Source organism: Chlorocebus sabaeus, chromosome 14 (assembly GCF_047675955.1).
Source record: "Chlorocebus sabaeus isolate Y175 chromosome 14, mChlSab1.0.hap1, whole genome shotgun sequence".
Taxonomy (NCBI): Eukaryota; Metazoa; Chordata; class Mammalia; order Primates; family Cercopithecidae; genus Chlorocebus; species Chlorocebus sabaeus.
In genome coordinates, this window is record NC_132917.1 from 64,356,446 (window position 1) to 64,644,803 (window position 288,358).

A 288,358-nucleotide genomic window follows, 5' to 3' on the forward strand; every position below is an offset into this window, starting at 1 on the left:
CCCCATCCTCCAGGAGCTTGCAGCCTAATATCAGGTAAGTTTTGCATGTGCTTTATGCACTTTTCTATTCAGTTACAGACATCATGACATTTTGGCCATCTGCAAAAAGTAAAGACATTCTCTTATATCTCTGTAATTTCATTATTCTATCTTTAAAAAATTGACAATAATTCCCTGAATATTTAATGCCAGGCCATATTCAGACTTCCTCAGCTATCTCCAAAATGTCTTTTAGAAATGGTTTATTCAAATAAGAATTCAATTAAGAACCATGCATTTCACTTGGTCATTAATCCTCTAAAGTCTCTTTTAATCTAAACTATTACTTTTGAAGAGACCAAGTTATCTGTTTGTAAAATAATCCGTATACTAGATGTGCATGCTTGTTTCCTTATAGAGTCATTTAGCTGGTTTCTCCATTATTTCCTGTAAACTGGAAGCTGAATTTAAAGGCTTATTTAGATTCCAGGATAAATATGTTTGGCAAGAATACTGTGTAGCTCTGTATCTGTGTACTTTACATTGCATCACATCAGGAGGCCACTGTGTTCGATTTTCTTTGTCTTTTGGTGGGGGTGGGGGAGGGAGGCAGGAAGCAAAAATAATACCTACCAGGCTGGATGAGGCAAAATAGTCTAAGACAGGGTCACAGTGGAACCAAAGGTGTAGTAGAGAGATGTGTTAACCAGCCCCCTAGGATGTTGTCTTTCTCTGAGCCCTTGGCCTTGGGCTGAATCCCTCACCTGAGAGGACAGATGCTCCTCTTGATGGCATTAATGAAGGGAAGCAAAGGGCCCACCCACAAGACGCTCCTCTACCCCAGGGCAAGCTCCCAGCACAGCCTTTGCACAGGTCTCTCCTGCCCAGCTCTGGGTGAGGACTGCTCTGATTTCCTAATAAGAAAAACAATACAATACAGCAACACTTATTTCATGGGCCCTACAGAGCTATAAGAACTTAGAGTCTGGTGCACTCAATACGGGCACAGACTAGAGCACCAGAATTATCATCTTTGTCAGCTCTAGCACACCAGAGGTCCAAAATGTCATCAGGGAGTTCTGCATTGACAATCTCTGGAAAGCCATTGTGGCAGTGTGTTCAGGGGAGCAGCGGCAGACACTTGAGGAACTCAGAATTAGCAGCCCCTGTAGACAGAATTCTCTGAGGCAGTATCAGTGGCAACTGGCAGCTTTAGGGTGTTCTGAAACAAGTTTGTTCTCAAACTTGGCACAACTGATATTTTGGGCTGGATAATTCTGCATTTTGGGGGATTTTCCTCTGTATTGTAGGATGTTTAGAGGTATTTCTAGCCTCTACCTAGTAGATACCAGTTGTAGTCCCACCCCAATTGTGACAACTAATGGTGCCTCCAGACATAGGTAAATGTCACCAGGTTGGTGGGGAGGGGCTTGTGTCAGCATTGTCCCATTTGAGAATCTTTGGTCTGGGGGAAAGGTCAATTTGGTGACAGTATCGTTTTCCATTAAGAGACTAATACTGGGGTCAATATAGGAATCTTTTACATACATTAGTTCATTTCAGGTGGATAGCAACTCTGTGGGGCGGGAACATTTTCTTGATTTTTGCAGCTGAGGAAAGTTCTCTGCAAGGTTCCATGATGTTGCTAACATTCATACCTGGGCCGATACCACTTTGAAGCTGATCCTGTTCATATACCAAGCTGCCTCTTTCTGACAGCACAATGTCAGCATCCCAGGCCTGGCTGCAACAGAGAAGTGTAGGGGACAGTCTTTTTTTGAGACAGGGTCTCACTGTGTCCCGCAGGCTAGAGTGAAGTGGCTCAGTCACTTCTCACTGCAGCCTCAACCTCCCAGGCTCAAGTGATCCTCCTACTTCAGCCTCCCAAGTAGCTGGGACCACAGGTGTGTGCCAACACACCTCGCTAATTTTAAAAATTATTTGTAGAGATGGGGTCTCCCTACGTTGCCCAGGCTTGGGACAGTCTTGAAGGAGCATCATCTCAGGGCCAGGAGCAGCTTCTGGGTTCACAGCATTGATCTGGTTAGAGTTCCCAAGGGGCAATGGGAAGTTCCACTGGCGCTCTTCATGGGGCCACCTGAATGAAGACTCGAAGAGGAGACAGCCAGGAGAGTAGCTTTGGAGCTAGGGGGACACGGAACATGTTAAAGACTTTGAAGTGAAAGTCGTGGGCTCCTGAGAAATAACAATGAGGGGATTATCCCTAAATTCTTTATATACAAGATCCTAGGCTCCAAAGGCATCTGAGATCATTCAAGACTTGCAACATGAGAACAGTGCCTGGACAAACCATACTTCACTGGAACAGCATAGAGCTGAGAGAAGCTCCCTCTGGGACCCCCGCAAAGAGGAAGGGCTTGTTCTTGGGAAGGGGAGGGCCTAATGCATGGGGCCTCAAGGAGCCTGGAGAAGTACACCTCAGCAGAACCAATTGTATACACTGGGGCAAACACATATCTGAAAGGAAGCATTTCTCAAACTATTCCAGCAGATCTTCCTTTTCTTTGAACTTGTTACTTTTATTGTCAATCCTACGCAGCTTCAGCACTTAATTATTCTCCATTTGATAGAATCAGAAGTTTCAAGGTGACAATTGTTTCAGGTATATTGGTCTTGTCTCCCCAACTAGACTGTTAACTCCTATTTCTGGGCAGGAACCAAGGCCTGTTTCTTTACAGTCCCTCAGCACAGAAATAGAGGAAGCTGAGTGCATAAAGGTGTTCAGTAAGTTGTAAGTTTTCTTTAAAAAGAAAAATTACAAAAACAAAAATCAAGAATAGGATCATAAATTGATATTACACCTCTATAATTATAAAACCATTGAAAGACATGATAAATAGCAAAGCCTCAAGAAAGCTATTAAAAATACATTAAATTTTTCAGCTGTGAGTGGCGGCTCATGCCTGTAATCCCAGCACTTTGAGAGGCCGAGGCAAGCAGATCACCTGAGGTCCGGAGTTCAAGACCAGACTGGCCAACATGGTGAAACCTCATCTGTACTAAAAATACAAAAATTAGCTGGCCGTGGTGGTACACACCCGTAATTCCAGCTACTAGGGACATTGAGGCAGAAGAATAGCTTGAACCCAGGAATTGGAGGGTGCGGTGAGCCAAGATTGCACCACTGCACTCCAGCCTGGGCAACAAGAGCAAGACTCCATCTAAAAAAAAAAAAATTATTTTTTTTCTAGTACTACCCATGCCACTCCTTCAAGGGAATGTCATTTATTGAATAAATATGTATTCCCATCAACCATGTACCTGGCCATGTTCTTGAAGTTGGGAATATAGAAATGAATAAAGCAGACAGAAATCTCTGCTTTCATGCAACTGTTAAAATTGCATGAAAACTACCTCTATTGTATTTCCCTGGATCCTATGACTACACATTTACACTACAAATTTAAAGACAGATGTAGGTTTTAAACAAAGGTTCAGCATTGTAAAATAGAAATATAATGTGAGCCACATTGCGATTTAAAATTTTCTAGTAGCTACAGTTTTAAAAAGTAAAAAGAAACAGGTGAAATTAATTTTAATGTTTTAATTTTTATATATTTTTGTCATGACTCACAGCAAAGTTTCCACTTCTCTTCACCTTGAAATAAGGGACAGAAGTAGAAACAGAGTTATCACTTGACTGTTCCACAGTGCCCTGAGGCCAATCTCCTTCAAAATAAAGGAGACTTTTCTCCAGAGAGACAACTTGCTCAGAAAGGTCATGTTTTCTCCAGGTGATCAGGCTGAATTTCACAACATAGCAGGTTGATAGTGGAACCATTTCTGCAATCAGTATAGCACATAATGAACCCTTCAAAGCTTTGCTCAGAGCCAAGAGAGAGGCTTGAAGACTAGAATAAAGAAGAAGGTTGGGCTGCAGCTCCCTTCAGGAGAACACTCCATCTATATTGCTCCATATGTGGTAAGCCCATGAGTGGGTACAGGTTCAGTTCTGGGGGCTGTGAAGTGCAAGATCAAAGTGCCAAGAGATTTGGTTGTTTGGTGTGTGCTGTTCTCTGCTTCCAAGATGGCACCTTGTTGCCGAATCCTCCAAAAGGGGTGGAACACTGTGTCCTCATGTGGCAGAAGAATATGTCTAAATAAATCTAGGAAATGACTTTGGGGTCTTTGATTTAAATGTTATGTATTAATGTCAATTACCACTACCAGAAGCCCATCCTTCACAATTTTTTCCTTGGAAAGTTCTATAAAATTTGATAGAACTTTATATACAGAATTTGAGCCTTTAAAAATTTTGCTGAAAAAGTTTCAGCACCTTTAGAAATAATGTAGTCAAATAGCAGTTTCTTCCCTACCTCTACAATTTTACAGATAAAATTAATACTGTCTTAATAGGTTAAGACATATTAAATATTAAAATATTCAATATTTTCCCTGATATATTGAATATGTCCAGAAAGTTCTAGATATCCAGTATTCCAGAAAGTACTATAACACCAAATTGTAATTTTTATTATTTATGCAATAAATTTGATAAGCAAAACCAAGAAAGATCAGTGGGAATGATTAAGAAGCAAAATCTCTATTGCTCATCACACTTTGGGAAAGTTGCTCATTATAATCATTATTATTATTGAGAAAGGGTCTTGCTCTGTCAGCCAGGCTGGAGTGCAGTGGTGCAATCACAACTCCTTGACCTCATGGGCTCAGGTGATACTCCCATCTCAGCCTCCCAAGTAGCTGGGACTACAGGAGCATGCCACCTCACCTGGCTAATTTTTTGTAAATATGGAGTTTCACCATGTTGCCCAGGCTGGTCCTGAACTCCTGGGCTCAAGTGATCTGCCCATCTCGACCTCCCAAAGTGCTGGGATTACAGGCATCACCCACCATGCCCAGCCTAATACTCTATTTTTATAAAACTGTATGAAGGACATATTTCAAGAGGTAGTGGTGAGATAATACCTGTAATCCCAGCGTTTTGGGAAGCCAGGGTGGGTGAATTACTTGAGCCCAAGAGTTTGAGACCAACCTGGGCAACATAGTGAGACCCCATCTCTACAAAAAATAAAAAACTTAGCTGAGCATGATGACATGCACCTGTAGGCCCAGCTACTGGGGAAGCTGAGGTAGGAGGATCCCTTGAGCCCAGGAGGTTGAGTCTTCAGTGAGCTGTGATGGCACCACTGCACTCCAGCCTGCGCAATGGAAGGAGAACCTGTCTCAAAAAAATAAAAATATAAATAAATAAATAAATAAATAAATAAAATCTTAGATAAATGTTTAGATACAGAAAGGACCTTGGGGATTATCTGGTGCATATTTCTTAAGCTATGGTTCAAAGACCCTTTTCCGTGTATGAGCTTTAGGATGAGAAATTTGAGTGTCCATGGATATAAGCGTTTTTCTACAGAAAGAGCCAAAGATTTTACCATATTCTTAAAGAGATACATGTGCCAAAACATTATTTGTCCTAAAAGGGTTGAGAACCTGTGATCTGACTGTATTCTCTCATTTGTTATATAAGGAGACTGAGCTCAAGAGAGGTTAAATAACTTATACAAAATCATAGTGACAACAGAACCTGGTCATAGACCCAGGTTCTACACATATTGCCTTTCCAGAACACCACCACATTGCTGAGGTTTTGTTCTTGTCTGTTAATTTCTTATACAACATAAAATGAATTAAATTGTTTTCACTTTTTAGTCTAGTCAATCTTTTTTCCCCTCTTAATTATTATTCACTGCTGGTTGGTAAGGAGGTGGTAAAATTAGTACACTCCTATATTACTGGTGGCATTCTAAATTAGCAGTCTCTTGGAAAATAATATGAGATGATAAATTAACAACAAAACATTCATAGCCTTTTGGCTTATTAACTTTTATACTGAGAAAAAAAAAATCCTAAAATTGAACAAAGCCACACACACAAAATGTTCATCTAAGTATTATTTTATAATAGTAAAAAATATCCATATAGTGGCCATTCCATTGACTACTAAGCAGCCAATTAAAATTAAAGTTTTATATTAAACGATGGGAGGAAATGCTACAACACAACATTAGGTGAAAAAAGGGACACAAAATCTACTTAAATTATGATTACAAGTTTGTAAAAAGTACGCACAGGAAAAAAACTAGAAGTAAATACAACAAATGTTAACTGGCAATTTTTTCTTCTTCTCCTTTTCTTGATGCCAAATCTTAGGTAATGCAGTTATGGCCATAATTTTTAAAAGGTAAGTAAAAACAATACTATCATTGACTCCAAATGAAATGGACTTTATATTCCCCAGATTTATCATCTTAAAAATACTCAAATACTTTCCTTTTGTAATAAAATTTCATAAGTATTACAGCACTGTCTTCAGAACTGCATGTAAGATTACCAATTACAAGTTAGTTGGCCAAATAGGTACTCAGTTTCCCTATTACAAAATTGTAAGCTGATGGGGGGTGTGCATTTAATTATTTTTTGAGACAGGGTTTCACTCTGTCGCCCAGGCTGGAGTGCAGTTTAAATTCACTTAAACATGTTCTTAGTGTAGGGTCTGCTTTAAGGTCTAGTCATATGTTCTTATTTTGATATTTCTGTTTAGTAGAGCTATAAAATGAAAAGCATGTGTTCGTTTAAAATCAATTTCTAGTTTCTACACACAAATTCAAGCTTGCACACGAGCTAAACCAGCAGGGGGCGAAATACAATAGGCATAAATTTGACAAGCCATATAGATTTTTCTTACTTTAGTGACTGAGCAATAACACAAAATCCAGCATCACCACAAAGCAATTGATACTCCCATTTAAAGGGATGCAGTCTCCGTACATCTTACAGCGATTGAGTAGTAAAGAGACAAATGCGGGTCTATTGGAGCGCTCCGAGTTAATTTGTCTAGAAGGTTGCAGAGGCGGGATAAATCGTGATGAACTGCTATTGTCCTTATCTTTCTCCTGATTTGTATAATTCCTCCACCCAAAGGGGTGGACACTTCTCTGTGCCTGAGGGGGTGTTTTCCATTCTTGTTTCTTTGCGTAACTGCTGAGCTTTGATGTTTCGGAACTATTTTAAATTATTCAAATTACGATGCAGACGTTTGGCAAACATGGGCAGAATGAGGAGCCGGCGGGGCTCATGATTTGTAGGACCCCGGGCTCATCATCCGAGACAGTAATAATAATCCTGTAGCCTGTAGTCTGATGGTTACACTGGCCGGTGTTCTAACAGATATTCATGGTAAAGGAGGAAAGGTAATAAAAACGCAAATAATCAACTGCTCAGGACTGATGATGGAAACAAAATCTGTTACGACCTCTGTTCCAGAAATGCGTTTGAATGCAGAAGTTTATGGTGATCTCTTTAGCTTCACTGGATATTCTCCGGAAGGATCTATGAAAAACGACCACCTTCTCCATCCGTTAGCCAAATTCCGGACTACTATTTTTTTCTTGGTCTCGAAGACGATTTGTCAGTTTGGCGGCTGCGTTCCCACCTTAAATTCTATTTATCGCAATCTCTTATTTGTTAAATACCCAGCTTCTTCCTCTGTGGGCATAAATTTAAAAAGAGGAAGAGACAGGCTGTGAGTGAAAAAGTCGTTTTTCGGGGCGAAAAGGGCAAGCTGACGAATGCTCTCTAGCAGGTTTTTCGTAAAACGGGTTCTATATTTCCAAACCTTTACAATTTTATTTGGAGAGCAAGAGACTTAACCCGGTCCTGAGATGAACGTTAACCAGCTGAGAGGAGCACCTGTCCCTCGCCAGGAGTGCAGCCTCAGCGGGCGCCTGAGTGCGGGAAGACGTCTATCCCCTACAGCTCTAAGACTCGCAAAGAAGTAAAAGGAAAGGGCAGCTTGCCCGCACCCAAAATGGCGGCCGGCGTTCTGTACGACAGCGCCTGCGCAGGGGTAAGCGTTCTGTGACACCAATTCCCCTGGAGTGTCCTCCCCCACCCCACAGCACCCACCAGCGCCCGGTCCCGACCTAGCCACCTGCGCCCGGAAGTGACGTGTCGGCGGCAGCGGTTCCCCCGCTGCATGATGGGAGAGTGTGTGGAGTGGGCGGGGGGTCTCCGCGGAGGAGGTGGAGGCGGCGGCGGCGGAAGAGGGCGGAGGGTAGTGGGATGGGGGTCCCGCGGCAGCGGTGAAACTCCGGGTGGGCGTCCATGGGGCTGCTGCGCTGACAGGGCTGTGAGCAGCCGGCCTTCCGCTTTCACCAGTTCCGCGTCGGAATAGACGGTCCTTCCCCGGGGAGCCAGTTCCTCCCCGGGCCCCTGAGCCATGCCCATCGCGGCCGCCCCGAAGGAGCCAGGTAAGCGCCGCTGCTCCGCTCCCCTAGCTGCGCCGGGGAAAGAGGGTGTGGGGACCGGGCCCGGCCCAGCAGCCGGACCCTCACCTGGGCCGGGAGCATCTGCCCGCCGCGGAACCGGGGGCTGCGAGGACGGAGCCGGCTCTGCGGGCCTGCGGGCTCCCGGCTTGGGCTCTGCTCTCTTCTGCGGCGAGTGCGGGAACGCCGCTGGTGGCGCCCGAAGCGCACGGCCCCCTCCTCGCCAGCCCGAGCACCGGCCGGGGAAGTGGGAGTCCTTCCCTCCCCGGCCACCGCCGGCTCTCCCTGCCCCTTTGCTTCCACCTGCCCAAAGCTCCGTTCTGGCTGCGTTCTCCCGGGAGCTGTTCAGAAGTTTGGGGCTTTGCTCGGGCTTCCTTGCTCTCCCTCCCCCTCCCTCGTGACAGGTGTAAACACTGCCTCCTTCACCGAGGCCCGAGGCTGGCCGCGACCTGAGTGCTGCTTCCAAGGGTCTCTGAAGCAAGCGAATTTGGAATCCTCCAACAGGCAGAGGGAACAGCCCCAAAGCTCACTCATCCCTTCCTGAGAGTACCTTTTCTGCTGTCTTCTTGCACTCTTCAAGAAATTATCTGCGTCTCCTCCCCAGATTGCGTTTGAAAAGTTGAGCCATTATTCTTTAAGCGCCTGGTTTGGCAGGTGCTGCGTCTTGCTTGGGGCAGAGGCAGAGTATGGGGTGAGCCGTGGTAGGGTCCTTGCTCTATTAAGAAAGTAGTGGGGATAGCAAGGTTTTTTTTCCTTGTTGCTTTGTGCAAGTTATAGCTTGGTTATACCGAGTCTTTTCTGTTGGGGCCGAGGGAAGAACTGACTCATACATGTAAATTTTTTATTGGGCGGGGGGATGAAACAGAAGTAATGGTTCCGTTTCAAAGTTCTCACTTTAGGAGAAGTAAAGTAGAACTTTGGTTTTCAACTTTTCCTACGGTGTAAGTCTTCCTTCCACCTCGTATTCCGAGGATTTTCTTTGGTGGAGGGGAGACACAGAGTTTATCTTTGATGTTACACTTAATTGTGCTTTCAGTTAACCTCTTAGACATTAAAATGTATGCTAAACTCTAGGGACAACAAATGTTTCAACATTATTATGTTAATATAATTAGCACAGTCACGTACATTTTATATGCTTTGCCAGTTTAAATGTTGGCTTTTTTAGTAGTCATTTTTAACACTTTGCAGAGGTGTATTTGTTTAAACAAAGTATCTGTAGTAGTCTCCTAAATTTTGTTCATAAAGATATTTCAGATGGATTAAAAGACAGATCTTGTGTAAAATATGTAGCCCAGCAAATGGCACCTAGCAGATATTCATTATATCTAGTTGTTCCTCCGTATATCAAATTAGATATATCAGTTGATCTTCAAAGTACATACATATTTCTAAATCTTCAAAAACTTCTGGAAAAAAACCACTACATTTCACATAATATGTAGGGCACTTAAGTTTTAATGTTTGCTGATCTTTTGACCTAGAGACTAAATAAATAATCCTATATCACAACGAGGATAATAGCATTGATACGTCTTGCAGAATCCAGTTTTCTTTATGAAAATTGTATAATCTGGGTGAATCCCATTATAAAACATCATTTTACATTTTCATTTGTTCTGCTTACAGTTTTTGAAAAACTAATTCAGAAATGTAATGAAATTTGAGTACCAAATAATGTTTTATTTTGTGTGAAATCTAAAGTGCTTTCCTTAGCAGGCAAAGTCTTTGAATAGCATCTCATTAAGGGATTGCCCCTTCTCTCCCAACCCTTCCCCCAAATCTCATAAAAGGAGGCCGCTAAGTATTTAAGTATTTTTAAATCATCATAAATTATTTAAATAAAATGTTTATATTCTAATTTAATGTTACCTACACTTTGTAGGTTAAAAAATAAAGGTTTTTCCCTTATTCTTAGCACTTTCAATTCCTCTTTAAGTAGAATAGTGAACCTTTCTAGCCGGAACTTTGTAAGTATTTTTAGTTTTCACACTATTTTGAAAATCTGGCTTTATATGGATTTTACGTATCTCATTTTGGTAATCATTTTCTCTATCAGTTTGTGTATATATCAGATATAGTCAAGTCCTTTCGCAGCTTTATATGATAATTGCTAACATATATGAGCAATATATATGTTGCTCATACATATTGCTTCCTGTGAGCAAGATACTTTTCTAAATGCTTTATATACAGTGTACTAACTCACTTAATCCACACAACCTGTAAGGTAGTAAGTAGTATTATCCCTCATTTTTCAGAGAGGAAACTGAGGCACAGAGCTGTTAAGTAACTTGCCTTAGGTCAAACAGCTGGTAAGTAACACAGCCATTTGATAGACCATTTATATAGTCTCATGGAAAACTATATTGTCTGTGATTTGTGCAGTGTGTAGCAAAAGTATAACAACGTGCATGGGAATGATAAACACCAAGCAGAATAAAGGTGACCTCTGGAGAACTTGAGAGGCATGAAGGATCTAGGAGGGGCCCATGGGTTTACAAAGATATCTTTACATCCTTAAAAAAATCTGAAGTTGGCTTCGTAAGAGATTAAGATTTAACACACCTGGGTGATGGTTACTTGATCATTCCTTACGGCCTTTTTGCCCCTAAGGTTTGTATATGCATGAAATTCTTCACAATGAAATTAAAAGTTTAAAGACCGGGCGCGGTGGCTCACACCTGTAATCCCAGCACTTTGGGAGGCTGAGGTGGGCAGATCACCTGAGGTTGGGAGTTCAAGACCAGCCTGACCAGCATGGAGAAACCCCTTCTCTACTAAAAATGCAAAATTAGCTGGGTGTGGTGGCACATGCCTGTAATCCCAACTATTCGGGAGACCGAGGCAGAAGAAACGCTTGAAGCCGGGAGGCAGAGGTTGCGGTGAGCTGAGATCACGCCAGTGCACTCCAGCCTGGGCAACAAGACCAAAACACCATCTCAAAAAAAAAAGACATTAAAAGTTTAGGTATTTAACTTTAAAACACGTATCAAGTCTCACTCTTCTTTCTGCATTGTATATGCTGAAAGAGGACCCGGAAGGAGTTAGTATTATTTTTTGTTGACTTTCTTTTAAAATACAAGGAGCTTCTAAGTTTAAAAAAAAAAAAAATTTTTTTTTAAATTAAGGATTGTTGGCCTCTCCAGATTCCTCTGCGTTAACTTACCTTGCCTGGGCTCTTCTCTATTGCTGGCAACCATTTAACAGTCCTTTATCACACTCCTAGTTTCTATTTCTGGCCTTACCCTCCTAGCATAGGGGCTCATAGGTCTGTGGATTAGAACTATTCCCAAGAAAAAGAAAAAGGTCAGAACTAAGTGAGGAGGGAGAAAGAAGGTGGGGAAATCACTGCTTATTGATTTGGGAGAATTGAAAAGAGGAGGAAAATAATGATTTAAGACTCCATCCTGTGGTTGTCAGTCACTGTCACCCTTGTTCCAAATAGCTAACTTCAAGATAAGCCTTGCAAAGATAGATTGCTAATTAATTAAAGGTTAATTTACAGGCACTGTATTAGTGAATAATTCCTATAGGAAAATTACACAGTAAATGGTAATTTACTGTAGGTTCTATTTATGTAAATATTTACAGTATGCCATAAACCATTTCGATTAAATATCTGCTGACACCATGCATGTTATCTTCTTCCTTTCATTCATAAAACAAGTATCTATTGAGCACCTGCTATTTGTCAGGCCCTGTTGTAGCTGCTGGGGATACTGAAATCAACAAACAAGAAAAAAAATCTGCCTGCCTACAGCTTCAGTTTCTTTGTGTATATATGTATGTACTCACACGTTTGTGTACGTGTTTGGGACAAATAAGCAAATAGCAATAAAATGTCAGATGATGTTAAGTATCATCAGAAAAATGGAATCAGTTTTGGGGGATAGGGAGTAGTGAGTTTTTTGCTTTGAGCCAGTAGTAAGGGAGGTTGGTGGGGCTTGCTGTTTTATATAGGGTGGAGTCAGAGAAGGCTTAAACCCGAAGAAGGGGAAGCAAATAAGAAGAGTGGTAGACGGAAGTATGCCTGGAATAGTCAAGGAATTGTGGCAGAGAAGTCCAGGGTGAATAGAATAGGGTGAACAAGTAGAAGAGTAGTACGAATTATGATCAGAGTTAGAGGGTAAGAGGGGCAGTGTTTTAGGGTCCTTACAGAAATTCTAATGACTTAGGCTTTTTACTATGGGGGATAGTCGTTGCAGGATTTTTGAGTAAAGGTGTAAGATAATTTATGTTGTAAAAGGATCTGTCTAGCTGCTATATAGAAAATAGACTATAGGAGTGGAATGTAAGAATAGAAGCAGAGTCAGGAGATAATTATGTTGATATAGTTAAGAAGAGATGGTAGTGGCATGAACCAAGATGGTAGCAGTAGAGATGGGAAGTGGTAGGACAGTTTCTTGAATTGGAACCTGCAATAATTCCCTCATTTTTAAACTCAGCTTACAGAGGCACTCCCTTCTGAAAATTCAAGGCCCTCGCCACCTGTGTTTCTAGCTTACTCCTTGTGCCCTTCATAGATCCTGTGTTCTAAGCATATTTTATTATGTGTCTTACTGTTCCTTGACGGGGGCCCCATGCTTTATCTTTAGTGACTACCATTTCCTCTGTCAATTAAATCCTTCCCATTTCAAATTTTCTCCTTATGAAGTTTGTTTTTTGTTTTGTTTTTTGTTTTTTGTTTTTTTTACCCTTCCTTTTCTTCCCAATCAAGTGTGATATTTTTCTTAGAATCTTGGTAGCCACATTTTACTGCAGTGATGTTTATATTCTGCAAAAAACATATGCATTATTTTTGCTGTTCTCTTGTGTTATTCTCCTTAATTAGTTGTAAGTTTCTTTAAGGTTGAGACTCCTTTTACTCAGTTCTACCACTGTTTTGTATGTAATAGATGCTCAGTAAATAGTGGGCATATACGTATTTAAATTTTTTTAAGTAGTCTTATTGCAGAAGCATACAGGAGCATCATAGAAAATAGACAAGCAAAAAAACAAATCACTTTTTTTTTTTTTTTTTGAGACAGAGTCTCATTGTGTCACTTAGGCTGAAGTACAGTGAAGTGATCATGGCTCACTGCAGACCAGACTTCCTGGGCTCAGGCAGTCCTCCTGCCTCAGCCTCTTAAGTAGCTGGGACCATGGGCACACACCACCATGCCTGGCTAATCGTTTTCATTATTTGTAGAGACAGGGCCTTGCTATATTGCCCAGGCTGGAAAAAGATACTTTTAAAAAAATCCCTCAAGCACGTCCGGTGGCTCATGCCTGTAATCCCAGCACGTTGGGAGGCCAAGGTGGGCATATCACTTGAGGTTTGGAGTTGGAGACCATCCTGCCCAACATGGTGAAACCCGGTCTCTACTAAAAATAGAGAAAAATTAGCCGGGCATGGTGGCGGGCACCTGTAATCCCAGCTACTCAGGAGGCTGAGACAGGAGAATCACTTGAACCTGAGAGGTGGAGGTTGCAGTGAGCCAAGATCATGCCATTGGACCCCAGCCTGGGCAACAGAGTGAGACTCCGTCTCAAAACAAACAAAAACAAAAAACAAAAAATCCCTCACTGTTGCAGTGTATATAATAATGCATAGTTTCCTACACATTTTAACATATTTATGTATGTGTACTTTTTACCAAAATGAAGACTTGTTGTACATAGTGTTTTGTAGACCTTTTTGTTTTAAGTCAGTTGGTTTAGTCATCTAAACTAATAGTCAAGGCCATATTCAGATTATTCCCCAGTTCACCCAAAAAAGTCCCCTTGCAACTGATTTACCCAGATCTTTATCTACTTGATACTATGTTTTTCCAGTTATTAAAATTATGAAAAAAAAATGTGCTTATTATAGAAAATTTGGGAAAATGTGGAAAAAAAAGTAGAAAGAAAATGGGTGCGTCCATGATGGCAGGAACCCATCTGTTTTAATGCCTGGCACAAAGTAACACTCAATAAATACATGTTAAGAGGGATAATAGAAAAATATCACTGGTCATCATGCTACAAAAAGAAAACTGTTAATATTTTGGTTTTCTTCCTGTTTTATTTTTACTGTGGATATGTGAGTGTGTCATACACATGCATATGAATCATATTACATTGATTTTTTACTTATTAAATTGTGAGCATTTCTCCTTGTTACTAAATTTTCCTTAAAACATGCTTTTTGGCCGGGCACGGTGGCTCATGCCTGTAATCCCAGCACTTTGGGAGGCCGAAGTGGGAGGATTACCTGAGGTCAGGAGTTTGAGACCAGCCTGGCCAACATGGTGAAACCCTGTCTCTACTAAAAATACAAAAATTAGCCAGGCATGGTGGCAGACACCTGTCTTCTCAGCTACTCGGGAGGCTGAGGCAGGAGAATTGCTTGAACCCGGGAGGTAAAGATTGCGGTAAGCCTAGATCATACCACTGCACTCCAGTCTGGGTGACAGAGCGAGACTTTGTCTCAAAACAAAACAAAACAAAAACACAAAAAATGAGAAGACTGTGCTTTTTAGTGACTGTGTAGAATGCCATTTTCAAGTTATCTCTGCTGTTTCCCACTAATGTGGCTTTTCCAGATTTTACCGTCATAGAAGAGCATCTTGGTGAAAAGGTTTATACATAAATCTTTGACCTTATTGTTGATTATTTCCATAGGATCAAGTCTTAAAAGTAGAGTTATTAAGTCAGAGGGAGAGCCTGTTGCTTTTTAAGAGGTTATAATAAAATCACTCCTACCAGCAGTGGTTGAGTCCCCATCTCCCTCTCATTTCCTCAGATGATCAGTAATATGCAGTTTTTAAATTACAGGAATTTTTATTTTGAATTTAAACTTTTCAGCAGTGTGGAATGTTTGCATAATTTAAATTTTTTGAATGATTTAAGCCTGAGATATGCCTTTATTTAATATAAGGTTAATCTTGCTTAATGCTGTGCTCTTTTTAAGGTAACCTGTTAGCAAGTGATTTCAGTATAAAAAAATACAGTACTGTCTTCTAGAACTGTCTTGTCTAACACAGTAGCCACGAGCCAAATGTGTCACTTGAAGTGAAACTAGTCCAAATTAAGATGTGATTTCAGTGTAAAATAGCAGATTTTAAAAACTAATGTGAAATATATCAGTACTCTTTTACATTGCTCACGTTAAAATAATAATATTGTAGATACTTTGGGTTAAATAAAATTTCATCTGTTTCTTTTTAAATGTGGCTACTAGAAGATTTTTAATTGCATATATGGCTTTATTGTCAGTTGGCCACGCTGCTCTAGAAATGACACTTTTTATTTAGATAAAAAATATAAGATTAATTCACTCTTATAGAAAGGAATACATAGATTTTTTTAAATTACATAATTACATTTAAACCTCTCAATATATTTTCCGTAGTATACATGGGTTGCACAGTAATTTTTCAAGTTACAAGTGTTTGATCACAAACTGTAACTTACTATGGTTCTTATGCTCTGAAAGAAATATGTGTAGGAGGACTTGAGGAAGGGTGTTAGGAAACTTACCTGAGGAATTGATCTCTCACCTAAAAATTGAAGGATGTGTGGGAATGTCTTAGGCACTGGGACTGTAAGTGCAAAGACTCTGTGGCACAAGAGAATGTTAATTATCTACCTTTCAAAAACTGAAAGAAGGCCTAGCCTAGAGCATTGAAAATGGGGGAAAGGAGGAGTAAGGCTGGAGAGATAGGAATGGTTTAAAGTCTTTGTTAACTTTTTTTTTTTTAGTCTTTATCACAAGAAGAGGATTGGCATGATCAGATTTGACTTTCAAAAAGATTACTTGGGTTGGGCGTGATCGAATACTACTTAGGGAGATTAGTTTAGATGATAATGGCATTTTAGACCAGAGTGGAGTCAGAGGTGAAAAGAGGTAGATATTCCAGAATTGAGGGATTTGTGAGGTGAAATCATTTGTTACAGATATTAAAGGATAAGGAGCTTTGTCAAAGGGGATCTGAAGTTTCTGGTATGGTAACTGGGTTAGAGAGCCCTGGAACATAACCAGCTTTAAGGAAAAAGCTTGAGCTCTGTTCTTGTTAAGCTCAGTTTGAGATCTTTGTGGAATCAAGTGGAGAGGTCTAAGCAGAGAGCTGGCTTGGCTAGGCTGTAAAGATGAATCTGAGAGTCCAAGAATATGGTAATTATTAATAAAAGCCTTAGGTAGATGAAATTGTTTTGGGAAAATTGAGTAAGGATGAAACCTAGATAAACTTATATTACTAATTTGAGTGTGTTTAATACCTATGGGAAAATTGGTTTATTTTGCAGCCTATTTTGTGTAAAAATGAAAGCAAGGAGTAAGATCAAATAAGTTTAAATACATACTGTTTGACATATGTGTAATTAAGTAGATAATCTTACATAATGCTTATTTGATTCTTTGGAAACATTTACCTTTTTCCTGCAGCAGAAAATAAACTGGGCTTCCTAACTATCAAACAAGCTGAAGACAATTATTAATAGGTATTGCTGTTTTGCTGTATTAATAGATCTAGGCCAGGTGTGGTGGCTCATGCCTGTAATCCCAGCACTTTGAGAGGCCAAAGTGGGTGGATTCCTTGAGCTCTGGAGTTTGAGACCAGCCTGGGCAACATGACAAAACCCCATCTCTACAAAAAATATAAAAAATTAGCCGGATATGTTGGCATGCACCTGTAGTCCCAGCTACTGGGGAATCTGAAACGAAAGAATCACTTGAGCTCAGGAGGTCGAGGTTGCATTGAGCTGAGATCACACCACTATACTCCAGCCTGGGCAACAGAGTGAGTGAGATCCTGTTTCAAAAAAAAAAAAAAAAAAAAAAAAATCTAAGGAAAACTTATATAATTATCTTCAAAAATATTGAAAAGGCATTTAAAAACCCATTTGTGATTTTTTAACAAAGCAACTTAAAATAAGAATTACTGAATAATTCTACAATACAATAAAAACATACACCTCAACTCAGAAATCAGTATCTTAATTAAGGGTGAATATTAGATTCCTACCTATCACCATTGTTATGAGACTTGGAAAGGAAAAGTCAGTCTACCCCAGTTTGCTAGTGATGTGATAGGATACTATGTAAACACCAAGAACTTTTGTTTATGTAAATAATGCTTGCCAGTTAGGGTGGAAGTGAAGACTACCGTTTACATGAACAGAAAAAGGTAAAATACCTAACAATAAACTTAATAAATGTAAAAATTCTGTATTGCTAACAGATTCAATTTTTATGTTATATAAAATGAACAATTCTATATTTAGGTAGTAAAAGTGATCCTTCCTGATGAATGAATTGCCACTTGTTATTCTTTAAATCATTTTAAGTGACATGTGATACTTTTCAAAGCAAAACTCCTAGGAGTAGGATTTTTAATATTTGCATACATTTTAGTGAGGCCACAGTTTTTTAAACGGTCGAAATAAATAGTGTTTCTGCCTTAGCCACCCTCCCAAGTGAGTTTTTTTGGTGTTTTCTTCTTGGTGATTGCTTAAGGTTTGTAGTATTTTCAGTTTCGCTGTGGTTTTTCATCTCTCATCTTGTTTATTGTGTGGATGCAAAAATGTTGACCTGGAGTATTTGCAGCTAAAATACTTCTGCTACAATGACACTCAAAATCTGAAGCATTGATTTATTTTCTTAAGGCTTTTGTTTTTAGTGGCTATTTATAAAAAACAATGAACTTGTTAAGAGATAATTTAACTATTTTTATACTGAATGCTTTTTATACTTTTTACTATTTTTGATAATATCTTCATTCCTAAAAAAAATTACTAAGAGATTCAGGTATCAAAAATTTGTATTTTCTCTCACCTAAAGCCCAAACAGAATATTTGAGTATTCATCACTTCATCACTTCTTACTTTTCCATATTTCAGATTCTGGGCCAGCAGATGGTAGTTTTCTGTCTCATTAGGTTTCATAAGTTTACACAAAGCACAGGGCAAGTGTTACATGTAAATAAAAAGTTCAGATTTTAATCAGATTAGCAGTGACCCTGGTTTCTGGAAGTAGGGAAGTTTTTGGTTGGTGCTGCTGTTCACATAAGCATTTCTTTGTGTTCATCTGCAAGTGAAACTTAATTCTTTAAGCTTGTTTTTTTTTTCTGAGAATTCCTTAACATTTAAATTGTATACTAATTATAAGTGAAGCTTCAAAAAGGAATAAACAAATGATTTCATAAGCTTTCTAGCTAAGTAGAAAGTAGTAATATTTCCAAAGTGGAATTTCCTGTATCTAGAGCTGTATCAAATACTTATGTATTGTTTCAAAAATTGTCACAGTGCTTAAACTTTGATCCTTTTAAGTAAAGTTTTCAAGTTTCATTTTTAAGAAGAGTATTGAAGATTTAATATTGTGAACTCGTTTTTGAAATCTTAAAGATGTTAAGTTTCTTAGTGCTAGTCTCAGATAAATGTGTACAACACAACTTTAAAATATTTACACAACCAAATCATAAGAGAAAACATTTTTGTAGGAAAAAGTACTGTTGCAGTGATTTACCTATATCAATGAGTTTAGCAGTTCAGTTTAGAAACATTTAGGTCATCCCTGGAGGTATAAAGTCCAATGGCATTCCTATACTCTGGGAACTTAACACAAAGGTTCTCAACCTTAGCTACCCCATTTAGTATCATCTTCAAAACTTTGAAAAATATATAGATGTTTGGGTCTACCCATTCTATTAGAGAAAAAAGTTAATACAAAGCTAAGGTTGAAAACCTATTAGGGGAAAAAACCATGGAAACAAATGTGATTTGCTTTGTTAAATGTAATAGGAAATAGATATAAAGGAGGATTAATTCAGACAGGAAACTTGATACAATGAAAAGAACACTGGTTTTGATGTTAGAGTCCCACTTTCCCTACTTATTCTTTGTGGGACCGTGAACAGATTATGTGACTTGTTTCTTCCTCTGTAAAATGGGTTTTTGTGATTAAACTGAATGTATGAATAAACTGGTGCACAAATAAGTACCTTGCACAATACCTATCACATAGTAACTTAGTAAGTATAGGTGATCTTGCTTCTCCAGACTTCATAGAAAACTTCATGCTTGAATAGAATTTTGAAGGCTTAGTCAGTGGGTTCTCTGGACATATAAGAACAATACATTAGAAGAAATGACATGTGTGACAACTTAGAGGTAACAGTGCCAGTGGAGGATCCAGAGGTAATTTTGTCTGGCTGGAACAAAGAGGGAGTCTCTTAGCCACGTTGGCTAAGATACAGAGTTTTAAGCAGACTGCAGTAATCCTGGCCAAAAATAATGAGGCCCTGACAAGGTGTAGGTTGTGGGATGTTAAAACAAATACAGTAAGAGATGTTAAGGAGGTAGAAACTTGATTGATTTAATTTGTGGTAGAGGGGGAGCAGTCAGGGGTAACACTCAGATTTCTAGACTTAGAATTCAGAATATAGTGTAGGAACAAGTGGTTTCTGTTTACCTTTTGAGTAGAGGTTGAATTCAGTCTTGGAACTGGGGAATATGGGATGTCTCTGAGACATCCAGGTAGAGAGATTTTTAAAAAGGCATTTGGGTAGGTACATCAGGAGGTCAGACATGTAGATAAGGTTTGAGCATTATGAACAGATAAAAACAAAAGGGGGATGAGATTTCTCAGTGATAAGGTATGGGGAAGTGGCTGGGCATGGTGGCTTATGCCTGTAATTCCAGCACTTATGGAGGCCAAAGTGGGCAAATCACCTGAGGTCAAGGAGTTTGAGACCAGCCTGGCCAACATGGTGAATACAAAAAATACAAAAATTAGATGGGAGTGGTAGCACACGCCTGTAATCCCAGCTACTGCTTGGGAGGTTGAGGTGGGAGAATCGCCTGAACCCAGGAGGCGGAGGTTGCAGTGATCGTGCCACTGTACTCCAGCCTGGGCGATAGAGCAGAGCAAGACTCCAGCTTTAAAAAAAAAAAAAAAATAGAAGCCAGGGCAATCAGAATTCATTGACGGAGAAAGGATAGGATAAAAGGAGAATCAAAAGAGAATTGCCAGCAGGGTGTGGTGGCTCAAACCTGTAATCCCAGCACTTTGGGAGTCCAAGGTAAGTGAATTGCTTGAGCTCAGGAGGTTGAGACCAGCCTGGGCAACATGGCAAAACACTGTCTTTACAAAAAATTTTAAAATTAGCTGGGCGTGGTGGTGTACACCTATAGTCCCAGTTATTTGGGTGGCTGAAGTGGGAGGATTGCTTTAGCCCAGGAGGCAGAGGCTGCAGTGAGCCATGATTGCACCACTGCACTGCAGCCAGGGCAAAAGAAGGAGACTCTGTCTCAAAAAAAAAAAGAATGCTTTTCAGAAATGCTTTTTCACTTAAAAATGTATTTAAGACACTTTCGCCTATTAGTAATATAGCTTTCTCTTTTTTAATGGCTGCACTTTTTATTTACCCACTTCTTTATTAATAGATTAAGTTTCAGAGCTGCTTTAAAAAAAAAATTGAACAAACAATACTGGAATTAATACTTTGTGGAAATATCTTTGTATATTTGCATGAATGCATCTGTAGAATACATCTTTGCAGATGAAATTGCTTAGTCAAAAGAATGGAAACAACAGACACCCAGAGCCTACTTGAAGGTGGAAGGAGGGAAGAGGGTGAGGATGGAAAAACTACCTGTCAGGTACTATACTTATTACTTAGGTGATGAAATAATTTATACACCAAACCCCCATGACACACAATTTACCTGTGTAACAAACCTGCACGTGTACCCCTGAACGTAAAATAAAAGTTTAAAAAATTAAAAATTTAAAGAAGAACTCCTTAAAATGTTTGATATGCTACTAAACTGCAATAGGGTACGTGAGCCAATATATACTCCTACCAATAGTATCTTTTAGAGAACTTTTACATTGTAGATGCTGCCCCAGAAAAGTTAATGTTTGCAAACTTGAACAATTGCTAAATGCTTTCTGAAAGTGAAAATCGTTAAAATTTGCCAAAGTGTTCAAGTTTTATGTTATGTTTGTATTTTTTTTAAATATTATCCTTAAAGTAGCATGCTTCCTAGATTGAAGGTAGTATGAATTTGAAAAATAGTAATTTTCATTTATTACTTTTATGTAAAATTCTGTAAAGAGAAAATGAACACTTTCATTTTATCAAATACTTGGTTCGTTGAAATAATGTAATTTAAGGATGTATTTTGTTTTTGTAAGCACCAGAATCAGGGAGGAATTCTTTGTTTTAAAAGAAGCCCTGTTCCCTCCTCTCATATGCTGGAAGTAATAATTAGATTTAGAGGAATTGGATCAAAGGGAAAGAATACTTTTTTATACTTTGTATTAAAACCTATTTCTGGTTTGTAAAATCAGTTTAGAGGGTCATGACCAGCTTTTAAGAAAAAATGAAATAGAACTAAAAATCAGAGTACATACAGAGTAAGGTTAAATGCTGGTTGGCGAAATTTTTTTTTTTTTTTTTTTAATGTATGTTGGGTCATCACGTAAAATGTATTTCTTCTGTGAGTCACGGGAAAAATGTGTGAAAAATTCTGCTTTATATGACAGGCCAATTCTCAAGTTGTTTCTAACCAGATGTATTTGGTACATTGCAAATAATAAATGTTATATATTTTTTTCTTTTATCCTTTAGCCTTTCTACCTCTCAGGAAAAAGTAAAACTTTAAACCGAGTAAAAACACCATTTAAAAAGGTCAACCAGCTAGGAATTTGTTCACCATGGAATTCCTTCCATAGTTTTTGTGGGGTTACTAGTATCGGCAGACCCATTTGTGGCATTACCTGTATACACTCCACACGCATACACTCTTGAGCACTATTTTGGAATGTGTTTATATTTGATTTTTCAGGTATACAAAGTTTGTTTTATAATAATTCCCTGAAGAATATCATGTGTGCTATTATCTGTGGATCATTTATGACTGTCTTTAAGTTTGGTTAATTGTTTTGTTTCCTTCTGTCACTTCATTGCCTCCAGGTCATCTTTTTCTCTTAATTGATGGGTGGTAAGAAAACAAATTAAAGTAAAATTAATAGCACCTGGCAGAGACTTAATTTGTGCGGTAAATCTGCTGTTACGTAGATCATATTTTAAGGCCAAATTTGTGAGTTGTAGGTTATGTTGGACATTGTTGCTTACTTTCTTATTGGCTCAGATAATTGAATTCTAACTGCATTTGGTTGAAGTTTTATAACCTTTAGTAGATGCTTCTTTCTCTAAGAGGTGAGTTGCTCTCATGGTGGGTGTTTGTGATGTAGAAAGCAGCACTGTTGGCCGGGCGCAGTGGCTCATGCCTGTAATCCCAGCACTTTGGGAGGCCGAGGCAGGCAGATCATGAGGTCAGGAGATTGAGACCATCCTGGCTAACACGGTGAAACCCCGTCTCTACTAAAAATAGAAAAAATTAGCCAGGCATGGTGATGGGCGCCTGTAGTCCCAGCTACTCAGGAGGCTGAGGCAGAAGAATGACATGAACCTGGGAGGTGGAGCTTGCAGTGAGCCGAGATCTTGCCACTGCACTCCAGCCTGGGTGACAGAGGGAGACTCTGTCTCAAAAAAAAAAAAAAAAGAAAGAAAGCAGCACTGTCAGAGGAATGGCAGCTGCCACAGCGTACGTTTTTAGGTTACAGACTAAAGTATTTTTTTCATTTTGAAAGTCCACACAGTAGTTGGTTATTTTGTTTTTCTGGGAATTTTTTTCTCAGAATACACTAGTCACTTGAGATTTAACTTAGTCTTGACCAGAATGCTAATTTAAAACTTTACAGCAAGAAACTTATTTTGAAGCATGTCAGCTGTTCATGTCAGCTGATTGCAAAATCTTCTGTGGGAAATTTTTCATGTACTGTTAAAGCAAGTCCTGGGGAGCAGAGAACAAGAAAAATTAGTTGGACCATCCAGAGTGTAGCATTATGCTCTGGCGACACTCGCTGACACCTCTGCTTATGCTGAGGAATTGTCTCAATCAAAGCACATATTCGTGATAGCAGGTCTGTTAAAAACTCACTACAAATTTTTGTCATTTAGCTAGGGTTTTTTGCAGCTTGCATATAATGTACTGCCCCTCTTAACATACTTTCTCTTTAGGCATGTTGCAGCACAAATGACGGGTTGTTTTTCCCACATTCATCACATTTCAGGCCAGCCTCCCTCAAATCCCACTTATTTACCTTGATTAAATTTGGATATTTCATAACTTATTTGGTAAAGCACTAAGAGACCAGAGGTGTGGTTATATAAATCTAATTGGAGTGTGGGTGAGTTGGAGCACAATTCAAGGGTGGTTAGGAGAATAAATGCCCCAGCAAGAATGGTGGTAATATATTTAGTTCCTGCTGTGAGCCAGGCTCTGAGGATGCAGTGGTAAACAACAGAGGTCTATGCCTACACAACATTTACAGTCGTTTGAGCTCAAATAAAGTAACTCTTGAAAGAGCAGTTTCAGTAGAGTGGTAGCATGGAAGCCAGATTGTGTTGAGTTGAGAAGTGAGTGGGAAGTTAGGAAGTCGAGAGAGTGAATAGGCACGTCTCTTTCAAGAAGCTTGGTGGTGAGAAGGAGAAGAGCTGGGCTGCACAGAAGAGAGGAGGATTTTGTTGTGTTTTGTTTTGTTCTGATTTGTTTTGAATTTGGAAGAGGCTGAACGTTTATAGGAAAGGATCAATAGTGATGGAAAAAATTTTAAAGCCCCCGAGCAAGCAATTGAGAATAAAAACAGAAGGTCCAGGGATTATCTGTACGCAAGATTATGGATGTAAGCAAGATTTTAGTGAAGGGACGTGAAATCAAGCAGTTTCTGCCTTTCAGATTCTATTTTCATTGCAGAGTTTAAGGGATATGAGAGTAGAGAATTAGAGTGACTAATTTATTCTGCATCTGTATGATAGGAGCTGAGAGTCCTAGGGCAAAAAAATGTTTTCCAAGGGCTAATCCATCTATCCTCATGGCTGCTTCTATTTTGTTGCCCTTGTTATCAATAGTTATCCAATGTTATGTGTTCAATTTTATGTTGAAGTACCTTTTGGGAAAAATAGCTAGTAAACTCTCAAATATGGTCAGCTGATATGACGAGTTAAAGGTACAACAATCTCTAATATTTTTATCTTGTTTAATTTTTACATGAAACTATCCAAATGCAAATAAAATGTGTTATTATGAATTTGTGTAGAAGGTTAAAATGTTCAGCAGAAGAAAAACTTTTTCATGGAAATTTTTGAAAACTGACTTCTCTCAAATAACTCATTACTGTTTAACAAGGTGATTATCACTTGAAAAGTGAAAGTGTGTTGCTGCTCATGTAACTGACTTATATTTTTACTTTTATGGGTCAATTGTATTGACATCAAAACTAGAAAGACAAAATATTTTGTTATCACTATTGACAGCGTGGCTTTTTTAGGGTGATCAACTTTAGTATAAAGATATTTTGCTGCTCATTTTCATTGTTTGCTCATGTTTGGTACTATGTACACTAATACTGAAACAAGATATTTGCTGCTTGGCATTTTTGTTGGTTATACTGTACTTTCTTGTCTTGTAAAAATCTTTCTCCTTCCAAATTACTCAGCGGTTTCAGAAACCTTTTTCTGAACCACTCAGAAACCTTTTTGTGAGAATTTTTATAATTGTAATATTTGCTGTCAATCATGTCCAGTGTTTTAAGACATGTATAAAATATTTGATTAACTTGTGATTAATTCATCACTTACTAGTTATGCTACCTTGCAGGATTACTTAACCTCTTTGAGCTTTTATTTCTTCTTCTTTAAAATGAAGCGTTTCTACCTCATATGATAGTATGAGGAGATAATTGAGATAATTCACGAGTTCTCTTCATATAATATTGGCCCATAGTAAGCACTCAATAAGTATTAATAATGACATTGGTGTAAACACGGAGTGAAAACACATGGAAGATACTATTTATTTAACAATGTCATCTTAAATAATGTACATTATGCACTTGGTGACTTAGTGACATACAGTTGGTGTCTGATATCTTGGGTTTTTGTTTTTAGGTTGGCAAGTTAATTAGAGGTTCTCCCTGTATTTGTTAGTTTCTGTTGCGCTAATATGCTAAGAACAAAAGAAAAAACACCCAAAAAGTAAAAACAATTATTTCTCTAGATTTTAAAATTTAGAGCCATGAAAACAACTGTGATATCGTAGCATTCTAAATATATTGAAAACCAAAAAGTTAACTAAAACCCAAATCTTCATGTGGTTCAGAAGAAGGGCTCTTTTCTACTTCCTTATGACTCTCAAGCAGAAATGTAGGCTGGGCAAATTCATTGACAGTACATTTTGATATTACCTTAAAATTTGCATAAGGATATTATAATAAAGATTTTTAATAATTTGAACTACTCTACACCAGACAACACTTGTAATGTAAATTAATGTTGTTAATGCTTATATAATATTTTCATTCATTTTTCTAAAGAAAACACAGGTTTTCTTTTTTGTTTTTTCCTTTACTCACCCAAATGACTCATTATAAACCTTGGACATACTGTGGTAAAAAGCTGGTGATTATTTTTTGCCATCCATTAAATATACTTTGCTAATGTCGTTGATACTGTTGAAGTCATTAGCATATTTCAGATACAGTTGTTTTTCTTCTCCCTTTTCTTATCATCATCCTTCTTTCTACAATATCTTCTCCTTCACCCTCCATCCTAGTCCCTATAAAAATAAGTTTAGAGTGAAGGGCCCTGGGTGAAGCTGGATTGTATAATCCAGGTCAGTTTATCTGCGCTTGAAAGATGATGTGCACATTGATACAGCTGAGCTGATACCCTGTAAAGGATGGGAGTTTCTCCCAGTTGAGCAGTGTGTGTGCTGTACGTTTTTAGCTTGTCTGGAAGGAACTCTCGATGTTTGATTCTGGAAAGATTGCTAGAGGACCTCTTACTTAGAGACACACTGCCCGCCTCTAATGTGAGCCCATGGACCTTTAGGGTGCATGATACTGTGTGTGGATGATAGGGGGTAGGAGGGTACCAGGGATTAACTACACCTTAGAGGAATATTTAGGGAATACCCTATGTATTTCCCACATATGATGAATCCTTTCCATCCCAACCAAGCACCTTCTAAATTCTTGTGGTTGTTCATCTAACCAAATCGGAGCTACAGGCAGTTTACTTCAAGATACCAGTGAGACCTTCTGAGTTACATTTTTCTATTTCACTTCAAAACTTCCATCTTTTAACAGACTAGTAACTGGACCCTCGAGTTTGTTTAGAGGTTATGATCTCAGTCCTTCAACCTTGGGCTTCAGATTTAGTTTGTTATCAGCACCCCCCACCCCCCATGCCCCCAAGCCTATGAAATTATGTAGTTATATAAGTCAAGTTTTATATTTTCTAGGGATTAGTTATAAAAATTGGCAATAAAGTTAACTTCAATAAAGTCAATGTATCTTTAGTGTGGTTATGAATATTTTTCTTAAGTGACTTATTCTTTGAGTGACCTTTTAAAATATAGAGTCATATGAATGTTTGTGCCAATTAAGCAAACATTGACTTAGATTTTGTTACAGATAGATTATTATTTTAGCCACAGAGTTGGTCAAAGTTAAAATATAATGGTAGTTGATCATTTACTTAGTGCACAGAATGTGCCAGGTACTGAAGGTCTGGTATAGTTTTAGTACGTATTATCAAACAGTTTTCTAAGTATCTGTACCAGTTTATACTTCCACCAGTAAAGTGTGGCAATCACAGTTTCTCCATGTCCTTACCAAAAGTGGCTATGGAGAGAACAATTTTATTTTAATTTTAGTCATTCTGGTAGATGTATAGTGGTATCTTATTGTTGTTTTAATGTGCATTTTTCCCTGATGATTTTTTATATGCTGTTGGCTATTTGGATATCCTCTCTTGTGAAATACCTGTTCAGATATTTTGGCCATTTTTCTGTTGGATTGTTTCACATGGATTTGTAGGAATTCTTTACATATTCTGGATATGAGTTCTTTGACAGTTACATGTGTTGCACATATCTTCTCCCAGGCAATGGCTTTCTTGGTTTTTCACTCTATGGTATTCTTTTGATGAACGGAAGTTTTAAATTTTAATGCAGTCCAATATATCAATCTTTTCTATAGTCAGTGTTTCTGTTTCTTGTTTAAAACATTTATACCTTTCCTAAGGTCATACAAATAATCTCTTCTGTTATCTTCTAGAAGGCTGATTGCTTTACCTTTCACATTTAGGCCCATGATCTGTCTATCTGGACCTTATTTCTGTGTAAGACGTTAGAATCAAAGATTTTTTTCCTGCCTGTGTAAATATCCAGTTAATCTAGCATCGTTTGTTGAAAAGTCTATCCTTTCCCCTCCACACTGTAGTGGCATCTGTATCACAAGACCATGGGACTTTAAACCAAGTCTTGATATCAGGTACTTTAAGTCTTCCAACTTTGTTTTTCTTGAGAAACTATTTTTAAATGGCCAAATAGTCTCAGACAGTTGTTGGCCCCATTCCTTCCTTCCTTCTGCCTTCTCAAGCCCATTTGCCTTTTGACCCCAGAGCTTACAACTTACAGACTCATCATCTCTTCTCTTCCATGACCATTTCAGACTAGAGGCTAGAATTCCATAAGCAAGTGCAGCTTCTCTTTTGGTAGAAGATTAATACAGAATCACCTTCACCTGTTGTATGCCCCGCCATCCTGGCTACTAATTTGACTCGGGGCTTAGGTTCCACTGCTGATTGCTATTGGGCTTCTGGACTGTTTCCCTGACCCCTTTATATTGGACCTTCTATGCCAGAATTCCCAAACCCAAAACCCTCTGATTTTCCTGGTTTGTAGCCCTGAAAGTCGGCTTCAGTTTGCACTTTTATTAATATTTTTATTTACCTATATTGTCCCCTAATCTCCTTATAAGGATGTGATTTCTCATAGACAAATCTCCAAAGTACAGGAAGCCCACCCCAAATTCTCTATGCTCTAACTACTAGGATATCTTGTTTGCTACCCAATTATGAGACCCTCCTGTCAACTGTTTTTGTATACGGTGGCTTGCAAGACAATAGCTGCATTATTTATTTGCTCCCCTCTAACAGGTCTTAGAATAAGTAGACATAAAAATGGCAAGTTACACACAAGCATGCATGCTTGTTTGTACAGGTTATAAAGAAATTAGATGACTAATTGGGACTCCTTGTGGTGTGGATGGAGAAAGTAGTCCATTAAGAAGGATGAAGAAACATTTATTCAGTTTGTTGTGTGCCAGACACAGTACTAAAGTAGCTCATCTATCCTTTTTTTCTCCTATTAAGTAGGAACAGCTATTTAAAGCCCATATTTTATGTGTTAAAGTGGATTATATAAATGAAACTTTATTTGTAAATTCATTATACAAGTAATACTTCAATTAACATGAAGCTTCTTTTAAGTAGCATTGGCCTAGACACAGAGGAATTTTCTGGAAAGTTTTGAGCCTCCCCTACACTGACTGGTTTGAGGACACTTAGAAGCAATGGCACTCTCTTAGGTTCCTAAAGGGTAAGTTGAGTCAGAGCCAAGACCTGCTACAGGGGAACATGGAGCAGCCCAAGTTCTCACCATCAATAGGTGACCCCCCTTTTGAGAAATATGAAAATGTTTTTACTCTAGAAGGCCAATAAAGCCTGTCTCACCTATAATGGAAAATAGAGTACCTTGCAAAGGTATGACAGGAAGAAAAACTTTCAGAGTTGTTGCTTTGGTTACAAAGTTTCTGATTCATATCTTTGTATTTGCATTAAGGTCTGAGTTTGGAATAGGTTGTGAACCAATACATTATTTCATTTTTAAACAGTAAAAGTTTTGGAAAAAAGCAATAGGTTAATCACAGATTAGGCTAGAAAAAAAAGCCATCACACATAGTTCTTTGAAAGTAAGGTATTATGGGCATGTAAAATGGTACAGCCACTCTGGAAAAGAGTTTGGCAGTTTTTTATATAACTAGACATATACTTACCATGATACCCAGCAGTCACACTCTTGAGCATTTATCCCAGAGAAATGAAAACTTATGTGTCCAGAAAAACCTGTACATAGATGTTCCTAGCATCCTTATTATACATACTATTTATATATACTATTTATACTATTAGTGTATATGTATGTACACACACACTATACATATGCAATTTATAATAGTAAAATACTGGAAACAACCAAAATGTCCTTCAGCGGGTGAACAGTTGAACAAACTGGTATATCTGTACAATGGAATGCCACCAGCAATAAAAAAAAAACCTAGACGGGTGGATCACGAGGTCAGGAGATCGAGACCATCCTGGCTAACAGGGTGAAACCCCGTCTCTACTAAAAAATACAAAAAAAAAAAATTAGCTGGGCATGGTGGCGGGCGCCTGTAGTCCCAGGTATTCAGGAGGCTGAGGCAGGAGAATGGCGCGAACCCGGGAGGCGGAGCTTGCAGTGAGCTGAGATCCGGTCACTGCACTCCAGTCTGGGTGACAGAGCAAGACTCCATCTCAAAAAAAAAAAAAAAAAAAAGACTAACCTATTGTTACATGCAGCAACCAGAATGGACCTCAAGGGCATTACACTGAGTGAAAAAAATTCAACCTCAAAGGGTTGCATACCTTATTACTCTATTTACATAATACTCTTGAAATGACAAAACTGTGGCCATGGAGAAGATTAGTGGTTGCAAGGAACAGGAATGGAGGTGGAGGGGGGGCAGTTCTGTGTCTTGATAGTGGTGGTAGTTACACAAATCTGAATAGAGGATAAAATTGAACAGAACTATACACAAACACAAATGCAAGCTCCTTTTTTTTTTTTTTTTCTTTTTTTTTGAGACGGAGTCTTGCTCTGTTGCCCAGGCTGGAGTGCAGTAGCACGATTTTGGCTCACTGCAACCTCTGCCTCCCGGGTTCAAGCAATTCTCCTGCCTCAGCCTCCCAAGTAGCTGGGATTACAGGCACCCGCCACCACGCCCGGCTAATTTTTGTATTTTTAGTAGAGATGGGTTTCACCATGTTGGCCAGGCTGGTCTCAAACTCCTGACCTCAAGTGATCCTCCTACCTCGGCCTCCCAAAGTGCTGGGATTACAGGCATGTGTCACCACACCCAGCCTTTTTTTTTTTTTAATGGTAAAAATTGAACAAAGTCTGTGAACAATAATGTTAACAGTAATGTACCAACATTGTCATGGTAAATTTTATATTATGTATATTTTACCACAGTTTTTTAGAAGGTGTTATTGTATAAGTAACACATTTATTCTAAAATACACATATTTAAATGCAGGCATATAAATCTCTTTGATTGCTTTCTTTTTTTCCATTTTGAAACAATCACAAACATAAAAAGTTGCAACGTGAATACAAATAACTTTTTTTTCTGGAACAATTTAAGACTGCCAGCCTGATGTCCCATCACTACCAAATAGTTTAGTGTGTATCTCCTACAACCAAGAACATTCTCATGCATGACTACAATACTAGCATCACAAGGCTGGGCGAGGTGGCTCACGCCTGTAATCCCAGCACTTTGGGAGGCGGAGGCAGGCAGATCACAAGGTCAGGAGATCGAGACCATCCTGGCTAACACAGTGAAACCCCGTCTCTACTAAAAAAAAAATCAAAAAAAAAAAAAAAGTTAGCCGGGTGTGGTGGCAGGTGCCTGTAGTCCCCGCTACTTGGGAGGCTGAGGCAGGAGAATGGCGTGAACCCAGGAGGCGGAGCTTGCAGTGAGCCAAGATTACGCTACTGCACTCCAGCCTGGGTGACAGAGCTAGACTCTGTCTCAAATAAATAAATACATACATACATACATACATACTACCATCACAATCAAGAAATTAACATTGATACATTGCTGCTATAGTGAATCTTTTGGACCCTGTTAAAGTAGATGATTCACAATCATCCCAGTAACAACCTTTTTAGAAAGGAGATCAAGTGCTGCATTTACTTCTCATGTCTCTTTATTCTTCTTCAATCTGAAACAAGTTTTCAGTCTTTCCTTGACTTTCATGAGCTTAATACTTTTGAAGATTACAGGCCAGTAATTTTGTAGGCTGTCTCTCAGTTTGAATTTCCCTGAAATTTCCTCCTGAAGTCAGTTGTTGTATTTTTGACAGGATATCCTAGAAGTGACCGTGTATTCTCATTGCATCTCATCAGATGGTGCATGATTTCAATGTTCCCATTACGGATAATGTTCATGTTGATCACCTGATTAAGGTAGTGTCAGGCTTCACACTGTAAGCTTATACTTTTTCCCTTTGTAATTAAGTATATTGTGGGGAAGTACTTTGAAACTATGGAAATACCCAGTTCCTCGTCTAACTTTCAGTTTATTTACTTACATGTTTATATCTGTGAGGACTCAGTTTATTATTGTATTGATTGGGTTATAATCCATTATCATCTTTATTCCAGTGCTCAAATTGTTCCTGATTTAGTTAGTAACAGCCCCTTCAAGCTAGCTTTTGTATCGTATCCTTTTGACATGTCACTATCTTTACTAATGCTTTTAAATTTTATTTTTACTTACTTTTTTTTGAGATAGGGTCTCACTCTGTCACCCAGGCTGGAGCAGTACAGTGGTGTGATCAGAGCTCACTGCAGTCTTGACTTCCTGGACCCAAGCAATCCTCCCACCTTAGCCTCCCAAGTAGCTGGACTACAGGTGCATGCCACCATGCCTGGCTAATATTTTGTACTTTTTGTAGAGACATGGTTACATCATGTTGCCTAAGGCTGGTCTTGATCGAACTCCTGGGCTCAAGTAATTCACCCGCCTCAGCCTCCCAAAATGCTGGGATTACAGGTGTGAGCCACTGCACCCAGCTGCTTTTAAACTTTAGAAAAAGGAATCCTGTAGTTAATGGCTGTATAATATGCTGTTGTAGGGATATAGCATAACTTGCTTAAATAATCTCTTTGCAGCATTTTGTTTTAGATTTCTTTAAAAAGAGTTTGCATAGTACAACCATATTGCCTTCTGAAAGGCTTGTAACAGTTTACACACTCACAAGCGATGTGCATGTGTGCAAGGGTTGCTATCCCCACATTCTCATTAACAATCGCAAAGTGATTTTAAATAATAGGAATTTCATAATTAGAGGGACATAGTTAGAGGTCACTAAGCATTAGAAGGGGTTATCAGGACACTAGGCAAGGGAAGAAAATAGGATTTATGTGTATCTTGTACTTTTTTTTTCTATTTAAATCAGCAGCAGGAAAGAAGAGTATGGCAGAGCAAAGCAGTTATTTTCTTCTTTATGGTGCTAATTTCATAAGAAAAATAATTTGAAGTAGATGTATTACAATGGAGCCTTTTCCTTTTCTTGTGACTTGCTCATTTCTTCCTGGTAACTCTCAGTGACTGACCAATCATTAACCTCAAAGATCCTTTTCAAAATTCTGAAGCCATTCTCCACTAAGCAGCTGTCTGAATGAACTTTGGGAAAGTTGCTCACTAGTTGGCTTCATTTTCCTTACCTCTAAATTAAACTGTGTGGTTCCTACAGTACCTTCACTCTAAAACTGGAAGATCTTAGGAAATTTTATTCTGAGAGAAGGCTAGCTTGCAAAACTGGTTGAATTTTCTAGTAAACATTTTCCTCATGTATCTAACTGGGCAACTGTGAGTTGTAAGAAGTATCTTTATTATTTATGGACTGGTTTTATTCTAGGACTTTGGCTGTTAGTTCTCCGTTTGCTTTCTGTTTTTTTTTTTTTTTTGAAACCGAGTCTCACTCTGTCACTCAGGCTGGAGTGCTGTGGCATGATCTCGCCTCATTGCAACCTCCACCTCCCACCTCCCGGGTTCAAGTGATTCTCCTGCCTCAGCCTCCTGAGTAGCTGGTATTACAGATGTGCACCACCACGCCCAGCTAATTTTTTGTTATTTTTAGTGGAGATGGGGTTTCACCATGTTGGCCAGACTGGTCTGGAACTCCTGACCTCAAGTGATCCACCCACCTCAGCCTCCCAAAGTGCTGGGATTATAGGTAGTCCCTTTACATCTAATGTTAAATCTGACTTGTGGAACTTTTGACTCCTTAGCACAGAGGAATAGAATAACTCAGGTTTCATTTAAGAATTAAATACATTAGGCTGGGCATGGTGGCTCACGCCTGTAATCCCAGCACTTTGGGAGGTCGAGGCGGGCAGATCATGAGGTCAGAAGATCAAGACCATCCTGGCTAACACAGTGAAACCCCATTTCTACTAAAAATACAGGAAAAAAAAATTAGGCAGGTGCGGTGGCGGGTGCCTGTAGTCCCAGCTACCTGGGAGACTGAGGCAGGAGAACGGCATGAACCTGGGAGAGCTTGCAGTGAGCCGAGATCATGCCACTGCACTCCAGCCTGGGCAACAGAGTGAGACTCCGTCTCAAAAAAAAAAAAAAAAAAAAAAAGTAAATATATTAAAAAGAAGCTATTATAAATTAATTAGTATGGGAAGTATTATTCAACAAAAGGGATTAAGACCATTGCTTGGCTGTTTAGAAAAAAAAAATTCACCTTACATTTTTGCTTTACATCATACACCGAAATAAGTTCTAAATGTGTTAAATGTTTTTTTAAACCCTAAAAGTAGAAGAAAACAAAAGTGAATATTTATTAAATTTTATATGATAGTGAAATAATGAAGAAAGTTGCATAAAACTTTCTTCGTCTTCCTGAAAAGATCAATTGATTTGACTTCCTAAAATTAACTTGGGAAAACAGCTTGGCAGTTTCTTATAAAGTTGAGTGTGCTACATGACCCAGTATTCACACTCCTGGGTTTATATATTTTAGAGAAATGAAAACTTGGGTTCACATAGTAATCTGTACATGAATGTTCATAGCAGTTTTATTTGTAATAGAAAAATACTAGAAACAACCCACATAACCTATATGGAGTGAATGGGTAGACAACCTGTGGTACATCTGTACAATAGAACACTAGTTAGCAATGAAAAGGAGTCAGACCCAGGAGTGGTGGTGTGCACCTGTAGTCTCAGCTACCCAGGATGCTGAGACAGGAGGATTGCTCAGCCCAGGAAACCAGCCTGGGCAACATAGTGAAACCCTGTCTCTGAAATAAAGAAAAAGAAAAGAAATGAACTGTTGACACATGCAGCAACATGGATAGCTCTCAAGGGCATTAGGCTGAGGGAAAAAGCCAGCTTCAAAGGGTTATGTATTTTGTGATTCTATTCATATAATATTCTTGATGTAACAAATTATAATGATGTAGAATAGATCAAGGATTAGGGTTTAGGGAAGAGTGTGACTATTAAGGGGTAACATGAGGGAGTTTTTTGTGTTGATAGAATAGTTCTTATCCTGATTGTAGTGATGGTCACTCTAATGTAATCCACACACATAAAATTTTTCGAACTGTATACACACACACACACAACTGGTGAAATCCAAACAAGGTCTGTAGCTGAGTTAATAGTTGTACTGATGTCAGTTTCCTGGTTTGACCACGTGTTATGCTTATTACTATATTACCACTGGGAGAAGCTGAGTGGAATATACACAAAAATGCTTTTATTTCCAACTTGTTTTGAGTCTTAAACTATTTCAAATTTTTTAATTATTTAAAAATTAACTTGGGTCAGAAATAAACATTGAAAAGCCAAATGAAGAAAATATTTGTAACAATTATTAGAGAGAAAATTTTTATGCCTTTTATTTATTAATATGAAGAACTCATACAAATCCATAAGGCAAGCACTGAATCCTTAATGAATTGAAGGAGAACTTAACAGAATAAGCATGTACCCAGGAGAAAATTTTGTAGGTGTACTTTTGTAAGTGTATATTCAGAATTATCTGGAATCCCCACAATCAGTCAGTGTGCCACCAGTGCTCTTGGTAACATGTTGTCTAAGAGAACTTTTTTTTTTTCCAGTATATTATAGCTGTGTAAAGTAATTTCACCTAAGAGAAAAATAGATTAAAAGATACAAAACATTATGCAGGAAATGGTCAAGGAAAAAAGACAAAAGAGAGCACTGTAAATTTGCATTGTTTTAAAGTAGCTTTGAGAGAATTTTGAAAGTTCTTGTTCTATGTAATCTGTCCCCTCCAAAAAAAATTTTTTTTTTTTTTACAGGTGTAAATTAATTATTTGAAAGCAACTGAACAATGGAGCCAGACATCATTCGAATGTACTCTTCATCCCCCCCACCACTAGACAATGGAGCAGAGGATGACGACGATGATGAATTTGGGGAATTTGGAGGGTTTTCAGAAGTTAGCCCTTCTGGTGTAGGGTTTGTTGATTTCGATACAGCAGATTATACTCGTCCCAAGGAAGAGTTTGTACCTTCAAACCATTTTATGCCAATTCATGAATTCTCAGAAAATGCAGATAGCCTTACAAGCTTTAAGTCCATTAAAAATGGTAATGATAAGGACATCACTGCTGAACTTTCTGCTCCTGTGAAAGGACAGTCTGATGTTTTACTTTCTACCACCAGCAGAGAAATAATTTCATCTAAAACATTAGATACTTCCATTGATGGCATGGAAAGTCCAGGAAATTTAAATAAAGTAGTGGAGCAGAGACAGAATGTTGGAACACTTGAAAGTTTCTCTCCAGGAGATTTTAGAACTAATATGAATGTTGTTCATCAAAACAAGCAGTTAGAGAGCTGCAATGGTGAAAAGCCTCCTTGTCTGGAGATTCTAACAAATGGGTTTGCAGTGTTAGAAACTGTAAATCCTCAGGGAACAGATGATCTGGACAATGTAGCTGATTCAAAGGGATGGAAGCCTCTTAGCACTCATAGCACTGAGTATAATTTAGACTCTGTACCTAGTCCTGCTGAGGAATTTGCAGATTTTGCCACATTTTCCAAAAAGGAAAGGATACAACTAGAAGAAATAGAATGTGCAATTTTAAATAATAGAGAAGCACTAACCATTCGGGAAAACAATAAAATTAATAGAGTCAATGAACTGAATTCTGTAAAAGAAGTGTCTTTGGGTAGAAGCTTGGATAACAAAGGAGACACTGATGGAGAGGATCAGGTTTGTGTTTCAGAAATAAGCATAGTGACTAACAGAGGTTTCAGTGTTGAAAAACAAGGCCCTCCAACACTGCAACAGGATGAATTTTTACAGTCAAGTGTTCAGTCAAAGGCTTGGAGTTTGGTAGACTCAGCTGATAATTCAGAAGCCATTAAGAGAGAACAACGTAAAACTGAAGAAGAACTTGACTTACTTACTTCTAAATGTGCTCACCTATGCATGGATTCTGTTAAAACTTCGGATGATGAAGTCAGTTCTTCCAAAGAAGAAAGTAGTAAGTTTACTAATTTCCAAAGCCCAAACATTGACCCCACAGAAGAAAATGATTTGGATGATTCTATAAGTGTAAAAAATGGTGATAGTAGTAATGACTTTGTGACTTGCAATGATACCAATGAAGATGATTTTGGTGATTTTGGTGACTTTGGCACTGCCAGTGGCTCAACTCCACCTTTTGTTACTGGTACTCAAGATTCAATGAGTGATGCCACTTTTGAAGAGTCTTCAGAGCACTTTCCACATTTTAGTGAACCAGGTGATGACTTTGGAGAATTTGGGGATATAAATGCTGTTTCTTGCCAAGAGGAGACAATATTAACAAAGTCAGACCTAAAACAGACTTCTGATAATTTATCAGAAGAATGTCAATTGGCAAGAAAATCTAGTGGAACAGGCACTGAACCTGTTTCAAAACTTAAAAATGGGCAAGAAGGTGAGTTTGGACATTTTGATTCTGTGCCAAATATTCAGGATGACTGCAATGGTTTTCAAGACTCTGATGATTTTGCAGACTTCAGTTCAGCTGGTCCTAGCCAAGTTGTAGATTGGAATGCTTTTGAGGATGAACAAAAAGATAGTTGTTCTTGGGCTGCTTTTGGAGACCAGCAGGCTACTGAATCTCATCATCGAAAGGAAGCCTGGCAGTCACATAGGACAGATGAAAATATTGATACTCCAGAAACCCCCAAAATGCACAGTGTACCTTCAGCAACTTCCAAAGGAACAGTTGCTAGTAGTGGCCATTTACAGGAATCAGCCACTTCAGTTCAGGTATTTACTAATTTTCTCTAGTTTGTATGACGTAATAATTGTTGTGGAGGCTTCTAATTTCAGCTTTTCAAAAAATGTTTTTTCAACTGAGTACCTGTTGAAGAAGTCTTGTTATGTTGTATAATGCCTGTCTGATTTGTGGGTTGGTTACATTTTTCACAACCCTTTGGGAAACTAATAATAGTCCTATAGTAAAGCACAATAAGATTTTTCTTTATCTCAATGAGTTTCATTAATATTTACAGATATTCATCAACTTGGATTTTTTAGTGACTATAAATACCATTTATGTTAAAAAAAAAAAAAAAGCCCACACTTATTAGCTAATTAATGGTTCCAGTAAATCCTTCAGTATTGCCCTTTACAGTGATTTTAAAAGAAGGTTAAACTGAGATTTAGATTTTTTTTTAAGCTTAAGAAAAAAATGTTAATTTTGTCCATCAAAGACCTAGGAAATTCAAGTACGGTTTTGATTCCAGGAGAGAACAAGCAGAATTTGAAACCTCATTCTGTGCCAAAGGCTATAGTGAATTGAAGAATAGAAAAACAACTAGAAAAAAGCAAATTTTTCTTTTTCCTCATAATTTAGCAGCTACTAAAAGACTTGGGGTGAGGGTATGAGATTAATTAAGGTCTAGTCCTAAAATAAGAAACAACTATAGGTTCACTTATTGTAGTTGTATTTATTTGCCTATACTTTCTTACAAATGTACCTGTTAGCTCTTCCTAGAGAGTAGGTGTGTCAGGGAGAATATTTTTACCCCTTAGCTCCTATACATTATCCTTTTTTGATTCAGACTCTTTCATTAAGATTCACTTTGACCTAAAGTAGCCCCTAGAGGTGTAGCTTGATATCTTGGTTGTTCCCCAGTCCAGAGTTGTACCCTGTGCTAAATTTTACCTTTTTTCAACTCCAGGGGTGTGGAAGAGGGCACTCCCTTGAATGTCACTGCCTTATACTGACAATTGATATATGTATCTAACACCTGATCCACAAGCTTATTTTAAATATGCCATTAATAAACTCAGAATCTACAAACTTTATTTATCCAGTTATCTTTTGCTAAGAAAACCATTTTCAATTGGAAATCTTTCCAAAGTCTTTGTAATTGAAATAGTTATACTTCATTGCCTTGATAACTTTGACACAGTAAGATATTAGAGAAACTATGGTATTACCAGTTGGTGTGCATAGCTAATCGCTTTTTAGTTGGCTTTTGTGTCTGGGTAGTTTAATTTGCTAATTCAATTACTACATGGTTTGACTAATGTGTATTATTCCTATTGAGTAATTCATTATTTAGGCAGAACCTTGCCATTTTAAACAAGAAATGAACTAATTAGTTCTAATTATGATGCTAAATGAGAACTGTTGCTTTTGACCTAACCCTTTCCCTATTTAGTTTCATCTCACTAGAGGATAGGGTGACACTGGTATTGGATAATCTTTAATTTGTAGCCTTAGAACTTTTAACATCATCAGATAATGCATTTTTAAAAGTGTGACCACTTCAAGTAGGAATTTCTTGCATCATACAAGTTGATTGAAGTTATTTATGTATAATTTGATAACTGGATGTAGGAGATAATAAAGCATGTGGGCTTCATGAAATCTGACAGATCTGAGTTTGAATCTTGACCCAGCCTCTTAAAAAGCCTTATGATTTTGGATAGGTTACTTCTGAACTCAGCTGTATATACAAAGAAGATAATATCTACTTCAGAGAACTTTTGTGAAGATAAAAGGAAATTTTTAAATGAGTGAAGAAATCAATCTGCTAGAAAAATAAGAATTTTATAGTATGATTCCATTTTTTTATAAAAAAAATAAAACAAACTGTATAGATGTGGCAAGATACATTAAGAGTTTCTGAGGCCAGGCACAGTGGCTCATGCCTATAATCATAGCACTTTAGGAGGCCGAAGTGGGTGGATCACTTGAGGTCAGGAGTTCTAGCCCTGCCTGGCCAACATGGTGAGACCCTGTCTCTACTAAAAATTGGAAAATTAGCTGGGCGTGGTGGCATGCATCTGTAATCCCAGCTACTCAGGAGGCTGAGACAGGAGAATAACTTGAACCCAGCAGGTGGAGGCTGCAGTGAGCCGAGATCATGCCACTGCATTTCAGCCTGGGCTACAAGAGAGAGACTCTGACACACACACACACACACACACACACACACACACACACGACTTTCTTAGATTTGTTTGGCTCAGGCCTCATGCTTTTATTTTTGCTAATGGGTTATGGAAAATGAACAGAATTTGGATGTCGGGAAAGAGAAACTGCTGGAGGAGGCCAGAAGAACTTTGGGAAGAAAGTTGAAGTAGTGAAATGGGTAACCCCTGCTGAGTAAGTGACTGAGTCAGAAGTGGAGAAAGATTGAACCAAGACTTTCATTCTTACCCTGCTGTTGTGAAGGAGAGTTGCAGCCGGCACTTTCTTTCTTGGGCTTCAGATTCTGCTGGAAGAGTATATTAATTTAGCCCTTTTGGAGAGGATTAGATTTATTAGTATTTTTCTTAAAATGTTTTCCCTAGTTGCTCCGGACAGTGTTCCAAACAAGCACAGAATTCCTTTTGTTTTTGAGACAGAATCTTGCTGTGTCACCCAGGCTGGAGTGCAGTGGCACAATCTCAGCTCACTGCAGCCTCCGCCTCCTGGGTTCAAGCAGTTCTGCTGCCTCAGCCTCCCAAGTAGCTGGGACTACAGGCCCACACCATTACACCCAGCTAATTTTTGTACTTTTACTGGAGATGGGGTGTCACCATATTGGCCAGGCTGGTCTCAAACTCAGACCTCAGGTGATCCACCCAGTTCGGCCTCCTAGAGTGCTGGGATTATAGGCGTGAGCCACTGTGCCCGGCCTCCTCACATATTAATAACAGTAACCATTATAAGTTTTTTAGTGGTAAAAGTTGAAATGATTTATTCCTGTTCAATCTTACCTGGATGCCACAAGTGTCCCAAACAAAATGTCATCAAGTGGTTTTGTCCGAATTTTGCTTTGACAGAATGTGAGTGTTTCAGAATTCAGAGCTTAATTAAATTAAACAAACATGGCAATTTGATTTAATTTGTTTAATTAAGCAAGCATGGAAAACAAATCTTTCTTTTGTGAAGTCAGACAAATGGTATAGTTGGTCATTTCAGATTTCTTCCACTTTTCACTATTTGGTATGTGACATTGTCCAGGTCCCCATTTCTTAGCACTTTCCTATTTTTAGCCCACCAAAAAGATATCTTAAAATGTTAATAAATATGTCTTCCTTGGGGTTAGTGCAATAATTTGTTACTTAGGTAGGGGAAAGTCAAGCAAGAATTCTTTCGAAATTAAAAAAATGTTCTTAGTCTAATTCTCAGCTGTGGGTCCAGCGAGTCTCAGTGGGTTCAAGCTTTGATGTAAAAGCCATACATGAACATTATTAAGAAATGGGTATCTTCTCCCTTCAGTGAATAATTTTTTCTGAGAACCTAAAGTTTAATATATTTCATTCTTTTTTTTTTTTTTTTTTTTTTTTGAGACGGAGTCTCACTCTGTCACCCAGGCTGGAGTGCAGTGGCGCGATCTCCGCTCACTGCAAGCTCCACATCCCGGGTTCACACCATTCTCCTGCCTCAGCCTCCCGGGTAGCTGGGACTACAGGCGCCCGCCACCATGCCCGGCTAATTTTTTGTATTTTTAGTAGAGACAAGGTTTCACCATGTTAGCCAGGATGGTCTCGATCTCCTGACCTCGTGATCTGCCCACCTCGGCCTCCCAAAGTGCTGGGATTACAGGCATGAGCCACAACGCCCAGCCTGTTTCATTCTTTTGTTAACATTCGTATAAATTGTGGAGAAGGTAAGTACTGGTATCTCCATTATACAAATGAGAACGAAGTCTTCACTTTTTGGCTAAAGATTTAAAACAACAAAATGCCAACAACAACAACAAAACCTTCCTTACATTTCAAAGCAGTCCTTTTTTATGAATGTTATTTTAACCTTTTTTTTTTTTTTTCTATCCTAGGAAGCCAGGAAATTTTCTGTATTTTTAGTAAAGACAGGGTTTCACTGTGTTAGCCAGGATGGTCTTGATCTCCTGACCTTGTGATCCACCTGCCTCGGCCTCTCAAAGTGCTGGGATTACAGGCATGAGCCACTGTGCCCGATGGAAATTTTCTTTTAAAAAAAAAAACAAAAAAACTTTTTTGTTTCAGAAAGAAATATTGATTGAAATAACCAAGATGCTTGTTTCACAGATATATGGTAAAAGAGATAATAAATGTCATAAGCACTGCATTTAACCCTGAGCTTTTGTAAAATGTTAAAATATTGTTCTGGATATCATTTAGAAATTTAGGTAACAGGGAAGTAATCTGTTTATATTAATTGGCTATAGAAAAGGAGGCTATGAGTTATTTTTTATTAGACATCCAATTGATAATGCTACAGGGAAAATGCTATTAGCTGAAGATTTGTTTTGAGAGCTTTGAAAGTCGAGTGCCACCAAAAAGAAGAGAATTACTAATACCTTGGCTTGTGTTCGTTCAGGATTAAGTTACTGGTTTGTTTTGTTTTGTTTTTGAGACGGAATCTTGCTCTGTCGCCCAGGCTGGAGTGCAGCGATGCAATCTCGGCTCACTGCAACCTCTGCCTCCTGAGTTCAAGCGAGTCTCATGCCTCAGCCTCCCAAGTAGCTATGATTACAGGCACAGAAACTCAGCGTTCTTAAACTGAATATAACCAATCCTACCTTTTCATCTTCACTTATTTAATCATCTAGCTAATATTTATGCAGGTTTTCCCTCCTGTGAACATTGGAACATACAACTGAAAACAGAAGTAAGCAACAAAATAAGAGAATTAAGATTTAAGACTTTAGCCTTCCTTATAGATCTTTGCTTACTTATTTGGATAGAATTTCCTTTTGCTATTTTTTCCTCAGAAAATTTGACTATCTGGTGTTTAATTTCAAAATAGAAATGCTTTATTAGGTTTATTCAGAAACTGTACAGAAGGGAAAAATCATGTTTAGATCATGGGGAATATTACAGCTGCTCACTCTTCATAGAGCTTGAAATTGGGGATTGGTAAGTATACAGTTGTAGATTGTACTTGATAGCTTACTTAATATTTAATGGTGATGCAGCATAAGATATCCTCTTAAATGGAAGATTAAATTACCCAGTGGATTTTAATGTTTCTTCTAAACTTCTACCTGAGTGTGAAATCTAATGCTATCAATATTAAAACTATTGATATTAATCAACTTCTGTCCCTAAGCAAAAAAGGAAAACTAACTGGAAATAAGTTGAAGGAATATCAAGAGTTACCTTAAATATAAAATACTTAAGTCATTACTTAATATCCTTGATAGGGTCTTGGAAACTGCAACTTTAAGGGAAAGGACATATAACAAAACCAATTTTACTGTAGGCTAACTGATATAAACAAGAGTTAAGTTTCTATGGCATCTTTCTGGTCACAGAAACATCACTGAACTTCTAAATAAAGACACAAAGCACTTCTAATATTAAACGTTTAAATAAATGTGAGCTATACTTACATTTTAAAAAGATTACTAAAAACAAACATAATTACGTACCCAGTTTTTGGTGAATCAGTGAGTGACACCACTTGTAGTGGTGCTGGGTAAAATCAAGGGATAAATGTTTGCGAAGCAAAAATGATCTAAGGAGCATCTCCTACCACCATACAATTCAAAAACAATCACAAATCTGGCAGACTCACTGGGCACTTTCATACTGCATCATTTATTGCTGTGCATTTGTATGATTAGTGTAGACTTCATGAATGTTTATTTTATAATTTATTCTTTTTGCAATCTACTTATTCCAGCTCAGGGTCACCAGTGACCAAAGCCAGCTCAGGGTACAAGGCTGAAACTATTCCTGGCCTGGATGTCATTCCATTGCAGGGCACACTCACACACATACACCAGCACTCACTCAAACTGGAACAATTTAGACAATCTGATGTGCACATCTTTAGGATCTATGAGGAACCTGGAATACCCAGAAAAAAACCCATGTGGACATGGGGAAAATGTGCAAACTCCACACAGATAGTGGCTGCAGCCAGGAATCAGTTGTTTTTCTCATCAACATTACAACAAAATGACATTATTCAAGGACCTGCTGTCCTTTAAAGGAGATAGGCATTTGAGTGGCATAAGAACCAGAGTCTGGGCTCCTATGTACACCTCTCTGGAAAGCTGAATGAGACTTGCAATACACTTAATCTCTTTACGCTCAGGTGTAGTCTTTTATAAAATAGAGGTATATTAGTTACAGTTCCAGATAAACAGAACCAATAGGGTATGTGTGGAGGTTAGGGAGGGAAGGATGGAAGGGAGGTAGGAGTGGAGGTAGTAGAGAGAGAGAGAGATTGATCATTGGAAATTGAGAAGTTCCAAAAGCCACAGTGTGTAAGCTGGAGACCCAAGAGCTGATCGTGTAGTTCCAGTCTTGAGTCCAAAGGCCTAAGAACCAGGAGAGCAGTGGTGTAAGTTCCAGCCCAGAAGCCAGCAAGCTTAAGATCCAAAAAGAGCTGATTTTTTAGTTCAAGTCCAACTGAAGTACCAACTCAAAATCAAGCAGAAGTTCCTTAGCCTTTTTGTTCTTTTCAGATCGTCAGCTGATTGGATGAGGCCCACCCACATTAGGGAGGGCAGTCTGCGTTAGTGAGATTACCAATTCAAAGGTACTGCCAGAATAACGTGTTTTGGCATTTTTTGGTTTGTTTGTTTTGAGACAGGGTCCCATTCTGTTGCCCAGGCTGGAGTGTACTGGCATGATCTCTGCTTACTGCAGCCTCCACACCTCAGCCTCTCTAGCTGATACTACAGGCGTGTGCTACCACACCTGGCTAATTTTTGTATTTTTTTTATAGAAATGGGATTTTGCCAGGTTGCCCAGATGGTCTTCAACTCCTGGGCTCAAGCAATCTGCCTGCCGCAGCCTCCTAGAGTACTGGGATTATAGGCATGAGCCACCGTGCTCTGCCCCAGAATAATGTTTGACCAAATGTCTGGGCACCCATGGCCAGTCAAGTTGACACATAAATGTAACCATCACAAGAGGGAACACTTTACATCCACATATAACTTTCAGGATTTTTGGAAGACTAACCTGTTTGTGACTAAAACATGCCAGTTGAGAAAGTGTGCATTAGATAAAATGGCTTACTTGCACCAATGGATAAAGTGAAATGGCTGCTTATGTACCCTGGGACTTTCTTCCTCTACGCCCAGACATAAAGACATGACAGAACTGGGAATGAGCAAAAGTTGTCCATTCATACTTGAAGCTTTGCCCCATTGATGAATTAAACCATTGGGTAATCATTTTTTGCTTTCCCAGAAACCAAATCTGGTTTAAAAAAATAAAAATAATTATAAAGACATTCAAGGTAATAAAGGACCCTGATAGGAAAATGAATATATAAGAAATGAGAAAATTGGGAAAGAGGAAAAAGCTATAAAAGCAAGTGTACCTTTGAAGATGTGGTATAGCCAAGGATGCATTATGACTTTCGTGAGCCCTTTCTCCATAAAATATGGTTTTTGATTAACAGTAGAAAGTAATATGGAAGGGCCGGGCATAGTGACTCATGCCTGTAATCCCAGCACTTTGGGAAGCCAAGGCGGATGGATCACTTGAGGTCAGGAGTTCAAGACCAGCCTGGCCAACATGGTGAAACCCCATCTCTACTAAAGCCACAAAAGTTAGCCAGGCAGGCATGGTGGTATGTGGCTGTAATTCGAGCTATTCAGGAGGCTGAGGCAGGAGATCACTTGAACCCGGGAGGCGGAGGTTGCAGTGACCCGAGATCGTGCCACTGCACTCCATCCTGTGCAACAGAGCAAGACTCCATCTTGATGGGGGCGAGGGGAAAGAAAGTAGTAGGGAGGCAAATTTGTGTGAGAGTGCCCCCTAGTTCTGGCTCTTGTCAGTATACTCAACTATCAAGCTATTTTGAGAGCAAAAGCTCCTGCTTTGGGCTAGTTTCCATTCAGAATGATTTTTGATAGGTACGAACTCGTCTAAGCGTAAGTATACTTCTGTGTAAGTAGCATAGCTCCGCTACTTGGCTTCATAGCATTGGACATTAATAGAGAAAATGAAAAAGGAGAGTGTGGTACCTGCCTTGAATAGCATTTGATTTTTAATCCTACATTTATCAGAGCCCCAGTTTTTGAAATGTTTAATAGCCAGATGTGCTACTGTTTGCCAGGCTTAGAAGCTGGTACTTATATGAATGAAAAGGCATGACTGAGTCACATAAACTGGCATTCAGCTAGCCAGTCACCAGTTTATTCCGTATTCAAAGGAAAACTGAGGACTATTTTTCCTCTTTATACTTTGAAGATGATGGCATTTAAAATTAAAGTAATCAGGGCTGGGTGTGGTGGCCCACATGTGAAATCCTAGTGCTTTGGAAGGCCAAGGTGGGAGGATTGCTTGGAAGTAGAAGTTCAAGACCAGCCTTGGCAACATAGTGCGACCCCATCTCTACAAAAAATAAAAATTAGCCATGCATGGTGGTGTTCACCTGTGGTCCTAGCTACTTAAGAGGTTGTGGTGACAGAATCGCTTGAGCCCAGAAGTTCAAAGCTGCAGTGAGCTGTGATGGCACCGCTGCGCTGAAGCCTGAATGAGCCAGTGAGACTGTCTCTTAAAAAAGAAAAAAAAAAAATCGAGTAATTGGTGTAAAGACTATTTTAATTTGACGTTTAGTTAGTATTGTAACATCAGCTAAATGTTTAGTATGCTAAGTATGTGTGCATTTATTTGTTACCCTCATTTTCAGAATGCAGCCCTGACTCTTTAGTAAGAATTAACAACTAACTTTGTTGAAAATGATGAATTTTAGTGTTTGATGAAGTCATTTGCTTTAAGCATAGTTATCACTGCACATTTAACAGGTAAATCCTTTATCTAATAATGTCTGGAAATGTTTTGAAAGACCACAAAAAGTGGGGGAAACATGGTTTAGTGAAAAGAATGTAGGCTTTGCAGTCAGACTTTGGATCAAATCTCGCTGTGTACTATACCACCAGTAAGGCTATGGTTAATTATCTGAATCTTCCTGAACTATAGTTTCTTCATCTATAATATGAAAACAATAATACCTCTGGAGTTTCTCTTAGAAGATTCATGGAGTAAATACATGTAGAGCGTCAAGCATAGTATGGTATATAGAAGACAAAATTTGGCTATTATATGTCTTATAATTATTTAAATATGCCCAACCTGTGTATAAAAATGATTTAGATGGCTTACAATAAGATATACTTTTATAAGTAGAACAATTATGCCCCCTGCAGTCCTAAATGAAGACAAAGTGGTTTTTTTTTTTGTTTTTTGTTTTTTGTTTTAAACTAGTGCACATTAATACCAAGTATGTGCCGGAACCTAGGTACTAGAAATTCAAGAAAAAGACATAGTCCCTGCCCTCAAAGCTCTTGTAATTTTTAGAAATTGGACTTAGAACCCCTTTGATGACAACATAATATAGTGGTTAGGAGCACCTACTCTGAAGCTATACTTCCTGGGTAGGAACTCAGCCTAATATTCCACTTAATATTCGTGTGACCACAGGAAAGTTAACCTTTTTCTGCTCTGCTTTTCTCATCCAGGAAATGGAGATAATATTATTACCTCCCTCACATGGTTCTTTTGAAACTTAAATGAGCTAAAATTTATAAAGCATTTAGAATAATGTCTGCCACGTGGTAGGCACTATGTGAACATTGAATGAAAATTATGATGCACCATAGCAAGCTTTTGCAGTTTCTGAGTAGGTTTCAGAGTACATCTTTTGATCTTTTGCTGAATTTAGGCTCCCACTTTCCTGATCTGGGTTAAAATAATATTGTTTGCTTTACCTATACTGCCTTATGTGCCTAAGGAAACTAGAGCTCAGCCAGTCTCACTTCACCAATTCTAAATAATGAAGTATCTATTTTTTGGGATTTTACATCTAATTCAAGTCCACATGTACTGTAATATGTTAATAAATGTCACTGTTTGATGCAACCTTTTTCTGCATTAATCTGCTACAAGGAGTTTGAAGATTTGTGTTGTGCCCCCACCTAATCAAAACCAGTAGATTTCCCATTATGGCTACATGTACTCTGTATTGAAATAGGAGTTCACACAAGCAGGGTAATATAAGCAAAGTACCTTTTTACTCATAAGAAGAAATCCAAGTTTAATATTTTACTATAACTTGAGTTTTGATGTGATACTGAATTTTACCACTAATTTATATGCATATGTTAAACTATCCTTGGCTGATATTGAGAGGATGATTGTAATTTAAAACAGATTAAAATACTTAATATATGTACCCCCAAAAAAAATTTTTGAAAAACAAACTTGAAACCTTTGCCACTCTCACAGTTTTGATACACTTTTTATCCCAAGTGCTCAAATTTTATGTTCAAAATAACAATGATTTCTTCAAAAAAAAGTAGTGTCTGATTAACAATCTGTTTGGGAAAATCTGTTTCCTGAAAAAAACCTGTCTGGTCATAAGAGAAACTGTTCTTGTGGTAGGTTATTTTAACTTCTCTTCTTCTGAGTATTATATTAGTTATATTCTTGTAACTGTTCTACTTACCAAGTTATTTGGACTGTGTTACATCACATTTTTGCATGTTTAACTATTTTGCTTCTTAGGAAGCAAAGTACTCTTCTTGAGATGGAGTCTTGCGCTTCTGCCTCCCAGGTTCAAGCGATTCTCCTTGCCTCGGCCTCCCACATAGCTGGAATTATAGGCACCCACCACCACACCCAGCTATTTTTTTTGTATTTTTAGTAAAGACAGGGTTTCACAATGTTGGTCAGGCTGGTCTTGAACTCCTGACCTCGTGATCCGCCCGCCTCGGCCTCCCAAAGTGCTGGGATTACAAGCGTGAGCCACCGTGCCTGGCTGAGAAGCAAAGTATTCTTAATGCCTAATGTGTGGTTTACACATTTTGTGTTTCATAATGCAATCAAGATTTAAGTCATAATACCAATAAGCCAACCACCAATATCCAAAATGTAAACTCTACAAGGAGTAACCATAGCAGGTTTCATTTATATGAGACTCTTAAAAATAGATACTTAAAACTAGGTACTTTTTTTTTCCTCCCAACTCAACAGGGATGACCTTGGGAAGGATGCACAATACTTGGATTAATTTCTTGTTATAATGTGGTAGAAATTGATAAATTGAGATAAGTATTTTCATAGTGATTTAGAATGCTAAATCATGGTAGAGAAATATTCTTAGTGAGCTTTGATTCTATTTTGAGACTCATTTATTTCATTCCCTGGCAAGCCACCTGTGTCTATATGTATCATCTGTATAATAACAGTAGTAATGATAAAAACTGCCACCTCTGACACCCTGGGTGCCAAGTATTTAATCCTCTAAATTATCGTCCACCGCATGAGGTAAATAGACCCTGATATCTCCGGATTATAAATGCAGAAACTGGGCAGAAACAGTGGCGGGCGCCTGTAATCCCAGTTACTTGGGAGACTAAGGCAGCAGAGTCGCTTGAACCTGGGAGGCCAAGGTTGCAGTGAGCTGAGATCACACCACTACACTCCAGCCTCGGTGACAGAGTAAGACTCTGTCTCAAAAAAAATAAAAATAAAAATAAATGCAGAAACTGGAGTCTTAGCCCCTGGATCTATAGCCCTCTATTGAAGTGTTATACCAGTCATTTACTTACTGGAATTAACTAATAGTAAGTTAAATTTGGCCTTATTTATTACCAAGAACAAGATAGTGGTGAGAAACTCGTTACAGGATGCCCTTACCACCAAACTGGTCTTATGGAAATTGATATACTTTTTTTGGAGACCAAGTCTTGCTCTATCACCCAGGCTGGACTACAATGGCACGATCTCAGCTCACAGCCCACCTCCACCTGCCTGGTTCAAGCGATTCTCATGCCTCAACCTCCTGAGTAGCTGGGACTACAGGTGTGTACCACCATGCCCTGCTAATTTTTGTATTTTTAGTAGAGATGGGGTTTCACCACGTTGGCCAGGCTGGTTTCAAACTCCTGACCTCAAGCAATCCACCCGCCTCGGCTTCCCAAAGTGCTGGGATTACAGGCGTGAGACACTGCACCTGGCCGGAAATTGATACACGTTTAAAAGTAAAATGTCAGAGCAAATTTAATTTTAATAAAAATCTTTGGGCTGGGCGCGGTGGCTCACGCCTGTAATCCCAGCACTTTGAGAGGCCGAGGCGGGCAGATCACCAGGTCAAGAGATTGAGACCATCCTGGCTAACACAGTGAAACCCCGTCTACTAAAAATAAAAAATTAGCCGGGCGTGGTGGTGGGCACCTGTAGTCCCAGCTACTTGGGAGGCTGAGGCAGGAGAATGGTGTGAACCCGGGAGGCGGAGCTTGCAGTGAGCCGAGATTGCGCCACTGCACTCCAGCCTGGGTGACAGAGTGAGACCATCTCAAAAAAAAAAAAAAAAAAAAATGTTGGGCAATGCTGTTAATGGATGCTGGTTATTTATTATTTACAGCTCTATCTCAAGGGTCAAACCATGACCCACAGAATGAATATGTCCTGCCGCCTGTTTTTGTAAATAAGTTTCACTGGAACATACCCCTGCTTATTCCTTTACGAATGGCCTACAAGGCCCAATGTATTTACTATCTGGCTCTCTAAAGAAAAGATTGCTAATCTCCTGCTTTATCTTATTCAACATAAGATTTGAAGCAATCTAATGTAATATCTGATCCTAAACATATATGAAACTTTCTTTAGAAATTTCCATTCAACTTATATCCTTTATGGGAAAAGGCTGAAGAAGAAGTAAAAATTGAGGCAATTAGGTAATGTTTCTTTGCCTCAGCTTCATTCCACTCATTTGAGAATTTTGCTGGTGTCTTGACACCTGGCAGTTATGTGTAACATTGCCCAAGTGGTTGGATATGTTTTAGGGTCATTTCTTTTCTTCCTGTGGTAAACATTTTTTTCCTATCCCATTAAAAAGATTACAAAGAGGATACAAGAAAGATTTAATTTACAGAGAAATAAAATTTGGTCATATGTGAATTTTTTGTTTATCTTCCCTGCCCAGGAGGAGCCAATCATGTATCCAATTAGGTGGTTATCTGATCTCTTTGAAAATAATGTCTGTCCGTTCCCTCTGTTGAGGCAAGTGAGAGCAAGGGCCCCTTGACGCACTCAAGTTTCACAAGCCTTGGGATCTTGAGGCTACCCTTTACTTAGGGTTCATAATTGATAGTGAGAACCTTTTCCAATATCACACACATGAATATAATTATGATGTAACTTTTGTAGAATTACAAAAGAGTACCCTGAGACTAATTATGCAGTGTTAAATTTTTGCTCTGATACAGCTTCCAAAAGAGATTTGGATTCAGAAAAGGTGAAATTTTTTCCTTTTCTTTTTTTTTTTTTTTTTTTTAATTTTCTTGGGTGCTCACTACACTACAAAACAGAAATCAAGTATCAGCTTGTTTTTGTTACTTGGCAGGAAGTACCACCATGATGTGGCATTTTGCTCATACAGTCTGTGTCAATTCAATAGTAAACTTAATCTTACAGCAGGCTTTAACTTACTAACAATTTGTATTCGTAGTTGATGTTTACGTGGTAAACTGGGCTAAGTTGGAAAATATATTACATGTATCTGAAATAGGAAAATAGGAATAAATGTTATTGTAGGTTACACAGGTATAGTAAACCTAGTGGTACCAAAACTAAGTTGATCTAAATCCAACAAGTTTTAGTTAATAAAAATACGTAAAAAAAAAAAATGCCAAGAGATTTATCTGTTTGTTCTTGGTGAAACTGCTCTGGGGAATATGAAAGCTTTACTTAGGAGAAAGGTAGTATTCTATTCAAAAATACACATGCAACAAAGACGAGTAGAAATGGAATATCTAAAAGATAATACATATCACCAAAATGATGAATGAGCTTTTTGAATTTTTTATCAGTAAAAATTGAGACATTCTTTCCTACTTTGGTTTGTACTATTAGCAGCAAAAGTATTTCCAAAAGGCTATCAAAATTCGTGTTTATGTCCAAAAAAAAGGATTGTTTAGCTATAATAGCATAATACTTCTCACAAGCATCCGATCTTTTTGTTCCTAAATCTAGAGTAGATGAGTGGTGGTAAGAGACATTCCAGTGTGGTGGAAAGAATATAAATGCTCTCTGGGTTTTTTTGGGTTTTGCTTTGGGCAGATTATTCACACATTGAGATTGCTTTCTCACTGTAGAATTGGGTAATTTATTTTTTGTAGAATTTTGTAATAGATTAAGATACTGCATGTAAAGTAGCAGGTATATTGCTTGGCACGTTGCTTTTACTTGCCAGCTACGTAGCTCATCATCATTATTTAAATTAATCATTTAGAGTGATTGTTTCGTGAGTAGTTGTGTTCTTTTCACTTAGTGTTTTCTGTATCTGAGTGATGGTTCTTACAGTAGTGGACAGGGTGTGCATGTGTTTGCATTTTAATGCTATTACTATGATATCAAAATTAAATGAAAATAAACTTTTGGGGGGTGTTTTGATGCAGACAGCTTTATTAAACCGCCTGGAGCGAATTTTCGAAGCATGTTTTCCTTCCATACTTGTCCCTGATGCTGAAGAGGAAGTTACTTCCCTGAAGCACTTGCTGGAAACAAGCACTTTGCCAATAAAAACAAGAGAGGCCTTACCTGAAAGTGGGTAAGTAGAAGAGAGTTTTTAGATAGCATGTGTTTTTGTTACTTTCAGCAGTTCTAATTTATAAGTTTATCTTAAAACATTAAGGTTCAGGCCGGGCGCAGTGGATCACCTGAGGTCAGGAGTTTGAGACCAGCCTAACCAACATGGTGAAACCCTGTCTCTACTAAAAAATACAAAAAATTAGTAGGGTGTGGTGGCGCATGCCTGTAATCCCAGCTATTTGGGATTGAGGCTGAAGCACAAGAATCGCTTGAACCCAGAAGATGGAGGTTGCAGTGAGCCAAGATCATTGCACTCCAGCCTGAGTGACAGAGCAAGACTCTATCTCCAAAAAATTTAAAAAAAAAAAAAAAATTAAGGCTCAAAAACATTGTGTCAAAACCTAAACTCCCTGCCTCTTTCCTTTTGAGCTGTTTGTTTTTATATTTCTAAATCAGTATTCTAATCAACTGATGTTATATATTATTTTTTGACTTCTTAGAATGGTAACTGAAAATTTAGATCTTACCTCTGCTATTCTCCTCCCCTCATCTTCCTCATATATCAGTTTTTGGTTAATTTCTTATTTGGCATTTTCATTATTATAATCATGTATATATTGTTTACTCTTAAGCCACTGTTTTCTTTATAGTAAAACTTCTTCCTGGGCTTCTCTTTTTCATTAGTGTTTCCCTACCCTTTGAGAGCTTGTTCATACACTTGTGATCCAACCCCTTATTCTGCTCCCATCTAGAATGGTTTCAGTCTGGGCTTATACATATGTTGTCTTGGGACTTCCCTTCACTTAGATCCCATTTTGGTGGAGCACATCCTCCAACAGCCTTCTGAGAAAAAAGATAGATAGGAGGTAAAATTTTATTCTACTCTCACATTAAATTTATAGTTTAAGATCTCTTTGTTGCTGATGTTCCGAAATTTCACAATGAAATACCTTTTTTTCTTTGAGACAGAGTCTCACTCTGTTGCCCAGGCTGGAGTGATCTTGGCTCACTGCAACCTCTTCCTCCTGGGTCAAGCGATTCTCCTGCCTTGGCCTCCTGAGTAGCTGGGATTGCAGGCGCCCACCACCATGTCTGGCTAATTTTTTGTATTTTTTAGTAGAGATGGGGTTTCACCATGTTGGCCAGGCTGGTCTAGAACTCCTGACCTCAGGTGATCCGCCCGCCTCGGCCTCCCAAAGTGCTGGAATTACAGGCATGAGCCACCATGCCCGGCCTCACTTAGTTATTTTTCTAGTGACTGTAAGTGTTGGCTCTTGATTTCATTCAAATAGTTATATACTTATGTTGGACCCAAGAGTAATTGGAATGTGTAACATGTCACAGCCATATTATAAGTAGAACTCATGGTGAAAGTTACTGAGTAACCTATTGTTTATGGCTTCATCATGGCCTTTGCAGGGAATTGCTAGATGTGTGGACTGAGCTACAGGATATCCATGATGCACATGGCTTGAGATACCAGTGGGGCGGCTCCCATAGCAACAAGAAGCTTTTGTGCTCCTTGGGAATAGACACCCGAAACATTGTGAGTTTGTTGGTACCTTGAAAAATCTTTTAATCAACCTGTGGGTGTTTTAAAATTGTTATACTTCTGTTTAAGCTGTGGTAAGCTAGTTCCTCAGAAAATAAATATTTGGTTTAAATGTTCCTTTATATTGAACGTGCTGACTTTTAAACATCAATCTACCTAAATTTTTCTTCAATACTTATTTTTAGAAAAAATTGTTTTAGTAGTTTTTCTTAAATATAAAATGAAGGAATTGGACTGGGAGATAAAATAACCCCATATGGGCAATTTTTAAGTTTCATCAATTTATTATTCCCAATATATGTAATAAAACATCACAAGCATATTTGGAAACTTTCATTGTATGATAGATTATTCTCTAAATATATGTTCTTTCTGTCTGTCTAACACGTGTGTGTAGCTCTTCACGGGCAATAAGAAGCAGCCTGTTATAGTACCCATGTATGCAGCAGGATTGGTAAGTACAAAAATCTCTCTGCATGTATTTATCATTACTGCATTTATTCTGTAAAATTATCTTAAAATATATTTCTGTGTCATGCTATTTAAGAGATGTTTAGTGTTGGAATCTGAAGGGTATAAATAGATCTTTTTTGAACTCAAATCCCATCAAATACTGATCGCAGGACTTTTAAAATATTTCATTAATTACAGATACTGTTTTGTTTTAGATTGAAAATTTTTATCTTACTAATATTAGCATATATAACTGTTTGTAAAATGCACCTTTGGAGGATTCTTTTTCTTTTCTAAACTTGCTTTAAAGAAAAAGCAGCTGGGGCCGGGCGCAGTGGCTCAAGCCTGTAATCCCAGCACTTTGGGAGGCCGAGACGGGTGGATCACGAGGTCAGGAGATCGAGACCATCCTGGCTAACACGGTGAAACCCCGTCTCTACTAAAAAATACAAAAAACTAGCCGGGCGAGGTGGCGGGCGCCCGTAGTCCCAGCTACTCGGGAGGCTGAGGCAGGAGAATGGCATAAACCCGGGAGGCGGAGCTTGCAGTGAGCTGAGATCCGGCCACTGCACTCCAGCCTGGGAGACAGAGCGAGACTCCGTCTCAAAAAAAAAAAGAAAAAAGAAAAAGCAGCTGAAGTATCTGAAGGCCTAGAGATGTAATTTGTTTTAATTCAGTTATTAATTTTAAATAATGCAATATTGAGGCTATAGATGTATATAAAAGCTTAGAAACACCAAATTATAGTGAAATTAAAATGAGCCAGGACTTATAATGGGTTCTTAGTTTTTCCATTAATGTTTTAAATGTGTTGAATTTTGTTTTTTCAGATATGCCAGGTAGTACCGGAAAACAGACATTTTCATTCTGTTCCTTCTCAAGACTCAGTCACATTTTAAAGTTTGATGTTTGTGTTTTTTGGTGTGTCTTTTTTATTGATGAAAAAAATATATTTTTATTGATGAATAAAAATGTCCCATCAAACTGAAAACATTAACCGTTAAATTGGAAATAAGGGAAAAATAATGAAGGAATCTTTGGTATAGAATTTATACAATCCATTATGTGCATGTGACAATTTGCTGTGGAACTTGACCTTTAAATCTATAAACTTTCTCCATGAATAAGCACTAATTATTGATTTTGAATTGGAACATTTTGATTTTTGTGGAATTTTCTAGAGTTTTGTTTTTTTTAAATCAGTGTTTACTCCTTCGTAAATGGTTTTTATCATGTACTTTAAAAACACTTTGATGATCCCCATTGTTTTCTGTGGTAGGTAAATATAATGCTGAACATTTCTTTAACTTTTTGGTTATTTGGATTTCTTTTTTTCTCAAGGAGTAGCACTCCAGAGGTTGTTGATGTTATGGAACTAGGAATTTAATTTGTAGGCACTTTCATTCAGCATATTAAGGGCAGTGACCTACTTAATGCTAATGTGTAGCCTCACCCCATTAACCAGTTCTGTGAGGTTTGTGAGGAGTTAGAAGCTAAAGCTTATGCTTTATTTTTCAACCTTTATTAGAAATATTTTTACTATTTCTATGGACTTTTTTTTCCACTTCTTTCCTTCCTGCCACCTTTTTTCCAGTTTATTTTCACATCTATCAGCTCATACCTATAGCTACTATTTCTATATAAGCTTTAATACCAAAGTTTAATGAATATAAATGTATCTCCCCTCCTCCATCTTTGTGATATCTTTCATTTAGAAACCTTTCTTTTAATATCAAGTTTTAATTATAGCTAACTTTACCCATGGTGCCTTACATGTATGAGATGTTCAATAATCTTTTGATCTCACCTGGAGAAATAGTACCTGAAATGATCATTTAAGCCACTGGTTCTCAAACTTTCATGTGTATCAGAATCACTTGGAAGACTTGTTAAAACACAAATTGCTGAGCACCCCCCCCCCCCCCCCGCCACCCCCGTTTCTTGTTCAGTATTTCTGAGGTAGGCTCGAGAATTTGTACATCTGACAAGTTCCAAGGTGACACAGAAGCTGCTGATCGGGGATCACAATTTTAGAACCACTGCTTAAAGTGATCATTCAAATTACAAGCCTAGGCTGAGACTAGTAATTGTTTACCAAATGTATCGACTCTGCATACAGGCACACTGGAGAGCCTGTATAATACTTATGGTATTGAGTCAGACCATGAACTTCTTTCATTTTTCTAGCTGCTGGGTTAAAGCCTTTCAGATGTGCTACTGTTAGGAATTGATTCTGCAAACTGTTTTAGTTTACGCCTATTTTATTGGGGAAGGGAGGAGGCAGGGATTCTCCTGAAATTTTTAGAAATTTACAGATTCTAACATTAATGACTTAGCAGCTTTGAGTTTTGTTTTGTTTGTTTCTTTTTGGTCCAGTTAAGTGTGATTTTGTCTAGGATATAACCTTTGATTGAAAAATATTCAAAAGCTTATCAGATATTATTTTAAAACATGTAACAGTTTGACTTTTTTCAGACCTAGATTATGGCCCATTTTGAGTTTGGTAGAGTGTTGATGAGAAATACTGATTTTTTTTCCTGTTTCTGTAGCCATACTGAACATCTATCTTTCTTACTCAAAAAGCATATTAGGCCGGGTGCGGTGGCTCACGCCTGTAATCCTAGCACTTTGGGAGGCCGAGACAGGTGGATCACCTGAGGTCAGGAGTTCAAGACCAGCCTGGCCAACGTCCCATCTCTACTAAAAAAATACAAAAAATGAGCCACACATGGTGGTGGACACCTGTTTCTTAGCTACCCAGGAGGCTAAGGCAGGAGAATCGCTTGAACCCAGGAGGTAGAGGTTGCAGTGAGCCAAGATCACGCCACTGCACTCCATCCTGGGCAGCAAGAGCGAAACTCCATCTCAATTTAAAAAAAAAAAAGTATATTAGATTTGTAACAAACCCTGTGGAACCTGTAAGATGTTTTCCTCTCTAAAAAGGCTGTATATCTGCTTTGCCTGTCCAAGGAACTAAGTACTAAGTTTCCAGTGCCGTCATAGGGATCAGGATCAAACATTACATTTACACTGAAGAATATAGATGTCATATTATATGGCGTGTTTTAGAATCAGCTCTCACTTCTCACACCACCATGGGGTAATGTGTACAAAGGGTGCCCTTTCCATTTTAGTGTCATTAAAGTGTTGGATTTTTAGAGGTTAGATGTGACATATTGTTGTCTCCCCCAACCCATCCCGAGTTGGTGCTTATGCTTTCATGTGACAGTAATAACCCTGTACTTTAAAACATCTGATTTACAATACAAAGTCTTGCTTTAAAAACTTTTGATTCTAAAGGTATTGTGAATGGTTCTCATTATAGTGCTATAGGATTTTCAGTAAATAAAATTTAAGAATAGCCAGGTGTGGTGACATGAGCTTGAGGCAAGAGGATCCCTTGAGCCAAGGAGTTTGAGTCCAGCCTGGGCAACATAGTGAGACCTTGTCTCTTAAAAATGTCTCTTAGAAAAAAAAACAAAAAGACTACTTCCTTTTTGTCTTCAGTACTTTCCAAGTGACCTGTTTTTTAGTTTCTCCTTTCTGATAGATTAACTTAAGCTTGTGGGCTGTGCCCCCTACCACCATTAAAGGCTAATATTCCTTTTTCAGGGTATGTTAGAGCCCACCAAGGAACCATTGAAACCACTTTCTGCTGCAGAAAAAATAGCTTCCATCGGTCAGACAGCCACCATGTCACCAGATATGAACACATGTACATCTGATCAGTTCCAGGTAAAAATATCTGTATGTGTATAAATATGTTTATGCATGTATATCCACACATACTGCCTTTTTCCTTCATTTATGACTGTTTTAAAAATATTTTTAAAGCTTGATTTAATGATGGATATGATTTTGATTAACATCCCTTGGAATACAATGAACAAATCATCTTTAATTTTTGAAAACAAAAGCTCAATTTGAGAAATGGGTGATTATGGGTAAGTTCTTAAACCTTTCCAGGCCTTAGTCTCTTTATCTATAAATTGAAGGGTTTAAAATGAATATCTCTAAAGTCCCTTACACTTTGAATATTGTGTAATCATAATTACTGACACAAATCTGGTAAGTGCTGGATTTTCAAAAAGAAAAAAGGAAACACTGTATTTATACCAACTCTATAAGTCTGCTAGTGTACAGGGGAGTAGTAACACCTGCAGAACTAGTATTTTTCCTGGAATCCTGTGAAATTTTATAAAGCAGTAGTAAAGGTTAGGTATGTCCATTGCCTTAAACTTGTTTTTAGAGTTTAAGCAAAATGGTTATTTAACTCGAAAATGACGTGACCTTTAACTGAACAATCTATGGATTAGGAAAATAGAAAACTGTCTTACTTTTTTTTTTTTTTTGAGATGGAGTCTTGCTCTGTCTCCCAGGCTGGAGTGCAGTAGTGCGATCTTGGCTTACTATAACCTCTGCCTCCCGGGTTCAAGCAATTCTCCTGCCTCAGCCTCCCAAGTAGCTGGGACTACAGGCATGTGCCAACATGCCCAGCTAATTTTTGTGTTTTTAGTAGAGATAGGGTTTCACCATGTTGGCCAAGCTGGTATCGAACTTGTGACCTCAGGTGATCCACCCACCTCAGCTTCCCAAAGTGCTGGGATTATGGTGTGAGCCACCACACCCAGCCAGAAAACTGTCTTGCCTTTCTTATTCTTGACCTCCTTGGCACACTTAAGCACAAATTTTTTTTCAGACTAATATGTTAATATAAAGTCTTCTCTCACTTTTTGTCTAGGTAAAATGGGCCATTTGGGCTTGCTTACTCTTTCCATATCAAGTTAGAAACTGACTCAGTGCTGGTTAAATATTGTATTTTTAGAAGCTTAGTATTTTTAAGTGAACATTACCATTTCTAAAACATATTCTTGCCATGTTTTGTAATTTCTTAACCTTAGATGTCATCTTTAGTTGTATCTAACACAAAAAGTGTATGCTTGGACAGCCTTTCCCAAAATGTGTTCTCATTGAATATTAAATCCCCATTAAAACCATTTAGAGATGGTTCGGTTCCAGGGTAAAGTAAGTTTGGGAAGTACTTCATATCATACCCCCATAACTACCCTTAGAGATCACAACACACATTAAGGACACTGAAGGGTCCTGCAATGAATGGCCTTAATTTTAATTCATTTCTCAGATTTACTTGGCCACAGGACCTTTTTTTGCAGAGACCAGAGGAGAGGGGAGTGGTAACACCTGCAGAACTAGTGTTTTGAAGAACATACTTTAGAAAATATGTAAAGCATAGGTCCTACCATTTTAGGTGTGTTTCAAGAAACATCTAATATTACTGCTGTGTACCACTATGTTTTATACTTGGACATAGCTTAAATGTTACTTTGAAGCCAGCTTATTACTAGCACTGAATTAGTGGGCCATGTTTATAATACCTGGCCTTGATGGTTGGGCAGCAGACAAGGTGGCTTGGGCAGAATGTCTCCATAGGTAGACTCTGTTCTTAGTTACCTCAATTTTGTTGCCCCAATGTGCCCTCTGGCTATAAACTGCTCTCCCAGGTCTGCCCTGTCTATGCATATTTCAGAATTACCTTTCCCATGGCACATTTTTATTTCTGCCTCCATCTGCATTCTTATTCCTACAGTGTTAGGTACTAGGAAAGGATTTTGAGTAACTACTTGGTACGTTCACTGAAAATGGAGCTGTTCTTATTGAGACCATTTGTTGCTAGTTTTGCTTGCTTCCTCCTCCATCTAACCACTTCCACCTTACAACCCCATAAACTATTGCTTATTGTGTCAGTTAGCTGTTGCCTGTCTTTTTTGCCTCTAGCTGATTTGATCTTACTGTGTATTTCATTTTAGTCATAGCTTATGTTTCTTATATAATTTCACTGTGGACTTGACAAAAAAGTAGTCCAGATGACCTAATGAAAAAACGTGTTTAGAATTTTGTGCTAAGATGCCTGACCTCCATCACAGAATTGTATGGTGCTTGCTTGACTCCATACCTCTGACTCAGGTTAAAATATTTAACAGAGCAGGGGTGGTGGCTTATGCCTGTAATCTCAGCACTTTGGGAGGCCAAGGCAGGTGGATTGCTTGAGCCCAGGAGTTCAAGACCAGCCTAACCAACATGGCAAAACCCTGCCTCTACAAAAATTAGCCAGGCATGATGGCATGAGCCTGTAGTCCCAGCCTCTCAGGAGGCTAAGGTGGGAGAATCGCTTAGAGCTCAGAAGGTTGAGGCTGCAGTGAGCCATGTTCACACCACTGCACTTTAGCCTGGGCAACAGAGTGAAACCCTGCCTTGAAAAAAAAAAAAATTTAACAAACATCTGAAGTACATTTTCTAAAGAGTCTCTTTACAGAAAATTATATATATATATTATATATATATGTATGTGTGTATGTATATATGTGTGTGTGTATATTATATGTGTGTATTTTTTTTTTTTTAGGTAGAGTCTTACTGTGTCACCCAGGCTGGAGTGCAGTGGCATGATCTCAGCTCACTGCAGCCTCCACCTCCAGGGTTCAAGCGATTCTCCTGCCTTAGCCTCCCAAGTAGCTGGGACTACAGGCACACGCAACAACACCAGACTAATTTTCGTATTTTTAGTAGAGATGGGGTTTCACCATGTTGGGCAGGCTGGTCTCAAACTCCTGACCTCAAGTGATCTGCCCGCCTCAGCCTCCCAAAGTGCCAGGATTACAAGGCATGAGACATCACACCCGGCCTAGAAAATGATACTTCTTACTACTCTTGTTTAGCATGCTACATACACACACACACACGCATGTGGATTTCATACACACAAATGAAATACACAAATGTGTGTGTGTATATATACATAATTTTACTTTTTGGCCATGCAGGAAGTTACATCTTCCTACTAGTCTTATTTCTTTTAGATGGAACAGCTCTAGCCTTTAGTGCTAGAAGTAACAGTGGCTTCCAAACTTAGCACAAGCACAGTTGGATAATTCCCATTATGACTACATGCTTTTGGGTCTGTCTGTTCTATCCCAATTTTGGTACACACTGAGTTTGTTTTTGTCTTCCAAATTGGCTTATATTCATTGATCTTATAACTATTGCATCTCTTGTTTAGAAATGTATAACTTAGTTTACAGGTGAAAACAGTAATTTTAGCTTTTTTGGGATTGTGTGTGTGTTTTCATTTTTATCTGCTAAATTTCAAGGTCACACCATTGTGACCACTACTGATTTCCATCTTAGTAAAGGCAATACTTTACACTTTATTCATCGTTAAGTAGGGTCAACACTCTGACTAGCAGTTATCTATCTAGTCACCACTAGCAACCTCTTAGACTGCCTGATATATTTTAGTTGTGAATCAGAATTTTAGAGCTAGAAGAAAAAATGATTATCTATTTCCATGCTGAATTTTTTTTTTTTTTTTGAAACCGAGTTTTGCTATGTTGCCCAGGCTAGAGTGCAATGGTGCAGTCTCAGCTCACTGCAACTTCTGTCTCCTGGGTTCAAGCGATTCTCCTACCTCAGCCTCCCAAGTAGCTGGGATTGCAGGCACCTGCCACCACACCCGGCTGATTTTTATATTTTTATTGGAGATGGGTTTCACCATGTTGCCCAGGCTGGCCTTGAACTCCTGACCTCAAGTAATCCACCCACCTCGGCCTCCCAAAATGTTGGGATTACAGGCGTGAGCCACTGCACCTGGCCACTATGCTCACTTTTTACAGCAAGAAAACATTTGGAAAGTCTAAGTGATTTACTCAAAACCATGTATTAGTGGTACTGCTAGGACTAGAATCCAAGCCTCCTGTCTCCATGTTTTTGTTCTTTTTATTATGACCTTATTTGCCTAGTGCTGTTTTCTCTGTAGTAATAATTCATACCACATTGCTTCAAGTGGTTTTAAAATGCTTCATTCTCATGCTTTCTCTTGAGTTTCCATACTTGTGAACATCATTAGTTTTAATCTTTTTTTGCTTTGGTATCCTGTCTTTCACTTTTTTTCATTTCCATTAAATGTTGATTCGTGTGTATCACTTCATTATGATTTTGGCTGTCTTCTAAATACCATACCCTATTTGAGAAGCTCAGATTTCAGCAAATCATTGAAATATTTGTAAGCACCCAGCTACTTGACATCATTCAGATAGAATGTGTTCATGAAAGAACTTGCTCCATTTATTCAGAAATTGTTATTGCATAAACCTAGATTTTGTCCATTCAGTGTAGAGTATGAGCAAAGGTGTCACTGATCTAGAAGTGGAGTAAGTTGAATCTGCTAGAATGCTTAGAGATGTTTGTTTCCTTTTAAGATCAGCTAAAGAAGATATTTTCTAAATATTTATTAGCTGTGCAGGTAGGTTATAAACTAGGTTTTCAGCAGTTTTTTAACTTATCTGAAATAATTATAGATTTACAGGAAGTTGCAAATATAGTACAGAGAAGTCCCTTGCACCCTTCACCAGTTTCCTCCATGGTTACATCTTACATAATATACTATAATGTAAAAGCCAGGAACATGACATTGGTACGATATGTGTATATAGGTCTCTATCATATCACATAGATAGATTCATGTAACCACCACCACCACCACTATTAAGAACACCCTTCATAGTCACTGCCCCACAACCATCCCTTAGCCCTGGCACGCACTAACTAATGTTATAGTATTTTACTCAATTTATACCTTGCTCCAGGCTGGACCTGATTTTTTGAAACTAAATACTTAAATTAATTTGCCTGTCATTGGTATCCCAGTTATCCTGATAGTCATATTATAATATCATGGATTAGACTTTTCAAAAATAACTGATTCATGCTCCTTTTCTATAGAAAACAGCAAGTGACCTTACCTACCCAGAAAAAAATTAATACAAAGTTTTAACAGTGCCTGCCTTACAATAAAGTGTAGTGTTAAGTGATGTCCAAAAAAACCGATAACATTTTGATATCAAAAGTCTAATAAAATACAGCCTATTTTACCACCCCCAAAAGAAAAGAAAAAAGAAACCAGCATTTTTTTCTTGTGAGAATATTCTTAAAATGAAGTGTGAATGCTTAAAGATGTTTTTGCACTGCCTTCCATCTTAAATTTACCATTTGCTTATTTTATATGTTTGACAGTTATGAAATTTAAACCCCTGGAATAGTGGTTTGTTTTTTTTTTTCTTCTTTTTTTTGGAGACAGAGTCTCACTCTGTCTGTAGTCAATAGTGGCACGATCTCGGCTCACGGCAACCTCCGCCTCCCGGGTTCAAGCTATTCTCCTGCCTCAGCCTCTCAAGTAGCTGGGATTACAGGCGTGTGCCACCACGCCTGGCTAATTTTTTGTATTTTCAGTTGAGACAAGGTTTCACTGTGTTAGCCAGGATGGTCTCGATCTCCTGACCTCGTGATCCGCCCGCCTTGGATCCCGAAGTTCTGGGATTACAGGCTTGAGCCACTGTGCCCGGCCTGAGCATCCCTTTAGTTTTGTTTTAGTATTGTTTTTAAAATTCTGTGCTCACTTCAGCAGCACATTATTAAAATTGGCAAGGTACAGAGGAGATTAGCGTGGCCCCTATACAAGGATGACACCCAAAATTAAATTCTGGTATCTAATACATAATTTCTAAATTAAAGAAGTTGATTAAAATAAATATTTTAAATCAACACTGTAAAAATGTCTCATTTATTAGCCCATGATTTTCTTCAAAATTTGGAAAATTGTAAGGAACCAGACAGACCTTAGACATTGAATCTTCTCATTTTATACCATGTTTTTTTATTGTAATCACACCAATAGTTTAAATCACGATTTGAGAATAGATTGAAATCTTGGCATAGAATCAGTTCATAAATTTGTTTAAAAATGTAAAGATAATTTCATTTCCCAGATACAGCTTTTTAAATGTCAATAACCTGTACTGTTTGTAAATTTTGCAATTTCAGTTTGTGCTAATATTTGCAGGTAACCTTCTGAAATTGTAAATTATCCCAATTTTGTCTTTAGGTACTTTGTTGCCTAATGGTCTTGCTATAATTTTTTTTTTTTTTTAAGGATTCTTTACGTTGCTACAACCTGTACTGATTAATTTTGATTTTTTGGTTTTCAACTCTAGGAGTCTCTACCACCCGTCCAGTTTGACTGGAGTAGCAGTGGCCTTACTAACCCTTTAGATGGTACGTCTCTCCGTAGAGCCTCTAGCACCAGAGCTAGAGTTAAGAAAGCTACAAAGTTCAGACAAACTTCTCTCTGCTGATTTCCTTTTTTGTTTGAACATAACTTATTCTTATCTTTGGAAATTCAGGCTTTCTTTCTGAATAGTAATTGCTCAAGAAACCAGCCGTTACTATTATCAACAGTATTAATGTCCAAATATAGGTAATAGTAGTTAGGTAAAATTTTAGTTTCTTTATCTTAAGTCAAAAGTAAGCTTCTTTATTTTTTACAAATATCTAGGTAGTTTAAAAAATTTTAGCTAGGACCAATTTACCTTGAATTTTTTTCTGTAAGTTTTAATTTATGGAATTTTCTTGGATGCAAAGTCTTGTGGCTAGAGGCTGCTTCAAAGCACAAAGCACAATTATTTAACCAAAAACAATGTGCATAGATCCATGTTTGACTTAAAGTAGCTTTTAGATTTAATATTTTATAGAGCACCTATATGCAAATAGAAAATAAATTTCACGATCCTTTTCTAAAGCGTGTCTCCAAATGTTAGTAGGCAGTTCTAAAAATAATTGGTTTCACTTATGGCTTTAAAAGAAAATCCTCAAAAAGGAATAACTTATTCCAGTAATGTAATATGGGCTTTTTAAAATAAGTAACACACCAATGCTAGTTTCTAGTGTTGACACCACAAGTTTTAAGTGGATCCCTGTAATTGGTCTTATTCCTTGTGCTTAAGTTGTTCGAGCCATGTCTAAAACACCTGTCATTGTCTAAACGGCAATTATTTTGCCATTGTAAAAAGACACTATCAGCTTGGCCTTATAGTGGGGTCCTAGGATATCTGGAAAGCATCCAATTGAATTAATATAGTGCTGAAGGAAAGCCTGGATGCACTTTTTGCTGTTGTCTGGTGTCTTCAGTCAAATCATCATGCTTTTTATTAACAAACAACTTCTTTAAAAATGTATACTATTTCTGATTACTGTTTCAGAGTTAAAGGGGAACAGTACAGCTTGAGGTTGCACATCAGGGTAGGGTAGTTATGACATTCTTTATTATGTTATTTTATTTTAAACTAAACATATTGGTGCGTGTCCTGAAACTGACAACTTTGTCACTTTTTAAAAAGCATTAATTAGAAACCAGTATTACTAACATGAAAGATTGATTTGGGCATGTACAGCGATTTTTAATGTTGGGTTGAGATTAAAGTATTGTTTCCCTTTAACGGGTACGCTTTCCTTTTGGTCCTTCTGGTATGGCTTCCAGTTTTGATTGAAGGAACTGAACTCCTAAAACCTTACTAAGTGTTACATTCTTTACATTGTACATGAGAAAATGTACATTGAATTAAACTGTTACTTTAGAAATGTCCTTAGTAATGAAAAACTAATACTGTACACATTGTTTTAATGTTGATTTTTAAAATGTGTAATGATTACTAATTATAACCTGCATGTTCAAGTGTGTGTCTTACCCCTTTTTACACATAACCCCTCCTCCCTTGGCTTACCTTCTGTGTGGCTGCCTACCAACACGGTCACTGAATTTCAAGCTAGTGGAGGTTCCACTCTTCTGAACCTTGATTTCTTTGGGCCCGTGGATGACAGTAGCTCTAGCAGCAGCACCACAATCCCAGGTCAGCAGAGTGTTAAAACCACAATTCCAGTTTATTTACTAAAAGCATGACCACATCACTTGACTTTCCTATAAACAAGGAAACAAGTAGATTGTATTCTCTATGTCTTTTTAATACTTTTCTTTCATCTGTTATTTTCTAGTATCTGATTACAAAAAAAAAATGACTTATGTGAAATGTATTTCAAGGAAAACTTTCTCAGAGTGTAATATTCAAAGCTGAAAGTAGTTTCTAGGAATAAAACATCCCTAATGTCCTTAGAGAGTTAAAGGTAGGGTTGTTGGGTTTTTTTTCCCTCTAAGTGGAAAATGTGATATTTTATATGCTTATTTTTAAAAGCATATTCTATAAAGCCATTTGAAAAAAATACAAGTTTAGAGATAGAATATTTTAGTATACAAAGATGACTTTACATTGTAGTGCCTGTAATAATATAACCTTTACGAATTCCAGCATTCAATTAGTTGTTTATTAGTGCTGCTAAATATATAATTAGGTTCCAAAATGTTGGAGTCTAGCACTAAGTATATAGTCCCATATAGAACTATTTCTGTTTTTATGTAGCTCTTAAATAGAAAGTATACTGTTAGTTTTCCATGGGGAAAAAAATGTTACAAAAGTTAATAGTAGAAAATAATTGCTATGAGATACTAAAAGCTAGAAATTAAAAATTACTGGAGTGCCTGTTAATGTTCAGCCCTGCAAAAGTTCAGTTCATTGACCAAAGGACTAATGTACTTTGTCATTTTCTAACTGAATAAAAGATTAAAATTATAATGGCATTTTTATGTTTACATTTTATTCAATATTATTTTAATAACTGTCGTCCCAACGTGTGATCTGGTAATCATGCCCATTGATCACCAGACAGCTGTTGGGGTGCCATATAGATGCCCATGCCCAGAATGCATAGTGAGAGTCCCTTTCTGTCCCCACCAGTGGCTAGTTTCACAACTGGCCTGGTTCCTGTAAATTCACTGGTTTTGTGCTATTCCACTAGATAGTGCTACCACCCACTTCCAACAGTTGAGCAGCCATGATGGGATATGGATGGGGGAGACTAATAGTCAGCTCAGAGTGAACCTGGGACCCAGGAAGCCCTTGAGATTTGTTTATGGAAATCTGATTCTGCTGCAGGGAAGTTCCAAGGTCATTTGGTATAGAGTGACTGGATTCCTCAAATCCAAGCCCCTGATTGTTCTTACTGTTTTCAAGATTTTGCAAGCATATGAAAAACCAATCTGTCTGGTTTTGACTTCAAAATGCTATTTACTATTTACTTAAATTACTTCTAAATTTACATTTGATCTGTGCAATGACCTGGGTAAGCTAATTGTCTGACATTTTAGAATACTTACTGGGGGGTGGGAGGGACAACCAAAAACATGTATATCCTTTTGTTACTATATTCCCAAGAATTAAGCTCCCATTTTAAATTTGCTGTCAGCTTTGTTTTGTCATAAACTGTATTATCATTTGAATGAGGTCACTGTTTTTCTTTTGGGTCCCTAAAAACCTGGTTTAAATTTAATTTTTGGTTACATTTCAAACTCATTTAAAAACCATTCATAGGAGTACAAATAACGTGGCTATATAAAGAAGTACAGAAATGACCTGATAATCAGGCTCAGTGTACACAGCTGCAAGAAGAGCAAGCGGTTTCAGAAGCTTAGAGCTGTAATGGAAGTGAAATCAGCATGGTCAAATGCAGTTCTCATTACTTTGGAGCCTTTTAAATATTTTTGTTCAATATTTTCATTAATATGCTCTAGCTGCTATATAAATTTGATTACTATATATTTGCTTTGGCTTCTTTTTATTGCTATTGGGTTTTGTTAAAACTTACCATCAAGCTACAGGTATCAACACCTTCCTTAGTATTCCATTTCACCACTTGCTTGCATTTTTTCTGACTTGTTTCTGGGAAAGTCATTTCGTCTTAGCTTGCGGTTAATTATTTTGTGTGTGAGACTTAGGAGGTTGGCATAGAACTTGGTTGGCTAGCTTTAGTAATGTAACTAAACTATGCCTCATTAAGGCTCTGTTTAAAAAAAAAAAAAAAAGACCTTCCATTAAAAAAATTACTCTCCAATTATTATAGTAAATAGTTGTCTTGTTTTTGAAAAATCTAACCATAGTTTGGGGGGGTTTTTTGGTGTGGTGGTAGTTATTTGGGGGTGTAATTTTGTTGTCTTTTTTTTTTAATCTGCCACTTTACTGTTTGACAGCCAAGTGGCCAGTATTTTATAAACCCAACTAAGTTTTTACTAGCACTTTCCTATTGCCAGTCAGAATGCAATTATTTATTCTGCCCTATACACTAGACAGCAACTTAAATTTTGTGGTTGCTGGAATCTAGCCTTTAGAGAGGGAAGTACTTTGGGCTCATTTGGTCCCTTTACAGACATATACAATTTTTTACATTTTAATTGCAACCCATATTCTTATTACAGGAACACAAAGGAAAGTCCTTTTAAAGTATATTTTGAAACTGTACCTTAATGAAATATTGAGAACTTGGGAGAGTCAACATACATTTTCTATAGCCTTCCTCCCTCGTTAGACTTCGTAACTGTGGAAGTCGCTTTTGCTTGTCTGATTTCTGTAAACATCTGAGATCTGTTTACTTCTGTAAAGTTGGTTAATAGAAGTCAGTTTCTGATTTTTTAATTTGCTAAGTATCTTAAAAGGAAAAAACTTGTTACTCTAAATATATGCATTTATATATAACTTATATATAACTTTATCTGCTGATCTTACAGGGCATTTTTTTAAAAGAAATAATAAGTAAAAACTTCAGAAACTGTAAGACATTCTTCCTTAGAATTTTGCTTTGCTGTTACACCCTGCAACTCATGAACTTTTTTTCTCAAGTTATTTGCTGGTACCAGGAGAGTGTAGGATTAAAAACTTTTTTTTTTTTTTACTCTGAATATCTTTATTATCCAAAGTGTAACTTAAGTTTAAAATATTTAAACTGTTCTTTTCAATGTTATTGTTGTCATCATTGCTATAAATCTGTATTACATGAGAAATACACAAAGTTATATGTATATTTTAATGAAGTCAGATGGGGGAGATTTTTTTAATCAATTTTTGCAATAAATCTAACCCTCTGAGCTTCCTTTTGAATTACTCTAACAAGATATTTGAACTAATGACTACCAGATTCAGATATGAGACTACAGAAATATAATTAACCCTGTAGACAAGAATTTTCATTTTGTCCAAAAGTGGTACTTTTACTTACCTTTTCTGAAAATCTTTTACCCTCCCCACCTCTAACCTGAAGAAAGAACTATGTGGTATATGTTTATGATTAGTCCTTAGTCAAAATATATTTAAACGAACCAGATCATTTACCATGTTTGAGACTTTATATTAGCTTCTGAATCTTTTTCAGTGGAAGAAAATAGAGAAAAAATAAGGAGGTGAGGAAACAGGAAAATTTTTTAAATGCGATTAGTTAATTGAAAAATGGGATGTCATATCATGTGCATTCTTTTTATAAAACATTGATAACTTTATATCCCTTTCTGATCCAAATTGAGGGAGTTTTCTATAGCAGATACAAATTTTAGAAATATTTGGTTAGCATCTGCTGCATAAATGCTAGCTTAAGGATATATTCATTCCAAAATGGAATTTGAAAAGTATTTTCCTGTTTTATAAAAACTCCAAAAAGTAGAGTTCATAATTTAAAAAATAAATGCAGTATTCCAGTGTTCTGAAGATAGTTCTGTTTGTAAAAGACTCAGATGTTTACAGAATATTGCCTTTTGCATCTTGGATTGTAGCTAACTGGGTAACCCACTGCAGCCTACCATCACTAACTATCATTTTATACTATAAGGTGTGGATCCGGAGTTGTATGAGTTAACAACTTCTAAGCTGGAAATCTCCACCTCGAGCCTCAAAGTGACTGATGCATTTGCGAGACTCATGTCTACAGTAGAGAAGACAAGCACATCTACCAGGTAAACAGTTAGTGTCAATTGTACCCACATTTTGAATTCTGAGACAAAATGGCCCAAAGGAAAAAGCATGTTAAGTTGGCAGCATTTCAACATATTGTATTACAACTTGCTTTATAAAAGTCAGTTGATGCCCAAGTCCAGAAAATATTATCAAATTATGTTTAATTATGAACTTAATAGAACAGGATTATTTCATAAGAGATTGGCCAAGGCTGACAGACGTGGTTTTCTTCCTCCCTCCTGCCTTCTCTTTGTAGAGACTAATTCTGATTAAGTATTGTGATCATAAGGCCATTATAGAAACACTCTCCCTTTCTCTTCATAATTGCTGAGAAGATCATCTTTGAGAACCCAGTTTTATAATCCTAGAGTCACTTAGGCTGATCTTTTTACTTGCAGGCTAAGATGGTTCTTGGAATTTTCATTGACGTGCACCTCTGATTTGGGAGGTAAAGCCTTACTTTACCAGGCTTTCTAGAAGCCCCTTCAGAGGCATGTCCTATAGAAAAGTAATTACCATCTCCCTATGTTGGAACTAAAGGCACAGAATGTCACTCGGGCCATGTGTTTGGGATTCAGAAAATCTTTAGTTTCATATGATTAGGCTGGTACAATCCATCGCTTTGAATTACTGTTAACCATAAGACTGAGCCAGTTTCTAACAGGAAGATGTCATTCTGAACCAGGAAATCACTAGTGCAAAAAAGCAAATACTGGTTGATTGGCACACCAGCTCTGCTGTCTCAATCCGTGATACATCAGCGTTTTAAAGTGGAACTATTTACCCATTGGTTGCCCACTTTGAAAGAAGTCTTGTAGCTCTTTCTCCTGAATAAATACATGCCAATCACATGTTAAATTCAGGTTTATATTTTAAATAGATTCTTCAATAGAAAAACATCAATTTAAAAAAGCCTTTTTTATTGTGAGTAATAAATGTTCATCACTCTTAACTTTAGCTTGAATTATCACATTGTCGTTTAAAACTTTGTGTGCTTAGGCCGGGCGCGGTGGCTCAAGCCTGTAATCCCAGCACTTTGGGAGGCCGAGACGGGCGGATCGCGAGGTCAAGAGATCAAGACCATCCTGGCTAACCCGGTGAAACCCCGTCTCTACTAAAAAAATACAAAAAACTAGCCGGGCGAGGTGGCGGGCGCCTGTAGTCCCAGCTACTCGGGAGGCTGAGGCCGGAGAATGGCGTAAACCCGGGAGGTGGAGCTTGCAGTGAGCTGAGATCCGGCCACTGCACTCCAACCTGGGCGACAGAGCGAGACTCCGTCTCAAAAGAAAAAAAAAAAACCGTGTGTGCTTTTATTCCCCCAGATTTTTCTTGTTACCAATACATATAATTATGAAATACATTATTATACATTTCATAATTGTAGACTACCTTTAACTTTTCCCTAGAATGGCTTTGTAGCATGTAAATCCTTGTTTGTCTGCCAGTTCTCTCCATTGTTCTCATTGCCCCATCTCTTTACAGTATGCCACCTGGCACTGCCAAAGCCTCCTCTTCAATGAACCTACTTGTAAATGTGGCTATGTGGATTTTTTTTTTCTAATTTTTTCTCTTTCCAAATAAATCACTTCTTCAAATTGAAACTCCTCTCATAGAAAAAAATGGATGAGAAATTTGTATGTGTTAACTAAAAGCTAACGCACATTTGACTTAAAAATAAAAAAGGATGCTTTTATTGTTTGGGTTTCCCCCTGCTATTTTTAGGACAACCCCTTCTAGGACAGTTCTACTCTTTCCTCACTTTGTTTCCCCCTGCAGTCTCACTGACCAAAGAACTATAGTTTTGAACATCGCAATGATGAGAATTCATTTTGTGCCATTAGGAGGAGCTCTAAACCACGTTAGGCTCTCCTGATTCTTTAACTCATCTTTGAAACATGCTGAATCTAGAGAACTCTTCCAAGCCCTATCACTTTAAGAAGCTATTTTTTCTCTTGTTCTATACTAATAGGGAATGAACTTATCATGTATCCTGGAGTTAACGTCTGCTAATTCTGTATTGAGTTACTCGCTAGGACCTGTCCAGCATCATATTTAAAACAAAAATTGGAGAGAACAAGTTGCCAACTTTGTATTTTCTGTTTTGAGAAATGTCATTTGAAAATGGTAAATACAAATGCCCACAAGTGTTAAAATACTGTAAAATGTCCCAACGAGTGATTCTCAATTGTATAGAGCAGAGACAGGCTTGTGGCATAATTTCAGAAAGCATTTTTAGTATCTTATTTTTAGGTTTTCTTTCATTTTTCTCTTGAATAAAGTGAACTGCAAAAAAGCTCAGCAAAATCTTCTTGGCTATTGACAATAAGCAGAAGATAAAGTGAAAAGGCATTGCGATAGACTGTAGGGTAAGAAGGAGTTAAAACAGTGGTCAAGGTAGAGGAGAATGGACATGGACCAAACAATAACCAGTATTCTTTACTAAGTGTCTTTGAATGTGTCAGGGAATGTATATGGGCTCTTCTCTTTTGGAACACAAGTTGTGAAAGTGACTTCTCACTTTGAGTTTTTTAAAGATATGCAAGTTCTTAGTTTTAAAATAGTTCCATCTTCTTGCCTACCTTTCCTAATATGGAGGAAAATTACTTCCTGTTGTAAATCACTACTAACTAGTGACAGCTAGTTAGTAGCCATAGACCTGTAACTGAAGTTTATGCAGGTCAAAGAAATAGTGCCAAAAATAATAGATCTTTTATTCTTTTTAGGCCTTTTTATTGAGATAAAAATTTGTAATTAACTCAAGTGTTCAGTTCACTGGTTTTTAGTATATTCACAAAGTCGTGCAACCATCATCACTATCTAATTTCAAAACATTTTTATCACCCCAAAAAGAAACCCTGTACCCATTAGCAGTCACTCCTTATCCCTCTCGTTCCCCAGGCCCTGGCAGCTACTAATCTGCTTTCTGTCTCTATGGATTTGTCTTTTCTGGTTGTTTCACAAGGATGGAATTCTACAGTCTGCAGCCTTTTGTGTCTGGGTTTTGCTTAGCATTCTGTTCTCAAGTTCATTCATGTTGTAGTATGTATCCATATTTGTAGCATGTATCCGTATTTGGCTGCACAATATTTCAGTGGACATAGCACATTTTGCTTATCTGTTAATCAGTTGATAATTGGGTTGTTTTCACTTTTTGACGATTATGAATAATGCTGCTATGAACATTTGTGTATAAGTTTTTGTGTGGACAGATGTTTCCCACTCTCTTAGGAGTGGAATTGCTGGGTCATATAGGAACTCTTAACTTTTTGGGGAAACTGCCAAACTTTTCCAAAGTGATGGCACCATTTTACGTTCCCACTAATAACATACATTCCAACTTCTCCACGTTCTTACAACACTTGTTACTGTCTTTTTGGTTATAGCCATCGGTTTGAAGTGGTATCTCATTGACATTTTGGTTTGCATTTCCCTGATAGCTAATGATATTGAGCATCTTTTCATGTGTTTATCGACTATTTGTATATCTTCTGTGGAGAAATATCTGTTCAGATCCTTTGCCTTTGTTTTGTTTTGTTTTGTTTTAGTAGAGACAAGGTCTCCGTATGTTGCCCCAGGCTGGTCTTGAACTCTTGAGCTCAAGCGATCTCCCTCCTCAGCCTCCCAAAGTATTGGGATTACAGGCCTGAGCCAGTGTGCCCAGCCATGTGCCTATATTTTAATTGGATAATTTGTCTTTTTATTGTTAGGTTGTAAGATTTTTAAGTATATTCTGGATACTAAGCCTTTATCAGAGAAATGATTTGAAGATATCTTCTCCAATTCTGCAGATTGTCTTTTCATTATCTTGATAGTATTCTTTGACACACAAAAGCTTTTAATTTTGATATGATCTGATTTTTCTTGTGATTTAGGTATCATATGTAAGAAATCATTGCCCAATCCATGATCACAAAGATTTATACCTAGATTTTCTCCTAAGAGTTTTATAGTTTCAACTCTTACATTTAGGTCTTTAATCCATTTTGAATTAATTTCTGTATATGGTATGAGGTAGGAGTCCACATTCATTCTTTTGCAGGTGGATATCCAGCTGTCTGAACATTGTTGAAAAATTTCCACCACTGAAAGGTCTTGGCACATTTGTCAAAAACAACAATTAAAACACAATTGATCATATTTTTTCCTGGACTCTCGATTATAATCTATTGACAAAAAGGATACATCTTCACTAGAGAGAATATAGATCAAAATTAGGTCACTACCTTTGAGAAATGATCATAACTTTTTATTTTCAAATTCTCCTTAAGTGTTAAATGTTTACTTCTTTCCATATTCTAAGAAGACTAGCTCACAGCCATCCACAATGACTATAGATAAATGCACAAACTAAAACTGTGTAAACTTGTTTTTATTTTAAAATATAATTTCATATTGCCTCTGAAATAAAGCAATTGTTTAAAACCCTAGAATAATTACCAACTGTTTCTTAGGTAAAAACTTATTTTTTGCTCTCTGTTCCTACACCCAAACTGTACTCCACAAATAGGGAAGTCCATTTAGGTGCACTTTTATTCACTATTGTTTTAAATAACCATTTATCATTATAGAAGTAGTAAAGTGTATTTTAGAAAGTTAGGAAATCCAGACCAAAAAAAATTAAAAATGAAAGTATCACATTCTTACCATTCAGGATCACTAAACTCCTTAGTGTATATTCTTTCAGATCTTTTTCTATGCAAATATATATGTGGGAAGGGGTTCTACCAAAAATGAGATTTTATAGTCCATAGTGAATTGAACCTAGTCTTAGTGGTCTCCATCTGTCAATTTCAGTGAGTTTTCATTTCATCTACTTAGGCTATATTCAGATTTCTCCAACTATCCTTTCTCGGCTTTGTACAAACCAGTATTCAATTGAAGACTATTGTACCTGGCTGTTAAGGCTCTTAAGTCCCTTTTAACCTAGCATATCTCCTCATTTCTTCTGTTTTCTGTTTAATAACAGTAGCTTGTATAAAGATTAGTCTGGGTGTCCTGCAGAATGTCCTAAAAACTCTGGATTTGTCTGTTTGCTTCCTTAAAGTAATATTTACTGTGTTATGTATCTCCCTATTTTCCTGTAAATTGGAAATTATATCTAAAGGCTTGCTGAATTCAGGGTAAATATTTTGGCTAGAATGCATCCTAGGTGTTGTATCACATCAGAAGGTCCATACATCTAGTTGACTCCATTGTTAGTGGTGCTGAGATTGATGATTGGTGAGAAGCTGACCTTTTCCATTATACAGTCCCAGGTTTTCAATTGTCATGTATCTGGTTTTACTTTGGAATGATGCAGATATCCAGTTCCCCATCAAACATCCACATAATAGTTTTGCCACTATTTAACTGCAATTTAAAATGTAGATTTTCATCAGAAAAAAATGTTGGATTGCTGTTTCATTCTTCTAAGAAGCTAGTACTGAATGCAGTATTTGGTTCATCTGCTATATGCTTGATGCTTTTTCCCTTTTGAAGAACTTTAGTCCTAAACGTCGTTGGATTTTTTATTCATTCTATAAAATTTTTTCAGTCTGGATTCAACATGGTAACAGAAAAGTCCTAGGAATAAAAAAGCCCGTAGCTATCGTTCCTTTCTTGCTTTACCTCCTGGCTTCCTGCACCCCATCCAAGGAAAAAGGAAACATTTAGGTCAAAGAAATAACTTGTGTCACATCTAAGAATACCAGCTGTCCTTTACCATAAAAGAGAATTAGGCTTTTTATAATGAACAATTTGAAATGATCTTTGGTCTAAAGTTAATAATCTGTGTAACTATTCCTTCAATATATTTAATGTCGCGGAAAAAATAAAGTTTGAATTGCAATCATGTGCTCAATTTGAGGGTCATTTGGCATTTTCTGTGGCTCACCTGCTGAGTAGACCTGGGTCGCCAGGGGTTTTCATGTCTGTGCTAGGCACCAAACTGCTTATTTCTCATATCGGGGCCCAGTGCAGCAAGATACACTTCATCTACAGGACCCATAGGATTTAGAGATTTCCCTCTCCCAGAGTTCCGTCCTGCCTGTGTACATGCATAACACCAGCAACCAGCCCTGAATGCCGCTGCTTTTGGACCTGCTGTTTGCATCCCAACAGTCTGAGACTGGGTCTTAGTGAGCTGAGAGCTTTCTCTCCTGGAATTCCCCACTGGGAATAAAGCCTGAGGTTAAAATGACTTAGTCTTGCCCTGGACATACTTTGTTTCATGCTGAGGTTGTTTTAGGGGGTGGAGGGACAGGGAGAAATCCGGTTAGGTGGAGTGTTACTAAGGCTTCAGCATTATATTTCTGCTTAGTAACATTTTAAAATTATGCCTGGGTAGATGCTTCTAGTGTAATGTAAAGGCTAAAAAGTACACGAGCTGTCCAGGTATGCATGTGAGTATGTGTGTGTGCATGCCTAGCTTTAATGAACATAAATAGGCCACGTGTCACTCTTCATGAAGATTTGGCATTTGGCACAGAAAGCACACTACACAAAAGTATTACAAGATTCAGGAATTAGCAGAGGAAAAAATACTCAAGTCCCCTCAGATTGCTGTCTACCTTGAGAGTGGATTTTCTTCCATTTGACCTACGGCAAAGTCACATTAACACACTTGTCTTTTTCCATTTGTCAATAGGAAACCGAAAAGAGAAGAGCACCTGAGTGAAGAAGCTATCAAGGTGATCGCTGGCCTTCCTGACTTAACGTTCATGCATGCCAAGGTGTTGATGTTCCCAGCCACGTTAACACCTTCCACAAGCTCTCAAGAAAAAGCAGACTGATAACTGATGTGAATTGGACGGTTACTATTGCTTTTCCTTTTTCCCATCCCTTCCCTACCATCAAAAGTATACCTGCTCTAATTAAAAACAAAAAATTCAAGTTCAGCTGATTTGTTGGTAAGCCGCACTAGAAAGGTATACATAGTAATGTATATTTATTTACATACTGAAGTCCTAAATTTATATTAGAAAAATGTAAATAATCGGGGGTAAACATTTTTGAAGATTTATTCTTTTTGTGTTGCTGGGGTGTATACATTTATGTCTTTGTGAAATACACTGGTGGTGTCCTTCTTACAAAACTTTTGAAATAAAAAAAAACCTCAAATCTTCACTGTCTGAAATCCCCTTCAGTCTTTTCAGATTGCATTGACTGTCCTATTGATTTTTCATATTACATGTGGAATTACTTTTGCTATCATAAATAAGCTCCAAAGTCCCCCATTTAATTGGTTTTTAATTTTGTGTATGATGGGTTTCAGATCTGGCTTTTGTTAACATTTTGGGGCTTTTTTAATCTTTTCAATCTGGCGTATTGCTGTTTGGCCTTTTGCAAGGTACTTAATCAATTGCTCTTTTGTTATAGGGTATGGATCACTGTCAGAACTTGATTGGAGGGGTTTAAAGAGATTGTGTCTGTTTAAAATTAGTTTGATTCGGAGAAGGACCAAATTATATGAATGTCTTACAATGGCATTTACTTGTTACTGATTTTTTTGTTCTATTGTACCACTATTTTTTGAGGATTTTGCACAGTGTAAAATGACATAATCATAGATTGCTATGGTTTAGGCTGTATATACAGTGAAAACTATGGGTTTTAAATGTTTGGGGAAATTCCTATGGAAAAAAGAGAGACATGTAGAAGAACCTCTAACAAGGTTAATGTGCATGCCCAAGGTCTTTTGAAATTTCAGTGTGTAAATTTCCTTTTAGCTTACACAAAAATAAAATAATTTAAAAGAAATTTAGCCTGGTGTCTTTGTCCTTTGGTATGTGAGGAAAAATGTAATGAGTTTGAATCAGAAGTTTTATTGAATATTAACATATTTCAATCCAGAGAAAATCATTTGATAGGGCTTCTACTTTGTTGAAGCCAGGAAGAATTAGAATCTGGCCTATAAGAATTGGATCAGTACTTTTAGTAACTGAGCTGTTTGCTTTTATATAGAACATGAGATCGGTAAAGAAATTCCCATGATTCATTATAACGTATCTTCATCAGAATATTGGCAAGGTTAAATTGGGATTTGCAGGGATTTTTTTTCTTTCCAAGAATATATAAGCGTGAAATGAAGGTAGACAGAAAAAGTCTAAAAAGTAATTTTAGAATATTATTAGATATTGTTTCAGCAAAAAGTCACATGACATTGCATCAGGAACAGGCAGTCAGCTGACAGTCGGCCTCATCCACTCTGGGAATGTGCCAGTGGAACGCCTGCACCTCTGTCATTGACAGATTCCTGTGTTGCCAGGGGATTACACTGGCCATTGGAACGCATGCGTGAGTGTAATGTAAGTACGACCTGGAGTGACAAGATGCCTATCCAGTCCATATCCCACCATTTCCCCAACTATTTTTTTTAAAAAAACTTTGGTCTTTTTCAGAGAAAGCTTTCCTTCAGAATAATCACAAGTTTTTAGTATCCCACAAACCTTTTGGATGGAAAAAGATGACTCAGAAAATTCCTTAGCAGAATTTTTCATGTTTCAGTAATTGAAACATAAAGGACTACTTCTATAGTACCTTACAACTAAATTATAATGGCAAGTTTCACCAACCTAAGTTCACAGCCCACATGTTAACTGTGTTACCATGAGAAAATTAATCAACTTCTCTGAGCCCGAATTATCCATAAAAATGGGAGTGATCTCCTACCTCATGAGGTTGATGTATAAATAATGGATGTATTTAATAAGACGTTTGTCACATGAGTAAACAGTCAATGAGTGGCAGCCAGAGCATAACATCAGGGAACTCTGTGAAAGCTCCTGGAGTCCCAGTAGATTCAAGAAGCAGCCACAGGAGAAAGGGTCACTAAATAATAATAGAGTAACTTGGCATTTTAAAATTGTTAAGTGGGCCTTCGTTATGAAAGTGGCTTAAGCCAGACTTTCCTTTTGTTGTTGTCCTAGTCTTTGATGATTTCATAACAGGTACATTAATATTGGATCATCATAGCTTAAAGTTAATGCTTCAGTACTGAAGACCAAAAAATGGTCAGCTTTGTGCCAGACCAGGTTTAAACTATACAATAGCAGTGGCTGTCAGGAAGAGCTTTGAGCACCTTCCTGGGATCTCAGCTAAGGGGCAGCCTGTCGCTTCCAAGCTTGTCTCAGTCATCAGCAGCTGCACATCTATCTTAAAGTCACCCAGGAAGATCCTGCAGAGTTGAGAGGGGAAGAAACTAAGGAGTAGGAGCCCCAAAAGACCAAATCCTACACTGGGGCTCAGCAAACAGTTTTGGGTCCTCTACATCTTAAAACCAGCTCATTCATCCCGCAGCTTCATCCCACTGGATGCCCAAGTCCCGAGAGCCATACATAATTCCCCAGGTTAATCCGAGCCAGACTGGGAAACAGGGGAGAAAACTTTCGTTGAGTCACATCAGTACTATTTTTATGAGTCTTTTTTTTTTTTTTTTTTAATAGAGAAGCTTGTTCTTCCTTCTTCACGATTGTGTTCTTTATATAGAATTTGTCATCTTTTCATGCCTTCATGTTTTTTGAATCAATTAGGATTAGGCCTGACTGTGAGTAACAAAAACCCAAAATACTGCATTTCATGTAACAAGACTGATCCTTTTGTCACATTTTAACTTCTCTGAAATTGGAATGCATCATACAATTGGATGGGTTGTCTTTAATTGGCTGTGGTTTCTTTTTCTTAGCGACGTATTAAGTAATGCTACCTTATAACCAATGACAGAGTAGATGAAAATGGTAATGGTGGCTTAAACAGTGGAATTTTATTTCCCTCCAGTCTAGGGCTGGTAAGGGGCTTCCTATGATCACCTCCTGAAGTTCTTACCAGCTTGTTATTTCACTATTCTCAACACATGGTTTCTACCCTCTGGTCCAAGGTGACCATTAAGGTTATGGCCTTCATGCCTATATTCCAGCCATCAGGATAGAAAGAGTGAAGAGGGGACTCTCCTTCCCATTAAGGAGACTTTCCATAGGGCATACACAGTATTTGCAGTTATAATCTGTTGGCCAGAACTTCACTGCAGGTTCCTATCTAGCTGCAACAGAGGCTGGGAAATACCTCTATTCTGGGTGGCCATCTAAAAGAAGGGGAATCTAGTTTTAAGGAAGAAGAGAACAGATCATGTAGGGCAACCAGTAGTCTGAGCCACACCTATTTTTTATTTCTCAGCTCATATATTTCCTTGAGATAATGCATAGAGAAATGAATTCCGAGATCATTTTCTCAGGCTGCAATGCCCCAGGCTAGATTTACTGCCTTCCTCATGCTTTTCCAAAAGGGAAAGGATCTGTAGAGGGCAGTACAGGATTTCCTGGGACCGTGGGGGAACAAGTGCTAAGACAAGTCCCGGGTAGAAGTAGGGGCAGCCTGACAAGATGAAAGGAGCGCTGAATTGGAGTGGGAGTTGTGTGTTAAATACAGCCCTGCCACTAACCAGTTGTAAGACCTTGGATAAATCCCTTTTTTAAGCACCAGGTACTTCATAAAATGAGGGATTGGAGTCTATAGAATCAAAAACTAAGGTAGGAGAAAACCTTAAAGAATAGAATTTTAGGGCTGGAAGATCAGCTGGTTCAGCGCTTTCCAAACTACTCCCAGGAACCCCGCAGCAGTGCCAGGAGGCCTTGGCACCTGTAATCAGGGTGTGTCCAATAATAACACACGGGGCTTCTATATTTGGGGAGGGGAAAGGTGATTGCAGAAGATTTTCTTGTAACAGAAACGTTCCATTGCTACCAAAAGTTGAAAACCAAAGATGACTCAATACTCATAGCTGAAGAAATTAAAGCCTAAATAAGAAAACTGACTGGCACATCATTACATATCTATAACCAGGGGCAGGACCTGAATCCAGTTTCCCTGACTCTTGGCTTTTTTGTTTATACCCTCCTGCATCCCCACACCCCCATCTGAATAGCTGGCTGGCCAGCTTTTGCCCAAACATTTGCAGGGACACTGCACGGGCTCAGGACTTCACCAGGAAGTCTCCTTGCCCACCTCTGATGCACACGCACATACACACGCTTGGTTGGCAGCACAGATTGTTAGGACCTTGAGTGGAAACCTGATTTCCCATAACCGGTTGCGCATTGGTTCAAGTTACCTTCTCTCAAGCCACAGGGATGTACCTAGACTCTTTTCCATGAATATCTGAAGATCACTATGCTGCTCCTCCTCCTACCAAACCTCCCATGATGACATGGTTTCCAGGCCTTTCTTACACACATTATTCTTTTCTGGACATCGTCCAGTTTGCCAAAGTTCCTCTTAAAATGTGCTCCCCTGACAGAGCTAGATGTCATCTCATCACTGGCATGGGGCTCGTTTTATTTCAGACACTATTTTTAATGTAGCCTAAAATTGCATTACTGTTTATGGCAACAATATTGCCTCTTTAGCTCACTGTGTGAACAGCCTTTTCCCCCTAACTGCCATCAAAACAGATTTTTTCTCTCATCTCTCATCTCCTGGTGTCATTGAGTTTTTAGAGCCTAAAAGCAGGGTTTTATATTGATCCTTTTCCAGCTTTTTTTTTGTCAGCTTTAGACCATTGTTTCAGCCTGTTCATCTCATCAAATCTTCATTGTACCGTCAACACACACACTTGCCCTCCTTCCTCTGCTCTGTCATCCACAGATTGATAAACATCCTTCATAATCCAAATCACTGACACAAAGTGTTGACCAGTAAGACATCCAGTGTGCCAGGAAGACCCTGGGTGCGGCTTCTCAACCCAGTGATGCCCACATTTCTTCATCTTGCCCACCAGTCATAAGAACAGGTGAAGCCTTGCCAAATTCAATCACATTACACCTGTGGCATCTCATGGGCCATCCTGAGCATTTTTACAGATGCTCCCCAAAACTTCATGCAGCTTGAACATTTCTGTGACTGCCTGGCATGGTGGCACACACCTGTAGTCCTGGTTACTCAGAAGGCTGAGGCAGGAGGATCACTTGTGCCCAGGAGTTCGAGACCAGCCTGAGCAACATAGTGAGACTCCGTTTTCTTTTGTTTTGTTTTGTTTGTTTGTTTGTTTGAGACGGAGTCTCCCCCTCTGTTGCCCAGACTGGAGTGCAGTGGCGAGATCTTGGCTTACTGTAACCTCCACCTCCTGGGTTCAAGCGATTCTCCTGCCTCAGCCTCCAGAGTAGCTGGAATTACAGACGCGTGCCACCACCCCTGGCTAATTTTTGTATTTTTAGTAGAGACAGGGTTTCACCATGTTGGTCAGGCTGGTCTCGAACTCCTGACCTCATGATCCACCGGCCTCAGCCTCCCCAAGTGCTGGGATTACAGGTGTGAGCCATCGCGCCCGGCTGAGACTCGTCTTTAAAAAAAAACAAAAAAAAAAAACCTGACTAGTTCTCCAAAAGCAGCATAAGGATGATAAAACAAGTAGAAGATAAAATGACATCTAATCAGGATGGGAGATTAAATGATGATCCATATCATCACTGGCATATAGAAAGCCCTCAATAAACAACTGTTTATCTTCATTCATCCAGATCAGTCTTCCGTCGTTAATGATGCAGATAGGAGGAGGATATGGTTGTCTTAAAGTTGCCCTGAAGGGATCTGCTTTGTTTCAATTATGTGTCATTTCAGTTATCTTTTCAGCCTGGACCATCTGTGAGAATGCTGCATATCACTTTACATAATGTTATTTCAAAGTTACCTCTTTCAAAAACTGCTCCCTTCCTTCAGTTTTCAAAAAACCAGGATTTAGGGAACGAAATACTGGTCACTATTGTTGTAAACTGTGACTTCAAAGCCTTTCGCTTGCTCGCTCCCAGCTCTCCTTTCGACCAGAGCTCATGTTCCTCTCCTGCCTCACCATCCCTCCCCTGAAGGTCAGGGACTAGGGTCACAAAGAACAAAAGGGTCAAGGAGGGAAAATGAGATCTTTTGTGATCTGTACTGTGTCTACCTTAGAAGAGGGGCTGCTGTCATCTCCTACCCAGTGTTTCCTCTACAGAATCCTTGATCAAAACAGCTAATGATGATCTCAATGGAGATCCTCATCTTTGCCTCTCCCCCGAGCTATGCCGCCTTTTATTTATTTATTTATTTATTTTGAGACAGCCTCTCACTCTGTTGCCCAGGCTGAAGTTCAGTGGCACAATCTCGGCTCACTGCGACCTCCGCCTCCCAGGTTCAAGGATTCTCCTGCCTCAGCCTCCCAAGTAGCTGGGACTACAGCTGCATGCTACCAAGCCCGGCTAATTTTTGTACTTTTGGTAGAGATGGGGTTTCCCCATGTTGGCCAGGCTGGTATCGAACTCCCGGCCTCAAGTGCTGTGCCCACTTTGCCCTCCCAAAGTGCTGGGATGACAGGTGTGAGCCACTGTGCCCAGCCCTGCACCACTATTCTGTCGGCCCTACGGCCGTCCCCACCTAGATGTCCCCAAGACACTCCTGCAATTAAACATGTGCACCACACAAGCAAGTGCTCACAGCCTTTCAACCCTCCACCCAACCCCACCATGCCCCTGGCCTTAAGACGGCCCTTGCTCCATTTATCACACTTCAGGTTCACTCTCAGCCTGCTCCCCTTCCTCACTCCTAATCCTGTTGACCTGGAGTCCTGTCAGTGGCACCTCCTAAGTATCCATGGCCTCTCTCTTCAAGCCTTCATCATCCTTACATGGTTATTGTAACAGCCTCACGTTGACCTTCCTCTGCCTGTCCCACCTCCAATTTAACCTTCCACTATGCCGACGGAAAACTCTCTTCCTGTTGAACATCCTTCATGGCACCCCCTTGCCCTCTGGACAAAGTCAGCTCCTTGGCAGGTTCCACAGCACTGGGATAGTCCTCTCTGCATGGAGGCTCCCACCTGGCCTGCCAGCTCCTTGCTAGTTACCAAATGCCCCCTGAGGGCTGGCCCATGCTTGTCTCTTAGGAAAACCCTTTCTCCCCAGCCAGCCAGCCCCATTTCCTCAGGGAGCCTTTCTGGGCCACCCCGACAGACAGAGCTGGCTCTGTAGCCTCTGCGATTGCTTGGCAAATCTCTCTGAGCATGTAATGTTCATCATAAAACTGCTTTACATTTATTAAGAGCTCTGCTGAGTGCCAGGTACTGGGCCTCACATTCTCTCTCTTAATCCTCACAGTAACCCTAAAAGGTACCTGAACTCTTCTACTGAGAAGGAAACCAAGACAGGACATGATGTATCTTCCCCCAAGATCATACAGCCAGGAAGCAGAGAAGTCTTGAGCCCAGATCTGAAGGATCGGAGCCTGAACACTTAGCCACAGAGCATCAGCCTCAGTGGGGTGATGGCTGTTATATCACCTCTCACCTTGCTTCCTGATGACTGATTTGCTTGTCTCTCTCCCTCAGGCCATGAACTCCTTGAGAGCAGGGACTGGATCTGGCTCATGTTTGTCCCCTGTCCTCTGGCACAGTGCCGGGCGCATGGGCAGACTTTCATTTTGTTTGCTTCCTAAACCAGTTTTTGCATGAGCCCCTCAGGGGAATGTGCGGGGACCCTTCCTGAATCTGTGCTTTGCCTCTGCCTGCAAACATTGTGACCCTCACCTCAAATCCTGTCCAAATTTTCCCCCAAAATATCATATTCTATCAATCACTAACTCAGCTCTCCAAGCTCTGAAGCAATCCCCCAAACCCTTTGGGTTTCCATTCTGTTAAAAGCTATTTGTTTCTGTTGGCTTTTGCCTCAATCTGTACCTTGTGTAACCAGCAGGTAAGAACTGGATATGGGGTGATCCTACTCCCAGGGTACAGCTCTACGGCCCACAGCACCAGGAAGCCCCTAGTTGAAAAGTATGTACGCAGCATTGTAGGAGAGACCCGAGTGGATGGCTGGAGGAAATCAGTAAAGATGCCTCTCAGTTGCTGAGTGTGACACCACAGGAACACCAGAGGGCCTGCTCCTAAGGAAACCTGCCCCATCCACTGTCAGCCTCACCATACCCGACCCCCTACCTCTTTTTTCTGTTATCCAAAGCAAGACTTCCAAGTTTGGGCTGGAGGTGGTGCAGGCAGGGTAGGCGGAGTTGCTCCTGACTTGTAGCTCTGGGACCAGGCTTCCCAACATGGCTCAAGGACCTCCAAACCCAGCAGGATTACTGCCAAAGCAAGTCACACTGGGGGATCTCCTTCTGTTATAAATTCAAGTCACATAGCCCGGGCACGGTGGCTCACACCTGTAATCCCAGCGCTTTGAGAGGCTGATGCAGGAAGATGGCTGAAGGCCAGGAGTTCAAGACCAGCCTGGGCAACAGGGGCAACCCTGTCTCTATAAAAATAATTTTTTTTTAGACGGAGTCTTGCTCTATTGCCTAGGCTAGATTGCAGTGGTGCGATCTTGGCTTACTGCAACATCCACCTCCCAGGTTCAAGCGACTCTCCTGCCTCAGCCTCCCAAGTAGCTGGGACTACAGGTGTGTACCATCACGTCCAGCTAATTTTTATATTTTTTAGTAGAGATGGAGTTTCACCATGTTGGCCACGTTGGCCTTGAACTCCTGACCTGAGGTTATCTGCCCGCCTCAGCCTCCCAGAGTGCTGGGATTACAGGCATGAGCCACTGAGCTCAGTCAAGAATTTTAAAAAATAAATAAATTCAAGCCATGGCTTAAAAGAGACCCTCAGCTCAATGGAGACATTTTACCAAAATCGGTATTTTTACTCAGTGGGAGGAGAGAAGCCTTGCCTAAGGACTGTCCAACTCCTCATAGAACACTTCAGTCCGGGGAAGCATTGGGGGAGTGGGGTTGCCATTTATTTCACTTCATTTCTGCTGAGTTGCCTTGGGAGTCTGAACTTTGATCTGGGTAGGAATCAGAGAATGGCATGGGCCAGTTCAAGCTCTTGTCAGATAAAATGTTTTCCCTTGGCTCAAAGAAGACGCCTGAGCTCTCTTCCCCTTAACCTAATATCTGTCTTGGCACCCCTATTCCACGGTGATCCCTTCTCCCCCACCCTGTTAAATCAGCTTTCCTGGCCACTGCTGTCCTGGCCACGCGGCAACAGCTGCAACCCAGAAGACAGGCAGGTGTTGCTTCCCTTCAGCTACTATCTTGTAACTCCCTCTTCATTTACAATCTGCTTTTGCTGTTTCAGATGTTTGGAAAGAAAACGCCTTCGTCAGCAGCCCTAGAAAGCCTCATTTTCAGTAAAATCTGGACACTTCTTTTCCACCCCAGGGTTGTGGGTTTTTTTTTGTTTGTTTGTTTTTTTTGCTGGACTCTAACATCTGTGAGGCAGGCAGGACCACATGGGCTCTGTGTCACCAGACACCTGTTGAAAGGATGCAATCAGGGAGAGAAAATCTGGGCAGAGCCCACCGGTGACAGCTGGTATTTATCTAATATCAGCCTCCACTGAAGGGAAATGGAGGGCAACCCAGCACTAACAGAAGAGCAAAGAGAAGAAAAGGTGATGGGTCCGAGCTGCAAAGGCTCCTGGGGACCTGCTGGGAATCCCTTTCCCCACTGACTGACAAGAAATCCAAAGGTGCTTGAAGACATGATGGTTTTCCCTGCTGAAGAGGGGTGGGTGCCACACCTCCACAGGGCTGACCTCTGGGGAGAGGGTCCTCCCAGGCACATCCGTAAAAGGAGACACCTGTCCATCTGCCCGAGTTTTCATGGTCTTGTGGTGTGCTTCTGAAGGATCATGAAAGAAACGGCAGGCACGATTTTAGATAATCATTTCAACATGGCGCTTGGTAGAAAACAAAACTCGTAACTGAAACTGTGTTTTATGCATGAGGCAGCTCTGGGGCCCTGCCAGCTCACGGCTTGCTTAGGCCACTGTCCTCAAACATGCACCAGCCCCAGGACATGAGGAATCCTGAGCCCTCAAGAGTCACAGAAGAGGTGGCCTGTGCATTGCTCCGGGAAAAGACGCAGAAAAGTGGCAGCCAGAGTTCGAATGAGGGCACCGCCACTTCTGTTGTGAGACCATGGACCAGTATGTAAAGTGTGGCTAGGAATTAAAGTAAAAAATACCAAAACAGCCTACTTAGGGGAGTTAGAGATAACTCATTGTCTTCATCTGTTTGGGCTGTTATAACAAAATACATTAGACTGGATGATTTATAAACAACAGAAATGTGTTGCTTACGGTTCTGGAAGCTGCAAAGTCCGAGATCAAGGTGCCAGCAGACTCCGCGTCTGGTAAAGGTGCACTCTCTGCTTCACAGATGCCTTTCTACAGCGTCCTCACCTGGAGGAAGGGGCAAGCACCCGCCCAGGCCCCTTTAATAGGAGCACTGATCCCACTCACAAGGGCTCTGCCCTCGTGGCCTAACACCTCCCACGTGTCCCAACTCTTAACACCACCACATTGGGGATTTGGTTTCAACATATAAATTTTGAGGGAGACACAAACATTCAGACCAGAGCACTAAACCCTTAGCACATGAATCTCCATAGGGTATAACAGCAACATCAACAACCGTTTAGCATAACACTTGGAAATAGTAAGTGCTCAATAAATGTTATGTGTTATTGTTTAGGGCACCAAGATCTTAGTGAGTATCTACGATGTATACTGCCTGAGTTGGGAACTTTTTAGGGCATTAGGGTATTTAAGATGCAGCACCTGATTCAACGAAATAATGAGGGACCACCAGGTCAGCTGTTCATGATCAAATGATTATGAGCAACCTACTCTTGACTTAATGATGAGGCTACAGAAGTATGCCCCGTCAGGAGGCTGGGAAGGGGCTCAGTTTGGGTAGACAGCCATGTGGCCCAGAATCACCAAAAGAGACCTCGGAGGGATCTCATAGGCATGTCCATAAAAGGTGACCCTTGGCAACCTGTCCACATTTTTAATTGTCTTATGATGGGCCCACATTTTTAATTGTCTTCTGGTGGCCTGCAAGGTGGGTGGGATGTGAACATGTGCAGAGGGAGTGATCAGCCAGGGCCCATCCTGGGAAGTAAATCCCAACAAAGACTATCTATCCATCCATCCATTCAACTTCTATTAAACACCTACTATGTGCCAGGTGTTTGTGTGTTCCATCCCGAACACACAGAGTGTTCACCCTTGGGTTTGTCAAGCATCTGGTACCTGGCCAAGCCCAGGAAGGTGAGTGGTGTCCTTTAGGGTATCTCATCTTCCTCCCTCAAGCCATCCCTAACTTCAAATATCTTAGATTTTATTTACTTATTTTGCTGAAAATTTTTAGAATAAATTATGGACATTCTCCCATGTCACCCACACATAGCAACACCATATCCAAAATAAAGAGATGATTTTCCATATCTAACCTCAACACTGTTATCACACCTAAGACAGTTAAACATAATTTCTGACTCCCATTTGAAATGAAATCTATATTTGAATTCCCCCAAATGTCCCTAAAATGTCTTTTATAGCTTGCGTGTTCAAACCAGGGGCTGCTCAAGGAAAATACATCTCATTTGGTTGTATGTTTTTTTTTCATCTAGAACAGTTCTCCTATCTTTTTCTTTTTCTTTATAATTTCAACTTTTATTTTAGATTCAGGGGGTATACGTACAGACTTGCTACCTGGGTATATTGTATAATGTGAGGTTTGGGGTATGAATGATCCTGCCACCCAGCTAGTGAACATAGTATGCAATAGTTTTTCAACCTTTCCCCTTCTCCCTCCCTCTGCTCTCTAGTAGTGTCTGGTATCTATTGTTGCCATCTTTATGTATGTCCATGAGTACCCAGTGTTCAACTCCCACTTACATGAGAACACGTAGTATTTGGTTTTCTGTCTCACATTAATTTGCTTAGGATTATGGCTTCCAGCTGCCCCTAGGTTGCTGCAAAGGACATGATCTCATTCTTTTTTATGGCTGCACCTTTATTTTTCATTAAATGGATTTTTTGAAGAGATCAGGCTAGTTGTCTTATAGAATGTCCCACATTCTGGATTTATCTGATTGTCTCCTCCTAGTGTCATTTAGCTTGTCCCTCTATCTCCTATGCTTCCTCTCATGGTATCCATAAGCATGGGGGTGCTCAACAACCTCGTCATCTGGAAACCCCCAGCAGTGGGAACTGACCCTGTGGGTCATCACTCCTACTGGGCTATCCCAGCCCCATCAGGATTGGTCACCTGGTACCTGGTCCTCCTTCCTCACAGGGGCCTTCCTCAGACCTGTGCTGAACTCCCTCCCTTCCCACTTCAGCCTCTGCTGGAAAAGAAGCCTTTCCTGACCATTCACTGAAAGTGTGCCCCCCAACCTTCTCTAGATCCCAGCCTACTGTATTTTTCTTCTTAGCACACAATATCATCCAAGATATATTTACTGTTTATTTTGTGTTCTTTGTCTCTCCTGCCAACACTGTCAACTTAATTAGGACAGGGACCATTATTGCCACAATCAGTACTGTACCCACAGTGCCTAGAACAGCCTTTCATACAAAGAAGGCACCTCATCAACCTTGAATGAATGAGTGTATTAACGAATGGGCCCTACGGCAAATAATCCAATTCTAAGTACATCATCTACCCCCAAGTAATACTGTTTGAGGCTATTATCTTCCCAGAAACACATACAAAATTCTGAAACTACACTTAACATTAAGCAGGGCAAAAACCACATCATCTGTGAACAGCAACAAAGTCTCCCTGTGCAAGGTGTCTGGTCTTCCAGCCCTCAGGCCCGCCCCGCCCTCTCCACCAGACTTCGGGCAACTCCTGGATCACTCAACCCAGGGTGAATCCAGGGCCGCTTGGCCATAAATACCATTTAGTCTCACTCAGCAAATATGAGCCCTGTGAATTATAGCACTTGGCTTGGAGGATGATTTCTTTTGTCTGATTTTTTTCTAAGTCGAGTCTACTTTTTTCCTCCTTTTTCTTTCTTAGCCTTCAAATGCTGAACAGGTTCTGCATTCAACTCCCAGCCAAGTTTTGTAGCTTGGAGCTGGTACTGAGCCAGAGGGCCCGGGCAGAGGAATCAAGGAGAGTCCCTGGAGCCAGGGTGGAAGCTGGGGTACAACTCACGGATGAGCAAAGGAGCAGGGCTAGCTTGTGTTTTGTTGGGATCAAAGCAACAAATGAGACACGGCACAGTGCATCATCTAAAACGGAGCTCTTCACCCCCGCTCCCGAGGAGCCCAGGAACCCCCTGAAACTGTGTGCAACATATTGTGAACATTTGCTTCCAAGCACCTTTCTGGGGAGAGGGTCTGTAGCTTTCATCAGTTTCCCGAGGGAGTTCGTGACAGCCTCCCTCCACCCCCAAAAAGAAGGGTAAGAAAAACACAGTGACCAGCAGCTTTTCGGATACACGATCAAAACTGCGTGAAACTCCTGCTGTGCCCACGCCTCACCCAGGAGCTCAGGCTCATTTAGGAGACAAGGCCCGACTGAAGGAGGTAGGTTCGGGTTTTGTTTTATTTTCTTTTGTTGAGTTATCATTTCTTGAGAGCTTCCTGTATGCACAGCACAATATTAAGCTCTATGACAACGACAATAATAGCTAGCTCTCCACCCAGCATTTAGCGCCAGGCCCTGTTCAAGGTGTTTTCTGTGTATTTGCTCATTGAATCTCCCAAGAGTCCTAAGAAATAGGCATCATTATTCTCATCTCACTTTACAGATGATAAAACTAAGGCACAGAAAAGTAACTTGCCCCAAAACGCATGGCAGGACAGATCTGAACCAGAGGGTCTGGCTCCAGGTCCATGTGCCTACAGGACCTCTCAAGCTCTGTTATTTCACTGGAACATACAATTACCTCCAAAGTGTGTAGTCTTGTTTTCTCCATTCTACAGGTGATAACACTAAGGTTGAACAACTTGCCCAAGGTCACCTCATGCTTTACACACCTCTCACTGTCAGACTGACAACCAGAGAACAGTCAAAGGAATTCAGAGGGGTCATTCCAGGAAGGGGAGACAGGGGAAGAGTCAAGCAGGGGCGGTGGGAATCTGGGAGGTTATGGAGCTCCAGTGTGTGTGCCTGAAAAACCGTTCCCCAAGTGCTGAGGAGCAGCCAAGCCTCCTTCCAGAGCCCTCAGCCCAGGAGAGGTGGCTTACAGTCCCACAGGTGGAGAAGGAGCCTTAGGCTCAAGGTTAACACCCACTCTCTTTCCCTGTTCTGCATCAAAGTCACAGGGGTCACCCAAGGAGTGCCTTCTATGGCAGAGAGAGATTAACAGGGCAGCTTCCCAGCAGCCCCCACCCCAACCCTGCCACTGGGCCAGCTGTCCCGCTGTCATTGACCCAGTCCCTATTCAGTTCAGTAGCAGAGGCCCGTGACTCAGGGACAGAGGGAATCCCCACAGTGCCAGGCCTCAGGCCATGTGGAGAGTGGCTCATTAAGAGCCACAGCACAGCGATTACCTCCAGAGAGGTGGCGTGTTAGTAGGTACTTGGGAAGCTCTGTTTCTAATGTTTCTGAAGATCGCCAAGGTGTTGTGTCCTGAGTCATGATGAACTGCCCTCATTATTCACACGCACAACCTGCACCACCACCCACAAAGGCCTTGGGCACTCCTGCTGAACAGGTCAAGTCAGCCCTCTGGTCCCAGCTCTCCCATTCACCGACTGGTGGGTGTCAGCCTAGGAACCGTATGGACTTCATCAGTGCCGGAGTGTGAGGCACTTTATATCTTGGAGCCATAACCAGAAAGCAAAGCCTACAGTAGACCTTTTTCAAACTTTCTGTGTGGTTTGCACGTTCGTCCACTGCACCGAGGTAGCATTTCTTCTCATTATGACTCCTGGGGCTGTCCACCTGCCTCCGGTTCCCAAAACCCTGCGGGTGTGGAAGCTGTGAGGTAAGCAGAACATGGCCCACCCCCCGGGCCCTGCTGATTGGTTCAGAAGTGGACCACTGGCGCAGGCCCCTCCAACCACAACATCCTGAGTTCTTGGCAACAATTGCTTGGTGACGGCCTCAGCCTTTAACTAGAATTTTGGAGAAAAGTTGCAGTGTGACTTTAACTTGTTAAGCTTGGGAGCTGCTATTGGAGAGTCTTGCATTCTGGGCCCAGCCACATCCCTGCTCTTGGTAAAGGTTATTTACCTTTAGTTAATTACCTTTACCAAAATTATTTGCGCAGAAAATAAATTATATACATGCACACGCATGTACACACACACACACACACACACACACGTCTTTAAACTACTTAGAGGGGCGTTCCTGCCACTTGCAACCAGCCTGTTATATATACTTCTTTGAACCATCTGGACATTTTGCAGGAGGTTCCCTTTCTGCAGAGGGACAAAGGGGTAGGCTGGGGAGAGCATGAAGGCCTTTGGGTTAATGTGTTGGAAGCTGCCACCAAGCTTGTAAACGAAAAGCATCTTTGAACTCATTGAGTAAATGTATGGGAAAGTGGATTTATATTGAACGTCATCTGCCTACCCTTGGAAGCACATGTGTATGGCCCCAAAGATAAAGGCTACTAGACATTCTGCACAGGAGCCTGCAGCCCGGTAGTAGTCACTTCCCTTGGCGGGGCTTCCTGGGGTCTAGCAGCCTTACTGACACGTGACACAAGGGCAGAGCCAAGTAAAGCTTCAGCCTCCAGTGCGAGGTGCAGCCACAGCTATCTCCTGCCCAGCTGGATTTTCCAGTCCTGCCGGCACGTTCCTTCCTGTTCCTTCCCTCATTCTCTGGCAAACAGATTTCTGCAAACTCAGGCACCCAGAGAGTGAGGGGATTCCCATGGGGGCCTTCCGTGGTATAGGCTCTTGGGGCTCTGCCAGCCTGCTCTTAGGCTAGGCTGGCAAAGGTATCCTCCATGCCCCGCTCTCCTGCCTCCTGTTTTCCTTTCTTCCACCCACCTCGCAGTCCCTGGCCTGCCTTTACCCCCAGCTCTCCTCCCTGAACCAGACCCGTTCCACCCTCTGCCACTTACACCTTTAAGGTGGACAATTGAGCTGGAAGGAGCCTCAGAAACCATCCCCATCTAACCCAGTTCGTTTCAAGAAGGAGAAACTGAGGACAGGGAGGTGAAGTGAGCTGTTAAAGGTCATCAGCTCTAAGGAGCTGCGCTGGGGATAGAACGCGGGTAGCTACGCCGGGCGAGGTGGCGCGCGCCTGCAGTCCTGGCTGCTGGAGAGGCTGAGGCGGGAGGATCGCTTAAGCCCTGGAATTCGAATCCAACCTGGGTAAGGGGCGAGATCTTCCTCTCTTAAAAAAAAAAAAAAAAAAAAAAAAAAGGAAGAAAAGGTCCAGGCGAGGTGGCTCACGCTTGTAATCTCAGCACTTTGGGAGGCCGAGGCGGGCGCATCACTTGAGGTCAGTAGTTTGAGACCAGCCTGGCCAACATGGTGAAACTCCGTCTCTACTAAAAATACAAAAATATTAGCCGGGCGTGGTGGTTGGCGCCTGTAATCCCAGCTACTCGGGAGGTTGAGGCAAGAGAATCGCTTGAACCCGGGAGGCGGAGGTTGCAGTGAGCCGAGATCGTGCCACTGCACTCCAGCCTGGGCAACAGAGCAAGACTCTATCAAAAAAAAAAAAAAAAAAGACAAAAAGAAAGAAGGAAGGAAGGAGGAAGGAGAACCAGTGGCCAGCGCCCAGAGTGTGTTTGGAGAGGGTTGGGGTGTGGGGGTGTGCGTTTGAAGCCTTCTGTCTCTTGTGGCCAAGGAGGAGCGCCCTGTGCCCGGGTGTCAGGAAGCCAGGGGAGAGGAGGGGTTGGAGAGGCAGGGACCCTATCCGCCTGGACACTCGGGAGCGAAGGCGTGAGAGGCCTCAGCCGGCCGTCCCTCCTTGCGCCTCGGCCCCGGGGGACGCACGAGGACTGGAAAGCCGAGGGGGCGCCCGGCCGGCTCTGGCCGCTGGGCTCAGGACGCGAGGATGCGGGGGGCCCGGGCTGCGGGCGCTCTGGGGGGCAGGGTGAAGCTCCATTCCCTCTTCAGAGGCCACCTGAGCTGCCGCCCCAGCAGCCTCCGAAACGCCCTCTCCGCGCTTCACTCTCGGCCGCTCCCCCGGAGCCACAGGAGCCGGCCGGAGTGGCTGGACCAGCGCCTGGGAGCTTGCGGGCGGCCGCGCCGCGGCGCCCCGCCGAACCGCCCGGAGCCGCAGGGCCGCCACCCGCCCGCTCGAGGGCGCCCCCGCTTCCGGCCTCTGGCGGCTTCCGCGTCGCGCTCCCGAGGCCCAGCGGCCGCTCCAGGCGCCTCGGCGCCCCCCGCCCTTTCTGCCGGGCGCTCGTCCTCGCCTCCACCCTGGGATCTGAGCCCGGGCCGTCTCCCCGCGGCGCCGCGCCTTGCGGTCACTCCTTCTGACCTCCTGGGCCCAGTTCTGGGGCCAAGAGCCGCATCCCCAGGGACCTCGGTGGAAAAATATGCGGCTCCTGTAGCCACCCGAGACCTTCTAGATCAGAACCCCTGCACCAGCAGACTGGGTGTTGTGGACCTCCAGGCGGTTTTTACGCTGTGGAAGCTTGAGAACCTTGGCTCTGGAGCCTAGACCCCGCCAGAGGGTGGACAGAGCCGGAGGGTGGACTGAGCCCCTCGTGGACAGCGACCCTGCCTTTGTTCCCTCAAATAGCAGGGTGTCCTGCTGATTATTGACTGGTGACACAGGGAAAATGATTCCTGCAGGCAGCCCTGGGGTTCTTTAATAAAAATGGTCTTTTCTGGGTGATGACCAGGAGTGACTTGGAAATTGACACAGATTTCCTCAAAGGATTGATCCACTTAGTATCTGTTTAGATTACCTCCCAAGTTGTTGACAATGGAGCTGAAAAAGCACTCTGACCCTCTATTGTCGATGGTCTCTGAGCGGCTCACAGCACCTGGCATGGCTCACATGGGAACATGGACCCTTGCTTCATGGATGTCATTTATAGGTTGAGTGAAAATCTATCCCAGAAGGTTTGGGATACATTTGAAGATACTTTCAACCTTCACTGAAGATTATTCCCATTAGGAAGGAACTACTTCCGTTCTTTTTCCACCTAGAAAAAATGTGGAATAATTCAAAAGATGTGACCATAACTTTTTGTCTTTTTTCCAGAATATTTTAAAATGTGTTTACGTAATATTTACAATAAAATTTAACATTCATAACTCTATAATGTGTCCCATCCCCTGAGACCCAAGTCTCTGCTCTTAACCTAGTGACAGGGAGGGTTAAGGCCATGGTTTGTTAAGGACTGTTGGCTTACTGCACAGTGTCTCCCACCAGAAGTCCATTTTGCAGCCAACAACCTTTGAATCACCCTGCCCTTGACTCAGGATGATTCTGATGGTGGAGTACGGATCACAGTGAGGGGAGATTTGGGCTAGGCCAGCCAGGTCTCTCAAGTACCATCTTCCAGGTGACCCTCTCACCTGCTTCTAAGCCTTTGAATGGGTTGTAGGGGGTTGGGGGCTGGGGATTAGGGATGAGAGAAGGACCCCAGAAGATGGGGCTTTCTGGCTGGTCTGCTTGGGGAGGATGGGAGAGGGTTTGATAGAGCAGGGGTTTGTTCAGGGCCAGTTGTGCTGTCAAGAGCCTGGACATACTCCTTTTCTTTATCCCAGCAATTCTACTTCAGGAATTTCTTCCATGGGAATAATCAGAGAGGCCTTAAATGACCAACAATAGGCCAGGCACAGTGGCTCACAATTGGAATCACAGCACTTTGGGAGGAGGGGGGTGGAGTTCGAGACCAGCCTGGCCAACATGGCAAAACTCCGTCTCTACCCAAAATACAAAAAATTAGCCAGGCGTGGCACCTGTTATCCCAGCTACTTGTGAGGCTGAGGCAGGAGAATCGCTTGAACCTAGGAAGTGGAGGTTGCAGTGAGCCAAGATCTAGCCACTGCACTCCAGCCTGGGCAATGGAGCAAGACTCTGTCTCAGAAACAAACAAACAGAAAAACCCAACAATGTGGGAGGAGCTTAAAGAAGAGTGCTCAGTCACATGCGAGAACAATCTGCAGCCATCAAAAAATCCCATTTTCAAAACGGTTCTAATGACATGGAGAATTGCTCGTGATATGAAGTGAAAAGCAGCATAGAAAATGGTATTGTATGATACCTACTTTATGCAAAATACGTATTATTTGCCTAAGGAAAAATACATTTTTAAAAAGGACTGGAAGAAAGTTTGTCAAAATATTAACAATGATTTTCTTTGGGTGATGGGTTCATAGGTGATATTTGGTTTCTGCTTTATTTTTTCTGTTTTCCATAATGAGCACGTGTTACTTTTGAATTAGAAAAATAATTTAAGAACCTGCAATGTTCTAAGCATTGTGCCAGACTCAAAGATGAATAAACTACAAAGACATGTGTTCTGCCTTGGAGGAACTCATCACGGTCAGTGGAGATAAGAGGTAGCCAGAAAATCGCAGTGTGGGGCAGGGTGGGGCAAGTGTGGACGAGAGAGAGGAGTAGGACGCAGTGGGAGCTCAGGGGAGGGACAGAGGACATCCCCTGAAATCTAAGCTTCCTGGGAGCTGGCACTTAGGAGGTCAGTAAAGCGGGATGGGGTCAGAGTACCAGCTCTGCTCCCTGATGCCCCTGTAGCTTTGGGCAGTTTTCACCAACTAGTCTGGCTTTCCCATCTGTAAAATGGGATAATGAAAGGTTTTTGTGAGTAATTAATAAGGTAATGAATACAAAACATGGTCCCTGGCACAGAGTAAGTGCTCAGTAAAAATTAAATTTACAATAGAATGTCTAAAGTCAAGTCTAGGCAGCAAAGTGCAAGGGTAGCGAGGAACTGGTTGAGGTTGCTTGGGGTTCACAGGGAGAGGGTGGGAGAGAGGATAGAGGATGCCAGCCAAGGGGCATAGCTTCTAGCATAGGTGCTGCACGGTGCTGGAGGCTGGGGGACCGGTTGAGTGGGGGTTGCCTCCTGTACCCCTGAGGCAATGGAATGAGTAGAGGATGACTTGGGGATGAAAGGATGGAGAGTCAACGGGCACAGTGGCTCACGCGGGTAATCCCAGCACTTTGGGAAACCAGGGCAGGTGGATCACCTGAGGTCGGGAGTTTGAGACCAGCCTGACCAATATGGTGAAACCCCACCTCTAACAAAATTAGCCAGGCATGGTGAGCATGCCTGTAATCCCAGCTACTTGGGAGGCTGAGGCAGGAGAATTGCTTGAACCCGGGAGGCAGAGGAGGTTGCGATGAGCTGAGATCAAGCCATTGCACTCTAGCCTGGACGACGAGAGTGAAACTCCATCTCAGAAGAAAACAGAAAGGATGGAGAGTCTGGAGCTAAACTCAAAACCTTTAGCCCTGACTGGAGAGGGTGAGGGCATGAAAGGACCTCCACAGGGCACCCCTGGCATTAATCAAGCAGCTACAGTGTTGTATGTGCTGTGTTTTCAGTCCTGTTAGTAACCTTGACTATCAACATTACTATCTCCATTTTACAGATGCAGAAACTGAGGCCCAGGACCGCACACTGACACCAAGTGGACTAGTAGGATTCAGGCCGTTGACCATATTCTTCCAACTTCAGGAGCAACAGCACCTGGAGGACCCAAATTTGCTGTCATCCTCCACGAGGCCTCAGCAGTCTCCAACATGGAGGGGCACTGAGCCAGCCTAGGGGTTTCCAGGGACCTTCCTGACTGAACACTTGAAAGACCCTTTCATTCATCCTGTCCCCCAGGTGGGACCCCACGCCCTGAGGTGGAACAGAGGTGAAGAGGAAGGGGAGTGGCTCCTGTGTGTTTTAATACAAATGAATTTAAGTAAGTTTGAGAATGTCATAAATCCCTCAAGAGGGCTAGAAGTGGTGGAGGAGTCCCTGTACCCCCAAGGGATTCCTCTGATGTCACGACAGGTTGTCTCCTGAAGGACTCAGTTCCTTGGGCCCAAACTTCTCCAGTCTCTCACGAAAGGAGATGAACTGCCTCAGATAAAGTGCTAATCTTCAGCCTCGAAGTCCTCGAAAGGGTAAGATTGCTATGTATCTGAAGTTGGGTGCAACAGAGAAGCAAATGTCCCATAAGACCCCAGCTGTCTCCTCCTCCACTGAGAGCTCACACTGTCTACAGGGCAAGTCTCATTGCTTGAGAAAGCTCTTTTAATTTTTCCCAATCCACCTGGCAAACAGCCTGACCACAGCGTCTGTCTCACCCTCCTTCCCGAAACTTCGGTCTCCCCCATGGGATTTGCAGAATTTGGGAGGGGGTGCTGTGTTGCTTTGCAGTTCTGCTGCCCATTTTTCATAAGAGAAAACTGGGTGTCAACAAAATGAGAATAGATTCTGCAATGAAAGCATTTGGAGCCAGACAGTGGGAGAAATCTAATTTATAACAGTGGTTTTCAACCACGGCTGCAAATTAGAAGCACAAGAACACTTCAAAAAATACTCATACCCATGCCCCACCAAATATTTATCTTGAGATGGGACGCTTTCTTGCCTGCTTTCCTTGTGTGTGGGGTGTGTGTATGTGTGCGCGTGTGGTGTGTGTGTTTTAAAAAGTCTTCCAGGCGATTCTAATATGCCAGAGCTAAGAATGACTCACCTAAAATAAGACAACTGTGTTAGAAAGAATATCCAACAGAGAAATGAACAAAAGACATGAATGGGCAATTCACAAAGACAAAATAAAAATGGCTAATGGGCACATGAAAACCTGTTGACCCCAATTAATAATTAAAGAAATGCTAAATAAAACAATAATGAGATAGCATTTCATGTATCAAGTTGTCAACCCTTTTTTTTTTCTAACGAAAGAATATTCCCATGAACAACAACAACGCGTTTGTGTGTGTGTTGGGGGTGGGGCTGTGGCGAGTCTCAAACACTGTGAGAATAAATAGCTACAATCTCTCCTGAGGGCAGTTGGGCAATATACACCTTTAGATCCATCAATTTCACATTAAGATTCTATAAGGATGCACTGAGATTTAGCTAGAACTGTTAATCTTAGCAGGAACAGAAAATTGGAAATTCCTAAATATCTACCATTAGGAAATGAGTTCAATGAATTACGGTGCTGCCATAAAACAGGATGCCACACAATCACTGAATGTAATAGAGTCGATGAATATGTCCTGATTTGGGAAGATGTTCAGATAAATTACTGAGTGAAAAAAGAAGCAGTTTCCAAATAATAGCATTTTTGCTTTTAAAAAAATAATGTCCTTCCATGAAATAGAAGTAAAAAAAAATAGAAGAATATGAAAAGTATATGTGTGTATGTGTCGGTACTTAGGAAAGAGTTTGCAAAAATATATGCAGGCCAGATGTGGTGGCTCGTACTTGTAATCCTGGAAAGACTCGGGAGGCTAAGGAGGGAAGGTTGATTGGGGCCAGGACTTCAAGACCAGCCTGGGCAAGATAGGCAGACCCTGTCTCTGTAATTTTCTTTTCTTTGTTCTTTCTTTTTTTTTTTTTTTTTGCAAATTAGCCAGGCATGATAGCACACACCTGTAGTCTCAGCTACTTGGGAGGCTGAGGCAGGAAGATCCTTAAGCCCAGGGGTTCAAGGTCACAGTGAGCCATGATTGTACCACTGCACTCCAGCATGGGTGACAGAGTAACACCCTGTGTAAAAAAAAAAGCAAGATTTTAGTAGTCATAACCTTTGTGTACTACAAAGGTATTTTATATTTTTATTTTTGCTTCTCTGTATTTTCTAGCTTTCCCCTGCAAAGGATATACTGCATTTGTGTTTGTCAAAAGGAAAAACTTACTTTTAATTTAAAAAATTTACTTTCCAGAGCAGTTTGCTCATGTTTTCTTCTGGGAGGAAACGGTCAACATCTTGGTGCAGCGAAATCTCCAGAAAATCCCCAGACTCTCCACCCTTATTTCCGCACCCCACCTTTGACCAAGGAGCCAAAATACAGCCTCAAACTGGACTTCTTCTCCCTCCTCTTCCAGGCCCTTTCCATGCTGCTGGGCTGTGAAAGGCTGAAGGAGGTGGAGCTGGGGAGGAAGAGGAAGATCTAGAGGTCTGAGAGAACCTCAACTGAGTAGAGAGCAGCCTGGGTTCCGAAGTCCTGGCCCCAGTGGTGTGTAGCCATGTGACTTTAGATCAGGCCCTTGACTTCTCCAAGCTACTGTGTGCACAGCTATCAAATGGGAATAATAACAGTATTTACCTCATGGGTGGTTATGAGGCTTTACTGAAATGGTACAATGTCAAGGACTTAGCACATTGCCTGACACGTAACACTCAGTAAATGCCACCCTGACTGCGTTTAATTTGGGAAGCCAGAGCCTTACCTACCCAAGGGCTGTGATGGTAGCAAGGCCACCTGCAGCCATCCTCAGAGGGCAGGTGGAGAGCGAAGCCACGCCCAGAGCCACAGATTCCAGAATGCCTGTCCTGGACTCCGTGCCTAGACCTGTTACTTGATTAGGACTTCTGACCCCAGCTTCTCCCCCATTTGCCCTGTCACAGCATCCCTTAAGTGTCCTGTTGCCCCCTCTTGATCCTTCCTCCCACCCCAATTCCATTCATCACAGCCCACTTGTAGTGGCAGAACTGAGATGCCCAAGGCACTGAGCTCATGTTGCCACTGTTTGTCGCTGTCTATGCCTTACAACAATGTGGGACCTAGGGATTCTAAACCTCCACACTCACCAGTTCTCTCAATCAATCCCCATGACCATCTCCATGCCTCCAAGCCCCTCTCTGTCAGCCCAGAGGGGAAGCTGCCCGCAAGGTCTCTGGCTCCTTAGTGCAGAGCGGGGTCTACACCAGGTGCAGAGTTCCATGGTCAGTGCAGCAGTGGGCCTGCCAACCAGACACAGAGGCAGCTCAGCAACAGTCAGAGGCCCTCGGACAACATCAGGAATGGAAGTGGCTGTATGAGCTTCCAAAAGGCCCCATCTGGAAGTTGGAGAAGCTGGGTCCATTCCCTAACTCAGAGGAGGCCACAGTCCCTGGGGCAGGAACTGGCCCCTCCTATTCTTCCCCTGCCTTCCAGAGTGGCGTTGCCTGGGACCAGGTCCTCAGAAACTGTGATGGGAGGAGGGTGCCTTTACGACAGCAGGTGGAGCACCTCTGAGTCCCAAGTTCCCTACCCCAAAGACCAAGAAAGAGTTGGGAGAACATTGGAGCCGGCCTTGCCCTCTCCTCTCCTGAAGGAATGGATGCATAAATGAATGAATGCCTCTACTTTACTCTCTTATTTTTAGAATGAAGGTAGAGAAAGAATAAAATAGCTGTGGATGTACCAACACTATTTAGAACACAGTTAAATAAGCCCAGAAGCTTAGTTGAACACAAGTGTCAATAGGCAACCACATTTTGCATTTGCTGCCCAGCAGCTAAGCCAGAACTGGGCCCTGCAGTGCAGTAGTTTGGCCAACTATTTAATGGATGACATGACATGACATGACCACACATTTCAGGTAAGGGGAGAAAGGGGGAGGAAGCTTTAGGGGGTGTGTCTCCGCACCCACATAGAGTTGAAGTCACTTGTACTTGATGTAACTTGACAACTCGGTGAGCTTAGAATCAAGCACCCACAGATGGGGAAATCTCATTTTCTAAATGAAATTAACAAAGTAGGAGGGGCGGGGCAGGTCAGGGTGTTTCAATTCATACCCCAGCCTGCTCTCCTAGCAATCTGGTAACTAGACCAGAGCTTCTGCTAAGTAAGTTAATCAAACAACACCTGCTGGGGCGGTGTTGCCCACAGACTTGCCCACCATTCTAAGACCCTGTACACACACACACACACACGCACGCACACACGCACGCATGCACTATCATCCTGTTCTGGGCTATTCTATGTGTTTGATGCTTGAGCCAAAGATAGAATTTGTGTGGACCGTTTTCCCTGAATACTTAACTTTTGCCTGGGACCAGGTACCCAAGAACTCTTCCTGAGAGCCCAACCCAGGCCTTGAGCAGCCACATTGCCACAGGCCCTCTGGCTTTATTGCTGTGTTGTTGACTCAGCTGGGGATTTCTGGTGGCTTTGAGATTCTCTCTCCATCTGGACTCAGTGTCTGAGGCTCCGGGCTCCTTCCTAGTCCCTATTTCCTCCTGTCTCTCCCCCTTGGACTCACTTGGGCAATGGGCTGCTCCAGTCTGAAAGGGTCAGGCCCTGTTAGGCTGGGGCCACTGCCCTGGGCAGCATCTGCAGTGAAAGGCAGGCTGCTGCCAGGCCCTGAGAAGCAGGTATTTTTATTCTGGGGAGTGGTCCCTTTTCCGGACTCAGACCCTGGGAATTTTGGGTTCCCCACTCAGCTCTAGCTAAAGTTGGACTCCCAGGACCCTCACCAGGCTAAGAGTGAATGCACTTGGGTTTCTTAGCTCCCCTGCCCCCCACCATTCCCCATAGTGGGTTCCTTTTGTCTTCACTAAATCCCCTCCAATCTCCCCTTCCAAAAGCCAGCAGATCCAAGTGGAATTCAACACCCAAACACTCACACAAAGGCAAGGATTAATAGCTGGCTTTGTCTGGGCACAGATGTGCAGCAGCTTGGTGGGGGGAGGGTGGGGCGAGGGGGGCATTTTTTCTTGCCACTTGAGTCAGTTGGGCTCTGGCTCCACACTTGAGGGTGGGGAGGGGAGGAAGCCAGGGAGGAACTGCTGCATGGATTCTCCCTCGAGGGCACCACACCCGACTTCTCTGAGCTGGTGTGTTCTAGGGGGTCTGGTCCCCACAAAGGAGAGACTTCCTCTACCAAGTTCTTCTCTGGCTGGGAGGCCTGTCAGCCTCTCTTCCTTTGACTTCAACAAGTCACATTCACAAGCTGGTTCTGTTTCTGGACTCGGTTCCTGTTCTTCCAGAGCCTGAGCTCTAAAACAGGCCCCAGAAATTCTCAAAGAAACCCTGAGAGCTGAATGGACTAACTGGGACACTGACAGGAGGCACACAGGGGTCCATATTGCAGGAGGATGGGGAATGTTCCTGGAGGAGGTGGGGCTTAATCGGAGCTCCAAAGGATGGACAGAGGGGAAAGAAGGAGAGTTCTTTGCAGGGACTCCAGGAGGGGTCAGTCGGGCAGGAGAGAGCAGGGCCTTGAAGGTATGGGAAGGGGCATGAGCATTTTCAGTGGCAATAGGGAGCCACTGAAGTTGTGGATCAGAGTCAGAGCTGGAGGAGCACCATGGGTGTAAAGAAGCCTGTTCTGTTGTTGGGCATAGAACAGGCTGGAGGAGATGGTAGCCAAGGAAACAAATGGGTGTTGCTGGGCCAGAGCTCATTCTCACTCAGTCCCTCTGCATCCAACAGAATCGCTTATTTGAACAATCCATGCTACAATTCAACCACACAATCATGGAGTTACGAATTTGGTCCTCAATACTTAGGGACAGAAATATCATGTTTCCCTATTGTTCTATGTCAGGTAAATTCGGCTTCATTCCCAAACACAGAGCTCGTTGGAAATACAACATCGGTCAAGTTCGGGGTGAAGGGATGCTTCCCCTTCCCTATGGTGGGACAAGTATCTGGGGTCTCCAACCCAGCTGGTCTCTGAGGGGCTTATTGATCAAGACAAGGCCTCTGGTATCAGAAGGTTTATATGCTAGAGGAGGGAAAACAGTAAGAAACAAGGAAGCAAATGAATACATGAGATGGCTTTAGATCAAGTTTGTCCAACCTGTGGCCTGCAGGCCACGTGCAGCCCAGGACAGCTTTGAATGCAGCCCAGCACAAATCTATAAACTTTCTTAAAACATTATGAGATTTTTTTTTTTTTTTTTTTTTTTTTCCTGAGACGGAGTCTCACTCTGTCACCCAGGCTGGAGTGGAGTGGCATGATCTCAGCTCACTGCAGCCTCCGCCTCCCAGGTTCAAGCTATTGTCCTGCCTCAGCCTCCTGAGTAGTTGGGATTACAGGCATGTGCCACCATACCCAGCTAATTTTTTGTATTTTTAGTAGAGACGGAGTTTCACCATGTTGGCCAGGCTGGTCTTGAACTCCTGACCTCAGGTGATCTGCCCACCTTGTCCTCCCAAAGTGCTGGGATTATAGGCATGAGCTACCATGCCTGGCCAAACATTATGAGATTTTTTAGCAAATTTTTTTTTTTTTTAGCTCATCAGTTAACATTAGTATTAGTGTATTTTATGTGTGGCCCAAGACAATTCTCCTTCTTTCCATGTCGCCCAGGGAAGCCAAAAGATTAGACACCCTTGCTTTAGATGGTGAGAAATGCTGGAGAAGAACAGACTGATATGTCTGGCTGGGATGAGTGGTCAGAGAAGGCTACTCTGAGGAGACAGCATTTCAGCTGAGAACTGGAGGATGAGAAGGAGTGAGACATAGTAGAATTTCATCTAGACTGGATATTTAACCCTTTTTGGTCTAAAAAATGTAATTTCAGAGAGCTCAACATAATACAGGAATAGAGGTGCTACGCATATTTAATGCAAAGGAATGGAGGCAGGATGAGATTGGAGTGGCAGTCTCAAGTCAGAAAGGCTGGTGCAATGACAGGGTACTGCGTGAGGGACACATAGGAAAAAGTGAGCTCGGAGGGCAGGCCTGACTAGAGAAGGAGTTGAGAGTTCAGTGGGAAAAATAAATTTCGAGGGCCAGATTGTGAACAGATTGGAATGTTGAAAAGTTGAATGTTTTACAATTTGAAATTAAAGACAATACCATTTACATTAGCACCTCAAAATAAGAAATACTCTAGTATAAATCTAACAAAACATGTATAAAATCTATATGAGTAAAACAATAAAATGCTGGTAAAATAAATCAAAGATCTAAATAAATAGAGAGATATTCCATGTTCATGGATGGTGAGACTCAATATTGTTCAGATATCGGTTCTTTCCAACTTGATCTATAGATTCAATATAATCATAATCAACTCCCAGTAGCCTATTTTGTGGATATTGGCAAAGCAATTCTTAAGTTTATGTAGAGAGGCAAAAGATGAGAACAATTAACACAATATTGAAGGAGAAAACAAAGTCAGAGGGCTGAAACTACCCCATTTCAAGACTATTGTGATCACCTGTAGTCCTAGTTCCTTGGTGGGAGGATTGCTTGTGCCCAGAAGGTCAAGGTTGCAGTGAGTTATGATTGCACCACTGCACTCTAGCCTGGGCCACAGAGTGAGACTCCATCCCCAGAAAAAATTCGAAATAGATTATAGATCTAAATATAAAGGCAAAACTATAAAAATTCTAGAAGATAACATAGAAGAAAATCTAGGTGACCTTGGGTTTGGTGATGACATTTTAAATATAACACCAAAAGTATGATACATAAAAGAAAAAAATTGACAAGTTGAGTTTCATTAAAATTAAAAACTTCTCTGCAAAAGACATTGTTGAGAGAATGAAAAGACAAGTCACAGACTAGGAGAAAATATTAACAGAACATGTATCTGATAAAGGACTGGTATCCAAAGTACACACAAAGAACCCTTCGACAATAAGAAAACAATTCAATTAAAAATGAGCAAAGATCTGAACAGACATCTCACCAAAGGCATACAGATGGCAAATAAACATATGAAAAGATGCTCAACATAATACGTCATTAGGGAATTGCAAATTAGAATAACAATGAGATACCACTACACACCTATTATAATGGCTAAAGTCCCAAACACTGGCAACAGCAAATGCTGAAGTGGCTGAAGAGCAATAGAATTCTCATTCATTGCTGGTGGGAATGCAAAATGATACAGACACATTGGAAGGCAGTTTGGGAGTTTCTTGCAAAGCTAAACATACTCTTACCATATAATCCAGCGATCACCCTCTTAGGAATTTACCCAAATGAACTGAAAACTTCTGTCCACACTAAGGCCTGCACATCAATGTTTACAGCACCTTTATTCAAAAAATTGCAAAAACTTGAACCAATGTATCCTTCAGCAGGTAAAGGTTAAATAAATAGTGGTTCATCCAGACAATGAAATATTATTCACGGTTAAAAAACGATCAAGCTATCAAGTCATGAAAGAACCTTAAATATGTAATGCTAAGTGAAATAAGCCAGTCTGAAAAGGCTATATACTATAGGATTCCAGTATTTGACATTCTGGAAAAGGCAAACTTGTGGAGACAGTGAAAAGATCAGAGGTGGCCCGGGTTCCTGGGGAGGGGCCACGGATGAATAGTGGGAACACGGGACATTCAGGGCAGTGAAACTACTCTGGATGACACTATAATAACAGTGGCCGTCATACATTTGTCAAAATCCATAGCACGCACAACACTGAAAGTGAATTCTGATATAAACTATAAACTTCAGCTGATAATAATATATGAAGCACTTTGGGAGGCCGAGCCAGGAGGCTAGTTTGAGCCCAGGAGTTCAAGACCAGCCTGGGCAACAGAGCAAGATCTCAGCTTTACAAAAAATAAGAAAAATTAGCCAGGCATGGTGTGAGCGCCTGTAATCCCAACTACTCAAGAGGGTGGAGGATCGCTTGAACCTGGGAGGCCCAGGCTGCAGTGAGCTGTGATCATGCCATTGCACTCCAGCCTGGGCAACAGAGTGAGACCTTGTCTAAAATAATAACGACAACAATAATAATAATATATCAATATTGGCTCATCACTTGTAACAAATGTAACACATGAATACAAAATGTTAATAGCAGAGGAAACTAGGGGCCGGGTGAGGTGGCTCACGCCTTTAATCCCAGCACTTTTTGGGAGGCCAAGGCAGGCAGATCACGAGGTCAGGAGTTTGAGACCAACCTGGCCAACATGGTGAAACCCCATCTCTACTAAAAATACAAAAAATTAGCCACGAAAAATTAGCCAGGTGTGGTAATGCATGCCTGTAATCCCTGTAATCCCAGCTACTCGAGAGGCTGAGGCAGGAGAATCGCTTGAACCCAGAAGGCAGAGGTTGCAGTGAATGGAGACAGTGCTATTGCACTCCAGCCTGGGCAACAGAGCAAGACTCCGTCTCAAAAAAACAAACAAACAAATGAAAAGAATACTAATAGAGGAAACTTGAGAGGTTGGGGGAAGGGGTTTATGAGAATTCTGTACTTTAAAAAAAAATTCTGTAAACCTAAAGATGCTCTTTCTTAAAAGCCTGTTAATAAACATTTAAAAAATAATTTCAAAAAAACTGCTGCCTACTCCCATCTCCTTCAGGGCAGGTCGAGGCAGCCCCTCTCCCTCAGCACCAACTGCCAGCAAACTCTCCCTTCTCCCCAGCCAGAGGCCTGGAGTGCTCATGAGGGAGCCCAAAGCACCACTTGGGGCCAGGCGACAGCGCAACATTTCTTCGGCTGGGCAAGGGAAAAGTCTCTCCCAACACCAGCACACAAATCATCTCAATCCATGAACTGGGCTGGGATGATGTCACCAGACCTCCTCCCTGCAGGGGTGCCATCCGTACTCCACACCCCTTTCCCGCCCTCCCAACCCTCTCCGGTGTCCCTGGGTGGGGTGCCAGATTAATCCAGTGCCCAGGGACAGCCGTGGTGCCACAGCCTCAGGGGAGTGGACGGGGAAGCGCTAGATGCTTCTCCTCCCTGCAGGTTGCCTGTGCCTGGGCTTGGGGCAGGATAGGGTAATGAGGTCAGGCCACTGATCCCAGGGCAGACAGGGGAGCCCTGAAGAGCTATGGGACAGCAAGCAGGAGGCCACCCACCAATGGGGGGTAGCGATGATGGCAGTGCCTTCCTAGCTGGGCTGTAATGAAGATTAAATGAGATAATTCACAGAAAATCCTCAGCACAGGGCTGACACAGGAAGTGTCCACCATGGCTATTCCCACTCGTCAGCCCCACGCCTGTCCTCCTGCTGGGGAACAAGGCTGTAGATGACGCAGAGGCCAGGCACCAGATCTGCTGTGTCGGTCCTGGAGCCCTAGCATGTAACAGGATCTTGCATTTCCTCAGCAGGCAGTACTGAGGGTCTGCCCTGTGCCAGGCTGGGGAGACAGTCACACACACACACACACACATTCCAGCCCTCCCAGGCTCTGCAATTCAGTGAGGGAGACATGATCATCAAATAAACACGGAGAGGTGCACTGCGAGGAAGGGATGCGTGCTGTGAAGAAAAAGAAGGAGAGGAAAGGGCTACTGAGTGACAGGCTGCTACCTTAGGCAGGGCGGTCGGGAAAGGCCTGGGAGAAGGAAGAGGGTGCCAGGCGGAGGGAACAGTGTGTGCAAAGGCCAAGAGGCAAGAACATGCTAGGTGTGCTTGAGGAACAGCAAGAAGGTTGGTGGGGCTGGAACAGAGAGTAGGGGAGAGGGGAGGAGTGGGACTGGACAAGCAGCCAAGGCCACAGAAGCCAGGAGAAGAACTTTGGGTTTTACTCCAAAAAAGTCCCTGGAGTGCTTGGAGCACAGAAGGAGCATAATCTGATGCTGGGCCAGCACCGCCACACACGCAGAGCTCGTCAAACACCCAGGCTGTTGGTCCCCTCCCAGACCTGCTGATTACACTCTGCATCCTCACAAATCCCCAGGCGCTCCTATTTGGAAGCACAGGGCTAACTCATTTCTTTTTTCTTTTTTTCTTTTCCTTTTTTTTTTTTTTTGAGATAGAGTCTCGCTGTATGGCCCAGGCTGGAGTGCAGCAGCATGATCTCAGCTTACTGCAACCTCTGCTTCCTGGGTTCAAGCTTTTCTCCTGCCTCAACCTTTTGGATAGCTGGGATTACAGGTGCTCTCCATCAGGCCTAGCTAATTTTTGTATCTTTAGTACAGACAGGGTTTCACCATGTTGGCCAGGCTGGTCTCGAACTCCTGACCTCAAGTGATCTGCCCGCCTCGGCCTCCCAAAGTGCTGGGATTACAGGCATGAGCCACCGCACCTGGCCGGCTAACTCATTTTCTAAAGCATCACTCTGGATGCTGTCTTGAGAACAGACATCCAAACGAGGATGGGAGCAGGGAGGCCAGCACGGAGGCATGGTGAGAGGTGACTGGCAGGGGGGACGGTGAGATGCCAGTGGATCCTGCATCTATTCAGAAGGCAGAATAAACCGGGTTTGCTGATGGGGTGTGTGTGGGTGGGAAAGGGGAAAGGCAAGAATGGCTCCAGGGACATTATGAGTTAGGTAAGTGGTGGTGCATCTGCTGTGATGGGCGCACCGGGAAATGAACTCATGGGCCACAGAGCTCCCTGACCCACAGCCTCCCCAGCCGGTCTTCCTCAGCTACCGGCCGTCAGACAGGTTCTTTCTATCCTCTGGCCTGTTTTGACCCATGGGGATAGGCCTCAGTGGGTGTGAGTGAGCCCTTTTCTCTTCCAAAGATCCTCTCTCTTAACCATCTTGTCTTCTGTAGCCAAGCTGAGGGGCCTGGCAGGCCACAGTAGCAGACTACTAGGGTTTGGGGACCAGAAAGTATTCCTGGTTCCTGATTCCCCTCTGGGCCAGCCCTGAGAAAGCCAGGGATCATGTCTAAGCTTTCTGCATGGTGGCATCTCTATGATAACCCACAGTGAGGCCCGGGGCCCCCGGACAGCAGGGAAATGTGTCCAGCAGGGGCAGAGCAGAGTCCCACAGGCACACTCAGACCCCAGCTCCCAGGTTCCAGCTGCCTTGCACAGTTCGCCTCACCTTTCAGGGCCTTGGTTTCCCTTTTTGGATCTGTGAAAGGGAGACCAAAGAAGGCCCAGCTCAGCACCCACACTTTCTGTAAAAGCAAAGTGCTTTCCACAGGTGGTCTCCCCAGCCTCAAGAGCTTCTTGGGCAACTCAGAAAACAGAGATAGAAAACTTTTAACCCCAATGATCTCATAGCCTGCAAGCTAAGAAGCCCCAGATGGGGAAGCCAGGTACTCAGGGGGCAGTACTGAGGCCCTGGACACCCTTCTCCATCCCAGAGGGTCCTGGGGCCCTCTTGTGGTGACTCTGAGGACCCCAGACCTTAATGAACCTGAGCCCTGGAGCCACCCAGCCCCACCAGACCTGCCTCCAAGCCCAGAAGCTGGAGCCCAGCACGTCAGACCCAGAAAACCCAGACCTCGAGAGGGCAGGGGGCCGTGTCATCCAGCTCCCAAGGTGAGACTCAGCTGCTCTGCGACAGTGAAGCTTGCTTTCAAGTAATAATGCAGGAGAGAGACAGAGACAGACACTGCAAGGGAGAGAAGGGGAGTAAGAGCCAGAGACACAGTCAGAGATGGAGGGCAGGAGTGGGAGAGAGACTGAGAGACTGGGAGGCAGGGAGAGAGGAAGGAGAAAGAGTATGCGGTCGGTTGTGGGGAGAGAGCAGGTGTGCCAGTGAGCATGGGGGCTGTAGAATTTCTGCACTGGCAAGGCTTAGGGGCAGCAATCTGGTTGGAAGGGGACCTGGGGTTTGTCTCAAAGCTGGATTAACACAAGTGCTGGCTGGGTGCCATGGTTCACGCCTGTAGTACTAGTACTTTGGGAGGCTGAGGCGGGAGGATGACTTGAGGTCAGGAGTTAGAGGCTATAGCAAGCTATGATTGTGCCATTAGGTGACAGAATGAGACCCTGTCTCAAAAAAAAAAAAAAAAAAAGCAGAAAGAACACAGGAAGTGCCTAACTCTGTCTCTCTGTCTTAGGTGGAATGTTTGAGGAAGGCAGTGGCCACCCGTAGCTGTATCACTTCTGTCCCCTCCACTATGACTGTGTGTGTATTGGGGGCAGCGGGAGGAGAGGGGGTCTCAAGGACAGAAAGGACAGAATCAAAGCTCAAAATGGTTTCAGTTCCCACCCTGTCCCTGTTACAAAGCCCCAAGAGAATATGTGATTTCTGGCTCCATGGCTTACGTATAGACCTTGATTTTTTCATAATTACATTTCTGGCTGTTTTTTCTAAGCCCGAAAGCCGCCACCTGAGGGTGATAAAGGGAGGGTCCTGGGTCTGGACCTGCTCTTCTGTCTGTGCCACTCCTGTACTCAGTGGCCCATGGCCTCTGCTCCTCCGTGTCCCCACATCTACAGAGCCTCCCTCCCCTGCCACCTCCTCCAGAATTGTGGTGAGAATCAAAGAAAGCGAATGGGCCGGGCACGGTGGCTCCCGCCTGTAATCCCAGCACTTTGGGAGGCTGAGGTGGGCGGATCACGAGGTCAGGAGTTTAAGACCAGCCTGGCCAACATGGTGAAACCCCGTCTCTATTAAAATTACAAAAATTAGCTGGGCATGGTGGTGTGTGCCTGTAATCCCAGTTACTCCAGAGGCGGAGGCAGGAGAATTGCTTGAACCAGGGCCTGGGAGGTGGAGGTTGCAGTGAGCCGAGATCATACCACTGCACTCCGGCCTAGGTTAACAGAGCGAGACTTTGTCTCAAAAAAAAAAAAAAAAAAAAAAAAAAAAAAAAGAAAGCGAATGTGTGTGAGGCGCTCAGACACCATGAAGCTACCCGCAAACGTCGGGATCCTCAACTCCACGGGAGCCTCTCCAGGCCCAGGGAGTGCATTCCACTCAGAGCATGGTCTGGACTGACAGGAGCAGCCTCTTTCAAATGCACTCTATTTGCAGGCCATCAGCTGGGAAGTAAGTGACCATAAATCCTTTTCTAGAGGAGGCCTGACTCCCTACATTGACCCACGCAAACAGTGCTACACACTTCCACCCATCATCGCATCCCGAGAAGACAAATGAAAAAGAAGTCTGTGAGGCCCTAAGGAAGGAGGGGACAGACCCAGCACAAGCGGTGTGTTTGTCCCTGACTCCGCCCGGCACACAGGCCAGCGCCCCAGGGAAGCCGGTGTCGGGGACATTTCCCCAACTCGCCCCACCCTCCCCCTTCCGCCTCCAGCCTCTCTCCAGGAGGGTGCTGTGCTCCACAGCCATTTCTTGTCACTGCCGAACAATAGGCCTTGCTAGCAGCTGGCAGCTTGGCCGCCCTGCCCGAGAGGGGAGGGAGGGAGGGAGGGAGGCCGCTGGCAGGCTGTGGCGCTGGGGCAGCCAGCCTGCTGTGGTGGGGGTTCCCAGTTCCAGTTCCAAGGACAATGAGGGCGTGTGTCTCCAGGATCGTGCACACGGCTGCACTATCCAGAAGCCTCAAAGGCTGGCACCATAGAACAGCGCTCGCCTCCCACCCGAGAGCTTTTGTAAAATCCTCGAGGCTGGGATGGCATGCCCAGGGATGCTGGCAGAGACCTTCACGCTTCCAATGTGTTATAGGGAGAAGCATAGTTCAGAGCTTGCAGAAGGCATGTATGTCCTACTTCCGTCTTTTGCTCCTGAGTCCCAGAGAGGGGAAGTGACCGGCCCAAGGTCACACAGAGCCAGGACAAGAGAACCCAGGGGGCATTCAGCCCTGGAGAGCTGTCCTAACTCCTAGTCTACTGCTGGCCCCAGCAGGAGATCTTCCTCCTCTTGTTCCTCAGGGCAACGCTGTGCATGTGCCAGGAGAAATCCAAAACCCATGAAGAAGAGAGGTTCAAGGTCAGGCAAGTTACAGAGGTAACGACTGGATTCGAACACTTGGCTCAGCTTTGAGGCTGAAGACAAGACATGTGCTTGAAGGTGTTCTAAGAGTCAGAGAGACTAGTCCCAGCTCTACCACTTGCCAGCTGTGTGACCTTTGGGAAGTTGCTTAACCTCTGAGCCAGCTGCCACCTCTGTAAAGTGGGGGTAGTAAAATAAAACTCAAAGTGCTGGAAAGAGCTCATGAGATCACACACACCAGTATATAGCAGTGTCTGGTACATGCGAGTGCTCAGTAAGTGGTAACCCTGGAAACTATTACTCCTGATCCAGTCAAATATTCCTCTCCAAGGGGAACAAAAGGACATTAAAACAAAGATGGAAGAGGCAATAAGGACTCTGGGACCCCACACTGCCAAGCAAGCACGGAGCATAGTGTTCTCTGTAAGTGGCTGACCACCATGACATGCATGGTACTAGGAAATCGTGGTTCTGCCCAGCAAACATGCCTCCGGCATTAAGATACCCCAGTTGTGCTTTAAGGTTTAACCTAAAACACCACACTGAGAGTGGAGAGCTGGATTTTAGCTGTCATGTTAGCTGTACTAACATTTGTGGACTTTCCAGTGCCCTAGAAATGCTCGAATGAGTTTCACATCGACTCAGTTGATCCCCACCATCCCCTGAGACAAGCTCAGTTATTTCCCCCATTTTATAGATGAGACAGCTGAGGCACAGAGAGGCTCAGGAACTTGCCCAAGATTGTAGGTGCCAGGATGCAAGCTTGGGAGATCTGGATGCAGAGCCAAACTGAACTCAGATGCTATATTTCGCCCCGGACAATAATCTCCTTCCCTCTCTGGGCTTCGGTTTGCACATCTGTCAAAAAGGCCCCTTTGGTGGGAAGATCTAGCTCTATGGCCCCTCCCAAGTCTTAAGCTCTCTGAATATGTCCACTCTTGTGTAACTTTCCAGACCACCATGCCCCGTCTGGCCGTCGAAACCCCACCTCCAGCACTCTGCGCCCTTAGGATTCCCCTGACGCCTGTACCGTATTCATCTTTCAGGGGTGTGTGTCCCCAGTCTATGGAGCCCTGAGCCTATCCCATCTATGGTCAGACTCTGTGCTAAGTATTGGGAGAGTTGCAAAGATCAAGAATTGGCAAACATTTTCTGTAAAGGGCCAAATAGCAAACAGTTCAGACTTTGAGGGCCATGTGGTCTTTTTGCAACTACTCAACTCTGCCATCGTACTAAGATAGCACACAGGGCAACACACAGATACATGAGCTGGGCCAGGTTCCAGCAACGCTTTTCTTACAAAGGCAGGCAGTGGACAGGCTCTGGCCTGTAAGCTGCAGTTTGCCAACCTCTGTCAAAGATAAACAACACAGGGTTGCTGCTCCTAAGGATACTGGGGATACAGAGGCAACAAACTGCACAGCTAATCCAAAGACGCGGCAGGACTTGCTAAGTGCATTTGCAGAGGCACGGAGCCCTGTGAAAGCCCAGAAGAGGAAGAGGCTGGTTTTGACTCCGGGCATGCAGAGAAGGCTTCGTGGACAGGAATTTGAGTTTGGCCTTGGAATGACAGGCAGAATTTCCAGAAGCAGAAGGGGAAGGTGCAAGCAAGGACACGTGGAGGCAGGCCGCTGGTGCGTGCTGGCAAAACAGCACACCCCGAGGGTGAGGGTGGAGTGAACCTAGGACCCAGACAAGAAAGATGTTGAGTGCTGGGCTTCTCTCATTCTGTAAAGAAAGGTGAACTGCAAGATTGTTTTTTCTTCTTTTCATTCAACAAACGTTTTGAGTGCCTACCATATGCTGGGCACAGCTCTAGGCATGAGGATATTCATAATTTGCATTTTCATTGTACTGTCAACATTTTCAAAGAGCTCTGGGAGCCACGGCTTTATCTCATCCTCATAAATACAGAGATTGAATGATTTGCCAAAGTTTTATCATTAATTAATAGCAGATGCTCCTAATTCCAGATACAAACCAGTCTACTGAACAACGGACCCTCCGTCCTACTTGCCTGGTGCTTATCTCTGCGGGGTGTCTGGAAAGTGCTCGCCCTGTTCTGCCCCTGCATCAGTGTGCTAGGGCTGCTGAAACAAAGTGTCCCAAACTGGGTGACTGGGACAACAGACATTTATTTTTCTAGAGCTAGGAGTCCGGGATGGAGGTGTCAGCAGGCTTGGCTGCTCTGAGGGCCGTAAGGAAGTGTCTGTCCCACACCTCTCTCCTGCCTTCTGGTGGTTTGCTGGTATCTTTGGCGCTCCTTGGCTTGTAGATCCACCACCCCAGTCTCCGCCTTCATTGTCACATGGCCTTCTCCCTGTGTGCGTGTATGTGTTCAAATCTCTTTTTCTAAGGACATTAGCCACTGAATTAGGGCCCACACTAATAACCTCATTTTAACCTAATTACCTCTCTAAAGACCCCATTTCCAAATTAAAGTCACATTCTGAGGTACTGAAACCTATCTTCTTGGGGGAAACAATTCAGCCCCTAACACCTCCCCAGCACTTCACGCCCTACTCCACATTCCACCGCTGACTGAGCTGAACCTCCACTTCCCAGGCCTCACACATCCCGCCCTTTTCCCTCGCCAGTGGTGTGGTGGCCCAACCACACCAAAATAAAAGCCTGCCCCGGCTAGGTGAGGCCAGATCCCATGACTCCATCCAAGACAGCCCAGCAGCCAAGGAGGTTGCACAGGGTCTCCCGTACTCCCCATTGGAAGACAGCAGCGGCAGGGTTCAGATGGTATAATCGGGGGGTACACCTGGAGGACGTGCAACAATCACGTGACCCACTGGCATTTTAGAACGTCAACTCCAGCATCAGGGATGGTGGAGAGATGATCACGGCAGGAAGACTGGTCAGGAAGCAGGTACGGCGGTCAGAGGCAAGGAGGGAGGAAGGGTCCGAGACGGGGACGCTGTGGTGAGGATGGAGAGGTAGCAGAGGGAATGACATGGCTGGGACTGTGGAACAGGCCGCAAGGGTGGGCGACTGTGTGGAGCGGAGTGCTGAAGACAACGAGCCCACAGAAGAATCAGCCCCCAGGGAAATGAGAGCCCTTTAGGTACCCCGAGCATGAGGGAGCAAATCTTGGTAGATACTGAAGTCTGGAGCTCAGGAGAGAGGCAGGGGCTGGAGACCAGTTTTGAGAATCCTGAGTGGATCAGATCACCTTGGGAAAGCCAGTGGCAGCAGGAGTGGAGGCTCAGTGAAGAGTTGGGCATGGGCCAAACCCTGGAAAAAACAATGTTTTAAAGAGAGCTGGGGCACAGATGTGAGAAAGAGGTCCAGAAGGGTCCAAGAAGCAGGAGGAAAACCAGGAGAGAAGGGTGGTTCCTGAGACCAGGAGGGTTCAGGAAGACCAGCAGCACCCACTCCTTCAGGGCCCCCCTGCTGCTCTTTCTTGCTGGACTTTGCTTAATGTGAGCACATTGTCACAAATAAGCTGGTTGAGTTCCCATCAAAAGAAAACTGCAAGCATGCCTCTCTCATCTTTTAACTGTTTATTGTATAATATAAAACTACAAAAGTAAGACTGCTCATTTCCATGTACATTTAATCTGTCCAATTGTTTAGATTACAGCCCAAACCTACATGTGAATACAGCCATCTGGGTTCCGATGTAATGTCTGTAATATTGCATAGAAAAGGCACAGCTCTCAGGTCTGTGGGGGAAAGGTTATACCTCCTTTTTGACAAAAGCCCTCCTCAAAACCATGCACCAAACATGTCACTATGTACATCTTCTTTCAAAATCTCGGTCATGCGCACATATGGCCTGCATTTCTCTTCCAAACTTGTTATCCCCAAAAGAAGTCCAACTTTTTATTGGCTTCGTCTGCAATAGCATTTGATCCTGGCTAATTTTCAAGAACCATTCAGACTCGTTCTTAGAAACACTGAAAACAATTGTACATAAGCAGGACGCACACAACTCCATGCCTCCAGGTGCGGGGCAGCTACAGGAAGGTAACCATTTACAGCCAGAAAAGGTTAAATATGCTCTTTTCATTGTTTTTAGAAAACGTATAAAGGTCCAATTTGTAACAGCAAGGTTTTCAAATTAAGACAATTCCTATAGAGTAGACTAGCAATCGCTGCACAAAGTAGAGTCTCTTATTACTTTTTTTTACATCTGTCATTTAAGAAGGCTGCCCTGCGGTATTCATAATTCATTGTTTACCGCAAAGGTGGTTAATAAATTTAAGCTTTAAAAACGATCTGTAAGTTGATACTTTGGCTCTTTGGAGCTTATTTCATTAAGAAATTTTCCTTGATTGACCTCAGGGCAGTTGGGACACTCCAAGGGGCTATGGCGATAAAAAGCTCAATTGGTAAAGACACTCGAGAGGTGCAGAGGAGGCTCTGGCCACTGCTCACCCTTTGGTATGAACGAGGGTGCCCATGTGGTTGCCCCTTCTGTCATCCAGAGAAAGTGCTACTAAAAAAACTTTAAAAAATATCAACCCTTTGATGCTTTTCTTAAAAATTTGGAGGTATTAAAACATTTCTCATCCATACCTTTTGCATATTTCAAATAGACCCATATTAGAGAAGAGTAAAAATGAATGCAGACTGTGCATACAATGAGAAGACCCAGGGGCCTGGCTTGGACCCCCTTTTAATACAGATTTACATTCCTACAAGAGAATACATTCCTACCATACATTCTGCACGTTACGATCCAGATGTTAGCGCTCCACAGTAAAATAAATATATTTACACAGAAAAAAGGAATAAATAACTTATGGAAAAAAAAAAAAAACTCACTTCAAATTCAAAGCTCTTGCGATTCTGCTCTCATCTTGTCACTTCATTGCACATCACTGTCAATAACTGTCCTCTCCCAGCCCCAGCTCAGCTTTCTCGTGAAGGCACCTCAAGCTGCCTGCCTGGCCCTGGATGCCGTGTGGTATCTTTCATAAAGGGGAAGGCACTGCTGGAAGCACATCCCACACTCAAACTGGGACTTGGAGATCCCACTCCAGCTCCTACTGTTCCCTGTTGGGACAACACTTTGTAAGAATAGGATGCAAAGGCAATTAGAACCCTAGATCATTTTGATCTTTCTGAAAAATGGGCTGCTAATTTTCCATGTCTTTCTTGTTACACTTTGAGTATCAAGGATTTATGGCAAGGGTATCTGAGTTAAAAAGCATTTGCCTGCTGTTATTGGGGTTTTTGTTTTGATTTTGAAGCCCAGTCTTACAAATACATGAGAGTCAGAGAACCAAGTTTGGGCAACACTTCTCTGTGCTTATTTGAACTGTTGCCCAACATATGGGATTTGTTTAAACACATGATTTGCTAATCCAACAAAAGTACAGTTGTTGTAAGTTACTGTAAATCAGTTTTTAACAATAGCAAACCAACTGTTGTACCCTGTTATTGTTCAGAATCATCAATACTATTGTATATGTGTATGTAGGTAGATGTGTGCAGCATGTGGCAGGTTTGCCGGGTCCTCCAGTTATAGAAAGCATGGAATCTGGGCAGACTTGTACTCTGCAAGAAAGGAAAGCTCTTAAAATTAACAGGCACACTGACACTGGAAGCATCTACTACAACCCTCACCTCAGTTGCATGGTCCCTGGTCCTATTAAAGGAAATGACACACCTGTAGTAGTACGAGGTGTCTGCGTGGAGGTTGCTTGTAGGAGAACAAGTGCAATTTGATCAGTTTCTCACTGCTCTACTGAGTTGATAACTAGCCTTTAAAACACATTCAAGTGGGGGAAGAAATTAGAATGTAGAAAGACTTTATCATATCACACTCAAATCTTCTGCTTAGATGAGCAGTTCCTTCATCACAAACATCTTTGCTTTGCCATGTGCATTACAAAAATAAAACTATCTATGGCTTGCTTAAAGTGCCATTTTATAAAGTTGTCTTTTTTAATTAGCCAGGAAGACCCAATTTGATCCATGGCAAGAAGTGAGCAGAATAGGTGACTGAATAGTGACAAATGACCAACAACAAAGACGACAACAACAACAAAACAAAATCCCATAATTTAAACATTTTTAAATAAATATAAAAGTTATTCCTAAAGAAGCCATCTGCATAACAATATAGGTTGTAACCTGCACTCAACAGCTAAAGTACCATTGGAAGAAAAGAAAAAACTGAAACAAGAAGGCCATAAACAGTTTCGGCAACAAGCATGATACATTGCAAACTTTTTCAAATTAAATGTACACCACTAGGAATAAAAAGCTACTTCTCAAGTGTGTCCTGGGAGATAAGGTGGGCAGGGGTTGGGGGTGGGGTAGAGATTGGGGGCAGGAGGGAAAACATGCATAGAAAGTCCTGTCTGAGTTTTGGGGTAAAACAGCCTTGACAAGTGTAAAGTAGCTGATTTAGGAAAGCAACCAGATGGGAAGCTGTGACGTAATGTGATGAAATCCAGGTTCAAGAGTCACACATGTTGTAAGAGTGCATCCCGGGCCGGCCGAGGTGAGCCAAGCTCACTGTGGTGATCGTGAAGATGCCACTTTCAGCTCTTAGCAACAGAAGGAAAACTCTAGGGAAAGGAAGCTGCAGAAGACAATTTAGCAACATGATGGATGCCTTCTGGGGAGATTTTCTTCTTTAAGGGCCCTAAGCATTGCAACAGGGCTGAGTTCCATGAAGAAGTTGGTTGCTTTTCATAAAATTTTGTTCAGATGTAAAATTTCAGGTCATCATAAAAATTATGCCAAAAAGGAAAGATCTAGGCTTTCATTAAAAAACAAAATAAAAACAATTAAAAGCACGAACTTGGCATAAATACACTCTTAAGAAAGACGGTAGCTTTACCCTCAAAAGAGGGAGCAAAAGAGAACCATCACTTAAACCCCCAGCTCCACAGCCATCTCCCGCCAACTGCTTAATGCAAGTTTGCTGAGCACATGTGGCTCTGGCTTTGGAAGTCACAGTACTGGCAGGTGTTGGTGCCAGGGGGTCAGTGTTTGTGAAATTTGGGTGTGATATCACCTGGCCCTTTCTTAAAGCGCTGTGTGTGTGCGTTTACGTGTGTGTGCATGTGTGTGCCTGTGTTTGCATTTGGGGACATCAACTGCAGATTGATTTGATCCAATTTTCTCTTGCACCATACACATATAAAACATTACAACTCTATAAAAGTACAAGTGCAACTTGTACATCTGAAGTTTGCAGGAACTATGTGAGCAAATCCTATCAAAATAGCTATCTCATATGTATAAACAGCATTTGTTTTTAGAAAAACAATATCATAAACTGCAGAATCTGTACAAAAATATAAAATAAATTTGGGCAGCAGTTTTCTAAACAGCCATGTAAATGCAACACTTACGAGGAGTAGTTAATGCCTCTAAAAAGGCCGAATTGCCAAGTCAACCTATACAGGGCGAAAATGCCAGAAAAGGTACTGAGATTATCTAAATAAGAGATATATATATATATATGTGTGTGTGTGTGTGTGTGTGTATATATATATATATATAGTTTTCTTCTTTACCTCTTGCAATAAAACTTATAGAAAAAATAGACAAATATGCACATGCAATTTACAGCTTTCCCAACTTAATCCTTGTGCTTCACTTGAACTGTTTATTTTTGTCATTCAACATTGCAACATTGTCTTCAAATGGATTCTTTCCTAAACCAGGGTAGTAGGTCTCTGAGGAACCACTCAAAAAAGTGTATTACAAGTGGTCATACTTGGATGAAGGCACTCCAACTCTGCTCAAAGCAAAAACTAGTGTGATCCTGTTGTAAAATTTTCTTTTTCTCTGAAAAAGGCAAGCAAGGGTGCATGCACAGTGTGGAGAATTGTCAGGGTTATGGGAACGCTCTGGGGTCTGGGTGGGCACAGTCGCTGGGTCCCTGGGTCTTAGGACCCGACAAGCACCTCCATGATGTGGTCCAGCTCTGTGAGGTCCATTTTGAAAGGCTGACTTGGGGCGACAGGCTGACTGCTGTAAGGAGCCAGAGTTTTGAGGAGGTCGTCGGCAGACACAGGGGCCATTTTTGAGGCTGTCCCTGATGAGGAAGTGCAGGGGTCAAAATCATACATGGACGTATCAATGTCAGCAAACAGGATGTCATCCAGGGTCAAGTCTGTGAGGAAACCCGTGGACGTCGTTATTTCAAAATTCCCAGGCAGAGAGTCCATCAGTTTTGAGTCATCTGCGCGGCTCTCTTGAGGACCATCGGGTTTCTGGGCACCAGCCTCGCTGGAGGTCCCTTTCACGCTGTCCGTCGCAGCCGCGGCCGCCTCTGTGGAGGTAGATGTGGGACAGAGCTCCTCGATCTCGTCCAAGGCGGAGGAGAAACTGTCCTTTTCTGGCGAGAGGGTTGGAGGTGACAGTTTGGTGGGAGCCGTGGGCTGCATGGCCTGGGAGGTGCAAAACGTGTCGTCGTCGTCCTCGAGCAGCGAGGCTGGGGTGAGGCAGGCCTCCAGGGGCGTAGTGCTTCCGAGGTCGCAGGGGTGGGAGGATGGGGGCGCCAGGTGGCTGAAGGCCGGTGGGGCCTCTCGGTAGCTGTCACTGGGCTCCGTGGTGGGCTGGGAGGAGGGGGTGAACATGGGCCTCAGGCTGCCTTCCTGTTTGAGTTCCTCCTGGATCCGCCTCAACATGTTGTTAATTAAAACGGTCTTTTGCAAGCTGGGCTCTGTCAGGGGCCTGTGGTTATAGAGTTTCATAAGGGAAATGTTGAAGATAGTCTGACGCTGTAAGGTGTAAGACACCTTGGATGGACCGTCACAGGGAGACACGATTTTGCCTTCCAGCCCATCTTCATGCTCATCAAACTTCCGTTTTCCTCCTTTACCCAACATAAATCTGCAGAGGGGAGAGGGAGGAAATGGCATTAATCACATGAAAGCTGATTTCTACCATAAAAAAAGAGACTGATTTAGAGGGCAGGACTTGGACCTCAGTTTCCTGCCCAGGGTTATTTACAAGTACATGTGGATTAATTAGGGGTGGGAGGAAGGAAGACCTTTTACAATAAGAGAGAGTTAGAAAATCCACATTTCTATGCCTGTGGAGCAATTTTTATCACTAGGTAGTCTGGTGAGTGTATTTCTTGAGAAATGTGTACGACACAGACAAGTTGAGAGTTACCATGGAAACCATGATTTTGACTTTCTCAGCTCATGTGCTTGTGTTCGCATGCCTAAGATTATCATGCAGGTTCAATTTCCCTCCCCCAAGTAGATTTATTTTTAAAGCCCAAGAAAACACTTACAATGCTATGACCTAAACAGATATAGGTGTCACAGATTACAGCTTGAGCACTTCTTAAGGGATTAAAAGAACCAAGTTAAAGAAAGGGAACATGTACAATTTGGGTAGAACTGTGTATGCTTTCAAAATGCTTTTCCTTCCTCATTAAGCATAGAGCCTTTCTGCCTGGTTGGTGACATGCAGTAAAGCACTGCGCGTGTGTTTAATGACCACAGTGACTGAGCCGCCACCACTTTCCATTGTAGAATCAAGTGGAGGAATGCATATTTCCCAGCCTAACTTTTTCCTTGGCTCAATTTCATCCACGCATAGTTATGCCTGAAGACAACTGGATTAATTTTAAAGTAATTAGTTCTGATTATAAGCATTGCTGTTTGGGTACTTGAGACATTTTCTAACAAAATACCTCCTGTGATTCCAGAGATACATGCATATTTTGAAGAAACCATGACCTCGTATCTCAGACCCTGAGAATCCGGTAATGGGTGGAATTTTAAAACTGCAGCGAGGAACTCCTGCCCCACCTTGCCGGCTGCTCACAGGCCAGACTGTCCTCTCTTGCTCTGGCCTTACTGAATACGTTTTGTCATCTGGCTGTCACCTTCTAGGGAGTGGTCCTTCCAACTCTGCAAGATCACCACCTCCTTTCAGAACGTCTACTGTCTAAACAGAACAATCTCAAGTCCATTAGCCTTTGGCTCAAAGACCTCACTTTCTAACCATTTAACAAGAAATCTGCCTTTTGGTGTTCAGGCGAGGATCATGGTTCAAATGAAGCCGGGCCCATGCTTGCCCCTCACCATCCCCGTCTCCCGCTGCAGCGTTCTCAGGGACTCCTGCTAAGCCTGTCCTCAGTGTGACTCACTCTCATGTCTTCATATATAGGCAACTGCTTTGTAGTTATCCAATTTCTCTTCTAAATGCCACTTACCTTTTAATGAATTGCTTCAGCTGATTGATCACACCTCATTCAATCCTCTATTAACTTCTCCACATCTACACTGTCGTAGGCACTTGGCCAGGCCCAGTGGGGAGCCCCACGTGAATACCCTGGCCTTCAAGAGCCTAAACATCCCCTCCTGCACCTGATCACCATTTTGAATTTCAAGTCTCGTCCTAAAGAAATAAGGCTAAACGGAATATAAACTTCACAGAACTTCTTTCTCATACTTTGTCAGAAAGCAGGCCATGCTGCCCTCAAGGCCAGTATACAGGTGGACATGGAATCTGCCACTTGAGACCATCCTACCTCATGTCTCAGTCTCCAGAAGAGACAGATGAACAAGCTGCGACCTATCAACATCAGAACTGGCTTGAGATTTGTTAATGCTTACGAAGAATGTGGAGTTACTTGCATGAAACATTTCCCCTCATTTTGTTAACATTTAAAAAATGGCTGTCAATCACAATGACCAGTCCAGTAATTAACTGTTCTCCACGGCAAGAAAGGTTATGATAGTAACAGCTGGTTTCTCTAATACTCCATGTGATAGACATATTTCCTACTGTTTAGTGCTAAAAGTCTCATTTGTGTATTTACTTTGCATAGAACATTTCCTATCTAAAGTATCTGTTTAAACTTGAAGGTGAATCAGAGTGAAGGTGGTTTCATCTCACATTGCAAAACATTTTCTAGTTCATGCATCAGAGGTGCTACTGGACAACTGGGTTTTGAAACACATAACTGTATTCATGAGTATACTATTGGTATTTGCTTATAATTTAAGCATTTAAATACTTATAGAAAAAATTCACTTTTGCTAAAGAGCTTACTAAGTGCATTTAATTCTCATATAAAGTTCTAAGATCTATGTTATGTTATAATGTGATCATGGCAACACACTTAAATGTGTGAGTACACAGATACATACACACTCTAAAACAGTGTTTCTTGAAGTGTGGCCACAGATGGTGCTTGTCTGTGAACTGTTACTGGTCCATGATGAGATACGGAGAGACATTTTATTATTTAGAAACTTCTACAGCAAATGTACACAGTAACTGTATGTCTGTACATGGAATTTTTTTTAATGGGGCTTCTATTTTCCATAACTTTGTATTTTTATTTCATTTTATGGTAATTATTTTGATTGCATCTTACTAAAGTCTATGAAAGATAGAGGAGATAAAGCGGAGTGTCAAAGCCCCAGGGTGACCTAGGAAGCCAGTGGGTCACAGGCCCCCCTTTCGTGAACTCCAGGCCCAGCCTGGAACTATTGTTATTTTCTTAAGAGTGCCTGAGGAAAGAGAGGCTTCTTAGGAGGTAGGAGCTGGGGGGCCAGGGAACCAAGAGAGCCCCTCGTCACAGAAAGCTTGAGAAGCATTGTCCGTAAGCGTAAAACAAAATACAACCGAAAACAAACTATAAACTAGTGATTTTTATTGGTTTTCTAGAGGAGAGGTAACATTTAGGGAAGATGGTGTAGACTCTTCTTATAGTCATCAATGCAGAATTGTCTTTTTAAGACTTGTTACTAGAACAAACAACAAGACTTTTTAAATAATGCATTTTTCTAGAAATAATCACTGAATCTACAGAATTCACATATTTTAAAAGTATACAGGTCATGCAAAATACTATAGGCATTTAGTAGAATTCCCATAGCTGAAAGAGATCTTTGGAGATATTTTCAGAAGGATTTCAATGTGAGAAGCACCTAATTTCCAATTAGAATGATCCAGCTGGCCAGAGCTGTGTGCTAATCCTAATGATTTAGAGAAAGCCTGATAAGACATCTGTAATGCTGCCTGGAAGGGGAGGGCAGAGGGCTCGGTAAGCAAAATCTGTGAGCAGGAACAGACACACACACACCAAATCTTGGATGCGCTTCAGAGGTGTGAATAAGGACCCCTGATGGAGTGTACCTCAAGTCAGGTTTGCCACCATTTCTCTATTTTGTATTATATTATAAGGCAAAACTGACTCCACATACCCAGTAAGACTGTAAAATGCATGTCATCTTGATTTTTAATCCTATCTAAGCTGTTACAGAAAGGAATACAATGCAACATAATAAAAAGTGAAGTCATTTTCCTTAAGTTTGCCTGACACACTGCAGTAACATTACAATGAGCATATTCAGAAGAGGCCTCCAACTCCTAGATGGGGAGGGCAGTGGGAACTCTTACTCTCAGGGTTTTGTGTAACAACCACCTCCTTACGCAGGGCCCAATTTAAAGGAGAAAAGACACGACACGCCCTCAAGAACCAGAGGGCAAGAAGCCAAGCGCATCAGCCCCTCCGGGCCTCTCTGGGCCTGGCTCAGGCTGGCCAAGGTCAGGGTCGGCCCAGCTCCTAGCTCCTCAGAAGCCTCTCTTTCCTCAGGCATCTAAGAAAGTAACAATAGTTCTTTAACCGCCCTTTGGAGAGGCAAGGGACCTTTCAAAAAGGCCTCACTGGGCTGCAACTTGAAGATGAAGCAGTAGCAGGAGCTCGCTAAGGATGTCTAGGTAACTCTAGGGAGGGGGTGCTGTGGTTCCTGTGGAGGGTGGGCCTGGAGTTCACGAAAGGGGAGCCTGTGACCCACTGGCTTCCTAGGTCACCCCAGGGCTTTGACACTCCACTTCATCTCCTCCCTTGGCTGGTGAAGACCAAAGCCTAAAAAACCCATGCCTTCTACCCAATTTTTCCAGACAAAGACCCAAAGTGACCCTGAGCTCCAGGGTGGGGCTGGAGACTCCCACGTGGAGGAATCATGTGGGTGCTCCTCCTTCTTCTGCGCACCCTAAGGGGCCTAAAACTAACCACAGCCACTTTTCTACTGAATAGTCATCGGCTCTTAACATGAGGTTTGAGATCAAACGACTTCCCTCCCCAGTAAACTTTTCAGAAACAAATTCCTAGCATTCTAGTTTTCTAAACATTAATTTTAGCAACTATTAACTGCAGCAAACCAAGTTTCAAACATAAAGAACAAAACTCACAGGTAGCGACATAAATGAAAACTTCTGGAGTTTTCCAGGAAATTTCATACTAAACACAACTCTGTACACCAAAACTAGTTTTAAACTGTGCAACTTTTCATTAGGAAGGACCCCACCCTCAAAAGCTACAATCCGGGCAGATGCTCAAAAGTAACAAATGTCACTCACTAGAAGTGTCCTCAGAAGTCAAAGGACCAGAGGACCAGGAACCTGAATGACTTGACTTTTTGGGGTTATGCAATTCCAGAATCTGAGAGACTCCCACCGTAAGGAGTCTGAGAGATTTCTGTGGGCTGGGGGCAGCCGGGAGACCGGTGGAAATAGATTCGTAGCCTATTTGAAATTTATATTTAAGGAGGGACTGTCTCTTCATATCTGTTTCCCGTCTCAAGATAGTGAGCCCCCCAGGGCACAGGCGGTGTGTGTGTTTTGTTCACTTCTGCATCCTCAGCAGACGGCAGTCTCCAACACAAGATGCTCCGTAGATAGTCACTGAATACACGAACGGTAAGTGGAAATAATGAGGAAAGACACCAAGGGGCAGCCAGGGCAGCACTGTAAAAACAGAGACAGGTGTGTGTGTGTGTGTGTGTGTGTGTGTGTGTGTATGTGAGCCAGGGCAGCACTGTAAAAACAGAGACAGGTGTGTGTGTGTGTGTGTGTGTGTGTGTCCTTGAGTGAGAACTGTGTCTGGGAGGGAGGATCTGAGGAACAAGAGGGTTGCACAGACCTCCCAGTTGAACGGTTTTACAGGGCGGATCAGGGTGGCGCAAAGCACCAGCAGCTGAGATACAGAGTAGGCAGGAGAGCTCCAGCTGAAAAGCTCTTCTGTGAGCCACTCTCCCATCCTTCACTCAACCACAGGAAAGCCTTAGGCTCACCTGGAGGCCTGATAAGCACAGGCGGTTGGGCCCCACCTCCCACATTTCTCCTTCAGCACGTCTGGGGAGGGGCCCTCGAATCGGCATTTCCAACAAGCTTTCAGGTGATGCTGGTCTGGGAACCTCACTTTGAGAACTACCGTTTCTTCTTTCCCTCATCAGGCCATTTCAAGTTTAGGCCAGAGGATATCTTTATTCAGTTAATCTTGATTCCCAAGGCCTTCCTTATTTGTGTCTAATTTAGCAGGGCAAAAAGGAATGAACAGCATTTTTGTGATAGTAACTGACAACTGACATTAGAAAACAAAAGCCTGCATGCAGAGTTAAGATGTCTGAAACTCAATTTTAATGACAAAACTCAGGTTCTCAAACTCATGTGTCAGATCCTACTGGCCCAGTGGGGCCCAGATTCTCCTTGCTGGGGTCTTAAAGTGATGGCGGTGGGATCTCATCCGAAGCTCAAAAAGGAACTGAAATAGTACTTACGTTTAAAAGAATAAGTAACAACTCCCACTACTATATTTTGCAAAAAAAAAAAAAAAAAAGCAAACAATTTTTTAAAAGATAAATCAGAAAAAGTTATCTTTAGCTCAATGTTTTCCAACTATTTAAAAGCTACACCTCTTTAAAATCTTTTTTTAAAAAAATTACTGTCCTTTAATGTTATTTGAACCATCAAAATAAATGTTATGATTTTTTAAAGTGAGAGTATTAAATAGACTTTTCCAAACTACCGCTTCTGTCATCCTACCACCACCAACAAAAATCACTGCTTTAACCTGCAGGCTCACCCCAGCCTCTTCAGACATCACAGCATCCTGGTAGCTCCCTCGACAGGCCCTGGGGGCAGTGCGGGGGCTGTAAGCGGCCTGCACAGGGAGCCCTCCTCAGCCCATGAAGACTGGCTTGCTGGGTTTCTCTGTGCCAGTCAAAAAAAGATGCAAAAGTCTTCATAGATGTAAAACTCTGCATTATGTTTTAACTTGATTCATCCCAAATGACTGTCATTAGCCCGGGCAGAAGGAAAACTCTTGACAGACTTTTCTACTCAGTGTCTGGAGAAAGCGAATTCATGCCACAAAAGGACTTTAAAAGGGGGTTGACAGCTTAGTTCTAAATTCTTAAGAGAGAAAATAATTGGGGAAGGTGGGACTGATCTTGTGACCAAAAAGGAATCAAAGCTTGAGTGGAGACACCTGGTCCTGCACCCCTGGGGCTTGTGCAGCTCGGCACCACCTTGACCCGGTGCACCCGGTGCGGGGAAAGATGGGGAACTCAGGAAAGCATCGCCTTAGAAGCCCAACTGGTTTGTACCTTGTGCACTTTTTCAAGAGCTTTTTCCAATTTCCTTTTGGGAAACAGCAACAACTAGACATTCTGTATGCTCTCTTCTCAAGAGTGCAGCACGCTTCACAATTAAGTGGTATGTTGTTTTAAAAGTCAGGTAACAAGGCAACACTGAACTCCCGTGTCTGCCGTGGTGTACCGGTGGCCAGTGGGGCGAGCTGGCCATGCTCTGCCGCTCACCTGGGTGGAGAGTGCAGCTGGGGCCTGCCTCGTGATGAGTCACCGGCCTGCACACGCGGGATCCTGCACGGCTCCACATGCACGCTATACTTCAACAGGAATGTTTTCAAAACGCTAGCTAACAGCTCTCAGGAAAAAGGCTCCTAATTCAAAGAGGAGCTTTAATGAGTCGTATCCCTAAGCTCATCAGATACACTGTCCCATATGGCTGCTGGTGTGACCACTGGTTGCTGACCAGAGGTGCCAATGCTAATGCTAAAACAAGAAAGATGAGGCCTTTACCCCAATGTCAACACTCAAAGTAGTGATCTGCCCTCATGCACCCACTTCTTTGTCAGAAAAAAGCTGAGAGAAAAAAGCAATTGTCTTACAAGAAGGCTGGCAGCGGTCCTTCCCTTCCCCTGACATCCTGTGCCACCAAAGCCCACAGCCCTAAGTGGAAACACATTCATTCTCCTGGTGTCTTTTGGCGGTGGTGGTAGAAGAAAGGGGTGCCCCTGGTGAAATTAGCTGGGCATGTGGCAGACTTCTGAGCCGAAAAGAGGCTCGAAGTAGGGCCAGGATTGTTTTGAGACAACTTCTGAAACACAGAATATGCTGTTTCTCTTCTCACTCCACAGGCTAGCCTTCCAATGCATTTAGGACCCTGCTTTTGAGGCATCCAAGTGGGAGAGCCTCTGTTCATGACAAAAGGGAACCTCCCACCAGCCTGAGGGCGGGACGCTGAGGACCCCAGTGCTCTGCCTCCAGGCTGCTGTCGTAGTGTGACACAGCAACTTCTGAGCAGGAAGAAGCCCAATCCTAATTGGGGGAAGCTATTTGCTTAGACAACTTTCTACACTTAAAATATTACACCTTAAACAACACACTGGACTAAGAAATCTGATCATGTCCAGGCTTTTAACACCCTCCTCCCCCAAGGAACAAGAAAACACACCAGTGAAAACAAAGAGGCTGCCCTGAAAAGGTTGCAGTGGTGGATGATGCTGGCAGAATCAGAAAGGAAGCTAAGAGAAACAGGCACGTCCTCAGCCGGGCCTCTTGTGTCCTGACACTGCAGCAGGCACGAGATGTGGGCTGTCCCCTCCAGCACAGTGTGGGGAGGTGCTGGGGTATCCAAAGAGCAGAAGTAGACCTCGGACCCCAAAACAACTGCGTCTGGCCCAGGGGAGTGGGCAGAAACAGGGGCAAAAATTCCAACAGGGAGAGACCGTCTCTGGCTTATTTACAGACACCGTAAGGATGCCCACAGACAAGAGGGAGTATTAGTAACAGAACCCATGAAGTTCTATGGATCGGGATGCTTTAAAACAAAAACAAAAACAAAAACAAAAACAAAACAACCAAAGCTCATCCAGAATTTGAGGCCCCTGCAGTAACATCCATGCTAATTGGTAAGGAAGACAAAGCCTCCCCTAACAAATCGGCAATGTAATTATAAAGCCAGTCACTAGATCAAGCCAGTCACCAGTGCTCCAGCAATATTCTGAACCTGTAACCCGATACCACTGTTTGCTGCTGGCGCCTCCTCCGGGCTCTCCCGCTGCGCACCGGTGGCGCGGGGGCCCGCAGGGCAATGCAACTTAGGCTGTTTGTGCAAGATCAGACCCTGCATTTGAGGAAGACCTGCAGGAGCAGTCCTGGCTTGCTTGACAGTGGAGAAGAGGGCAGGGGGCGGGGAAGCCTGACCATACACTGAAATTCGACCAGGAAGTCAAGCCCTAAGTAAATTTAAGAAACACCTTTTACTGTTTGGGGTTGTTTTCTGAAGTTCAAATTTTTTAAATTCTAGTTTCTCCTCTCAGATTTTTACATGCTTCTATTAAATTGAAGGCAATTTCCAATACTGGAGGTTTGTCAAATATAATCTTTTCTCCTAGTAAAATAATTTTTAAAAATGTTGACAACTGCATTTAGTAAGCAAAATATAGTCAAATTCTGGGAGAGAATGTTTCAAATAAATATTTCTTTAGACTAAATTACGGCCTTGTTAGTACACATCTGGAAAGAAAATAGGCTTTTTAGAATATAAATGTCAAGTGGTATAAAATGTTTCTAATATTCTGTCTCAGTGGTTCCTCTGCCAGCTGGGAATTTTAAGTTTTAATCCCAACTCTTAGGAAGATATGGACACCAATCACCTTCTTCCAAGGACAATGAGAATGCTGTCAATTGTTTTATTTTACCTAAGGATTCTGGCTAAAAGTATGGTACACTCGATTTTTAAAAAAAAATTAGAAAGAAAAAAGCTTTATTTGTTTTCTCAGTTTTAAGGAATTTTTTTTTTAATTTATAAAGAAAAAGGATTACTTGGGAATGGCACACTTAATTCAAGTAAAAGATTGAGTAGAATTACACAGTTTTTAACCTGAAGTTAACAAAAACATAATATGCTCTGATGCCTGGAATTTGCTTTAAAATACTCCAAAACAAACAAACAAACAAAAAACCCAAAACCTGGCCATGTAGATGAAACGAGATTTGACAAAATGTTGATACCTGCTGAGGCTGGCTGATAAGTACAAGGCAGTGCATTGTACTCTCGCTTTTACTTTTGAGTGTGTTTGGAATTTTCCATAATAAAAAGTTACAAACCACAACATGCCAATACATATTTTTAAAATTAAAACATATAAAATAAGCACAATAAATTACTCACACCCCCAATGAAAACTATTATATTAATTTGATAGGTTTTTTTTTTCACACAGAAGAAAGCTATTACTGCTCATGTAAACAAGCACGCCCAATTCAAGTTGGAACTCTTTAAACTCTGCAAGACAGCACATCACATCCAGCCACGAGGGGGCGCAGCCGAGCAGCAAGGAGCGCAGAAGTCTGATTCTTCACTGCAATTTCTACCTACAGCTCTCAAAGTATATACATTTTCAAGATTGTTTTCAAATTCAGGTATCCACAGAACAATGCTAAGCAAGCTGGGAGCTTTTCCAAGGCCAAAATAAATTAAATTATGGTATGGTTCAAACTCTGGAAGTACTGTGTATAGGAAAGGTTGTTTCCCTGTATGCAAAAGTTAACACTGATGTTTCAAAAACCATGGTTAGAATCCCTGGAGGATTCCTGAAATGAGAACAAACACACAACAACAAACACACACCCAAGTCAGGAGATGTGAATGTGGAGAAACCAACAGTTCAGAATTTCCAGTGGGGATTCCAACATGGACTCTCAATAAAACAATGTGTCTCAATAAATTAGGCTAAGACTTTTACCAGTATAGATGCCTTTACTAAGCCTACTTGCTACTTCTTAATAACTATAAATTATCTCCATACTGAACAGATACCGCTTCAGGCAGTTATTTGGGAAAACCCTTCAGAAAAGACATTGGGGAGGGGCCATTTAATTATAAAATGTAACACAGTTAACCTTAGGGAGATAATGAAGCAAGATCATTATGTGTAACTACCTGCTGGAATTCTTTCTATTTAAATTACAAGTTCAGGTTACATGATGTTGTATGTTCAATAATAATGCTCATAATAGATGAAATGTTATAATGTCTCCCCATTTGAAAATTGGAAAGCATAAACATATCTATATATTATAATCATTTGAATTGTGATGCTACTTTGTAATAATTTGGTGTCAGAATATGATGTTTTTAGCATTTTGAATCTAAGGCCTCATTAACATTAGGGTAAGGAATTCTCAGATTTGACAATTTTTCCCATAAGATTACGTGCTTTACTAGTAAAGGCTAGCCAGCATTGCCCAACCCCCATTCTCCAGCATAATGAAAATATTTTTTTCTCCTGTATTTATAATTGCTTGGATGGGATTCTGTTTCAATCCTCCTGTAGCATCTTTTCCCTAAAGATACACTGTTTTTCTCCCTCACGCTAGAGACCCTTAATAAACAATGTCAAGGGGGTGGGGGGCTTAGAGTAGGAGGGAAAGGCTTTGCCAAAAGCATGTGACAGTTTTTGTGTTTAAAAAAAAAAAAAAAAAAACCTCAAGACTCAAGATACATGTAAGTCTTACTAAAACAGGGAAACAGAAGATTTTAGAACAATTCTGTGAGAGATAAAATTACATCTTAGTTAAAACCGAAGGTGGCCTTCTAGGTTTTATTAGTTAGACAACTATTTGCCACTGAATAAAACTAAGGAATAAAAATAAAGTATGCTACTTCAAGAAATGCTTCAATAGAAGCGTTTCTTAAAAGTTAAAAATTAAAAACTAGTCATGCCTTCAAATTTGGATGCTTCATTACTACAAAAGAATCACTTAAAATATTGCTTACAAATACAGAACATATTGCATCTTATAACTTATCCGTGCAGTCCAAAGAGGAAAACCAGAGAAATGTTGTTTCTTTTACTTACTGTGTAAAACTGAACATTGTATTGTATGGCCTAAACCTGGATTCCTTAGAGAACAATATCACATTTCTACAACATGATATGAGTACAACAATTTGAGGCGCAGAATAATAGAAATATACTTGAGACATGCAAATGGCAGGAAATAACTATTCTACGTAAATACCTGTCCCATGTAAGTAATCTACATGTTTGGAATGTTTAGTTGCCTCTAAGAATTAGGCAGGCTAATAAGGTTTTACAAAGACAATTTAAACTTTGTATCATATACTTGAATAATTCACACATAGAAAATAATTTTACAAAGAAAAAGGCAATGAGGATACAAACTAAAGTTGAGGGGAGTAAATGATACTTTGTAAATATGGCAGCCATTAAAAAATAACTACTTTGGGACTATTTTGAGATAAAACATATATCTTCCCAAGGACTTCTGTGCATTGATAATGAATGGCTCACTGAACTTTAAGCTAAGTCACTTAAATACAATAAAAATAATCAGAGTACCACACTAAATGTAATAACTATTTATTTTCTAAGGAAAATGCTTCATAATTCTTTAATTACCTTCAATGGTCTTCACGGAAAGCCTTCCTCAACCTCCCCAGCCTGCCACCCCCTCACACTCGATTCATCCTACCTGTCTTCTGGAGCTTTAGAAGAAGGCAGGAACCACCTGAAGAATCGAATTTTTAATTGTAAACCAACTACTTGTCAGACAGCTAAGAACCACTGCCAATGAAACATACTTCATTTTCTATTTCTGGACATGGTAAAACTACTAAAAAAAAATTAGTTTGCCTTAAAAAGTTCAGAAAAGACCACCAAGTTCCTGAGAAGCAGAGAGACAGAGCAAAAATTATTCCACTCTGGATCATAGCACCCAAATTCCTCAGGCAGATTGGTTTTCTCTGATAGCATGGAAGACACAGAAGAGGTACAGATGGACAGGGAGATGTCCCCTCAAAGTAGGAAAGAAATCTGAAAAGCAAATCTGTATCACCTATTATAAAATGGGATAACCACACAGGAAGATCAGTTTAACGCAGTTGCCAGCTTGGTATCTCATTAGCGTGACTAGGATTTTATGCAAACCTGTTCTGGTGTAGAGATGACCTTGGGACTTTCAGATTCTCTGAGTTTAACTTGGGCAACACTTCTAAACACAAGGGTGGGGTACACTAGCAGGCCTGCTCCAAACCCCAGGAGCTGCAGTGCATGGCGTGGAATGATAAGCAGCCGGCTGGAGCAGAGGCAAGCAAAGCGCTAAAGGCTGATCTGGAGCAGGGACTTTTGATCATTCAGTGGTTTTGACCATGGTCTATTCAAGTGTACATTTTACTTTTCTTCAACAGGTTCACTCAGCCCACTGTTAAACATCAGTGTGTGTGCATACGGATATACAGAATATATAGACATAGATCATGTCTTTAAGAGCCAGAATCCCTTCCCCTTTACTATTCTATTGGGGAAGTCCTTAGAAAATGCCTAGCTTCTTTTCAGTTAACTGCCTAGGAAGGTTTTTTAAAGGAAAAAAGCTTAGAATTAATTAGTAATTCTGCAAAGACACAGGTTTTTATAAAATGACAAAAAAGACAGTAAGGCAGACATGAATGAGTTTTAAGAACTGAAGTTTGCTGCTACCTGGAGTTACTAGAAAAACAAAGCTGCCTTTGGGCACCTCAAACTAGTCAGACCTGCTGTAGCAGTTGCACAGTCGGCTCCAGATCTATCCTCTGCTCTTCCCCTCCAGCCCCCACCCGACGCCTCCGCATAGCTCAGTCCACTCTCCACTCAGGGTGGAGGTGGGCCGGGCACATGCACCCCTTGATCTGCTGTCCCTGTGGGGAGGCAGGGGCCAGCTCTGGCCAGACAGTGTGCAAGTGTAAGAAGAGGCCGGCCAGGAGCACAGATGCCAACTCCATTCTGAGCTGAAAACTGCAATGGATGCAGAATACAGCTTAGGTGATCTTGGGTTTCCAAAATAGATCAATCAAATTGTGGGGTTTACTTCAGAGAATCCTAGCATTAAGTTCAGATGAGGGACAGAGGATTCTGAGAAAAGACAAATGGGTCTTTCCAGCTTTGGGATCCCTCAGACCACAGAGAGGGCAGAATTTTCAAAAGAGTTTGCGTTGTGTATATGTGGTGCTTGTTGAAACTGGCAGTATCTGTTCTGTCCTATTAGAAATCATATATTATAAAATATATTGCGATGATTTTACTTTGAAATTTTCATTTGTATTTCAAAGAAAATTTTTAGACAGCCAATCCTGTTTTGTCTGTCTCGTGATCTCCGAGAAAAAAAAAAAAACAAGGAGTCTATTTATTACTCAGAATAGGAATGTCGTCTTATTGGGCTGACATATGCCATTCACAGATTCATACAAAGAATGAACTGCCACACAGGGCTAATGGAGAAAGACACTGCTCCACACAATGAGTGACGGACGCTCCAGGGGACAGTTCTGTTCATAAGGGTTTCCCAGCATCTGCACACAGGGCAGAAGTTTGCCTTTAATACCAACTGCACCGGCCATTTGAGACAATCATGTTTTCTAAATTAGTAGCCATTTCCTTCAAACATACTAAAATTAAATGAAATAGGCACACATTTCTTAAACAGGAGTCCTGGCTTGTGGATTTCTATCAATTGCTTAATGAATAATTATTAACAATAGGTACAAAATATATGAGTTGTGCATATAAACTGGCCATGGCACTTTTAGATTTTCATGTTTTGCTAGTCAGTATTAACAGAAAGACCTATGAGAACTGGTGTCACCCTTATTGTAAGGTCATTTTCACATCAACTGGAGCTTGCCTTCTGGTGCCTTCAGTACACACCTGATCTTTGGACTCAGTAATCAGAGACAGCGCCTGCGCTTGCTCTCTCTCTCAGGCACCAAGAAACTACTGCAACTAGAGCTATCTCCTATAGGACATGCCATGACACTGAATACAAAATTTCTGTTGCCAAAAAGCTTTAAAAATTCTATGAGTGAATTGAAGTTCATGGTCCCAAATACTCTTATCTATACATAGCTTTTTCCATAGGTAATATTGACAAAGTGGTCTTGATTCTGTTGATATACGTGAAATATAAAATAAAGCTTCATACTTTTTTTCTGTGCCCTTTAACAAGAAACCACAGCAAAAGAAACCTCTCAAAGTTTCTGTTCCAGCTTTCACCTTTCTTAGTTACTAAAATGTAAAATATTTTGTAGTATAAGTGGACACCGATAACTTGCAGCATGCTACTTTTATTGATAGAAATTTTTACGTATTTGCATTCGAACATCTTCAAACTGCCTTCATACGTTTTGTAATGTTTTTTGTGTGTGATGCATGTGTGTGCCTTTCTAAAGTAGCGTTGTAACTTATTCTGCCATTGGAACCCTGTTTAAAATAGCAGATGCCATAGGCTATCAGTCGCCACACAAATTTGAATGAGTTTTAAAATATCAAAATATTTGCTATTTTACTATGCTCATTATCAGTAATAATTCAGTGTGTAGCAATTGGGCAAAATTCATATTTTAGCTTCTCAATTAAATACAAAAACTTTAAGGAGGGACAATTCAGCAAATAGAAGTGTAAAGATTTTCTAAATCTGAATTAATATCCTTCTCTTAATTCTTCAAGGGAAACAAGCTTGAGCAGCTGTTACCTAAGACGTTGTGACATTCGCCTGACAATAAAACCGTTCCCTAGGACACCTCCTGTCATACATACACTTGGTTGGCATTACAAAATGTGAGTCCTCTCCCCTACCTGTCTTAATGAGGTAAGGAAAAGAGCTGGGTGTTAAGGAAAAAGGGGGTTGGGGGATGTCAACTCCAAAATAAAATTTCTCATCTGAGAACAACATGGTTATGTACATTTTAATTAGGGGGTGAAAGAAGTTTAAAAATAAATTGTTAAAGGATTCCAAACTTAAAGAACGACATAAAAATTTTATATTAACATATAATACACCTCTAAGGAAGTCGATGGAAAACTTTTAAGTATTTGTCTCTTTTAAATAAAAAGAAAAAAAAAAGAACCCTGAAAAAATAAACAGAAAAGCAGAGATCCACAAACAAACTATTCTTGTTCACTCCAGAAGTTGGGATCTTAGGATGGATATTTTCATCTTCACAGCACACCCTAGCACACTCATATCAGAATAGACTTCTATAAAAAGGGGGAGGGATGGGAGCTGCCAGGGTGAGACATGCCTTCTGCTGAGCTGAGCAACTACCCCCAACCCCCATCGGCCAAGCAGCCCAGACGCTCTCAGGTGGACGGTCCTTCAGGGGCGGAGCGAAGCCAAAAGCCCACATCACTCTTGTCAGGGACTAGTCTCTAATTACAAAAAGCTACTGTGAACACTTAGGGCCTCAGGAATCCTACTGGTGACTACAACTTCTAGGCTCTTTACACACATTATGGATATTTCTTAACATATATTGAGAAATCAAAAGGCATATTTCATGAACAAAGCTTGAAAACATGTACTCTCTCCCCTAAGACCAACTGGGGCTGCCCAATTCGATTCAAATAAAAACTGCTGTGGTCTGAGGCTGGCTGTCTCACTCTGCTGACGGTCCTCCCCATTCAGTGTCTGTGAAAATTAACTTTCTACCTCCTGAAACGACTCAGCTTGCAAGCAAAAAGTTATTCCAATGCAAACTATACCTGATCTTTTCGTGAAACTTAGAAACTAAACCTAAAACTCGACTCCCATTCTCAATCCATTACTACCACTTCTGCTAAAGGTAAGATAACTTACAGCCAAGAAACAAAACAAAACAAAACACGATTTTCTCTCCATGCAGTGGCCCTGTGACGACACCCCCTGTCTTATTGGTACAAAGTCTAGAGCTTGGGACAGCTGGCTCCCCTCAGCCCCCTCCCTTTCAGTCATAGGCGGTTACCACCAAGATGACTCGTAGATTTCTAACTTAAAAACCAACGAGACGTTCAGTTTAATATACATATAAATCCCAAATCAATTCATTTGGGCATGGGCGAAAAGAGGGTGGAAAGGGACGTTTTTAACATAAACAAAAACACCGGGAAATTCACAAAAACGCACTACAGCAAGTTGGATGCAAACCCGGCCACGGAACTCAAAAGTGAAGCAGCCTTCGCGCCAGCAATCCGAGCCTTAAAAAGTCTCGCACGTTCACAACAACACAACCGCCACAACGCGCACACACATCCCAGCTGTAGAGGCGACAGCTCCAGGCGCCCCCACCCGCCGCTCGGCTCTACGAGCTCCCGACCCCCTCCTGACCCCGGCCCTGCCCCCAGCGGCTCAGCCCGCAGGCGCCGGGGGTCCGAGAGCGCGGGGCCGGGGCCGCGGGAGGGAGCGCTCCTCCCGTACCTGTTCCGTCCCCGGCTCCCTCCCGCGGCGGCGCCTGGCCCCTCCTCCGCCCTCAGGGCTCTCCCGGCCCTGGCCGAGTCCCAACACCGCCCCCCATCCACCCGGAGCCCCAGCGCCCACGGATCCCCTCCAGCCCGGCGCCGAGAGAACTTACCACATGCAGCTCCACCTGGGAACTAACGCATCAGGAGGGGTTTCCGCCCACTCCTCAGCTACTCCAGCTCCATGCGGAGTGCCCCGCTCCAGGGGCCCGAGGGTGGCGCCGGGGAGCGGGCAGCAGGCGAGGCCGAAGCTAAGACTCCGCCGTCCTCTGCCTGCGCTCCCCGAGCATTATACAATGGTGGAGGCGGCGGCGGCAGGCAGCAGAGGAGGAAGCGAGAGGCGGGCGGAGGGGGCGCCCTGACCGAGCGAGCGGCAGCTCGTGCTCCAGCACTCGCCGTGCAGGAGTGACGTGCGGCCCGCGAGCCTCCCGCGAGCTCCGGGCCCGGGCGCCGCAGGCCCCGCCCCTCGCCGCCCGGCCCCGCCCCCGCCGGCCCCGCCCCGGCCCGCCTCTCCCCCGCGGTCCCGGGAGGCGCGATAAAGGCCGAGCCCGGCCGCGGCCGCCGGAGGAGCAGGAAGGGGCGACGGAGCGCAGGGGGCGCCGGGTGGCAGCGCCGCCCCCAGCTCCCTCCCGGGCCGGCGCGCCCCTATTTTCTCGTAAGGACGGGCTGAAAGAGGAGGAGAGAGAGAAGGAGACACGCCGGCCTGAGGACCACCACTGCCACTAGTAACGCCCCCCACACTCTAGAAGCGCTCAGGCGAATGACGAAGCGGCTGGTGACAAAGGCGGCGGCGAGTGCAGCGCGTGCACAGCCCGCGGAGTCGCGCGACCGCAAATATGACAAGCATTTGAGCTATTTGGCAACGTGGGGCCGGTCAGCGGGGCGGGCAGGGTCCCCGCGGGGGGCGAGGGGCAGAGAACTGGCCCGGGCGCCCGTCTCGCTGCCTGCGGGGTTCCTGGGCGGGGGTCCGCTGCGGGACACTCCTCCGAGGCCCGCACGGGTCCGAACGGCAGGATGGGGGCTCCAGCCGTGAGTCGGGGACAGAAAAAGTCCCTTGCCCTCGTGGCCTCAGCCCGACGCGCGAAGTGGGTCACCAAGTCCACAGGACTTGGGGAGCCGGACCGAAAGAGATGCATCCTTCGGGGTCGGCCGGGCCGCGGTGCAGACCCGGCAGGAGGGAAGCCAGGCTAGGAGACGCAGCCAGGTCGGAGGCGCCCACAAGTTTCACGTTGGTGGCCTTTCCCTCCCGTGGAGTAAGCTTATGCTTGGAACTACTTAAATTTACCAGCGAAATTTATACTAGTTGGAAGAGAACGTGTGTATGCTCAAATGGTGAGAATTTAAGAGCACTAGGGAAAGAGGCCAGAGAGATGGTTCGACTGGAAAATTAATGATTATTTTAAAAATTACACGTGCATTCAGTATAAAGATGTAAAAAGCAATGCAGGCAGGCACCTTAAAATTTTGGCTGGCACCCCAATCAATATCATTTCAGATCACTTTGGAGTTTAATGGTTCACTATGCTAGTTGTATTTAAGGATAATAAAGCTTTAAGACCTAACATAAAGGTGATTGTAAGTCGTTAACATCAAGAGAAATTTAGACTTGTTTAAACTGTTCTGTAATGATTTGTTATCAATCAAATTGATGATCTCATCGAAATTAAACGTGCTAAAATGTTGATAGAGGAGACAACGCTTCTTGTTTTATCTTTGAGGAGGATGGAAAAGGTTTTTACCGGACCCTTAGTATAATTAAAGTCTTACACAGTATAACCTCAGCCAAAAGCTAAGTGTTTGTGGATATCTTTACAAAGTCTCATTATAATGGCGTTCAAAATGAGATAATATGGAAGCTGTGCTCACCGGCCCTCTGCAGGTCTTGCTCAGTTTGCGCCTGAGTGGCATAACATTCAAACATTTTGCTGTGAAGCCAAGATATTTTTCATTTCCAGAGTTCTGCAGTTTAGAGACGACATTAACTACTAACAGTTTCCTAACCACCCACTCACTTATACTTTCAGTGCTCACTTTAAGGAAAAGCCATTGAAATAGAAGCTGCAATAATCTCTTCCTGTGATATCTTTGTAGAGGAGGCCAGAGGCATTAGCTCTGTTGAATTTAAAGTGAATTTAAACTGCTATTCATGGATTAAAGTAAGCAGGAAGTTACACTTGCAGAACTTTTGTGACACTTGGATATTTTCTAGCAAATAGGTTACACCAAGTGCAGTGTTTCTGAATAACATAACAAGATTTAAGTCAAAGTGACAACTTTGTGTCACCAGGGTAGACACGATTCTGCTGAAGTCTATAAGGTCTGTATTTTGTACCTGCTCAAAGGTTTGCACTCTTAGGAGACCAGCAACCTGCGTTTTTTGGAGTGAAATGGTTTCCATCCGTTTATACCTCTGAAGGCTGTAACATCTTATCAATGCACACATTACAAACAGCTCCCACTTCCCCCACTTTTAGAATCTTGCATCTTTGACCAAGAAGTTTAAGTGAGCTGGCAGCTTCAACAGCTGCCAACGTGGTTAACACCTGCTGGTTAACCCTCTCCTTCCCCTTATGCAATCCCCTACCCCAAGGCTGAGTGACACACAGGCCAGAACAGCAGTCTCTACCCAGCCCTAGAAATTCAAGTCTATGGGGATAAGGAAAGGCACTTCCTGCACTTTTGAAGTCAGTTCCCTTCAGTGAATAAGAAGTGTTTAGTGAATATGTAAATTTTGTTCTCACTCTTTGGGAGATTTAAAAGCCCATACCTGTAATCCCAGCAATTTGGGAGGCCTAGACAGAAGGATCACTTGAGACCAGGAGTTTGAGACCAGACCCCCGTCGCCACAAAAAATGAAAAAAGTAGCCCTGCATGGTGATGTATGCCTATAGTCCTAGCTACTAAGGAGGCGGAGGTGGGAGGATTGTTTGAGCCCAGGAGTTCAAGGGTGCAGTGAGCAATGACCACACCACTGCATTCCAATGTAGGTGAGACCTTATCTCAAAACAAAATCCCATTTAAAATAATCCTACTCTGACGGCCTCATCCAGAATTTAGAAGTTCTCCCTCTCACTTTCATATAACATAACTTTAGAACAGTTATAAGAAATTAGGCTAGTCATCCACATTTAACTACCAGGAACATATCTGTTTAGGGAGAAAATAAACATTCTTTTTATAAGTATAGAACTGTGATGGTAAATTTTAAAAATGCTCATGAGTTTAATTTCAGAGAAGTACTTCTCGGCATCATTTTGTAGTTCTGGGTACTAGTTTACACTTCACTGCTTCTCTTTTGAAAGTTTCTGTGCCCTCACATCTTATGGACTGGCACACTAGTGCACTAACTGAAGGCCACTTTTAGCACTTAGCACACACCAAAAACACAAGGGGCAAGCTGGATATATAAACTGAGAAATAAAGACTTTAAAACAGGTTTTGAACTTAATTTCATTTTTCCTTTGCTTTTATTAAATTTTTATCTTTCAGGTTCCACCTGAAATACTAGTAATGATCATCCATCTATATACCTTGCAGATATTGGTCTTGGTTTTATGGCAAAAAAGATAAATGTTTCAGTTATTAAATAAATTATATAAAGTCAGCTAGGCTAAATAAGCTTTTCATGGAAAATACAGTGATCCTAACTGTGGACTTATCATTCGGATAACTGAAAATTGGAATAAATCTTCAAAATAAAGTTCTGGAAGTCACATAACCTAAATGATTATTAAGGAGTCAACAGAGGATACAATGATTTGGAAAAGTAAATACTCTCACAAAGATGGCACAGGCAGATTCAGTCCTTTTCAGCCACTAACAATTTAAAACAATTCTATCAAAGCAGCAAGTGAACTCCTCTACTTCTGCAAATTTTCTCCATCTCTTCTTCCACCTGCTTTTGTCATGGTTTTTTTCTGCTCCTCCCTGAAGTCACAATTCATAAAAGCAGAACTACAGCTCCAGTGAAGGCCCCTTTGCAAAGCTTTCCATGTTGTTACGTTGAACTGCTTTGCAACGACTGCTTTGTACCTTCTCAGGGAGGTTTCACTTGTCTGTTAAAGATACACATTTTTTTCTCTTTTAAAAATCTGACAATATGTAAATCTAAACCTGAAACACAATCTTAGTGGCAATATTTAAAGAAAATGCTTTTAAAACCATTTCCTTTTTTTCTAGCTTTCGGGATCAGTCCCTTCTCACTATTACTGGAGAAGATGGCTTCTGTTAGGCATTAGCTTCCTTCCTATTCCATTTTCCACTGAATCTTCAAAAGCCTTGTGCAGTCTATCAAAATGCAAATAACTTTCTTGGTGACTCTGACAACTCCAGGGTTCCTTCCTGCAGGGACACTACTCCATTAAGACTGGTGGTCTCTTCTCAGAAACATCTCCCATCCCCAGCTCCCTACACAACACACATCGCCTCTACACATGGACTCTGTATTTCTTCCTGTCTATAAGCCATCCACAATTCTTGAGGAGGTCTCACTCTTCTCAAGGCACTGAGCACTTCTAGCTTCCACAGAAAATTTCAATGAATGTTAGAAATTACACAGACCTTTCTTGCCCCCAGGAACCAGCTTGGTGAGATGAAAAGTCCTGGACTAGGAGTCTGAAGATCTTGTACACATTAATTACTTAACCATGATAAATCTATGACTTTTTAGTTTCTTAATCAACTGGGTCACAGATTTAGGATAAGCACCAGTTCTGGTCAAAAGAGCACAGGGTTGTTAAGTCAGGTGATTTCAGGGCTAGCTCCTCAGTCACAGCGAGCAGGGAGGCCGAATCAGACCCTCTGCACTGGGCCTGCTTCCACACCTGGCAAAAAAAAGGAACTTGGACTCAAAGATTTCAAGAGCCCCTCCCTAGAGCTAAGTAGGAGTCGTCTATGAAACAGTGATTACACTGTGACTATCCTCATGGAGGAGTTTTAAGGCTAAAATGAGATAAAATGCTTTGGAAGCTGCTCAGCTTGTCTGGAAGAATATAAAACCAAGTTCATGTTCACATATTTCTAAATGAAAGGACTAGAAAAGCAAATAATGATAATGTACTCTCTTCAATAAGATATGTTCTTTGAATTATTTTTTTAAGTCCAGAAGATGGACTTGAGCAGTTCTATCCATATTCTTCTAGATTTGTTACCCCTTAGGGTTCAAGTTACCCAGCTGTGAGACTGGAAATACCCCTACCCCCTAAGTTTGTGTAGCAGCAGGGCAATTTACAAGGCGATTTTCTTTCTTTTTTTGAGACGGAGTCTTGCTCTTGTTGCCCAGGCTAGAGTGCAATGGCACAATCTCGGCTCACTGCAACTCCACCTCCCGGGTTCAAGAGATTCTCCTACCTCAGCCTCCCAAGTAGCTGGGATTACAGGCATGCACCACCACACCTGGTTAATTTTGTATTTTCAGTGGAGACAGGATTTCTCCATGTTGGTCAGGCTGGTCTCGAACTCCCAACCTCAGTTGATCTGCCTGTCTCTGCCTCCCAAAGTGCTGGGATTACAGGCGTGACCCACTGCGCCCGGCCACAAGGTGCTTTCATATGGATCCACTTGTTTGCTCTTCATAATGCCTTCCCTGTGCCATAGGCAGGGGAGGTACTACTACCCACCTCTCAGAGGACTAAACAGAGGATCTGAGAAGGACCCACCAATGGAACTCTTTATCAAGCTGACTCCAGGGTCAAAGGAAGCCTGGATCTAACATTTATTGAAGCATTCTGTGAAAGCCAGGAGTGCTGAGCGTCTTGAGAAGAGCATACACTCCTCAGAAACAGCAGATGGTGCAGAGCCAGGAAATACAGAGTCAACGTGCAGAGACCAACAGGAGGGTAGTGCTGGGCCAGGAACTGGATGCTGCTTAGCTCCATCTCTCTACTCGGGTCATGGAATAACAATTCTATTTCTTATACAAAAAACTCCAACCCTGCCTATTCTTAGCCTTGTTAGCACCACATTTTATCTCACAGAATTAACAACCCACAACCACCACAAGAAAAAGAAATAAAATTCATCATATCCTCTAGCCCCTCACTCATTTCCAGTAAGGTTCATAACACGGTCATTCTTGTTTACCACCCTGTCTCTAGCCTCTACAGCACTGCCTGACACAGCAGGCATTCAATAAGGATCACTCAATAAGTGGACCAATGAGGAATGCTGAAGCACTTACACCGGCTTCATAAACTCAAAAGGTTAATCTTTCCTGCTAATATTTCCCTCATGTTAAGAGTTAATTTTAACAGGATCATTACATGGGGAACAACCTCGCAGATAAACACCAAATTATTGCCAGAATCCCACCATTCTGTACCTTTTAATGAAGATTCTTCTCTGCCTACTTACTTTAAGAGTGAAAAGTATTAAGTAACATTTTAAAACACAGCAGCATTTGATTTTTAGGTTAAAGAAAAACGCCAGATAGGAGTTGAAGAAAACCAAAATATATGCTTAGGCCATCAACCTGAAGATAAATTTAAAAAAAAAAAAAAGCTATGTCTACTAAAAATAGCAAAAATTAGCCGGGTGTAGTGGCGGGTGCCTGTAATCCCTGCTACTCAGGAGGCTGCGACAGGAGAATCTCTTGAACCCGGCAGGCAGAGGTTGCAGTGAGCCGAGATCGCGCCATTGCACTCCAGCCTGGACAACAAGAGTTAAATTCTGTCTCCAAAAAAAAGACTTATCTATCCAAATTTTCCAATGGCTACCTGAATGGTTCAAATGAGCATTTAACACTGTCACCTTCACACCCTTTTGTTCATGGAATACAAAAATATGACAGTAGTTAAGAATATTATCTGTTAATTCTGAGGAAAAAATGGCAAAATGATGACAGAAATTTTTTTTTTCCAAAGTGTTACTCTAATACTAAATGTTTCTATGTTTTAAAATCAAGCAAATTTATATGATTGGCTAGACTAAATTCTATCTTTTGGTTTACATATTCTTGTATCTATTGTAGAAACTATCTAGGATTGAGTACCTTTAAACCTTATAAGTAAAGAGGACTTTTAAGTATGGTGATTTTTGTAATATAAATAATATATTTAAACCATTTTTTTAAGTCTCAGCTATAAAAATTCTACTTAGAGAAGTTAAAAGAAAATCGAGGCTTTAATGTGAATAGGTGCCCAGGAAGTGCCTCCAAGTTTAGGCTATGAGGCATCATTAGAAAATAAACGTGAACAGAGGATACAGTTTAAGTGTAAACACAATATACAACTAAAAATGAATCAGCCCTTTGCCACATGAATTTTTATTAGTTTTCTAGGGGAGAGGTAACACTTGCCAAGACTGCACAGGCTTTACCTTTCAGTCGCTAATGTACAATTGTCTTTTAAAGACCTGTTGCCAGAATAAACAAGACTTTTTCAAAATTATCCAACCTAATAATAGTAGTCTTTTGCTTTAAAAAAAAATTATATATATATATGTATATATATAAAATTTAAAATTTATAGCCAGGTGTGGTGGTTCATGCCTGTAATCCCAGCACCTTGGTAGGCGGAGGTGGGCAGGTCACTTGAGGCCGGGAGTTCGAGACCAGCCTGGCAAACATGGCAAAACCCCATCTCTACTAACAATACAAAAAAATTAGCTGGGCATGGTGGCACACGCCTGTATTCCCAGCTACTTGGGAGGCTGAGGCATGAGAATTGCTTGAGTCCAGGAGGCAGAGGTTGCAGTGAGCTGAGATCACACCACCGCACTCCAGCCTAGGCAACAGAGCTGACTCAAAACAAATTAAAGAATGAAAATAAAATAAAATGTATAATTTTTGTTTTCTTTCTCTTTTGTTTTTGTTTTTAGTTTTTAAATTTTTATATCTAAAATTTCAGAAATGCAGAGTAAAGTCAAGGAGGAAGAAAATAAAGCAAGTAGCTCAGACACCAACACCACATTAGGTACACTTGTGTAACTAGTCAATTACTTTTTTCAAAAATACACTTTAAATATTGAACAAAATATTTAACCTTGCTAAGTAATGTTTGTTTCAAAATGGTTTTCTTAGAGAAGTCTTGTTTAGGTTATAGGAAACTCCTTACATGGGCAGAGAAGCTGGCTTTAAGGAGAAAATAATAGTGTGAATGATCTATCTGCAACTTCCCTTTTTAAAAACAGAAGTTGAATCTGTAACACCAAATTTAGAAAGGAGAGTGGATGGCAGCAAATACCCTAAGAATATCATCTGTAGCACAGACGCCCACTGCTGTTCTGTTCTGTTACAATTAAATGTACACTTTACAATCCTGAACTTGCTCAGACAATGCATATATTTAAAGATGATTCATTTAAAAGAAAACATACATCTGAAAGAGTCACAACAAGTCAAAAATCTCACTTAAAAAGTGCCAGATTCCCTCACTATGAGTGCAGAGCTATTCATTTGGCCTCTTTACACAGAGTGCAGCACAATCCAGTACTGGGCTACAAAAAAATCATTTTTGTGGGACTACTATTGATAATTTCAACATCATATTTGTTTTGCTTCCTTTAAGAAATTAAAGCCCAAATTACAAAAAGGTAGAAAAAATTTTAATCAGATACTCATTTTCAATCCATTCTGATTTGTTGCCCCTTTAAAACTCTGAGACATCATGCTTTTTAGTTTTAATAACAATTAACAGCGATGAGAATAAAGATTCCAGAATTACTTTTTTTTTTTTTTTTGAGGCGGAGTCTCGCTCTGTCGCCCAGGCTGGAGTGCAGTGGCCGGATCTCAGCTCACTGCAAGCTCCGCCTCCCGGGTTCACGCCATTCTCCTGCCTCAAGACTCCCGAGTACCTGGGACTACAGGCGCCCGCCACCTCGCCCGGCTAGATTTTTGTTAGATTTTTGTATTTTTTAGTAGAGACGGGGTTTCTTCACCGGGTTAGCCAGGATGGTCTTGATCTCCTGACCTCGTGATCCACCCGTCTCGGCCTCCCAAAGTGCTGGGATTACAGGCTTGAGCCACCGCGCCCGGCCCAGAATTACTATTTTCTCATTACAGCCAAAAATGAAAAGTGAGAAAACAAATACCTTTCCAAAAGTTCATCAGATGAAAAGATCAAAATTAATGGGGAGCCATACCATTTAAGGGACAAGAATACTTAATACTATACACATGCAGATTCTCCCCCAAACTTATCAACAAATTAAATGAAGTTTAAATCCCATATTTTCCTTCAATGGAACTTGGCAAATGAATCCTGAAATTCATCTGAAATAGGAAAGGGCCAAACACAGTTGTAATAAGCTTAAGGAACAAGATAGGGGACATGTCCTATCAGAGCTTATTATAAAGCTCTACTAATTAGAACAGGGTAGAGTTGACGTAGGTACAGATAAATAGATCAATGGAACAGAATTGAGAGTTCAAAACCACATATATGTGGAAGTGTAATATATGACTGAAGTGAAATTACAGATCAGTAAGGAAAGAATTCGGTAAGTAGCTCAGGGCCAGGCACGACGGCTCATGCCTATAATCCCAGCACTTCAGGAGGCTGAGGCAGAAGGATTGCTTGAACCCTGCCTGGGCAACACGAAGAGACCCTGTCTCTACAAAAATTTTAAAATTAGCTGAGCAGGCCAGGCGCAGAGGTTCACGCCTGTAATCCCAGCACTCTGGGAGGCCAAGGTGGGCGGATTATGGGGTCAGGGGTTCAAGACCAGCCTGGCCAACATAGTGAAACCCGATCTCTACTAAACATACAAAAAAAATTAGCCAGGCGTGGTGGTGGGCTCCTGTAATCCCAGCTACTCGGGAGGCTGAGGCAGGAGAATCACTTGAACCTGGGAGGCAGAGGCTGCAGTAAGCTGAGATTGCACCACCACACTCCGGACTGGGCAACAGAGCGAGACTCCATCTCAAAAAAAAAAAAAAAAAAAAAAAAACAAAGAAAATAGAAAAAAACCCCCAACATTTAGCTGAGCATAGTGGTCCCAGTTTCTCAGGAGGCTGAGGTGGGAGGATTGCTTGAGTCCAGGAGGTCAAGGCTGCAGTGAGCTATGTTGGTACTACTGCACTCCAGCCTGGGTGACAGAGCGAGACTGTCTCAAAAAAATTACAAATAAATAGCTCAGGGCCACCTGATTATCTGTATGAAAAATAAATTAGGTGCCTAATATTTACAAAAAAACATATTTCAGGTAGACTAAAATCTAAATATGTAAAACAAAATTTCAAACTTTCGGGAGAGAATATATGAAAATATGTTTATGGCTTTAGGACAAGGAAAGTGTGCTGATTATAGTTCATCTGAGATTCATTCTCCACTTGCCTCTGCTTGGCTCCATGCCTTGAAATGCTGACATCTAGGGACCACCTCACCCAAGTTCCTTTGCTCACTAGCTTCCAATTGGATTCAGACAAAGAAGGTACCAGAAGGAGTTCAATGGGTCAGAAGGTAGAGAAGCTGGGGTACTTCTTCCCTGCTCCTTCCTGCTTTGGGCCCTCACCTGCGAGTACCCATCCCTCCACAACTACAGCTTCTGCCAGGTGGCCCCTTCTCCAGGATGACAACTCCTTCTGGGTTCTAGCAACACCATTTCCTCCCCTTTCCCTTTTAGGCTTAAGGATAGTGACAGCTTCCTACAGTTATTTGTCTTCTGTGCCTCAACTTTTGTCACATCTCTGTAAAATGTCCCTTCACTAGTATCTCTTTAGTTGAAACATTTCAGTGGATTTCTGTTTCCTGCAGGGACTCTGACTACTTAAGAAACAAAACCCCCAATGAACAAACCATAAAGAAAAAGATCAATAGCTTTGATTACACTAAAATTAAACATCTCTTACACAAAATACACTACAAACAAGTTAAAGGCAAGCTAAAGATTGTCAAATGATATATGTGATTCACAGAAATAGAATCAACAAAAGATTAGTATTCTGAATTAACGAAGAACTCCTCTGAATCAATCTTTTAAAAGACATATAAACCCAATAGAAAAATGGGTGAGGAAACTAAAATGTCCAGTGAACACAGGAATAGACACTCAACTTCATCAGTTAAAAAAAAAAAAAAATGCAAAACAGGTTGTGTCAGTGGACATGCCGCTAATCCCAACACTTGGGAGACTGAGATGGTAGGATACTTGAGGCCAGGAGTTCGAGACCAGTCTGGGCAACACAGCTAGACCCTCATGGCAACACAGCTAGACCCTCATTTCTACAAAAAAAGAAAAATGCAAATTATAAAGAGATATTTCATAGCTATCAAATTGACAAAAATCAAAGTTTTATATGTATACCAATATCAAATACTGATGATAGAAGGCAGATAAAAAGGAACTCTCATAAAACTTGTGGGTATATAATTTGGTATGACCACTTTGGAGATAATTAGGCATTTTCTTTGTTTGTTTGCTGTTTCTGCGACAGTCTTGCTCTGTTGCCCAGGCTGGAGTACAGTGGTGCCAACATGGCTCACTGAAGCCTTGACCTCCCGGGCTCAAGCGATCCTCCCACTGAGACTCCCAAATAGCTGGGACCACAGGTGCACATCATCATGCCCAGCTAACTTTTATGTGTTTTTGTAGAGATGGGGTCTCACTATGTTGGCCAGGCTGGTCTCGAACTCCAAGGTCTCAAGTAATCCTCCTGCCTCAGCCTCCCAAAGTGCTGGGATTATAAGCCTGAGCCACCATGCCCAGCCTAATTTGGCACTGTCTAGTAAAGTTGGAGATGCACATACCCTGCCACATACAGTCTTTCTCATACAGAAAAATAAGCTCTACAGAAAAGGATTCAAGTAACTGTTTCCTAAGTTCTCCCAAGGATGGTATAAAGTTAAAATCTGTGGTGTGCTAGCAAATGTTTAACAACTGGATAGGGGGATAGGGAAGGAAGTTTTATTTGTAGCATTTGCTGATTTCTGTGGTATCAGCATGGCTGATTTCAAGCCTCCCAACTGAACTCAAGAATTAGGAAGAGATTAGCACATTCATTTCTAGGAGTGGCTATCAATCTCCAGCTCCAGCTCAACATTTGAACTATTCCAGACTTACAGGACAGATGTTAATTCATTACCCTTCAAAGATACCTTAAGAGATTGGGGCTTAATTCTCTCGAGGAATTCTGGATGAGAAGGGCTAAGTCTAGAATCTAGAGAAACTCTTGTTTTTATCCCCATGGAGACATAGAAGAAGAATCTTTGTGGCAGTATTGCTTATAATAGCAAAATATTGTAAGTAATCTGAAAGATCATCATGAAAACTACAGTGGTTAAAAAGAACTAAAGATCTTTCCAGCCCTGGCCCCAGACCCTACAGCCACGGAGATGTTGATGCCTAAGAAGAACCGGGTTGTCGTTTATGAACTCCTTTTTAAGAAGGGAGTCACGGTGGCTAAGAAGGATGTCCACATGCCTAAGCACCCAGAGCTGGCAGACAAGAATGTGCCCAACCTTCATGTCACGAAGGCCATGCAGTCTCTCAAGTCCTGAGGCTGCATGAAGGAACAGTTTCCTGGAGACATTTCTACTGGTACCTTCATCTGCTCCCAGAGATTGTGCCTGCCATCCAGAGGCTGGCAGGCCTCGGCCTAAAGGTCTAGCGGGTGAGCAACCTGCAAGACTCATGAGAGGGGAAGCCTACAGAGATACCTACAGATGGAGTGCTGTGCCCCCTGATGCCAACAAGAAAGCCAAGGCTGGGGCTGGGTCAGCAACCGAATTCCAGTTTAGAGGCGGGTTTGGTTGTGGACGTAGTCAGCCACCTCAGTAAAATCGGAGAGGATTATTTTGCATTGAATAAACTTACAGCCAAAAAAACTTAAAATAAAAAAAAAAGAACTAAAGGTACCATGTATCGTGTGTTGATCTCAAAATATAAAGTTATATCTCAAAAACAAACACTGACTAAAATAAAGCAAGTTATAAAATATATACACCATTTATATAAAATATTTTTAAACATGCAAAACACTGTATATATATATAGATACATACGTATGCAATTATAGAAAATAGATTTAAAAATTCAAGAAAGTAGTTACCTCTGGTAATAGGAGGAGAGTAATAGAATCAGGGAGAGACACAGGTGATGTCTTTTTAAAAAGTGTCAAAGTATCACAAGCAAATAAATGTATTCTAATTATTTCATTGTTTCAGAATATAAGTTAAAGAAAAACATTTTCTCTTCTTTCTTCCTTATGTTTCCCATGAAGTAGAACTGTGTAAGATTTTTTTTCCTACAACTTCTAGCACCTGTTAATATTGGACAATATTTGTATTGCAAGCATTCATTTATTTCCCATTATTTCAGTAATAAACAATTTGTTCTTCTCATTCGTTCTGATATATTATCCTTCTCGCTCTCTCTTAATATTAGACTGTAAAATCCAAACATAATGCTAAATCAACCTAAAGTTCTTCAATAGGAAGCCCAGCTCATCGCGCAAGTATAAGAGAATAAGTGGTTTAATGCCTGTTTTGGGTGTATTTCTTACCTGCCAGGTGAACTTCTATCATGCTAACAAGGATAAATCTTCCTCACAAAATATAGAAGGCTTCTTGTTACTTCCTTAAAATGACAAAGAACTCAGCACTAAAAAGTGAAATCTTGTTTTTTTTTTTTTTTTTAAAGCAAAAAATAGAAACACAGTTTCCCCATAAAGAATCTTTCACTAGGTGTTCAGGTGACCACCAAGTGCTACACAAAACGCATTGCAGCTCCTTCTTATGTCTCTTCTTATTGGGGATTTTGACCTTTGGGAACATGAGTTTCAGTGCATGTGTAGTGTGACTTTTTTTCAAAGAGATTGTCTTGAAATAAGCCTATGTTTTAAGTACACACTTTTCTGCAAGCTAGCAGGCATTCTGAAGCTAGGTGGTTCTAAATAAAGAACTCTAGTCAACAACAGGAAATAACTCCCACAGAAAAAAGGGGCAGAATACAAACTCTCACCAACTCTTGTACACAGCTCACAACGGCCTTTTGTTCCATGCACATTAAGCCTGAAATCTTTACTTTTCAGAGCATGTTGGGGCCTTTGCAGAGCAATTAAACATTTCTTTTCCTTTTGCTGGTGTCCTTGCCTTCTTTCCTCTGAGGAAGTCAATCTTACAACTAACTGCTTACTATGAGATAGCAAATCAGAAAACAGAACAGTTTGTATTTCAACATCTTTTTTCTTAATGGAACTTCTCAAGATTAAAACACATTAAAAGTGAGTAAAAACTCACTTTTCCACCTAATACACATGACACCATAGACAGACACACATATATGTACGAAAAGAGTAGGTTCGCGTGCAGTATAGGTTTCTAAATCTATCAACAAGGATGCATCACATTAACCCATAAACCTAGATTGATGCGTTATCAGCACTTTACCAGTGATCAGCAAATCAATACAACTAGAAGACAAATTTCTCTTCAAATGTTCCCATCTTCAGTCTTTAGAAAAAGAGGAAGAACTATGTAGATCCCAAGCCAACCAAACAGAAAGACATTTGGATGGTAGTGTTTAAAGTCAACGTGACACCTATTAGAACAGACTGGTGGCATTCAACTACAACACAGCACAGGTGCTCCTGACAAGGGAATAAGACTGAGCAAAAAAGCTTCAATATGACTGAAGATTGGTATTTCTTCCCTCTCTTGTACATTCAGCCTTGTCCTTGCTACTGGCTCCTTGTTGCAATCAATAAATTACAGATTCAATGCATTCTATCTTCACTTTTAAAACAGGAATCAATCATCCCCATGTTTAATGCTGCAGGAATGCTGCTGGTAGCTACTTCTGTCTACCCACAACTTTTATTTTTCCTCCTGCTTCCTCTGCCTACTGCAGAACAACTCTACTGACCATCCCACAAATAGGCAACAGTGACCCCTAAATGGCATGGCCAATGGACACTTCTCAGTTCCTCATACTACTTAGCCTTTCTGTAGCATCTGACATTACTGACCACCTCAAAAGGTGTCCTTCAAGTTGAACTGTAGTCTCCTGGTTCTTGTCTCCTTGGCCACTTGTAGTTTCCTCTGTTGGTTCCTCTACTTCTGCCCTCCCTATAAACCTGTAGTTTTAAACTTAAACAACAACAACAACAACAAAAACTTCTGGCTGCAGAGACGGCGAGAGAGGGGTAAAGTACTGTGGTGAGGGGCAGGATGGAGATGGCCATGGTTCATGGTCGGGTTGGGAGCAGACATGGGAATGGCTCATTAGGATATTAGAATCCTCAGAAAAATTTAGGAATGTAAGTGTTTTGAAAAACAATTTCCCAGTTAATAATCCCAGTTACATAGTTAACTATGCAAATATTAGTATTCCCTATGGTTTTGTCTTGCCCCTTTTCTCCTCTTATCCTAGAAACTCTCCCTAGGCAATCTCACCCATTCTCAGAGCACCTATATGCTAATGACTCACAAATCATTAACTACATTCCAGACCTTTCTCTCTGAGTTCCAGATGTGACCTTTTTATACAGGAAGACCATGCAACCCAGTTTATAAGGGTCATTCCGGGTTTATGCTTGTTATCCTGGCATAATTATTAATAGCATTCTGTGTCAATTTCCAAAAGGTCCTGGTTTGAATGATAAAAGCATATAATTAACCTATTCATGTCCCATTGGCTATCAGACATCTCCACTGGGTATCATAAAGGCATCTCCAACTCACAGCACATCTAAAGTTGTCCTAATCATATTCTCCTTAAATTGCCCCCTACTTCCCAAATGCCTCAATATGGTTAAGGTACAACATCTACCTGGAGTCTCCATTGGAAATCTCAGATTCAAAGCATCTTCCATCTCTCTTACCCTCACATTCATCCAGACACAAAGCCCGGTCAGTCTTCTCTCTTATTTTCCATATATGTCCCATTTCTCCCACTGCTGCCCTAGTCAATACTCTAGTTATCTTTCACTTTGATTATGGTAACAATCTGTCTCCCAATTTCCAGTCTGGAATATTCTCCTCTACTCCATCCATATGACTTACTGTATGACAGGTAGCATGGTAGGTCTTAGAAATACAAAATGAACATGAGATGCTCCCACCCAGTTCAGGTGGAAGATTAACTCATCATTGTGATGCAATGGGTTATGTGGTGTAAGAGACATGCACAGGATGACAATGGACATGCAGGAGTGGCCGCAGAGCCTGGCCAGTGTGGAATGAGGCCAGGAAATGGATTTTAGGGTAAACAGGAATTAGTCAAGGTCATTAGTCAAGGTCATTAAAGGCAGATGGAACAGGACGAGCAAAGATAGGGAGGTGAGAAATAGCATGTGATGTGGGTACAGATCTGAAGTGTAAATTTCAGGCAGGGAGTGGCAATACATAACACTAGAGAGTTTGGCTGGGGCAGGTCTAGGAAGGTCTTGGAGGCTGTTAACACTGAGTGTGGCCTTTATGTTCTGAAGTCATTAAGAGATCTTCCATGGGAGAATGGCATGATGTGGTTTTCACTTTAGGAAGTTAACTCCCCATTTATTCTTGAACTTTACTGAATGATTCTAAAATTTACTTAGACAAACCAACAAACGAAAAAATGAAATAAAAATTAAAAGAGGATATTAAAATACATTTAAAAACAATAATTAAGAGTTGGATTCTGGCAAAAGAAAAATATAAATGAATCTGAATTGAAACACTTGAAACAGACTTTAGTGAAAAGATTTAGTATACACTAACAACACATTCTTATAAGTGAGGTAAGGAAGTCATGTGCAATGAATGGTTTATTATTTAGGAAGGAAAATCTAACATTAGATCCTTGCCTCACACAATATGATAAAACACCAGAGATTAAAGAATAACATTAAAAAACATAAGAGAACTAAAAGAAATTACAGATGAATAATTGATCTTAGAGGTAGATAAGACCTTTCCAAACATAAAGCAAAAGAACTATGAAGATAAAACTGACTACACTAACAAAAACTATATAACAAAAAGCACCATAAGCAATTTTTTTTTTAAATGACAAACCAGGAAAAATAACTACAACACAGGTAACAAAGACTTAGTAACTTTATAACCTAAAGAGGTCTTATGAATCAATTAGAAAACCATCAATACTAAATTAGAAAACACTAAAACAAAATTTTATAAATAAGCAAAGGATCCAAACTCATTATTATCAAGGGGAGAAATGCATGAAAAAGCAATATAAATTTAAAAGAACTGTAATTTTTACATACTAAGCTGGCTAAAGTTGTTTTAAAGTTGATAACAATGTGAGGGCACAGTGGACAGGTTGTCTCACAGTTACTGATGTGAGTATACACTGATTTAACCTTGGGAAAGACAGGGTTTTGGTGATGTGTATCAAGAACCTTTTAAAATTTCTATATCCTGTAATGTGGTCATTTCATTTCTAGAAATTTGCCCCATAGACCTAATTAGAACCGTGCATAAAGAATGTATTCATTCAACATTTATTTATTTATCTATTTATTTATTTGAGACAGGGTCTTATTCTAACTCCCAGGCTGGAGTGCAGTGCCACGATCAAGCTCACTGAAGCCTCAACCTCCTGGGCTCAAGTAATCTACTCGCTTCGGCCTCCCAAAGTGCCAGGATTATAGGTGTAAGCCGTCACGTCCAGCCCAACAAAACTTTATTGAATGCTTACTATGTCCTAGCATTTTTTTTTTTTCTTTTGAGATGGAGTTTCACTCTTGTCACCCAGGCTGGAGTGCAATGGCACAATCTTGGCTCACTGTAGCCTCCACTTCCTGGGTTCAAGCAATCCTCCTGCCTCAACCTCCCGAGTAGCTGGCATTACAGGCATGGACCATCGTGCCCAGCAAATTTTTGTATTTTTAGTGGGGACGGAGTTTCACCATGTTGGCCAAGCTAGTCTCGAACTTCTGACCTCAGGTGATCCATACTCCTCGGCCTTCCAAAGTGCTGGGATTATAGGCATGAGCCACTGCACCTGGCCTAACTATATCCTAGTTTTAGGAGCTGGAATATGGCTGCAAACAAAACACAAAATCCCTGTTTTCACGGATTTTACATTCAGGATGGTGGGAGAAAGTGAAATAAATCCGTAAATTATATGGTATATCAGAAATTAACTGCTATGGGGAAAATAAAGCAGGAAAAGAGGATGGGGAACGTGTGCTTGGGTGTATATGTGTGGGGCAGGGCTATAATTTTAAAGAGGTGGTTGAATGTACCTTGATAAGAAAATGACATTTGAGGCCGGGTGCAGTGGCTCACGCCTGTAATCCCAGCACTTTGGGAGGCTGAGGCAGGCGGATCATGAGATCAGGAGATTGAGACCAGCCTGGCTAACATGGTGAAACCGCGTCTCTACTAAATATACAAAAAATCAGCTGAGTGTGGTGGTGGGCACCTGTAATCCCAGCTACTCGGGAGGCTGAGGCATGAGAACAGCTTGAACCTGGGAGGCGGAGGTTTCAGTGGGCCGAGATCCAGCCACTGCACTCCAGCCTGGGCAACAGAGTGAGGCTCTATCTCAAGGAAAAAAAAAAAAAAAAAAAGGGAAATTACTCACTCCACGGAGTTGTAAAGATTAAATAAATTAGTGTTTTCTTTTTCCAAAATGACAGGAGCCATTTTATTATTTTAATTTTTTATACAGACAGGGGTCTCACTTTGTTGCCCAGACTGGTCTCAAACTCCTGGTTTTAAGCGATCTTCCTGCCTTGGGACTCCCAAAGTGCTGGGATTACAGGAGTGAGCCACCGGCCTGAGATAATTTTAAAAGGGACCTGACACTAAACAGCCATGTTGGAGGAGGGAGACAACAGCCAGATGAAAGGTAAGTGTTGTTGGAGGGGTGCACGCGTTTCCCAGGGGAGAAGGGACACAGAATAATGTTTTGAGATACCATATGAGGTTTCTTGCTGTCCAGCCTCCTGTGCAGCTGGAGATGGCCAGGTGCTGCAGTTCTGGCTAGTCAGGTGTAAGGGGAAGTCTGCTGGAAGTTCTGGGAAGGTATCTTCTTTCTGGTAGCTATCGGTGACCATGATGTAACAAGAATAAGGGTAAGGCCGGGTGCGGTGGCTCACACTCGTAATCCCAGCACTTTGGGAGGCCAAGGGCAGGAGGATCACTTGAGCTCAGGAGTTCAAGACCAGCCTGGACAATATAGCGAGACCTCATCTCTACTAAATATAACTTTTAAAAATTAGCCAGGAGCAGGGCACGGTGGCTCACGCCTGTAATCCCAGCACTTTGGGAGGCCCAGGCGGGCGGATCACAAGGTCAGGAGATCGAGACCATCCTGGCTAACATAGTGAAACCCCGTCTCTACTAAAAATACAAAAAATTAGCCGGGCGTGGTGGTGTGTGCCTGTAGTCCCAGCTACTCGGAGGCTGAGGCAGGAGAATGGCATGAACCCAGGAGGCAGAGCTTGCAGTGAGCCGAGATGGTGCCACTGCACTCCAGCCTGGGCGACAAAGTGAGACTCCGTCTCAAAAAAAAAAAAAAAAATTAGCCAGGTGTGGTGGTGTGCACCTGTAGTCCCAGCTACTCAGGAGGTTGAGGTGGGAAGGTTGAGGAGGTACCAGGAGGTTGAGGCTGCAATGAGCTATCATCACGCCACTGCCCTCCAACCTGGGTGACAGAGTGAGGCCTTGTCTCAAAAAAACAAACAAACAAACAAAAGGGATAGGGTAGGTGACAGAGCGAAAACTTGTCTCAAAAAAAAGGGGATAGGGTAAAAGACCAACACATTGAGGGGAGTACAGCAGAGGTCCAGGTGGGGCCTGGGTCCTTGATGACACCCCCACCCCCAACCCTGCCATGCTGGGACCACCCACCTCTAGACACCTGACAGAAACAGTAAATGGCCTTGTGATTATTTTGTAACTCTGTAGATACAGGCCAACAGGCCAAACACCACAGGCCACTAAATCACCTAAGGACTAGTTTAAACATAGCTCCCTAAACCTCACCCACTCTATTCAAACTTTATCTCGGTGGGAGGGGCTTAAGGATCTGCATTTTATTTTATTTTATTTTATTTTATTTATTTATTTTTGAGACGGAGTCTCACTCTGTCTCCCAGGCTGGAGTGCAGTGGCCGGATCTCAGCTCACTGCAAGCTCCGCCTTCCAGGTTCACGCCATTCTCCTGCCTCAGCCTCCCGAGTAGCTGGGATTACAGGCACCCGCCACCTCGCCTGGCTAGTTTTTTGTATTTTTTAGTAGAGATGGGGTTTCACCATGTTAGCCAGGATGGTCTCGATCTCCTGACCTCGTGATCCACCCGTTTCGGCCTCCCAAAGTGCTGGGATTACAGGCTTGAGCCACCGCGCCTGGCCAGGATCCGCATTTTATACTTCCCAGTTGTACTGGTTTCCTATTGTTGCTGTAACAAATTATAACTTAGTGGGTTAAAATGACACAAATTTATTCTCATATAGTTCTGGAGGTCAGAAGTCTAAAAATCAAGGTTTTTTGAGGGCTGCATTCTTCCAGAGGCTTCAGGGGAGGCCCTCTTTTCCAGCTTCTTGAGGCTGCCTTGCATTCATTCCTTGGCTTGTAACCCCTTCCTGCATCTTCAGAGCACATCATTCCAACCCTTGCTTCCGTCATCCCACCTTCTTCTGCATTTGATGCTCCTGCCCCACTCTTACAAGGACCCCTGTAATTACACGGAGCCCAGCCAGATAATGATGATCTCCCAATCTCAAGTACCTTAATTACATTTGCAAAGTCTCTTTTACCACATAAAGTAACATACAGGAAGCATTACTCTGACCACCACACCAGCTGATAGTGGAACCACTGAAAATCAGATTTAAGCCACTGTTTGTTGGATTTTCTATAACCTGAAGGTGAAAACATCTTAATAAACCACTTACTGGTGATAAAAACTTTACCCTAGCAGTTCTCAGTGGGAGCAGAAGTGGGGGATGGGGGACAGAGAAAAAGATCTGAGAAAGCTATGCACATTAGAATCATTTGGGACCTTTTTCCAAAATATATGTACCTGGGTCCTGCCCCAGACCCATGGAATTGGGATACCTTGGTATGTGTAGGTGAACAAACTTCCCTGGGAGATTCAGCTGCAATCCCTAGTTAAAATCTACTCAATAACCTCAAACTATGCCTTAGCTTTCTTATCTGTAAAATATTAAGATATGTCCTGCCCATCTCTCATGATTTTGTGGAGATCAAGGTAGGCAAAGTATACATAAGCAATTTGTAATTAATAAAGAGCTATATAAGAATCACTGGTGATTGGCCAGGCATGGTGGCTCACGCTTGTAATCCAGCACTTTAGGAGGCCGAAGTAGGAAGTCAGGAGTTTGAGGCCAGCCTAGCCAACATGGTGAAACCGCATCTCTACTAAAAATACAAATAATTAGTTGGGCATGGTGGAAGTCCCAGCTACTCGGGAGGCTGAGGCAGGAGAATCACTTGAACCTGGGAGGGGAAGGTTGCAGTGAGCTGAGATGGGGCCACTGCACTCCAGTCTGGGTGACAGACAGAGACTCCATCTCAAAAAAAACAAAAACAAAAACAAACAAACAAAAAAACCCCGTATAACTGGTGATTATTAGAGGAAAGTGATGCAGGCTGTTTTTAAATGTTGGTGTGTAAAACAATTCATCCAGAGAGAACTGGTTACTTGGAACTTATAAAATTGGCAAAAATAAATCCTTCAACAAAAATAAGATATAACAAAGCACATATACCAAACCTCATACATTAACATGTATTACCTAAGTGCCTATTTAATCTTAAAGATTAAAATATATCTGGCCTTTTTCCCAAACCACAGATTGTAAATGAAAATTTAGAAATTTAGAAGGGAGAAAGAATTAAAAGAGGCAAGTACATGATAGTAGAAAAAAGAAAAAGACAGCTAACAACGAGAATAGAAGGGAGGGATTATGAAAACATTGATTTGTCTTTTTCGGTTAGCACGGCGTGAGAAGCCATGAGCAGCAGTCTCTCGCGACACCCTGTACGAGGCGGTGCGGGAAGTCCTACACCGGAATCAGCGCAAGCGCCGGAAGTTCCTGGAGACGGTGGAGTTGCAGATCAGCTTGAAGAACTATGACCCCCAGAAAGACAAGCGCTTCTCGGGCACCGTCAGGCTTAAGTCCACTCCCCGCCCCAAGTTCTCTGTGTGTGTCCTGGGGCACCAGCAGCACTGTGACGAGGCCAAGGCCGTGGATATCCCCCACATGGACATCGAGGTGCTGAAAAAACTCAACAAGAATAAAAAACTGGTCAAGAAACTGGCCAAAAAGTATGATGCGTTTTTGGCCTCAGAGTCTCTGATCAAGCAGATTCCACGAATCCTTGGCCCAGGCCTAAATAAGGCAGGAAAGTTCCCTTCCCTGCTCACACACAACAAAAACATGGTGGCCAAAATGGATGAGGTGAAGTCCACAATCAAGTTCCAAATGAAGAAGGTGTTATGTCTGGCTGTAGCTGTTGGTCACATGAAGATGACAGACGATGAGCTTGTGTATAACATTCACCTGGCTGTCAACTTCTTGGTGTCATTGCTCAAGAAAAACTGGCAGAATGTCCAGGCCTTATATATCAAGAGCACCATGGGCAAGCCCCAGCGCCTATATTAAGGCACATTTGAATAAATTCTATTACCAGTCAAAAAAAAAACAAAACAAAACATTGATTTGGCTGGGCATGGTGGCTCACGCCTGTAATCCCAGCACTTTGGGAGGCAGAGGTGGGTGGACTGGTTGAGCTCAGGGGTTTGAGACCATCCCTGGGCAACAGAGCAAGACCCCGTCTCTTTTAATTAAAAACAAAAACCAAAATTGATTCAATAATTCAAAAAATTTACTGATCTAGGACCATTTAAAGTAAGGGTAAATAGCACCATGTCCCTTACTAGCTCCACCCTAAAGGAATCTGTTTCAATAGAATATTTGAGCAATCTAAATTATCCTGAATCATGATGAAAACGTAGCATTGCTCAATGCTGTCTATGGAAAAAATATTATAATAACATCAACAACAGAAATGATATAAAGAAAGATTTTTATTGAACAAGCTTATGTTAAACAAGTTTAAGTACTTAAAGAGATAAACTTCAGGTGTCTATAAAATTCACATGTACAGAAAGTTGGTATGCTATATAAATAACAAGTGTGTGTAAACAAAGGCTTTATAAATCTACATATAAATTCTGCTGATGTGAAGGAAGTCCTCACAAATCATAAGAGTTCAATAAATGTATAAAAACAAAACAAAATGAAAAAACCTGTGTTGTTTAGGGGACCAAAATAAACATTATCCCCTTCATGGATGAAGAATGATGATAGATCAGTCCATCTGCTGGCTGTGGCTAATTTTAAACTTGGATAATTACAGTACTTTAAAAAACTGTATAGCATTTTCAGATTATAAAGCACTTTGACATCATCATCTTATTTGTTCCCCATCCCCAAGACCCCAAGCACCAGCTACGATTCCGTTTTACACTTGAGGAACTGAGCAAGGCTCAGAGAAAACTTTCTCAAGATGCCACAGCCACCAACCAGCAAAGCCCAGGCTGGAATCCATGTCTTCTAGTTCAAGATCTGGGTTTCATTTTCGAATTTGTATTATTGTAAATATCACTTTACTTAACTGTCTAAAGAAGATTCTTTGCCAAGGCATATTTCTAAAAACAAACTCAGATGGAAACAAACTTATGGTGATCTATCTATCTATCTATCTATCTGGCAATCAATCATCTATCTGTCATCAATCAAGCAGCATGAACCAGAAAAACTTTACTGTATCTTTTTAGAAATATATTATATTTTTCCTTTTTAATACACCCACATGCAGCCTAAGTTACTATAAACAGCTCTAGCTTAGAGTGAAATTTTATGACTGAATTTTAAACACTTAAATAGAAAATGCTAAGATGGTCTTAGCTAGTAAACAAAAGCATTAGCTCTAAAAACAAAAAGCTCAAAATGTACTGATTTCACAAGCTTTTGGTTTCCATGTGAAAAACTGCAGGTATTCCAATGGTGTGTTTTACTTTTATTTGTGTTTCTAGAGTACTACTATGCTTCCATGCTAATTCAACCCACGTATGTTGACGACACATGTGGATCCTAAAATGCCATGATTCATCTGAGGCTGCCACAGTCGTGCAGCTTCGGGATGTACCCATCAGATGTAAGGCTGCATGCATTCACACTTTCTGCCCCTGTCACACACTGCAAATAACTCCAGCAAAGCATAGTCATCCACCTCTGACTCACCCTCCCACCTGAGGGAGAGCCTGTGCTATGAGACTGAAGTAAAGGCGCCCTTCATCAGAAATCATCTTTTCTACATTAACGGTGAAAAAAAAAAAAAGAAGAAAAAAGTCTTCATTATTTTCAGGCCTCTGAGCCCAGGCTAAGCCATCATATCCCCTGTGACCTGCACATACATCCAGATGGTCTGAAGCAACTGAAGATCCACAAAAGAAGTGAAAATAACCTTAACTGATGACATTCCACCATTGTAATTTGTTTCTGTCCCGCCCTAACTGATCAATGTACTTTGTAATCTCCCTCACCCTTAAGAAGGTTCTTTGTAATTCTCCCCACCCTTGAGAATGTACTTTGTAAGATCCACCTACTGCCCGCAAAACATTGCTTCCTAACTCCACCACCTATCCCAAAACCTGTAAGAACTAATGATAATACCATCACCCTGTGCTGACTCCTTTTTCGGACTCAGCCCACCTGCACCCAGGTGAAATAAACAGCCTTGTTGCTCACACGAAGCCTGTTTGGGGGTCTCTTCACACGGATGTGTGAGACAATTATGAGTTTGGCCACTTTTATACCATTTTATACCATTAGAACCTGTCAGTTCTTTTGCAGAGAAACCAGAGAAGCAAAACAAAGAGTATTTTGAGACTGTTTAACATGTAACTTAGCAAACTATGGGCAACATTTTCTGACATGCCTGCAAACACTGACTGTGGAGTCAAACAGTCCTGGGATACACAGGGTTTCAACTTCTAGCTTGACCATGTGTTGGTTGGTTGACTTTCAGCAACTTGCATAAGCCTCAGTTTCCTCATCTGTAAAAAAGGGGTAGACCCAGAACCTGCAGTGTAGTGTTACTGTGAGGATTAAATGAGATAATAATGTAGAAAAGTTAGTGCAGCCTCTGAAAATGATAAACAACAGTAGCTATTTTTGTTAATAATTGTTTAATCACATAATGCTCATTAAATTCAATACTGTGCTGGTGGTCACTGGCACTGGATAGAGAGCTCCCTGGTTTGTCCCCAGCAGGCCTTGTCACTGCTGCCAACTGGGACGAATCTTACAGAAGCTTTGTGGTACGCACTGTACACAAGAGATCAGATGAAACTCCACTCATTTAAGGCATTAGGTCAGACTGGAGTATAGGAGAAATATATTTTTACTGAATGAATCTCATCATCTGACTAGCATTCAAAATGTACCTCTGTCACTGCAATTTAATATAAAACCAATACCCCTGTTTTTTCTTCATCTAACATTTACCAAATGTCCACTGTGCCAGGCTTTCGGCTAAGCTTAAGAAAAGATTCTCTCACAAATTACTAAGAGCGTCAAACCTCTGGATTGTTCATTTTCTGAGATTCCCTCCTCTTGTCCCTTTGCTTTAGTTATATTCTGATGGGAAAACATAATGAAGACTAGGAAAGACCAGCTACTTTCTTCAATGGCTTTATAACTCAAGTAACAGGAGCAATCAGCATGCTTCTTCCTACTTTCATTGCTACAACTGGGTTACAGCACTTTTTTTTTCTACATTAAAAAATGCCAGTAATGAGCTGGGTGCACTGGTGCACACCTGTAATCCCAGCTATTTGGGAGGCTGAGGAGGGAGGATCACTTGAGCCCAAGAGTTTGAGACCAGCCTGGGCAGCATAGCAAAATCTCATCTCAAAACAAACAAACAAACAAAAAACAGGATGGGAGAACTGGGGGAATAGATATATCACTGAGAGTTAATAGAGTGGTAAGTAGTCCATAAGTGGTAAGAGACTGTAACTTAAATTTATGCTTTTATGGTAGAAAAAAATGAATTAAAATATCAAATGATTAGCAACTGAAATGGCTTTGGATTTGGTTGGTAATTAATAGAAATAACCACAATGGCATCTTAGACTTCTGCATATAGCGCTTTTCTCCAAGGATCTCCATATGCTCCTTTACCCCTCCCAGCCACCCTGTGAGGAAGACAGGGCTCCGGCTCTCACTGGACAGGGAGGGAACCTTCTGGACTTTGGACTTAGACCCCAATGCTCTTTTCACCACCTTTCCCCTTTTCACTGTCTTCTCACAACATCTCTTGAATATAAAGAAGGACCCTATACCTGGTAGAAATGAAGTAAAATGGATCAGAGAAATTATGTAAATTCAGGGATAAAGAAAGGCTAGAAAGGGGCTGGGTGTGGTGGCTCATGTCTGTCATCCCAGCACTTTGGGAGGCCGAGGCAGACGATCACTTGAGGACAGGAGTTCGAGACCAGCCTGGCAACATGGTGAAACCTCATCTCTACTAAAAATACAACATTTAGCTGAGTGTGGTGGTGGGCGCCTATAATCCCAGCTACTCAGGAGGCTAAGGCAGGAGAATCACTTGAATCTGGGAGACGGGGGTTGCAGTGAGCTGAAATTGTGCCACTGTACTCCAGCCTGGGCAACAGAGTGAGACTCTCTCTCAAAAAAGAAAAGAAAAGAAAAGAAAAAAAGGTTAGAAAGGCTTTTAAAAGCTGTTCAAGAGAAATGCAATCTGAGTCTAATTAGGTTCATCCACAATGAGTATGCTGAACCTAATGACTCTTCATTAACACAATACTCACCTCTCATCAATGAGGGTTGCTAGCATAGCCCTTGCGAGTAGTGGGTACAGTGAAACAAAAAAAAGGTCTTAATATTTAGGTCAACGTGGTCAAGCTGTCAGTGCTAGACCCATAAAGGAAGGGAGGGAAAAAAGAAGAGAAGGAGAAGCTTTGATTACTATGGAACATTTCCCAAAGATTTAGACGAAATCAAACCATGTCACCTAAGATGTTATTCCCTGTAATTCAAATGTAAATTCAGAGATGGGTAGCTCTGCCCCAAGGAAATTCAACTTTCAGAGAACATGTATGCAATATCTACAAGCCCAGAATATATTCAAACTTGGTAGGGTATCACATGGCCATTAGTTAACATTATAATTTGCTTTTGAACATAGAGTGTTTCTAATTCAACCAGAGCTTATTTCCAAATCTTTAATCATTCTGTAGACAAAAAAAAAGAAAAAGAAAAAGGTAGCATTATGACATTATTACTAAGCAAAAGACTAAAAATACTAAAATGCAATGGAAACTATTCTTTGAGTACAACTCCCATTGTTATTAAGAGAGCTGAGCACACACACATTTAGAGAGGAAAAAAAATACTCTGTAATGCTTCAGAGCTATTGTGATGCACTAGCTTCCTAAAAGTAAAGAAGAAAAGCAGAGACTGGTTAGATTTACAGTTTTCCAATAGGTATATGTCCAATCAATTATTTATTTTGGGTTACTTTTAGTGAAAAAATATTACCTCACATGAAATGGTTGCATCACTGACGGGTTAGATCATAACACTCTTTTCAGAAAAGCAAAGATAAGTTTAGTACGTGTAAATAATACACTAAATAAAGGTCCCCTTTCTCAGTTGAGAAAACACGTGAGTTGAAATCAAGCATGGAGAATTCTGGAATCAGTTTCATAATTACTTATGACACCACAAGTAGTGAGAGCAAAAATCCTTTATAGGAACTTTTTTTTTAAGTTCACAATTATGTGGTTGGGTACTTATTTACCCACCAATAGCTATGCAGACCATAAGGTCTCAAAAACAAAGATGTATGCTCTCTCTGTGTTAAGACTTCTGTCTTTCTTTGGAGAAGAATGGGTGTGGTCGTGGTGGGGGGGAGGGCATTTAAGCTGGAAGAGGCCTGTGAAACCCCATCCAAGACTTTCATTTTAAGAAAGATAGATAAACAAACATTGGTTCCTTCTATTGAGGAATCTGCCTATCTGCCTGGTTGCAATAGTGAATGAACTTCTTTTACTGTGGTATGGGTGTTGGCGGGGTTGACAAGATTTTTAATTGTCAACCAACATGGGTTTAAAACATTTTTTTTTTTTTTGGTGTTTTAAAACTAACCACCCTCCCCCTTCAAAAACAGTAAAACTTTTTTCTTCTGGTGAACAAAGCCTTGGGCCCTCTAATGGTTTCATACAAGTTGGTTTTTTAAGACCTGGAAACTGATTGGGTGACATTTAATCTTCGAGATTAAAATCACTTGGTGAATATTGTATTGTTCCACTGTTCTCACTGTCATTTTGGCATTTGGGGCCTCGCTCTGCTGCTTCTGCTGGAGCACTTACCGGCTAATGAAACCTAGCCCAGGAGCAGCTGCCTGAATCTATGTCAAACTGCATCTGGCACCCATCTATCTTCCAGTCATCTAAATTCACCTCGGAAATCATACAAAAGCAGCCACATCAACACACCAGTCTTTGTTTTATCAAGGCTGTAAAGCAATTTTAGACTTTAAAAAAAAAATTGCTATGTATTTCAGAGTGGCAGCTTTTGAAAGGATGGGGGAAAGTATTTTCTAAATCCTGAGAATACTGAGACTTTAAAATACCAAGTAAAAATTTGGTAGACCATCATTAGCACGGTTTTGGCTGAAACAGTACATTGAGGGGCTTGCCAGTAGAGACACAATGCTGCCGACAGATCCCAGACAAGGAGGCGAGTCTGCTTAAAATTCTTGAGTTGTCATGGTTATTAAATATGCTGCACCACAAAACCTTCCAGTACTCAAGGTTTTCTCCCTATCAGTTCTGTGGAATTATCAGAAACACTGGTTTTAGCAAAGAAATTATTTACATGTGCATTCAGGGAACATTCTTTTCAAAAACCATTATATAAGAGAGAGAACAGTTTTCCTGAATGAGAGTATACGGATAAATAAAATGTTATTTAAAAGATACACTCTTATTAAAATTGTAAGTAGTTGGATCACTCTGCAGTAGCTGACTTTTCTCCTGCCCTTCTGATGATGACCTGTATAAGGGGATATCGTTTTCTTTAACTGTGATGGCTAAGGCTTGAGCCTTTAAGAAATGAGTGTAACAAACATGTACAAAAGGATCTATAAGGAAAGCCAAGTTATAGATGATGCCTAAAGCAAACTTAGTTTTCAGGTCAGCAATATATAAAAGATAGCTTTACTTTTGCTTATTTGTTGATTTTAATTCTAATATATGTTATAAATTTCCCTTGAGATAGTGTTTTACCTGCATCCTATGTTTTTTTAAAAAAACTGTGCACTTTGGGAGGCCAAGGCGGGCAGATTGCCTGAGCTCAGGAGTTCGAGACCAGCCTGGGCAACACTGTGAAACCCTGTCTCTACTAAAATACAAAAAAATTAGCAGGGCATAGAGGCGTGTGTCTGTAATCCCGGCTACTCAGGAGGCTGAGGCAGGAGAATCGCTTGAACCCGAGAGGTGGAAGTTGTAGCGAGCCGAGATAACGCCACTGCACTCCAGCCTGGGTGACAGAGCGAGACTCTGTCTCAAAAAAACAAACAAAACAAAACAAAACAAAAATTAATTGTGGCACTTACATTTACCATTCTAACCTTTTTAAAGTGTACAATTCAGTGGATTAAGTTCCTTCACAATATTGCACAACCATCACCATTACCATTTCCAGAACTTTTTCATCCCCCCAAGAAGAAATGGTATACCTATTACACAATGATTCTCCATTCTCTCCTACCCTCAGCCTCTGGTTAGGAGGCTATTCTATTCCTCAGCTATTCTATGTTGTCTTTATGAATTTTACTATTTTAGGTACCTGACGTGAGTAGAATTTTGTTATTTTGTGCATGATTTACTTCACTTAGTACATTTTCCAGGTTCACACATGGTGTACCCAGTATCAGAATTTCATTCTTTTTTAAGGCTAATATTCTATTGTATGTATATACCACATGTTGTTTATCCAGTCTCCGGTGATAGACATTTAGGTTGTTTCCACCTTTTGGCTATTGTGAATAATGCTGCTGTGAATATTGACATATGATTATCTGAGTTTCTGCTTTCAATTCTTTGGGGTATATACCTAGAAGTGGAATTGCTGGATCATATTGTAACTCTATGCTTACCTTTTTAAGGAAGTGAAAAATAGCTTTTTAAAACAAATCTTTTAAAACATAGTTACATTCTTGTAAAGAGCCATACATTCCTTTAATGGCTAAAATTCTTTCTCTCTGATGTGTGGAGGTCCCAGTTGTCTCTACATTGCTAAATTCAATGATCAGTTCTCACACCTTACCTGACCTGACCTACACAGTTGATCAGGTGACCACTCCCTCCTCCAGGAAATACTCTGTTCACTTGGCTTCCAGGACCCTACACTCCTCATTTTTCTTCCTCTTTCACTGGTCACGCCTCTCAGTCTCTCTCAGTAAGTTCTTCTCCCTCTCCTTGGCCTTTAAAACTCCAAAGGGTACCTGGGGCTCAATCCTTGGGCTTCTTCAATATGCTCCTCCCTTGGAGATCTCATCTAGTTTTATGGCTTTACATACCATGTAAATATTGTCAACTTCCAAATTTGTATCTCCTGCCCTGTATTCCTCTTCTCTAAGTCCAGTCTCAAATCTCCAACTGCCTATTCAGTATCTCCATATAGATGTCTCAACAATATGCACTTCTCAACTTCCCCCCAAAGCCATCCCCCTGCATTTTTTTTCCAACTCAGTTAATGGTAACACTATTTGTCCAAGTCCTCAGCTGCAAAGCCTTGGACCCATCATTGATTTCTTACATCTAATCTGGCAGGAAATCCTGTTGGCTCTGTCTCAAAACCTAAACATGAATGGGTCATTTCTCACAACTCTAGTGCTACTACCCCAGTCCCAATCACCATCACCTCTTGGACCCTGAATACTGAAATAGTTTCTGAAATAGTTTCTGAATACTTCCTTACTTCCACCTTTGTTCCCCTACTGTCTTTTCTCAACACAGCAGTCAAGAGTAATTATTTAATTGTTTTCTTTTCTTTTTTTTTTTTTTTTTTTTTGAGATGGGAGCTTCACTCTTGTTGCCCAGGATGGAGTGCAATGGCATGATCTTGGCTCACTGCAACCTCCACCTCCCAGGTTCAAGCGATTCTCTTGCCTCAGCCTCCCAATTAGCTGATATTACAGGTGCCTGCCACCACACCCAGCTATAGAGTGATTCTTTTCCAAACAGAAGTCAGATCACGCCACCTCTCCACTCCTCCAATCCTCCAATGGCCCCCATCATTTCACTTAAAGGAGAAGCCAAGGCCGGGCGCGGTGGCTCAAGCCTGTAATCCCAGCACTTTGGGAGGCCGAGATGGGCGGATCACGAGGTCAGGAGATCGAGACCATCCTGGCTAACATGGTGAAACACCGTCTCTACTAAAAATATAAAAAACTAGCTGGGCGAGGTGGCAGGCGCCTGTAGTCCCAGCTACTTGGGAGGCTGAGGCAGGAGAATGGCGTGAACCCGGGAGGTGGAGCTTGCAGTGAGCTGAGATCCGGCCACTGCACTCCAGCCTGGGTGACAGAGTGAGACTCCGTCTCAAAAAAAAAAAAAAAAAGAAAAAGAAAAAAAAGGAGAAGCCAAAAGACTCTCAATGTTCTATATTCTCACTGTCCCTCTAACCTCTCACCAAACTATTCTCCCTCATTCATCTTGTTTCACCAACACTGGCTTTACCTGCTCACTAGTCTTTGAACATGCTAGACACATTTCTACCTCAAAGCCTTTACAATGGCTGTTCCTTCTGCCTGGAACTTTCTTCCTTCATATATCCGCATGGTTTTCTCTCTCACTTTCTTCAAGCCTTTGTTCAAATGATATTCTTCAAACTGTTTAAAATTGCAACCACCCACTCTTGCAGGCCTTTCTATATCCTTAACCTGTAAACGCTGCTTTAAAATTTTTTTCCATAGCACTTATTACTTCCTAACATATTGCATAATGTATGTATTATATTCATTGTCTTCTGCTCAGTTAAACTGTAAGGTCCCTGAAAGCCAGGGCATTCCCCCCTGATTTTGTTCACTACTGTATTTCTAGCTGCTATGATCTCAAAGTTTATGTCCCCTTCTCAAATTCATCATTGAAGCTTTAACCCGCAGTGTGATGGTATTTGGAGGTGGGGCCTTTGGCAGGTAATTAGGTTTAGATGAGGTCATAGAGTGGGGTCCCCAGCATAGAGGTTAGTGCCCTTGGACAAAAAGAAAGAGACAGCGGATCTCAACCTCTCGGTGTATGTGCTTAAACCAAGGAAAGGCCATATAAGGATATAACCATGAAGAGGGCCTTCACCAAGAGCCCAACCATGTTGGTACCCTGATCCCAGACTTCCAGCCTCCAGAACCTCGAGAAATATTTGCTTTTTAAGCCACCTAGCCTATGCTAATTTGTTATAGCAGCCTGAATTAAGACATCAGCACTCAGAACAATGCCTACCATAAAGTAGATGCTCAGGAGATAGTTTTTAAAAGAATGGATCAGCACAGAGTTGCCCTTCATTTGGAGATGTACTGTCAGTTATGGGTGCTTAATATGGCTACATTCAAAGGTTAGCCTCTCTCACCTAAGGCAACCCACAGACACTTTTCAAATATCTTCTACAAGTCAGCACTGAATTCAGCTGCTGAATAAATAAAATACACTTTCTCTCAAGGAGTTCACAGTCCAATGGAGTTTTAAGGAGCTCATAATTTTTTAAGTGAACTTTGTTTTTGAGATAACTATTTTCATATGCAGTTGGAAGACACAATCCTGAAAGATACTATGCCCCCTTTATCCAGTTTCCCCCAGGGGTGCTATCTTGCAAAAGTATAGCACAAGATGTTACCATTGATACAGACAAGATACAGAACGTTGCCATCACACAAATCCCTTGTGTTGCCTTTTCATAGCCATACCCACTTCCCTCCCTCCCACTCCCCACTCCCCACCTTCCTTACCTCCTGGAAACCACTAAACTGTTCACTATTTCTATGATTTTGTCATTTCAAAAATGTTCTATACATGGAATCATACAGTCTGCAACTTTTGGGATTGGCTTTTTTCACTCAGCATAATTCGTCCAGGTTGTACAATGAATCATTAGCCCGTTCCTTTTCGCTGCTGAGTAGTGCTGAAAGTACCATAGTTTGTTTAACCACCCACTCACTGAAGGTCATCTGGGTTGTTTACAGTTTGGGGCTATTATAAATAAAGTTGCTACCAACACTTGTGTATATAGGTTTTTGTAAGAATTTAAGTTTTCATTTCTCTGGAATAAATGACCCAGTGTGCAATTGCTGGGTCGTGTGATAGTGGCATGCTTAGTTTTTAAAGAAACTGCCGAGCTGTTTTCCAGAGTGCCTGCAGTATTTTACATTCCCACCAGCAAATGTGCCTGTGAACTAGATTCTCCATATCCTCATCAGTACTTGGTGTTTTCACTATTTTTTATTTTAGCCATTCTGAGGTGTCTAAGGTGTGTTTGTATCTTGTGGTTTTAATATGCATTTCCCTAATAATGTTGAACATCTTTTTGCACTTGTATATCCTCTTTCGTGAAATGTTTCTTCATGCCTTTTACCCATTTTAAAATTTGATTTTATGATTTTTTTACTGTTGAGTTTCCGGTGTTCTTTATATACTTTAGTTGTCAGATACATGGTTTGCAAATAATTTTTTCCGAAGTCTGTAGTTTGTCTTTTCATCCTCTTAACATGGTCTTTCCTAGAGCAAACTTTTAAACTTTGACTCTCTAATTTGTCAGTTTTTCCTCTTATTGATAGTGCTTTACATGTATAATACAACTTATTTTATAATGGGATGTGGTCTGAAGCAAATAAAGGTTTGCCAGATAGAGAAACGGGAAAGAACATTCAGGGATAATGTATCAGGATTGCAATACTACCTAGCATGCCAGTTGGCTTAAAAAACATGAGAACATGGGAAATTTTTGACAATCCTATACCTACAATAATACTTTCTGTGCAGCCAGAAAGCCCTATACTCTTCATAGGATGGGGAGGTGAGGATGGAGAGTAACTGCTCTGTGTCTACAAGTTGAAATATTTGGGGATTGGTGAATATAAGAAGTACTTTCTTCAAAAACAAGGAAAAGTACTAGTGCCAAACCCTCTGAGATAATACATAATCCTAGACTCCAAAAACTGAATTCAGAAGGCATTTTCCTACACAAACAATGTGGTGTTGATTAGATGAAGGTGAAAAGAATGGCGAGCAGAGGGGCCTCTCCTGTATTTGACAGAATCACTTTCATAGAACATTATACATAAATTAAAATTCCAGAAAACTGATGAAGCTTACCTTCTTTTAGAGTGTCAAAATGTTTTTTCTTTTAACCACAGTAGAAGACTCTGGATCTTGATTACTTAACCTAAGTATTTTACTATGTGGCAATGTTGTTAAATGGGCAATGCCTCGGGGCCACTAAAGTTCATAGGACTGTTTGCCACCATATCAGATTCCTCTGATTTGCCAGTTTAGCTTTTGCCTCAGCCTTTTGTACGTCCTTATTTGTTATGGGGCATTCTGCTCTCAATTTTTGCAGCTGTCAAGATGCCTGCCTCTTACTACACTTTCTTTTAATCTGTAATGATTTAGGAAGCCCTATAACCAAGCTAATAAGAATCCCATTTAAATAAGACTAAGAGGCTCTGAATTGGGGACATGATTTTACTCACCTTTGGGTAAAATGCATTAATGCATGGCTGTGTGATATCCATTTTAATGTTGCTGACAGCCTTGGGCAGAGACTTCTAGCTTTATATGTAATATATAATATATTATATATAATATGTATAATATATAATATTATTTTTTAATATATGTATATTCTCCCCTTTCCTCCACAATAATTAATTTTTAGTTGAGTCCATGACTGCCCAACCAAAGACTAAATTTCCTAGCCTCTTTTGTAGCTGGGTGTGGCCATGTGATTATGTTCTGGCAAACAGGATCTGAGCTGAAGTGAGCTCAAGTGACAGCTGTCACTTTTGGGTTGTGCCCATCCCTCCTCCCTTTCCAATGGCTGATTTAATGGGTGTTCAGCCATCTTGGACAAAGGCAATGCTCCAGGGATGGTGAAGCAAATGAAGATAGAAAGTGATATGGTCATAGTACTAAGTGTATTGTTCCCTAAGCTTTCTTTTTTATATCTTTGAGTATCACTAATATTTTCAGGAGATACCAGAAAATTCTTAGTAAAAAATGTATTCTAAGATAAAATATAAATTATGTAGAAAGTTTTCTGAGAGACACGTTGTGGTAGGCAGCCTCTAAGAGGGCCTCCAGTGATTCCTGCCTCCAGGTATTCACACCCTTGGGAAATTCCCTTTCCTTGAGAGTAGGCTGGCCTAGCCACTCACTTCTAACAAACAGAGGCAGTAAAGGTCATGGGATGTCACTATCAAGATTAGGTTTACAAAAGGACTGTGGCTTCCATCTTCCTTATCCTTTCCTGCTCTCTTGCTTGCTTGCTCTGGTGAATGCCAGCTGCCATGCTGTGAGTTACTCTAGACAGAAATTCGTATGATAAGGACGCCATCCAACAGCCCATGAGGGACTGAGGTCCTCATTCCAACAGCCTGTAAGGAACTGAATCCTTCCCCCAACCATGTGAGTGAGCCTGGAAGTAAATCTTTCCTTATTTGAGCCTTCATATGCGACTGTGATCCTGCCTGACACTGAGACACTGTGGGGCAGAGGCACCCAACTACGCTGCAGTTGGATTTTTGACTCATGGAAAAACTGAGATAATAAATGCTTGTTGTTGTAAGCTGCTAAATTTGGGGTAATTTGTTATGTAGCAATAAATAGATAACTAATACAGATGTACAAAATAGAAATATCAATGATAAGAGGTAATTTTTGAGGGCTGGGCGCAGTGGCTCACACCTGTAATCCCAGAACTTTGGGAGGCTGAGGCGGGCAGATCACCTGAGGTTAGGACTTAGAGACCAGCCTGACCTACAAAGAGAAACCCCATCTCTACTAAAAATACAAAATTAGCCAGGCATGATGGCGCATGCCTGTAATCCCAGCAACTTGGGAGGCTGAGGCAGGAGAAAAGCTTGAACCTGGGAGGCGAAGGTTGCAGTGAGCCGAGATCGCACCATTGCACTCCAGCCTGGGTAACAAGAGCGAAACTCTGTCTCAAAAAAAAAAAAAAAAAAAGAGGTAATTTTTAAAAGGCATACATGCATTTCATTTCATGATTTTGCTTCTTTTACACATACTACAATCTTGTAGGTAGTATTTATATGAAAATAAAGGGAATACATCATTTGGAGTATTAAAATAGCTTTTTTTATAGCTACAATTTGGACACTAGCAAATCAGCCTTTGAAATAGTCAAATAATTAATTTTGCTTAAATATTTTAAGGCTAATTATTTCATATCAAAGTAATAATCTATATTATAGCCATAAAGATCTCTTACTCTTTTCCACCAAGATAAAATAGAATCTTGATTATAACTCAGGATGAAATTCCATCTGTGAGATTTATAAAATATTATAAAACTCATGAGGTATCAATAAAAACAAGGAAATTTCTAAATATTCAAATTTGGAAATGTTTAAGTATTGATAATTTAAATATTCACATCTTGGTAATTCCAACCCTCTAAGTAGACTCGTTCTTGCAGAGAGAAACCATTTTTTCTTTTGTTTCCCTTCAGATTTATTTTTTAAAAACTCAAATACAGCGAAGGGAAACATAACAGATCTATTGAGTTAGAATTCACATACCATACAACTTATCCATTTAAAGTGTACAATTCAATGGCTTTTAGTATATTCACAGAGTTGTAAAACCAGCTGCATTTTGCACATGGTGTTTTGAGAAGGCAGGATAAGAAAATAGAAAGGAGGAACTTTTCCATAAATTACCACTCTTTTCAAAGGCTGAGGCCTATCTTCCAAAGCTAACCTGCAGGAATTTTTTCAAAGCTTATTCTCAGCTGGGTCCAGTGGCTCACATCTGTAATCCCAGCATTTTGGGAGGCTAAAGCAGGCAGATCTTTTGAGCTCAGGACTTCTAGAGCAACCTGGGCAAGACGGCAAAACCTCATTTCTACAAAAAATACAAGAAGGCTGAGGTGGGAGGGTTGCTTGAGCCTGGGAGGCTGCAGTGAGCCGAGATCACGCCACTGCACTCCAGCCTGGGCAACCAAGCAAGACTCTCTCAAAAAAAAAAGTGTATTCTCCTCCACGACTAGCTAAAATCCCTAGATTACTTTTCAGCCTTTATTCTTAAATGACTCTGCCCTCCAGCCCCATTGCCATCCAGTTGCTCTTGGCCACTGCTCTTTCTCCATTTCCTCCAACTATAACCTCCAGATCCATAGACCTCTAATAGCACATGGTACTCTCCAGTGCAGAGCTTCTGCACAGTGTGCAAAGTACCATGAATGGGTGGCAGGTACACTGAGATGCTGATCCTTCCATCTGCAAGGCAGTCACCGAGGGCCGAGAGAGAGCAATGGAAACCCTCAAGCCAGTGCCTCTGCAGGGCTCGCTCTCTTCAGTATTTTTTATGTGTCAACACAGAAAAAGCTGTGAAGCACTGTTCTAGTTTGACTAATTTGGTAAACAAACATATCTTGAAACCAACCATGTTCCAATTATTCTGTTAGGTATTGGGGCAATATAAATAAAAAGATAGTCCCTTATAATCTGGAAAAATAGACATCTAAGTAAGTATAAGACATTGTGATAGGAGTACCCAGGTAACAGTATAACACAATGTAACAAAGAAAACCCCTGGACCTGGTCTGAGAAACAAAGAGAAGAGAAATCAGGCAGCAGATGAGAAATGGCTGCCTCTAGCTAAGGAACAGATTTCTCATGGAACCTGGAATGCAAACTTCATGAAGGCAGGGACAACTACTACCTTATTTACCACCATATCCCAACACCACACAATGCCTAGCTTATTCCAGGTATTAGATACATTTCGTTGAATGAGTAGAGTTCACATTCCTCTTCTTATGCAATGTGACCTAGTAACCAAGGGTTCACTTTTGCCAGTCTCTACAGAATTACAAAACCATTGGAAACATGGTGACCTTTGGCTTTAGTCGGCTGGGATTAATTGATCCCTTTCTGGGGATTCTGATAATATGGGTATTTCTCAATTCTGCATTAAATCTAAGTACAAAAATTCATTTTAATAAGTCAACATATATTTATTTAGTGCCCACTATGAGGGAAAGCTATTATTTTACTAGAAAATTTACAGATTCCACAATATTCATTTTAAACAATGTTATCTGCCAAGTAAACCGTGTAAGAAAAGTGAGGTTCTAGACAGGTCATTTTTTTTTTTTTTTTTTTTTTTTTTTTTTTTTTTACACAAAACATAGGGAAGATCTAGTTCTGAGGAGAAATAATTAAGAACCGCTTTAGCCTAGGAAGAGACATCTAGGAATAAGAAGAAGAAGAGGGAAAGAATAAGTTGGGAAGTTGAATTCAGAAAACGGAAACACTCATTAAAACAAATCAAAAAGAAAGGCAGAGTGAGTGCAGATGGTCACAATTCATTTTATGTCTATTTATGATGGCATTAGATCTTAGCCTCTGCAACAATAAATCTTAGAATTCAAATTTGTCTGGTGCTTTATTTCCTCTTACTTCATAAACACAGCCCCGAATAAATAAAAACAAACCCTCATACTGGAGAGTAAAAAGAGATAAAATTACAGAAAATAGAGTTACAGCTATATTACATCGTTATGTTGAACTATAAAAATACTACTGTCAAATAGCACATCTGTCAAATAGAGCAAACTCCAAAAATGTGGAAGGAAGACATGCATAAAAGAAACAAAAGTGCAAACAATTCCCAACAATAATGGGTGTAATGATTACTCTGTCTTTACTTAATCCCTGGGATTCACAGCACTTAAAGAATTCCTGGTAGCTGAACACTGTACAACAGGCAGAAAGAATGACAGTCCTCTATCCTTAAAACTGGTTCTCCTCTGGGCCAGTCAAAAGTCTCCTTCTGTTTCTAGCCTTGTTCCCTATCTAATCAAACCATCAAAATTCCCTCAGAAAAATGAATCTTTATAAAGTTTTCCCTTTTGTCTGCCCTATCAGTCTATTAACTCTCATCTTTTGCCTGGGGTGAAAATTCATACTTCAGAAAGAAGATAATAAAAAACAGAAACAAACTATTCTTGAGAAGCAAGTGGACAAGCATATTACAAACTAAGAGGTTAAATGAAGCTAAAAATTAGAATTTGAAATTCAATTCTACCAATAATCCTAAAATTCTAAATTTAGTTGTTTCATCATTGTATATCCATCCTCCACCCCACTTCTCATCCACTACAACATGAAGAAATCTCTTAAAAGCACTATTAGAATATAGAAGAACTCACTGGTTCAATTTTAAGTATTTCTTCCTGTATCTGGGAGGCTCGTGATCAGTGATGTGTTCAAAAAATGAAAAGAAAAAGGACACTGAACGAGGGGCTGGACTATATTATTTGATTCTAAGATTTTATAAGCAAACAGAAAATCCACAGTCTATGAACTAAATAATCAGATAGTGAATCATCAAGAAAGAATACAAATTTACTACATATCCTAGTGGTTATGAGAATTTTAATTAATTTTACATTTTCCTTGGGCTTGTACTCAGTATTTGCTGAACAATCAAGTAGTTTATTATCTTACAAACTGAAGAAAACCAAATAGTTGAAATCATTTTCATTAAGAACAAAATTACTCCGTATACATACATATTTACTTCATCTTTATTACAAGATTCTGTCACTGAATAACTACAAATAGTGGCACAGATTACTTATCAATAGGTTTAGTAACTGAAGAGATAAACTATTAAAATTGCACATGATCATTGATAGTTTGGTCTTTGTACAGTTTTATTTCTTTTGGAAATTTTAAAAAAATAATCTATAGCAACTGAGTAACACCTTGCCATAAATGTTGCATATTATGAAAATATACTTCTTGCGAACGGAATCTACGAATGTCCAATATGTGTCTTTCAACATCTTTAACTGAATTTTTCTGGAACACATATTTTTGGTCTTGATCTCAAACTTTTCATCACCTGCTTTACATACCTTTTTTGTTCAAAATTAAAGACAACACATAGATTGTAAGGTTTTTCCCCAAATACTATTTCTCCATAACTCTCTTTCAGAGGAAACTTTCTGAAATGTTTGGACAAAAATAAATACAATTTATCATAACTAAACTTGTAACTGACACTTGCTTAAGTAAGTTTTATTTTGGCTGAATACTCAAAACAAGGCCATGTATCTCAAATAAAGAACAATTAGGAATTCAGCATTTTGGCTTTCAAAAAGTCATGTCAAAAGTGTACTGTATTTTAAGGATGCAAAAATGAATTAGACTCATTTAATCAATTTTATTATTCCTTGTAAAGAACCAATTTTTTGTTTCATAGATTTTTGGGGGAGTATTAGCCGCCCTTTTTCTATTTTATAGATTTCTCTTTATTAGTTTCTTTCTTCTACTCATTTTGGATTTAATTTGCCCTTCTTTTTCTAGTTCCTCCAGGTAAAAACTTAAATAATTGATTTTGGCTTTTCTTTCTTTTCTAGTATAAGCGTTTAAAATTATAAATTTCCCTCAAGTACTGCTTTAACTGCATCCCAAAACTTTTGACATGTTGTGATTTCATTCAGTTCAAAATATTTTCTATTTTCCTTTGTGCTTTCTTCAAACCATGTATTATAATTAAAGTACAAAGTTTAATTTCTAAATATTTGGAGAATTTCTCAGGTACATTTCTGTTATTGATTTCTAGTTTAACTCTGTTGTGGTCAGAAAACACTCTTCATGATTTCTATCTTTTAAAATTTACTGAGACTTTTTCTATAGGTCAGAATATGGTCTATTTTGGTGAACACTCCATATGTACTTGAAAAGAATATGTATTTTGCTACAACTGGGTAGTGTATTCTGTAAAAATCAATTCAATCAGGTTGGTTGATAGTGTTCTTCAAGTCTTCCCATTCCTTTCCAATTTTTTGTCTATTTGTACTACCAATTACTGAGCTGGGAGTGATGAAATTTCCAACTTAATTACAGAATGATCTATTTCTGGTTTTAGTTTTCTCAGGTTTTACATAGTATATTTTGAAGGTGTCAACTGCATACAGATTCATGATTTGAATATCTTGATGAATCAATCCTTTTATAATTCTATTGGATATCTAAAGCTGGGTAACAAATTATTCTAAAACTCTGCAGCTTAAAGAAACAAACATTTATTATCTCACGCTGGTTCTGTGGGTCAGAAATTCGGGGGTAGCTTAGTTGGGTGCTTCTGGTTTGGGGTCTCTCATGAGGTAGCCGTTAACATGTTGGCTGGGGCTGCAGTTATCTGAAGGCTTGACTGGGGTTGTAGGATATGCTCCCAAGATGGCTCACACACGTGGCTCTTGGTTGGAGGTCTTAGTTGCTCACTGTGTGAACCTCTCTTCATCCACAGCAGGTGACTTCTCTCAGAGCAAATGACTAAGTAGAGAGCAACTAAGTTGGAAGCCACAATATCTTTTATCTCTTCTACCATATTCTATTCATGAGTCACAAAGTCCAATCAACATTCAAGAGGAGAAGAATTAGGCTCTACCTCTTAGAGAAAAGTATACCTAACAATATAAAGACATATTTTAAAATCGCCACAATCATTATAAAATGTCTTCTTTATCCCTGGTAATATAGCTTGGTTTTTTTTTTTTTTTTTTTTTTTTTGAGACAAAGTCTCACTCTGTCGCCCAGGCTGGAGTGCAGTAATGCGATCTTGGCTCACTGCAACCTCCGCCTCCCAGGTTCAAGTGATTCTCATGCCTCAGCCTCCTGAGTAGCTAGGATTACAGGCACCCGCCACCACACCTGGCTAATTTTTGTATTTTTAGTAGAGACAGGGTTTCACCATGTTGGCCAGGCTGGTCTCAAACTCCCGACCTCAGGTGATCCACCCGCCTCAGCCTCCCAAGTGCTGGGATTACGGGTGTGAGCCAACACACCCAGCCAATATTTCTTGTTCTGAATCTACTTTGTCTGATATTGATATAGCCACTACAGCTTCCTTTTGATTAGTGTTTGCATGGTTTGTTTTTCCTTATCCTTTTACTTTTAACCTATCTGTGTCTTTATATTTTAAGTGCAGATAACATATAATTATAGATGCCATATAGTTAGGCCCTGCTTATAGATAGCATATATAGTTGAATCATTTTTTTCCCCACTCTCAGTCCCTTACATGGATTGTTTAAACCATTTGTACTTAATGTAATTATTGATATGGATTTGCTCAAGTCTAGCATCTTGGTACTTGTTTTCTATTTGTCCCATCTGTTCTTTCTTTTAACTTTTAATTTTTATGGGTATATAGTAGGTGGATATATATATGTGGTACATGAGATATTTTGATATAGGCATACAATGTGTAATAATCACATCAGGGTAAATAGAGTATCACCTCAAGCATTTATCATTTCTTTGTGTCACGAACATTTCAATTATATTCTTTTAGTTATTTTTAAATGTAAATATGTTGTTAGCTGCTGTCCTACCAAATACTAGATCTTACTCATTCTACCTAACTATATTTTTGTACCCATTAACCACCCCCAACTCCCCCCCGCCACACACACCCTCATACCTTTCCCTGCCTCTGGTAACATTATACTCCTCATCTCCACCATCTGTTCTTGACTACATTTTCCTCCCTTCTTTTGAGTATTTACTATTTCATCTTTTCCATTTATATATTAGCTATTTCTCTTTATTTCTTTATTAGTATTTACACTATGCCTTTTTTTTTTTTTTTTTTTTTTTTTTTTTTAATTTGTTTTAACTGAGTCTTGCTCTGTTGCCAGGCTGGAGTACAGTATAGCAATCTCAGCTTACTGCAACCTCTGCCTCCCGGGTTCAAGAGATTCTTCTGCCTCAGCCTCTCGAGTAGCTGGGACTACAGGCATACGCCACCACACCTGGCTAATTTTTTGTATTTTTAGTAGAGATGGGGTTTCACCATGTTGGCCAGGATGGCCTTGAACACCTGACCTTGTGATCCACCTGCCTCAGCCTCTCAAAGTGCTGGGATTACAGGCGTGAGCCACTGTGCCCGGCCCTACACTATGTATTTTTAATTTAACAGAATTAGCATCCCTAACCCAAAAATTGGAAATCCAAAATGCTCTGAAATTGGAAAAGTTTTTAGCCCTGACATGATGCTCAAAAAGAAATGTTCATTGGAGCATTTGGGATTTCAGATTAGGGATGTTCAATCAGTAAGTATACTGCAAACATTCCAAAATCCAAAATCTAAAACATTTCTGGTTCCAAGCAATTTGGATAAAGGATATTCAACCCGTACTTTCAAATAATATTAGATGACTTCACATACATTGTAAAAGCCATTCTTGGTACTGTATTAGTGTCATATATTTACTTCTATACAGGTTATAAGGCCCACAATACAACGTTCTCATGTTTGCTTTAAACAGTCAATTGTCGTTTAAAAGGCTTTTTTATAAAATTTTAATGGGGAAAGAAGTCTCCTGTATTTACCCATATATTTGCCACTGCCAATGCTCTTTATTGTTTTATGTATTTCTAAATTCCCATCTGAGATCTCTTTTTCTTCAGCCTGAACATTTTCCCATTACATTTCTTGGCGCGCAGGTCTATTGGCCGTGTATTCTCATAGCTTTTGATTTGAAAATGTCTTTGTTTTGTCTTCATTTTTGAATGGTATTTTCACCTTTATTTATTTTTATTTATTTATTTTTTTTTTATTTTGAGACAGAGTCTCGCTCTTTTGCCCAGGCTGGGGTGCAGTGGCGTGATCTCGGCTCACTACAACCTTTGCCTCCTGGGTTCAAGTGATTGTCCTGGCTCAGCCTCCCAAGTCGCTGGGATTACAGGCACCCACCACCATGCCTGGCTAATTTTTTGTATTTTTTAGTAGAGATGGGGTTTCACCATGTTGGCCAGGCTGGTCTTGAACTCCTGACCTCAGGTGATCCACCCACCTTGGCTTCCCAAAGTGCTGGGATTTCAGGCATGAGCCACTGCACCCAGCCGCTGATTTTGTTTTGACTACCATTTAAGTTACTTGCAAATCAACTTGATCCCTTCCAGGCTTGTTGTTAAATTCTGTTAGGGTAGGTCTAGACCAGAGTTTCTCCACCTTGACACTACTGACATTTTGGGCTACATAATTTTTGGTTGAAGGGGTGGGACTGTTCTGTGGATTGCATAGCGTTTAGCAGCATTCCTGGCTTCTATCCAATGTATGTCCATGGACCTCCCAGTTATGACAACACAAAATGTCTCCAGAAATTGTCAAATGTCCTCTGGGATCTCTTACAGTTCTCTGCCCAAAGTATATTAAAAAGTTAACACAGCAGGTGCAAGTGCTGCCTTTTGAAAGGCCTGCTTACAAGGTTGGCCCCTAGCTAACATCTGGGAACTTGGATTTTAGGAGCATTCTGAACACCCTCTTAAGAGTGGCTCACAGTGCCTAAATTATTTGTGCAAACAATATGGTTTGTGCTGAACACCTGATTTCTTTGTGAAAGTCTGGAATTTTGGTATGTGGCAGGCAGAATGTGACTAGCCCCTAACAAAAATCCTGGCACTGAGTCTCTAACGAGCTTCCCCGGTAGAGACAGCATTTCACATGTGTTGTCACAACTCATTGCTAAGGAAATTAGGTGCATCCTGTGTGGCTCCACCAGAAGAGGACTCTTCGAAGCTTGTTTGTGCCTGGCTTCCTCCAAACTTCATCTCATGCACCTTTTCCCTTTGTTGTTTTTTGCTTTGTACCCTTTCACTGTAGCAAATCTTAGCCAGGAGTACATCCTGAGCCCTATGGGTCCTCCCTAGAAAGACATCACACAGAGGGTGATCTGGAGACCACCAACACAGATGGCCCATGGGGAGTTTAACTGTAGGCATGCATAGCTGAGTATCTGGCAACAAACTCAAGGGATCCTATGCAGATGTGTGAAGTTCTTTTTCTGCATAGCTCCCTCCTCTCTGGCACTTTGCCTCACAAGTCCAGCCTTTTCCGCTTCGCTGACCTCCAATCTCTCTCCTTCCTCAGCTCTGCTACATGGTGGATGCACAGTGCCTGCACTCAGAAACCTATGGTGATCCCAGGACTGACTCTGTTCCGCTCTCTCGGAGATCCCTGTCTGCACTGCCTGTTGTCCAGTGTTGGAAACAGTTTTTTCATACGTTGTGTCCAGTTTTCTTGTTACTTGAAACAGGAGGGAGGACCAGTACCAGTAACTCTATCATGGTGGAAAAATAAATTCTCATTGTAATATATTTTAATTGGGGTATAAACTGAGCTCATTTGAGGCATAAAGCTACTTTTTGCAATCCAGAAGCTTTCCAACTCAGAAAATAAAGTTTTATGTATCTGCAAAGGACACTAATACTGATTACCCCCTGGTATTACTATAGTACTATGATCAATGTTTCCTCTTACTTAGTTTAGCTCTTGATAATTTTTTCTTTACTTCTTACCCACATCTCTTTCAATAAGACCATTTCCTAGCACTCCATCCCACATGCCTGTTTATCTGAATCTCATTCATCTATTTGTTCCAATGGAGATTTACTAAGCACCTACTAGGAGGTAGCCTAGTGTGGTGGTTAATAGCTTGGAATTTGTTCCAGGCTGCCTGCAGTCCAAATTCTTACTAGCTTGTGGCCTTAGACAAGGTACTTAACCTTTCTATGCCTTGGTTAAATGGACGAAACAATATCTCCCTCATAGAGTTGTTGCAAGGGTATTTGAAGGAGATACTTCCTGGTGGAGAGGAAGATCTAAAGAATGCTTAATACTAAAACTAATAATAGTGCCAAGAACTACCATAAATGTTGAACAAAAAGGAATAAGATACAGCCCCTTCCCTCATGGAGTTTACAACCCAGGATGGGGCACACAACAAGAAGTTTTTTTTCAAATATTTGATACATGTTCAGATAATCATTGTAAGAAAAGATTTACTGTGCACTAAATAACTTTCTCTGTCACTTAATACTAGTGACACAGTTAGAGACCACTGTTATATCCAGGTTACGAATAAGAAAACTGAATACTTGAAGGTTTACACAATTACCCAAAGTCATTCAGCTGCTATATAGCTGGGATCTAAACCCAGGTAGTCTACTTCCAGAGCAATAGAGATTTACTGGCTTACCATAGCATAATGGTTAAAAGCATAAGCTCTGGAATCACAAAAGAAAACACCGTTAATTCTCCCTACTAAGGCCAAGGAAGAGATAACATTTGTGTTGTGCATAAAGGTGGAATAAAATTTCACCATGCAGAAACAGGGAGAAGCAACCACAAAATGATGTAATTAAGGATGGGGAAATAAAATGGCAAAGTGTGTTTAGGGTACTGAGACTTTTTTTTTTGATGAGGTTATAACATAAAATATACTTGAGGAAAGAGGGAGAGGATGAAGCCAGAAGTCAGTTGGGGCCATTTCTGGCACAGCCTTCATAGGAGTGTAAATTCTATCCTGAACACTTTCTAAACTTTTTCACATCATGGCATACAAAAATAAAACGTTTGTACAGCATACTGCAGGAAATGAACACATCTGCTTGCTGCTGGAGCCCACGGGTGACTGGCGCAGCCAGGATCTATTGCCCCCTCTCCCCGAAGGGCTGAGGGGATTGGATACGGGGTGTGAAATAGAGAGCTGGGATTCCAGTTTAGATGATTAAGGGATGGAAAGAGATCCTGTGACAGGAGATAGAGAATTTAGGAGGGTAAGCTGGGGAAACAGAACAAGTTTAATTCAGGATACGCTGTCAGGGGCCTGCAAGACAATTAGGAGAGCACTTTGTAATACCTTACTGGAGGGAGATCAGGAGAAAAATCCTACCATTATCTGACTCATCAACCTACACTTTCCAAAATCCTTGCTTTCTTACCTTAATTAATTATTACCCCAGTGTTGAGTTCAAGCCATATGTCCAATGTCTTTTGGATCCATGAAAAAGAAAATTGAATATTTTGGGGGAAATGTGTCTATAAATATGGGGGGAAAATAGAAGGATTAGAAGGAGAGGGAGTGAAAATGACTTGCATTTTTAGAAAAGGTGACAAGTGGGGCTTTTGATATATCTTTATAAGAGCACAGCCTACAAAACAGTTCTAAAAAGTTAAGGGGAATAGTTTGTAGCCAAGCAATTAAATTCACTAGGTATTAGGGAAGGTAGAATGCAATTGTGCAACACTGGAATTTGACCAGGCCATTAGGGTCAAGTAGTTAAATGTAGAAGGTACTTCTGATTACCTAGAAAATGAAAATGTCTGTTTTCCTATGCATTAAAGCAAAACTTTTAAATCATACTGTCTTTCATTATCTTGTCCCTTAATTCTGAATGTAAGCAATGATACTTAAGTGGTACAACTGGGGGAGAAAAAAGATAATACTCCCAAAATACAGATGAGAAAATGTTTTAATTAGTGATTTTGAAGTAGTTTAATGTGTGTATTAACAACCGTGGTTCTATAAAAAGAAACCATGCGGAGAATATACCAACGTTTAGTTTATGTTTTCACAAGTATATGCTGACTGTCTCATTATTAAGTACACAGAGCTCAAAAAAAGCCAATGCTACAGAGAGTGTACACCAACTGTTAAACATTGTAGAAGAGGTTGAGAGATACTGGCTAATGACTACCATAAAAGGAGTAGATGACTAAGAACAGAGAGGATGTGTGACTAAAAAGTCCCTCTACGGTTCTTTGAAAATTCCCTGAATAACTAGGCATGCCAAATGTGGTCTGTCATAAAATTATTTGATGCTAAACTCTGTAGTTAGACAACAAATGTATGCTGTGTCCAAAGGAGAAAGCCTTTGTATAGATCATTCAATTGCAGAGTGCCAAGACAAATCAAGACCATCAATAAATGAAAGTGTTAATCAAATTAAAGTGTGACCCAGAGTTCAAACATTGCTGGGCTACATTGGGCTCACTCTACAGACTCATTCAATTACTAGGGGACATGACCACTGTGCAGTGGCCAGGCACTTTGGGCCACCACTGCTCCTTTCTACTCCTGAAAATGTACAGGAAGTTCTGCTTCTCGCAGATCCTTGAACACTGTAGAGTAACACTAGCTGGCACATCACAGCCTATCTCTAGTAAATCAACCTTTTCACCCCAAAGGCTTACTTACAACAGCTATACCTAAACTGCAGATATTAAAAAAAAAATCCCAGTACACATTTGGAAATGTATCATAATTCTCTTACACATACAGCTGTCTCTGAATATGCTAATTGGAACAACTGAGTTTCTTTAAAAATGTTACTTTTCCCTCAATAATGACTCCAAATTATTACAATAATGATAATAGTTACTATTGTTATATAAAAACATCATTTGATCCCTAAACTCATGAGGTAGGTTTCAGATGGGGAGACATATGCAAGGTCATATCCTTTAAGATCAGACTGGAAGTCAGGCACAGTGGTGTGCCCCTGAAATTCCAACTACTCAGGAGGCTGAGGTACAAGGATCACTTGAGCCCAGAGGTTTGAGACCAGCCTGGGAAACACAGTAAGACCCTGACAAGGTCTCGCTCTGTGTCCCCACCCAAATCTCATTTTGAATTGTAATCCGAATTGTAATCCCCATGCACTGGGGGAGGGACCTCGCAGGAGGTGACTAGATGATAGGGGCAGTCCCTCCATGCTGTTCTCATGATAGTGAGTGAGTTCTCACGAGATCTGATGGTTTTATAAGGGTGTTTTCCCACTTTGCTCGCACTTCTCCTTGCCGCCACCATGTGAAGAAGGACGAGTTTGCATCCCCTTCCGCCATAACTGTATGTTTCCTGAGGCCTCTTCAGCCATGCTGAACTGTGAGTCAATTAAGCCTCTTTCCTTTATAAATTACCCAGTCTCGGGTATGTCTTTATTAGCAGCATTCAGAATGGACTAATACAGACCCCATCTCATATCAAAACAAACAAACAAACACACACATCAGATTGACACCCAAGTTTGTCTAACTTCAAAACCCATGTTTGCTTCACTACACTACATTGTTTCTTGATATTTTTCTGTTTGCTAAAACACATATTACCGACATTCATGGGAGAAAATACATTGAGCAAGTCGTGGCTCAACTGGGGAAACAGTTTTGAATGACTATAGGACTGTCTTGTAAAACACAACAGTGACATTTTATGCCATGTAATTGAGGGTTTTTTGTTCTTTTTTTTAAGTTTTAGTTTTGGCTTTCCTAGTGTATGCTGTTATGTATCCCTCTAGACATCTCTAGAATACTGTATCAAATTTCACTAATATACAGTCCTTTAGTAAAATGTATACCCTCACCATATGTGAATCTTGCATATTTAAGAATCCATATTCCAAGTATACAATGGAAAATAAGCAAATCTTTACTCATCTTTACTTCTTTCTTCCTTCTCTCTCTCTCTCTCTCTCTTTCTTTCTTCTTTTAGACGAAGTCTCTCATCCCCCAGGCTGAAGTGCAATGGTGTGATCTCAGCTCACTGCAACCTCCACCTCCCAGGTTCAAGTGATTCTCCTGCCTCAGCCTCCCGAGTAGCTGGGATTACAGGCACCTGCCACCATGCCCAGCTAATTTTTGTATTTTTTAGTAGAGACAGGGTTTCACTATGTTGGCCAGGCTGGTCTCGAACTCCTGACCTCAGGTTAACCTCCCGCCTCAGCCTCCCAAGTGCTGGGATTACAGGCGTGAGCCACCACGCCTGGCCCCATAGCTTTAATTCATGATAATTGATTGAAAAATAAAGAATAAACCTTACTTTCCTTATCGGTATTTTAATAAATTCTTGCCAGTATTTTAATAATCCCATGTACAATGAAGAATAGGTTTAATTAAAAGATAGTTTAATTTTCTGAAACAATAAATTGTAAAATGGCACTTTGCTCTCCTAAAAGAATACAGTCAAATATTAAAAATATAATCACAGGGGATATTTATTTCTCTTGTTGCATCTATTCCCCTTCTTTCACAATGGCATCCTTCTTTTCTTTGAGAACCACCCCCTCCCTTTTTTCTCAGTCTGGATGATTTAATTCTCGGCACCAGGGATGTGCACATGGCCTAGGCCTGGCCAGTCAGTGCATTCATCCCCTTTGTCACAGTGGTTGGTTCACAGATGCACACATATCCCAAGACAGGCCAATGAGATTCCGTACCAAGACTTCCACACGAGATATTGGGAAGTGCCTTCTTTCTTTCTGGGATGCTAAAATGGTAAGACTATGGATTCTAGCTGTCTTTACTACCGCATGGGAACAATGCATGTAAGAATGAAGATACCACAGGAGAAACCAATGAAGAAAAGTGAGAAAACAACATATTCCTGATATTATTTGAGTGGCAGCAAGTTCAGGGATGGGGAAGGTTGGTCTCACCAGCCTATCCCTGCTATGTGACCTTACTGTGATGCAGGCCACCCGGCTCCCTTAACATCTTATTTCTAGTCTTCCTGCCAATGCCAGGAACACCGGATACCATTTTTGTTTTTTTAAATAAACCACAATCACTTTCTGTTTTTACAACCAAGAACCCTGGCTACTCCAATGAGTGAACACTTTTATAATTTTAGGGTGGAGAAGGTCTGTCTAGAAAGATACATCTGACTATATAACAATCAGACATTGGGGAACAAACTGGCAACATCATAAAATATTGTAATGTACATTCTGCTAGACTCAGCAAGCCCATACCTACAAATGTACTCTATGGAGAAAAATGAAAAAAACATGTGAAGGTGCTAAGTTTAAATGATGTTCCCAGCAGCACAATGCCTATAAGAGTACAATGAAAAAATAAGACAGATGCCTGGAAATACTGGCTTGTTGAATAAATTATTATACATTCACATTGGAATACCATGCTGCCATTTAAAAAGACAGTCTACATTGACATGGAAAGATTCCCATGACTGAAAGTAACAGAAAGCAAAACAGCATCTATAGTATGATTTTATTTCTATAAAGTTATCTATCTCTCTCTATATATATACCCTAGGGGAGGGTGGGGTCTAGAAGCTTATTCATTAAAATGATGCCAGTTGATTCTGGGTGGAGGGCTTGCGGGAGGGGGGTTATGTTTTTATGGTTTGAATCTCTTGCACAAACGTATCTTTATAATCACACAAAATCATAATGTAAACCACACACATGCACATATATAAAATTAGTACAATTTCCAAAGCAATTAAATTCACTCTGGAGTCAGTTAAGACATAAGAGAATTTTAATCTTTTCATTACGGCAATGTAAGCCTAAAAACATATAAAATTGACCTAATAGAGAATACCTCCCCTCTCTTTTCATTCTAGAGATATAAGATCCAAGGGAAAGGCCTAGGCTAGACCAGCAACCAATGTGAAGCATCCTGAGGAAATAATTTGTTTTATCTTCTGAATAAATGAACGACGCTCTTCTGAATGTTCCCCATCCCTGAACTTGCTGCCACTCAAATAATGGTATCTTGTAAATAATGCTCTTCTGAATGTGCACAATAAGCAAAGGTATATAAGGAACTATGAGGGAACAAATGAAGGCGATAAAGATTTGTCCAGATGGTTGTTGTGTCAATTTTGACCAGTCAGAAAAACTACTTGAAAAAGCAACCAAAATGCAAGGAAATTATTTTGTCCAAAACCACCCAGTATCTCTTCTTTGCTACAAACTGAAACATACCGACTACTTATCCCCAAATCCTCAGACATTGAATCAATTTTAAAAGCAGTAAGTAAAATATTTAGTGTGTATTATCAAAGGCAAGATTGATAACCAGAAGAGGTAATGTAACACAACCTGTCAGTCTACTACACTAAATAGTACAACCAGCACATCTCAAAGTCTTTTTTCAATGGCCTATAATATTCTGAAGTATTTAAATTCCCAAGAATTCTACCTCTGAAACAGAAACCTCTCTACAGGGTACCATAACTAGTACAATAAACCCAAGTTAAAATTGTAAATTTGCCCTGCTTCTTTAAAAATTAAGATATATGAGAATTTAAGGATATTAAACTCTAACTCAGAATTTATGTATTCAAGTAGAGGCTGGTTAAGGGCCTGGCAGTGGCTTATATGAATATAAATCTCGGTGCTGCCATATACTACCTATGAAGTCTTTGGCAAGTGACTTAACCTCTCTATGCCTCATTTTCTTCATCTGTAAAAAAGGGGCAACAAGACCTGCTTCACAGAGGTGTAATGATTAAATAAGTTAATATATGTAAAACGCTTAGAATCGTTTCTGGCAAAAAAAATGCTCAATAAATATTAGCTACTTTATGATTATGAGGCATAAATTATTCTAGTACTCTTAATGTTATGGGATAGCCATAGAACTAACCAAACTAAATTTAACTTTTAGGACATTTATTATTCAACTCATTATGGTTCTGACTTTTTAAAAAAGTAGTGAATAATGAACTTTAATTCTTCAAGGCACTATTAGCTCAGTGGTAACTAAATGTTATTCATAAGTTTATACAGTACCATAGTTTCAAAGCACTAAGAAGCTTAATTTAATTATTTTCTGAGTCAAACTGTGGTAATTTTTTTTCAAATAGACAATTTCTAAACGTGGACATGTTTATCGTGGCTGCCAGTTTTATTCTGAAAAAGAAATTCTTTACAAACATGACAGATATACTTCAAAGAAGTAGTAATGGGAAGTTTATGCCAGTTATTACTAAAAAAATTTGAATGGAACCATTGCAAAATCCAAACATGAAAAGCCTCGTACTCAAAACTGACCTAATCTTAGATGTGTTGGTTTTTTTCCCCCACACTATCAAAATGAAGCTTCTTTTTTATCCCCACTTTATCATTACATTTTCAGACATCTCTTTTTCTTTTTTTTTTTTTTTTCTCACTCTGTTGCTCAGGCTGGAGTACAGTGGTGTGATCTGCGCTTACTGCAACCTCCGTCTCCCAGGTGCAACCTCCGTCTCCCAGGTTCAAACGATTCTCATGCCTCAGCCTCCCGAGCAGCTGGGACTACAGGTGCACACCGCTACACCTGGCTAATTTTTGTATTTTTAGTAGAGATGGGGTTTTACCATGTTGGCCAGGCTGGTCTGGAAATGCTGACCTCAAGTGATCCACCTGCCTTGGCCTCCCAAAGTGCTGGAATTACAGGCGTGAACCACCGCGCCTGGCCACCATCCTTTAACTTTAATGATGATTAACACATCATTAGACTTCATTTCATTGTCCCTTTTCAATAGGGATGCTCTTTTGAAATAAATGTCTCTTTCTCTCTTTGCAAAAAATCATGAGACCTAAAATCTGATGAATTTATCTTATCACATCATCAAAAGAGTCTGCCTTTAACACACACAGCACCATAGGTTTTGGTAGAAACAATCTGAAAAGCTTTAATTAACTAAGAATCTATGACATCCCAATGTATATACCATTTATCTTAGTCCAAAGACCATGATTTTGTGTCTTGATTGGTGTATTTGTTTTTTTCTGAGTTTTGAAAGAGACCCCCTTTGTGCAGGCTCAATTTTTTAAAAGTCATAAATAAGCCTCCCTGCCCCCAGCTTTTTACAGTAAAACATCTGAACTTTGTCAGCAGCTCTTTCATCCTTTCATCTGGTCCTTGATTTGAAAAGCAAGATAATATACTGGGCCACAGCCTAAGCTCCAGTAAAAGCCTGACCTTGTGATATAAGTTGTAGCCTAACCTCAAATCACACTTATGCATCAGCATACACCATTACTATAACAATAATAACTTCTGACAGTATTGAGTGTTTTACCTGTATTAACTTACTTGGTCCTCACAACAAACCGATGAGGTAGATACTATTTTCATGCTGACTTGATAGATGGAAAATTGGAGGAAAAGCGCGATTAAGTAACATAACCAAAGTTACACATATTGTGAGTGATGCTGACATGATTTAAACCCAGGTGGTCTGAGCCAGGGCCCATCCTCTTAATGACTGTGTTATACTCTCTCAATTTTGGGCAAGTGAGAAATAAAAAATGCAGTGATGTGAGCTGCATCATCATACATTTAATTTACTCAAATTCAATTATATGTGCTCAATTAAAAATGAAAACTGATTGTCAACTGATCACAGGATATTTAAAAAGAAAAAGAAAATTGAAAATAACAACTTAATGTATACAATTCCTCATTTTATTCATCACATACCTACAAGCAGAGAGACAGGGAACTAATTCTTTTGTACCCTCAGTTAATTTCCATACTTAAGTATCCCTCATTAATGACCCAAGTACTTCTTCTTAATGAGAGTATTTAATTAAACTGAGCATGGCTTTGGTATAAAGAGTCACATTTTTTTCATTTAACATTAGTTGTATACAAGTCAACTATTTCATCTGGTGCTTAAGTGAAGAATATTCTGCTGCTTCCAGGGACAGCTGGCTCTCTGTGGAGATGGAAAGGCAGTCCCCACTGTGCACCTTCCTAAGAGATTTATAAGAACAATTTTGACCAATGCCATTTTTGCCTTACATGCTAACTTCAAAATCTATTTCAGCCCCTAGAAGCAACTCCACCACATGCATTGGCACTGTATGTGTTACATCAGTAACAGTTGGTAATAGGGGCCACATAATTACAGAATGCAATTCATGCTCTTCCAGGCCATCACTGTGGCCTTGCAGACTCTTCTTATATTCCTAATAGCATCTCTTCAGTGCTTCCCCACTCTCCATGAGTCTCAAAAAGTTCCACAGTTCAAAAAGATCCAACTCATAGCAGTTAACAATAATACTTCATAAGATAGGGGCCACGCAGCATCAGTTCTCTCCATGTACTTTACTTTCACCACAAAACCCTGTATCCTTATCCAGCCCTTCCTGCTATAAATTGGAATCTAGTCTCATCACTTTACTGAAACTGCTTCCTCAAAAGCCACTGATGTCCTGCTTGCCAGATCCAATCACTTCTTAGTCTTCATCGGACTCTCACTCTCTCTCTCTCTCTCTGTCTCTCTCTCTCTTTCTGGCAGGGATTCTCAACCCTGGCTACCAATTACAAGCTTGTAGTACAAAAACATCAACTCAAGATGGATTAAAGACCTATATGTAAAATCCAAACTATAAAAGCCCTGGAAGACAACCTGGGAAATACCATTTTGGACAGAGGAACTGGCAAAGAATTCATGATGAAAATGCCAAAAGCAATTGCAATGAAAGCAAAAGTCAATAAATGGGACCTAATTATACTAAAGAACTTCTGCACAGCAAAATAAACTATCAACAGAGTAAACAGGCAACCTACAGAATGGGAGATAATATTTGCAAATGTACATTTGACAAAGGTCTGATACCCAGAATCTACAAGGAACTTGGGGAAATGTACAAGCAAAAAACAACCCCATTAAAAAGTGGGCAAATAACATGAACAGACACTTTTTGAAAGACATACACGTTCCAACAAGCATATGAAAAAATGTTCAATATCACTAGTCATTACAGAAATGCAAATGAAAACCACAATGAGATATCATCTCACCAGTCAGAATGGTTATTATAAAAAAGTAAAAACAAACAAAAAACCAGATGGTGGCAAGGTTGCAGAGAAAGGGGAATGCTTATACACTGCTGCTGGGAGTGTAAATTAGTTCAGTCATTGTGGAAAGCAGTGTGGAGATTCCTCAAATAACTAAAAACAGAACTACCATTTGACCCAGCAATCCCACTACTGGGTGTATACCCAAAGGCATATAAATCGTTCTATCATAAAGACACATGTATGCGTACGCTCACTGCTGCACTATTCACAATATCAAAGAAATGGAATCAAACTAAATGCCCATGAACAGTAGACTGGATAAAGAAAATGTGTGATATATACACAATGGAATACCATGCAGCAATAAAAAAGAAATACTAAGAAGTCATAAAAAAAGTTGGTCTCCAGTTCCACGGAGGTCATTATCCTTAGTAAATGAACACAGGAACAGAAAACCAAATACTGCATGTTCTCACTTATAAGTGGGAGCTAAGTAATGAGAAGACAGAGACAGAAATAGGAGAACAAGAGACACCGGGGCCTACTTGAGGGAGCAGGTTTGGAGGAGAAAGAGGTTTAGAAAAAAATAAAAACCTATTGGATACTATGCTTAGTACTGGAGTGATTAAATAACATGTATACTAAGTCCCCAAGTCACAAGTTTACCTGTATTACAAACCTGCACATGTACCCCTGAACCTAAAATAAAAGCCAATTTTTTTTTTTTTTTTTTTTTTGAGATGGAGTTTCGCTCTCATTGCCCAGGCTGGAGTGCAATGGCGTGATCTCGGCTCACTGCAACCTCCACCTCCCAGGTTCAAGTGATGCTCCTGCCTTGACCTCCCCTAGTAGCTGAGATTATAGGCATGTACCACCATGCCCGGCTAATTTTTGTATTTTTAGTAGAGACGGGGTTCCTCCATGTTGGTCAGGCTGATCTCAAACTCCCAATCTCGGATGATCCACCCGCCTCGGCCTCCCAAAGTGCTGGGATTACAGGCATGAGCCACTGCGCCCGGCAAGTTAAAATATTTTTTAAAAAGAAGTTTGCAGTACAAAGAAAAACCGTGATGCCAGGGCCCCACCCACGGATTCCAATTTAAGTGGTCTTGGATTGGCAGAGGCATGGGTATTTGCTTAAAGATCCCCAAGTGATTCCAATGTGAGCCAAGGTCAGGAATCACTACTCCACAAAAGTGACCCCACTCATTAACTCACCCCTTCTACTTGAACCTTTCTCTCCTCCCAACATCCTCCCTCAAGTAGGCCCAGTGTCTCTTGTTGTCCTCTTTCTGTTCATGTGTTCTCATTATTTAGCTCGCACTTATAAGTGAGAACACACAGTATTTGGTTTTCTGTTCCAGTGTGAGCTTGCTAAGGATAATAACCTTATCTTGGTTGCCATGATATCATACTTGCCGGGTATTTCTATTTCTCCTGCTGTTCCCCTTCAGCTTTATCCTACTGTTCCTCCTTATCTGGAGTTTCTTTCTCTGATTCCCTTTGCCCTGCCAATTGTTCATTTTCTATTCAACCATTGATTTAAATTGTCTAACAATCCCAAATCTCCATATCTAATCTTAAACTCAAGCTTCGGCTCCAAACCCTCACCTCACATAGATGTTATCTCTCTGGAATTCAAATTCCATATGCCCAAAATTATTGTACTGTGTTAATTGCCTCTCTCCCTTCTCCACAGTAGCTATTTCAAACTTTTTGCATTTTCCTCAAACTCCTCATTCTCCTCATTCTGCTGCTTTGTTTGCAGCAGAAAACTCTGCTCCTACTTCACAGAGAAAATAGAAGCCATTAGCCTCTCTTAACTTGATCCCAACCCAATGCAGTCACCTACACATGCACCTTCTCTGCACCCAACCCATCTGGGGCTTTTGTTTTCAGCCTCCCTGGAGACCAGGACCTATCAATTATTTCCTTTCTCTCTTCTGGATCCTTCCCATCAATATCTAAACATGTCAATGTCCTTCCCCATTTTCAAAAAAGAAACTCAGAAAACTGTTCAACTCCACATATTCTCCTAAGTACCACCATCTTTCTTCTCTTTGCAGTCAAAATTCCTAACAAGCTGTCTCCATCCACTTTTTCCCCTTCTCAGTCTCTTTTGGAGGCCCCTCTCCCTCAGGTATTCCTCAGGATGCTGTACTCACTTGTTCGCTTATATGCTCTCCCTGACACTCTCATCTGCTCCCATGATGTCAACTGTGAGCTATGTCCTGATGCCTCATAAGTTTATCTCCAGCCAGATCTTTGATGACATTCAGATTTACGTCAAATGCCTAACTCTACTGCTCCTCTGAGAAGTCTTAAAATAAGACTTATAAAAAGTCTTATTTTAAATTCAACATGTCCAAAACAGAACCCATCCTCTTCTCCATGCCTCTCCTGAAACCTGGTCCACTTTCTTTCTCTCACTGAAAAGCATCATCACCATCCATCCAATCTCCCAACTCAGAAACTGCAGCACAATCCTTCTCTCCTCCTCTTTCCAAGCTCACCACATTGCAAACACCAAGGTGTGCCCATTCCACCCCAACTGCTTCAGTTCAGTTCAGGCTGAGATGCTCTCTTGCTTGAATTTCACTGGAACAGAACCCCAGATAGCCAGTGCAATCCCTCTACAAATGTGGATCTGATCATGTCACTCACCTGCTAGGGATGAATAAGACACTTGAATAAAAGTCCAAACTCTTCAGAAGGACACATACAGTGTTACCCTTGCCTGCTCTTTAACATCCTCTCTCTCCACTGCCCCTACTCCTGCTCTCTGGTCACAGGAATTTCTTGGTCCAAGAGATGCTCCGTGTACGCTCTCTCACCTGAAAACCTTTGCAATATTCTTTTGTCCTCTCCAGTTTACTCAACTGTCCCTCCTGTTCGCTCTGATTTTATTTTATTATTCTGTTTTGTTTTATTTTACTTTATTTGATTTGATTTGAGATGGAGTTTTGCTCTTGTTGTCCAGGCTGGATTGCAATGGCATGATCTTGGTTCACTGCAACCTCCACCTCCCAGGTTCAAGCGATTCTCCTGCCTCAGCCCCCTGAGTAGCTGGGATTACGGGCATATGCCACCACACCCGGTTAATTTTGTATTTTTAGTAGAGATGGGTTTCACCATGTTGGTCAGACTGGTCTCGAACCCTTGACCTCAGGTGATCCACCTGCCTCGGCCTCCCAAAGCACTGGGATTATAGGCTTAAGCCATGGCGCCCAGCCTCCCTCTGATTTTAAATGCTGTATTTATCGTATGTTAAATTTAGTTCCTTCTACAGCAGGGTTTATAACAAGAAAAAGAAAAAAGAAGAAAAAAATTTGGTTCTAAGTCCTTTTTTTTTTTCCCCTGGATTCTATTCTGTTTCAATGATCTGTTTATCTCTTCTTGTGCTAATGCCATAACATTTAAATTTAAGATATACTTTTATACCTGGTAGGACTATTCCTCTCAATCTTCTTCATTCAAATTGTGAGGAACCTCAGAATAAGTTTATCAAACTAAAATTCCACTGGGACTTTTGGTTGGAATTACACTGAATCTACAGATCCCTTTGGGGAAAACTAATATTTTCTCTTCTAGAAATATGTTTCTCCATGAATTTAATTCTTCAATAAATTTTTTTTGCAGTATGTGTCACAGAATTATTAATTTTTTTCTTGGGTATTTTATAATTTTAATTGCTATGGTGATTGGAATTTTATTTCTTTAAATTGATCACTGGTGGTTTACAGGAGTGGTACTGACTTCTGTATACTTACTTTGCATCTGGCCACCTTACTGTTTTATTTGTACTCCAGGAGACTGAAAGAGTATTTATGGGGTTCCACAGGAAAGAATAAAACAACAGTTGAAGCAGGTTTGTAGGCAAAATAATGAAGTTCGTTTAAGAAACAGTAGGCTTAAAGTGACAATATTATATATAGCTGAAGATGTCAGGAAAGTATATAGAAACAGAGAACTGGAGCAGAGGGGAGAGGTGTGGGCTGGACAAGATGTAGGAGTCACACGCGTACAGGTAAAAGGTGAAAATACTGCTTAAGGGCAATGTCATGCCAGGATTAATGAAGAAAACTGTTTCTCTATTCTAAAATCTTCTACTAAAAACAGAGGCCGGACGCAGTGGCTCACACCTGTAATCCCAGCACTTTGGGAAGTCGAGGCAGGAGGATCACCTAAGGTCAGGAGTTCAAGACCACCCTGGCCAACATGGCAAAACCCCTTCTCTACTAAAGATATAAAACTTAGCCAGGCATGGTGGCGGGAGCCTGTAATCCCAGCTACCCAGGAGGCTGAGGCAGGAGACTCGCTTGAATCCAGAAGATGGAGGTTGCAGTGAGCCAACATCACGCCACTGCACTCTGGCCTGGGAGACAGAGCAATATTCTGTCTCAAAAATAAAAATTAAAATTAAAGACAGAAAAATACATTTTTATATTGTGTGGTGGTTTCATACTATAGTTATGGAGTACAGACCTGTAAAGTGTACTTTTCCAAAAGAACTTCAGGAGACCAAGGGTGGGGTCTCCTGACTGTAGATATGACTACTACATTACTACCATGGGATTCATGTGAAAAAAAGATTCTGACGATCAAACGTAAAGGCAGGAAACGGGTGGAGGGAAGAGGAAATGCTGAACTACAAGGTCATGGTCAGGAAACCAATTTGGCAAGGTATGTGGAAAACCAAGGCATATAGAATCAAATACCACATACAGTAGTGCAGAGACCAAAGCCAGCTTTGTTTTCAGTAGCAGGACTCAAATGGCAGAGTGAAGGCCAGTGCCTGCTGCCAACAGTGGGAACCTCCTCAAAATTCCCTGTTGGGCTCATTTTCTTTTAGTCACTCTTACGGGTAAGACAGGCTTTTTAATGGATCCCAGACAAAAAGCTGTCTAGGTCCTAAGAAATGCATTAGTAATAAATGCCTATTGTTGGTAGCCAGCAATGTATAGAAAATCTCCTTATCATTCATTTCCATATTTTTAAAATAAGTCAAAGAACAATACTTGTAAATCACATAATAAAAGAAAATTAAGATATGTATGTATAGTTAGATCATAATTTTATGAAAGGTGTGTGTGTGTTCATTGAAAAAACAAGGACATTTATCAAAATGTTAAGAGTATCAGTAAGGAGTAAAATGCAGCAGTTTTTATTTTTAACATATTATTTTCTGCATTTTTACATAGTTTTCCACAATGAATATATATATTGATGTGGTAATAAGGAAAAATACAAGTGTTACAAAAAACATAAATCAAAATTGTGATATCAAAGGAAAATAATCACAACTGTAATGTAGAATTTCAGACGACTCAGGAAGATAGGAATTCTGATTAAATCTCCAAATTTTCAGAATATGAGTAATAAAATAAAGGAAGATGTACACCTAAATTTCTCCTTTGTAGAAAGCTGGAATATAACAGTCTTTTAAGGACTAAGGGTGAAATCTACAAAAGTAAGTGTAACAGCATGAAAAGGGAAGGTAACTGACACTCTCATGATGCAGAGAGAAGAAAGAAGAGGTTAGAGAAGACAAGTAGCTCAAAAACCACCCCTTAAAAACAGCATACTTTTTGGGAAATGAATCCAACATCTCTCTCAAATGATAAGGTCTACAGAGTTAACAGTGTCTTCTCCATATGAAGTGCTTGCTAGGTGCTATAGGGGATATAAAGAATTACCCACAGTATTATGGGAGCTAGTGTTGATAGGGGTGGAAGTAGGGAAAAAAAGTAAATCAATAATAACGCATTATAATAATGAGAAGTAGCATAGCATGGCAGTTAAGAGTGGGCTCTACAGTCTGAAGCTTTTCAGCTGTCTGACCTCGAGCAAGTCACTTAACTTCTCTGTCTTAGATTCTTCACCTGTAAAATAATAATAGCAATATTACCTCACAGGGTTGATGGGAAGGGTTGGTGAAAACACGAACAGTTTAGGACAGTCCTAAAACATTTAAAATATTTGCTGGCTGGGCTCAGTGGCTCAGGCCTGTAATCCCAGCACTTTGTGAGGCGAAGGCAGGTGGATCACCTGAGGTCAGGAGTTCGAGACCAGCCTGACTAACATGGTGAAACACCATCTCTACTAAATACAAAAAAATTAGCTGGGCATGGTGGCACAGGCCTGTAATCTGAGCTACTTGGGGGGCTGAAACAGGAAAATTGCTTATACGGGAGGTGGAGGCTGCAGTGAGCCGAGATTGTGCCATTACCCTCCAGCCTGGGCAACAAGAGTGAAAACTCCGTCTCAAAAAACAAACTAACAAAAAACCACATTTGCTATGATTTTGTGCCTACTATGTAGTGATGTGCTAATATTTTCTTTCTTTCTTTTTTGTTTTTTTGAGACAGGGTCTGCTGGAGTGCAGTGATGCAATCTTGCTCACTGCAATCCCCGCCTCCTGGGCTCAAGTGATTCCCCCACCTCAGCTTCCCAAGTAGCTGGGACCACAGGCGTTTGCCACCATGCCCGGCTAATTTTTTGTATTTTTTTGTAGAGAAACAAGGTTTTGCCATGTTGCCCAGGCCGGTCTTGAACTCCTGAGCTCAAGTGATTCACTGCCTTGGCCTCCCAAAGTGCTGGGATTACAGGCGTCAGCCACCACGCCCAGCCAATGTTTTCTATCTGATATCAAATAAGGTAGGCATTATTCGTCCTATTTATAGACAAGGAAACTGAGAATCCGAGAATTAGGCAATTTGGGTAAGATCTAGAGAGAGGTGGAATAGAGTTGTGATTTGAGCCCCCATCTGCCTGAACACGAAGCTTGTGACTTTTATTACTACTACTACTGTGAAACAATAGCACCTAACATTTGTCCGGTGCTTACTCTATACCAATTATTATTGTACATATAATTGCAATTTTTCTCACAAGATATCATTTGACCACATTTTACAGAAAGCAGCAGCCTATGCTTTGAGAGGCCTGCACCCATGCTGGAAATCACTGAGTTGTAAGTAAGTGGTAAAGGCAAGATAGGAGTCTACCTCTGCCTGTTCCCCGTGCCAGAGCTTGCCACCCCTGGCTAGTGGTGCTTCAGCTGTGGAGCTTTAAAAAACAAGAGATTCCAGAGGGTCCTACACCTAGAGGTTTCGAGCAGGTGGCTCTGGGCCAGGGGCCTTGGCCGCCCACTTTTATCTCCTCGCCAGTGGTTCTCATGAGACTGCAAAGATATGTTGTGTTGTAGGTGTTAAATGCCGAGGTGAAAAGTTTCTGCTCAATCCATCTAGAAATGGGGAGTCAATTAAGGTTTTTTCAGTGTGGTTTTTCAATAACCAGTGTTTTAGAAAAATTAATCTAGGAGTAATGAATAGGATGGACTAGAGGGGAAAGAAAAGTGTGGCAAAGACTGACTGGTTAGAAAGCTATTCTAGGCCACAAAGTTTCTTTTAGTCTTAATAAAGCCATGTGTCAGACATACAGAAAAATGAATCCTTGGAAAAGACCCATCTAAACATAGAAAGATTTGCAGCTTGGAGAAAAATGTACTTTAGTATTCCAGATCTACATATACTGGCTGAAGTAAAAATCAGGTTGTTCCTTTTTTTGGGTTTTTTTTTTTTTTTTTTTTTGAGACGGAGTCTCACTCCGTCGCGCCCAGGCTGCAGTGCAGTGGCGCGATCTCGGCTCACTGCAAGCTCCGCCTCCCAGGTTCACACCATTCTCCTGCCTCAGCCTCCTGAATAGCTGGGACCACGGGCGCCTGCCACCCCACACCTAGCTAATTTTTTTGTATTTTTAGTAGAGACGGGGTTTCGCTGTGTTAGCCAGGATGGTCTCGATCTCCTGACCTCGTGACCGCCTTGGCCTCCCAAAGTGCTGGAATTACAGGCGTGAGCCACCGCGCCCGGCCCAGGTTGTTCCTTTTTAAAAATTAACAAAAAAGCCAGGCACGGTGGCTCATGCCTATAATCTCAGCAGTTTGGGAGGCCAAGGCGGGTGGATAACTTGAGGCCAGGAGTTCAAGGCCAGCCTGGCCAATGTGGCTAAACTCCGTCTCTAGTAAAAATACAAAAATTAGCTAGGTGTGGTGGCGCACACTTGTAATCCCAGTTACTTGGGAGGCTGAGGCATGAGAATCACTTGAACCTGGGAGGCAGAGGTTGCACTGAGCCGAGGTTGGGCCACTGTACTCCCGCCTGGGTGACAGAGTAAGACTCTGTCTCAAAAAAAAAAAAAAAAAATCAACAAAAGAAACATACGTGTGTGTACAAACATCAAATTTTATAAATTCTGAGACATACCAGATATGTAAATATAATTGACTGACCTAAAATATTATAAAGAAAAGAAACTTAGAATTGTAGAGTGATTTATAGGTTTAACAAACTAGTGATATATGCTTTCTGGAAATAATGAATCTAAGATAATGTGTGGAGTTTTAAAATATATAATAAAATGGGAGGCCATGACAGGAGGATCACTTGAGCCCAGGAGTTTAAGACCAGCCTGGGCAACATAATGAGACCTCATCTCTACAAAAACTAAACAAAATTAGCCTGGCATGGTGGCACACACATGTGACCCCAACTACTTGGGGAGCTGACGTGGGAGGACTGTTTGGGCTGGGGAGGTGGAGGCTACAGTGAGCCATGATCACAACACTGTACTCCCACCTGAGTGATGGAGAAGACCTTGTTTCAAATATATGTATAATAAACATAAAATAAAATAAATATATAAAATAAAATTAAAGATATAGTTTATTTAGATATTATAAAAGATGTAGCTTTTATAATTATATTTTATTTTATTAAAAAAGATAGCTTATTTAGATAATTATACATTCATGAAGTGAATTTATTTTTAAATGATGTAAATGTATTTATGTGATGCTAAATTTAAGGGAATAATAGTTTTTATCAATTTGGGATTTAAAAACTATAATCAAAACTGTGGTAAAATAAGAAACCTCCATAGTTTCTAGGTTTATTATCATTAGAGTGTTGAGCAGATGAAGTACTCATTTTCAGAAAGGAACTGGGACAAGCAACATAAAGATATTATACTCTTGACTCAATAAATACGCTCCTAGGAATCTATTCTAGGGAAATGGAAGGAAAGCAAAAAGGCATATGTAGAAGATAAACAATGCAGTGTTTCTATAGTACCTAAAAATAAGAAATAATAATCAAGTATTAGAGAACTGCTTGATAAATTATGATGAATACATATACTATTTATAATATTAAATTTTTATTCTAAAAACGAGATCGACATACAAAAGTATCACTGTTGTATTTTAAGTGCCTATTCTGGGAAACAGCATTGTATGGATATTATTTACAACTGCATAAAAACATATATACATGGAATAAGGCAAACGACAAATATAAAAATCGTAGTTCAATGGCTGTGATTGGGTATCCCTTATCAAATTAAAAATGTCTAATGTTTTTCTATTGTCTTCATATCTATATTAATTTTTCAATTTCATTAAAGCAGAGAAAACTTAAGGGAAAGCCATCTTCCTACTCCCAATCTCACTGATAACTTCTATCATGCACAATTTTGCCTAATTAGTCTCATTTCTAAGGCAGCACTAACAGTAGCCATTCTTCTCACTTTAAACATTTATATTAACTGGAAATAACACAAGTCGCTGTTCCTTTCCAAGACTCTGAGTTTGTCCAGGACTAAGCCAGGGTGCTTCTACACCTCCAGACCTTCCTTACTTTCTGGATATGAGGGTCCTGCAGCCACATGGATTGGCTTCCGATGAATCTCCTCTGATTTCTAAATAGAGTATTTCTCTGTGCTTATTAATGGAAAAGCACCTATACTCTCCTGAAGAGTTCATTTTATGTAGGCCATGAGATAAAGAATGCCTGACAAAGGGAGAATGAGATTTGGGGAAATAAGAGCTGTGGATGGTTTTCCAGGGAAGTCTTCCTGTTGCTGGGTTTTTCGAAGTAATTTGGGAGGAATCAGCAGTTATGAGCAGGTTGCAATTGAAACATCTTCTCTTAAACAATGTTTCCAATATTCTAGACTCGGTTCCAGAAAAAAAATTCTCAGCAAAAAAAAAAAAAAAAAAAGGTAGTTTGCAAAAAATATTCTAGCTTTTTTTCTGTGCCTTTGCATCTCTAGGAATAACCCAAACAGTGGTTTGAAATGCGCCGATACAGATCTTGCGGAATAAAATGTAGACAGTAGGTAACAGCGGGCAGAGTAAAAGAATGAGCTCCCCCTCGGATCCAGCCGCCTCCCCTCCTGTTTCCCATTCTCATCATGTCAGCCCAACCACTATTGTTCATTGTTCAACACGCACTGTTCCCTCACTCCTTCACACAGCCCCTTTTCTTCAGAAAAGACATATGTCCATGAGAACATATCCGCTTCCAGTCCTCTCCCCTCAGTTTACTGTCATTCAGCTTCCTAAAAGACAGCTCTGTCCACATCACCCTCCTCAAGACCTACGTTAACTTGCCATATTCCTTAGCATGAACTTCACGTCTCTCCCATCCGGTCCATCTATTGTTCCTGCTTTCTAGTTAGAATTTCTTTCCTTAACATTCTCTCTGCTTCAATCACCCAGCACAAGGAACTACTTCCCATATATATGCCTTGGGCTTTGCCATCTCCAAGTCTTTCCTTGCCATTCTCTCTCTCCAAAATATCTCTCCCCTGCTTCATCCCTACGGTCCAAAACCCTAGCTGTCCTTTAGGATCCAGTTCCAATGGTACTTCCTTCAAAAAGCCTTCCCTGCTAGCACTGAAATACTTTGTCCTTTCTCTGAACTGTCATCCTAATTTGTACCTTTATTTGGTATTCATAGTATCTCGGAAATTTTTTTTTTTTTTTGAGACGGAGTCTTGCTCTGTCGCCCAGGCTGGAGTGCAGTGGGCTCACTCACTCACCCTCGGCTCACTGCAAGCTCCGCCTTCCGGGTTCACGCCATTCTTCTGCCTCAGCCTCCTGAGTAGCTGGGACTACAGGCGCCCGCCACCGCGCCCGGCTAATTTTTTGCATTTTTAGTAGAGACGGGGTTTCACCGTGGTCTCGATCTCCTGACCTTGTGATCCGCCTGCCTCGGCCTCCCAAAGTGCTGGGATTACAGGCGTGAGCCACTGCGCCCGGCCATATCTCGGAAATTTTACACTTAATTCTGAATAAATTTTACCCTTCCATTGACAATAGCATTTCTTCTGCACTCCTTATGATTGTTGAATCAAAGAAGGACTGTTCTGGTGAAGTTAAAACTGCATATGCACATTCGTGTGTGTGTGTCTGTGTATGTCTGGTGTGTGTCTGTGTGTCGTTCCCACTTGTTCAGAAGATAGAATGGGCAGGTTTCCAGGCTAGCCTTCACAAGTATACTTAACCCAAACACAGTTCAAGCGCTTCTCAACCCTGGCTGCATATCGGTTACCCGAGGTGCTTCTGAGTCTCACCCCTAAGAGATTCACATTTGAGGGACTAGGGCAGGGCCCAAGCATGAATATTTGTTTTAAGCTCTACAGGTGATTGAATGCACAGCCAGAGGGAAGATACAGTATTAATAGTCTAGGCCTGAATTTAGGGTCCTAACAATGAGTATGTGGTTCAACTGCAGGAGGAATACACCACTCCCACTTTTTAGAATTCTCCCCATTTCCCAGGTCCATATGATGGACTAAATCTCCTGAGTTCCCCATCCTGACGTGCCTTTTTCCCTAAAATCTCCATGCTAAAACTTCCCAACTGTCCCACTCCTCTCAAAATGTCAGTGCCTCCAGGGAGTAAAGTTCAAGTTGATATTTGAAATAAAGCATATAAATCATAAAAATAATTTATGATATATAAATCATTTAAAAACTTTCAGTTGTTTACATATACGTTAAGAGCTACTGTCTAGTAAGAGCTTAGTACATCTTCGGCATGGGATCATGTACACTATATGTATACAGATCTTCATTTAATCTTTAGAGTAACCCTGGGAGGTAGGTACAATTATCCCCATTCACAGAAGACAAAATAGACTTGACAGGCGAGGTGAGCCAACCTGCCCAAAGGTCACACCACTGGGAGGTAGTAACGCCCAATTTCAAGTCTGAAGTGTCAGACTCCAAAGCTCATGCTCTTAACCTTTTTGACATATGTTAAAGAAGACGCCTGTTACCCTAAACGTGTTACTCTATTCAGTAGCACTTGACAAGGATAAATAAGAAAAACTCCAACAGCAAACAAGAGGGCAGGAAAGCACCACAATAGGTCCAGATGGGCTCTGTTCCTGGGGTCTGCTCCCTTGTTTACTGTTTCTATAACTTCTCCTCCCTCCTCTGCTCTGACCCTCTCATTCTCTACAAGCACTGACAATGCCTTCTGTGGCAGCAGCATCTGGGCCTGGTTAGAAGGGGAAAACTGGGGCAAGAGCAGCAGCCATTTGTATGTAGGGGATGCTTATAATTAGAGACTGCCCTATTTGAAATGCATCAGGAAAAATGCAATTAGCAGATTCATTTATCAGATTTCTGTTATATTTCACTTGTGAAACACTTGGATTAAGACCTTATGCCTTACAAATAATATCCTTCAAGGATTTAGTAAGAAAAGTATTTACTGTATCTGGATCCTGTATTGTGAAATACAGGGCCTATAATGTTCAAAAACGTTTTTATTTATTCAGAGACACCAACATCAACAACAGTAAATCTTATTTTTTAAAAAAGATTAGCCTGGACAAACTATATAGAGTCTCAATTTATTTTCTAATTACCTCACTCTTTTGCCAGATATTCTTAGCTGCTTTTGCGAGGATTTTATATGTCCATTTAAATCAGAGTGAGTTCTGTGAGGACGCCATCCCACATACACAACAAAGCCTGGGCAATCTTTGCTAATCTGTTGCAACCAAGCTAGAATAATTCTTTCCTCTTACTGCATAAACTCTTGCACACCACACAAACCCCGAGTGGGTGAACCAATGCCAAGGAACAGGAAGATATTCCTGTTGGGAAATCAGGTACATCTCAAAGTTAACCGCTTTTATCCACAGCCCAACTACACTGCTTTCCAGTCACCTTGACAGCTGATAAATGGAGAATTAACACGTCTCTCACTTATAGCACCGGGATTCAGGCTGACAACTATGCATCGTAGCAGAGAATGCACACTTCATCGGACTCCATTTCTAACAGAGAAACTGAAATTCAATTTAGTCTTTATGGTCTCCTAAATGTTCTCATTTCAAGTCTCAGAATGTAAAGAAGCACAGCAGATGATGCCAACACATACATAGGACAGACCGAAGGCAGGAGAGCTTGGCTTGCTGCACGATGACCCATGAGGCAGGGACAAAAAGGTCCTGATTTTGATGGCTATCCTGAATTGCTTACAATTACACAAGCTTTGTAGGAAAAGCAAATTCTAAGATTCATGAAATCTAGGCTAGTTCTGGCTTTGCTACTGAATTAGTTATATGTAAGTCACTTATCTTTTCTATGCCTCAATCTTCTTATCTATAAAATGGAAGTATTAGTACCTGTTATGCCTAATTCACAGTGCTAAAGAGAGAAAATGAGACCACTGAAGTGAATGTGTTCCTAAAATTCTAAAGGCATGACCATAAGCCATTTAACACAGCAGGGCCAAAATCTTACTGTATTTTATTTCACTTACCAAGCCAACATAGTTTTATGATTTAGTAACAGCGAACTTATTAAGAAGGTTAGAAATGCTTTTATTCTACACTTCGTGTTCTTACTCGTCACTCTTCATTTTGTTCCCCTTCCAGAAAATAATGACAGTAGGAGCTGCTTCTATGGTAAGGTTGCTAAATCTCAAGTAACTAAGCACAATATAAAGTTGTAGATTTTTTTAAAATGTACTCCAGCCGGGTGCGGTGGCTCACACCTGTAATCCCAGCACTTTGAGAGGCCAAGGCAGGTGGATTGCTTGAGGTCAGGAGTTTGAGACCAGCCTGGCCAACATGGTGAAATCCCGTCCCTACTAAAATACAAAAATTAGCTGGGCATGGTGGCGGGCACCTGTAATCCCAGCTACTAGGGAGGCTGAGGCAGGAGAACTGCTTGAACCCAGGAGGCAGGGGTTGCAGCGAGTTAAGATCGTACAGCTGCACTCCAGTCTGGGCAAACAGCAAGACTCTGTCTTAAAAAATAATAATAATTTTCACTGCCTTAATCATGTCAGTAACTATGAGAGGGAAACTGCACAGGAGAGTACTTAAATTCCTACCTCACTCATAATATAACCAAAGGAAACAGCCCAAAAAGCAGAAAAGGTTCAACAAATAAATCCTGCATACAGCACAAAGAAGGAAATATCAGAAATGGTTCTTTCTGTCTCAACACCGTCTGCATCACAAAACCAGAGGCTAACAATGCAGTTTACAAAACTTAAAAGTCAAAGCCATGCAAGAAAATTAATTTTTAAAAAACCTTAAAACAGACTTTTAGAAAAATACACAAATATAAATGACTGATTGACATCGTCTAGAACAAATGCCCCTACCCAGGTCAGTACTGCAAAAGCTCCTTCCCTTCCAGCCACGCACCCTCCTTGATCAGGGCCCCTGCTTCCCATCCCGTTGGAGTGCATGTACTCCCAGTGCACAAGAGCTGGGCATGCCCTAGGGCTTCCAAAGTGTGGTCCTGCAGGGAGGAAAGCAGGACCCCTGGGAATCTCCAGATCCTTTCAGAAGGTCCACAAAGTTAAAACTATTTTCATTCTAGTTCTAAGATATTCTTTGCCTGTGTCGCTGTTAACATCTGGCTGGAAGAACTGCTGGTGCCTTGGCATGAACAGAGGCAGTACTAGCAGTCATTGTATTCCTCTCCTCTACACGCTAAAGAAAATATGCCAGTTTCACTTTAAAATGTCCTTGGTGAGGCAGAAGAAATATTACTTTTATTAAATCTCTACCCGTGAATATATGTCTTTTTAATATTCTGTGTGACAAAATGGGAGAGCACACACAAAGCCCTTCTACCGCACACCGAGGTAGCAAGGTACCGAGGTAGCTTTTCCTGGAGGAAAAGCACTGGGGCAGTTGTTTGCTTTTGAGCTGACATAGTTGCTTTTATCACAGAACACCATTTCTACCTGAAGGAATGACAGTCAGACAAACAATGGTTCTTCCAATGTGAGGATCTGACAGACAAGCGAACCTATCACATGAAGAAAAACAACTGACAGGCCGGATGTGGTGTCTCACACTTGTAATCCCAGAGTTTTGGGAGGCTGAGACAGGAGGATGGCTTGAGGTCAGGAGCTCAAGACCAGCCTGGCAACACAGTGAGGCCCTGTCTCTCCAAATGTGATGGCGTGTGCCTGTAGTCCCAGCTACTCGGGAGGCTGAGACAGAAGAATGGCTGAGCCCAGGAGTTTGACATTTACAGTGAGCTACGATCACACCACTGCACTACAGCCTGGGTGACAGAGCAAGTCCCTGTATCTAAAAAATTAAAAAGTTAAATAAAAAAAATAAAGCTGGAAACCAATTGACAGTTGGTGCCAGTGACAAAATTCAGGCTTTCCAGTGAAAATTAATTTTGGAAAACATGTCTGCCACTACGAGCTTGACAGTTTCCTAATACTTAAACACTTTTCTAATAAAAAGGCTATAGAAATGATCCCTGAAAGTATAGCCTTACCAAACACTTTTCTAATGAGATCAGTGGTGAAGTTACAGAATGTGATATCTTAATATTGTATAATAAAATGTATCAACAATGGAAAGATCTACATAACTCAGTAAACCAATGTTTCCAAATAATCAATGTATGATATTACAGAATCATACATAAGTAAAAACCTACTCAGCATGCAAGGTAAACCAAATATTTTAATGCAATAAATATTAAAATTTCACTGACATGGATTCAGATTTCACACTGCCACCAACCTTTCAAACTACCATTTGTCAAAGTTTTAATTAAGTATCAAAAAGGAATATCTACAATTATTTAAAAGGTTATGAAAATACTCCTCCTTTTTCCAAACTACATAGCTGTATGAGGCCACATTTTCTTACATGCTTCAAACCAAACAACACATCACAACTGCTTGAATGCAAAAGTAGATGTGAGAATCCAGCTGTCTTTTATTAAGCCAGACAGTAAACTGATTTACAAAACGGTAAATGCCACTCTTTCCACTAATTTTTTTTATGTTTTGGTAAAATGGTATTTTTCTTTCAAAAATCATTATTTATGTCAACACATAATAGGTTTTTAAATGAACAATATTTTTTAAAAGTCTCCATTTTGTACTATGGTAGATATCAACAGATATCATCCATATAAACATTTAAAGTTCTTTGAGGTCCTCAATAATTTTTTTAAAAGTGTAGAGGAGATCAAGTGTCAAGTGAGATCAAAGGTATGAGGAACTGCTGCTTTAGAGTATAAACCTAGGAGTGAAACTGCTGGATCACAGGGTATCTTATCTCCAGCCGTATGAGACACTGGTAAACATGGTTGTACCAGACTATACTTCCACCAGTAGTTATTTATATATTCTGAATATGGGTCGTTTGTCTCTTGTGTTCTAAATACTTTTCCCAATCTGTCTTTGAGTGAATAGAAGCTCATCAACAGAAGTCAAACTTATCAGTCTTTTCCTTAATAGTCAGTATTTTGTGTGCCTTGTTTATGAAATCTTTCTCTATCCCTAACTCTATATTCCTAATACATTTTTCTAAAAGTTTTATTTTAGAAGAATGAGTTATGGAATCATTTAGGTGGGCTACAATCAGCATTTTTAAAACATTAACTACCTTAGAATATAACAGAAGATAGCAGAATGCTTTGCACATAGTGAGGATGAGTATCGTTTCAAGGAAATGTACTGCTTTCATTTCATAGTTAGATCCCTGCTACTACTTACTTATTAGTTATTAAGGATCTCTCTGGGCTTCCAACTATGGCAAGGAACTCTGCCACTCTTCTCTGCATTTTCATATGTCACATTCAGAAGTCATTCTGTACTACTGTTACTAAGTTTCCATCTGAATCTTTAAATGCAATTTAAGATATAGAAGGTTATAGGTTCAAATGTTTCAAAAGAAAATTAAAAACTGGAGACCTTAGAGTTTTTTGTTTTGTTTGTTTGTTTGTTTTTGAGATGGAGTCTCACTCTGTCGCCCAGGCTGGAGTGCAGTGGTGCGATCTCGGCTCACAGAAAGCTCCGCCTCCCAGGTTCACGCCATTCTCCTGCCTCAGCCTCCTGAGTAGCTGGGACTACAAGCGCCCCCCACCTCGCCCGGCTAATTTTTTGTATTTTTTAGTAGAGATGGGGTTTCACCGTGTTAGCCAGGATCATCTCAATCTCCTGACCTCATGATCCGCCCGCCTTGGCCTCCCAAAGTGCTGGGATTACATATGTGAGCCACCATGCCCGGCCAGAGTTTTTCAACTGATTCCTGGATATGTAAAGATATCATTCATCGTTTTATAGTATCACAATGATCAGGAAAGCTGCCCTTCCTGCTGCCACAATAAAGCTTTCAAGAAAGCTGTGTTGGTGTTTTTTTTTTTAAGAGAGAACTGAAAGCACTTTGGGACATTTTCTAGGTCCACAGAATTTCAGTATATCTCAGCAAAAGATAAATCCAAAACAAAGAGGAGGGGAGCTGATAGCACAGGGCACTTGTTTTAACTTGCTTGACTTTACAAAGGGCTGAGGAGAGGCTCCATAATATTCCTCAGTAGGAAAGCTGCTGCCATCTCCACCATGGGAACTGGAAAAGGCATTCACGTCAAATATTTGTCACCCTTGAGTCCCTAGTATCTTTCTAGAATGTAAGTTATTCCTTCAAGACTCAATGAATATCTATACCCAAATATCTACTGACACATGAACTTACCTGATACTTTTAATGTCTAGCGCAGTATTTTTCAAACTACAGATCATTATCCACTGAGTCATGAGATCAATTAGATTAATTACAGTCAGAATTTTTAAAAAATGACCTACCTTTGAATATAATAGAAAACAGCAGAATGCCTTGTACATAGTGAGGATGAGTGTTGTTTCAAGATAATTTTCTTCAATCAAACGTGTGTGTATACGTGTGTCTCAATGTAAAATACATTTCTTACTGTGGATTTCTGTCCAAACATTTGAAAGGCACTAGTTGGGCACACTGTACTGAGCATACATGCTGGGTAATTTTCTGCTCAGCTACTATCTTTCCAGGGAAACAGCCACCCAGCCACTTATAGCCATACAGGCAAACACACATGTCACCATGTTTCTATGTGACCCTCACCTCATGAGTTACTTGCTTATAATTTTTTAACTTGGCAGTCACAGAACTTTTCAGTAACAGAAGCTACAGGATAAATTGCTGGTGGGCATGTTTCCAGCCATACGGAGAAATGGTCTGCTCTGAGAAGGGATGGAATAAACACGCAGAAAGAGGCAGAGATGAAAGATGGAGAGAGTTCTGGCCATACTGAGGCCAGTTGCATTACTGGTCTTCCCACAGTTTGGTGGCCCAATTCTTTCTTAGATCCTGTAAGCCAGTAAGTCCCCATTTTCTGCTAAGTTACTTTCATAGGTTTCTGACATTTTCAATCAAATATATATGTAATGCCTGTTTTTGTCCTAAAGACTTGGGGGCTGAAGTGATGAACTGAAAATTTCAATCCCAATAAATAATAAACACATTATTGTCCTAAAATTCATTAACCTCCCTGACCTCACCACACTCTATTTATCATGGAAGGGAAAACTGGAACAATTCATTAAAAGTTACAAATATTAAAAGATTATTGTTGGCCAGGCGCGGTGGCTCACGCCTGTAATCCTAGCACTTTGGGACGCCAAGGTGGGCATATCACAAGATCAAGAGATCAAGACCATCCTGGCCAACATGGTGAAACCTCGTCTCTACTAAAAATACAAAAATTAGCTGGGCGTGGTGGCACACGCCTGTAGTCCCAGCTACTCGGGAGGCTGAGGCAGAAGAATCACTTGAACCTGGGAGGTGGAGGTTGCAGTGAGCTGAGGTCGTGCCACTGCACTCCAGTCTAGCGACGGAGCAAGACTCCGTCCCCCCAACCAAAAAAAAAAAAAAAAAGAAAGAAAAAAAAAAAAGGCCGGGTGCAGTGGTTCACGCCTGTAATCCCAGCACTTTGGGAGGCTGAGGTGGGCAGATCACGAGGTCAGGAGATCGAGGCCATCCTGACTAACACAGTGAAACCCCGTCTCTACTAAAAACACAAAAAATTAGCTGGGCGAGGTGGTGGGCACCTGTAGTCCCAGGTACTCGGGAGGCTGAGGCTGGAGAATGACATGAACCTGGGAAGCGGAGCTCGCAGTGAGCTGAGATCCCGCCACTGCACTCCATCCAGCCTGGGAGACAGCACAAGACTCTGTCTCAAAAAAAAAAAAAAAAAATTACTGCTGAAATTCAACTGTCATCTTCACCACTATAATGAAATAAAGAACATTTTGGGGGCCGGGCACGGTGGCTCACACCTGTTATCCCAGCACTTTGGGAGGCTGAGGCGGGCGGATCACGAGGTCAGGAGATCGAGACCATCCTGGCTAACACGGTGAAACCCTGTCTCTACTAAAAATGCAAAATATTAGCTGGGTGTGGTGGTGGGTGCCTGTAGTCCCAGCTACTTGGGAGGCTGAGGCAGGAGAATGGTGTGAACCCAGGAGGTGGAGCTTGCAGTGAGCCGAGATCGTGCCACTGCACTCCAGCCTGGGCGACTGAGCAAGACTCCGTCTCCAAAAAAAAAAAAAAAGAAAAAAAAAAAAGAACATTTTGGGGTAAACATGGTAAGTGGAGGTGGAATCCTCAAACGTATGCACTATTTATAATATTTTACTTCTGTCTCTGGCCTGATTTAAAGCCAGTGAGACACATTATGGTAGTCAGGTACTGCACAGTCCTTTATCAAGACAGTGTCTTTATTTTTTAAAAACTAACCCAAAATTGGCCAGGTGTATGGTTCACACCTGTAATCCTACCACTTTGGGAGGCCAAGGTGGGCAGATCACCTGAGGTCAGGAGTTCGAGACCAGCCTGGCCAACATGGTGAAACCCCATCTCTACTAAAAACACAAAAATTAGCTGGGCGTGGTGGTGCACACGTGTAATCCCAGCTTCTCGGGAGGCTGCGGCAGGAGAATTGCTTGATCCTGGGAAGTGGAGGTTGCAGTGAGCGGAGATCACATCACCGCACACCAGCCTGGGCGACAAGAGTGAAACTCTGTCTCAAAAAAAAAACAAAAAAACAAAAAAACTCACCCAAAATCATTCTATTCTATTGAGTTCTTAGACCCTGGAGAACTAAGTGAGGGCAAAAACACCCGATTATAGCCAAATACTGCTGACTGAGAGGCAGAAACATGAGTAAATGAAAAGAGGTTGGCTAAAAGGCAAAAAATGGAAGCTGAGTATGATCCACGCGAAGCAAGCAGGATACTGAATGCGTTTTTTTAAGTTAAAGAGAAACTCATTCCTCTAAGAATGTAACACAGCTTCCTCCCATACCTGCTTTATTGGAGACTACTTTGCCCTTGAAATTTACAATCCAACTGCCTTTGTGTATATCTGAATATTTCATGCAGAGTACTGTGAAAACTGACCCATTTACACCATGCAGTTTGTTCAGTTTGGGAAGCAACTATTGAGAAAGACAAACTTAATTCTGGTGCAAATTAGGTCTATAAAGGCATTCTGTGAGTGTTCATTGGCAAAGTGATCTCTTTCATATAATGACACTTGTAATTATTCTGATCAATTTTGCATTCCCTATCAATTCAGCTTGACTTGGAGACAGCCCAAATTATCAGGGGTGCATTCAGAAAGGCTCTCCAGGTTCTCAGCTGATCAGTGCTCAGGGAAGGCCATGAAACATGTGGCTTGCTCACTATTAGCTCTTTGAAAATGTATTTTAAGCAGTTCAAAGTTATTAGCAGAGCTTTTATAATAAGATATGAGTAATATGTGATTTTCTAAGTTAAAACTTTTAGGGACAAGACCTAAAGAGAAACTTGGTGCTAACAATAACAGTTTGATTTGCTTTTAATATTATCTTTCAGCTTCTCAGGGATGGGTGGCATTATTCCAAAAGTTCCAAAGTGGCCACAGTTGCTATTTTTGTACAAATAGGAGGTCATATAAGAACATATAAGAAAGGGCTTCTTCATAAATGTTTCCTGACGACCAAGACCAAATTTGGATTATCTATGACATTCTTAGTCTTTTAAATGGCTGAAGACTTAGCACTAGGAGCATTTTCTCCTGAATTAAGTCTCTCCCACTAGATCCAAAACTCCTCCAGAGCTGGTTCCACACAGGTCTTTGCACAGAGTAGACACTCAGAAATATCTGCTAGAAGCTCAAGTCAAATTAGCTCTTGAGACAAGATCTGTACCTCTGTTGAAGGAGGTGTCCTTTAAAAGAAAGAACACAATGGTCTGAGTTTGAGGAAGTGGGCCCTAGTCTTTGCAATTAACTGGAGTTTCACTTTCCTTATGAAGGGCTTTACTCTAGATTTAAATATATATATACATATTTGAACCAAATGGTCCCTAAGATTCATTCAGCATGGTTCTAAGTAAGAAATAACAAGGCTCTTCTTTTATTCAATTATTGACTTCAAAGTCAATCAAGAAGCTACCCTTTGATGATATATATGTTCTTATTGTGAGTAACATGGAATGGTCACTAAGGCAGATTTTTAGACGGTGGTTTTCTGTGAAAATATGAGAGTGACAGATAGGGAAGACCAGGAAGCTAGAGGCTATCAAAGTGCTGGTTGCATGGTGGAGGGACTACTGGAGCAGGATGGCTCTAATGACTACTAGCTGTGTGCCCTTGGACAAGCTGTAAACTCTCAGAAGTCTGTTTCCTCATTTGTAAAATGGGAGGCAATACCTCACAAGGTGGTTGTGGCTGTGGGTGTTAAATAGGATAATGCTCATGACAGCACTTACAAACTGCAAGGCACCATATAGATATAGATGGTATTACTCCTTGTACCAACCTGCCAAAATGGTTTTTTCAACAAACTCTGAAGTATTAAAATAAAAAGCTAATGCTTTCCCAAATAACTAAAATTGAAATTCTACTTTGTTTTCTGTTCATATGACATCTACGTGTGGAGTGGATAGCAAGACAACTTAAGAGTTAAAATCTAAGCCCAGCTTGGCTCTCCAGCTGGTCTACCACTGACTTCAGTTATCTAACATCTGGCCTCTGCCCTTACTACTATTAGTTTACAATTGCAAACAACCTCAGGCAGTGCTGAGAAACTCCACTGCCTGTTAGATGATAAGCTGGGGCACTTCAGGAATTGTTTTGCTTTGTTTTGTTTTTAACTTAAAGCTGGTTTGGGCAGACCCCCTACTGCCATTCCTGTAAGAATAAGTGTGGGTTTCCCCAAGGGCAGTGTTGGGGAAGACCCGACTGGCACGCACGCTGCACTGGCTGCTTTCTGCACTGCATTCCACAGGGTGCCCACAGCACTGCAAGGGCTGCCCTCTCCTTGAGCTCCTGCATGGCTACTCCCTGCATGAGTAGCTTACCGCATGGCTGCTCCTTGCATGGGCAGCTCCCCGCAAGGCCAGCACAATGCATTGCACAGGCTGCTCTCTGCACGCATCACTCCATGCTCACAGCAGCCCTAGACTTTGAGACTTTAACTGCAGAACAGAAGTGAGAGGCTTTGGCCGGCAGCTGTTACTTGCTCCTTATTCTTTGTCACTCACAGAAAAAAGAGAAAGATGGTAAGAAGGCAGTGACTTGTTTTCTTTGTTTCTTCATAAATGGAGGCTTTGAGAACCTTCTATATACTTTATTCCTTCAGCCTGCTGTAATTTTAAAACTGGTAGTGTCATCTTTTAAAGGCAAAACATTTTTTTTCCATTTAATGCAATAAAATGCAAAATAAATAGCCTTTTAGATTGTTTTACTTTATTCAGTAAGATATATTTCTTTCACCCAAATTTATTTATTTATTTAATTTTTTCTTTTTTTATTTTTTGAGAGGAAGTCTTGCTCAATCACCTAGGCTGGAGTGTAATGGTGCAATCTTGGTTCACTGCAACCTCCGCCTCCCAGGTTCAAGTGATTCTCCTGCCTCAGCCTCCTGAGTAGCTAGGACTACAGACACACGCCACCACGCTCAGCTAATTTTTGTATTTTTAGTAGAGACGGGTTTCACCATGTTGGCCAGGCTGGTGTCAAACTCCTGACCTCGGGTGATCCTCCCACTTCAGCCTCCCAAAGTGCTAGAATTACAGGCATGAGCCACCACGCCCAGCCCAAATGTACTCTTTATCTTGGGTATATTTTAGTCACTATTGTATAGATGCTAGCTTATTGAGGTTGCTAAATAATTAACTTCTGATTATCACAGCTTTATTTAAAACTCATTTTTTTGAGTGCCTGCTATCTGCCAAAGTACATTTTAAAAAGCAGTTTATTTTTTAAAACTACATTTGCTTTTCAGTCAAGGGTAAACTAAAATCAACATAAATTTGTATTCCCTAAACATACACCTCCCAGGTGAGCTGCTCCAAGTTCCAGGCATTCAGCAGAGAAGGTCCCCATACTTCACTATGGATAATCCACACATATCTAAGCACTCTTCCCGCCTATTCTTAATGTCACCCTGAAAAACTAACTCAGTCACAAACAGAAAACCAAAAGCTACCTACAACCTGAAGTATTCCCAAATCAGATATGCAACTATATAAATCATGGAAAGTAATAGTTCTTTTTCTACTTTTTGTAACTGCCTGAAAATAAACCAGAAGTGAGCACATGAGAAAAGACAACTATTTTATATAACAAATAAGTTATATTTTCACCAGTGGCTATTCAACTTTCTCTTCCTCCCCCAATAAAATTCTGATTTCTAACTAATAGAGCAGTCCTTTCATGTTGGTTTTGCCTCTTCCAGTTAACAACACAAAAGAATTACGACCATTCATCCTCTCAATTTTATGTAGCTTTCAGAAGCCAAATGAGCAACAGGATCATCTTGTTAATAAATCTTTCCAATTAAGCTGTGAGTATAGGCTTATGCTAGATTTTTCAAAGGCTCTCTCAGAAGCAGAGGAGTGGGTTACCTTATTGTCTAGGAGTTCCCAAATGCAAAAAGAATGTATCTGATGTTCATGCACAGATGTCTTGACTGGGGAAAAAAAGAAAATTCATAAATCATCAAACCACACATTTTAGATGGGAGAGGAAGTAGCAGAATGGAACAATTAACAGTTACTATTCTACAGAAATTATTTAATATAGTGGAAAGAGAGACAAGGCAGGGCTTAGAAGGCCTGAATTTCAGTCACTCCCCCACCACTTACTAACTTTTTTATTCTCTGGACTTGAATTGGCACATTTCTAAGATAGGAACAGCCATAATTCTCTAGCCGATCACACAGATTTGTTGTTGGAATTACATGTGAAAAAACACAGATAAGTACTTTAAAAACAGTTTTAAAGGGCTACTCCAGTGTTTCTGACATTAACAAATTTCTCTGCATTACGTTCACTCAAGCGTGACTGAAGATGATCAAAGCTAGCCCTTCCACAGTTCTGTCAATGGGGAATCTCTGAAGTGGGTCCACTATCACCACTGCATGGGGTGACGTCAGGCTGTTGTTTACAGGAGAAGAGAGGCTGCCAATTTCCACTGAGCCCAAGACCTCTGTGGCCAGGCTTCTCGGGCTGCACATGAGCAAGAATGGACTCTTTATGTGTGGCATGTGTGGACATGCACCAGTTCACGTTCAGCGGCACTAAAACAACAAAACTGCTTAACTGCTTGGTGTGAGCACAACAGCATGCACTTTGGATCTTATTTCACTTAGAAGACTACGCAAAATTGATCAAAATGCAACTTTCACTTTTGTTACTCTGAAAGTGGGGAAAATCTGTCATTCGGCAACTTTATCCTCAGTTTGATTTTTAAAAAGCATTTTGAAAGCAGAACAGTTGATTCTAGTTTTTACAGAACTCCCCTCAAGCTCTACATTCACTAACAAAAAGAACTATGGACAAAATATTTCAAAGCATAAAATATGTTCAGACTGCAGTAACCAAGTTTTATAGGAACCACTTCATTTTCAGAGTGGTTGCAGTTGCTTCTTCCTATAAGTTCAGGAAGTACTCACTCAAGTACTAACATAGTCTAACTATGGGGAGATATTTGTTACATTTATTACTATAAAGGGGAAAAATCTGGCTTATTAACATTTGCCCATTCATGAAATTTCCTGGCAGAAAGCAGCCTGTTAAATCAAATTTAGAAGGGCAAAAAAGAAAATAGGGGCTGTATTCATTATAATCTTTCTTCAACTATCCATCACCTTCTGGGATAGCAGTCAAATCAGGAATAATATGGGAGCGGATCGTGTTTATAACTGGCAATGAAACTTTACTTCAGACAATAAATCTCGTGTAAATCCTAACACTGGAACACTGAAGAAGAGATGTGGGAAATATTCTTGGTCCCTGGAAATTAGTTTCTTTGGTCCTGTTTTAAGTGTAGCTGAAAAAAGGAGAAACTATGGCTCAGTAATAAAATGAAGCCCGGAAAGAATCCCAAGTTCTGTTTTTGGCTCTGCAGTTGATTACGTATAATCCTAGGTCAAACACTTAGCCAAGATAGGCCTTATTCTCAGTGTCTGAGAAATGGTGATGATAATAACAAATATTACTTTTCAATTTTTAGGAAGACATAAGAAAAAAAGAAGATAACAAGTGAAAGTTTTATGCAGCATTACCTTACAGGAACTAGAAAAGAACAGAAACATGGACTGGGGCATCCAGCCGGACCCTGGCCAACTCCTCTGAGAGCTGTGGAGGAGAACTCACTAAACAAGGGGGAAGTGCCATGAGCACTTCCTTCATTCTATAGTTAGACGTAACAGGAGTGTAAAAAGTATGACACCAGTTCAATATTTTCAGGGTCGGTGCCAGCAAGTAATATTGGCCACATATCCTAAAGACATCAAGAAACCTAGAGGGCTATCTACGCCAGGGTTCCTCCCCAGCATGAGTGCTAACTCAGATGCCAAACACCTTTGTAGAAAAATCTGGAAGTAATTACGGATTATACTTGAAAATGGCTGTCACCAGCTTCATTCCTTTATGTGGTGAAAGATACCTGAATACACGAGTCAATGATGTTGTGAAACAAGGATAGCAAAAAGGCAGCAGGCAGGAGCGTTAATAGTCTCAGTCAGGAATGCTTTAAATGAGCAGGAATTTTATCGACGGAAAAAAAGCAATGATTAGAGCAGCGCTTCACACATTTGGAGCCAGTACAAAGTTCACGAACTCTATCTTTAAAAGAATAAAACCTCACATAAAGTAAATCAGTCAACTTGTCAGTCAAGGCAATCAGTAAGAATACTAAGATAAACTGAATTGACGGGAACCCTTATTCTTAATATTTGCCCCGATCCAACTTTTACTTAAAATTCTAAAACTGGCTCTTTGGACTTTACTTTTGTTACCTTTTCTGTTTGTCAAATCGACAGGATCACTAAAAGCAATTATAAATGTACACAGAGAAAATAGGAGGACATGTGAAGAACCGAAATTTATAAGTGGGTTGACCAGGTGCCCAAGTTTCCACTTGACACCCCATGGTGTAACTGCTTGCTGCACTCCAGTACATCAAAGCATCATGTGCTTGATGGTGTGATAGTTAGAAAAGTCATAATACACTTGCTTACTACACGTTTGCTACATAAACTGCCTCTCCAGGAGCACAAAGGGTTCCAAGAACTCACTACACAAATGCTCATAGGTGACTGTAAGCATTGAATCATTTCAGCTTCAAAGACACACCTAATAAAAAGCGGGTGGATCACCTGAGGTCAGGAGTTTGAGACCAGCCTGACCAACATGGAGAAACCCTGTCTCTACTAAAAATATAAAATTAGCCAGGCGTGGTGGTGCATGCCTGTAATCCCAGCTACTTGGTAGGCTGAGGCAGGAGAATCGCTTGAACCCGGGAGGCGGGGGTTGTGGTGAGCCGAAATAGCACCATTGCACTCCAGCCTGGGCAACAAAAGCGAAACTCCATCTCAAAAAAGAAAAAAAGGAGAAGACTCCATTCCATTTCAGTAACTGACTAAACAAAACAGAACTTTTCTCTGCCAATAACTTTTTCCTAGTCATAAAAATGCCTATTTTTTCCTCATCATATAATGGTGTAATGAGTTTAAACTGATACCTCCATCTAGCATTCAAAAGTTAAGATTCAAGTATTCCATAGAGAATCTCATTTTGTATTCCCAAGGTGAGAGGTAGGGATACTGTTAGCTGGAATGTCAACAACTTGAACTGAAGAACAATTTAAAAGAGTAATTCTCACACCAACAATGTCAATAAGTGTACGAACAACATAAAGAGAAGCAAAAGAATCTTAAAGAAAAGGCCTCTATTTTAGGAAATGGAAAATCCATGTTTAAAAAACTCCTTATTCACATAATTATTCAATAATAAAAGTCACTGTTTCTCCAAAATACATGAACCTAGGTTACCAGAACAGTTGTCAGAGGCCATATGAACTGATTTGTAGACTGCACAAACAAAAAAAGGTGGTAACAAGCACCTCTCCTCCATCATGAAAGTGATCTCTTTTATGCAATGCTTCTTTGTCCATCTCCCTGTCCAATCATCATGTAAGATCAAAACAGAAAAACAAGTGGTCAAATACCTTTTTAACTATTAATAACCCTAAATTAGCCCGCATGGAAAAAGTTTCCATTTTTATCATATTGTTCTTAAAATGCCTAAGTACTGCAAAAAATAAATATTCATGACCCATGTCAATCTACTGTACTTACTATTCAGTAATCACTACACTAGTGATAATGTGAAATTAGTGGCAGTGGAACACAACAATGCTGAGGAGACAAGAGTGTCTTTGTACCACAAGGATTTCATGCTAAGGTAGGAAAGATGGCTCCATGACCTGGTACACAATAAAGCTTATGTTTAGGGACTTAGCCAAAGTACAGACAAATTTTCTCCAAGTATAATCTCTTTTCCAAATAGTTTTTAAAAACTATTGTAAATACATTTTCCTTAGCTGGTCAACAATTTTTCACTGGTCATGCTGCAGTTTTCAGTCAGAATAAGAATTCCTCGAGAAAAAAGAAAACAATAAATGACCTGGAACAACTGCAGTTTGCCCTTAAAATCCATTGCACACAACTTGAAATTGTAGATCTTGCCCATGAGAAGCTCCAAGAGAGTACACAGGAATGACAGAATTAAGAAAGAAGCAAACACAAAGACAAAGCGCTAGCAATTGCTCTATCATTGGAGTATAAACCTTCAGTAATAAGTGGCAGATAATACACTCTGGATTCTTTGTTGCTTTCCAATCCACTGTTAATTAGACTTTTGTTCTATTCTCTCAGGTAGACCAAGAAGTAGGGGCAAGAAACACAGCTCAAACATTTCTCAACAGAGAGGAAAAAGAGAAATTGAGTCAGTCCAACTGCTTAATCTCAATTGGTTTTTACCTGCTTGATTGTCTGAAGACAAGAATACACCCTGATCCAGCAATGAGTATGGTCAACTGCGCAGCCATGAATAAACGTTTCCCATACAAGACTTTCACGTCACGGCAAGGCCAGTCTTATTCTAGTTGGGAAATTAAATGTTAGTTTGTTTGAGCTTTTGGATCTTGATCTTGGCTTTCTTTTTTTTTTTTTAACACTGGGTAGTGGAAATAAAAACAAAATCAAGCTATTAGATGGGAAACAACAGCCATTTCACTTTTCATTTCAGCCTCTGAGCCATTAGTAGCAAACCTTGGCTAAACAGTAAAAGTATTTGTTACACAGCAAAGGGAATCTTGTCCACAAAACTTTTCTGCAAGGCACTAACATTTAAAATGTGCTCAAATGAAACCAAGCTTCATAAGTTATAATCATATTTCATCCTTCTTAAAAATAACCAATAGCACTTCAAGGAATGCAATATGAATTTCAAATTTTTTTATTCTCAAAACTCAGCAATTTTAACCAAAATTATAGCCACAATGTCCTTTCTCTAGCTTCTTTAATAAAATTATAATTTATCTCAGAGCTTTGCCTTCATTGTGGAGCATTACAATTATAGAACCTAATTTGAGATGTGTTAGAATCACCAACACACACTTAAAGAGTTCCTTTAAAAAACATCTCCCTGGCTGAAAAGATTCATGCCAGCAGAAGCTCTGAATTATGGATCGAACCATCCAAAATCTGAGTATTTTCAGTATTTACAGAGTTAACAGATCAATAACTACCTCAACACTAAATCTAAAAATTAAAGACACTGAAAAAAAGTAACAGAAAGGAACAAGCCAGGGTTCAGCATCTTCCAAGTCAAGAGAGAGATCAGACTTCTCACCCTTCTTCCATTCTCTTGCCACGGAGGGCGGCAGAATTAAACGTTCTACTTACAGGGGTCAACAGGGATCAATAACTTTCCTTCAAGAGTGATCCTGTCATTTTGGAAGAAAATCCAAAAGGGAAGAACATCTCATGTAATTAGGTTGTGGCAATTTTGCAGGAAGTCACAGGTGTTTCAGAAGTGCTTTAGAAATACCATAGGGGGAAAAATATGACAATTCTTCTCTATTTTGAAAAGGGCATGCCTGAACAAAGACCCTCCATTGTTCCCGCATACAGTATTGGAAAACATGTCTTTGGAAGATGACTCTCTCCTGCAGTAGGTATGAGAGGGTTCAAGACCAAAGAATCCCAAAAAAAAGATGTATTGGCAAATTAGACACTTTTTTTTTTTTTTTTTTGAGACAGAGTCTTGCTCTATCACCCAGGCTAGTGTGCAGTGGTGTGATTTCAGCTCACCGCAACCTCCACCTCCCAGGTTCAAGCAATTCCCTGCCTCAGCCTCCCGAATAGCTGGGATTACAGGCGCCTGCTACCATGCCTGGCTAATTTTTGTCTTTTTAGTAAAGATGGGGTTTTACCATCTTGACCAGACTGGAATTAGACTTTTTTTTTTTTTTAAAGGAAATTCTGGTGAAACTGGAGCAGCTACACTACGGTGGTGAGTCTAGATTTTCCTAAAATATAAAAGACCTGGTCTATCCTGCACAAATAAGTCACTATATTTCAAATACCTTTTTATTTTGCTTACCTTTTCATGGGTCATCATGGTTTTCTTTTCATAAAGGGGGAAATCTATTTCAACTCGGTTTTTATGGACAGTAAAGCTGAAGAGATTTTTCTTCACATTTGATAAATATGTACAACACACAGTTTTTTTAAGTGTTATTTTTAAAATATAGGGTCTTGCTACGTTGCCCAGGCTGCTGTTGCACTCCTGGGTTCAAGTGATCCTCCTGCCTTAGCCTCTGGAGTAGCTGGGACTACAGGTGCATGCTGCCATGCCTGGCCTTGTACACAATGTTAACAATTTCCCGTCCTTGGCTTCGGAAAAACATCAAGTGAAGTTGAAATACATAAGATGTTTCTAGGGATATATTATAGAAAAAATTTAAAATAAATACATAAGGCCGGAAGCGGGCGCTCAAGCCTGTAATCCCAGCACTTTGGGAGGCCGAGATGGGTGGATCACGAGGTCAGGAGATCGAGACCATCCTGGCTAACACGGTGAAACCCCGTCTCTACTAAAAAATACAACAAACTAGCCGGGTGAGTTGGCGGGTGCCTGTAATCCCAGCTACTTGGGAGGCTGAGGCAGGAGAATGGGGAGGCGGAGCTTGCAGTGAGCTGATATCCAGCCACTGTACTCCAGCCCGGGCAACAGAGCAGACTCCATCTCAAAAAAAAAAAAAAAAAAAAAAAAGGAAATACATAAGAAAAAAATAAGATGGGCAAGATAGGTTAATGGAAGGTCTGACCAATTTGCAAAGCTCACATGAAATGCTATGCCCTAGATAGTGAGGTGAGAGGTCAGGTAGGAGACCAGCCAAGGAAGAGTTACTTACAAATGCTTACTAGTATGGAGGGTGGCAGCATCAAAGGAAGATGGGATTTTATATAAGATTGAAAGGAGAGAAGAAAGAATAGGAATTAACATTTAGTAAACATCAGCTTTGTGTTTGTTGCTTTATTTATTTTATGTCAGTAATAAGCATAGAGGTAGATATCGTTGTTCCCATTTTACGGCAAAGAAAATGGAGTCTTAGAGACATACCCAACATCCATTCCTCCCTTCCTCTCCCTAAGTGAACCCCATCCTGGCTCTAGGGGTAGGTTTACAGGTTAGTCCAAGCCATCCAGGGTAGAATGCTCTCTGAAGACAATTACTGGCCCAGAAGTGGGCAGAGATGCCCAATCAGACAGGAAAACTGACAGTCCATCCTGTGGAGAGGTTTCTGACTTCTCAATACGGTGATGTATGGCTATAACCCAGCTGGAGGAAGGAGCTGAAACAAAGTCAGAGCCAACAAGGAGCCTGGCACAGCAGAAAGACACTCAGAACCTGAGCTCCAGAACTGACCAACCCTGAGGCCTGCCCTGCCTCTGAATTTTTTGTGAAAAGAATACATTTCCTGACGATTCCAGCGAGCTTGAGGGCAGCTTCTAAAAGCATCTTAACTGATACAAGACCTTCACTTCTGCAAGGTCACCTGCAGTAAAGGGTCAGAGCAACTATTTGAACCAACACTATTCCTTCTGACTCAAGACTGAGCTTTTCCCACTAAACCACACTGCAGCATGAACTTTGAGAAATGTTTCTTCCTTCTCATCGCTATGATCATGAGTTGGGAGAGCTAGAAAAGATTTTACCTCACTAAACATAGAAAATGTGTTTACCTCATAAAAATGTTTGAAGTAGTGGCCTCACTTGCAAACACAGAGAAGAAATGCATATCTTTACCAGCAATTTCCAGAATTCCATATTCTGTGAAACTTCTCACTTCATATGCATTTAATTTTTAGTAGGATATAAATTCATATGTCTTTAATGAACTGAATTTTTGAAAAGCATTCCAAATTATTACCAATTTTCCTAGGTGTGATAATGGCATTGTGGTTATGTAGCAAATGTCCTTGTTCTCAGAATATGTATTCTGAAGTATTTGATGGTAGGGACTCACGATGTCTGAAACTTACTTTTACATGGTACAGGAAAAAAGTACTCAGAGAAAGAGGGACAGACTCATAAAGCCAATACGACAAAAGGTTAATAAGTACTGAATCGGGGTAGAGAGAATATGGGTGTTTGTTGAATTACTGTTAGGTTTTCTACATGTCTGAAAAGTTCTATGATAGAAAGCTTGGGTATGGGGGAATATGGTATGAGAGACAGCATCATAAAGCACAGTGTGGCTGTACATTACAATAACCCAGGGCCTCACCTCTGGGTTGTGGCCTGGACATAGGTGATTCCAACGTGTCCTGCTAGTGTTGTAAAAAGAACTAGAGCTTTCAAATCACTCATTAATGACCTGATAGCCCCAACCCCAGAAACACAACTCTGATCATTTTAGTAGACTATTTTTTTAATTCATGAAAATTTGCCAATGTTCTAAATTTAACATAGGCATTAATTCCAACAATAAAGAAGCTTCAGCTGGGCACTGTAGCTCACACCTGTAATCCCAGCACTCTGGGAGGCTGAGGCAAGAGGATTGCTTGAGGCCAGGAGTTCAAGAAAAGCTTAAACAACCTGGTAAAACTCCATCTCTACGAAAAAATAAAAAATAAAAATTGGTTGGGTGTGGTGGCTCACGCCTGTAATCCCAGCACTTTGGGAGGCATAGGCAGGTGGATCACCTGAAGGTCAGGAGTTCAAGACCAGCCTAGCCAACACAGTGAAACCCTGTCTCTACTAAAAATACAAAAAATTAGCCGGATGTGGTGGTGGGTGCCTGTAATCCCAGTTACTCAGGAGGCTAAGGCAGGAGAATCGCTTGAACCTGGGAGGTAGAGGTTGCAGTGAGCTGAGATTGCGCCATTGCACTCCAGCCTGGGCAACAAGAATGAAATTTCATCTCAAAAAATAAAATAAAATAAAAATTATCCAAGAGTGATGGTGCACACCTGTAGTCCCAGCTACTTGAGAGGCTGAGGTGGGGGGACTGCTTGAGCCTGGGAGATTGAGTCTGCAGTGGGCAGTGGCCACACCACTGCATTCCAGCCTGGGCAACAGAGCAAGACCTTATCTCAAAAAAAAAAAAAAAAAAATTCCTGATATTATACATATAGAAATTTACCTGATATATATACTGGGCAGCATAAGGAATATTTGATTAACATTAAACTACCAATTAACAAACTTATATTAAGATATCTGTACTGTGCTGAAGACCATAGAGGCAAGAATAATGGAACAAACCTAGTTCTTCCCTAAACAAATCTATTCATAGAGTCTATGGCCCAACATGCCAAAATTTAATGTATAACATGCGGGGGAGAAAAAGGAATATTTAAAAAGCATTAAGCCATTTAACCTCTTCCAAAAAAAAGAAAGAAAGAAAAGAGGAGGAAAAAGCCTCACTAAAATCATGCTCTTTACTCCTTGCCAAAGATGAGTCATAATCTGTTAAACTATAAGAAAAGGATTCCTTGAAGAATACACAACTGCAATTCTCCAAATTCAAATTTGGGCAAATTACTTAAAGATACTCCACTGAGTCTTACATATGGTAAAAAGCTCTCTAAGGTCCTATATCTAAATTTCAACGGGCACAAAGACCTCCTTAACTCTATTTGTCTTTCTTACTTTAAATATGTGTTTCTGGGGTATAAGATACAGGTGAATAAAGGGTAGATGAAATAAAGAAATAAAAAATAAATAACAAACTTTAAAAATATAATTCTTGGTCAGGTGCAGTGGCTCACACCTGTAATCCCAGCACTTTGGGAGGCTGAGGCAGGCAGATCACCTGAGGCCAGGAGTTCGAGATAAGCCTGGACAACATGGTGAAACCCTGTCTCTACTAAAAATACAAAAAATTAGCTGGGAGTGGTGGTGGGTGTCTGTAAACCTAGCTACTCAGGAGGCTGAGGCAGGAGAATCACTTGAACCCAGGAGGTGGAGGTTGCAGTGAGCCAAGATCGCACCATTGCACTCCAGTCTGGGCAACAAGTGCGAAACTCCATCTCAAAAAAAAAAAAAAAAAATACCTATTATAAGAAATGTGTGTGTGTGTATATATAATATATATTATACATATTAATATATATTATATAAATATATATTATACATATTACATATAATATATAAACATATATAATATATAATATATAAACATATGTAGTATATATTATATAAAATAAACATACATCATATATTATATATATATAAGTTTTATATATACATTTTTTTTTCTGAGATGGGAGTTTCACTCAGTGGCCCAGGCTGGAGTACAGTGGCACAGTCTCAGCTCACTGCAACCTTCACCTCCTGGGTTCAAGTGATTCTCCTGCCTTAGCCTCCCAAGTAGCTGGGATTTACAGGTGCCTGCCACCACGCCCGGCTAATTTTTTATAGTTTTAGTAGAGATGGGGTTTCACTATGTTGGCCAGCCTGGTCTTGAACTCCTGACCTCGGGTGATCCACCTGCCTCAGCCTCCCAAAGATAATAAGTATTTTATCCTGAAAATATACCTTAAAATCTGGTTGGCTTTTTAAAAAGTTTTATTGATATATAATAAGTGCATATATTTAAAATGTACAATTTAATAAGCTGTGACATGTATACACCCTCAAAACCATCACAACTTTCTAGATAATTAACATAATTAACACCTTTGGTGGCTTTTTGAATCATATAGATTGAGTGATGGTTCTAGGAGAAATAGTTTTCAGGAAAAGAAACTTTTCATACAGATTATCTTTTTTTTTTTTTTAAAGGAAGTATCCACATAAGTATCTGAATACTGTTGTTAACAGATAAACTTTGAGACTTTGGGGTTTTTTTCCGCTTATTTATTTATTTATTTATTTATTGAGACAGCGTTTCGCTCTGTCTCGTAGGCTGGAGTCTAGTGGCACGATCTTGGCTCACTGCAACCTCCGCCTCCCGGCTTCAAGCAATTCTCCTGCCTCAGCCTCCCAAGTAGCTGGGATTACAGGCCCTGATCAGGCTGCTCTCGAACTCCTGACCTCAGGTGATCCGCCTGCCTCGGCCTCCCAAAGTGTTGGGATTACAGGCGTGAGCCACCGTGCCTGGCCTTTTTGCCCTAATTTAAATATAAGAGACAAGCAAACGTTGTATTATCCTATCTTAGATTTAGCTCCAAATAAACAAACACCTGTACTATAAAACAGAGATTCTTAATATTTTCAAATGTCCAAGAAAATGAAAACAAAAGCCACAGTCACATAACATTACATGTGAGGATTTAAACACACACACACATATATCAGGAACTTCAGCTAATTCCAAAGCAAAACAATTCAGAGAGATTGTATCTATAAATCATAGCAATATATGCAAACTTCCTAAATTTGTCATATTCGGTCTGGAGGACACCCATCTTGTAGGCAGGGCTACTCTAGGAAAACCCGAGGAAGAAAGTGTCTTCAGCAACTGTCAAAAGCCTCCAACCCACATTTTATTCCCCTTCCAGTGATTCTTCCATTTTTTTTCAGAGAACTCCCCTTGTCCATGGGGCCCATATTGATGTATCAGGCTTCTCAAAGCTATGAAATAATTTTTTTTTTTAAACAGTGTCTCACTCTGTCGCCCATGCTTGAGTGCAGTGGCTCAATCATAGCTCACTGCAGCCTTGACCTCTTGGGCTCAAGCCGTCTTTCTGCCTCAGCCCCCCCAAAGAAGCTAGCTAGGACCACAGGTGTGCACCACCACCTAGAACTAATATTTCTTGCGCAGAGACAGGGTTCTCGCTACGTTGCCAGACTGGTCTCATACCTCAGGCCTCAAGCAATCTTCTCAACTCAGCCTCCCAAAGCACTAGGATTACAAGCTTGAGCTACTGTGCCCAGTCTTGAATAATTTTTATGCTCAAGAAACTAAAATATATCCATACTGTGTCCATATATTCTATTCTCAGGCACACTTTTTGCTTCCCAAGGTGATAGCTAGTGAATGTAATAAATGGGTGGAATGCGTGCTCCATTCCCCTTTCCTCCCCTCTCTTGCTGAATCACTGCAACAGCTTGCACAGAGACTATTCTACCCTTAAGTGTCCAAGGACAAAAAGAAAGCCTGCTAACCATCTTTGCCCAGACTTAAAAGGAAGGATGGGTTCCCAGGAAGGCCACATAGAACTTCTGCTAGAAGGCAAGTTCACTTGGTGCAAGACTAGGCTTACTGTAGTGGTCCACCCTAGACTTCCCATTAAGCGAAATCACATATTGCCTAATATAAATGATTTAATTTTCATATGGGACTCTTTTGTCTCTAACTGGACTGTGAACACCATTATAGGCAGATGCCATATGTCTTATTATTAGTCTCTGATACCCCCAAGCACTTGGGACATGTATTAAACATTAATAAAAATAAAACAATTAATGAAAATCATTATATGTTATACTGTATTAATGCTACTTGTACTGCATACTTGGGTGTATCTACTTCAATATTTGAGGTGGAAATGAACCCTAAGGGTTTTATGTATTTGTTTGTTTGTTTGTTTAGGAAATTACATAGTACAATCATAGAAACAAAAAATTAGTTCTTAATGTATACTAAAGAAAACTTAAGATTTTCTTGCTAATTGTGCAATACAGCAGAGATGACTCCATTTCCATTGTGCAATTTTCAGTGTTACCGGTTTTCTCAGGCTCTATTACAAAGAAAACAAAGCAATAGGAGAAAACAACTTAAAAGTATAAAGAAAACCTAGGAGAAATTTCAGACTCTGTCCACTGTAAGGTTTTCCAGGGTTCAGAAATGAGGATGATTCATGATTTCTGTTGGAAACTACTGGCATTATTGTTTTTAATATTTCAACTCAAATTCATATAAAAATTGTCCATTTAAGTGAAATTTTGTTTTAGGATTTAGGATTCCTTTTATACCAAGTCAGCAGGCATGAAATCCATGTAAAGAATCTTTACTTTTTTCAGGTCACTATTGTACAATGCTTAATTATAACTACTCCAAAAAGTAGACAACAAGCTGTAAATACCCCCAAAATAGTTTGGAATTTCCATAAAGGCAAGCATATTCATCCCTCTTCTTCCCCGCTATATCATACGTGTTTAACAAGAGTAGCTGACCCATAGTAAGTGCCCATTAAATATCTGTTGAATTAACTGAATGAGTAAATGAACAGAAGCCCAAAATGGAATGCATATGTATAAAAAAGATCAAACTTCTTCCATGAGGCATAGATTTTATAAAGTACCATTTCTGGGAAATCTCTTATTTAATCAACTCCAAAACTCAGTTTATCTTATTTTGTTTTCAAATTGTTTAAATAAAAAATAAAAATAGATTTTGCTTTTTAAATCAAAAGAATTTATTTTTGTTTAATCAAATTTAAAACTTTTCTACTACTGATGTCTGAATAATGTCAGATATTTTGAGAAACTATTAAATATTTTTTCCAGATCAATGAAGTTTGGTCCTTACGAAAACTTTTTTACTTACAGGATTTTTATGTAAATCTTTTATGTTTAAAAATACATATTCATTTTTATACTCTGATTTTCCAGATAAAAAGAACCCTTAAAATCAAAACTAAAGTTAACTCAAAGGCATACATTTCATTTGAGTTGAAGCCATAAAAGACAATGAAGCTGATGGTTACTTCACCAGGGAACATTCATCATTCCACAATGGTGAACCTTGGAAAATCTCACAGTGGACATGGTCTGATGTTCTGCCTGGCTTTAAGGAGCTAATAACAAAACAAAACAAAACAAAGGAGCTGCTCATCCCGGCTAATGTGATGTTCTCAGGCAAGCCACCCTCCTTGTGGTCAGGTGGCGATGATCATGGCAGACACCGTCTCCAAAGCTCACCAGGGCACCAGACATGGAACAAAAACAAAAAGCTTGGATGAAACATTTCAAGATAACGTGAAAAGAAAAAAATCTGTGGGCTCCTCCACATAAAATAGATTAATAGAAAATCAGCAAATAATAAACATGTTACAGTTTTCCCTTGTTACCACCTCACACAAGCTAAAACTTGGTCTTAGGTTTATGACGTGGTCCCTTAAGTTTGTGTAGATAAGATGATTAGAGAGCTCATCTTCTGAAACAAGGCAAAACAAATGTTCTATAGAGAAGGTCGTTCCATCAGTCTCATAAAGCAGACTAAAATAAATAAAAACCCCTACTCCATACATTATATAGAGGTAAATGCAAAGGGAGCTAACAGAAAAAAACCTGCTATGATCATGGAAAAAGAATTCCTACGATTCTTGGGAGGAGGACAGAATAGAGTAAAATGAGGAAGATGGTACATAAAAAGAAAAGAAAAATGTAGAAATATTAAGAAAACTGAAATACAATGTAAGAACAAAAAGAAGGGTGTGAAAAACAGATGAAATTTAAACAAAAGGTAGGCTAGTTTCGTTATTTTATTTAGTATGTTAAAGGTAAATATTCAGTACCAAAGAGTTATACATACCAACACACAACACATTATAAACATCAATGTGAACTTTAAATTCAAAAAGAAAACTGATCATTCTAAGTTTCAGTGGGTTGGCTACTGAACAGTAAGGACAATATGTTTTTTAAAGTTGCTTTCTGCTTAGAAACCTCACATTTGAGGATCACTATTCACTCTTCCTAATGTCAGTTAGAAGAAATAATATTTCTTTACATGTCTTATTTGTTTTAATAGTTGTTATTCTGAGTACACTAGAATTTCATTTTCACTTAAAAAAGTGAGTAACATCATGAGGTTGTGACAATTCTGCTAATAATCACAGCGACATAAAACTGAATTCAAAGGAATGTATATAATGCTAATTATATACATTGACTTTTAAATTTTAATAATTCCTAACTCATTGTTAGGGACACAGTTTCTTAAAATGCAGCCTTTCCACATGGGCCTTCCCTAGCTTTCTGAAATACAAAATTAGCCAAAATAAATTAAATCCTCCAAGCCACTATATTTTGAAATAATGCATATTTGACTGCATTCAAGGTAAAAAAAAAAAAAAAAAAAGAGTATAAAGAAGGGTCCTTTCCAGGGATTCCATTCTTCTCAAAAAAATAAAAATAAATAATAAAACAAGAGGGGTCCTACAGCCAAGTAATCCTTTTGAAATTTAAAAGTAAATAATATGATTAATTTTTCTATTTGAATATACTGCTAATGGAATCTAAGTCTGAACATGTTTTCCTGCAATGCAAGTGTAAGTTTTATAAACTTTAACTTAATAAAATGTGTTAAGGTATTCTCAGATACCTGAAGTTTGTTCTCAAAAACATCAACATCTGTTATAACCCAGGACGTACCAAAATCTCAGTGTTAACATTTAAAACCCCATTCAGCTAAACCAAAGTTCATTGCTTCTTTAAAAGGTACCATATATATATTTTTGTGAGCATACTAGTAAGAAGTCTCTTCACATATAAAACGAAAAGGAAAAATGCCCATTAGGTAAAAAATCTGAAAGATCACAATTTTTAAATAATGGTGAACAAATATTCATTTCTAAATGCTAATGTTTACTTTGTATTTGCTTGCATTGTGTCCTTCTCAAATGCTTTTAAAAAGCACTTACAACTGACCCCTACAACTTCCTCTGTGAGTGAGCAGAGGGTAACTGCCTTCACTCATGGAGAGAGTGGTAAAGGTTAAGTGTAATGCTCAAGGTCACATGCCAATCAGTAGCATCACTCAGTATAGAACTTCATGAACCTTAATTCTGAGTTTACGCCATAAGATAATGCATATGTTATTTTCTTCTCCTTTTGATTACTGACAAAGTATACAGATAGTTATCCATGTCCCTAATGTTAGCAGACAAGGATAGAAATCACAAGCCTCAAAGGTTATTTCTACCCCTCCTTGCTCTTCTTTCCAAATAACTGTACACAACAAACATTGTTTAAGAAAAAAACCTGCAGAAATTGTATATGTCTGTAAAATACTAATAAATACCCAAATGTCCTTATTAAGAAAAAGCTGAAAGAAAGAAAGAGGTGTGACCTATGGAATATATGTCATGCTAAAATATGTCAAGTGAAAAATAAAGAGACTTCCTATCTTGCACACCAAACACTTAAGTACAGTCTCTAAGTGCTTATAAATTATTATTTTTTAGAGTTTCACTTTAGATTAGCTGCTTTAAATGTATCAAAACAAAAAAAGGGCAAGTTTTCTAAATTAATTGTTTTAGCCCATGAAAATGGAATATATTCAACTAAACAGGGTAAGTGATGATTTGGTTAAACAAAGATTTATATACACAAAATTGCCCACATTGTAATAAATATTTCATATATGTGTTTGAAAAGTGTTAACAATGTGATGGAAGACTGTAACAATTCTGAGTCGATTAGCATTCAGATTTTATTACCAAGGATCTCTAATGAAAGATAATTCTGGCTTTTTATAACTTCAGAGGGCTCAGGAATTAGACTGGATTTTATTGACAAGTAAAATAGAATGATTCTATAAATGAGGCAGGTGGTAGGCCCCATCAACTTTGCTTATTTTGAAAAACAGATTCCCCAAGTGAGTAACCATATTAAGCGTATGGTAAAGTTTAGTGTGTTTTATTTACTAATTTCATAACTTCCTTTATGATTCCTGCCACACTATTTAGTGCAGCTATTTCAATAGCTAATTATTTATTAAGTCTACTCAAGAGAAAGTTTCACTCTTGAATGGAAAGAGAATAAGGATGTGGTCCCTAAGGAAATGATGCCATTTTAAATTTCACATGATTAGGTTGATACATTATCTGTATTATTATTAATCTGTAACAGACAATAACATCATATCATTTTTGGGACAGTCCAAATCCAATTCATATAATTCATATTAATCATTAACAACATCCAACTTAATGACAGAAAGTGTGGGAGTCAGAAGATTTTATGATTAAAAACTGGACATGTCAGGTATCAAAGGAGGATATGACAGGCATACTTTTCAGACTATTTTCTATTTAACCTTGAAAATAAAAAATAGTTCTATAATGAAAAGTAAATTATACTGTAATTCCTCTCATTTATTCTCTGTTTGCAAAAATAATTGAGAATGTGAAAATTCAATTCAATAATACAAATAATAGTATTCTCTACAATATCACTTATAATGTCACTCAACTACTATAAATATGAGTAGCATTATTTAATTAATTTCACACACATTAATTAAGCTTCTTTAAATACAAGGTACTGGGCACTGGAGATTAAATTATGAATGAAATACTATTCTTACCCTCAAAGAGTTTTCTGTTTAACAGAAGGGAAAACCACAGATAACATCAAATGAGTGATATGTACTACACTTTTAATAGCAGCACGTACATTCTAAATGCAAGTTTAAATGAAAGGGGATCAACTCAGTTCATTCAATAGCTAAATTTCCTTTTTCTTTTTTTTTTGAAAGGGTCTTACCAAGCACGGTGGCTCATGCCTGTAATCCCAGCATTTTGGGAGGCCAAGAGGGGTGGATCACTTGAGATCAGGAGTTCAAGACCAGCCCAACCAACATGGTGAAATCATGTTTCTACTAAAAATACAAAAATTAGTGCAGCTGTAATCCCAGCTACCCGGGAGGCTGAGGCAGGAGAACTGCTTGAATCCTGGAGGCAGAGGTTGCAGTGAGCCACAATTGCGCCACTGCACTCCAGTCTGGGTGACAGACTGAGACTTCATCTCAAAAAAAGAAAAAGAAAAGGAACCCAAGCCGAAGTGCATGCAGTGGCGTAATCACGGCACACTGCAGCCTCCACCTCCAGGGCTCAGTAGCTGGGACTACAATCATGTGCCAGCACATTCAGCTGATTTTTGTATTTTTTGTAGACACGGGGTTTTGCTGTATTGCCCAGGTTGGTCTTCAAGTCCTGGGCTCAAACAATCCTCCCACCTCAGCCTCCCTAAGTGCTGGGATTATAGGCATGAGCCACTGTGCCTGGTCCAGTAGCTGTATTTCTTAAAGGGTCATACAAACTCTAGATTAAAAGTATAAATCCCATAAAACATCAGGCATATTGATAAAAATTTTATCGATAACAATAATTTTTATCTTCACAAAAAATTGTCTAAAAAACATAGTCATTCATATTTCAAGATATGCAAGGCACATAAGAGTTAAACTTGCAAAGATGCACCAAAGACTACTCAATATCTTTGCATATATTAACTCTCATTCTGTGCAATCACAATAACCCTATAAAGTAGGTGCTATTATTCCCATTTTACAGATGAGGAATCTGAGGCTAACCTGGCCAAGGTCACAAAGATAATGAGGAAAAGCTGGGATTTAAACTTACGGAATCCGGTTCTGGAGGCCCCACTCTTTTCTTTTTTTTTTTTCCAATTATTTTGTAGAGACCGGATCTCATCATCTTGACCAAGTTCGTCTCAAATTCTTGGGCTCAAGTCATCCTCCCACCTCAGCCTCCCAAAGTGCTGGGATTACAGGCATGAACCAGCGTGAGGTCCTACTCTTAACCACTATACTAGAAACCTCTCTAAGACTGCTGGTGACGATGGAGCAGCTAACATGGAGTGCTCTGTGACATGCACTCTCATGCAACCTTACAACAAACCCTTGAGAAGTCATTCTTTCCATCTACAGGACAAAACTCACAAAAGCCAGGTTAGAAACGTTCCCGAGGTCACACAGCCAGTGAGGGATGGTGGTAAGATTCAAACCCTAGCAGCATGGCTCCCTTGTGCTATGAGGTCTTTCAATAATTCAGTCTTACACTCATAAAAAAGGTCACATGACAAAATGTATTAATTCAAAAAGGCTTTGTATAAGTCTTCCTGAAACACTCTGGAAGGTTTTGGGGCTTATGACAAGCATTTCTTTAAGACAGCATTTACATTTAAGTCACTTTTCAACTTTACTACTTTGGGCTGATCATAAACACATTTCTGCTCTTTAAAAAGGAATCTTTCTGTAGCAACTTGGCAGATTTTGGTACAGGAACAGTCTATTCTTTAAAATTAAATTTAGTAACAACTTATTCTGGTTACTCTGAAAGAGAAGGAGAGAATGAACTATTAAGAGGCCTTTCCTGTACTTTAATATTTCAAAACATGTTTGGTTTGGCCTAATTTGAATCTTGTGGACAACTAGCCCAGAACTTGACTCAAAAGAGTAACACCATTTTAAAACAGCTGAATTCAAAAAAGCAACCTCAGGAGCCAATTCTGACAACTATTTCTCATAATTTTTACTTTTATTTCAAACAAAATATGAAAGATGCATATGGCAACATCCTCATAAAGCATATATGGACAGGTATTTGTAGTTCCGAACTATGGACAACCAAGAAACCAAATTGAAATTTTACAAAAATCTGTAGTATGACATTGCTGAACAAGCAATCAAGTACACAAAAGATGGATATCAAAAGAGAAATAATCCATATTTCTCTCAAATCCTTAACATGCTCCATTGTGTCCAGTGACTGAGAAATTTAAAACTATGCTGTAATGCCTCCCTGGAACAGAGGTGAGCTAAAGATGAAGTGTAAAGCTGGATTTCCATCTTACCTTGCTTTCCTCCAACAGGTTCAAAGACTTCATAACCTTTGATACGGACTTGATATTTTTTTCAATAGGGAACCCATAAAACTATTTTCAAATAAAAACACTAAGCAATGCCACTAGACAATCTGTCTTTCTCTGATCTATCGTTGCTCTATCGCCACGCATTCAAATTAAAAATACCTTTTTGCTTCCCCTTTATTGAATAAAAGTTTAACTTTGAATTAGAAGAAAATGTACCCATCGTCCCTTTTACACTTTTTGCAGGTGATAGAATCTATCAGATCACATTGGTGGCTATCACTGCTCACTAAGCATCCTAAAGACAGAAAGCATGCCATTACCAAATGTTTTATAAGCGTTATAATACCCCGATGGTGGAAGTCTGGCAATACCTAGATATACAGCAAGGCTGGTGAATAAGGAGTTGAGGGGCGGGGGAAGCGGGAGTGAGGGAGGGAGGAAAGGAGGGAGTCGCCACCTTAAATCCATGCCGGACCGGGAACCTGCAGCCCACAACCTGAACCCTACCCTCCCCAACAGTGGACCGGCCACCACATTTTTTCAGATCCTCCCCACCCAACCCAGCACAGCACTCACCCTTCTGCGAAGAAGTCGGCACCCGGTCCAGCTCCGAGACGGGTCGGGGTGGCAGCGAGGGAGGGGACGTCTGGGCTGTGGGCGGGGGTGTCTGTGCGTCACTCGAGTACAGGACGGTGAGTTCGAGGGTTGGGAGCGCAGAGGAGCGGGGAAATCAAGTCACGGCCGAAAAGGGAGGAGGAGAAACGGAGGGGTGGGGTGATGGAGCGCCCCCTCCCTAAAATAAACCCACTGGCCCCTGCGATCCCTGCCCCACAGAGGGAAAACAAAATCAGGGGAAATAATAGACCGACCAATAAATCTCTAAAACGACGAGGAGCGAGGAACAGACTTTAATTTAAAGGGGGGAAAATTGAGCGAGGGCTGGAGGGGAGACAGAGGGAAGTGGCTCTGGGTCTATCCCATGCCTTTGCAGTCCCCAAGCAGAGGAGGAGGCTGGCTGAGGGGAAGTTGCAGCGGCTCCCGAGGAGGAGGAGGAGGAGAAGGAGGAGGAGGAGGATGTTACACCGTAACAAGTACAGACAGACAGCCATGGATCAGAGGGGCGCTGCAAGCAGGAGCAGGGGCGGCCGCGGCTGGGCGAGCGGCGGCGGGCGGCAGCACCGCCTGCTCGGCTCGCTCAAGACATTTAATTGGATTGATGGGTTGTGCAGTGACTCACAGACTTTACAGAGTCGTACAGCAATCCCCGCCCAGCTGGACAGGGGAGATGCGGCGGGGACGGGCGGGGTAAGGAAGCCGAGGGAGAGCTGGGCTGGGAGGTGGCGACGGGAGGCTCAGGCGCTGAGGGGGCGGGAGCGGAGCGGAGCTACCCAATGGTGAGGCCCGCCGTTCCGACGGGCGTGGGCCTCAACCTATGGCGGCGCGGCTCGTTAAGCGGCTGGCTGCACCCCTGGCCCAATGAGTCTTCTAAGGACACTGCCGCGAGCGGGGCGGGGGCAGTGGTGTGGGGGGTGGGGAGAGGTGGGTGGACGTTCAAGTGTGGGGTGGAGGAAAGGAGGAGGTGCCGGAGACCCGCGGAGTTACTCGGCCCTCCTCGCTCCAGAAGTGCGCCTTCTGCCAATCCGAGCGCCTCGCGGGAGTGATGGACGCGAGCGTGTGACCAATGGGGAGGAGAGGGCTTCCGCAGCCGGCCTGAGGGGAAGGAGCGGGCGGGCCGGCCTTCCCCTCTCCGCCCGCGCCTCTCCGGGCCCGCCCTCCCCTCCCGCGCCGCTCGGGTCAGTCACGCAAATAACAGTGTGAGGGCCGGGGCCGCGCGGGGCGGGGGCGGGGGCCCGCTGCTGGCTGCGTGACAGCGATAGGGACTGGCTGTGCTGCCTACTCCGATCCGGCAGGAGGAGGCGGCGGCGGAGGCTGGCTCCTTACTCTGCGTGCAGACGGCTGCTGCTGCTGCTGCTGCTCAGCCTCTGCCTGGCGCTGCCGGGGAACCCCTGCGGCCAAAGCCCACTCCCGAGGGACAGCCAGATTTGGAGTGAATCAGATCACGCAGTGCCCACTCTTGGAAACCGCTCCAGGGGAAGTCCGGCGGGGCTGTGCGCTGGGATCTGAGGAGGCTGGAAGCCGTAGGCGGGAGGCTTGGCCGTGACATTTGCCCCTTGCTTGCTTGCCTGTTTTCTGGGAAAGTCGGGGTAGGGTGTGGGCAGGTCGAAACAGCTCCTGAATATGTCCTGGTTCTTTACTGAATTTCTGGAAAAGGCACTTCTTAACCTGGTATGAGCGAAGCTGTAAATGCATGTCGATACCTCAGCTTCTTCCAACCCTCCCTCCCGCACTGCTCTTCCTCCCACTGGCTCACCTTGAACCCTGACGGCAGTGCTCCACAGCACCCACTACTAGATCTTCTCCTCCCTGCTGATTCCCAGGAGCTATGGCTTTTCTCAATTTCTTGGCTACTGTCCAGCAATCATTTTACAGACCTTAACCCTTTCCACACCCTTGTACTTGAAAGTACTGTAACTGTAACCACCAATAAACCTGAATGGAGAAGTTCACTAAAGCAAATACACTGGCAAGAACCCACCTTCTTCCCCACAGGTGCATTTCTGCACGTTATTTGAGACTTAAAGACAATTGCTTCTGTGAAGAAACTAAGGAAAGGCAAATTAGACGTTGTATCTCTATTCAAATTCACTTAGAATAGCCGACATCCCCTTTCCACAAAGGAGTCATCTGGAGAGACCTAGGAATAATTTAGGTTTGGAGTCTTGAAGTGAGCGAAATCTTTACATATGCGCGCGTGTGTGTGTGTATGTACATATATGTGTATATTTCAAATATATATGAAATTGAAACCTACAGTGGTCTGGAATTCAGAAGAGCGATACTAAGTGAACACAAAGGTTTACTTTGGTCATATTGGGACCTTTCTTGATTATTGTCATTTTAGGATACAGATCATTCCCCTGGGCCTGTTAAGACATACAACCTGACACTCTTCCCTGTCTGATTTTAGCCCTACTCCATGATTTCTTTCAGTAGTCCTGAGTCCACTTACAAAAATGAGCTGTACCACAAACTTCTTGTAGCACACAGCTTGTGTATGTGTTGCCTCTCAGTATGCTGAAACTCCTTTGGAATTCCACAGTGCAAGAAGGCCAGTGTCCTCAACCCAAGACATGATTTGCAAAAAGTGGACAGTGTTCCCTTAGCCAGATCACCCTGTGGTAAGTGAAACAAATTAGATCCCTCGTGTGGGAAAAATTCGCTTCTTTTCCAAAGTGGGTTATTGAACTACATTTAAGAATGTGCTGGCTGGGTGTGGTGGCTTATGCCTGTAATCCCAGCACTTTGGGAGGCCGAGGCAGGTGGATCACCTGAGATCAAGAGTTTGAGACCAGCGTGGCCAACATGGTGAACCCTCGTCTTTACTGAAAAAAAAAAAGAAAAAAAATTAACTGGGCCTGGTGGTGCGTGCCTGTAGTCCCAGCTACTCGGGGAGGCTGAGGTAGGAGAATCGCTTGAACCCAGGAGGCAGAGGTTACAGTGAGCCAAGATTGTGCCCCTGCACTCAAGCCTGGACAACAGAGGGAGACTCAATCTCAAAAAAAAAAAAAAAAAAAAAAAGCATGTGCTGATGATACATTTTAGAAGCCCCTTTCTTATTTCCTCCACTGTGAGGTCATTTCATGACTCAGGTGACTGTAATTGATCAGAATATTATTTTACATATGAAGATTTTGAATCTTCTTCATACACTAGAATGTAGTATGTAGTATGTAGCTGAGTAGACATTCACTAGTATCTTTCAGAGGATCTGCAAATACCTAGGGTTAGCATCTTGTGGCAGAAGCTGCCCCTGTGTCAGTTGTTACTGGCATGCCTCCAGGTCCTACCGTGTGCCTTCTAATTTTGTGCTCTCCTTATTCCAGTGTTTCTTAAAGGGAAGACACACCCAAATTCCTGGGTCTGCTGAGACCTATTGAGTTATCATCTCTGTAGGCTTTACCTGGACATCTGCTCTTTAAACAAATATCCCAGGTGACTTGAATAAACATTAACATTTTAAAATATTAAAATACTAAAATAAATATTTGATTTGAGAACCCTTGTTTATTCCTTCGTTTTGAAAATTTGAGAACCCCTGTTTATTTCTTCCTTTCCTCCTCTTCCTTTCTTACGTGTATCTATTTCTATTTCCTTTCTCCCAATTTTTTTTTTTTTTTTTTTTTTTTTTTTTTTGAGACGGAGTCTCACTCTGTCACCCAGGCTGTAGTGCAGTGGCACAATCTCGGCTCACTGCAAACTCTGCCTCCTGGGTTCAAGCAATTCTCCTGCCTCAGCCTCCCGAGTAGCTTGGATTACAGTCGTGCACCACCACACCCAGCTAATTTTTGTATTTTTAGTAGAGACGGCGTTTCACCATGTTGGTCAGGCTGGTCTCAAATTCCTGACCTTGTGATCCACCCGCCTCGGCCTCCCAAAGTACTGGGATTATAGGCATGAGCCACCGCGCCCAGCCTATATTTTCTATCTCTCATTTTTGTGAACATTTCTCCTACACTGCTTGCACACAGGCCTTGTGGGGAAGGAGTGATCCCTAAAAAAGAGGATGAAGCTGGCGAATAATCTTCCATAAATGACATGAGCATACCTCGTAACTACAGCACTAAGAAGTATGGGCAAGTCAAATAAAAATTTTATATGTCTGAAAAAAAATCACTGTAATTGATGTTGTCTGTGAATTGTAATATGTGAGAAGCTTACTAGTTTATGATCTCAAAATACACAGAGACAATTTTTTCTATGTGGGAACATTTCAAAATGCAAATTTCAATGTATTAATTTCAACAATTATAGTGTTACTGTCATTTTTCTTCCAAACAGTGAGATGTACTAGTGATGTACTGGTAGTGTACAAGTGATGTAGTAGTGATGTACTAGTAGTGTAATAGTGATGTACTAAGGCTGTGATGGTTATTTAAAAGACAAAGTACTGTATGAGATTTTTGGTGTCTCAAATAGCTTACAATCTATTTGAGAGGCTCAAAAGTACACACATGCAACAGTAAAACAGGAACCTGAGGAAACGTGTAGGGAGACTTTAAGTGTGCTTGTCAGAGATAAGCAGAATTTGGTTCATTTCTATCTAGTTTTCCTCTTGCTTATCTCTACTTTCTAATCTGTTGTGATTATGAGTTACATGTCTTTTTAAAAATCTTATGAAAAAAACCAAACAGTATGTGATAATAAAAGATTTCCTTTTTATTGTTATTTATATATTTATATGATTGTAGCTGATCTTCTCAATTAGGATTTAAGCTCCGTTTCTTTTTTGTTTGTTTGTTTTTTGTTTTTTGTTTTTTGTTTTTTGAGACAGAGTCTTGCTCTGTCACGTAGGCTGGAGTGCAGCGACAAGATCTCGGCTCACTGCAAGCTCCACCTCCTGGGTTCACGCCATTCTCCTGCCTCAGCCTCCCGAGTAGCTGGGACTACAGGTGCCCACCGCCACGCCCGGCTAATTTTTTTTTTGTATTTTTAATAGAGACAGGGTTTCACTGTGTTAGCCAGGATGGTCTCGATCTCCTGACCTCGGTGATCTGCCCGCCTCGGCCTCCCAAAGTGCTGGGATTACAGGTGTGAGCCAAGCTCCTTTTAAACAGATTTGAACATATACTACCCACATAGATCAGGAAGCAAAAGCAAATACTCTATCAAGGATAAAGGATTCAACCCAGACCTCATAGAATGTCTATATATAAAGCCTAGGCAAACATGAGCTCACAATCCAAATTACAAAACAAATGGAGAAAAAGACCATTGTGAGCAAGAGAAAGTAGAGGAAAAAAAATTTTTTTAAACCTGCACAGCCAAATTAGATTCTCAATCTGAGAAAAGAGCAGATCAAGAAAAGAATAGGCCCATTTCACTTATGAACATAGATGCAAAAATTACAGGTAAAATATTAGCAAACTAAATCCAACATGCTTATTACAGTGAGCTAGGAGAAACCTTAAAACTTATTTCCCTGTCTTTAGAATGCATTTATCTGACTAGCCACCTATCTAGTCCTCTATCTTGAAAACCTAATAAATCAGGTAGAGTTTACTCCAGAAATTCAAGTATGATTTAACATCAGAAAGCCTATCAATATAATCCATCTCAAAAGACTAAGAAAAAGCATTTGAGAGAGTATATCACTTATTAATGATAAAAACTTGTATAAGATTAGGAATAGAAGGAAATTTACTTAACCTTATAAAGGACCAAAATGTATAGCAAGTACATTACTTAATGGATTAACTTTAAACACATTCCACCTAAGGTTGAGATCAAGATAATATTGCCTCTACTATTTAATATGATGCTGAAACTTCTGGCTAACAGAATGATATTTTTTAAAGGAAGAGGAAATTAAATAGAAGAATTAGAAGGAAGGAAACAAAATTTGGGTTGTTTGCAGTAATATGATTAACCACATAAAACGTCCAATAGAAACAACAAGCTACTAGAAATAATAAGCATTCAGCAAGGTGACCTGACAGAGATGTTGCTCTCCCCTTCTTCCATAATACTAGGTTTTTTAGCAGGGCACAGGGCCAACCAGAAGAAAAACAACATTTGTCAGCCTCCCTTGCAGCTAGGTATTGTCATGTCCCAGGCAACGGGTTGTAAGCAGAAGTAATGCATACATCGTTAAAGGGAGAAAGTGTGCCTTCATCCTCTTTCCTGTCACCTAGAATGCAGACATAATGGCTGCAGTGTTAGCAGTCATCTTAGATCATAAGCTGACCTTGGATAGGGAAGCCACACATGGCAGAGCAGCAAGACAGAAGATGCCTGCTATAGCAGTACCAGCCCTGAGGTACCTACCCACCAATCTTCTTTAATTTCTTGAATAAACCTCTGTCTCATCATGACACTTTTATTTTAGTTTATGTTTGTGTGTTTGCATTACTTGTAGCCAAATCTAATCCCAATTGATATAGCAAGATTCCCAAATAGAAAATCAATTCATGGCCCTGCAAAGTGGTAACACTTTGGGATGCTAAGGCAGGTGGATCATCTGAGGTCAGGAGTTAGAGACCAGCCTGACCAACATGATGAAAAACCCTGTATCTACTAAAAATGCAAAAATTAGCCTGGTGTGGTTATGCATGCCTGAGTCCCAGCTACTCAGGTGGCTGAGGCACGAGAATCGCTTGAAGGATCAGAGGCAGAGGTTGCAGTGAGCCGAGATCACGCCACTGCACTCCAGCCTGGGCAACAGAGTAAGACTTGGTCTCAAAAAAAAAAAAAAGAAAAAGAAAATAAATTCATGGAAACTGAAAGTATTCATTCACACTTACACTAACAAACTAGAAAAAAAAGATACTATTTATACAAGCAACAAAACTATAAAGGATCCAGGAATTAACATGTTTAAATTTATTGAAGGAATTCAAAGGAAACCCAAATAGAGATATATATAATGTTTATGGATAAGATGATGTAACATTATTAAGATCTCAATTATCTCTAAATGTGTTTATAAATTCAATGCAAACCAAACTTGTAGCAAGATTTGGGGAATTTAAACATACTCTAAAATACACATGGAAGACTAAATTTCTTTCTAAGTTGGCCATTTTTGAGAGTAGCAGACATACAGAACCATGAAACAGAATAGAGAACTCAGAAACAATCCATTTACATATGAGAATCTGGTATGTGATCATGGTAACACCACAAATCCATGATGAAATCATGTTGAGTTAGTCAGCTATTGCTTGCTACAATAATAATATTATATAACAGATAATCCCAACTTATCAGTGGCTTATGGCAGTCATTTATTTTTCTCCCTTATGGGTCTGAATATGAACTGAGATTCAGCTCATCTCATCTGGGCTCCTTAAGACTTGGTTGGGTTCAGCTGAATTCAGCTGGACTTGGCTCCAGGATGCAGGTCAGGTTCAAGTCTTCACCACATGTCTCCTTCTGGCAATGCCAGCAGCTCAGGAGGTCAAGCCAAATCATTCAAACACATTTAACACCTCTCCTCTCATCATATCCACTAACATTCCATTGGCCAAACAGTCATATGGTCAAGTTGAACATCAATAGTGGAAGGTACTGCAAAACTTCATGCCAAAGGGCACAGGTGTGTAATTGTAGAGCCAGGAACACAAGAAGGATTGGGAACAAAAATCCAATCTAACACAGAGATTTGGTTTCATAGATAATATTGAGGAAATTGGTTCACTGTGAGAAAAATATAAAATTAAACCTGTATCTCATACCATATGCAAAGGTGAGCTCAACATTAGCAACAACAACAAAAAACCTAAAAGTAAAAGGTGAAACTATAAAACTAATAGAAATCAAAAACAGAAGAATAGATTTGTAATCTTAGGGTAGAAAAAAGAAGAAAAGCATTTAAACAGGACTCAAAGCATAAACTATAAAATCAAAAAAATGATGAACTTGATGACATTTGTTATGTTCAACAAAAAACATCATAGACAAGAGAGTTGATAGATTGGAAAGTATTTTCAAAGGCTGAAGCCAACAAAAGATTAATATCTAGAATACATGGTATTAAGAATTCCCACAAATAACTGAGAAAAAAAAGAAATGCAATAGAAAAATAGCCAAAGGATATGAACAGGCAAATTTATAGAAGGGAACCTTGAGAGACTAACAAGTAGATGAAGAGATATCCAACTCCACTTATAATCAGATAACTGTACATTAAAACACAAAAACACTTATTTACATCTATTCAATAGGCAAATATGTGAAAGTTGAGTAATATCAAGTGTTGCCTAGGATAGGAAGAAATTTGAATCCTCCTACTTTGCTATTGGGAGTTAAGTCCTGGTACAATCATTCTGGAGCATTAACTAACACTACTTAATGAAATAAAGAATGTAGTAGAATGTATTTTTCCCGATGACCCAGCAGTTCCACTCCTGGGAATGTGCACCCTTAAGAAGCTCTTGCACAAGTCCATAAGTGACTACAATTGAGGTGTTCATCACAGCAGCGCTTGAGCTAGCCAGATATTGAAGGCAACCTTACCATATACATCACCAGCACAATGGGTAAGTACGAGGTAATGGATGTCATGGAACAACATACAGCTGTTGGAAGTAATGCACTAAGTGTACATTTTGCAACATGGATACATTTTTCAAATGTTTTATGAATTTTTTAGAAAAGGTAAACAGAACAAGATCAGGTAAGCCCCAGGCCTTTGAATGTCTTTCCTTACAGGGTACATCTCCGTGTTTTTCATTTCTGCTGTTAGCTGGGACACTTTGAGAGAAGGGTAGGGTAGGTATTATTACAATTCACTTCTGACAAATATTTTCTTCCAGTTCTTACTTGAGGTTGAGGCAGATTTTCATGTAGTCCCCAGGCCCCCACGGTTTCTACCCTCATAGCATCCACTATCACCTTCCTGCTCCCCTTTTGCATGTTTAAAAGACATTTATCGATTATATGTTTTCTTCCCAGGCTGGATGCAAGATGAGTGATGGTTGTTGAGAAGTGGGCCACAGTCCGAAATATAGAAAACAGTCCTGCTACTCTGCTACTCATATCTGCTCACGTCCCCGTTTCCAAGTTAAAAACATTCAAACACGCCGGGCGCAGTGGCTCACGCCTGTAATCCTAGCCCTTTGGGAGGCCGAGGTGGGCGGATCACTTGAGGTCAGGAGTTTGAGACCAGCCTGGCCAACATGGTGAAACCCTGTCTGCATTAAAAATACAAAAATTGGCCGGGTGCGGTGGCTCCCACCTGTAATCCCAGTACTTTGGGAGGCTGAGGCGGGCTGATCACGAGGTCAAGAGATCAAGATCATCCTGGCTAACACGGTGAAACCCCGTCTCTACTAAAAATACAAAAACAAAATTAGCTGAGCATGGTGGTGGGCGCCTGTAGTCCCAGTTACTCAGGAGGCTGAGGCAGGAGAATGGTATGAACCCGGGTGGCGGAGCGTGTAGCAAGCCGAGATTGTGCCACTGCGCTCCAGCCTGGGCGACAGAGCAAGACTGTCTCTTTAAAAAAAAAAAAAAAAAGAAAAATCACCCAAATGGTCCTGGATTTTTAAAAGTTGTAAGACTGATCTAAACATATATTTGCTTATGTATCTTTGTACAACTCTTAATATGCTATCAGTTCTAATAATAACCATAAGGATAAAACAATAACAGTGATTGTAACATCAACTTTGTGTCAATAAGCAAGCAGTAGGCATGAAGGCCATTTAGAGTTGAGAAGCATGAGAAGAAAAAAGAGAGTTAGCCAAAGAAATTTAGGTTAATTATCAGAAATAGCTCCCTGAAATCAGGATTGATGAACAGATGGAGTTACCAAAAGGCTGGGGATACATGGGTAGTTCTCTGAAAAAAAATTTAAGGGTTTTCTAGTTGAAGACAGGAATGGATGAGATGGTTCTTGCAGTTTCTCCCAGCCCTGTTAGGTTATGAGCCCTCCAGTAGGCATGTTAAAAACAAAATCATTTCCAACAAAGGTACGCTCAGAATACCCCATGCTCGAATTATGCTGTTTTAAAAGCCAGTCTCTGCCAGAAGCTTTTCTTAATGGCTATATTACTAGTATACTAAATTCTGACCCTTACTAAGGGCTAGGATTTCACGGCCCTCAAACTCTCATATGCAGGAGCTTGCTTGAGCTCAGGTAGGGAGCTCTACAGGAAGGCACCTGATGTGAGGCCCAGCTGCTCACACCCTTTCCTGGTGGACTAGCAGCAGCTGCAGGCAATTCTCCAGCAAGCTTTGGGTCTCTGAATCCTGCAGAAGCCAGAATATGATCCTGCGGGGATGACTGTTCTCGGGATCGCATTTCTTACTATTCTCGCCTAGGGTCTGCAACACTCACCACTAGCTCCCAATATTGGGGCCTTAATGTTAACTTGCATCTGTTTCATAAACCTAACCCTAAAAGGTCTGATGATTTATCCAACTGCAGTTTCTGTAACTCCTAGGAGCTGTTGATCAGTCATTCCATATTTGCTAAATAATTACTTAGTGAGTTCCAGGGAGCCTTGGGAGATGTATTTGGAAAAGTAGACTGAGTCCAGTTTATAGAGCATTAGATGCCTGGTTAAGAGTTTCAATTTATGGGATAAGACAATAGGGACCCTCTGGTGGTGGTTGAGAACTGGAAAAGCACAAAGAAGAGTGTTTTAAATTTAATTGAACAGGCCGGTCATAGTGGCTCACGCCTGTAATCCTAGCACTTTGGGAGCACGAGGCAGGCGGATCACTTGAGGTCACAAGTTCGAAACCAGACTGGCCAACATGGTGAAACCCCATCTCTACTAAAAATACAAAAAAAAATGACCGGGCGCAGTGGCTCACACCCGTAATCCCAGCACTTCGCGGGCCCAAGGCGGGCGGATCACGAGGTCAGGAGATTGAGAACATCCTGGCTAACATGATGAAACCCTGTCTCTACTAAAAATACAAAAAATTAGCGGGGTGTGGTGGCGGGCGCCTGTAGTCCCAGTTACTCAGAAGGCCGAGGCAGGAGAATGGCGTGAACCCGGAAGGCGGAGCTTGCAGTGAGCGGAGATCTTGCCACTGCACTCCAGCCTGGTCGACAGAGCGACAGAGCAAGACTCTGTCTCTTAAAAAAAAAAAAAAAAAAAAAAATAGCCGGGGTTGGTTGGTGGCGGGCACCTGTAACCCCAGCTATAGGAAGCTGAGGCAAGAAAATTGCTTGAACCGGGGAGGTGGAGGTTGCAGTAAGCCAGGATTGCACCACTGCATTCTAGCCTGGACGACAGAGCGAGACTCCGTGTCCAACAACAACAACAACAACAACAACAAAATTAATCGAACAAACACTTGTTGAGGGAAGGGACAAACAGCTATTAGGACCTTATTACAAGAAACAAGGAAAGCATTGTGGTAAAACCAGGAGAAAGAAAAAAAAGTCCTTGCCTTAAGGAATTTATAGTTGCTAGATTTTGTTCTGTTTTTGTTTTTAATATAGGGGGTAGTGTTTTGAGGTATTAACCAATGTGGTTTTTCTGCATTTCCTATACCCTGGTCCATTTTCTTGGGGTACAGATGTAGCACAGCAGAGATTTAGAAACAAAGAAAATAATTGATTCTTGATTTACAGTTTTCAAAATGAACTTTAAGAACTCACAACAGAGACAATAGTTTTAAAGAAGAAGCATGGGTTTTCATAAGTTTCAATGCAACATAAATGATAGATTTGGAAGCAGGACTAGCTGTATAATTTGTGGAGCTTGGAAATAAAAAGAGCAGTTAAAGTACTAGAATATAAAGATGTTCCCTTTCCTCTGTACTGTGTCTCTGAACTTGTGGTGTGGGATTTTTCATTTATTTAATGTCATTCTAAGTTAAAAAAATGGAAAATTTAATTTATTAGCTTGACTTTTATTCATTTTTATATTGTGCACTACCAGTTTTAAGTGCAAATATAACAGCATTTACTTTATATGTGGAATCACTGAAATTATCCAGTTCATATTTCATAGTTTGTACATGCATATGTATTTTGTTCTTACCAGAACATTGGAAACACTGCACAACCAGCTCAGTTGCTTTTATTCCTTGATATGTAACCATTCTACCAACACTCTATCTTCAGCTTAGTGATGAGCAAGGAACAGCTGAAAGGAAAAAGAACTATACATTGCCCAATATTTCCCATTCCTTCTATGTCTTCATGTTCAGCATATGTGATTTAGCTAATACAGGGAAATATAACAAGTAAGAAAAGATATATAATCCATTTCCCTGGTCATTCACATTTTTTAGAATACCATTGTCTTTTTTTTCTGCATTCAAACAAGTTCTGGTTTGAATGGAAAACGTGACCTCTCAGGGCTGTCAGCACCCCCACTTACCAATCAAAGATGAAACACACATGTCACTGAACCGCCAAACATTGTGAGACAACCAGAATTCTGGGCTCGTGGGGCAGCAAGGAACAGCAGATGTACAACTGATGAATATCTCCTCTGCTCATGCACCATTGTCCCAGCAGACATCACCTACAAATCATAGGTTCAAAAGTAAAATCAAGACTTTCAAGACAGCACAGCAGAGTATTAAACCAAACCTGGGCCCTTCTGAGTGTAAGACCCTGTACAACTGCAAGGGTGGCACATCTGTGATGCTAGCCATGTTTGGAAGAACAAATGAAGAGCCAGGCTACCCAGCTGCAGACAAGATAATAATGCCCTGGACTGAGGGTGGGAGAGAAAGCCAGGGACTCTAGATACAAATGTATCTCTGAGAAAGGGGGTTCTGAGTCGTGATGTTGGGTTCAACACTCCCATCTACCCATCAGGTCATGCCCTAGAAACCCCTAAGACATTGGAAATGAAAGCAGGAAAGAGCAACTGTACCTTGCTGCCAAGGCCTTATGTAATCCATTGAAACCTTGGAAAATATAGAAAATCCCCCAAAAATAATTAAACTATCTGTAATTCTACCATTCAGAGAGAGTCACTGTTAAAATTTTGGTTCATAAGTGATTTGAAATGTATTTATACAAAATTTGTAAATGTAAATATGGTAATAATTTCTCATAATACTGCATGTGTTTCTAGAAAATGATTTTTAACTCAACATTGCTTTTTAAGGTGAGTATTTGGTGGCGGTTTGTACGATGAATTCTGGAGGAAACAATCTGACAACAGAGAGCCTGGTCAGGAGAGAAACACAAGAATCCAAGAGCGGAACTCTGTAGGCTTGCAGTGGAAAGAGGCAGGAAAGGACTGGATGGGGCTTAAAAAGATAGTGAAAAAAGCAAGTCACCAAAGCTTCTATCTATATATAGTTCAAAAGCAGACAAAATTAAACACCACATTATTCAGTAATATATATGCAGGCTGTAAAACTACGTAGAAAGATGAAATCCAGGATGATAGCTCCTGGGGTGGCGCCAGGGAGGCAAATGTGTTCAGAAATGGGCTCACAGTGGCTTCTAAGGGGCTAGTAATGTTCTATTTCTTAAGCTGGGTGGAAGACACATGAGTGTCGATTTATGATTTTTTTAAAACTGTACACTTTCATTTAATATACTCTTTTGTGTGCATGATATAATATAGGCCTATATATCTTAGGCCAATTCCAAAAGAGAAGGTTTTCCGCAGCCCCAGTCTCTGTATCCTGAGGTTTTGCCAGATAGGTTATAGAAACTGAGGCTTTTCCGGAAAAATACCCAACTTCTTCACCACCCACATAATTTAATCTTGTTGCTCTTAAGCAGCTGACTGGAGTATATTTGTCTGAAAGGTTATGTCTGAGCTGAGACCAGCACCAACGCAGGAATGCACTAGCGTATAGATACACAGACATACATGGATACACAGCAGACCTAACCATGTGTGGCCAGGACTGGAAAAGCTTTCTGCTCTGGAAGTGTCTTCCTTGTAGCATGAACAGTAGGTACATGGCATGCTTTTCCAGCTTCAGGACAGCCACCCCAAACCAAATCTAGGATGTGGAAGGGGAGGAGTAGCTGCCAAGTATGTTATGAAGTCCTCTTCAGGTTATAGCACATCTGCAGGATCCTCAAGGACAGGTATGTTGTGATCTTGCCTTTCCCGTATCCCAACTGGGTAGACATGCTACATGAGATACTTTCAGCAGCCTTACAAACATTTCTTATTCTAATATACAGAATATATTTTATTCTAATACATGAATATTGCATATTCATATATATTATATTAAATATATATGTATATATATCACTGACACCTCAAAGCCATGATTATTGCTTAGAGCAAAACTAAACTGAAGTAGAGAGCAAAAGTAGCCTGAATTAATGTTTTTAACAGCTTTCAAAAAAAAAAAAGGTCCCTATTAATAGTATAGCTTGTACAAAGAGAGAGAGTACAAATCATGAAAGTGGTCCACTTTGCTGGAAAGTTTGCACAGGGATTTTGTGGTTCTTAAGAAAGTGGAATATGAGCAGTGAGCAGCCCTACTCTATGACCCTAAACAGAACTTGTGACCCAAGAGACTATTGTAAATCTCTTCCCATTCCAATAATAAATCTATTTTGAGCTCTGCCAGGCTCTGGTAAAGTGCTCTGTGTACATTAGCTCATACATAGATACACTCAAAATATTTCCATTTATTCAAAGATATCCCTCCTCATCTTCTTCCTCTTTGTCTTCATCAAAATCTTCATCACAGGGCATCAGTGCTGGGTCCTCTGAAGGGAGACCACCCTGGCAGCATCAATCCTGCACCCTTTCCTATTGCACTGAAGAGTAACAAAAGTAATTTATATAAACTTATGGAAGAAGCACCTACAATGGAATTGAAAACAAATCATTTGGCTTATTTCTGGCATGACCCCTGTAGTGCACAACCCGTTTTCTATCTCAATGCCTGTGTTTTTTCACTTTTGTAACAGGCACTCTGTACACATTACCTCACTGGAATATTTTGGAATCTAACTACTTGATCGCTAGTACAGAAAGCCATTGTAGGAAATGTGAATTCTGATAAACAGGTCTTTGTTTTAAGTTACACTCTGGTGTAACATAAAATTGATGTTATAAATTTTTTTACATAATTATTTTATAATGGATACTCAGTAGACCTTTAACTCTGCCATAGCATGTCACAAGAATACAGGAAAAAAATATGAACAACAGCATGCTTTTTAAAATGCTGTTAACACAGGTCTACCAAGCTTTGAGCAAAGGATATCTATGGTGATTCATAGATTAGGTCCAGCTAGGTTGAGAGTGCTGAGAAAGAACAGTACGGAGATTCCTCAAAAAACTAAAAACAGAACTACCATACAATCCAGCAATCCCGCTACTAGATATATACCCAAAATAAAGGAAATCAGTATCTCAGTGAGGTATCTGCCCTCCCATGTTTATTGCAGCACTATTCACAATAGCCAAAATTTGGAAGCAACCTGAATGTCCATTAACAGATGAATGGATAAAGAAAATGTGGTACATATACACAATGGAGAAGTATTCAGCCATAAAAAAGAATGAGATCCTGTCATTTTCAACAACATGGATGGGACTGAAAGACATTGTGTTAAGCAAAATAAGCCAGACAAACAAAGACAAACTTCACATGTTCTCACTCATTTGTGGGAGCTAAAAATTAAAACAATTGAACTCATGGAGATAGAGTTACCAGAGGCTGGGAAAGGTAGTCAGAGATGGGGTAAGTGGGGATGGCTAATGGGTACAAAACTAGAGTTAGAATGAATAAGATTTGGTATTTGATAGCACAACAGGGTGATTACAGTCAACAATAATTCACTGCACATTTAAAAATAACTAAAAGAGTATAATTAGAATGTTTCTTTTAGTATAAACTAAAGAAAGTTAAGTGCTTGAGGTATACCCTATTTACCCTGATGTGATTAGTATGTATTGTATGCCTGTATCAAAATATTTCATGTACTCCATAAATATATACACCTACTATGTACCCATAAAAAAATTTTTAAAAGCATGCTAAGGATGAAAGATTAGCTTTGTTTGTTTCCCAGTAAACTTCTCTAAAATAATAATCCCAAAACAGAACTTCTACAAATATTGAGTGTTTAGTATGTACCCTCAGGCCTCCACAGACAAGCAAAAGAAGAAACTGAAGATTTCCCTCCAAAGATGAACTCAACTATAAATTAAAGAGAGATCTGCCATATGTGCCTAAATTTAGAAAAAAAAAAATTAAGAGTATTTCTAATTAAAAAAAATTTAATAGATGATACATACTCAATTCCAAGATACAAAAGGATAGATCATGGAAAATAATTTTCTCTCCCATCCTAGCCTCTCAGTTACCTCCCAGAAGGCAAACATTGTTACAGGTTTCATATATATAATTTGAATATATATACAAGTTCATATATACCATGTATATTTATTTTTCTAATGTAAATCATAGCAGTTTATATTGTTTCTGCATCTTTCTTTTTTCACTTAACAATATCTTGGAGACACTTCCCTATCAGTACAAAAAGGGATTGTTTTAATCTTCTTCAAGGCGACATAACAGTTCATTATATAGATGTACCATGATTGTGGGACATTAATATTGTTGCTGACCTTTTGCTAGTACACACATTGCAACAACCAATGACTTCACGTGTGGGTACTGCATCTGTAGCATAAAATTCTAGAAATGAAATGACTGGATCCAAGGGTAAGTGCAATTGCCAAATTGTCTTTCATGAGGTCCTACCATCAAATGGGTGTTTTATAATGCACTGTAACAATTGCTATTGTGGTTGTTCTTTAAGGACTCATACAGCGCACAATACTGTCCTCAGCAAAACCATGTAATAATGCTGTTTTTACAGAGACCCCCCACTTCATAGACTAGGTATTAGCAAGAACAGTACATTGTATGCTACTCTACTTAATTTTGTGGTTATAGAATAATTGGCATGGTAACCAAGCCATGGTTTAGCTAGGCTTTTAAAAACAAACCTATATCTATGTATGTATATCCAATCCTTTTTCTTAATAAATCTAAAAGGCAGTCGACTCTGGAGTATGTGGAGTTTAGAAAGTGAAACTGACTAGAAACTAAGATAAAAGATAATCAGGCTTCCTCTTCAGTGCTGACTGCAGCAGACCAACCAAATTATAAGAAATAAATTGCCGTTAAAAAAATTCCCCGTTTTAATTAATGCAAATGTTAACGTGACTAGGTAAGAATTATTTTTAATCACCTATAATTACACGGTTAGTGTACAGCTGAAAGCACAAAGTCAGTATCCAAAAGCCACAATTAAAAAACAACAACAACAACACTAAGACAAACTTCGCTTTTGTTTGAAATGTGCAATATTTTTTCTTTACATGCTCTCTTTTCCCGAATAAATTCTACGTTTAGAATTGCTAGGGTTCCGCAGATACAGAAAGCCAGCTAGAAACATCCCTTGCATGAATTCGATGGGTTTACGTCTTATTCAGCTTGAGCAAACTCTTGGCGAATATTTCATGAACTCACAAGAGACGAATTTGACATATTTAGAAGGGATGTAAAATAAAGTCGTGTAGGGTTTAAAGCTTTAGAAAATTGGGGAATTCCTTGGGCCAGGGAGAGATTATTAGACCTGCAATTAACACTTGGAATTACAAAGGGATACACAAAATTGAATTCTTCCCGATCATTGTGTATTAGCATCTTTCATTCTAGGTAGGATTTTTCGTTCACGATGAAGGCAAGGAGAGGGAGGGCGAGCTAGGTCTGCGGTCGGAGGAGTGTCTATAAATAGAAGGTGAAGTGTTCTAATACCGACAGGGTGCGTCATAGCGTCCCTCCCCCGAGCCGAAAGCGCCCAGGCAGCCCGCGGGAGCCACTGCGCGGCACCGGGACGCCCGCCCGGCTTCCCGCTCCTCGCTCTGGCCCGCGCCCAGCTCCCTCCCAAGAGCTGGAGACCGGCAGGCAGGGGCAGGGGACCCAGTCCCCTGCAGAACCCGAGCCCCGGGTTGCGTTAGACCCACTCCCGGGCGCACGGTCTTCAGCGGAGGGGAGGCGGGGCGCGAAGGACCGAGGAGCCCTTGCTCGGGTGGCAGCCGATCGCCGCCTCCCGCATCCCCCGGCTACCTCCCCCGTCCCGTCCCACCCTCCTCCCTGCCCGCGAAGGGAGAACAATAACCCGAGCGTGCCTGGGAAGCTGAGACACTGGGAGGCTGGCAGACAATGCGAGGGAGTTGCGAGGGGGCAGCCCCAGCGCACCGCGCGTTCCCTCTGTGTCCCAGCCGCGCCCAAGGGCTTGGCCTGGGGCGAGCGGGCCACGGGGCCGCAGTAAGAGGCTACGTGGAAGATAATTTAGGTCTCTTGAAATCTAAAATCTCACAGCGTCTGTTCAAGGCCGGGGAGAATTTCCTCTAGTCTAGATAGAACATCAGCAGTTGGTTAAAATACACACAGACATGTGTGTATTTGGGTCCTTTTCTATTTTGGATCTGAATCTCTAAAGTCACTTTTGGAATTTCCATAAGCCTGCCTTTTTGTAAACAGATTGATCTGGGATTCCCCCACCCCGACTCCTGTCTTACGCTACTTGTTCTTCCAGCTTGACCCTGTCCAGGTATCCCTCCCTCTCTCCCTGCCTTCTTCCTTTCCTCCTTTCCTCTCTCCCTACACACATACATTTGCCCCAGTTTGCACCTTTTTTTTTTTTTTTTTTTTTTTTTTTTTTGGTGCTGCAATTCTTTCTCCCTTTTGATTGGCGCTTTCTTTGAGTTCTTCTGCTCTTTTCAAAGTGCTGGTTTTATTTCCATCCTTCTCATAATTTATCTTCTCCAATTAATTTTCTTTTCTTTTCTTTTTTTTTTTTTGTCACAAGTAACTGTATCTGCATGATTTTTTCTTCCTACTGCCGTAAGTTCTGTCTCCAGCGTCCCTGGGGGTGGCGGGGACAAGAGAATTTCATTGCATTTTATCTGAGGGAAATAATGTGTTGTAGTTCCACTTTCAGGGAGCCAGGGATACTGGGATTTTATATTTATTTATGGTCCAAACCATCTTAGCTGAATAAATCACAAACCTCTGTAATGTCTAGGGTGCTTGGGTGCTTGCTTACAATAAACAGGCATGCAGGAAATGTGCGGGGGGTAGGGGAAGTATTTTCAAATTAGGTTTCCACATAGGGATTTTACAACATCTGCTTATTATTATTATTTAGAGATGGGATCTCACTATGTTGCTCAGGCTGGTCTCCAACACCTGGCCTCGAGGGATCCTCCCAACTTGGCCTCCCAAAAGTGCTGTGATTACAGGTGTGAGCCAGCATGCCACCCTCCACTTACCTTAAAGCAAAATTTTGATTATATAGTATGTGAAGTAAGGAGACTGGCATCTTTCATTCACCCATGAAGTGCCATCTCCTTGATCTCATTTTTTGCATTTGTCCTCATGTGCGGAATGTCTGACCACTTTGCTGTTTCCACTGAGTGTGGTTTAGAGTACAAAGTACAACCCTTCATCAACCAAGCAAATCAGAAATAGCTCCTGGTCATGGGACCCGAGAAAAAAATCAGGCAAAAGAATGGTTAACATTTTAACAAAAAGCATGCCTTTTGTGGCTAAAATATTTGGAGGTAAGAATGGGTGTGAGTGCTCCTGGGGTGATGGGGCGAGGTAGGAGTGGGGGTTGTGCAATTGTGATAAATATCTAGGAGGCAGTTCTCTTTGCCAGGGCTGACCCTCAGGTTGGGCAGGGCCTGGACATAGCACAGATTACGTTTCTCTGCAAGCGATACCAGATAGAAATGAATGTGGTGCAGCCATGACAGAAAAACCAACAACCAGTGGCAGCAATGACAACATGCAGAGATGAGGAAGAGTTGTCCAGCTGAGGAGAGAGGAGTGCAGGGTAACTGACAGGTTTGTCTTTGTGGGCACCAGCTGTGGATCGGGGGCCCTTCCTCCATCCTGCCACCATTTCTGCCTGCCTGAGTTACCAAACCTGCTTTCTGCCAGCCAGGACCTAGATTGAAGGGGGATCAAGAACAAGCTATAGGTCATGAGCAATCCTAGTCCCACATGCCAGCTTCACACCCTTCAAAACATTGTAAATATTTGGGTGTCCAAAGGCCAGGTTCTAGCCAGCAGGATTAAGACTCTAAAATAATAATCATATTGTATCAGTATTGAAATTTATTTTATGCTAGGTAAATTTATTTTATGCTAGGTACTCTGCTATGTGCTTTAAGACAGTATCTCATTTAATCTATGTGCTTTAATCTCAGTATCTCATTTAGTAACTAGAGGACTTTGAGATATGCTCTTATTTTACACATGGGAAAACCAAAGCACAGAGTAGTGATTAAGGGTTTATTTGCCTTTGGTCACAAGGCTAATGAGCAGTAGACCAGGACTCAAACCCTTGTCTAGCTCCAAAGCCTGTAATATGAACCCCTCTGAATAAGGAGGAGATAAAGGCCATTCCCAAACACGAGGACCTGAAAACTCATCCTCTAGTGAGGGACAGTTGCAGTAACTCTCCTTATTTATCACCTAGGGGCCCAGGTCTGTGTTTACAGAGGTCTACAATTCTGCCAAGAGAGCACTATGACAATCACCTTTGTTCCTTTGGAACTTGATTCAGGTCGTTTTAAGGAGAACCTGTAAACCTGAAAGAGCAAGGATTTCTGAGAGGACCCTAAACTGTCCTAAGCTGTGCTATCAAGTTTGGGGAGCAAAGCCTTTATCCACACAGAGCAGGAGAGTTGGCTTTTTCCAGCAGCAAGAGAGCAGATCCATTACCAGGAGCAGTTGCAGCAGCAGCAGCAGCAGCTGTCAGCAGTGATGAAGCAGGCCCCGAGCAAGACGCCGCAGCTTGGGCAGCGGTGGCAAAAGATCAGGGTGGGGAGCAGCACAGTTGTAGTGGGAAGAGCTTTGATCAGAGACAGGTTGGCAACAGTCCCAGAGATGAGCCAACACTTAGGTCAGCAGACATCGGAGGAGTCCCAGACCCTACCAGGTTGAGTGCAGGTAGCCACAGGCTGGAGGTGTTTGTCTAGAAAAGAACAGTAGAACTGCAGTACTTAACAAGGACTCTGGAGCCAGCCTGCCTGCATTCACACCCTGCCTCCATCCCTTCCCCACTCTGTGACCTTAGACAAGTTCATTAACCTCTCTGTGCCTCAGTTTTCTTATCTGCAAAATGGAGATTAAAATGCCACTAATACCTCCCTCATAGGGCTGCTGTAAGGGCTAAATGAGTGAAGGCTCACAAAGGACCATCTTGGGCACATTGTAAGTCCTCTCTCAGTGTAAGGTGTTGTTATGATAATTATCCAGCATGAACAGGCTGAGCCCCTGGAACTGACAGGGTAGGAGGGCAACAGGGAGAGTCCCACTTGGGGTGTCCATTCCCCCAGTAAGAAAACAAAGCAAAACCAGATAACAGACCGGTAGAGTTGGAACTCCAACAAAAGCCTGGGTAGAAGTTTAAGTGTAGTATAAGACCGTAATTCCTCCCCACCCACTCCACCCTAGCCCCTGTCTTTTCTGTGCTGAAGACCCTGAAATGCAAATTCCACAGAATGAACAGCAGTGTGGGTGAGTAAACCAAGCATTGGGCTAAAGTGCCAGAAGAGTTGAGTTTAAGTACAGGTTGTACCCTTGAGTAAGTCACTTAACTTCTTTGAGCTTCAATTTCCACATTTGTAAAATGAATTAGGATGAACTCTGGGGTTGGGATGGATCTTCCCATCCTTCCCTTCTTCTGGAAACTGTTTCTCTCCAGCCCCCAACTATTGGAATTACCATTTTCTTACATGACTCCATCCCCCTGGCCACAGTTGATTAGTCCATGAGTGGGCACCTGACACAAGCTGGGACAATCAGAGGCCTTCCCTGGGATTTTGTTTTGTTTTGAACTGGTACTGAGTAAAATCAGCACCTCTGTGGTGGTGAGTCTGTAAAAGTAGGTAGAGTGGGGCTCAGGACCATTTGGCAGCCCTGTTTTCACCCTGTGAAGTCTAAGAAGCAAACATGCAGTGAAAAGCAGAGACAAGAGATAGGTCCTTCCGATGGCACTTTTATCAGGTGCTTCTGAGACCCACTTGTACCCGTGCCTTGCCTGCAGTTAAGTGGGACATTCAGATGTCCTTCCAATTGATTCACTCCTTTTGCCTAAGCTCAATCAAGTTCGTTTTCTGTCACTTGCAAAATCCTGATTGACACAGACTAGTTTATTTCTAAGATACCTTGAACTCTAAATGTCTATGATTTATATAAAAAATTTATGAATGGTGTTCAAATAGAACTATGTCTCTGAATTGTGTATATTCATGTGAAATAATCAAAGGTTTGTTTAAAAGCTCTCATTTAACTCACTTAAAAGGGTAGACTAGGTTAAAGATGATCTCTAGTCTTTTATTGTATCTAAACGAAAGAAATAAATAGGTCAAGAGCTGGTGTTTTGGTGAACTGTGAGGAAATCAGCCATTAAGTTATAAAAATTGATTTCAAAACTGTTGACGTGGTGACCTGGTTTTGAAATTGAATTTATTTTTTCCTGTGACCAGTATAACACAAGAGGAGATTGGTAACTTTGGCTTGATGAAGACCAATAATTTAGAAAGGCTGGGTCACAGTGTGGGTATTTTGGCCTAAGTTACCTACATTGACTGTCTACACTGCATAATTAGTAATGAGTGAGTGAAATCTCTCTTTTGATTTAAGTAGATAATGTAAATAGCTAGCTAAGTCTCCTACTTCTGGTTTCTACTCTAATCTATCCACCTGTCTGTGTATTATTAAAAATAACTTATATTTTAGCTTTTGGTACATAATTTTTATTTAGGTTTCTTGAGCATTTATGGATTTCAATATGTAAAATTTTACGTTTTTCCCATGGTAAAATAACTCAGTTATCTGATATCAATAAATCTTTCTATTTCATTTTTTTAAAAATCCTAAAAATGAGACCCCAAAACCTTTCTATTTCTAATGACCTCTTCTCAGTATTAGATTTGAAATGTGTGCACATGTGTCTATACTTATATCTGTAATTGTGTCTCAATATTCTCATCCAACTATAGTAAATTCTTGGTAATTAGTGGTAGTGGGGGATGGTGCTTTCATAGATAATGTTAATTGAAATCCACAGAAAATTGAGTTCTCATTTTTGCTGTTATTGTGATTTTAATCTCCTCCCCAGGGGGGAAAAAACTTTAAACCAGAGTTGACATGAGTAGTAGAAAAATTAGCTATTTTTTTTTTTTTTTTTTTTTTTTAGACAAAGAGTCTGGCTCTGTCGCCCAGGCTGGAGGGCAGTGGTGCCACCTCGGCTCGCTGAAAGCTCCGCCTCCCGGGTTCACGCCTTTCTCCTGCCTCAGCCTACCAAGTAGCTGGGACTATAGGCGCCCGCCACGCCTGGCTAATTTTTTTGTATTTTTAGTAGAGACAGAGTTTCACCGTGTTAGCCAGGATGGTCTCGATCTCCTGACCTCGTGATCCGCCCGCCTCGGCCTCCCAAAGTGCTGGGATTACAGGCGTGAGCCACCGCGCCTGGCAAAATTGGCTATTTTAGGTTTCACCCACTCTTGGCCCACTTTTCTTAGTGGATGACCTTCCAAGATGTAAAACTGTAGGTAAGTGAGAAGTGGGAAGTGGCAGAGGAGGCTGGAGATTGTATGTACTATTACTGAAATGTTAATACATTTGAATAACAAAGTATTGGTGATGTGGGCTAAACCCAGGATGTAGTGGCATCTGTTTACTAGCCTCAGACTCCCAAGATCCTCATCTGGAGCAGCGCAGAAACCCAGCTCTCCACATCATCCTTACTTACAAGTCAGAGCCCATGTAGCTGTAACTACTTTCGCTTTCTTTCCACTTAATAACTCTTGTATAATCCTTCCATTCTGGGAATTTCTAACCAGCAGTCAGCTGTTCTCAGTGGTCTAAACTCTATACAATACAACAACCCTGTCCACCTCTACTTTTCCTGTCACCCTTCTCCACTTTGAACTGCTCGGACACCTTCTCACTCTGATGTCCATCATGTCTTGGCCACAGAGTGTCTTGCTCAGTTGACTATTTCTTGCCTTATGTTTTGGTACCATTTCATTACAGAGGATCATTGGAGGACGGATTTTCTAGGAGACAGCCCGTGGGCGGGGCCTGAGCAGGGAGCTCTTCCGGACTCATGGCTGATCTTGGCTTTTAATCTTCTTTTGTAATGACTACTGTGTATGGCCACGGGTGCCAATCAGTTGTGCCTGTCCTTGGTACAGTTCCTGTTTTTGCCCAGGACACTTTGGATCATTCTCAGTATGCTTTATCCACCCTTTCCTATTCACACAGCTAGAAATACCCAGCTTTACCTTACAGGTAGAAATACGGCATACCTCAGAGACACAGCAGGTCTGGTTCCAGACCACTGCAATAAAGCGAGTCATCCTAATTTTTTTGGGTTTCCCAGTGCATATAAAAGTTATATTTACACTATGCTTGGTCTATTAGGAGTGCAATAACATATGTCTAAAAAACAATGTGCACACCATAATTTAAAAATACTTTATTGCTTAAAAAAATGCTATGATCATCTGCGCCTTCACTGAATCACAATCTTTTTTGCTGGTGGAGGATCCTGACTTGATATTAATGGCTGCTGACTGATCAGGGTGGTAATTGCTGAAGGTTGGGATGATTGTGGCAATTTCTTAGAATAAGAGAACAATGAGTTTGCTACATTGACTGACTCTCCCTTTCAGGGAAGGTTTCTCGATAGCAAGCGATACTGTTTGAGAGCATTTACCCACAGTAGAACTTCTTTCAAAATTGCCGCCAGTTGTCTCAAACCCTGCCACTGCTTTATCAACTAAGTTGACGTAATATTCTAAATCCTTTGTTATCATTTCAACAATGTTCACAACATCTTCACCAGGAGTAGATTCTATCTCAAGAAACCACTTTCTTTGCTTATCTGTAAGAAGCATTCATTCAAGTTTTATCGTGAGATTTTGGCGATTCAGTCACATCTTCAGGCTCCAGTTCTCTTACTATTTACATCACCTCTGCAGTTATTTCCTCCACTGAAGTCTTCAACTCCTCAAAGTCATCCATGAAGGTTGAAATCATCTTCTTTCAAACTCCCGTTAATGTTGATATTTTGGGCTCCTCTCATGTATCATGAATGTTCTTAATGGCATCTTGAATGGCTAATCCTTTCCAGAAGGTTTTCAATTTACATTGCTCAGATCCATCAGAGGAATCACTATCTATGGCAGCTATAGCCTTATGAAATGTATTTTTTTAAATATTAAGACTTAAAAGTCAGGCCAGGCGTGGTGGCTCAAGACTATAATCCCAGCCTTTAGGAGGAAGCAGGAGGATTACTTGAGCCTAGGAATTTAAGACCAGCCTGGGCAACATAGGGAGACCCTGTCTCTACAAAAAAAAAAAAAAAATTAAAAATTAGAGCAATGTAGTGACACATGCCTGTGGTCCCAGCTACTCAGGAAGCTGAGGTGGGAGAATGGCTTAGGCCCAGGAGGTTGATGCTGCAGTGAGCCATGATTGCACCACTGCACTCCAGCCTGGGTGACAGGGTGAGACTTTGTCTGAAAAAAAAAAAAAAGAAAGACTTGAAAGTCAGAATTACTCCTGGCTCCATGGGCTGAAGATGGAGGTTGTTTTAGTGAGCATGAAAACAACATTAATCTTCTTGTACATCTCCATTGGAGCTCTTGAGTGACCAGGTACATTGTAAATGAGCAGAAATCTTGTTGTTGTTTTTTTCTCTTTCTCTGAGCAGTAGGTCTCAATAGTGGGCTTAAAATATTCAGTAAACCATGCTGTAAACAGATGTGCTGTCCTCCAGGCTTTGTTTTTCCATTTATAGAGCACAGGCAGAGTAGATTTAGCATCATTCTTAAGAGCCCTAGGATTTTCAGAATGGTAACTGAGCATTTGCTCTGACTTAAAGTCATCAGCTGCATTAGCCCCTAGCAAGAGTCAGCTTGTCCTTTGAAGCTTTGAAGACAGGCATTGGCTTTTGTCAAGCTATGAAAGCCCCAGATGACATCTTCTTCCAATAGAAGGCTGTTTTGTCTACATGGAAAATCTGTTGTTTAGTATAGACATTTTTATCAATGATCTGAGCTAGATCTGGATAACTCGCTGCAGCTTCTCCATCAGCACTTGCTGCTTCACCTTGCACTTTTATATTATGTAGATGACTTCTTTCCTTAAATTTCATGAAACAATCTCTGCTAGCTTCAAACTTTTCTTCAGCAGCTTTCTCACCCCTGTCAGCCTTCATAGAATTGAAGAGAGTTAGGGCCTTACTCTGGATTAGGCTTTGGCTTAAGGGAATATTGTGCCTGGTTTGATCTTCTATCCAGACCACTCAAACGTTCTCCATGTCAGTAATAAATCTGCTTCACTTTCTTATCATTTGTGTCTTCATTTGAGTAGCATTTCTAATTTCTTCAATAACTTTTCCTTTGAATTCACAACTTGGCAAAAGAACCCTTGCTTTCAGTGTATCTTGGCTTTTGATGTACCTTCCTCACTAAGCTTATTCATTTTTAGCTTTTTATTTAAAGGGAGAGATATGTGACTCTTTCTTTCACTTGAACACTTTGAGGCCTTTGTGGGGTTACTAATTGGCCTAATTTTAATATTGTTGTGTCTCAGGGAATAGGGAGACCCAAGCAGGGAGGGAGGGAGGGAGAGAGAGAGAGAGAGACAGGGGAATGGCTGTTAAGTGGGGTAGATCACTATAACAAATAGAATAACTATAAAACATTTGAAATACTGTGAGAATTACCAATATGTGACACAAAGACACAAAGGGAGCACACACTGTTGGGAAAATGGCACTGACAGACTTGCTCAAGGCAAGGTTGCCACAAACCTTCAATTTGTAAAAAGATAAATAGAAGAAGCCAAAACCCTGTCTGCATCTACAGAGAATTACATACTCTCACTTTATACAGAGATACAAATTCAATAGAGGAAACAGGGCACCCATGTATGTCAACCATGGCTCTCCTGTTTGGTTCACATTGAGCATGGGAAGACAGACAGTCAATAGACTAGTACAGCGATGTGCAAGTGGTGGCCTGCAAATCCTAAACAGGTGGGCAAACAAATTTAGAATAATCTGTGAAATGTGTTTTTACTGCAAGGTAACATACAATCACTACAATGACGTTAGCCAGGGGGTAGTGCTACTGGGTGTAGAGCTGTGTACAGTTTGCTGTCAATACATTAAATACTAAAGGAGTTACACCTAATACTAGAAGATGGGTAGATGCATGTAAATGTATGGCCAGGGAAATAAGCTTGTGATACCCCCGAGAAAACTGTAGATACTTTTACAGTTAATGTGAGACCTTGCTTTGTAATTACTTCTCACTTATTTAGTCCTGTTTTGAATCTTTCAGTCTCTTCTGGTGCACAACCAAATTTTCAGGAATTTGGAAATGTGTCATGAGCACACAAAAGACACTGGATTTGAACAAATGTGAGTAATCATATGGCATGGACTAAAACCATGTGAAACCAAGAGCAACAGCATTAAGATGGATGATGAAGAGCAAGGGAAAATGGAAATGCCTAAGGATGGGATATGTGCCTTTATAAAATGACACCAGAGCGCTCTCTCTGTCTCTCTCTCTCTCTCTCTCTCTCTCCCCCTCCCCAAGCAGGCACAAAGAAGGGGTCATCTGTGCACATGCCTACCAGCTTAAAAGAGGCCTCACCCCAAACTGGCCATGCTGGCGCCCTGATCTCAGACTTCCAACTTCTAGAATGTTACGTAAGCCACCCAGTTTACAGAATTTTATTATTGCAACTTGAGCAATAAAACAGGAGGGAAGACTTACGGTAGAGAGAGTAAACTGGGAAGGCTTCTAAGACCTCCTAAGTTGGACTTCCCTCCTCAGCTGTTAGCACCCAGCAGAACAGCCTCTGGAGTTACATGGAGACTCCAGTTAGAGAAGCTCTGTATGTGGCCCTGTATCAATAAAGGTCTTTATATTTTTCAAATGGATGAAGAGTGGTAGGGCATAACCAGTGCAGTTCAGAATAACTTCATAAAGAGAGCTCAAAGTTTCTCAGAGGTGAGAAAAGAGTCTATTACTTAGGAGAACCAGTAGTGAGTGGTGTCAGAGAAGTAAAAGGAGGGGATTTCAAAGATTGTAGTTATTAGACCCGCCATTAGATCTTGTTAATTGATGTTTTAGTAAAGAAACAAATATGTTACTACATCACAAGTTACATGTGGATACCCTCCATTCCTATTCTCCTTTCTGTCTTTACATTTCTCTTTACCCTATCACTAACATGCTATATATTTTAGTGATTTTCTCTCTGTCCTATGAGACTATAAACTCCCTGAGGGCAGAGATTTTTGTCTGTTTTGTTCACAGCTGTATCTCAGAGGCTAGAACAGGCCTGAACCAGCACATAGTTGAACAAATGCTCAATAAACAGCTGTTGATCCACTGACTGATTTTTCAGTTGACCGACTCTTTTCTGAATACAGCCATAAGCCTCTTGGTCATACAAATTCCCTCATGTCCCTTAAAACACCTAGCAGGTGTCAGACGTGTTGCAGATGACCAAGTGGATGTTGGTGATTGAACTATCTGTCCACAGTGCTGGACCTGACCCTTCAGGGCTCTTTTTTTCTCCTATTAACCCATGACTTGCTAACCCTGAGAGAAATAGAGTCTGGATTGAAGACAGGCTGGTGTCCTGTAAAGACTGAGCACATAAAACAGTTCAGCAAGTGACTTCTTTGATTCACTTGTGAAAAAAAAAAAAATAACAACAAAACATTTCAGCAAGGATACCACTCCTAGGTGGCTATGCAGGCAGCACTGAAGTGTAAAGGCATTCCTGAGGCCACGATCTTGCCAGATTTCCCACTTTGTGAAACGAAACAGATATGACCCTACCTTGCAAGGTGGTTGTCAAAATCAGGCATGGTAAATGCAAGTATCCATGGCAATGCTTATACACAGGATGTGTTCATTAAATGATGATGATTTGAGAGTGAAGTTGGGCAGCCCTCATCCAGTGCAGCCACAGCATTGCTGGTAATAAATATGTGACCCATTCTAAAGCTCACTTGGCAGACTCATCTGATATAGATTCTGAGGTCACAGTCATTTCTTAAGGCCACAAGACTGTGCCAAGACCCACTCAGGTATTTCGCACAACTTATTTCCTTCCTCGTCCAGCAGCATCAATGACTTTAGACATTAAACATTGGAAGAATGCTTCCGTGCCATACTTTAAAACTGATTAGGACTGTGTCCAAAAATAATGTCAAAAGAATTCTCTGGTTTCCAGATAGGAGCCAGTGCTGTGAGCTGTCCTAATACCACAGATGAAACAAGAGGGGTGCTGCCATCTTTTCTGGGAGAGTGAATTCTCCTCTTTATATAAGGAGGAAAAATGGTCTGCAGGGAGGAAATCATTGATTGATCCCATGAAAGCCCATACTTTGACATTGGTTGCCTTTTCCTCTGAAAGTTTTACTTTTCCTTTCCTTTTTCTTCCTTTTCTTTCTTTTTTTATTCTTTTCTTTTTTTTTTTTTAGATGGAGTTTTGCTCTTGTTGCCCAGGCTAGAGTGCAATGGCGTGATCTTGGCTCACTGCAGCCTTCGCCTCCTGGATTCAAGCGATTCTCCTGCCTCAGCATTCCGAGTAGCTGGGATTACAGGCATGCACCACCATGCCTGACTAATTTTGTATTTTTAATAGAGAAGGGGTTTCTCCATGTTGGTCAGGCTGGTCTCGAACTCCTGACCTCAGGTGATCCGCCCACCTTGGCCTCCCAAAGTGCTGAGATTACAGGCGTGAGCCACTGCGCCCAGCCCTTTCCTCTCTTTTTCAAAAATTCCCATCCAATTATTACTTCCTCTCAGCTCCTCCCTATTAATCACTTTCCTGTTTGCTGACTTTTCTTTTTCTTCTCTCTCATGTTTGCCTGCTGTACTTAATCTTTGGTGAATCACTTTATTTTTTCACTTGCCTACTCCACAGTTCTTCTGAGTGAGATCTGAAGTTCTTAAGCTCCTTTTCTCTCCTGTGTGGCTCTTCTGACCTTTAAGATACAGTGGCTACCACTCTGGCTCAGAATGCTCCAAACCTCCCTTTTCCACCAAGTCCATTTAGTTTAGAAGAAGCTTTTTTTGTTTGTTTGTTTTGTTTTTGTTTTTGAGACAGAGTCTCGCTCTGTTGCCCAGGCTGGCGTGCAGTGGCATGATCTCGGCTCACTGCAACCTCTGCCTCCAGGGTTCAAGTAATCCTCCTGCCTCAGCCTCCTGAGTAGCTGGGATTATAGGCGCAAGCCACCACGCCTGGCTCATTTTTGTGTTTTTAGTAGAGGCGGAGTTTCACCATGTTGGCCAGGCTGGTCTCGAACTCCTGACCTCAGGTGATCCGCCAGCCTCTGCCTCCCAAAGTGCTGGGATTACAGGTGTGAGCCACGGTGCCTGGCCTAGAAGAAGCCTTAGTTCCTTCTACTTAATGGCCAAGGCCTCAGAGAGACTCTCAGACTAGGAAAATGGCATGCTCAGTGAATCCTTGTTTTCTTACAGCCTGAAAGAGTTAACATGCAAATAGCACTTTATGAATACTAAGGATAGGCTGACATTTAGGGAAAATAGAGTGCCTTGTATGTTGCTGCTTCCTTCAGAACAATGTGAGGCCAAGAGAGCTCATAGGCCTTGGCAGGTGTTGTTAGTGCACACAGGGAGCCAGGAGAGACCCTTGGCCTCAGGGCCATAGCTACATGCCCTCTAAGTTTTGTTAGGAAGATCCTGCCCCTCCATTTTTAAATTTTATTTTATTTTATTTTTGAGATGTAGTCTTGCTTTATTGCTCAGGCCGTAGTGCAGTGGTGCAGTTTCAGCTCACTGCAAACTCTGCCTCCCAGGTTCAAGCAATTCTCCTGCCTCAGCCTCCTAAGTAGCTGGGATTACAGGTGTGTGCCACCACATCCAGCTAATGTTGGCCAGGCTGGTTTCAAACTCCTGACCTCAAGTGATCCACCTGCCTTGGCCTTCCAAAGTGCTGGGATTACAGGCATGAGCCACTGCGCCCAGCCCCTGCACCTCCTTTTATTATGGTCCCCATGAGTACCCAACTCATCTCTCACCTCTGCTCCAACTTCTTGGCCAACACAACACACCAGAGAGAACTGGACCTTGGCTCATTCCTTTCCAGTTGTCAACCAGCCAAGAGAACACCTGCTTTTCATTCTTTTCAGGGAAGGGGAAACTTTTCCCTTGGGGCTATAACCTGCACCTATGCTATGACCCCCTCCCCTCCACCACTACACATCTTGTAGCCTAACTAAAGAAGGTGCCCAAGAAACCCCCAAAGTTTGCTCTTCACAGTCTAGGGTCACCCCTCAGCTATTACCAAGCCAGGGAGGGAGACTCGTGGTGGACAATTTATCTCTATGGTTTTGTTTTCCTTTGTCTACATTTGGTCAGCATAAACACTTCTGAAAAATGGGCTGCAGCTGATGCCTTTTAGTTTAGTTCCCTTTAATGGAAATTTATAAAATGACTCTTACTATGCAGAACACATGTTCTAAGTATTCAGTTACTTGATGGATTGAAACAGTGCTGAGGGATATAGAACACATGCTTAAAAATATTCCTAAAATGCATAATTACCCTGTAGACCAATCAGATACATAATATACATTTTAATATACCATTTAATTGTTGTTTACCAGGAGACAGGAACCTTTCTGGTCTCTTGGGTTAAACTACAGATTTTTAGAAACTGTCTAAACACATCTTTACTTGATTCATTCTGATCTCTTGGGCGAAGAATCCTTTTTCCAAAGAAGTGGCTTTACATGCAAAACAAGACAATTAAATGCTCTGAGGTGGTGGTTACTCATGAAAAGACAAAGGCTTTATCTTTCATGATTCAGGGATAAAAATCCCAAAGCTCAGCCAAGCCCCAGAGCCCTAAAAATAATCTATACTGGTAACTCCACATCACTGAAGCTCACCCCCTCCAAACACCTGAATATTTTTTCATCATAACTGTCTCTGATAAAAATGTTTAAATTGCATTATACTGGCTTCTTTAAAAGAGAACGTTAAGGATTTATGGTGGATATTTCTACCTCCAGAACCCAGCAAGTCCAAGGGAGAACTCATTATGTCTCTATCCAAAGACTGTGTTTCTCCTCCCCAATTCCCAATCTCAAGGAATAGTACCATATCCACCCAGTACTGATGTAGGAAACCAAAGCACCCTTCTTGACTCTGTCCTCCCTCTCTCTCATACCTTCACTCAATCAGAAACTATTTGGGCATGTTATTTAGCTCCTCTGCATCTCAGTTTCCTCATCCGTAAAATGAGAATTATAATAGTTCAGACTGGGCCGGGTGCAGTGGCTCATGCCTGTAATCCCCAGCACTTTGGGAAACTGAGGTGGGAGGATCGGTTGAGCCCAGGAGTTCGAGAACAGCCTGGCCAATGTAGCAAGACCTCGACTTTATTATCTTTAAAATAATAATTAAAAAAAACAGTACAGACCTCATAAGGTTGTCATTGTAAGTTTTCAAAGTCCAGTGCCTGGGATTGTGCCTAGTACATAATAAGTGTCATATATGGGTGTTCTTTCTCCTTCTCCCACCACATTAAACATCTTTAGAGTCAGCTTCCTTCTCCGCATTACCACTGCCAATGCCCTAAATCAAGCTACTGTTGAATTCCTCTCACCTGCTCCTCAAACTGGTTTCCAAGTGTTCACTGTCTCTGACCCCACCCAACCCCCTTTCAATCCATTCTTTGCAAGGAAGAGCCATCTCCCACACTCAAATCTGAGCATATCTTTTCCATGCCTGAAAGCCTTCCATGACTCTCCCGAAGTCCAGCTTCTAGAAATGGCTTTCAAGGCCCTATGTGATCGGCCTCTGCTTCCAACTCCAGCCCTGTGTTCTGGAAGGTTATGATTAATGGAAGTCTGACTTCAGCATGAAGCATCATGCATCTTGTCCCCCTTCCTAGTAACAAGGGAATCCTCCCAATGAGGTGGCTTCCAAAGAGCCAGGACATCATGTTGCCTCCACTAAGTCCTTCCTCTACCCAAAGCCTAAGGTTACGTATTTAGTTTTCTTGTCCTGTTAACACAACAGTACTCCCTGGGAGGGCCAATACTCTAAGCTTCTTCCCTACTTAGCTTTGGTGGATAATTGGCTTCTCATGAGAGATGATAGAAAAGCTTGATTTGTGACCCAAGACAGAGGGCATGGGCTAGCAAGGTGGACCACAGCACCTAAGCTAAAGTGACAAAACACAACTACATGGGAGAAACCTCAGTCTCGTTGTGATGGGAGGGAGGTGGACCTGTTTCCTCCTAGGAGAGCAAGAGGATCAGGAGTCCTAAGATAATGTTTCTCAATTTGGAGTGTGCATGAGACCCATCTGGAGGGCTTGTTCAAACAAACTGCGGGGTCCTACTCCAGAGATCCGGATTCAGTGGGTCTGGTGTGGAGTCTGAGAATCCGCACCTCTCACAAGTTCCCAAGTGATGCCAAACTGCTGGTCCCAGGGTCCCACTTGGAGAACCACTGCTCAGGGGGACTGTCACAGGAAGCCTATGGTCCTGAGCAGAGGAGGCAGGATCTTCCTTGCTTCCCCCATCTCTAAGTCCAGGGCTGGGAGGGGAAATGTAATGCAGACACTGTTATTCACCACGATGCTTAAGGAGAGCTGGGTGTTTGTTTGGGAGGGATACTTTGATAAACCACTGGGATGGAGGGTGACCCCAACAGCTTATTTCTGCTACCAAAAGTGGACACTAAATGGCTTACCTACAACAAGTAGAGAGATTCGTTTTGGTCTTAGGGGAAGGGGAAAAGGAAGGCGTGTGAGGAGAACTAGTCAGATGACAAAAGGCAGTAGGCTTCAACATGGGCCCTTCCCCATGGCACTTCCACCTGTAGAAAAGTTGACTACACTCATGAAATGCTTGGCTGAAAGGCCTGTTTGTAGGTGAAGGTCTGAGCTTTTCCCAAGTGTGTGGAAACAGGCCGGAGCCGCAGGACCCAGAGGTGGACAGAACTCAGAAAACATCAGCCCCAGCAACTCTTGGCAATCCTGCCCCAGACTTTGGGTTACTCAGGTGTGGAAATGAGTATTTAAGCCCAGCACACACAGGGTGCTGTGGGACAGGCAGCCACAGGGGCTCTGATGGACTGTGGGAGGAGCGGAGGTCCAGGCAGGGCCTGTGGCCAGGTGGAGTGGCCTTTCCCTGCTCTGCGAGGCTCTGAGGTGTGAGCAGTTGAAGCAGGGAGGCCAGTGGGTTAGGTGCCCCCACCCCCCGAAACCAAGGGCCTGGAGGCGCTCACCCTGCCACCTGCGGCTCATGGCATCACCACCAAGAGAGGGAGGCTACAGCATGGGCAGAGCAGAGGGACATGGGGCACCGCACAGCTGGAGCAGCAGGACCCAGGCTGGCAGGGCAAGCAGGTCCAAGTGTCCACAGGCTCACAAAGAACCACCTGAACCTCTGCCTGGGCTGCCTCCTGAGACTGTGCTGTGTCTTTGTGTCCAGTGTATGAAAACCCCTTTGTTTTTCTTTGCACTTTCCTCCCTCAGGCTGCTGGGGCCTGCGGAAACTCCTGTTGCAACTAGGCCAGAGGGCGAAGACTGCAACTGGACTGACCAGGGAGACCAGCTTCGGGGAGGTCATGGCACACGAGCAGGGCTCACCAGGAGCAGTTGCACCAAGGAGAGACAGGCAGTTGAGGCCTTTATCCTGGCACCTCAGAGCATTCATTTGGTCCTGCCCCAGGGACAGCCTTTAGCTTCCAAAGGTCCAGGGTCAGATCCCCAGCTTCAAATTCTCTGAAGAGAACTCCTCTCTACTGCAGGAGCAACTGCCAGCATCTGTGTCTGACATTGATGAGGGGGCCATCCACCCTCACATCCAAGTCCTTGTTCTTCCTGAAGGTGACTCTAGACTATGGGCTCAGGGTCCTACATTATAGCCACTTGACCTGGATATGCACAAGAGAAGGGAGGGCTGGAGGCAAGGGGGCAAACAGGAGGGAGAGCACCACCTAGCAGGTGAGCACTTGAGGAGTGGGGACAGGCAGAAAGGGGGATGCATCCCCTTGATGACATCTGTTTCCATGGTTACAGCCCCAGAAGAGGAGCAGAGTTCTCACCAGGCCCTTGGTGCCTGCTCTAGGCCAAAGGGGAGACCCAAGACAAAAGGTTGACACAGGCCCCTGACCATCACAAAAACCTTCTGTTTGCTACAGCAGCAGAGGGGAGCAGTGCCCACTCAGAGCCCCAGGGGAGGGTCAAAAGCCACCATTCATGACTAGATTTTCAAGCAGAAATGCCAGGCACGGTCAAGTTATCTGAGCAGGGGCTACAGACGCTTGGCCAAACCCTCTAGGGCTTCGGAGCACGAGTGTGGAGGCTGAGAGATTAGGCAAGGAGTTGGGACGAGGGCAGGTACAACCTCTGGATAGAATTGAAGGATCCTTCCCAGCACAAACCAGCCAGGGCAGCTGGGGCCAAGTATTCTACAGGACAGTCAGCAGTCCAGTAGCCAGGGAGAACACAGCAGCTTCCAGGGAAGTCTAAGAAGTGATGATGCAAACTTTGAGCTTATCTGGTGCAATAGCTGATGCAGTCCCCAGTGGAGGGGCTATATGACAAGGGCTTACAAGAATGTCTCTGGCAGAAACATAATCAGTAGCAAAAGAAGCTAGCAAGAATTGAAGTCCTACCTGGATTGGTAGGACCAATCTGGGTTCAAATCCTAGCTCCGCAACTTGTCAACTGAGTGACCTTGGGCAAGTCACTTAAGCTCTCTGTGACTGTTTTGTCAACTTGAAGAGGTGACTATAATGGCACCTGCCTAATGAGATGGTTGAGAGGTGACATGAAATAAAAAAATATTACAGAGCTTGGTATCTTGCCTGGCACAACTGAGTACGAAATTTGTTATTATTATTGACAAGCAACAATGTCTATAATATATTATTAAGTGAACAAATAAAATACATATGTATGGCATAATTCCATTTATGCAAACAGTCACCCTTATATTTTCCTCTATCTGTGTGTGTTTATAAAGAGAATAATCAGGAAGGATCAAACTTCACAGTGGTTAATTCTAGGGAGTGGAATTGGGGAAGTGAGTGAAAGGGGATTTCTTTGTTCCACTAACAAGCATCTAGACTGTTTGGTATTTTGGGGGAAGATGGTAAAAGATGTGGGGGTGGAAGGCACCCTTTCTGTCTCAAGGGACTGTGACCTGCTCACAGAACCTGGCCAAGGCCTCAGTATGTACTTATTGGTCGGAGAACCTCATGTGTCCTCAGGTGACACTCATGGAGCTTTCTCACTGTGGATGATGTAGTTTACCAGGCACCGACTACCTGGCTGCCTGCTTCCTCTGCATAGTGGTCCTCCATTCCTCATGGCAGGGCCATGTGTGCCAGCCCGGACATATCCCTGCCTCCAGGCTCCATACTAATCTAGAACCCAACTGGGAGAACCTGAAGAGCAGGAGACTGTCTTTGGTACTCAGCTTTGGGTGAGGCTCACTGCAATGACCGGAGTTTCCCGATGTTGATTGCTGGGTACTGCAGTGGTCATTCTCTCCTTCTTCCTCTTGGTAATTGAGAACCCACAGTAGGCTAAATAACAACATCCCAGAATATCAGGTCCAAATCCCTGAAAACTGTCATGTTATCTTATTTGGAGAAAAGATTTTTGCAGATGTGGTTAAGAATCTCAAGATGGGGGTCAGGAGCGGTGACTCATGCCTCTAATCCCAGCACTTTAGGAGGCTGAGGCGGGCAGATCACGAAGTCAGGAGATCGACAGTCCTGGCTAACACGGTGAAACCCCGTCTCTACTATAAATACAAAAAAATAATAGCCGGGAGTGGTGGTGGGCACCTGTAGTCCCAGCTACTCGGGAGGCTGAGGCCGGGGAATGGCGTGAACCCAGGAGGCAGAGCTTGCAGAGAGCCAAGATCCTGTCACTGCACTCCAGCCTGGGCGACAAAGCGAGACTCCATCTCAAATTTAAAAAAAAATCTCAAGATGGGGTGATTATCCTGGATATTTAGATGGGCCCTAAAAATGCAATCACACATGTCCTTATAAGATGAAAGTGGAGGGACATTACACAGACAGAAAGGGAGAAGGCAGTGTGACCACAGAGGCAAGGACTGGAGTGATGTGGCCACAAACTAAAGAATGCCAGCAGCATCCGGAAGTTGAAAGAGACAAGGAAGGGATTCTTGCCTGGAGCTTCTGGAAGAACTACAACCTTCATAATGCTTTGGGTTTTGGCTGACACTGATTTTGGACTTCTGGCCTCCAGATCTCCAGAACTGTCAGAGCATAAATTTTTTTGTTCTTTTAAGTCACCAAGTTTTTAGTAATTTGTTATAGCAACCACAGGAAACTAATACAACCCTCCTCCTTGGATTTTAGCTGGACACATGACCATATAGGTATAGACTACATTTCCCAGCTTCTCTGATAACTAAGAGTAGCCCTGTGACTAGGTATGGCCGATGACTAGAAGTGACGTAACTTCTGCTTCCTGAGTTTCAAAATCATGTCTTTGTAAGTTGAGACTGCTGTGATAACGTACCACACCATAAACTGGGTGGCTTGTAAACAACACACATTTTTAATTTTACTTTTTTTTTAACTTTTATTTTAGATTCAAGGGGTACCTGTGCGAGTTTGTTACATGGGTATATCACATGATGCCGAGATGTGGGGTAGATTCTGTGACCCAAGTAGTGAGCATAGAACCCAATAGGTAGTTTAGCCCATGCGCCTCCCTCCTCTAGGAGTTTGCACTGTCCATTGTTCCCATCTTTATTTCCATATGTACTCAGTGTTTAGCTCCCTCTTATAAGTGAGAACATGTGATATTTGGTTTTCTGTTCCTGTGTTAATTTGCTTAGGATAATGGCCTCCAGCTGCATCCATGTTGCTGCACAGGACATGATTTTGTTCTTTTTTATGGCTGGGTAGTATTCCATGGTGTACCTGTACCACATGTTTTTGGTCCAGTCCACCATCGATGGCTACCTAGATTGGTTTCATGTCTTTGCTATTGTGAATAGTAGCCCTGTAGATGCGGTTAAGAATCTCAAGTTGGGGAGATTATCCTGGATATTTAGATGGGCCCTAAAAATGCATCACACATGACCTTATGAGACGAAAGTGGAGGGGCATTACACAGACAGAAAAGGAGAAGGCAATGTGGCCACAGAGTTTCTGCTTGCGGTGTCAAGCCAGCCAGTGACTATATAGGGCTTCGCAATAGAGATACGGTGTGAATACTAGCTACCATGAACATACAAGTACATGAGTATTTTGGTACAACAATTTATTTTCCTTGGAGTATATTTCCTCAGTAATAGGATTCCTAAGTTGAATGGTAGTTTTAACAACAGAAATTTATTTCTTGTGGTTCTAGAAGCTGGGAAGTCCAAGATCAAGGCACCAGTAGATTCTGTGTCTCATTTGTCCTCACATGGTGGAAGGGGCAAAGGGTTTCTCTCTGGCCTCTTTTATAAGGGTATTAATCCCATGCACAAGGGTTCTGCCCTGTGACCTAATCACCTCTCAAAGGCCCCACTTCCTAATACTATCACCTTAGGGATTAAGATTTCAACATAAGAGTGGGCATTGGGTGGAAGACATTCAGTCCGTAGCATAAAGTTTCTTGCCCTCCATATTCTCTTTCCCACAGGTTGGAACTCCAATATGGTGCTGCTAGCCAGCTGTGATCAAGAAGAAGACAACCAGAGCAACAATCTTAGACACGAGGATGGAAGCTGTAAGGCAGGGGAGGAGTTCCAGGGTCCCTGGAGAACTTCATGGAGCTGAGGATGTCCTTCCTGTTTTGCAGTGTTGCATGAGAGAGGAATAACATTCTGTATTAGTTGGCTGCGTGTGGTGGCTCACGCCTGTAATCCCAGCACTTTGGGAGGCCAAGGTGGGTGGATTAGCTGAGGTCAGGAGTTCAAGACCAGCCTGGCCAACATGGCAAACCCTGTCTCTACTAAGAAATACAAAAATTAGCCGGGTGTGGTGGAGCACACCTGTAATCCCAGCTACTCAGGAGGCTGAGGCAGGAGGATCACTTGAACCCTGGAGGCAGAGGTTGTAGTGAGCCGAGATTGTGCCACTGCACTCCAGCCTGGGTGACAGAATGAGACTCTCTCAAAAAAAAAAAAAAAAAAAAAAAAAAAATGTATTGGTTAAGCCATGTCATATCAGATCTCTTTGTCACAGCAGCTAGTTCATGCTCTAGCTAAACCATTGTGCTTCTGTGTGCTTCTGTCTGGTTCTGATAATCTAGGTCTCCACCCGCCCATAAATCCTCCCTATAGCCTATGCCTGGGTCCCGGTATCCTGCTGACCTACAGATATCTTCCTGGATTCCTGAATATTACCACCTCCAGGACTATGGAGTGCCAGGCTCTGTCTGTGGGGACACTTCCACTGCTGTGTGTGGAGCTACCTTATGCAGACTGCTGGCACTACCAGAGTTTGCCTGTTACCACACCCTTCAGATTGTCAAGTTCTAACTTCGTTGTTCCTTCAGCTGGCTTTGTCTCCCTGGAGTCTCCCCACTCTGGAGAGAAAGTTGACCTTGAGGCCCTAACTCTCTCTTGTCCATCCTGTCCTGCAGCAATTAACTAGGCCCCTCCTGGCTATGCCCTGAGTTATATAGGGAAAGGTTTGCCTGGCTCCTCACAGGAAGCATACCATGGAAGTACAAATCCCTACCCCCAGTACCTTCCCTGGTTTTACCCTGAAGCTGAGTAGAGTCCCTGCTTGCAGTGTCAAACCAGCTGGTGACTATATAGGCTTTTGCAATAGAGATACATTTCATTGTTTGCTAGCTTACACTTACGTTTGTTTTCCTTCCTGCAATTTTACAGCTGACATCAGATACTGATGTTTGCCTGAGGGTGTGCACTGCTTCAGGAACACAAATTTCACATTTGGAATGTGCACAAGTCTAACTTCAGGCTAAGAATCACCTGTGCTCATAGTAAGAAATGCTTTTGATTAACACTGGGGTGTGGAACAAAACTCATCTGGTATTCTAGATTAGGCAGCTACTATTTATTTATGCAAAACAGTAAAGTCATTAGAGCCCCCATTCCTGGTAATTGTCTCAGAAATTGCATTCCCTGGCCTCACAATTCATTTTATACAAAGCAAGAAGGTATTTGGGTTAATAACCTTCAGTTTTAATGACTCAATATTTTGGTTTCTGCAGGCTGCTTTGCTACTGTAAATTTTGAGTACAGTGCTTGTGGGGTATATAAATATTTAGCTAGTCATTGAAGCATCGATTAATGAAATAATTTAATCTGTTCTTTAATTTAGAAAACACTGTTGGCAATGAACTGGTACGAAGTGTTTATTTCAGCTGCTCTCATAGACTGGGAAACCAAATTGCTACTGTGCTGCATGGTTTATTGCTTTGTCACATTGCAGATCCATACTGCAAGTATCTCTTTTAGATTAATCTCCTTCAAATAGATCTTGAATAACCCAGTCACTTGCCTCAGATGGTTTTGTCCTGATTTTAAATTTACAACCATGCTTCTCTGTCTGTTTTAAGATTTGCAGTATTGTGTGTGTGTGTGTGCAGTAAATTTATACATGTACTAGGAATCACAACCAGGACTGATTACAGATTTCTTCCTTTTAGAATGTGAGGACTTTGAAAAGGAAAAATCTATATATTCAGAGTTCAAATACCAAATATAGCTATCAAATACCAAAATGGCCACGTGAAGCTTTCTTTCAATTGGTTATTTTGTCTGAATCAAAGCTTCCAAAAAATGTGTTCCTTGGCATACATATTCCTGGGATGCTAAAAGGATTCTACTTTGTTTCTGTTTGGAAATTCACATGAAAACAAAAAAGATTATACAATCCAGTTATTAGTCTCTTCACTAGCCACAGGGAATCTTGAGGTTGAAGGATGGTACATATTCAGTCCTTTATTTTTCAAGCTGAATTATTAGGAGGGATTGTCTTGGTCCGTTTTGTGCTGCTTGAACAGAATACCACATAGTAGGTAATTTATAATGAACAGAAATTCATTGGCTCACAGTTATGGAGGCTGGGAAGTCCAAGATTGAGGGGCCAGTATCTTATGAGGGCCTTCTTACTATGTCATGCCATGGCAGAAGGGCAAAGGAGGGTGGGGAACTCATCCTTGTATAAGGAATCCACTCCTGAGATAACAAAATTAATCCATTCATGAAGGCAATGCCCCCATGACCTAAACATCTTCTACTAGGCCCCACCTCCCAACACCACTGCATTGGAGATCAAGATTCCAACACTCAAGAACTTTGGGGGACATACTCAAATGATAGCAGAGCTTTAGTTCTTTAACAGTGACCTAGAAAATAACCACCAATGATTGCAAGTTTTTCTAATACGTGATTGGTTGGTGCCAGCTCTTGGTAGTAAAATTGAATCAATAGAATCAGCAAATAGTTACAAAGGTTTTACTGAAAAAAAAAACAAGCTCTGATTTTTAAAATCAGGGACTTTGAATATAAACTGAGTATTAAATTATATTAAGGAACTATCTTAATCTTGATAGATGTGATAATGACACTTTATGTAAGAAAGTCTCCCCTTTGTTAGATGCATACTATACAATAACATATGCTGTCTGAAATTTCATTTAAGATACTTCAGAAAAAAGAAGTGACCATAAATAAAACAAATAGAACAGAATGGTAATGGTTAGTGATGGCTGGTGAAGCTCGGTGATGAGTCCAAAATGCTCTTATATTCTCTAGTTTTATTTATATTCAATTTTCATAATACAAAGTAGAAAAAAAGTTCTGGGGTCAAAAACGCTTTGAGAAACCCTGGTTTTAATAAAATTAAATTAGGCTTTTTTTTTTTTTTTTTTTTTACCATATGCCTTTTTAGGTATATGTCACTGTATGTGTAAATCTTTTAATTTTTTTCTTTGATTAAAAGAAAACCTTTTTTAAAGACTGATATTCTGCCAAATATGCTAACTAACTTTAGGAATGACTGCCTTCTACCTAACAACCAGTTTGGATTGAATTGCCTGCACTGACCACTACTGGACTTCATGATCAAAACAGGTGGTTTATGCTTTTTTTTTTCCCCATCTCTCTATTTCAGTCATAGGCAGCAGATCCCTGTGGATGAGCTTCAACTACAGGGAGGTCAACCACTTACTAGTTCTCTAATCCTGGCAAGTCATTAAACCTCTCTGCCCCTGAGTTCCTTCATCTGTAAAAAGGGATAACAATATTACCTACTTCACAGGATTACCATATAGAATAAATGAGATAACACATACAAAGCATTTCACATCCTTCCTGGAACACGATAAGTCCTCAATAAAATCTGGAATTAAAGAATTAAATTCATTCTTTAAAGGCCAGCTTACACAGTATGTGTAATGGAATCTTCTGAGTTTCCTCCACTCAGGATTAATTCCTTTATCTTCTGCATTCTGAAAGTTCTATACCTCTATATGTATGATTAATTGTAAATGTCTCAAGGATAGGGACCATGTCTTATTCATCTCAGTATTACTCCAGCATTCTAATACAGGCTATCAAGCCCCAGTGGATAAAAAAGAGAGGGGGTGGGTCATCTTGGCAGATTCAGCTTCCTTTAATCCTTGAAAGACCCATACAATACCACTTACCTACCAATGTACAACCACATCTAGCTGCAAGGGAGGCTAAGAAATGTAGTCTTTATTCCATACACTGAGGCAACACCCTATCTATCTAACTATCTGTCTATCTATCTAAGATGAAGCCAAAGGATCAAGACTAGTTCTGTAAAGAGTACATTGCCTGCTCTCAGTGTCTCTTTCTGCCTTTAATATAGTGATTTCAGGATAAGAAAACAGCAGCTTCCTGATATTATAAATATCGTTGAGCTTTTATCATACTAGGAAACATCTTTTGTATTGACACACTCAAACACTATTCAGAAAAGAAGCCTTCAAACCCAGAAAAGAAATAACATAAGTGCCTCTGTAGTAGTAACGTCCCCACTGAGGCACAGCGAGCTCACACACTGAGCATTTTGACAGGAAAACACGCAGATATTTACTTTGGCAACAGCTAGATTTCACAGTTATTACTTCCCAGGTCTAAGCTCTATAGTCATACATCTTCCAAAAGAACACGCAGGCAGCAATTTGAAACCCTGGCTTTAATCAAATTATACCTGTTTCTTTAGTGTGAGCAAAGCTCTCTGCAATACATAAGCATCTTTTCATTTGGTTTGCCTGATGTGGTATAAGAGTGAGAAATCGGATTAATCCAGTAGTGAGGACATACCAGTAACAGAGACCTGATCTCAATAAGCTTTTGGCAGGGAAAGCTTTATAGTATATCTGTTCCTTTCTAGTTGAGGTAGAAAGGAGTTGATACAATCAAGAGTGCAGAGCTCTTCAATTCTCATGGGAATGGCTAATTCATGGTGCATAACAAAAAATCTGCAGATGACCTAAACCATCATACTGACTGTCAGATTACATTTTCTTCTTTGATAATATTTTAATCACATGACTAACAAGTATACACAATGACTAGTGTATTTTTCCTTTGTCTCACTTCCCTTATCACTTAGGACATTTCTTCTTATTGAAATTAATCAACAAATATTAATAGAGACAACATTTAATTAACAGTAATTGAAGCATTTGCTGTGCAATGTAAGAAAGACAAACTATATAAAGGCACTGCCCTCACTGAGTTTAGTTTACAATTCAATTGACTTTGTTTGGAGTTTTTGTTCATTTTTTGACCCAAATTGTGACATATTGTATAACTACTGTGTACCTTGCTTTTTTTTCACCTAATGTATCTTGGAAAGGGTTACATATTATTATAGAAATATGGAATACGTGAGACTATGGGATATTCCTATGACAAGACTATAAAATATTCCATATAGGAGTATGGAAAATTCCATTTATAGAACTATGGAATTCAAAAGAATAGAACTGCCTTAGTCTTTTAAAACAGCTACATAATATTTCATTGTATGAAAATAACATAATTTACTTAAGTCCTTAAATAATGCACATTAAATCTTTTGCTGTTACAAATAATGCTGCAATGAATAACTTTGAACATTCACTACTTCCCACCTGGGCAAATATATCTACAGGATAAGTACCTAAAAGTTGAACTGCTGGGTTGAATTGCAGAGAGCATGTGCCCTTGTGATTTGGTACTTGTTGCAATCAAACAGCTATTGCTAGACTGTTCTCCATGAGGGAAAACAATTTGCACACTCCGTAAGCACTCATAAATTTACTTTTATATATTTGGAACTTTACTGTTGAGTGTCCTCATCAAGAGAGGCAATTATCAAATTTTGTGAATTTTGCCAATCAGAAAGATAAAAAAAGCCACTTCCTATTTTTAATTTGCATTTCTTTTATTATGAATGAATGAAGCTGAGCAGTTTTCATATATTGAAGCAGGTATTTAAGTCTATTTCTGGATTCTCCACTCTGTTTCATTGATCTGTCTGTTATCTGTCTTTTTCAGAATTCAGAAGAATGATTCTTAATTTAAAAAGTAGAAGGTAAAACTTAGTTCTACCACTCACTAGCTAACTGTCTGATCTTGAACGAATCTCTTAATCTCTTTGATCTTAGCTTCTCTGTCTGTAAGATGATAAAGTTGAACCCCATGGGTTCATTAACTCAGATATGTTTGTTGAGTGTTAAACTCCTTTGCTGGGTGCTGGTGATGTCAGGGAGAGCAAAAGCAGACACTGTCCCTGCTCATGTGGAGTTTACCATCAGTGCGGGAGGGTCCAGCACTATTCGAATAATGACTTAGAGCACTGTCAGTCCTAACTTAGGAGACTTGGAGAGGAGAAAGCAGGGAGAGGGCTGGAAAGGTTCCCAAAGGAAGTGAAGGAAGTAATGTGGAAACTGAGATCAGGTGGGAAAAGAGTTAGCCGGGTGAAGCCAGAGGGTGGTGGAGAGGAAGGTGTGTGAGGACTTGGCACGAAAAAAGAACTCTCTATTGTAGTTGGAGATAGGCAGGAAAGTGGTAAGTAAGAGATGAGAGAAGCTAACGAAGTACACAGGAATCAGTTCATGTAGAGCCTTGGATAGATATTATGGTCTTTATCCTAAGCATTTGTCTTGCCTGGGTCCTCTAAGAAGTAAAATCTGAGTTAAAGACCAAAGTGGTGACACTTTCTTGGAAGGCAAAAGCTAGGACAGTGAGGGTGAGGAAAAGGGAGGTAAAGTGAGGAAAGATGTGGAGCAAGGCAATGCTGTGTTATCACTCTGGTTACTGTACCACAATGAGCTCCAGCTACAAGGAAACACAGTGGGTTGGTTACCAGGTGTGTTTGTTAAGCACACAGGACTTCTCCAGAAAGTTAATGTGGAAAATTATATCTCAGAGCAATTCTTAGCAGGTAGAAAGGAAGGAATAATTTATCTTCCTGGTATTCTCCCATCTTGCATTGCCCATTGTTCATGTTTAATTCTACAGACGCTAACTCCCATGTCCTTCCAGGGTGTGTCACCCAGCCTCTCATTGGTCATGCCTGTGGTAAGGCATTTCATCCAAACCTGGAAGTGGAAGTGGAAATGCAGGTGGAAGACCAGCCAAGAGAGCAAAAAGGACACAGTCAAGAGAATCTGAGAAGGCACGCAGGGTTTGTGTCCAACATACCATTAAAGAACTCCATGCAAGAGAGTGACATGGTCTGGCAACACTGTGGGGGACAGCTTAGAGAGGGTTCAGAATGGATGTAGGGAGATCAGTGGGGGAGTATTGCCATGATCCAGATGAGAGAAGACAGTGTCTGGGGCTGGTGTTTGATGTGGAGATGGAGAAAGTGAATGGACATCAGAAATTTTAGGAGGTAAAATTGCCAGGGTTGAGGGATAAGTTGAATTTCAGAAATAGAGAAAGGCATCAAGGATGTCTGGGTTTCTGACCTGAGCAACCCAGCGGATGGTGGTGTCATTGGCTGAGATAAGAATCTGGGGTAGTGAGTCAAGTCTGGGAGGAAAGATCCTTGGGATTTGAACTTGTGCCTATGAAAAGCCCAACTGGAGACTTGGCATAGGTAACTGAAAGTAGGAGCCTGATCATCGGAGCAGTGCATGTGGGTAGCAGGGACTGCATATAGATGACAAAAGGAAGCTTAAATAACCTAAACATTTAATGGCTCTGTAGAGAAGATTGGGCCTGCAAAGGAGAAAAAGAAAGAGCAGGCAAAGAGGTAGGAGGAAAATGAGAAGGGCTTTTGGTTCTTGAAGCCCAGGGACTTGGGTTTTAGGAGGGAATGGTCTCAGAGAGGCCAGGGGAGGTAAGGACTGAGTTCTTTCTGGCAACCTGGTGGTCATTATTTTAGCTAAAGTGATGAGACTGGGGAGTGAGGGGAGCAGAAGAAATTAAAGTGGAGTATAGACAACTCATTTGAGAAGTTTCAGTGGGAAGGGGAGAAGAAAGAATAGTTGAAGAAAGGGGCTGTGGGTTGAGAGAGATGTTTTTGTTTTGTGTTGAGAGAGACTCAAGCATGCTTAAGTGTAAATGGGAAGGATTCATGTGTCAGAGAAGCGTTGGAAATACAGAGGAGAGGAGACATTTTCTAGTGTGGGGCTCTGGCGGCTGGGATCCAGAACACAGGTGCAGGGCTTGACCTCAGGGCAGGAAGCATCCACCAAGGGATGGGAGGAAAGGAAGTGGGGATGGCGCCGCCGGGGAAGGTGGGGCTGCAGCAGGAAGCTGGGGGCCTGCCTCCATGGCATCAATTTTTGAAAAGTAAAGGCAGGTCATTTGCAGAAATGTGAGATGATTCGATGATTCAGTGATTCAATCGTAGGCTGTTATGACAGGGGAAAAAAAAGAAATGTGAGGTTGGGGTAGGGAGGTGTTTAAAGAGAATGGAAAGGATTGGAAAGAGAAGAAACTCTCAACGTTGTGGGTTTTTTTTTTTGTTTGTTTGTTTTGTTTTTTTTTTTGAGACAAGGTCTCGCTCTGTCGCCCAGGCTTAAGTAGAGTGACACAAACACAGCTCACTGCAACCTCAACCTCTTTGGCTCAAGTGATCCTCCCACCTCAGCCTCCCTACTAGCTGGGACTACAGGTATAGTCCCAGGTGGCCAATTTTGGTGTTTTTTTGTAGAGATGAGCCAACTGAGTGATCTTGAGAGAACTTCAGTTCATGGGCAACTTGGAGGAGTGGTAACTGGGTGAATGGACGGGGGAAGTGCAGGGGGAAGATCGGATGGGGTCACCTGCCAACCCCACGAATCCTGCCTCCCCAGCTTAGCCTTTAGCCAACCTTGGCTCTGGCCTTCCAGCTCAAAGACAAGGAAGCAAATGAGGTGGATCTGATACAACAGCCACAGCTTTTGGCCCTCAGATAACTAAGAAGGTGTCACTTTTATGATTCACAAACATTCACTTAACACAAGAACCAATTCATCTTTGAAAAATCTTTTATTGTGGCATACTGGTGACACTTTCAGATGTGGACATTGGAAAATAAAACATTGTGAGCATCCACTAAAGTTTTAACACAGAAGTATGTTAAACGTCTTTTGTTTCTTGGGCTTTTCTTTTCAGCGAGCACAGGACCTAACTGTTTAACTTGCGGTTAAGGATTATTTGTGCAGGGCACCTCAGTAGGTGAAATGTAGTGGATTTGGCATTTTGCCTGTGGAACACTGGGCAGGAGCTCCAGTTACAAATTGCAGCTGTATAAAATAACAGGAAATGTGGGGCTTTGAAAGATTCCACTGGAAAGATTAATTATTTGGAAAAGAGTTATGCATCAGCTTCGTGTGTTTTTAGAGAAAAGGTGGCCCATGCCATTTTTAATAGTGCAAAAGAAAATTCTGCTACCAGGCGAAAAAGGGGAAGAGAGAAACTCTTGTTCAGTTGTTTTCTGGAAGGGCTCACATTTACTTTTAAAACCATCTTTATTCTCTTTGTTAGAAGACAAGGGGTTAGAAATGAAAGCCAGATGGAATCCTGGAAAGATTTGAGGCTTACAAAAGAAAAAGATCTGGATTTCCTAATTTTCTGAGATGACCTCCCTGGGTTTTTGGGTTTTTTCTAACTCTTCTACCATCCCCCATCCTGCCCCTCAACATTTAACAATTTCCTACACATCAGTTCACCATGGACATTCATTTTCCTGTAGGCATAAGAATGTTATTCAAATAAACTCAAAACTTCTGGGTGGACGCTGGCTCTGGATTTAGCGTCTCTGTAATGGCCAAAAGGATAAACCAACATTTATGGCACAGCTGGGACCCTAAATGATCAGACAGGCGGATACTCAGACAGACCTCAGCAGTTTCCTGAGGACAGTGTGTTTCTACACATTTGAAGTAAAATAATTCAATCTCTCCAGTGCACTCTAATTGTGAACTGCCAAGAAAATGTAGGGGAGTGGGTATGTGTTTGGCAAAAAAAAAAAAAAAAAGGCATTTTCTTGAGTTCCTAAGACATTCATCCATAAATGTATACAGAGAAGGGACATTTGTTTTCATGTAGGTTCATCACTTTGTTTCAACTTGAACATCCTTCATCTGAAGTCAGCCCTGGAGAGATTTCTTTGGCACGAATGTTTACTTGAGCAATGGAGGGAGGAAATTTTCTCTCAAAGTTGAGCCTGACCACCAAATATGATCAATATTTATTATCTGACATGATTGGGGAATGAGATCTTCAGGTGAGTCAATTATTTGGGCCAACAAAAAGCAACCATTTGAAGACGTTTTTGTACAGAAACACACTTCAAGCCCAATTTTGGCTGCTGTGGAACTCAGACTTTCTGAGATGACCAGGACTTCAGAATCTTTCAGTGCCTCAGATCTCAGGCCATCACTAGAAACAAATCATTTTCATGTAAAGTAGATGTGCAGTAGATCAGATATTCCCAGTTAGGAGAAGGCCAGGAAAACTTAGTTTTTACTGTAACTCTTTTAAGTTTCAGATTGATCTTTTTCTTTTTCTTTTTCTTTTTTTTTAAGATAGGGTCTGGCTTTGTCACCCAGGTTGGGGGGCAGTGGCATGATCATAGCTTCCTGCAGCTTCCAACTCCAGGACACAAGCAGTCCTCCTGCCGAGTATCTGGGACTGCTGGTGTGTACCACCATGCTTAGCTCTTTAAAAATAAATGTATTTTAGAGACAGGGTCTTGCTGTGTTGCCCAAGCTGGTCTTGACCTCCTGGTTCAAGCCATCCATCCTCCCACCTCAGCTTCCCAAGTAACTGGGATTACAGGCATGAACCACCACATTCAACTCCTCAAACTGAATTTTTAAAGGCCAAAGAAGTGTGGCTTTGGATAAGCCCCATCAGTGATAAGCAGTTGGGATTTGAATCCAGTCCCGTCTGTCTCCTCAAGCAATGCTCCTTTTTATTATGATGGAAGTCCATGGTTTTCTTTATCCCTGAGACCTTATAGCCCAGAGATGGCTGTCTCAGATATGACGGGAGAGAAGGAGCTGGCACCTTGCCTATTGGATGCATCACTTCCATTTTCCACACTCTGCTTCCTCCATCATCTTCTATACACCTTGATGCTGATGCCCAGAGTCTCTCCTCCTTTTCAATAATAAACTTTTAATAGCCTTTGTGTTAGGGGCTCAGGATAAGAAGAAACGCACTCCCTGGCTTCAGGGGACCTTCATTTTAGCTGGAGAGACATGAAGCACATGCCAATCCAGGGAGGGAGCTGCTCAGAGCCATGGGCAGGTTTTCCTGACCTGCGTCCAGAAGGAAAGAACCTAGAGAGGGAGAGGCCAGAGCTGCACTGTCAACTACCAGGGCCATCACCCTGAGTCACTGAGCTGAGCCATGGGCCTGAAATCTAGAGATGGCTTTGTTTTTCTCACACCTGCTATGTTGGGTCCCCATCTGGGGATGATATGAGGTCAATCCCACCGCTTTTCCTGTCTCACTCAGAAATTCATTAAGAGTCTGCTACTAGCCCAGCTGCAACCAAACCCATCCTCTATTTCCCTTTTTTTTTTTCCTACCCTAGTCTTCTCTTCCTCCTTCAGCCTCTGACTCCTCCAGGATGCGGCATGAGGAGCAAAGACAGGTAAAGGACAGAAACCGCCTACCTGACTGGAGCTGTTGTAAAAAGCCATTATGAAGTGGTCCAGGTGACCCCTCATGCCTCGTTAACTTTTTTGAAACCTGGGGAGGCAATGGCCTTATACTAACTGCTCTTTAGCCAGGGCTGCACCCCTGCAGCCCACCACTTTAACCTCATCATGACTTTGGTTTTTGTTGATAGGTTGATATGCACTGCTCCCTACCCCTGTGGTTAGCAGCCCCAGCAAGCAGATCTCTTGTCCTTGAAAGACATTTGAAAACAATTCAAGCCAACTCTCCACAGTGTCCATTCTGCCAGAGAGACCCTCCGAGATGCTCAGTGGGGCATAGGCTCCTTCCTCTGCAGCATTCTCCTTGCCCAGCTATCAGGAGCGGGGCAGCCAGCCCCTCATCTTTCAACTTTCCCAGTCCTCCCAAGTGTCGGAACCCCATGTCAAGCACTGTGGGTCTATCTCTCGGGTCCTCTCACTAGGCTTGAGGGCAAGGGAAATGCCCATGAATCCAGGGCAACTCTGTCCCCAGTATTTTTGTCAGAGGCGTTTGAACCAGAGCAACTCCATCTTGAGTAGGGTAAAATAAGGCTGTAAAATAAGGCTGAGACCTACTGGACCGCATTCCCAGATGGTTAGGCATTCTAAGTCACAGGGTAAGACAGGAGGTCAGCACAAGATAAAGGTTATAAAGACCTTGCTGATAACGCAGGTTGCAGTAAAGAAGCCAGCCAAAACCCAGCAAAACCAAGATGGCAACAAAAGTCACCTCTGGTTGTCCTCACTGCTACACGCACACCAAGTGCCATGAGAGTTTACAAATGCCATGGCAGTACCAGGAAGTTACCCTATATGGTCTAAAAAGGGGAGGCAAGAATAATCCACCCCTTGTGTAGTGTATCATCAGAAAATAATAATAAAAATGGGCAACCAGCAGCCCTCGGGGCTGCTCTGTCTATGGAATAGCCATTCTTTTATTCCTTTACTTTCTTAATAAACTTGCTTTCACTTTATGGACTCGCCCTGAATTCTTTCTTGTGCAAGATCCAAGAACCCTCTCTTGGGGTCTGGATCTGGATCCCTTTCCAGTAACATTTCACTACCAACATTTAGAATGAATTGCAGAACTAACTCTGTTTCTGTTTTGTTTTGTTTTTGTTTTTGTTTTTGTCTTTTATTTAACAAATCCTGCCCAGAAGGCCTAGAATATTTCTCTTAAAAGGTGTTCTTGTCACCTAATTTATCAATGTAGAGGCCTCAGCTGTGCCTACCACAACAATAAAATCCTATATTACC

At 41.1% G+C, this 288,358-nt stretch overlaps 3 protein-coding genes, 2 long non-coding RNA genes, 1 other non-coding gene and 1 pseudogene across 9 annotated transcripts; 4 read left to right on the plus strand and 3 right to left on the minus strand.

Annotated features, from left to right (window-relative positions):
* Positions 1–5,899: 5,899 nt before the first annotated feature.
* On the minus strand, positions 5,900–8,819 carry LOC119627357 (uncharacterized). The gene is made up of 2 exons (XM_073023325.1): positions 8,816–8,819; positions 5,900–8,780 (listed from the first exon to the last, which is right to left on the minus strand). Exons 1-2 carry the CDS (start codon positions 8,817–8,819, stop codon positions 7,771–7,773), a joined length of 1,014 nt encoding a protein of 337 aa, XP_072879426.1. The 3' UTR covers positions 5,900–7,770.
* On the minus strand, positions 5,900–9,557 carry LOC140713334 (uncharacterized). Its single transcript, XR_012095332.1, has 2 exons — positions 8,836–9,557; positions 5,900–7,506 (listed from the first exon to the last, which is right to left on the minus strand). It is a non-coding gene; the product is annotated as an uncharacterized lncRNA (long non-coding RNA).
* AFTPH (aftiphilin) lies at positions 7,991–77,503 on the plus strand. Of its 3 annotated transcripts, XM_007970445.3 has the most exons (10): positions 8,095–8,270; positions 35,337–37,306; positions 51,895–52,046; positions 53,447–53,573; positions 53,977–54,033; positions 57,645–57,767; positions 64,100–64,160; positions 65,708–65,791; positions 69,645–69,768; positions 76,395–77,503. In XM_007970445.3, the coding sequence occupies exons 2-10, from the start codon at positions 35,369–35,371 to the stop codon at positions 76,537–76,539; spliced, it is 2,811 nt and encodes a 936-aa protein (XP_007968636.3). In that variant the 5' UTR covers positions 8,095–8,270; positions 35,337–35,368; the 3' UTR covers positions 76,540–77,503. The 3 variants fall into 3 exon arrangements, 2 of the variants coding, with proteins under 2 accessions (XP_007968637.3, XP_007968636.3); XM_007970446.3 differs by lacking the exon at positions 65,708–65,791 and having other exon boundaries at positions 8,017–8,270; XR_005243369.2 differs by lacking the exons at positions 64,100–64,160; positions 65,708–65,791 and having other exon boundaries at positions 7,991–8,270.
* Positions 63,499–63,604, plus strand: LOC119627402 (U6 spliceosomal RNA). The gene has a single exon (XR_005243598.2). It is a non-coding gene; the product is annotated as a U6 spliceosomal RNA (small nuclear RNA).
* Positions 77,504–91,271: 13,768 nt separating the features above from the next.
* LOC119627250 (uncharacterized) lies at positions 91,272–100,748 on the plus strand. Its single transcript, XR_005243370.2, has 4 exons — positions 91,272–91,737; positions 97,053–97,373; positions 97,466–97,578; positions 99,518–100,748. It is a non-coding gene; the product is annotated as an uncharacterized lncRNA (long non-coding RNA).
* A 14,656-nt stretch (positions 100,749–115,404) lies between these two features.
* SERTAD2 (SERTA domain containing 2) lies at positions 115,405–237,665 on the minus strand. 2 transcript variants are annotated; one of them, XM_007970441.3, is made up of 2 exons: positions 236,969–237,665; positions 115,405–120,721 (listed from the first exon to the last, which is right to left on the minus strand). In XM_007970441.3, the coding sequence occupies exon 2, from the start codon at positions 120,715–120,717 to the stop codon at positions 119,773–119,775; it is 945 nt and encodes a 314-aa protein (XP_007968632.1). In that variant the 5' UTR covers positions 120,718–120,721; positions 236,969–237,665; the 3' UTR covers positions 115,405–119,772. The 2 variants fall into 2 exon arrangements, with proteins under 2 accessions (XP_007968632.1, XP_007968631.1); XM_007970440.3 differs by lacking the exon at positions 236,969–237,665 and adding an exon at positions 137,333–137,645.
* LOC103220998 (large ribosomal subunit protein uL1 pseudogene) lies at positions 155,921–159,769 on the plus strand (annotated as a pseudogene).
* Positions 237,666–288,358: the final 50,693 nt, after the last annotated feature.

Excerpts from the sequence above, each read along its gene's own strand:
- SERTAD2 (XM_007970441.3), bottom strand. The coding sequence starts at position 120,717 with ATGTTGGGTAAAGGAGGAAAACGGAAGTTTGATGAGCATGAAGATGGG.
- AFTPH (XM_007970445.3), top strand. The coding sequence starts at position 35,369 with ATGGAGCCAGACATCATTCGAATGTACTCTTCATCCCCCCCACCACTA. Across the intron at positions 37,307-51,894 it reads AATCAGCCACTTCAGTTCAG|ACAGCTTTATTAAACCGCCT; the intron begins GTATTTACTAAT and ends GTTTTGATGCAG. Across the intron at positions 69,769-76,394 it reads AAGACAAGCACATCTACCAG|GAAACCGAAAAGAGAAGAGC; the intron begins GTAAACAGTTAG and ends ATTTGTCAATAG.